Here is a 207,357-nt window from a genome sequence, read left to right as displayed (position 1 = left end):
TTGTGGCAAGTGGGGGTTACGCCTCATCGCGGTGCGCGGGCTACTCATTGCGGTGGCTTCTCTTGTTGCAAAGCATGGGCTCTAGGTGCACGGGCTTCAGTAGTTGTGGCTTGCGGGCTCTAGAGTGCAGGCTCAGTTGTTGTGGCACATAGGCTCAGTAGTTGTGGCGCACGGGCTTAGTTGCTCCGCGGCATGTGGGATCTTCCTGTACCAGGGCTCGAACCCGTGTCCCCTGCATTGGCAGGCAGATTCCTAACCACTGCGCCACCAGGGAAGTCCCTGGACTTCTTTATTTAGTCTATTGCTTATCTATCTTCTCCACTAGAATGTCAGCTCCACAAGGGCAGGGATCTCTTGTCTCTTGTTCACAGCCCTATCCCAGTGCCTATCTCAGCGCCTGGCACATATCAAGTGAACACCTTAGAGTTCCAAAGACCAGAATGAATGCATGTCTGCAGTGGAAAAGTCACTGGCTTGGGAGTCTGTCACCTTTCACCCTCCTTCCTCCAGGTTGACCCACCTTGGACAAGTCATTTAGCCATCGTAGACATCCTCTCTGAAAAATGGAGTTGTTATGTATCCCTTGAATGTGCTCAGTAAATGCTGGCACATTCACACATGCATATTAGTAAAAACAGGACCCCTGGCATTCTAGTGCGATTTACGCTTTTCCATACAGGATTTCATTTCACCCTCACACCAACCCCAGAGGTAGGTAGAGCCCCTTTTTGATAGGTGAAAACACTGAAGCCTCTTTTGACAAGTGAAAAAACAGCAGAGAGGCCTGGGTCCCTCCCTAAGTGAATGAACAGGCAATGTCTGACCCCCTCCCCACGCCTGGGGCGGCCCGGCGGTTCCGAGGCTCGAGAGGGTCCCAGGCGGGTCTCAGTGCGGGGTTCGCCATCGGGGGACTACATTTCCCAGGAGGAATTGCCCGCAGCTCTGCGGCTCCCGAATTTTTAAAGGGCTCGCGTTAAATGGGGCGGAGGGAGTTCTGCAGTCTGCCGGCCGGTAAACGGCTCTAAGCTGGGTGGGGACCCGAGACCGTCCTGCGAGGGTACGCGGGCCGGGCCGGGCCGAAGTCAAGAAGTCCCCCGAGCTCTGCAGTGTCAGCGAGGCGAGGTGAGGCCAAGCCAATCTGGAGGCAGCCTGTCCTCTTCGTGCCCACCTCGGCCTCGGACTCTATGCCCAACTCCCGGGGAACCCCTCCCAACACCCCCTTCCCCTCCAGTTCTCCCGAACGGGGGGAGGGGCGGTGAATCTCGTCGCCAGCGGGGAGAAGAGCTGTCCACCGGCGGTAAAAGCCCCCGAGACCCCGAGGCGACCCCTCCCTCCATTTCTGGCTTCAGTTCTGGGAGAGAATGTACAGGTTGCTGGGATGGGCGGGGACTCGGGATGTGAGAGCTACAAAACGAAGTGAAGGCCTGGGGGCGCCGGGAGCTAAGCCTCGCAGTGCGCCCCCCCCCCCCCACCCCCCGCCATCCGTCCTTCCTAGTCCCGTGGCCTCCACAGTAGATGAGGGTGATGGGGGGAGTGATCGCGTTACCTGCCTCCCCAGGCAGGAGGCGCAAAGGATCAAGAAACGGGTGGAGAGCGCTGTGCAAATAAAATTATTTCATCATGGTGCCACTGGACTCGTTCAGTCCTTAGTTTTAGACACCCAGGGACCTGGGATGCGGGGATGACATGTCTCTGGGAGCACAGGGTGGAACGACATCTCGGACCTGGGGCTGACTACGTGGATGCCTATTTTCCCATCTAGATCTTAGTGGGAACCAGAAGAATTGTCTTTGAAAATAACCAAAACAAACCTACCAGAATGTTGTGTTTTCAAATCAGGAAACTTCGGGGTAATTGACAACATCCAAATAAGAAGGTTGACCTTTTAAACTAACCTGGCCCTTCCTGGCTTCTCTTCCCCGCCTGTGACAGCAAGATAAGCCCGGGAGAAGGCATCCCATACCGATACCGACTCTTAGGACTCCCCCTCCCCATTCCCAATCATTTGGATTAATCCATCCCGTGGTGTGTGTGTGGGGGGGGACCCATTAATTTCCCTGGCCTCAGAGACTCCCAAGTCCAGTAGGAGCCCTTCCCCCAACATCTCCCAGTTACGACCAGTCCCCCCATCTAAACCTTCCAACCCTTCCCCCACCTCCTCCTCAATAGCTGGTGTCTGCCAACAGCTCCGGGACCGTACAGGAGAGCCGCCTTCATCATTTTGACCAGCTATAAACCCCCACTACCAGCGTATTGTTTAAGTGAAGAGTGGCCGCCTCTTTGCTTAGGGAATAAAAGCGGGTTGTTGTGGGAGGAGGCTCAGAGAGCGAGCATCCTAGAATCTCAACCCAGGGCCCCTGCCAAGCGGGACCCTGCGGGACCTTGCACGTGAGTAGGACGTCTGTTGCAGACAAGGGGTCCCAGGAACTCTGGGATCCCATCTGCTGGCCTCTAGACCGCTGAAGCCCCTCTGAGCCCCCAAGGTTCCCTACAGATGGTGGCGCCCCTTGCTTTCCTCATCTATACCTGCCAAGCAGCACGGGGAAAAGATGTACACATTTTAACAAAGACATCGCATCTTCCCAGCAAAATGGCGGTGGTCCGGGCCACGGCTCCCTGAACAACTCACACTTTCCGAGGATTAGTCAGGACTCAAGCAGCGCGACCCCCTCCTCGACCTCCCCGCCAGAACCCCATTTTCCCAAGCTCCCAAAGCTCTCAGGGCCTCTCCTCATCCCAGGGGCCCCCAAGACAGTCTTTGGTTAGAGCCTGCGGGGCAGCTCCTTCATTGTGAACCGCCCCCCTCACTGCCTTCAGGGAGCGTTGGGAGGGGGACTGGACCCCAGGCTGGGCCCTAGGGGTAGGGGCAGCGAGCTCTGTCTCTGACACCCCAAAACTCCTAGGCTGAGGGAGGACTATAAATGAATTCTCAGTTAGGACATACGGAGGATGTGGGGGTCTTTGAGGAGAAGAGGCGACTCGGAGACCCCTCCTCATTCCCTTAGGGGACCCGGGCAGCATTCGGGGTTCGGTGTCAGGAGAGAACCTCGACGCAGAGGTCAGGGGGCGCGCTGGGGGAGCGAAGACAGAGGAGGGGGAAGGGACAAAGTTTGAAAGTGCCCTTCCAACTCTTCCAGGGAAAGTTTGCTTAGGGGCCCCATGGACAGAGAGAGGGTAGAGGTGCGGGGGGCCCGGTGGCGGGATGACCCCCGAGAGGTGACCGGACCCCGGGGGAGGGACCCCTCCCCCCTGTCCCGGCTCGGCCCGGCTGGGAGTCGCCCGGCTCGGGGCCGCGTGTGTTAGTTGGGGCCGCTTTCGGGCCGCTCCGCCGGGCTGGGGGGTCCCGCCGTGGGCCGGGAGCGGGGTCCCCGGTAGCCCCAGGGGGGAGCTTTGCTACGGGGGGTTTCCCGAACCGAGGCTCCCCGGCCCCGCAGAGCCAGCCCCCGGCAAAGGGGAAATGTGCCGGCGCGCCAGCGGTCCTTGGCGCCGTTTGGGGCGCGTGGCGGGCGCGGGGGGCGGCGACCAGGCCGGCGGGACGCCCGGTGGGGGAGCCCAGAGAGCCAGGCAGCGGCCCCGGGCGGCGGCGGGGAGCGGGAAGGCCCGGGCCGGGGGGAAAGGTCGGATTTGCTCAGCGGAAGAAACACAGATGGCGGCGGCGCGGCGCCATTCCGGGCCGGGAGCAGGCAGCCAGCAGCCCTGTCCTCACCGCGGTCCGCCCGCCGCCGCTAAATACCCGGATGCGCCGCCCGAGCGCCAGACGCGGAGCTGGGAAAAGGGAGGCAGAGGAGGCGGAGGCAGAGGCAGACCCGGGCGCCGAGACCGACCGACAGACAGACCGGCGAGGCTGGGCCACGCAGACCCGGCCCAGCGAGTTCCTCCCGCGACCCGAGCAAGGTCCCCGAGAGCCGGCCTCGGACTGGCCTGGGAGCCAGAGGCGCCAGAGCAGATCCCGAAGCAGGCTTTCCTCGGTTTCCGACGAGGGCTGGCCCTTTGGAAGGTGCCTTCTTCAACAGCAGGACCAGGCAGGCCACCATGACCGAGAACTCCACATCCACCCCTGCGGCCAAGCCCAAGCGGGCCAAGGCCTCCAAGAAGTCCACAGACCACCCCAAGTATTCAGATATGATCGTGGCTGCCATCCAGGCGGAGAAGAACCGTGCTGGCTCTTCGCGCCAGTCCATCCAGAAGTACATCAAGAGCCACTACAAGGTGGGTGAGAACGCCGACTCCCAGATCAAGTTGTCCATCAAGCGCTTGGTCACCACTGGGGTCCTCAAGCAGACCAAAGGGGTGGGTGCCTCGGGGTCTTTCCGGCTGGCCAAGAGCGACGAGCCCAAGAGGTCAGTGGCCTTCAAGAAGACGAAGAAGGAAGTCAAGAAGGTGGCCACGCCAAAGAAGGCCGCCAAGCCCAAGAAGGCTGCTTCCAAAGCCCCAAGCAAGAAGCCCAAAGCCACCCCAGTCAAGAAGGCCAAGAAGAAGCCGGCTGCCACGCCCAAGAAAACCAAAAAACCCAAGACTGTCAAAGCCAAGCCAGTCAAGGCATCCAAGCCTAAGAAGGCCAAACCAGTGAAGCCCAAAGCCAAGTCCAGTGCCAAGAGGGCCGGCAAGAAGAAGTGACAATGAGGCTTTCCTTGTGGACACTCCTGCCTGTCTATTTTCTGTAAATACTTTTCTCCTTTCTTCTCTCTTGATCCTCATCTGCAACCCTTTGCCCCTTTTCCTTCTGACTTTGTAAAGAGACAGTTTGTATTCCTCAGAAATTAGGGAATAATTCATTTTTCCTTAACCAATCACGCAAGGACAGCAACAACGAATCTCATCTCTGTAATGATGAGAATGTACTTATATTTTGTTTTGTTGATTTGTTACTAATATGCTTATGGTTTGGGGATTTGGGTGGGTTTGTGTGTTTTGTTTAGTTAGATGGTTGGTTCACTCTGAAGGTAAAAGTCGGGGGGAGGGGGAGAATGGGCAAGGCAGCTTCTTGTGGCTGGATGACAGGGAGCCCAGGAATTGTAAGGTTTGTAGGAATACCTATGAGGCCATCGAGTTTTAAGTTGAGCACTGCTTGTGAGAGTTTCAGAACCTAGGCGCGGAGGAGAGGGGTGGCAGCAGCTGGACGGCAGAGGAGGGAGGTGGAAAAAAAACCCTCTCTAGGCTGGCTTCCACCTCCCAGTGGTGAGCAGTGGGGCGTCCAAATCCAGTTTCCTTGTCACTTCTGTTAAGTCTGCCCCAGTGGCCTCCCTATTGTCCTAGGGACGTGGAGGGGGTTGAAGTGACAGTTGGTCCGAGAAACTGTGGCTTCTCTCAGTCAGCTGGAAACTAGCCACTGGGGGGGGTGGGGGGGTGAGGGGGTGGGGGGGGGTGGTCTCTGGCTTCCAAAAGTCTCCTGTTATAAACAGGAGTGGAAACTTTGGGGGAAGGGTGGAGAGTCATTCAGCCAAGTGCCTCAGTGTGCCCTGTTGAAACTTGGGTTTTTCCACACAATTGGGATTGTATCCTAGGAGAACCTTTTTGCTTTTCCCCTGATTTTTGGTTCCTCCTGTACAAGAGGTGGCTTTGCTTAGTAGTCTGGTGGGGCTCCATCCCTGCCGCCCACTTAAAAACCTCCCGGCCTCTTTACTTCTGAGTCTTTTATAAGTAGTTGTAGATGGGGGAGGAGGGGAGGGAGGGGAGTGGACAGCAAGACATACTGCAGTCGACTTTGAATTGCTAAGTAGTTTTACAGAGCTAGGTCTGTGTGTATGTGTGTGTATATGTATATATACATATCTAGGGCTAGTACTTACGTTTCACACCCGGGAGCTGGGAGAAAAAACCTGTACAGTCGTCTTTCTCTTGTTTTCAATAAAATAGAAAAACGCGCAATTGCGCGTTCCCCCCCCCCGCCTCCTTTTTGTTTGTAAACAAGTGTTATTTGTGCTTGGAAGAATTTGCTGTCTTTGTAATTTTCAAACTTTAAAATAAAATTGAAAAAAATAGAAAAACCTGAGCTATGTGTTTTTCCATACTTCTAAGACTGGAGGAAAATGCGGAGCAATTGGACTGGCGAGCAGTGGGGGAAATCTGGGGGCGTTTGCACCTGAGAACCGGGGAGGGTTCCAAGAGGTCGACAGAACCCTGGAAACGCTAGGGCCGGAGCGTACGGAATATGCCTCACCCTGCTTCTAGGCGTCTGCTTCCGGCGTCCAGAGGGCATCCCCTAACCTTCCGAGAGGTGGGTGTGGAGGCAGGGCATGGGAATGGGGTGGGGGTCTGGTGGGCCCGGCCCTGACCTGCCTTCCAACCCCCGTCGCCTCCCCTCCCCCCACACGGACAGCTCCAGTCTCAACTTAAAAATCAATCCACTTTCGTCCTCCGCAGATCCCGCCAGGCCCCGCCCGCCTATCGCGGGGTCCGCCTCCCCTGCCCCGTAGCTGAGCCCTTCTCACTCCGATTGGCTGCCGGAGCCCGGCCCCCGCCACGTGATCAGGTCGCGGCCGCAGTGCGCAAGGCCGGGAGCGGGCAGGCGAGCTCGGGCGAGGTGGGCAAGATGTGGGCTGGCCGCGTCCTCCGCGCTGCGCTCACCGGGGCCCCCCGCGGCCACCGCGCGCATTCAGCCCTGGCTCAGCTGCGTGGCATCCTGGAGGAGGAGCTGGAAGGCATCCGCGGAGCTGGCACCTGGAAGAGTGAGCGGGTCATCACGTCCCGTCAGGGCCCGCGCATCCACGTGGACGGCGTTTCCGGAGGTAACTCCCCCTCCTGGGAATCCTCAGACCTGGCCGGTGTTCGAGGGCCGTTCTGAGGCTTTCGCTGAAATGGAGGTCCTGGAGGCAGTGGGCGGGCGGGAGCGCACACGTAGCCGCTGGACCCTTTCCCATCTATCAGGCAGACTTGCCGCTTCCCACAGTTAACTCTAACCTGGTTAGACCAGTTTCCACGGAGGCAGGTAATTTGCCCTTTGAACACCTTTTTGGCTTAGAGGGCAGGGCTGGATCGATCCAGCCCTATGAAAACGTGAGAAAGACAGACAGCTGGCTCCCACCGTACCGCTTCAAGGAAGGGTGGTGGGAAGGTGGCAACAAGAAATCCCGCATTTCTGGAGCTGCTGCTTTCTTCAGGCTTCTACTGATTGCAGCACATGGACTCCTGCAAGCGTCAAAACATGGGAATGACTAATCTCGTTTACAGACGAAGAAGCTGACGCTCAGAGATGTGAAGTGGCTTGCCTAAAAGCCCCCAGCTAGTTGCAGGCACTGGGCTTTGGTCTAGATCTTCTGGTATATTGGCGCTGGCAGGTCAGCTAAATGGCCATAGAGACCAACTTCCTGGCCAAAATCACAGGGAGCAAAGGGCTCGAGGGCTGCTGTGGAAGTCACACCATGAATTGGCCCACCTGGTTTCTGCCTCATCAGTGGTCACTACTGTCCATCTTGTCTGTGCCAGGCCCCAGGTGGGTGCTGGTTACAAACAGGCCCCCCAGACTGCCTTCTGCCAAGGAAATAGGCATGGAATCCTTGGTGCTGTTGTGCTCATTTGAAAAACAGAGGTCCTAGGAAGTCTCTACCTTTCCCCAGGGAAGCTTGGAGCAGGTCAAAAAATGGGAAATTAGGAGACCTAGGTTCTCATCGTGTTTTTGCCCCTCCCAAGCTGAGTAAACCTTGCCCTCTTGAAGCCTTAGTTTCCTCCCCGGGTCACCTGTGTTCACTTTGGGCTTTATAATTCAAGGGTCAAGGTCTCAGAGGCAACCCTGCTGGGCATGCAGTTCTGTACCAGGCAGCAAAGTCAACTGTGTAGAGTTTGGGGACCAAGGCAGGCCTCTGACGCAGCCCTCTTCTTTTACCCACGAGGAAACCAAGGCCCAGATGAGGGGTTGCTGGTGGTCTTCAGGACAGAAGAAGCCAGTGAGGAAGGGCTGGTTCCTCTGGGTGAATGTGATCCAAAGCCAGAGTCTAAACTTCTCATCCTTCAAGGCGCTGCTCTGAGAGTCCTTTTCTAACCCTCCCTCTCCTGTAGCTGTTGGATTTGGTGCTTCCGAGGGGCTCCCAGCTCCCCATCCTGGCCTCTGCCCCCAGGACAGACCATGCTGTGTGGTTGTTGCCTCCTCAAGGGTGAAGCCAGGTTCATGTCCTCTCTGAGTCCCCAGGGCCTGGTACTGACACCTTTCCAGGCCCTTCTTGGCCCTGAGCTGCTGTGTCCATTCCCCCGTCCTCCACCTCAGGAATCCTTAACTTCTGTGCCAACAACTACCTGGGCCTGAGCAGCCACCCCGAGGTCATCCAGGCAGGTCTGCAGGCCCTGGAGGAGTTTGGAGCTGGCCTTAGCTCTGTCCGCTTCATCTGTGGCACCCAGGTACACAGTAGGTGTTGCCCAGGCCGGGGACGGGCGGGGAAGGAAGGGGGGGTGGTCCCCAGCGTTGGGCGCTGACCCCAGATGTCTGCTTCTGCCGTTAGCCGGGCTAGTTTAGGCAGCTCAGTTCATCCCACTAGAGCTGTCCACTTGAAAGGCTGGGTTCAGGCTTCTGTTTTGCTGTGAAGCCTTGGGCAAGAAACTTTCCCTCTCTGAACATCCATTTCCCCACCTGCAAAACAGCTCCTTATACCTGTTCCTCTTCGGGAAAGGAAGAAGAGAAGGCAGGGATTGAGATGAAGGTTTCCGGAGCTATTCTGCCTGATCTCAGTTCCCAGCACCATTTATTGGTTCTGGTACTGTGGGCAAGTGTCTTAACTCCTCTGTGCCTCAATGCCTTCATTGGTAATGTGGGGATAATTTTACTTAACAAAATTATCCCAAATTAAAGAGTTAATACATGTAAAAATGCTTAGAACTGTGCCTGGCACATAGTAGCGCTCAATAAATGTTGGTTATTAATTTTATTTTGTAAATGTTACAAAATGAAGTTTTATAAACATGAAACTTACAGTGCTTGCTATGTGTCAGGTGCTATTTTAAGAATATTACAAATGTTAACTCATTAATGCGTGTAATAATCCTAAGTGATAAGTGCTATTTTTGCTCCTGTTATAGAGATGAGGACACTGAGTCCCAGAGAAGTTAAGTGACTTGCCCAGGGGCACACAGGCTGTTGTGGTGCGATTTGAACCCGGATGGCCTAGCTCAAGAGTCAGTGCTTCTGAGTCCTTGTGATTATTATTACTTGTCCTTTCAGAAAGGTGAAGGTGAAATGAATGGAACTTTTGACTCCCATCCGGGGCACTTTAGACTGGACAGCTTTCAAATCTAAGAATTGGAGGCCCAAATGAACCTAGAGTTACTTATGTAATCCTCTTCTTTGCCATTAAGCAACAAAGAAAGGCACTCAGTTTGATACCGGGGAGACACATCTTCCTTTGCCATTAGCACCCATAATTCTACCATCAAACCCCCATTATAAAACGAAGACCCAACCAGGACGAAGAGTACCTTCTTAGTGGGCCCCTAATTCCTCAGTGGGAACCATGTGCCAGATTCCTGTTGGCTCTGGGTGAACCTTGTGGTGCAAAAAGGAGGAGGAGGATCTGTTTGTGGCCCTGTGAGCCTCTGTCCCCAGGACTTGTCCCAAGTGGCCCAGAAGGCATTAACACCTGTTTCACTCACTTACTTCAGAGCATCCACAAGGATCTAGAAGCAAAGATAGCCCGCTTCCACCAGCGGGAGGACGCCATCCTCTATCCCAGCTGTTTTGATGCCAACGCTGGCCTCTTTGAGGTGTGTGAGGCCACAGGTGGGAGTTGGTGAGACCTGCGAGGCTGTGGAAGGCTTGGGAGTGTGCAGTCCAGAGAACTTGGCAGGATGCCAGTACCACGCCTAGAGGCTCCAGTGTCTATTTCTTAAGGAGGTCAAGGTTGGGCCAGTAGGTCTCCAGGAGGAATCCTGGGGCTTACAAGGAGGCCAGCTTACAGGGCATTTGGAGGGTAACCTATTTCAGCTGGAAGGCTGAGGGTGTTAGGGGCCACACATTCACCAAATATGTTCTCACCTCCTTTTGCTAGAGCAAAGCCCCTGATTCAGCCCAGTCCTGGGGCTCTGGGGACCAAGATAGAGGCAGAGGACTCCTGGCCTCCCTGCCCAGGAGAATGCCCTGGTTGGCAGTGAAATATTGATTCAGGGGGAGTCATGAGGGAGGGAGAACCCCAAGGTGGTTGGGTGATGGCTCTTCTCCTAACTGCCTTCTGCCAGGCTCTGCTGACCCCGGAGGACGCAGTCCTGTCGGATGAGCTGAACCATGCCTCCATCATCGATGGTATTCGTCTGTGCAAGGCCCACAAGTACCGCTACCGCCACCTGGATATGGCCGATCTGGAGGCCAAGCTGCAGGAGGCCCAGGTGGGGCAAGGCCTAGCGGTTCTAGGGGCCAGGACTGGGCTTATCCTCAGTCTTACTGCCGCACCCAGCACTCCCCCCACCCACACCCCCCGGTGAAGGAAGCGAGGCTTACAGAGGCCAACTCCTCACTCACAGGCAAACAGCCTGAAAGTTCGAAACAACCAGGATTTGAACCCAAATCCTCAGACCCAAAGCTTTATTCCATTGTGCAATACTGCCTTGAGTTTTAGTAAGCACCTTATGTGTGGCAGGCCCCTGCTAGGCACAAGGGTGGGATGAGCTTATGGGCAGAACTGGCCACACCCCATCCTGCCCTCTGGGAGAGGAGACTGCGAGCATTCTTCCTGCCCAGTGCTGAGTGTGGCTCCAGACTGCCCTGGAAGAGGCGGGTAAAGCTCAGAGAGGCCCCAGTGAAGGAGAGGATGTACCAGCCTCAGCGTGGTAGTGCTTATGTGCTCATCTCTGTGCTGGGCACTGGGCGAGCTGAGCCTTTAGAGCCCCGAGCAGCACAGAGGGTGAGTGGTTTGGCCCAACGCGTGATACCGGCCACCTTCTGTATCTTTCCTGCAGAAGCATCGGCTGCGCCTGGTGGCCACCGACGGGGCCTTTTCCATGGACGGCGACATCGCACCCCTGCAGGAGATCTGTCGCCTTGCCTCTCAATATGGTGCCTTGGTCTTTGTGGACGAATGCCACGCCACTGGCTTCCTGGGGGCCACAGGACGGTGAGAGCACACAGCACCTGAGGCCTTGGGTTGGACTCCTCAGGGCGGGTGGGAAACCGGGAGGCCAGCCCCCAAGCCCAATCCGTGATCCTGGGCACTCAGGTGGCCAGTGGTGGCAGTGGCAGCTTCCCTTGCAGGGGCACAGATGAGCTGCTGGGCGTGATGGACCAGGTCACCATCATCAACTCCACGCTGGGGAAGGCGCTGGGCGGAGCATCAGGTGCCTACAGCCTTGTGCCCCTGGGCTCCCCTCATCTACATGCAGGGCCTTGGAAGAGTCTCGGGGAAGGTGGGGAGGGGAGACCTGGGGCTGCAGGGAAGAAGACAGCGGGGACTGTCCTCTCAGGAGGGGCGTGGGGTAAGCTCTGGCTCCTGGCCTCTGACTGCCGCCCCACCCCCATCCCCACCCTGTCCTTGTTCTCAGGGGGCTACACTACAGGGCCTGGGTCCCTGGTGTCCCTGCTACGGCAGCGTGCCCGGCCCTACCTCTTCTCCAACAGTCTGCCACCTGCTGTCGTCGGCTGTGCCTCCAAGGCCCTGGACCTGCTCATGGAGAGCAACGCTGTCGTCCAGTCTATGGCGGCCAAGACCCAGCGGTGCGGTCTCGGGCAGGGTGGGGCCAGCGGGGGCGAGGAAGCTGGTGAGGGCCTGCCCTGCGTGCCTGCGCAGGCCCTAGCTCCCTGCCTACGGGTTCTGCCTTTGCCCACCCCACTTCCCCAGCGGGTTGCACTGGGACTCAGGTCTCTTAGCCAAGGGCTGCCTGCTTGCCCACCTCCCTCTTCTCTCTGCCTCTTCCTTCCATTTCCTGGCGCATTTCTCTGCAAATGCTCCTCATCTGCCTCTCTGGGTCTGCATCTCTGTCTTTGTTGGTCCCTCCTGCAGACTTGGCCACAAACCTTGGGTCACATGCCCATCAGGAGAGGGTGTGATTGCTCCACAGCCCCCCAGCTCCCTGTGACACCCAATTTGTGCCCACAGATTCCGCAGTAAGATGGAGGCTGCTGGCTTCACCATCTCAGGAGCCAATCACCCCATCTGCCCTGTGATGCTGGGTGATGCTCGTCTGGCCTCTTGCATGGCGGATGACATGCTGAAGAGAGGTAAAGGGGGCCGGGGCATGAGGAGTGGCTGTGGGTCCTAAAAGAAAAGGAGGGAACCCCTAGACTGTGAATACCCCACTTCCCCCTGCCCTACTGCCCCTCTTAGACCAGTTGTCTGTCCAAGCTTGAAAACCCTAGGCCATGAGGCAGTCCCATGTCTGAGATCTTGGGCAGCTCCCTCCTCCTCTGAGGTCCTCAGAAAAGGAGGAGCTGTATATCATGCCCCAAAAGCCTGTCTGGCTCTGGTGAGCCCCAGGTTGACTCTACCCTCCCAGGCATCTTTGTCATCGGGTTTAGCTACCCTGTGGTCCCCAAGGGCAAGGCCCGGATCCGGGTCCAGATCTCAGCGGTGCACAGCGAGGAGGACATTGACCGCTGCGTGGAGGCCTTCGTGGAGGTGGGGCGGCTGCACGGGGCACTGCCTTGAGTCCTGGGTAGTGACAAGCAGAGCCAAGGTCCCCCTCCCTCCACAGTGACAGAGAGGGGGGCCTTTGACCAGCCCAGGCCAGAGGCTGTGAACTCTGCCAGTCCTGGGTCCAGGCTGGGGTGAGGCCTGTGCTTGTGGCTGTGAGTGTGAAGTAACAGTGTGGAAATTGGCTGTGTCGTGTCAGTCTGCTTTATTCTCTCGGAGCAGCCCCAGTCCTGCGCTGGTCGAAGAAATCAGGCAGGAGCTGGGGCTCTGAGGGCCAGCTTCTGAGGACTGTAATAGATGTCAGAGCTGACCGCCTCCCCCAAATTAAGATGGGACCCAGGCAGCTCGGGTAATAGAGGCTGGAGCCACTGTTTGGCTCAGTTGGAGTCTTTCCTGCTGTAGAGGGCAGCTGAGCCCCAGCCCTGCAGGCCCCTTCCCGCGCCACCCACCCGCCTACTCTGCAGCCTCCAGAGTCTAGCCTTGGTGAACACCTCGTCCTCTGCTCCGCATCCAAAGGATGGCCTACAGCTGCCCAGATAAGAAGGGGCTGGGCACCCAAACCCATGTTTGGGAGAAGCAGAAGATTCGGCCCCAAAGGAAAGAGTGTCTGTCACTGTTGGAGAGGCCCCCGATGGTCTGGAACTCTGTGTTCTAAACCACTTTGTTCCTGCCTCTGTGGCCTTAGGCAGGCCACTCCCCCGTGTGTGCCTCGGTTTCCCCCGCTGTACCAAGAGTGGCTGTTATATTGGTATCGGGGCCTTTCCATTTCCGTATTCCCGGGGCCTGCTGGCCTGAAGATCAGCCGCCAGGGGCCGTAGCGAGCTCAGGCTCTGCTATCGCCCCGCCCCCTCCAGACTTCTGGCCTCAGACTCAGCTTTTGCTACAGCCCCGCAGGCAAGGCCCCACCCCGCCTTGACCCCGACAATGGCTCACTGCTTCCCTGCTGAAGACGACAGTCCCCTTCCCACAGTCGCAGCCCCTGGTGCTTCTCTCTCCATTGCCCTCCCCACTCAGCCTTACGGGCACCTGGTGGGGTTAAAGGATGGGTTCTGCGTCACCGCGCCTCCAGCCTCAGCATGGTGTGAGCTTGGGAAGCTTGTAGTTTGCTGGTGATAGGGCAGGGAGGATGAAAATGCCCTTCTTCATTAACGATGGGACCATGTCTCTGGTGCCCCCCACCCCCAGCCCTCCCTTCAGCCTGGGTGTCTAGGGATGGACAGTCTGGGTGAGCTCTGGCCCAGTCCATCAGGATCTTAATGCTGGGATGCTGAGAATCCTAGCCTATGATCCTGAGGAGCTTGAGGCTGGGGTCCAGGAGTTCGGGGTGCTAGGGGATGCAGCCCTGGGGGAGGGGGCTGCTGTGGCCACATCAGGGGCACAGACACGGGTAGGGCATCTGGCACCAGGTGCACTCCTACAGCAGCAAGTACACACAGCCTGGTGCCAGCCCCTGGCCAAGCCAGCAGCTTGACATGCATGGTCTGCTCAAGCTGGCAGGTCATAGAGGATGGCCATGAGCAGCCACGGGGTGACAAATCGCAGTAGGTGAGGCTGAGATAAGGTGGACCTAGGTGAGGTCCATCAGCCAGTGGCGCACAGTGAGCACCGTTGCGTCCTGTAGTTCCCAGGCGCCGCCACTGACATTGTGGGGCGGTGGCAGTGCCTCGACACCGTGGGCCAGCTTGTCGCGGTCGAGCACGGCATCAGCAGCCAGCTTTCGACTCAGCGTGTGGAGCTGTGCTGGCCCAGGTCCACCGCGGCACAGCTCCTCCGCCACCATCCAGAGGGGTCATAGGAGGTGCCAGCAGGTGCAGTGGCAGCTCTGGGCACACATGCTTGGGCTTGGGCACTTACTGGTCATCGCCAGAGGCCAAGACAGGCTATAGGGCCGAGGGCCAGTCGCGGACAAGCTGCACTTACCCTGCAGAGCCTGGGTCTCTGGGGACCACTCTCAGGGCCCACCATCTGTCCTCTACGTTGGGTGCAGAGTTCAAGGCCACAGTCACCAGGAGCAGCAGTGGAGCAAGGGAAGAGGGGGTGCCTGGGGCCCGCTGGGACTCAGACCATAGCGAGGTGCCCTTCCTGCCTGCCCCACAGGTGGTCCCTCTCTGGTTGCCACCATCCTCCCTCCTCCTCTGCTATCAATCAGCAGCTCAGCCTTGCTGCTGCTGGGAGCTCTTTGCCCTAGTACTGCCCCTGCCCATCCAGAGCTGAGCCTCCAGCAAGGAGGGACATGGTGGGCTGGGGGCTCTCAAGCGGAGGGAGGACAGTGTGTCAGGGACCTTGGGGCTTTCAGGGTCCAGGCCTGCCACATTCGTGAGTCCAGGCTTCTGGGAATCGAACAGTGCATTACTTTCATACAGGGTGGTTGTGGACCCCTAAATTCTTAAATCCCACCACACTAAGTCTGGATCCTACAATTCTGCTCTTCAGAGATCACATGATTCTACAATTCTAATTCCTTAATTCAATTTTAATAGCTCTGAATTCAGGTTTGGAGAATCTAAGTATGATCCCTAATATCTTCAATTCAGTGAGTCTCTGCTTCCAAAAATTTGGGGATGCGCTGTATCTGGGATGGGTGACATGAGGCTTTAGAGCACTGGTGAAAATCCCAGGGCCCATGGGAAGCCAGTTCTGAAGAGTCTCTTCCTGGCTCCTCAGGCCTTGATTACAAGTCCTGGCTTCATCAGCGTCCCCTCAGACTGTTTCCTCTCCCCTTTCACAGACTTCTCCTTGACATTCACCCCACCCTCCCAGCTTCTAGAAAGACACCACACAGTCCCCACCACCTCTCCTCTCCCTTAATTCATTGCAGGCAGCCTTCTGGCCCCACTACACTTGTCTAGTTTTCAACAACCACCTTGTTGCTAAATCCAATGCACCTCACACCCCAGGTGCTGGCCTCTAACCCTCTGAAAGCATGTGGCCATGTGGCGCACTCCTCCAAGAGGTCCAGACCGGAGCCCCATGACTGAATGATACAGCCATTCACCAAGACCTAGTAACCTCTTTGGCTCTTGCCTGGACAAGAGGCTCCTAATGGCTCACTCATTAAATCGCTCCCCTTCTATTCATCCTTTTAACCTCAGGCCGTAATAAACTAATTACACAATAAATGGGCAGGTCCTGTCCCTGCTCTAGAACCTTCTCTAGTTCCCCATTGCCCTCAGGCTAAAGCCAGACTCTTTGGACAGGCACATAAACCCTGCAGGCTTCAGGCACACTGAACCCCTGGAACAATCTTAGGGAAACTGATGGGTCTCAGGATTCTCAGGGGCCAGGAAGAGTAGTCCTATCTGAAGTCTGCAGAAAAGGGGCTCCTGGATTCCTAGCATAGGACACCCCACTCAAGACTAGGAGTCCTGGGACTTCCCTGATGGTCCAGTGGTTAAGACCCCGCACTTCCAGTGCAGGGGGTGGTCGGGGAACTAAGATCCCACATGCCACACAGTGCGGCCAAAAAAAAAAAGGCTAGGGGTCCTTTCTGAGCTTGGGTTGGAGCCCTTCTTGGAGCAGGGAGCAGAGACGATGGGGAAGCAGGACCACAGGAGGTGAGAGGGCCAGGAATGGACTGGGCCCTGGGCACAGAGGGGTTAACTACAAAGCGAGAATCTCAGAGAGCGAGATCAATGGGTTACTCGCTGCAGAAAGAGGCAGAAGCAACGCAGAGAGGCAGAGGAGAGCCGGACAGAAGAGCATGCCATCCGGGGGAAACCAGGGAATGAGGAGGAGGTGGCTACTTCTTCGGAAGGAGTGTCCAAGTCCAGCTCAGCAGAGGAGGGCCCTTAAAGGAGAAGAGGGAGCACTGGGAGGCAGACCTGTACCTGCAGGTAGGCACCAAGGGGTGGCCACTGAGCCAGGAGGCAGCTTCAGCCTGGCCGGTTTGCCCAGGATCAAGCAGAAGCCCAGTGCCCAGGGTTGAGGTGGGTGTTGCCCATCCTGGGCTTTGCAGGGACCTGCTGCATGCTGGGGTGGGAGACACAGATATCACCTTTCCTCCCTCCTCCCTGCCTGGCTCCCTTGCCTTTAATACGTCCAGCCACCCCAGAGGTCCAAGCATGTAGGGAGACCCCCAGGTAGCAGTCGATATGGGCCATGGGTGGGGCAGGGGTAAGAGTGAGCACAGCTTGTATAGATGCTCGTGTGCGCACACGCGCGCGCACAGATTGTCAGAAGCACTACCTGTTACAGGCTCTCAGATGAGTGCTCCAGCCTGGGAGTCAGGGTACCAGGGTGGCAACAGCCTCAGATCTGCCACTCAAAGTGTGATATTAGCCTCCCATGTCCCCTCTCTGAGCCTCAATTTCCTCATGTGTAAAAAGGGGGCAGTAAAAAAAAAAAAAAAAAGGGGGCAGTGACTTATATGGTTCTCTCAGCTGTGCCACTGTCATGCTCTCACTAAACTGGACTATCCAATGACTCAGGTATGTCACCCATGTTTGGCTGAATTTGACCTATGTCCAAAAGTCTTACTTAGGACTTCCCTGGTGGTCCAGTGGTTAAGACTCCACCCTTCCAATGCAGGGGGGGCGTGGGTTCGACCCCTGGTCGGGGAACTAAGATCCCACATAGCGCTCCCACATACCGTTGTGTGGCTAAAAAGAAAAAAAAAAAAAAGTCTTCCCTGTATTTCAGATCCCCATTGAAAACATCAGCTCCTGGAGTTGGAGCTGCCCCTCCCCCCACCCCACTTTACCTGCATCGTTGGTTGAAGGTGTCTATCAACTACCTCATCAGCCCTTCATGCCCTGGGCTATGGGGGTGTTCCCTAGGAAACTGAGAAACCCACCTTAGACACCAATGAGACTCTGCCAGGAGCATGCACAGGGGGTCCCAGTGATAACTTTTGTCTCTGTCCCCCCCACCCCCATCCCCCACAAGCTTCCAGCCCACGGGACGTGGCCAGGCCCAGGGTGGGGGACTAGACCCCTGAGTTGAGTGAGCAGAGCTGGGGGCTCCTGCCTGAGGACTCCAGCTTCTCTTCCTCAGGTGCCTGTCTGATGGGGAGATGGCTGATGCCCAGAACGTTTCGCTAGACAGCCCAGGGAGTATGGGGGCTGTGGCAGTGCCTGTGGTCTTTGCCCTCATCTTCCTGCTGGGCACAGTGGGCAATGGGCTGGTGCTGGCAGTGCTGCTGCAGCCCGGCCTGAGTGCCTGGCAGGAGCCGGGCAGCACTACGGATCTGTTCATCCTCAACCTGGCAGTGGCCGATCTCTGCTTCATCCTGTGCTGCGTGCCTTTCCAGGCCGCCATCTACACGCTGGATGCCTGGCTTTTTGGGGCCCTCGTTTGTAAGGCTGTGCACCTGCTCATCTACCTCACCATGTACGCCAGCAGCTTCACGCTGGCGGCTGTCTCGGTGGACAGGTGAGCTGTGTCGGGGACCTGGCCGGGACTGGGCTGGGGAGGGAAGACCTGAACAGATTCTCCTTGGCCTTAGAAAGGAGAGAATGGGGGACCAAAAAGGGACATGGGAGGGAGAAAAGGAACAGCTCCCTGGCCCCCACCAACCAGTCTCTGGGCACCTGCAGGGCATGCTTGAGGGGATCATCCTGCCCTCCCCCCAACTCCATTGGGAGCTTCCGGAGAACATCTCTGTGTCCCAAGTGTTAGCACAGGGCCTGGCATATGATGCTCTGTAAGAGTGAAATGAATGGCAAAAGGAACACACCAATGAATTCATCAGATATTTTATTACCGCCCACACCTGGCTCAGGTTGTGGTCAGACTGGCTTTCATGGCTTGAAACTTGGGGTCAAACCCAGGCTCACTCTCTAGCTGACGACCTCGGGCCGGTCACTTCTCTCTGAGCCTCTGACCCAGCCCCGCTAGGTGCCAGGCGCTGCTCTAAGCGCTTTGCGCGCTGACTCCTTTCATCCCCACAACCTCCCTGCGAGGCCGGGCGCGCGATCCCCCCTCACCCGCGAGGTTCAGACACGGGCGTCTAGGCGGCCGCCCGCCCGCCTCGCTGACGCCGCACCCGCCCGCAGGTACCTGGCCGTACGGCACCCGCTGCGCTCGCGGGCCCTGCGCACGCCGCGCAACGCCCGCGCCGCCGTGGGTCTGGTCTGGCTGCTGGCGGCGCTCTTCTCGGCGCCCTACCTCAGCTACTACGGCACCGTGCGCTACGGCGCGCTCGAGCTCTGCGTGCCCGCCTGGGAGGACGCGCGCCGCCGCGCCCTCGACGTGGCCACCTTCGCCGCTGGCTACCTGCTGCCCGTGGCCGTGGTGAGCCTGGCCTACGGACGCACGCTGCGCTTCTTGTGGGCGGCCGTGGGGCCCGCGGGCGCGGCGGCGGCCGAGGCCCGGCGGAGAGCCACGGGCCGCGCGGGGCGCGCCATGCTGGCGGTGGCCGCGCTCTACGCCCTCTGCTGGGGCCCGCACCACGCGCTCATCCTCTGCTTCTGGTACGGCCGCTTCGCCTTCAGCCCGGCCACCTACGCCTGCCGCCTGGCTTCGCACTGCCTCGCCTACGCCAACTCCTGCCTCAACCCACTGGTCTACGCGCTCGCCTCGCGCCACTTCCGCGCGCGCCTCCGCCGCCTGTGGCCCTGCGGCCGCCGCCGTCCCCGCGCCCGCTGCCCCCCGGGTGCCCGGCGCGCCCTCCGTCGCGTCCGCCCGGCGTCCCCAGGCCCTGCCGGCTGCCTCGGGGACGCTAGGCCTCGGGGACGCTAGGCCTCGCGGGCAGCTGCCGACGGGCGACGGCTGGGGCGGGGAGCCGGGTCGGGAGCCCGCCCGCGGCAGAGAGGCTGGCCGGGCCCTTCCGCGCGCGCCTCCGCCGCCTGTGGCCCTGCGGCCGCCGCCGCCCCCGCGCCCGCTGCCCCCCGGGCGCCCGCCGCGCCCTCCGTCGCGTCCGCCCGGCGTCCCCAGGCCCTGCCGGCTGCCTCGGGGACGCTAGGTCTCGCGGGCGGCTGCCAACGGGCGGCGGCTGGGGCGGGGAGCCGGGTCGGGAGCCCGTCCGCGGCAGAGAGGCTGGCCGGGCCCTGCCTGCCCGAGGACCGGAATAAACCTTGTCTGCCTCCACTCTGCTGGGTGTACGTCTGTCTGTCATTCCCCTTCCCCCTGGACAGGACGCCCCTAGGGGATGGGGCCAAAGCCAGGAGCCCTCTGAGGAGGAGTGGCTGAGCTGGGGACACTCAGTCCACTGAGTGGACACCCCTGGGCAGTGAAAATGGTTCAACGCAGCCAAGTGCAGGCCCTTAGCTAGGCAGCCCCAAGACGCTGTCTATAACCAGTCAGGCAGGAAGGAGGGCAATCCGTCTGCCCATGTGTATGGGGTGCTACATTCCTCAATCTAATTATCAAAACAGCTTTGCAAGGCAGATACAATCAATTCCACTTTATAGATGTAGACCTCAAGAATCAGAGAGGTTGAGTGATTTGTCACATAGCTAGTGTTTGGCAGAGGTTGGGTTCAAACCCACTGCTGTTTAACTTTTTCTACTCAGTAGCACCGAGCATGGTTTTTCCCTTTTTTTTTTCTCCTCAGATCCCATGGTTTCCAAGGTTTTTCTTGGTTTTTCCTGATCCTCCATCAGCCCTCCTCCCCAAACCTGCAGCTCCCCACGCTCAACTGGATGCCCTGGAAACCTCAGAGGGCTCCCAGCCCCCTTCCTTAGGAGAGTTCTGCTCAGGTACAGCGAGTGCTGAGGGCTTCCCCCGGCTGTCAAGTCCTAGGTCCATTGCCTGACCCAAACCCCTCACATTATTCTTTCAGTCATTTGGTGCTCCTGGCTACGGGGAGACACTGAGCCACACTCGGGCCACAGCTGGCCTTCCAGCAGCCCTGATTACCCTGTAGCCCCCTCCCTCCCTGTCCGTGCACACAGCTGGGATAGTCTGTGGTGTGGAAACCTCCTAATTAACCAATAAATCAGTCTCGATGGTTGCGGAGCCACTCACTTCCTCCCTCACCGTAAGCCAATAATGTTTATTAGCTTCTGGCTGAGGCCCGAGACCTTCGGCTTCCGTGTCTCCCCAGCACACCTCCTGGCTGCTGGGCACCCTGGGAAGGCCCTCCCTGACAGTGCGCAGCTGCTGAGACCTCATCACTGCCTGCCACCTGCCACAGACCCAGGGGTCAGAACGGCAGTCAGCCTTCTCAGGGGGAGGTTGAGACGCAGCTGGGGAGCGACTGCTGCAAGGGCGCAGCACAGGGGCTGACACCTGGTCCTGTGCTCTTTCTCCCACGTCTCTGCCAAGATGTCCCTGGCTGACTCAGGCTGCAGCAGTGGGAGTGTTTCCTGGAGGGCAGGGGGTGTGATGCTGCCGCTTCTGCAGCCCCCAGTGTGGCCTCTGTCTCCCTGAGGCCATCACTCACACCTCGCCTGGCTCATCCGTGCCTCGTACCAGCCCCGGCAGGCAATGGATATTACCTCTATTTTCAGAAGTGAAAACCGAGGCTTAAGGAGGTGAGGTACTTGACCAAAGCCAAGTGGCAAATTTGAGACAGAGCCAGGATCCTAACTGGGCGAGAGGGATGGCTCTCAGGGCAGCCCAGGCAGCATCGGAAGAACATCTAAGAGCATCTGACGAGGTTTGCTACACGACAGTGGTGAGTGCCTGCAAAATACAAGTGGGGAACAAAATCTCCTGGGGTTGGCTTATGCTGTGGTTGGTCCAGTCACCCAGCTGGGGTCACCTCTGTGGGCACGGACAGGTGACCGACTGGGAGCAGCCTCCCTCTAGGATGGGCAGGAGACAATCGCCCAGCTGGGGAGTGGCAGAGCCAGAGCCTGAACCTGCATGAAACCCCAGGCCCAGGGGAGGGGTCGGTCAGTGGAAGCCCTCCACACACAGTGGCCTGGCAGTGGGACACTCGTACAGCCCAGGCCCTTGGCTGGACCCCAAGGCCTCCTGCTTCTGAAGGGGTCTCTCTGGCCCATTGGAACCAGATAAAGAAGCCCAGACACCCCGACTAATGGAGGGCAGTACAGCCTGCCCAGGGTAGGCACACGGCCGGTATTTGATACATGAGGACAGAGGTGCCAGGGAAGGAAAGACATGACCCTCTCCTTTCTTCTTTCCTTTATCCCTCAAACATTTGAGTGCCTGCCCTAAGCTAGCCCCTGAGAGGAAGTCAGAGACAGCGTGAATTTGGCCTGCTCTCTGCCTTCTGGGAGCTCTCAGTCTAGCTGGAGAGCCAAATACCAAAAGAAGAAAGGATAGCACTGTGTTATGGGGCCATAACGGAAAAGTACACACAGTTTGAAAGGGCCCGGAGGAGGAAACTCCTGCCTTCCTGGGCAATCCAAGCAGGAGTCCCAGAGAAGATGACATTTAACATGCATTTTCCTGGGAAGAGGTGGGAAGGGCCTGCCAGGTGGAGCAACAGCTTGTGCCAAGGCAGGTACAGGTGGGAGCAGTAAGCGGGCTTGTGTAGCTGAAGCAGGGCGGGGTGGGGCCTGGGGAGCCCGGGAGGGTGGGTGCGGTGAGATCACGTGTGTCTCCTAGGCTAGCTGGGGGGCAGGAACTTCATCCTTCAGGCAGGCAGTGATGCCATCGAGGGTTTTCAGGAGGGGAGGTGCCCTAGGGTTGCTGTGTAGAGGCTGGGTTGGAGGTGCCAGGTTGGCAGCAAGGAGCCCAATCCAGAGGCTGTTCTGTGAACCCTGGGCCAGGAAAGCTACCACCAAGGGCCTGGCCTAGGACTAGGAGATTATTTTTGCCATGGCTTTGGCAGGAAGATTGATGGCCTGCTGCTGGGCTTGGGCTCGGCCCCTGAGGTTCCTGGGTCTGCTTCAGGGGGCTGACGAAATGCTTGGAAGAGCAGATGGTTGTAATCCTTTGGTGGAGAGAGCCGAGTCCTGCAGGGCCGGAGGCAGGCAATGGGGGCTGCGGTAGAGGCTGAGCGAGCCCTGGCTGCTACCTCATGGAGAATCCACCTGACCTGAGCCTCCTGCAAAGTCTCAGGCCAGGCTCAGGGCAGCCTGGAGGTCCCAGGGAGGAGCTCCTCTTAGTTGGGGGAGATTTGAATTCTGCAGCCCTCTCGCCCTCCTGTTTGTGCAGACCTCTTAGGGATGGGCCTGCAACATTCATGTCTGAACACCTACTGAGTACAGAGTTCTCCTGCAGGAAAGACAGAAGCACAGGGGATTGTGGGAGCCCAGAGGAGGGCCCTAACCAGCTTGGGGAGGCAGAGAAGACTTCCTGGAGGAGCTGATGCCCAAGCCAAGTCCTGAAGTGGGAGTTAGGACAGACGGGGAAAGGAGAGGTGGGAGAATACACACACAGGCCACCTGGGGTCCTCTACCTGCAGTCAGGCACAGCATGACGAGCCGAGGGCCTGGGACAGGGTACGCGGGAGCCCCAGCAGGAAGTGAGGTGGGAGAGGTGAGGGGGGGCAGCTGCAAAGGATTCTGTAAATCCTGTCTGAAACCGAAACTGTACCTTGTCCTGAGGGCGATGGGTAGCCATGAAAAGGTTTTAAGCAAAAGAGTGACCTGATCAGATGTACTCTTTAGGGAACTCTTTCTGGGTGCAAGGCAGGCTTTTCCTGGGGAGGGAAAGCAGAATGAGACTGGGGGCAGGGAGACCAGTTAGGAGGCTGGTGTGAGAATCCAGAGAGATGAAGACATCCAAGACTCCGGCAGCGGGTGGGGAGACATGGACAGACGGGACAAACACATACGAGGTGCAGCTGTCGGGACTAAATGGTGATTAACTGTTGTGGGGTAAGTGGTGTCCCAGATGACACCCAGCCTCTGGCTTGGGCTACTGGGGGTGGCAGTGGGGGTGATGCGGGCAGAGGTCTGGGGCGGGAGATGCTGAGCTCAGTTGGAACACGTTGCGACCAGGGGCCTGGGGGACACGGCGGGGGTGTCCATGGGGCGGTGGTGTACTGGGCACCTGCTGTATTTCAGGCCTTGCACTTGGCTCTGGAAGTTGTGTCTCATCTGCCTTAGAGTTTTGAAGATGGAGAAACTGAGGCTCAGAAAGATTAAGTAACCTGCCCAAGATCACACAGCTAGCCCCAAACAGAGCTGGGGTCTAAGTCAGGTTGGTCTGATTTCAGTTCCACGGTCTTTAGGGAGGAGAAGGGGCAGGTAGGAGTTTTTTGAAGGGGAGGGAGGAACCTGAACATGCAAAGGTGACCTCCACCCCCAGCCATCCGCCCTGTGTAGCAAACACGGCCAAGGGTGGAACTCAGCCCCGGGGAGGGTGGGCGAGCTGCAGGCCCCAGTACAGCCGTGTTATCCAGCCCCTCTCCCTGCCTCAGGCCGAAGGGAACAGCACCAGCTATCAACTTCAAGCTGTGAACCTGGGGACATAAATACCAATTAACCACCCCGAGGTTTCCTATTAATGAACATCAGTCCTCAGCCCTGATGCAGGGCTCATTTGCGAGTCGCCGGCTGGATCCAAGACGGCATGAGGCCAGAAGGACAGGCTGTGCAGAGGTGGAATTGTTTCTGGCTTAAGAGGACAAGATTGATTTATTGAGGCATCTGCTTGGTGCCACCTTGCTTTAGAGGCCTGGGCTCTGTATAGGGGTGAGACTGAAGCAGGAGGAAGGGGGGTGAGGTGGGGTTGAGGGGCAAGGGGTGCCAGCCTGGAGTTCCTGGGGGTGCTTTGGATGGCTGTGGCGCTGGGGAGGGTGCTGGACTGGGCATCTGGTGGACCTGCCAGGTCAACTCAGAGAGGTGGCGTAGTGCAGGGGTCAAGGCACGGGCTGTGAGCCACATCGTTGGGTTTGAATCCTGGCTCCTGCACTTCGTAGCTGACCTCTCTGTTCCTAAGGACCCGTAGAACTGAGCCGTCTGAGCCAGGCTGCATGCCAGACTGCATTCCAGGCACACCGCCTTGGGCTGCTCCCTGGTGCTGCCAGCTATATGCGAGGTTTCAAGGGCTCTCCCGGGCGGACCCTTGCCTCCATCAAAACCCGCACAGTCTGGGAATTCCCTGGCCGCCCAGTGGTTAGGACTCCAAGCATCCACTGCCAGGGGCCCAGGTTCGATCCCTGGTCGGGGAACTAAGATCCTGCAAGCCACGTGGTGTGGCCAAAAAACAAAAAACCCCCTCACAATCCAACTGGGGAGGCGCGACTCACCTGCCTCCACCCCACTGGGCAAGCTGACGGCCAAGTGCTTCTATAACACGTGCCATCCTCCCCAACCTTCAAAGCGGGAGAAAGTCACCAGGCTGGCGTGGACCATTCACAGAGACAAGGGACCACTCTGGCCCCTGGTCTGGGGCTTCAGGTAAGACTCCTTTGCTTCCCTGAGCCTGTTTCCTCAACTATAAAGTGAACTGATCATATCTCCTTGCAGGCACCAAGGTCTCGGAGTTAGCTTGAGAGCCAGCATCAGGGGGTTTGGGCTAATTCACTTTGGGCCCTATTGCTGGGGGGAGCCAGGGACTTTGTTGGGATTATCCAGGCATCAATCAGTCCAACTTCCTGACCTCCTAACCCTGCCTTGGGCTCAGCATCTGAAGCAATCTGGGGAGCTGGTGGGGCTTTTACCCGGAGCTCATGGTGCCTGCTCTGGGTAAGGATGCATCTGATCTCCAAGGTGGAGGTGACAGCTTGCCTCACCTGCTTTCTGTCGCCAGGGCAAATCTTCAGACCTCAGGATCTCCACAGCCTGGCCTCACCTCTCTCTCTGGCCAGCCCCTCACGCTCCCGGGCCCTGCACTTTTCCAGGCCACCTCCTGGCCCCAAAGCCAGCTTGTGCCTGTCCATCCGCCAGGCCTGGCTCGTGCTGCTCCCAGCTCTCCCACCGCCTCGGAAGGCCTGTGATAGTTTGGGCAGCCACCAAAGATCAGCAAAGACCATTCCAGACCCAGCTCAGTCCCATCACCTCATACTGTCCTCTCTCCCCTCCAGGTGACCAGGTGCAGGCCTTGTCTACCGAGCACACTGTGCCATGTGCTCAGCGAGGAAAGGGCCCACCCCTCCCTGCACGGGGACAGAGACATTCACTCAGTAAGGTCCATCGGTTTCTACTGTGTCTCAGGAGCACTGGGGACACTGGCACTTTGGGAACCTTGGCAGAGATTCCTGGGCTGGGCTGGGTCCTGCGCTGCTGACCTCAAGCAAGTTATTCTCTGCCTGAGCCTCAATCTTCTGCATCTATAAAATAGTGGGAGCAAGGGCATTGGCTACCCTTTTGGCTGCAAACAAACACTAAATCAAAGGGCTTGTGTAAAGGGCCTGCTGGCACACAGTAGGAGCTCAACAAATGTTGTCGCCCTCAGTTTTAGGAAACTCTGCTTCTGAGAAAGCTCTAATTTCAGGCGTGGTGGAAACAGCACGAGCTTTGGGGGTGGGTCCAGGGTCCAGCCCAGCTGCCTGGTTGGGTCACCCTGCAAACCTGCATTTTCTCACCCATCCAAAGCACCAGCAAGGCCAGTTATCTCACAGCATGGTTGGGAGAAGTTGTGAATATTCCCCAAGCATTACCACCGTCTGCCATGGGCAAAGGCAGGAATTTTCTTTTGCTTTTTTTGTTCCCTGTTGTATTCCTACCTGGAACATTGCCGAGCACATGGCAAGTGCTTGATAGGTATTTCCAACATGAATGAAATGGGAGGTATAAAGCAAAGGACCCTACCCAGCCGGTGAAATCAGCAAACAGGATTTCTTCTTACAGCCCCCCCAACCCCCCGGCCCCCTCCCTGCTCCCCCCACCAACTCGGTAGCTCCCAGAGCAGCTAGTAACAGAGCTAACTCCTGTGTGGGCAGCCTCTGTCCAGTTCTCCATCCTGCCCTGCCCAGCCCAGTCTGCTCAGGGCCAACTTGTGTGTTTTCTGACTCACCCTAATGTCTGAAGCTGACTTTAACTGGCTGGATCTTCAGAGAGATTTGGGATTGCAGGAAAAATCTTGGCCGGAAAAGGATCGAGGCAGATTGGCTAGCTGCCCGGCTGTCTGGCAAGTGTCTGATGGCTGGCCCATAAGCCACCTTCACCTGTCAAGCCTTTTGTTCACTGTCTGTACAGCCAGGGTGGGGTGCACGATGGCCCCCTCGCTTGCCCCAGTGGTCATTCTCCTAGTTACATGGCTACAGGGCCAGGGATGGGTGCGCGGGGCACCACAGGGATGGAGGATGCTGCAGGGAGGCGCCCCACTTGCCAGGTGGCGATGGCTTGGTCCAGGCCAAGGACTCGTTGGGGGTTAGCCCGAGAGTCTCCGAGGCAGGTTAGTTATCTTAGAAATGCGCAGTCATCTCAGGGCAATTTCACAAAGTCTCAGCACGCCCCACCTCCTCAGCTCTGTCAATAGAAAGCAGGCTGCCCTAGGGGATAACGGGTCCCAGAAGTGCCCAGGCAGTCCCCAGGATGCCCTGGGCAGGCCTCTCACCTATCTGCTCCCAAAGTTCTGCAGCAAGAGATTCTAACCTCTTCTGAGTGTGGACCCTGCTTAGAATAAAAGCTATAGACCCTTTTATCAGTACATGCATACTCTCCACACAAAATCTTGCATCGTTTCAGGGGGTTCATACCTCTCTAATGGCCCACTAATTTTAACCCCTTAGACCTGAAGTTGAGAAACCTTGCCTCAACGCTCTCCAGGGTGATCAGCCCCGGAGGTGTGCTGGGGGGAGGCCCAGAGAAGCAAGCTCACTGAGTTTGAGGTCCCTTCCCTCCCATCCTGCTTCTCCTCTGCCCCGGGCTCTTCCCTGCTCAGCCCCACCCCTGGGGCCAGGGGCAAAGCGGGGCTGTGTCCAGGCACAGGCCCCAGCAGAGCCCCCAGAGGAGGGCAAGCTCTAATGTGCCCCCTGGGCCTGAGTGGGCAGGCTCACCTAAGGGAGTTAATCACGTGGACAGGCAGGAAGGGAGAAAGGCCAACCCGCCCACCCGCCGGTCCCACTCACAGGTCGCTCCTCACCTTACTCTGGCACACGGCCAGCCAGCAGCCACCTCACTCACAGCAGCAGCAGCTTGAGTTGCACAGACACTTTACTGCTTCCTCTGCCCTCCTCTCTCCCCAGTCTTGGGGAGGGTACCTTCCCCAACCCTGGTGACCTGGCGGGGCTTGCAGCCTCCCCTCTCCCAGGGTCCTGGAGGCAGCCCCGGGCCTGTATCTCAGCCCCACAGAGAGACCCTTTTTTTCCTTAGGGTCTGGGGAACAGCTGGGTCCCATGAGTTCAGTTCAGGTCTGATCAAGCTGGGATTTGGGAGACAAGCTCCCCTCCTCTGAAAAGCAGCCAGGATTCCAACTGGGTGAGAGGGAAGGTGGGGCAGAGCCAGAGCAGGCAGGGATTGTCAATCTGGAAAAAGTCTGTCTTTACTCTGCAGTCGAATGCTTCCTGGGAGAGGGCTGGGCCCAGCAGGCCCTCCCTTCAGGCTTTCTGTTGTGGCGGATCCCTGCCAGGAGGGGGCGCCGCCTTCGGCGTGTTCAAGCCCCAAGGGGAATAATGTCTGCCTGCTCCTGTAGGGGCAGAAGTGGCAGTGGGGGGGGGGGGAGGGGTGTGGGGGTGTGTGTGGCGGGGGGGGCTTCTTTGCAGTGAGTTTTTGGGCCTTCAAACAACACAAATTTATTCTCTTATGGTTCTGGCAGTCAGAATCTGAAATCTCTCTGGGCTAAAGTCAAGGTGTCAGCAGGCTGGTCCCTTCCGGAAGTTCTGAAGGGAGAATCCATTTCCTTGCCTTTTCCAGCTTCTGGAGGCCGCCTGCATTCCTTGGCTTGCGACCCCTTCCTCGAGTTACTCCGATTTCTTGCTTCCGTCACCACATCTCCTGCTTCCTCTCTGAGCTCCTGCTTCCCTCTAATAAGGATCCATGTGATTATATCAGGCCCGCCTGGATAATCCAGGACAGTTGCCTTGTCTAAAGACCCTTAACTTAATAACATCTGCGAAGTCCCTTTTGTCATATAAGGTAATGTTCGCAGGTTCCTGGGATTAGAACACGGCCATCCTGGGGGCTACTCCTCCGCCTACTACAACTAGGCTGCAGAATGGCGACCCCCTCCTGGTGTTTCAATGATTGGGAGAAAAAAGGCTGGGGATTACCTGCTTTGGGTTCAGCCGGGCCCTTCCTAACCTTGTATTTCTAAGGTCTAGGCTTCACCAACCCCCTCCTTCCAACCAGAGAAACTCACTGCCATGTCTCCTTGAAAGTCCGGTGACAAGCCTAAATCTAAGTGCTGGTGAGAAGTGCGGGGCCAGCCCAGAACCCCCTAGGCCAGAGGGTGCCTGCCCTAAGCCAAATCCTGCTGGCCGCAACGAGCCCACGGCTGGAAAGGGACACAGAGAAGGGTCTGGGGCCTGCCGAGGGTGCCAGGGAGGCCATGGGACGGGTGAGGCCTGCTAGGATAGCGCGTCGGCCAGAGCTGAGTGTGGCGTGGCTGCGGCGCCGTGGGAGCCGAAGGAAGACGCTGTGGGCTGTGGTCCCGGCCCCCAGGGATGATGGAGACCGCGGCTGGGAGTGGCGCTGAGGTCAGTGAGAGAGCATCTCTGCCTCGCAGCAGCTGGGGGCGAGGGCCTCGGCAGACGACGTCCCAGGCACTGGGCTTTTCCTTTGTAATGAGAGGGCAGTGGGGCGGGGGAGAGCGGCGGAGCGGGAGGGCGGGGAGCCTCTCTTGCTACCTCTTCTCCATGCTCTGCATCTGCAAGCTGAGGGAGGTGAAGCTGGCCAGCAGGTCGGTCACTTCATCCACCTGCGGGATGAAACCGAGGCTCTGTTATGGGGTGCCCCCGGGTTCCCCCAGCAGCACCACAGGCATGGAGGGCAGACACTGTCTCTCCCCGCAGGGCACGTGGTGGCTTCACCGTGACTAGGGAGCAGCTGTCCGAGGCTGAATCCTTGCTGCCAGGTGGTCTCAGACCGCCCCAGAGAGAAGCGCCAGGGCAGCTTCTAAGGAAGCGGACAGAGGCTCTGAGGTCCACAGTGGGCGACAGGCCCGCAGCCACGCCTCTCTCTCCTGCGTCAGAGCAGGGGCGGGCTGGCCCTGAGGCTCCGGCCAGGGCCTGGGTCTGGCCCTGCAGCTGCGGCTCACCTGCTCTTTGGTGCTTGTCATCTGGAGGCGGGTGCAGAGGTCATCCAGCCGCGCCCGCTGCTCGTGCCGCCCCAGGCGCTCCAGGTACTCCCTCAGCATCTGGATGATCTGAAAGCAGAGGGTGGGCTGAGGGTGTGCTGGGAGGCACAGAGCGGCCTGATGCTGCTGCCGAGGGGCACAGTGGAACAGGTGCCAGCTGGTGTCCGCGTGAAGCCACCCAGGAGCCCTGGTGCCGGAGGCGGACGTGTCTGTGGTTCGGGCAGCACCTGCCCAGGGTTTGCTCAGGGCCGCAGGCTCAGCTGAGGGGGGCGCTCACCTGCTTTACCTCCAGCCGCACGGCCTCCAGGCACTGGGAGTGGCCTTCCTGCAGGATGTTGAGCTTCGACTTGGCCAGGTGCAGGGGCGTGCGGCCCGCCCGGTCCAGGGCATCTACCCGGGCCCCTATGGGAGCAGGCAGAGGTGAGCATGCTGGGGGTGAGGGGGAGAGAGGAGGGAGAAGGGGAGGGGACCACTCACCTCCTCGCAGCAGTGTGGTGATGACAGGGACGTGGTTGGTGCAGGCCGCTGAGGGAGAAGAACAGGGACTGAGAGTCCAGGACCACTGGGGCTCGGCCTGGGTGCCCACCAGAGGGAGCAGGACTGTGTCTCGGAGGGTCCCGATGCCAGGTCACGCCCCCTGAGAAGGCATCACCAAGGCAGCAACTGGGAGGGACTCAGTGATCAAATCCGACTCCCTCCCTGTACAGCTGGGGAAACTGAGGTTTGGAGACGGGACCTGCCTCACTGTGAGCCACAGTGTGAGTCAGCCGCAAGGCGGGAACCTCCCCTAACAGAGCTGCTGCTGAGTCAGTTCAGGTTGTGAAATCAGCTCTGCTCAGGGCACAGCCAACTAGTGATGGATGGGGACAGCCATGGGACACAGCCCAAGGGGAGTGTGGCCCTGGGGGCTCAGGCTCCCCCCAGATGATAACAGAGCCTGCTGGAGCCTGCAGGACCCCAGGCTCTCCATCAGAGGAGCCTGTCTGTGCTGCAGAGAAGGGTGTCTTGGCAGCTTGCCAGGCACTGACCCAGGTGCAGTGGCGTGTTCCCCAGCCCATCTCGCTGATTGGGGTCGGCTCCATGGTCCAGAAGCAGCTGCACTGGAAACAGGAAAACCCAAGAGGAGCTGTTGGGGGCTTCTATGAGCAGCACCCTAACCCCCACCCGTAACCTAGCTAAAGAGGCTCACTCAAAGTGGGGAACACTGAAAGCTGACACAGTCCCCCATGCTGTTTCATTCACTCACTCACTGGCTCATTCGCCCCTAAGCTCATGTGCAGGACTCTAGGGCCAGGAACTGAGGATTCTGGGAGGGCCCCCTGGCCTATGCAGGTATTACAGGACTGAGACTTTAGGGGTTAAAGAAAGTTCTTCCAACATCAGTGGCTGCTAGTGAAGGCTCTCAAGGGCATTTTCTGCCCCTTCCACAGCCAAGCACCATAGTGGGAATTAGGCCAATAGAAGATGCTGAGCACCCCCTCCTTACGAGTCTCTAGGTCACATCAGGGGTGGGCTGTGGTATCACCAGGGCTCACCAATTACCCAGCTGGATGTGCAGGCAGACTAACTCATACGAGGAGGCCAATCTGAGCCTCACAACATATACAGAAACTAATTCAAGAGGGACCATGGACCTAAATGTGAAAGCTATATCAGTCAGGCCTGTAGAAGAGAACAGGAGAATATCTTCATAACCTTGGGATAGGCAAAGATTTCCTAAACAGGTCACAAAAATACTAACCATAAAAAAGAAAAGATTGATAAATTGGAATCATTAAAATTAAGAACTTGTAAAAAAAAAAAAAAAAAAATTAAGAACTTGTGGGACTTTCCTGGTGGCGCAGTGGATAAGAATCCGTCTGCCAATGCAGGGCACATGGGTTCGATCCCTGGTCCAGAAGATTCCACATGCCGTGGAGCAACTAAGCCCGTGCATCACAACTACTGAGCCTGCGAGCCACTACTGCTGAAGCCCGCGCTCCTAGAGCCTGTGCTCCGCAACAAGAGAAACCACCGCAATGAGAAGCCTGCACACAGCAACAAAGAGTAGCCTCTGCTCACCACAACTAGAGAAAGCCCGCACGCAGCAATGAAGACCCAACGCAGCCAAATATAAATAAATAAATAAATAAAAATAAAATTAAAATTAAGAACTTGTGTTCATCAAATGAGAACATTCAGAGAACAAACAGGCAAGCTGAGAAAAAGTCATTTATATTTAATAAATGATTTATATCCAGAATATATAAAGAATTTCTACAAATCAATAAGAAAAAGATAGGCAACTTGTTAAAAAAAATGGACAAGAGACTTGAACAGATACTTCACAAAAGAGGATACAAAAATGGCCAATAAATACCTGAAGATGTGCTCAACATTACTGACCATCAGAGAAATGCAAATTAAACCACAAGGAGATACCACTATACTAGAAGGGCTAAAATTTAAAAGAGATAATACCAAGCATTGCCAAGGATGTGGGAAAATGTGGAACTCTCTTACAGTGCTGGTGGGAGTGTATATTGGTAGAACCATCATTGGGAAAAGTTCGGTAGTACACACTAGCTAAACATGTGTGTACCCCAGTGACCCAACAATTCTAACACAGATAAGTGTTTATATCCATCAAGTCACATGTACAAAAATGTTCCTAGCAGCTTTGCTCCTAATAGTCCAGACCTGGAAAAAACACAAATGCCCATCAATAGTAGAATGGGTGAACTGTGGCCCGTCACATGATGAAACACCAGCCAGCAATGAGAGCAAAGAACTACCGTTACTCACAACCTTCAGGGATGAGTCTCAAGAACATAATTCCTTTTTTTTTTTCTTAGGTCCCCGACTAGGGATAGAACCCTCCCCCATGCATTGGAAGCGCAGAGCCTTAACCACTGGACCACCAGGGAAGTCCCTCAAGGATATAATTTTGAGTGAAAGAATTCAAGATACAAAAGAGTGCATACTCTGTGCTTCCATTTGTGTGAAATTGAAAAACAGGCGAAACTAATCTACGGCGATCAAGGTCCACGCGGGGGTGAGGACTGGAAGGGGCATGAGGCAGGCTGCTGGGCGCTGAAAATGTTCTCTATTTTGATCCAGGAGGTGGTTACAGCAGTGTATACACACAGAAAGCTCACTGTTCATAAGTTATACCACATCCAAAACAAACTTATAAGAAAGGGGGGGCTGTCCCACTGCTGCCCTTAGCACTGAGTAAATGTTGCCTGAACGTCTTGAAGGACTGGTCCGACCTCAGAGGCAATCATATTCTTTCCCCAGGTGGACCCCTGCCCCGGTCTGGCAGTGCCAGTTCCACAGGCTAAAGGAGTGAGAGGGGCCGGGTCTTCCTATCCAGCACCCGGCTGAGGAGACAGCAGATCCTCCCCCAGCACCTCTGGAGTGATGCTACTCGCCCAGCCTCCCTCCCTCCCCCTCCCCAGGACTCACCAATCTGGTCATTGCCGTTGCAGGAGGCAAAGTGTAGGGCTGTGCGGCCCTTGTCGTCGGCTGCACAGGGATCCGCGCCATCTTCCAGCAGCTGCTGCACTGACACCACCGAGACCGAGGGAGCAAGTGGAGAGAGTGGCAGTGTTAGCCAGGCTGCAGCCCCCGGGGATGGACAGGGATGCTCAGGGGCCCTTCCAGGCAAGGCATTGACAATGTTTGGGAGAGCTAGTCCCTCCTAGATGCTGGCCCCATGGGGACTGCCATGACAAGGGACTTGTTCTCCTGAGGGCACAACTGAGGGCCCGTATTCTGGGTGCTCAAACTACGTGTCTAGGGATAAAACATCACAGAAGAATCTCGGCCCTCAGGGTCAGAAATTTGGGAGTCATGGAAATCCCCAGCATAGACTCTGGCCCCGCCCCTCTAACTGCATCTGGCTACACATCCATTCCAGCTGGACATAGCCGAGCTAGCTGTGGGCTGATTCTTACTTTGCTCCCAGGAGGCAGCCCTTTAGAGTGGACAGAGCACAGGCTCTGCCACACAGACCAAGTCCCAGGCTAAACTATGCAAAAAGGAAAGGAGTTCATTGCCAACAGCATGCGGCAGTGGGAAGGCCTAGATTTGGGCCCCCATTCACCAGCAAATGGGAGGAATCTCTGCCCTGCTAACCTCCAGAGCTGCTGTAATGAGAATAATGGGTAAGAAATTCCTTCCTGGAAAAGTACAGAGCCATTATAAAATGTGAGGCATTATGTATTACATGTCCACGTCAACTGAAAGGCAGAAATTGCTGCCAAACATCATTTAGAGCAAGAAACAAAATGCTCTAGTAATCCCCCAGCAAACCTCTCAAGGACTTGAGTCCTTCCAAATGAAATCCAGATCATCTCCTGCCTTGTGAATCTCTCTCGTCTCCTCAAGCTGAGTGAGCTGCCCCCTCTCCTGCATCCCCACAATGCCCTGTTCATCCTGCTGCTCTCATATTAACATGCTGTGCTCTTTTACAGTAACTACGACTGTAGACAGAGCACCAGCCAGGCATCAGGTACCTGACTGCCAAACCCCTCAACCACTCAGCACAGTATCACGTCCGTGGTACAGATCAGGAGACAGACTCCAGCCCAAGCCAACAGGAGGCCAAGCTGGGATAGGAACTCAGGTTTCTCTGGCTCGAGAACTTACACCTCTCCAACTAAATATAGGACTTCAGTTTCCTCGGTTTTTTTTTTTTTTTTTTTTTTTAGAAGTGGTGTTGCTTTATACTCTTCTTCTCCAACTATTCTGTAGGTTTTTTGTTTTGTTTCTTAATATCTTGGACCAAGATATGACTTGTCCTGCTCCACGAATGTTGCTGACTGACTGAATAAATGAACGAATGAAGGTGGTGGGAAAGGTTTATGAGAGTGTAGGAGAAGGAAGAGCTTCCAGTCACCTCCGTGTTCATCAGTATCTTCACCAAAAGAGAGCCAGTATCCAAGAGATAAAGCAAAGCTAAAATAGTCAGTTCCGTTTTTGTGATTTGTGCAGCTACAGTCTTTATGGAAAGCACTTTAGCAACGTCTATCAGAAACCATCAAGATGTGCGTATCCTTTGATGTAACAACCCCATTCCTGGGAAATTATCTTAAAAATGAAAAACCAGTGTGCAAACATGTGACTGACTAAATAACTCTTGCTTTGTCCCTCTGAAGGCATCATGTGCATCCATTACAAATTGTGGTTATAACTGAGGAACGGAATTACAAGGTGATTTCTACTTTTTACTTTATAAGCTTCAAAAAAATTGTACAGCTACATATTCATTCTATAAATAGGAAAAAATAACGCTTCCGTTTTGAAAAAACAAATGGTTATGAAGACTATGAAAAATGTTTATGATACACTAAACATTATGCGGGCTACAAAATTGTGTATACAGCACAGTTTGCAAGCCCTTCAAGAAAATTCCTCTGCATAGGAAAAAGGACAGGAAGGATATTCACCAAAATATTAACAGAGATTCCTTTGCTGACATTAAGGATATTTTTCATGAAGATTTTTCTAATTTTCAAAACATTTTAAATGCACGTATTATTTTCACATTTAAAATCTTTTAAATGATTATGAATTCACAGAAAGGCACTTATGACTTAACAATAGCAGGGTATAAATTTTACATCCACTATAATTGCTAACCTATACCAAAAAAACCAACAAACATGCAGAGAAAGATTAAACAAAATGCTAACCATACAGGAAAAGGAATGAAGAGGCTAATCTACAGCCAGTTTCGCTGTCAGAGTCCTGCAAGAGCCTGGTAAATCTAAGAGCCACTTAGATTTGAAGATGGGTGTGTCACAGACTCTGAATGGAAAATTACAGCATTTCCACCAAAATAATAAAACCACCATGTGGACACCTGATCAAGATAAACTAGACGTGGGACTTCCCTGGTCGGGCAATGGTTAAGAATCCGCCTGCCAATGCAGGGGACACGGGTTCAAGCCCTGGACCAGGAAGATCCCACATGCCGCGGAGCAAATAAGCCCGTGCGCCACAACTACTGAGCCTGCGCTCCAGAGCCCACGAGCCACAACTACTGAGCCCACGTGCCACAACTACTGAAGCCCACATGCCTAGGGCCCGTGCTGTGCAACAAAGAGAAGCCACCACAATGAGAAGCCCTCGCACCACAACGAAGAGTAACCCCTGCTCACCACAGCTAGAGAAAGCCCGTGCACAGCAACGAAAACCCAACGCAGCCAAAAATAAATTAAAAAAAAAAAAGAAAGGATAAACTAGAATATAGCCAGTATTTTATAATAAGTATAAATGGAGTATAACCTGTAAAAACTGTGAATCTCTATACTGTACACTTGTAACTTATATAATATTGTACATCAACTATACTTCAATTTAAAAAAGAGGGACTTCCCTGGTGGTCCAGTGGTTAAGAATCTGCCTTCCAATGCAGGGGATGCAGGTTCGATCCCACATGCCACGGGGCAACTAAGCCCACATGCTGCAACTACTGAGCCTGGTGCTCTAGAGCCCGTGCGCCACAACTAGAGAAGTCTGTGTGCCACAATGAAAAGACCCCGCATGCCACAACCAAGACCCGATGCAGCCAAATAAATAAATTAATTAATTTAATTAAATTAAAAAATAAATAAAGGGACTTCCCTGGTGGTCCAGTGGTAGAATCTGCCTTCCGATGCAGGGTACGTGGGTTCGATCCCTGGTCAGCGAACTAAGATCCCACATGCCACGGGGCAACTAACCCGAGCACCACAACTACTGAGCTCACACACCTCAACTAGAGAGCCTGCATGCCGCAACCTACAGAGCCCATGTGCCGCAACCTACAGAGCCCATGTGCTCTGGAACCCATGCGCCACAACTACAGAGCCCACGTGCCCTGGAGCCTGCGTGCCACGACTAGAGAAGAGAAAACCCACACGTCGCAACTAGAGAGAAGCCCACGCGTTGCAACAAAAGATCCCGCATGCCTCAACTAAGACCCAACGCAGCCAAAAAAACAAAAAATAATTAATTAATCTTTAAGTAAATAAATGAGAGAGAAAATAAAAGAAAATAAACCCATTAAAAAAAAAAAGATAAACTAGACTTTCTGTGAAACCGAAGTATAATTAAAATATTCTCTGGCCACACACTCGAGATATTAAAAAGAGAACACATCATTTTTCCTTGAAAAGCTATACAGGTTGCTACCCAAATATTCCACAATATTAAAGTTCATGGAAAAGTGATAAAAGTGGAGAGCATTGAAAACCCCTCAAGTTTCCAGGCCTGCTCACTCTGCTCTGCCAGGGATAAGGGACCCACTCAAGGCCTGGGTTTTAACGCCCAGCTCCCTGAGGGGAACGACCTTCTCTACACGCCTGTTATAAACAGGCTCTCCTATCCCTCGGCTGACTTTGAAGATGAAGGTAGAAGACTACGAGCCAAGGAATGCGGGCGGCCTCAGAAGGTGGAAAAGGCAGGGAAACAGATTCTCCCTTGAGCCTCCAGAAAGAAATACAGCCCTGCGGACACTTTGATTTCAGCCTGTTAGACTTCCGACCTACAGAACTGTCTGATGATAAACTTGTGTTGTTTTACAACATTATCTTTGTGGTAATTTGTTACAGCAGCCAAAGAAAACCAATATACTACCTTTCCCCGATTCATGGAAAGAATTAAGTCAGTGGATACAATTAAAATTTTTTTCCTATAACTTGTCTGGTAGCTTTGATGCTGCTACTGCCCTGTCAGCTAGCAAATGGTGAAGAGCAACAACAAAAAACAGAGTGGTGTCCTGCTAGGAGCCCCTCCCATGCCTTTCAGATGTTCTGTCAACTAAAGTCTGAGAACCACTGACCCAACTACCACAAGGCCTCAGGGAGCAGTTGAAGGTGGTGGCTCTCCTGGCACTTCAAACTGACTATTCATTCCCATTAACCACAAGTTCCAAAAAGCTCCTACTCTGCGGCTGGGTGCCAGGGATACAAAAGCAGACATGGTCCCCACCACCATGGAGCCCACAGGGTGATAAACGCTATGACATCAGGAAGTACAGGGTGACAGGGAAGCATGGGAAAAGTGAGCATCTGAGCCAGACTTGTCATCTGCAAGATGACTGCAGTTATACAATAAGTACAGCGAGCCTGGTCCCAGAGGTGAGCCAGCAGAATTCAAGCACTGTCTTCCCAGATATTGGTTACCTGGATTTTTCCTTCCCCGACCAAACCAGGGAGCTGGACTCACTCTGCACACTCACCTGTTTCCACATCGTTGGCATTGGCTGAGTCCCTCAGCCTCTTCAGAGCTGTGAAGACAGTAAGAGTGCCAGTTAAAAAAAAAAAACAAACCAGCAACAGCCATGATGAAGCAAAAAGTGATGGCTTCCTAGCTATCCACCATTCAGCCACAATAGCATCTAAAGAGACAGAAAGGGGCCAGGATACAAGTGACACTACCCTGGGAACCAGGAGAAACCTGAAATGTGACACAGCTAGTGCAAAAGCCACATTTTGTAGCAAATCCTCCAAGGCCTTTGGAGCCAGATCTTGGCTCTGCCACTTGTCGGAGCTGGGTGACCGTGAACAAGTTAGTTAACCCCCTGGGCCTCAGGTCTATCACCTGCAAAACAAGGTTGAGCTCTTTCCTGACAGGCCTGAGTTGTTGCAAAGACCAAATGAGATGATTTACACGGAAGCGCTCTGTGAGCTGGTTACACAGATAATCTTATATCCTCCTTCAAAACAGACCACTACCAAATGACTTACTTAAATTTGATGATTCCTATGCAGAAACTTTTTTCTCCACAATGACACTACCTGTGTATTAGAGGCTAATAGAAAGCAATGCCTTTATCATCAGAGAAATGGACAAAAATTGCAATTCATATATATAACAATTCCTTACATTCATACAGCACTTTCAAATTTTCATTTAATCTTCATAACACCACTAAGATATGAGTAGGTATTAAAGGGACCCTAAAAGTCCCCATTCTTAAAACTTTCAGGGTGTTGGTTTCCATGGCATCCATAAAATGAAAAAGACAATATGGTAGAAGTACCAGAGCAGGAGTTCTAATACCAGCATAGCCAATTTCTAGCTATGTGACTTGGAGCAAGACAATTTCTCTGAACCTCAGTTTCACCTTCAGTAAAATGGGAACAGTATCTGGATCCCAGTGAGTTATTACGAGGATCAGAAATGATCACAAACCACCCAACAGTGTTTTTGGCACACAACAAAGGCAGAATAATAACTAGATATTCCTTACCTTACTTAATAACTCTGGCAACATCCCTGTAAAACATACCATACCCATTCTGCAGATGAGAAAACTAAAGCTGAAAGGTTCTATAGTTTGCCTAAGACCTAAATGAGATAGAAAAGTCCAATCCAGGTCTGTGCATTTAAAGAAATAAGTTGGTAGGACTTGGCTCTGATATGAAAATATTCTCCAGTATCCCATTTATTATCTACAAATAAACACCTGGAGTCAGGAAAAGTTTCTATTCAGGAACTACCAAACATGAAAAGCCACCGGGACTGGTTCTGAGCAGGAAGACTACTTTTTTTACACTCATGGTCCTTAGCAGCTATAATACTACTATTGGTACTGAAAGTGGCCTCAGGGGTCGCTCCAGGTCCGTAGCTCAGACGTCAGAGGACACCATCCTGAACGGGCTGGGGAAATCAGGGCCCGATTCTCAGCCGAGGGCCAGCCCCGCCTCCCGCCGCGCTCCTCACCGTGCACCTCCTTGCCCGTGGGCCCGAGCCGGCGGTGGGGCCTGGCGGCGCGCCTCAGCCGGCCGGAGGGGATCTTACAGAGCAGCTCATCGCGGGGCTCCGCGTCCTGCTGCCACAGGACGTGAAGGTAGCGTAGCGGGGACTGGGCCCCGCCGGCCGCCCGGCCCGGGAGCCCCGCGCCGCCGCCCAGGGCAGACCCGAAGTCGGCGAAAGAGAAGAGGCCCTCGGGGCCCGTCAGCGGCTCTGGCGCCACCGCGCACTCGCCATCCGAGCTCGAGCGGCCAGAGCGCGACTCTTCGTCCGCGCCCCCGGCGGCAGCTGCCATGGCAACGGCTCCGTGCTGGCCTGGCCGCGGGAGCCTCGCGCTTGACGGACCGACCGACCCGCTTCCCTCCGCTCTAAGCCTCGCTGTCAGAGGACAAGAGGGCGGGCCTGGCCTGCAACCACGGCAACTGAACGGGGGCGGGCTCGGGCCGCAAGCGGGGCAGTTCCGGACCAATGAAAACCCTTCCAGCCTAAACCCCACCCCCTACAGCCAATCGGGCGTAGTACGGGCCACAGAATTTGGTTCGCTGCAGCGTGACTAACGGATATAAGAACCAATCATAAATTTGAGACGCCCACGTCCTCGCCGTACGTCCCTAAGCGGAGCCAATAAAACAGCGGAGTTTAAGACACTTTTTTTTCTTCCCATTTCTCCCATCGGATCAAGGGAAAGATAATGGGCAGATGCTCTAGCCAATCATGTTAAGATGATTTGCAGCCAATCACAAACGAAAGTGAAGAAGCCAAAGGAAAGGGATTGAGAGATAAGAAAATGTGTAAATCAATGACCGTTAAAAAAAAAAAAAAACCACACAGAACTTCCCACAAATACAGAGTGTAAGTAGGAAAGTGAGAATATGTTAAAATGTGGGGCTAGCAACACGAACTGTGGAGTGATAGTTTCTAAATGCGATAGATCCCGTTCGTTCTCTCGGTAACCCTGGGGTTGATCACTGATTTACAAAGAATTCTATAATTCAACACCAGAGCGACCGACGCTTGAGTCCGAGAGCCAGTCACTGACCCAGGTAATTCTCTGTGCTAGGTCCTGGACGCAGAATCAGACTCGGTGCCCTCGGAGACGCTCAAGTGTGATGGGAGAAGTCAGAGCCGGAAACGGAAGTGTTCCGCAAACAGATGATGATGAGCTTAGCAACCCCTCCCAGGTGCACTGTTTTGTAGAATTTTCACAACCCTGAATCCCACAAACACTTATATAAGTGAGCAAGGAGGACCAGCCCTATTTTATAGACGAGGAGCTGAAACCAGAGAGATCACGGACTTGTTCATGGAGGCCCAGCTCTCTTGAGAGGAAGACTGTGTCCCGGCAAAAGTTCCTTGGGGCTTCCCTGGTGGCGCAGTGGTTAAGAATCCACCTGCCAATGCAGGGAACATGGGTTCGAGCCCTGGTTCGGGAAGATCCCCCATGCCACGGAGCAACTAAGCCTGTGCACCACAACTACTGAGCCTGCGCTCTAGAGCCCGCATGCCACAACTACTGAAGCCCGCGCGCGTAGAGCCCATGCTCCGCAACAAGAGGAGCCACCGCAATGAGAAGCCCGCGCATGGCAATGAAGAGTAACCCCCACTCGCCGCAACTAGAGAAAGCCCGTGCACAGGAATGAAGACCCAGCGCAGCCAAAAATAAAATAAATTAAAAAAAAAAAAAAGTTGTTCCTTGTCATTCAACGCAGTGAAAATATAATCTTGGGCTTCCCTGGTGGCGCAGTGGTTAAGAATTCGCCTGCCAATCCAGGGGACACAGGTTGGAGCCCTGGTCCGGGAAGATCCCACATGCCGCAGAGCAACTAAGCCCGTGCGCCACAACTACTGAGCCTGCGCTCTGGAGCCCGCGAGCAGCAACTACTGAAGCTCTCGCGCCTAGAGCTGGTGCTCCGCAGCAAGAGAAGCCATAGCAATGAGAAGCCCGCGCACCTCAACGAATAGTAGCCCCCCGCTTGCCACAACTAGAGAAAACCCCCGCGCAGCAACGAAGACCCAACACAGCCAAAAATAAATAAAGAAAATTAAAAAAAAAAAGAAAATGTAATCTTTCTCTGACAGTTGAAAAGCACTTTCAGATTTTGCAGTGTTCTCAGAACACCACTATGAGGCTTATCATTGTAATGTATGGAGAAAAATGTTTATTTGAACTCTCCTCCTCTGCCCGATGCGGGAGAAGGACATATGCCAGCTCCACTTGTAGCTAGAAGGAAACCAAGGAAAGAAATAAACATTGAACGTGTACCATTTACCAAGTGCTTGATATGTATTTTACCATTTAGTTCTCCTTCACAAGAGTCTTAGCAGGTAGATATTATTATACCCACTTTGCAGATTAGGAAATTGTAGTCCCTAGATGTCATATGAATTGTCCAGGGGTACGGGACTAGAAATTTGGAGGACTGGGATTTGAACCCAGAAAAGTCCTCTCTTTCCATCACGCTGATCTCTTTAATGAAGAGCCTACTGGAAATCTGCCTCCAGAAAATTTAAGTGACATCTGGATATTTATACCTCACTCCTGCTGAATGTACCCTGAAATAACTTTATTATTCATTTCTCCTCTTTTTCCGTGTAATAACCTCCAAAATAGTCGTCATCCCTCCAGTCCCTCTGTGAAGAACCAAAGGTGTACTTGCTGTCTAAAGTACAATTCTCTTCACATCTCTAGGATCTGCCCGCCCATTGAGCTCAGGCTAAAGTCCAAACCTTTTATCCTAGCAGTCAAGACCCTTGATGATTCTGACCCAGTTGTCTTTGCAATCAGTGTCTTTCTCCTACCAGTGGGTCTTCAAACCATCTGGTCTACGAAGATATTTGCATTGTCAGAAATCTTTTAATTTAAACAGGATCCCTAAACACCTAGGCGTGGCTGTTACTTCTAATTTTTAAATCAACTTTGTTGAAGTACATAGCCCAACCCTCTGTGTGTTGCAAGAACCACTTGTTATTTTGGATTGGAAGAACGGGATGTGGGTTGAATGTGGATCCAGTTAGCCTCACCAGCAGGATTTTAGACTGGAACTTGGGTCTATGAAGTTGTATTCCCTCATAATGCCTGGCTCAGCAACTGGCACCAGCATGTTGTAGCTATTTGACTGACTGACTGATTAAATGAATGAATGAGTAAAAATAGTAGCCCAGTGGTTAAGACCATCAGTTTTGTTTGTTTTAATATATTTATTTATTTATTTTTGGCTGAGTTAGGTCTTCGTTCCTGCGCGCGGGCTTTTCTCTAGTTGTGGCAAGTGGGGGCTACTCTTCATTGTGGCACACGGGCTTCAGTAGTTGTGGCTCATGGGCTCTAGAGTGCAGGCTCAGTAGTTGTGGCTTACGGGCTTAGTTGCTCCGCGGCATGTGGGATCTTCCCGGACCAGGGCTCAACTACTGCGCCACCAGGGAAGCCCCAGACCACCAGTTTTGAAGCCACAAATGAGTGGGTTTATAGCTTTGAGCAAGTGACTTTCCTTTGCTTATCTCCAGTTTCCTTATCCATAAAATGAAGGTAAGAGTACTACCTATATTGGACATCCCTGGTGGTGCAGTGGTTAAGAATCCACCTGCCAATACAGGGGACATGGGTTCGAGCCCTGGTCCGGGAAGATCCCACATGCCGTGGAGCAACTAAGCCCGTGCACCACAACTACTGAAGCCTGCGCGCCTAGAGCCCATACTCCGCAACAAGAGAAGCCACCGCAAGGAGAAGTCCACGCACTGCAACGAACCGTAGCCCCCGCTCGCCACAAATAGAGAAACCCTGCGCGCAGCAACAAAGACCCAACGCAGACAAAAATAAGTACATACATAAATAAAAGAGTAGTATCTATATCATGTGGTTATCACAAGGACTAAATAATATAATGTGAGTAAAGCACCTAGTACAGAGCTGGGTACAGAATTAGGGCTCAAAATATGGTAGCTATTGTTGTTATTATAAAAAGTTTAGATGCAGGCTAGGGCCCATGCAAATCCTACGCAACTGTGGGCACATCACACTGGCATGAACTTGACCTAAGGGTGCTGCAAGCATGCATACACAAGTCATTTATGTTTGGTCAATCAGCAAATAGAACATGAAGCACTTAACGGGAGACAAAGAAAGTACCTGTAATGTTGCCTTGGGGGGAAAGCTTCTGCCTGGGAATCCAAGAGCTTGTGTTCTAAGTCCTACTCTGCCTCACCTCATGATTTGGGGGCAACTGTTTCCTTTCTTTGGGCTTCAATCTTCCCATCAGAAGGTATTGCTCTAGGTCAGCTATTGACACTGGCTCAGGCTGGCTTGGCTTTCCTTTTATTCTTTCCCTCATCCTGTTGGCCTACACATTATTTTATTTTTTTGCTTTTGTTTTACATTTTATTTCTTGTATCAACAGGGGCACAAGAGAAAAGATCAAAAAGCAGGTTGTCCCTTCTGTCTCAATGCCACCAGCCGCTTCCTTCCCGTGCCTTCAGATGTGATAAAGAAAGCTGTGGCTTTCTGTAGTTTTATTCACGGTACTTTGTTTTTTTTTTTTTTTCAAAATACCACAAATGTACTTTATTTCTTCCCATTCACCTAAAGCAAGTTAATTAATTAATCAAAATAATCAGTGAATTTTCTTTTTTTTTAATGCCCAAATCACAGTTTATTATATGTTTTTTTAAAAAATATCTTTATTGGAGTATAATTGCTTTACAATGTTGTGTTAGTTTCTGCTGTACAACAAAGGGAATCAGCTATATGTATACATAAATCCTCATATCCCCTCCCTCTTGCGCCTTCCTCCCACCCTCCCTATCCCACCCCTCTAGGTGGTCACAAAGCATCGAGCTGATCTCCCTGTGTTATGTAGCAGCTTCCCACCAGCCATCCATTTTACCTTTGGTAGTGTATGTATGTCAGTGCTACTCTCTCACTTCATCCCAGCTTCCCCTCCTCCACCCCTCCCCGCCCCCCCGCCCCGTGCCCTCAAGTCCGTTCTCTACGTCTGCGTCTTTATTCCTGCCCTGCCACTAGGTTCATCAGTACCGTTTTTTTAGATTCCATGTATGCTACACAATATTTAAGAGCAATTTGAACTAGTTGCCAACATATAAAAATTGAGAGCTTTAACATAAAACTTTTGATTTCCAGATTCTCTTAAAAATGAGAAGAGGGAATTCCCTGGCGGTCCAGTGGTTAGGACTCTGCACTTTCACTGCCGAGTGCCAGGGTTCAGTCCCTGGTGGGGAACTAAGATGCCCCAAGCTGCGCAGCGTGGCCAGAAAAAAAAAAAAAAAGAGAGAGAAGATATGGCAATACAGGACCAGTTGGCTGGAGCCACACAGCAACTCTCCTCTTTAGATGGGGCGTGCTGCAGTCCCCACCACTCTCCCACTCTCTGTTACCTCCACATTGAGGCCTAAAGACAATTGCCATTTATCCTCATACGTTTCATACTTGTGATGTTGTTTTTCTTTTTTTTCTTCGCGCCACACGGCTTGTGGGATCTTAGTTCTCGGAACAGGGATCGAACCCATGCCCTCTGCAGTGGAAGCTCAGAGTTGTAACCACTGGACCGCCAGGGAATTCCCAGTGACGTTGTTTTTCTTAAATGGAGTTAACAGGAAATTAAAATATCGCTTGTCTTTATCAAATGTGGAGTAATGAAAACTAGTGTGGAGGAAAATTATTTAGTATCTAAAAACATGACATACAGTGATTATGTGACTTCTTAATGTCATGCTAGAGTATTTCTAATAAACCCACATAAGGGACATCTGACTCTCTGGGGAAGTTTAACTTTGACTAACAATTGACTAGGACTCAGTGATGTTTTATAAATCTGTAAAGTTAGAAGTTAGCTTTTAGGAAACTGATAAGGTGCAATAATTTTTGTATGTCCAGTGGAGAAGATAAGCCCAAAGGTTATGGTTTTATTATTCTGTAGGGCAGGAAACAGATTTGGATCTAATTTAGTAATTGTTTTTCATCATTCCTTTGCCCATTAACTATTCTCAAATTCTTTTCAAGCCAGCTCTGTCATACTGTTTTGTCTTTTCTTGTTTGTTTTTTAAAAATTTATTTATTTATATTTTGGCTGTGTTGGGTCCTCGTCACTGTGCGCGGGCTTTCTCCAGTTGCAGCGAGTGGGGGCCACTCTTCCCTGAGGTTCACTGGCTTCTCATTGCGGTGGCCTCTCCCGCTGCGGAGCACAGGCTCTAGGTGCGCGGGCTTCATTAGTTGTGGCATGTGGGCTCAGTAGTTGCAGCTCGCAGGCTCAGTAGTTGTGGCGCACGGGCTCAGCTGCTCTGCGGCATGAGGGATCCTCCCAGACCAGGGCTCGAACCCGTTTCCCCCGCATTGGCAGGGAGACTCCCAACCACTGCGCCACCAGGGAAGTCCTGTCATACTGTTGTTTCCTTTATTAATGATTAAATAAGCTCATTCTTTATTGGTAGGAGAATTACGTTTTTAATCTCTTAGTGGCATTAATCTTTTGTCTATTGTGTAAGTTCCAAAAATTTTTGGTTAGTTATTTGTTGTTAATTTTACTTATAATTTTTTTTTAATAAATTTATTTATTTATGGCTGCATTGGGTCTTCATAGCTGTGCACGGGCTTTCTCTTTGCAGCAAGTGGGGGCTACTCTTCGTTGCGGTGCGCGGGCTTCTCACTGTGGTGGCTTCTCTTGTTGCGGAGCACAGGCTCCAGGTGCGCAGGCTTCAGTATTTGCGGCACGTGGGCTCAGTAGTTGTGGCTTGTGGGCTCTAGAGCACAGGCTCAGTAGTTGTGGCGCACGGGCTTAGTTGCTCCGTGGCATGTGGGATCTTCCCGGTCCAGGGCTCGAACCCGTGTTCCCTGCATTGGCAGGCGGATTCTTAACCACTGCGCCACCAGGGAAGTCCCTACTTATAATTTTAAAATCAAATTTATTGAGGTATAAAGTATATACAGTAAAATCCCCACACACACAAGGGGATTAAGGGCACAAGGCTGGTGATTTTTGACAAATGTATACACCTAGGTGACTACCACCCCAATCAAGATATATAGCATGACAATTATATTTTTAACAATTTGAGAATTGATCTATTGATCTTTTAGACTGCAGAGAGAGGGCACTGTGTTTTAAGAAAAGTAAGTGAATATTTATTTGCAGGCAAGAACAACAGTCTTCAATATTCTCTGTGAAAGAAGGCTACAACTTAACATGCACTCAGGAAACATTCATTGTTTTTCTCTACCTAGTGGATTCCTATACCAGATGATCCCTAAAGACACTTCTAGCTCTGATTTGTAAAGACTCAGCTACTGGTCTCTCAAGGCCTACATACTCCTGCCTCAAAAGGCAGTGAGCAGAGGCTTCTGAGATCATCTCAGGAGAGTGAAACAAACCAGACAGTACATGAGCTACAAACAAACTGGAGATTCTTGGGAAGTGGGGCTTGAAATGAACATAGCTGAAGAACCCAGGACGACTATAAAACATAACTAATGGCTTTTCTGAGTCAGAATTTCCTGCCTCAAATCCCAAGCAAAAGAAGATCAAGAGAAATAGGGTAGCTTTTCAGCTGCTGAATCCTCTCAGCCAACTCTCCCAGGTAAAATTATTCCAGGAGCTTTGTTCTGCCCCCAGTTTCTTTCCCTTTGAAGTACTGGTTTTCCATTAACCAGGGAGACTTGCAAAATCAAACAACCTGTGATCAAACATTTCATAGTCTACAATGGGGGTCCAGCTGCTCTCAGGTCAAAGTTGGATTTCTAAGCAGACTAAATGTGCTGCCAAGCAATGTCCGAAATTTCCATTCAAATGCAATTCTACAAATAGGGAGAACTGGAAGCAGGAACGGTGAGGAAGCTGCTACAATACAAATGAGGTGATAGTGGCTTAGACTAGAATGATAGAGGCAAGGTGGTGAGAATTGAGTCTGGGAACATTTTGAAGGTAGAGCCAAGCAAGGGCAGATGCACTGAATGTGTGCTGTGAGGAAGACTCAAGACAAGGGTGGTTCTGAGTCTTTGGCCTGAGGGACTGAAAGAATGGAGTTGCCCTTAACTAAGACGGGGAGAACTGTGAGAGGAACAAGGTTGAGGCAAAAAATCAGAAGCTTGGTTTGGAAGTGTTAAGTTTGAGGGCCTATTAGACATTCAGGTACTCACATGGGCCATGAGTCCACTTCATGGGTGGGGTCTGGGATGGAGATAGAAATGTGGGGAGTCAATGGCAGATGGAGGATATTTAAACTGGACTGGATAAGCCACCCAGGAAGGGAAGGTAAACAGAGGAGACCCAAGGACCAACCCCAGGGAGGAGGGTCAGTCCACTATTTAGTGATTGGAGAGGAGGAATCCACAAAGGAGAGTGAGAAAGAGTAGCCAGTGAGGAAGGTCCTCCCAGAGCCTTTACTATTCTCTAAGTTAGGGTATGCATTCTGGAAGAGGTAGAAAGTCCTAAATAAATAAAATATATATTAGATGGTTATAAACAAGGGATACACGTTTCTGGTGACTGAAGCTTACGTGAAGAATAAAGAACAGAAAATGACAAAACCAAAACTAGGTAGGAAGGAGAATATTTATTTAGAACAAGAAATCACAACACAAATTGTGGGAGAAATCTTGCAGTTACAAATTGCAATTTGTAATTTTAAAAAGCTGACAACACAAACATCACAAAATCCAGAAACGAATTTAATTTTCTTGAACACCTCCATAATATCTTTTTCTTTTTAAGGTTGCATAAACTTTGATCACCTCTTTATAAAACAACAATTTTGTATCATTTTCCACAATGAGAATGGAAAGATAATTTAGTCTTTCCTCTAGCATGTTAGATCAAAATTTTTTTATTACTGATATTTTAGAAAAAATTTCTTCTGAGTTCGCAATTCTTTTCTAGTAATGTTACGAACATTTGGAGAGTTGTCAAAGTTGAGGGCAAACTGTATCAAATTTTTGTCATATATTAACTGTAATTTCAGGTAATTTCAAGCTTTCTAGTGCCCTGATTAACCTTAAATACTTATTTCATTGAGGACACTCATTGATCACAGCGGGTTAGGTGTATCTTACACACGGAAGGCCAGCAATAACTATTCACGTTAGAGTGTCACATAAATATATCCTACTAAACTCAAATGTTCCCAACAGGATTTCCTTTAGCTGAATCCAAATGCCACTAGACACAAGGGGAAGTGTGACGGGAGAAATCGGAATAGAGAGCGGTTCTAAACGATTGCAATAAAAATATTACTTTTGCAAATTTTACAAAAACATATGATCGTGTGAGCACGTTGCTGGGTTACCCTCCTTTCGCCGACGAAGAGTCTCGATGGGTCCTTAAGCTTAGTTCCACGACGGTTATCACCTCTAGGTAACAGACAACGGGGGAACGCAAAGCAAAAACGCGGTACAAGGAGCTGGGGCGTGGCACTGCTATTCTAAATGGCTAAACTAAGGCCCTTCACCCACATATCGGTTTGTATTGGTTTGTTTTATAACCCAGTCCCTCACTCTAGGGTTTCCTCAGGAGCCCAACCCACCCCCACGCCAGATTCCGACCACCACCCACAGCGCTCAAGGCTGCACAAGAGGGTGGGTCCCACGACACTCTCCTCACATCACAGCTGGCTTCATCTTTGCCTGCTCCAACCTTAACGTCCAAAGTCGGCGGGCGCCTTTTCTCAATGCCCTTTCACTGTATTGGACTAAGCCTCAACTTTTACACCCAGTAAGTTTAGACTTTTGAGGGCGGAACGTTTGAAGACTTTTTTTTTTTTTTGCCGCAGGCAAACCTCCTGCAGCTAAATCTACGATCAGGCCCCCCCATATCCGATTTTCCCTTCACGCGAGAGGGCGGCCGAGGAAGCTGTCAGCCATCTTTTGAGTGGCATTACTTCTTGTTTCAACTACTTTGCCCATCCTTTATTACGCCGAAATAGTTCACGTGTTTGTTTCTAAATTTTGGCAAGTATTATAGAATCACCTTCCTTGTAGAGCCTCTATTTGAAGAAGGAGGAATAACGTATGGGTTTGTTGCTTTCGCCCTTCCAAACATGGCTGGCTCAGATTTCCGGCGGCCCCGGAAGAGCTTCCGGTTTCCCGGCAGCCTCGAAGGGGCTGGACTTCCGGCGTCAAGAGGCAGGCGAGGCCCGCCTTTTCCGTTCTTTCCGGGCTAGGTCCGCGAGCGCCGCAGCCATGTCGTATCCTGCTGACGATTACGAGTCTGAGGTAATCTGGTCTTGAGCGTGTGCTGAGCTCCGCGACAGGGGCAGGGCTCTTTGGATGCTGTGCCCCGCGGGGAGACGGTGTTCGGGCCTCTCCGGGAGCACTCGCGGGCCGCGACCAGCCCCAGCCGGCCTCCCCGCTTGCGGGTTCCTCATGCCGTTGCCACCCGCAGCTCCCGGCTCCTCATCAGCCCGTCTCGGCCCGCCCATCTCGTGTGTCCGGTCCCCTGGTCCTCTCCTTTTCCAAGTCCGGGAACGGAGGCTAGTTATAGGACTCTGTGTGTCTGTAACTGCACTCTGATTTCTTATGGTCTGGGTTCAGTCTTGTCAAGCCCCGCAGATTCCCACAGCCTCTTGTGCTTTGCTCTGCCTTATTGCAGCCGTAACGCGGTATTGTCATTGTCTGTTTATTCTCCCTTTTCTCACAGGCGTCTGAGTTCCTCAAAGAACGAGACTGTGTCTTATTCACCTTTGTATCCTTAGAACCTAGAACGAGCATTTTGGATTCACGAATTGGTGACTGTTTTGTCTGTGTTTCTTTCGTTTATAGGCTGCTTACGATCCCTATGCTTACTCGGGCGACTATGATATGCACACAGGTGAGTCTACAGGTTTGTCTGGCCAGCTTCTAGGGATTGGCACCTTTTTGGATGTCTCAGAGCAGCTCTGACGGGCACCTGCTTAAAACTAGGTCTTGATGGTCCAGGTTTAGAGTCAGTTACTAGCTCTCAGCAGGAGAGCTATTAAACCAGGCCTTATTCATGGTCCACCTCAAAGTCTCAGAAGGGAAGGGTTCCTGTCCTGACTGTGGTTTCCTTGTTGAAGCTATTAGCTGAAGAAGAAAATCTTGTTGTGAAAAATTAAAGTGATTGAAACCAAGTCCAAGTGAAATCTTTTTTGGAAGGTTTTTGATGTTTCCTGAGTTGTTACAGTAACTTGGTTTGATTTAGCACTTAGTAAGTGCCATGTGTTGTTCTGGGTACTTGGTGTGAAGTATTCCATTTACCCCTTACAGCAGTCCTATAAAGACATAAATTAATATTACAGGTGAGAAAACTTGAGGACAGGGAAGTTTAGTTACTTGCACCAAGTCATATGGGTAGAAAATGGCAGTCGTTCATTTATTCAAAAAATATTAAGTGCCTACTACTTACTGCCCTTCGCACAGTTCCCCCCCCATAACTGTTCCAGGTCTTGAGGGTACACCTGGGTGCAAGACAGACAGGGTTCTTGCTTTCATAGACGTTAGGTTCTGGTGCGGGAAACAATAAGCAAATAAATAACTTCAGTAAATAAATAAGTAGTGGGAAAATGTTCTGAGGAAACAGGCCCGTGGGAATTGGGAGTGACATGGAGAGGATTTATATTTCTGAGTGTTTAAAAAGGAATTATACCCGATTTTATAGACTTGAGTTTTGTTTGGGGATGGCCTTGCCCTTTTGTTACGTCCTATATGTGGATTTGAAGTATTTATTATATCTAATCTCTAGGAGATCCGAAGCAGGATCTGGCTTATGAACGTCAGTATGAACAGCAGACCTATCAGGTGATCCCTGAAGTGATCAAAAATTTCATCCAGTATTTCCACAAAACTGTCTCGGACTTAATTGACCAGAAAGTGTATGAGCTACAGGCCAGTCGTGTCTCCAGCGATGTCATTGACCAGAAGGTATATGAGATTCAGGACATCTATGAGAACAGGTATGGGCCATTGGCTGAAATGATCTCTTACTGGGTGAGACTGGCTTAGTAATGCAGTCTCTAAAAAGGGGTGATGTTTATTCATTTCTCTGTAAAGAGAGTGCCCGAGGGGTTTCTGTGATTCTTTGGGGGCTAGGGACATGTTATTTTGTTGAACTCATTGCCCAGAACTTGTACAAGGCCTGAAATAATACCATCACTATCAATAATTATAATAGCAATAATATGTATGATCATTATAGATCAGGCAGTGTTCGGAGTGCTTTTTCTGTATTTAGTGATTTACCCTTCACAGTAACCCCATGAAGTAGGTTCTGTTGTTTTCCTCATTTTATAGATGAGAAAACAAAGCACAGAAAGGATAAATCTCATAGCTAGTTAAGTGGATGTGCTGAGATTTGAACCTGTCCAGTCTGTCACCAGAACCTAATTTCTAAACTGTGCTGGACAACTTTTCAACACAAAACAGGGTGAGCCGAGCTCTGAGGGGTTGCTTCTGGTTTTGAGGGGACTGCCCTTATGTAATGGGCATTAGAAATGAGACAGGTCAATCAGAGTTGGATAGTCAGGAAAGACTTCATCAAGGAAATAGGGTTGTGAAGCATCTTGGGCAGCAGTGTTTGCGTTGGATGCTCGAGGGCTGTTGTGGCATCAGACTGCAACAAACAGACTGATTTGCTTCCATGTTTGGAGAGGGGGAGGAGGCACAGTGCTCCAGGAAGTGGAAGGGGAGGTGGAAAGCTAAGGGAGGGGGATGGGGGTGTCTAAAAGGTAGTTCTCAAGTCAGGGAACAGTTAGCAGTGAAATATGACTAGAGTTCATGATACAGGGGCAGGAGTTGATCCTGAAGAGCTTGGTAGGTGCCTAGCTGATGTAAAAGAAATGTTTCACCTTATTAAGAAAGATTTTCTGGGGTGTAGAATTGGGTTGAGGAAAGTTGTAGACTTGGAGGCTCTGGCCCTGGCTGTTTCCGTGACTTCTTCCCTTTTCGGAGCTTGGGTACTTATTTATAAAATATGAGGATTGTCTCTTCTCAGATCCTTCCTGTTTTGGAGTTCTAGAATATTTTTTCTTGATTTTCAGCTGGACCAAGTTGACTGAAAGATTCTTCAAAAATACACCTTGGCCTGAGGCTGAAACCATTGCTCCACAGGTTGGCAACGGTAGGTGTGAGTGTTTTGTGTCCTGTGTGTTGGATGGGATCCTATGACTGAGGCTCATTAGAAAGCTCAGGACGATCTGTGTCTGTTTTGCTCGCCATTTTATTTCCCCAGGGTTTGGTACATAGTAAATTCCTTAGTAAGTAACTTGTTGAATGAAAGCTGAATAGATGAAGAGGGGACAGAGGTGTTTCACATGTGGTGAAAGCTGAAATTGGGATTTTTGTCTTGACTGGCTTCCTTTTCCCTCTGTAATTTTTGGGGTCATTACAGTTGCTCCAGAATGGGCTCTCTGGCCTCCTCTCACGTTTCACTTTCTGATGGTGTCTTTTATATATGGTGTGAAGTAAGAAGAGCCAACTTCATTCTTTTGCATGTGGATAGCCAGACAGTACCAATTTTCAGAAAGAACATTCTTTTTCCATTGAATTGTCTTGACACTTCCCGAAATCTGTTATCGTGTAAATGTAGAGGTGTATTTCTGGACTGTCACTTTGATTCCATTGATCTATGTGTATCCTTATGCTTGTACCAACCACACTGTCTCAATGATTGTGGCTTTGGATTAAGTTTTGAAATTGGCAAATGTAAGTCCTCCACCTTTGTTGTTCTTTTTCAAAATTGCTTTGGGTCTTCTGAGTCCGTTGAATTTCCATGTGAGTTTTAGGATCAGCTTGTCAATTTCTGCAAAGAAGCCAGCTTGGATTTCGATAGAAATCATGTTGGATCTGAAGATCAATTTGGGAGAGTATTGCCATTTAACAATATTAAGTCCTCTAATCCATGGACATGGGATGTCTTTCCATTTATTTAGGTGTTTGATTTCTTTCAACAGTGTTTTGTAGTTTTTTAACGTACAAGTCTTTCACTTCTTTTGTTACAGCTAACATTTTTTGAATACTAAACATTAGTGTAATCATCGTTACTCAGGTTTAGAACTCATTCTTTTTTTTTTTTTTTTTTTTTTGGCCACACAGTGTGGCCTGCAGGATCTTAGTTCCCCGACCAGGGATTGAACCTGTGCCCCCTGCATTGGGAGTGCAGACTCTAAACCACTGGACCTCCAGGGAAGTCCTAGAACTCACTCTTTTTTTTTTTTCTTTTAATTTAATTTATTTTTTATACAGCAGCTTCTTATTAGTTATCTATTTTATACATATTAGTGTATATATGTCAATCCCAATCTCCCAGTTCATCCCACCACCACCCCCCTGCCACTTTCCCGCCTTGGTGTCCATACGTTTGCTAGAACTCACTCTTAAATGTATTTCCGTGTTGCTCAGACGTTATGCTCTGTTTAATATTTTGCGTATAAAGAATATAATATTGTGTATGTTGAGCACAATAGGAGTCCTGTAATACGTGTTTTTAAACAGGTAAGGATTCACAGGACTCAAAGTATAAAAGATTTGGTATAAAAATCCCCCTCCCATTTCTATCCCAAGTTGTCCGTTTTTCTCTCTGGAGCCATCTAGTGTTCACCATTTTCTTGTTTATCCTTCCTCTGATATTCTTTGCCTATATAAGCAATTAGGAATAACTTGTTCCTTTTTCACAAAGACTAAATAGATGCTCCTTTCTTTCCATTTTTAAAATTTATTATATTTTTGGAGAGTATTCTGCAGCTCCAGGATTCCCAAGACCACCCCCAGATTTGATTATTTGCTAGGAGGATTCATAGGACTCAGTCCGACAGCTGTGGGGCTTTCTATGGAGCTACCAGAGCAGATCATTACAGACTCAGTGTCCAGGCATTTTACTGGGGGCTGGTCGTGTAGGTACATCCTCTGCCTAGCATGTACTGAAATTCCAGACTCCCAGAAGGAAAGCAAGTGTTCAGTATAAACCATGTTGTTTGCACAAACAGTTTAGGAATAGCAGACCACCCTTATGAGATTGGTGGGAAACCCTCCTGAAATCTAGGTTCCCAGGTGCCAAGCAAGGACCAACTTTACCAGCAGGCCTTTCTAAGGGTAATAGTCTCAGACCTGTATGTTAACTTCTGCACAACACTGATATCCAAAGAGCTCCCCCCCCCGCTTTTTTTAAAATTAATTAATTTATTTTTGGCTGCGTCGGGTCTTCGTTGCTGCGCGCGGGCTTTCTCTAGTTGCAGCGAGAGAGGGCTGCTCTTCGTTGCGGTGTGCGGGCTTCTCATTGCAGTGGCTTCTCTTGTTGCAGAGCATGGGCTCTAGGCGCACGGGCTTCAGTAGTTGTGGCACTCAGGCTCAGTAGTTGTGTCTAGCGGGTTCTAGAGCGCAGGCTCAGTAGTTGTGGCGCAGGGGCTTAGTTGCTCCGTGGCATGTGGGATCTTCCTGTACCAGGTCTCGAACCCGTGTCTCCTGCGTTGGCAGGTGGATTCTTAACCACTGCGCCACCAGGGAAGTCTCCCCCCCTTCTTTCTTTTTAATGGTTGCATCATATCAATAGGACAAATTCCTTAAAATAGGATGTCTAAGTCAAAGATCCCCATGTATTTGCAATTTTGATACTGTCATATCGCCTTCCATGGAGCCATTAGTATTTACGTCCTGGTTAAGCAACTGTATGGCAAAAATATCTAAATGGTGAAGGGAAATGGTCCTGAACGAGATTAAGATGAGGTTGAAAGAATAAAATGGGAAATGAATTTTCTCGTTGCATGTATTCTTGGGGTGTGTTAGAATTTTGATGTTGTTTGGTTTCTGAAATCACATTTACCACTTTACTTCCTACCAAGGGCTAAAACTGCCAGAAGACCCCAGTTGTTTGGTGGATTACTAAAGCACCCCTCTGCCATCTCTTTCAGATGCTGTCTTTCTGATTCTGTACAAAGAATTATACTACAGGCACATATATGCCAAAGTCAGTGTGAGTATCTAAACGTTGCTGGCAGTTTTTAAACTCTATGCCATTTTTATCCCTGGAAAACAATTGCTAGTTTATATTGGTTCAGTGTCCAAGAGTGGTTGGCATGTTTTCTGAGCTTTCTTTTAAGAAAGGATGGAGGGAATGATTGAACCCAGAAAGCTGGGTGTCTGTTTCAGGCAAATGGTACCACTGCATAGCCTGTCCATCCTTTTTAATTTCTTTATCCCCACAGTTCTTGACTGGACACTTACCACATGCACTGGGTTGCAGGACGTCATCCTAAAAGTGTGTTCCCAGGTACCTTCGGATGCCTCCGCTTTGAATGCCCTTGCTTTTTCCCTTCAGTGCATTGCCACTGAGCCTCCTGCCCTCTGAGAAATACATACAACTGTCGCTGTGTGCCAGGCACAATTCTAGGCACTTGGCACACGTCTGCATGTCTCTAATCCCCATGGTGATCCTGCAAAGTAGGCAAACTGAGGTGCAGAGAGGTTGCTTTTTCTCAAATTCGTGCAGCTAGTAAATGGCAAAACTCTTTGAAGCTAGGCCTGTCTTATTGTGACATCATTGTTCTTTCTACCGCACTCTTCCAACTTTGGGCACTTGCTGGATTCTTTTCTTCCTGATTTCTAAATTTTAGAGTGCCCTAAGTCTCTTAAAATACCATCTACATTGTTTACAGGCATACCTTGGAGGTATTGCAGGTTTGGTTCCAGACCACTGCAATAAAGTGCATATCGCAATAAAGCCAGTCCCATGAATTTTTTGGTTCCCAAGTGCATATAAAAGTTATGCTAGGGACTTCCCTGGTGGTCCAGCAGTAGGGAATCCACCTTACAATGCAGGGAATGCAGGTTCGATCCCTGGTTGGGGAACTAAGATCCCACATGCCGCGGGGCAGCTAAGCCTGCGTGCCACAACTAAGACCCGACACGGCCAAAAATTTATTTTTAAATAAATAAATAAATAACAAATCTTAAAAAAAAAAAAAAGTTATGCTACACTGTACTGTAGTCTGTTAGGTGTGCATACAGCATTGTATCTTTAAAAAATACACATACCTACTCTAGTTCAAGGCATTATTATCTCTTGCCTGAATGACTGCATAACTGCTCACCTGGTGTCAGTTTCCACTCTTGCCCGCTTAAGTTTATTCTCAACCTAGTAACCATGGTGATCCTTTTGAAACATAGTCTCATCAAGTCACCCCCTTCCTCACAATCCTACCATGACTTCCCATCATACTTAGAATAAAATCCCAAGTCTTAGTCATGGTCCTGCTTGACCTGGCCCCTGGCTTCCTTGCCAGTCTCATTTCCTGCATCTTTCCCTCCTTCCCTTGGCTCCTAGCCATACTGTGTGACACTTCAGAGCACATATCACTCTCTGACATTGTCTTATTTATTTGGGTTTTGTTTGCTTCCCCTACTAGAGGGTAAACTCCACCAGGGCACGGACTTTGTCTTGTTCGCTGCTCTAATCCAGTGTCTGATCCCCCACGTTGACACGTTAATTGTTGGAGCGTGTATGTGCCTGTGTAAATGAAAGAAACTACCACCGCAGTCTCCTTAGGGTATTTCCATCTAAAGAGTTCCCAGCTTCTCACACTCACTCTCATCCCCCTGAGGATGACTTGACCTGACAAGAGCTCTGGCCTTGGCCCAGGAGCCCCCCACCATCAGTGGTGGTAGGTGAAGGAGTTCTTGTTGCCAAAGTAATGCGGGGGGCCATGTTTTTCTGGCATCCCAGTGAGCTCTCTGACTACCTCATTTGATAGAAAGTAAAGATTCTCTCCTATCATTGATGCTATGGCTCAGGTACTTTGCAGGCTGGGCTGGGAATCTAGCCAGCCTGTATAACATGGCTTTCGGCAGAACGTGGCATCAGAACCCATAGTATGGCTGGTTGCCACCTCTGATCTTTCCTCTGGTCTGTAGATGAAGGTTCAGCAGAAGTTTGTTGACCCCGTGATCTCTTCACTAGGTACCAGATGGGGCAGTTTCACGTACATGTTGGGGGGGAGTTGGAGGGGGAGGTTTTCATTGAAAGAGCATTTACTGTATTAGGCACTTTCACTTCATAATCTAATTTTTCAGGGGCTAAGACTCCAAGGCAGTGTTCTTTCTACTCCATCACAAAATACACCATACATCATGTTGTTCCCCAGCTCAGAAATCTTCAGTGGTTCTAAGTTGCCAGCCACATGAAGTCTAGATCAGGGGTCAGCAACCTGCTATGTACAGGGCCAGATAGAGAGTATTCTAGGCTTTGAGGGCTGTAATGGTCTCTGTCGAATCTATTCAGCTTTGTAGCAGCCATGGACAGTGAGTACACACGGCTGTGTTCCAGTTAAGGTTCTTATTTACAAAAACAGGTGATGGTGGATTTGCTGACCCCCTGGCTTAATTCTTGTTTGGCACTGTAAGACCTCTGCATTTCTGGCCCAGTGTAGCCCAGTGTAGCATTGTCTGCCTTACTCCCTAACCTTCAAGCACCATGATTTTACTTCTTTGCCTTCATTAGTCCTGTTTTTCCTGAAACACCTTCCCCTCACTCCTCTGCCTTGCCAGATCTATATGCCTGATCTTTAATGGTCAGTTAAAGTTTTTGGCATAAAACTTGACCATTGGCATCAGGTATTCAGTGCCCCTTTGAACTGCTGTAGCACTTAACTATCTTCCCTGTCACTGGAGTGCTCTTACATGCTAAGAAGGGGAGAGCCGACGTCAATTCTCATGTATAGTTGACCCTTGAACAACACGGGTTGGCGCTATGCGGGTCCACTTATTTGCAGATATTTTCAATAAATATTTATAGTATTATAGGATCCACCATTGGTTAAATCTGCAGATGTGGAGGGTCAACGATACATTATACACAGATTTTTGACTCTGGAGGGTTGGTGCCCCTAACCCCTGTGTTTTCAAGGATCAGCTGTAATTGTTTTCAATTGTCAGTGGCAGGCCATGAGTAGAACGCATTTAGATTAAATGTGTCCTCCTTTCTCTGCTTTCTTTACAGGGGGGACCCTCCTTGGAGCAGAGGTTTGAATCCTATTACAACTACTGCAATCTCTTCAACTACATTCTCAGTGAGTCTGAGGTTATGATGAGACCTCGTATTGGCCTTCAGCTCTTTTTAGCAGGATTTTAATGTGCAGGTGGGAAGAGGGGGAAGTCTTGTGGTTCATAGTCCTTTTAAGAGAGAAATTACAGAATGCATTCTGCAGCCTTACGGAATGGGCATAGTCATTGATGGAGTCTGACTCTTCTGTGGTCTCTTCCCAGATGCTGATGGTCCTGCTCCCCTTGAACTCCCCAACCAGTGGCTCTGGGATATCATCGATGAGTTCATCTACCAGGTATCTGGTCAGCCTTGGCCTAATTTGAAAAAACTGGTCCAGACAAGGAGCAGCTGTTACCATTGTTTGTGTTGTTAAAAAGATCATGGTACATAGCCACCCTAGGGTAGTGTGAAATACCCTGTGGAAGTGGCCTCTATGTTGTGGTTTTTTGAATCAGTGAGGTCTAAGAGCTCCATTCTGAACTCAGAAGTCTGGAGAACTGAGCTCCTGACATTAACCACGTTCTTAACTGACCTTGAGAGGTGGTCTGGCAGGAAGAACACAGGTTTCCAGGCTTTGGAGTCAGCTAGGAGTGGATACTTGTCTGGGGGCTGCCACCTGGTGGCTCTGTAGTGATGACGTGTTACTTTAGCTCTCTGAGCCTCACTTTCCTCGCCTACAGGAGAAAGATTCTATATCTTGTTTGTGGTGGTGGTGATGTGAGTATGTGTTGGATCAGAATGAAGGAACGTTTTTATCAAAAGAGAAAAATTACCTATCTCAGAGTGCTGTTGCTAAAAAACATAAAACAATTGATTTTGGAAAAACATCTTTTCCATGTTTTACAGGGATGGCACAGTTCTTACTAGGTATTTCAGGAGAAATCAGTTTCCTAATAAAGCAGTTATTTGAGCCCCATGGATCAAAGAGACTTTGAGTACAGAGTGCTGATAAGTTGTGATTGGTGAGCTGAGGAAACCTTCCTAGGGCTCTTTGAGAAAGAGGCTTCCTGCTCAAGGCAGGCTTCAGTGCCTTTGTGCAGTGAAGGCCACAAACCACACTGGCCTTGTTTGCCCTCTCTGGCTCCTTGGCTTGTTATTTGGCATAATTTTAGATTGGCTGTCCTGTTGGCCAGCAGCAAGTCAGGGAGGATCATCTGTGCTAAGGTTCTTCATCCGTCTTAAGATAATCCTAATTCCTTGGGCTTAACTGGTGTTCTCTTAAGGGGTTTAAGTGCTCTTGCTTCTAACAAAGACTGGCCAGTGTGGGCCAGGTGTGATTCCTCCAGCCGGTCTTTGTGAAAAGTGAGAGCACTGTAAACCGCTTAAGAAGAAAACACCAGTTAAACTGCATGGGGTGAGGGGCTCTTCCCCACCGCTCTCTTCTTTATTCTTGTTGTTTTTGGTCGTCTTTAAAATTTAAAAAAAAAATTTTTTTTTTTTTTTGCTCCGTATTCCCCACCAGTCTTTCATTTATTTGTATTGATGCAGTAATATATGAATGTGTTGCTATTGTTGAGATTTTTTTTTTTTTTTTAACTGCAGATAAAGTGAAAATGTCTTCCTTCCTTGCCTTTGCAGAGGCATCAATTACTGTCTGGAAAGATAGTCATCATATAGAGACCTGCCTTGTTCTTTTGTGCCACGTACATGGTGTACCACTCTTCTGGTGTATGTGTTACAGATAAAGTCTATTTCTAGGGATGATTATAAGTAGAATTGTTGTCTGAAGGATATTTGCTTTTAAAATTTTTTTAAGTCAGATATGTAGAGTCACAATTTGCATGCAATAAAGTGTACCAATTTTAAGTGTACCGTTGATGAGATTTGACAAATGTATACACCACCACAATTAAGATATAGAACATTTTGTCACTTTGGATTTTAATAAATAGTAATTACTGCCCTCCTAAAAGGCTGTGTCAAATTATACTACTACCAGCAGCATTTGAGAACAAGTTTTCTGTACCGGATGGTATCGATCTAATTTTTGTCAGTTTGATAGGAAAGAAATGGTAATCATTTTAATCTACATTTCTCTGAAGAGATTGAGCATTTTCCCTGCTAATTGACCAATCCTGTTTTTCTTCGAAGTGATCATCAGTATCCTTTGCCCATTTTTCTGTTGGATGATCTTGTTCTTTTTGGCTTATGAGAATTCCTTCTATTATTCTGGATACTATTCTTTGTTTTGTTTTTTTATAAATTTATTTTTATTTTTGGCTGTGTTGGGTCTTTGTTGCTGCGTGTGGGCTTTCTCTAGTTGCGGCGAGCGGGTGCTACTCTTCGTTGCAGTGCGTGGGCTTCTCATTGCGGTGGCTTCCCTTTGTGGAGCGCGGGCTCAGTAGTTGTGGCGCATGGGCTTAGTTGCTCCGCGGCACGTGGGATCTTCCCAGGCAAGGGATCGAACCTGTGTCCTCTGCGTTGGCAGGTGGATTCTTAACCACTGCGCCACCAGGGAAGCCCCGATACTATTTGTTTATTGTAAATTTGGAAACGTTTTCTCCTGCACTCTTGGAGGAAGATGATATTTTAGAGTTGAAAAGTAATCTTAGGTCATCTAGAACCTAGATTCTAGGTCCCTGGTTTCCAAACCTGTGTGTGCACCAGAAATCAACCAGGGAGCTTTTAATTCTGACAGTAACTAGGTCTCCTGTGCTAGTCTCTGGGTGACAGATGGAGCCAGCCCAGTGCTGGTCCCAGATAGAACCCCTGCCCCAAACAAATAGCTGTGGTATGTACCCTATGTGTGCCTTACACTTGGCCAGGCTCTGTGGTTGGGACAGGGGTGACTCAGACTGGGTTCCTGTCACAGGTGAACTGATGGTCACCTCTGGAAGGGAAGACACACACATGCAGGTACCTGCCCCGTCTCTACCATGTATGAGTAGATCTCTTGTAAGCCACCTGATTCTGGTGGCCAGGCTGACGGCACTGTAATGCCCAGAGACGTTAAGTAACTTTAGACTATGTTTGACTCCAAATTGAATGTTTTTTTCCACAAATTACTTCTCATTTTAGAGCTTTTTACTTAGCTGTGGAATAAGTAACATAGTAATGAACAAATCCACAGCTTAATCAAAGATGGCTTTGAAAGAACCAGTAGTGCACAGACTGGTGTAGCGGGAGAAGTGGTAGCAGTAGCGTGTTGTGCGCTTGTGCCGTCCCTTTGGCGTTAACGCCACTGCTGCATGTTTCCCTTTTTCCTCAACAGTTTCAGTCGTTTAGTCAGTACCGCTGTAAGACTGCCAAGAAGTCAGAGGAGGAGATCGACTTCCTTCGTTCCAATCCCAAAATCTGGAATGTTCACAGTGTCCTCAATGTCCTTCACTCCCTAGTAGACAAGTCCAACATCAACCGACAGCTGGAGGTGTACACAAGTGGAGGTGAGTGCTGCCTGCCGTCTGTGCGTCATGAGTAGAGGCTGCGGGTAGTGCGGAGGAGCGATGGGCTGCTCCTCTTTGGTATTTGGGTGTGAACAGGAGCCAAGGGCTGATCTGGGGGCTGCTGGGTTTGGCAGTCTGTTGGCCGACAGACTGAACAAGCACTTCCTGAGAGCTGCATTTGTAAACACTTCTACTGCCTCTCCAGGGCCTTTGTTTAGATAAGCACTTCTCAAACTTTTTGGTGTGAGGACCACTTTACAGTCTTAAAAGATTAAGAATCACAAGGTTTATCTATATACAGATCTTGTTACAGTGAGAAGAGTGGTGTTTTTGCAAACCTCTTTAATGTCTGGCTTCATAGAAGAGAGCTGGAGTCTCCTGCTTCTTCACTCAGTCTATGGCAATATGCTGTTTTGGTTGAAGTATCTGAGGGAAATCTGGCCTCACACAGATATTGAATTGGGACAGGGAAGAGAAACTTAATAGCCTTTACAGGTAGCCTGGCTCTTCTCTGGTTCTGCATCAGAAATTGACAGGGAGTAGTTTCATACAGGTTAGTTGCAGTGTGGAATCTGAAGCCTTATCAGTGAACTTATACTTTGTTACATTAAAGTTTATTGGTTTATCCTGCAGCTTGCATGAATTTTTTTACCCGTGCGTGATTTTGTAAAATACTGATTCATTGAGCTATCAAGATTTTCTGAAAGTTGACGCATTTTATTGTACAGTTTTTTGGGGGTTTTTGTTGTTGTTGTTGTTGTTGTTGTTTTAATTATTTATTTATTTTGGCTGCGCCAGGTCTTAGTTGCGGCATGCGAACTCTTAATTGCGGCATGCATGCAGGATCTAGTTCCCCGACCAGGGATCGAACCTGGGCCCCCTGCATTGGGAGCTCGGAGTCGTACCCACTGGACCATCAGGGAAGTCCCAATTATACAGTTTTTTGAAACCACATCTGTTACTTTGACCATCATCCTTATCAGATAGGTCTTCATTGGGGAGCTGTTGAGTTCATAGTGGCAGATAGAAGTTTTATGAAATTCTAATTTTTACTTAAAAGCTCAAATTTTCATTGGCAGCAAACACTGCCAGTTGTTTTCATTGACATCTTAACAGGCTCACTGCACTCAGTTTTGAGAAAATACCCATGTCTCTATTCATAGTCTGTGTATCAGTTATTTTTTCAAGTAAAAATGGGGTTTTGTGGGGAGAAGAAAGTGGCTGGTTCTTTTATTGCAGGTGAGTGGTAGTAAAGAATACAGTGATGACAGTAGAGTTTGGTGCCACTATCCGATTGATGCTAAGTTGTCCGTAGTTTTACCCACGTTGTTTTTTGCACCATCAGTGCAAATGTCAACTCAGTGAGAAAGGCAAATAGTATCTTAGGAAGGTAAATAGGAACACACCTAAATAGTGTTATTAGGAAGATAGCTTTGATTTCATGGACTTCCTGAAAGGAGGGGCCTTGCCGAGTAACTCTTATTGATGAGAGGGGTCCTCTCATATTCTCAGGTGTGTATGGTTGGGGGGGCCTGCCACACCCCTTAGGTGACTTAGAAATGTAAGCTTAGCATAAGGCCAGGCATGATGTTTCTTGGTATTCCTTCGAAGGCAGTTATTCTCTATTGCAGGAAGCTTTAGAGACTGGCAGTAGATGAAGAGTTTACTGAGGGTAAACTTCAAGGGTCAGGCTTGCCCTCCTTCCACTGCCCCTGCTGAAGTGCTCACAGTGTCTGTGTGTCTCTCTCAGGTGACCCTGAGAGTGTGGCTGGGGAGTATGGACGGCACTCCCTCTACAAGATGCTTGGCTACTTCAGCCTGGTGGGGCTTCTGCGTCTGCACTCCCTGTTGGGGGATTACTACCAGGCCATCAAGGTGCTGGAGAACATCGAACTGAACAAGAAGGTAATTCATTCCCTGTTTCCTCAGGCCCACCTTCCCAGAGCCAGAAAGTCTGTCTGTCTGCTTCAAGAGAGACTCTGATCTATTATTAGGATAGATTTCACGGAGAATAAAAGAGGATTCCTCCCCAGGTCAGTGGAAAATTGAGACAAGAACTGGGAAAACCACTGCAGGGAAAATCTGAACCTGGACCAGGTGGTTTCTCTTTGGTGCTTAACAACACTTAAAATATTCAGCAGTCTTTTGATTCTATTTTCAAACCAGACTGATGCTGGCAGATTTTTACTTTTCAACTTTCACTCAAGAATTAATGAAAGACTTACTTAGTTCTAAAGTGGCACAGGTAATCATACGTTAGCAGTGGTTGTTTTCCTAGCCACAGAAACTTGGTGCGTTTTTGTTGGACGTGTGTGTATCTTATCTGTCCTTCTCTTATAGGGCTTATTTGGAAAAGCAAGGAGTAGAAAGCAAGAAAGAATGTGAAAGTGAGGTGTAGATGATTTTAGAGCTGAAAGAAATTTTAGGGTTACCTGGTCCAGTCCTTTTCTTTTACAGCCAAGAAAATGGAGTCCTCAGGTCACATAATCAGTAAGTGGTACGATCTGCACTCAGAGCCTATGACTTCAGAGCCAGGATTCCTCTGGGTAGTTCAGGGCATCTGCAGGGAGCTCTCAGTGCTTCCACCTCAGCTGACACTAGGCCCCAGAAACTTTCAGATCCTACCTGGGATGAATTGGTCTTGAGATTCATGGATGCTGCTTCTGCCTCCTTCCACAGAGCATGTATTCTCGTGTGCCCGAGTGCCAGGTTACCACATACTATTATGTCGGTTTTGCATATTTGATGATGCGTCGATACCAGGATGCTATCCGGGTCTTTGCCAACATCCTTCTCTACATCCAGAGGACCAAGAGCATGTTCCAGAGGACCACGTACAAATATGAGATGGTAAGGAAGCCTCTGACCAGCTGACACACCTATGCCAACAGTTTTTGGGTAAACGCCTTCAAAAATTTTGCTATTTTATATGCTTTTTCAATAGGATGATTTTTTAATGGCTAGCCTACTCTACGTGTTTTCTTTGTTACATCTGTTACTTCAGATCATTAACACCCTGATGATAAGGACAGTATCTTTTGTTTCACTTTTATTCCCCAGTAGTGCCTAGAGTGTTCCCTGGGCTGTGGGTGTTTAAAATCAGTTAGATGTGGGTACTGCCCTCAAGCAGTTTGCCTGGAGGAGGGTGGATTCAAAACATGCATAGAATTGGGAGCAGGTTTCTAAGCAGAGCAAAGGTGTTGAGACTTGGAAGTATGGTCATGTAGTAGCACAATAAATCATTTTGGCTAGAAGGCAGGAGAACAGCCAGATTGGGGTAACCTTCACTACCCAGCTAAAGTATTTAATCTTTATTCTGGAGGCATTAAGTGCCATCAAAGATTTCTGGGTGAATTGATCATAATTGGTGTGGAACGATTGACCTGCCAGTGATGTGTAGGTCGGACTGGTGAGACCGAGACAGAGGTACCAGTAAAGAATCCAGGAAACAACTACAGAGGACCTGGAACTAGGCCAGAAGTTCTGTAGAGCTAGAGGGAGGATTGGAGGAGACATTGGGAAAGTTAGCTGAAGGGTGTAAGACAAAGGGAGAAGTCAGAAGGTCTGTACAGAGTGTACTTGGGAGGATGGTGGGGACCTCAGAAAATCCATTCACTTGACCCTGCACCGATCTCTCCCCCGACCCCCAGATTAACAAGCAGAATGAGCAGATGCACGCCCTGCTGGCCATCGCCCTCACCATGTACCCCATGCGCATCGATGAGAGCATTCACCTCCAGCTGCGGGAGAAGTACGGGGACAAGATGCTACGCATGCAGAAAGGTGACCCACAGGTCTACGAGGAACTTTTCAGCTACTCCTGCCCCAAATTCCTGTCACCTGTAGTGCCCAACTATGACAACGTACACCCCAATTACCACAAGGAGCCCTTCTTACAGCAGCTGAAGGTGTTTTCTGATGAGGTGCAGCAGCAGGCCCAACTCTCAACCATCCGCAGCTTCCTCAAGCTCTACACCACCATGCCTGTGGCCAAGCTGGCCGGCTTCCTGGACCTCACTGAGCAGGAGTTCCGAATCCAGCTTCTTGTCTTCAAACACAAAATGAAGAACCTGGTGTGGACCAGTGGCATCTCTGCCCTCGATGGCGAATTTCAGTCAGCCTCTGAGGTCGACTTCTACATCGATAAGGTATGACTGCCGCTTGGGCTAGGTTCTAAGGCACCCACTGTTCTGGGCATCTGGGACACATCATTGAACAAAATCAACAAAGATTTTTGCCCTTGTGCTGGTATTCTAGTGTTAAAAAAATAGACAAAAAGCGTTATAATTAAGCAAAGTGTGTAGTAGTTTGGAAGTTGCCACGTGCCGTGGAGTAAGTTGGGGTAATGGTGGTGGAAGGCACAGGCTGCGGTATTAAGTAAGGTACTCAGGGTAGACTTTGTTGAGAAAGTGAAACTGAAGCTAAGACTTGAAGGAGGTGTGGAAATTAGCGAGCAGATATCTGGAGGAAGAGCATTCCAGGTGGAGGGAGCAGTTAGAGCAAAGGCCCTGAGGCAGGAGCGAGCCCGGACAGCTGCAGTGCGGCTGGAGTGGCCTGGGAGGAGGTTGTGGTGGGAGATGAGGTTGGAGAAGAAGGGGGAGGGTGCTTAGCAGACTGCTGGAAGTACTTTAGTGGGTGGGAAGCCGTTGTCCTGACTTGTACCACCCTAGATTGGTGCTGCCTGGTTTTGAACTTGATATAATGGGATTATGCAGTATGTGCTATTTTCTGTCCAGCTTCTTTTGCTCAACATTATATTTGAGAGAATCACCATCCACCGTTGTCATATGTAGCAGTAGGTCAGTCATGCTTATTGTTCTGTGATGTGTGATGGTCCAACTTCTACTGCAGTTACTGACCACGGTGTTTCCATTCTTCTACTGGTGGACATTTGGGTGGTTTTTGGCTATTGAACAGTACACATACGGTGTTTTTTTGGGTTTTTTGTTTTTTGGGTTTTTTTGGCTGTGTTGGGTCTTCCTTGCTGCGCGCAGGCTTCCTCTAGTTGCGGTGAGTGGGGGCTGCTCTTTGTTGTGGCGCACAGGCTTAGTTGCTCTGCGGCATGTGGGATCTTCCCGGACCAGGGCTCAAACCTGTGTCCTCTGCACTGGGAGGCGGATTCTTAACCACTGCACCACCAGGGAAGCGCCTATGAGGCAATTTTTTAAAATATCCTACATTTTTGGTTGCTTTCAGAAAGATGTTGGTCTACAGTACACACATATGTAGACAACATCTCTTAGGGATACACAACCCTAAGAGACAAATAACCTCACAAGACCTATACCATACATATGTTTGTGTTTATCCATTGCTAACAACTACTTTTTTTTTTTTTTTAAACATCTTTATTGAAGTATAATTGCTTTACAATGGTGTGTTCGTTTCTGCTTTATAACAAAGTGAATCAGTTATACATATGCATATGTTCCCATATCTCTTCCCTCTTGCATCTCCCTCCCTCCCACCCTCCCTATCCCACCCCTCTAGGTGGTCACAAAGCACCGAGCTGATCTCCCTGTGCTATGCGGCTGCTTCCCACTAGCTATCTATTTTACATTTGGTAGAAACAACTACTTTTTATTTATTTAATTTAAATACTCTTTTTTCATGACATTGTAAATCAACTATACTCCAATAAAAATTAATTTTTTTAATTAATTTATTTTTGGCTGACAGGTTTTTTTTGTTTTATTTATTTATTTATTTATTTATTTTTGGCTGTGTTGGGTCTTCGTTTCTGTGCGAGGGCTTTCTCTAGTTGCGGCGAGCGGGGGCCACTCTTCATCGCGGTGCGCGGGCCTCTCACTGTTACTGCCTCTCTTGTTGCGGAGCACAGGCTCCAGACGCGCAGGCTCAGTAGTTGTGGCTCACGGGCCCAGTTGCTCCGCGGCACGTGGGATCTTCCCAGACCAGGGCTCGAACCCATGTCCCCTGCATTGGCAGGCAGATTCTCAACCACTGCACCACCAGGGAAGCCCTGGCTGACAGTTTTTAATGATAAAATTTGCATAACAAACTTCACCACTTTAAAGGGTATAATTCTATGATTATTAGTGTATTCACCATGTTGTGCAACCATCTCTGCTATCTAATTCCACAGCATTTCCGTCATCCCAAAAAGAAATCCCTGCCCATTAGCAGCATTCCCCATTCCTCCTTTCCCCCCCATCCCTGGCAAATCAGTGATCTTCCTTCTGTCTCTGTGGATTTGTCTATTCTTGATATTTTCTAAAAATGGAATCATGAAATATGTGGCTTTTTGCGTTTGATTTCTTTTATTGAGCATTTTTTCAAGTTTAATCCAGGTTGTAGCAGGTATCAGTACTTTATTCCTTTTTACGGCCGAATGATATTCCACCGTTTGGGTACACCACACTTTGTTTATCTGTTCATTAGTTCGTGGACAGTTGAGCTGTTTTCACTTTTTGGCTATTATGGATAATGCTGCTGTGAATTTTTGTGTACAAGTTTTGTGTGAACAGTATTCTCTTGGGTATATATACCTAGTTGTGGGATTGCTTGGCCAGTTTGGGTAGTTTGTTTTTGGAAGCTCATCTTGCTAAACCAGATCCTCTCATTTTAGACTTCATGGCTTTTTGAAGGCTTCGTGTTTGGCAGAACTTGGCTGTCCCTGCCATGAACAGACTCACCAAAAGCAGAAACATGTCTGTAGTGGAAGTTTTTCAGTGTTGTTTTTAAGTCATGTTTTTAAGTATCAGAACTGTCTGTCCTCTGCAGTATCACATCAGCTAGCTAAAGTCCTTTTTGAATTTATTCCCAATGCCTGACATGTACACGTTCTTTGGCAATATCAGTCATTTGCTCCATCCCTCCATCCCTTTTAGTGACCCAGCTGAACTGGTCCCAACCATCTGGATGGTCTTTAATAAAACACTTCTCCCAAGATTTAGCAACTTGGTTATTACAAATAAAATTTTGCTGTGAGGTTATATTCAGGTTAAATTAATATGATTTAAATTTCCTACATGAAAATGTTTTTAATTGCATGTTTTTATTATTGTTCCTTATTGGTTCAGGTTTGTCTTTGGCAAAATACTTTCTATTTTTTTTGACTTTTTTCATCCTTGACTTGAAAAAATCCTATCAAAGAGATTCAGAAAGTTCTTGGGTCTTAACCTAGATTATGTCATAATTTACAAGTAAAATGGTGCTCAACAAAATACTTTGAGCTAAAAAACAATTTAAAATCTAGACTAATTTGCAACTTTATACTCATAAACAGTGTATAAGAATAAAATGCTATTTTAAATGTTACTATTGCCAAAAGATTCATGTTCGTTAAAAAGACTAGAAAATAAAATAAATGAATTAACAAGAAGAAAATAAAAATCAGCCATCTAAAACGAAAGAGTTGCTACTGACTGGTAATGCTCTTCCATAGGGGTTTATCTAGCACTTAGCATCACTGCTATTTGCAGGTCCATAAGTGGCTCTCCCTCACTGCTCCTGTCTGGCTGCTTTTCTCATAGGACATGATCCACATCGCAGACACCAAGGTGGCCAGGCGCTATGGGGATTTCTTCATCCGGCAGATTCACAAATTTGAAGAGGTGAGAGGTCTGAGAGAGCGGTGTGTGGGCTGGGGACAGAGGTTAGGAACTGGGTGGGGAGTTATAAATTTTTTATTTCTCATTTCTGTTTTCAGGAAAGCCTGAAATTGGCCCTTTAAGTTTCTAAGCTAGACTGGCTGGCTGCTTGGGGTTTGGGGAGTGGGGTTGGGCCTGTAGGAGTTGCTGTGTCAGCCTTCTCTGGAGCATCTCTTTCCAAGATCTCCTGCTGCGGGTGGCCAGCTCTTTTCTCTCTCCCTGGTATTTCCTAATATGGGTGGATTCACTGCCTGCTCTTACCCATCCCTCACCATTTGGCAGTTACTCTCTGACTTAGACAGGTCTGGCCAGTTTCTGCAGGCTGAGACCATGAAGCTCTGTTCTGACAGACTTGGTGCATTCCACATCCTGCTCTTGGAGAGGTCTTGTGAGTCACTTTTTGTAGCCATAGCTAGAGCCACTGCGTCTTGGTGCTTTGAGTGCCCCAGCAGAGGTCACTGCTGTGCTGTGGTCCATGCTACCAGACTCCTCCTGCAGGATAATAATACAGCCCTGGCAAGTCTAGCCACCCTGAGTCCCTTTCCTGTCTATAAAATGGGCAGAGCAGTATGGGATGTGTGTTTGTTGAGTGTGAAGGGCAGATAGAAAAAGCTGCATGAATTGTGTGACACCATAAGAATGTCAGGTGGAGGACCTAACCGCGCATTTTTACACATGGTAGTAGACAACTCATGCTCATGTCAGAGGGGCGGCCTGGCCTGGCGATCGTGCACACTGTAGGAAAAGGTTTGGTGAAAAAGCCATATCTGACTGGGCTTCCCTGGTGGCACAGTGGTTAAGAATCTGCCTGCCAATGCAGGGGACACGGGTTCGAGCCCTGGCCCGGGAAAATCCCACATGCTGCAGAGTAACTAAGCCCGTGCGCCACAACTACTGAACCTGCGCTCAAGAGCCCTCAAGCCACAACTACTGAGCCCACGTGCCATGACTACTGAAGCCTGCGTGCCTAGAGCCCGTGCTCCGCAACAAGAGAAGCCACTGCAATGAGAAGCCTGCGCACCGCAACGAAGAGTAGCCCCTGCTCACCACAACTAGAGAAAGCCCGCGTGCAGCAATGAAGACCCAACACAGCCAAAAACAAACAAACAAATAAATTAAAAAAAAAAAAAAAAGCCATATCTGACTTTGCTTTTCTTTCTCTTCCAGCTTAATCGAACCCTGAAGAAGATGGGACAGAGACCCTGAGTATATTCATACTTGACACTACTCAGGAACCTATTTTGATGTCATCATAGGTGGGGAGTGTTTTTGCCACCATGAAGCCTTTACCTAGCTCAGCCATCGGCCAGTCAACTGAGTTGAAGTTTATTTAAATCAGGGAGTGAAATCTTTTAAATAGGTCTCAATAAAGGATCTTCTTTAGAGTCAGATTTGTCATCTCATTATTGTTGGGGAGCATCTGTGGACAAGGGCAACAATATGTAATTTCCCATTTGTCATGAGATACTTTCTCCTGATGCATTCGTTATTGGTGTTTGAATTATTTAATCCCTGGATTCATAAAGCATTATACAGCATACAGCACATTTTCATATTCAGTATCTTATCTGCATCTCACAAGAATCCTTTGAGCATTAATGACCTGCCATAATTTGCGTGCATGTTCGTGGAAGTGCTGGGTTTCAGGAAGGAACTACTGAACACCTACTGCCAGGACTGTGCTGAAAGGAATCCATATACATTGCCTATACTTCACAGCTCGGGTTTAGTAGGATCCCCATTTCACTGATGAGGAAACAGACTTGGGGAGTTAAGTGACTTGACTGAGGTCACGTAGTTATAAAAAAAAGCAGAGTTGGCTCCAAACTCTACTGTCTTCTGCTGCCCAGGTCTCCTGATTTTTCACACTGAAAACTTTGGTTTATGTCTGGGCAGCCTCTCCCACCCTCAGGTTCGGAGCTACTGCTTGTCTGCCGGAACCTTCACGGCCAGTCACAGCTGAGTGGTGTCTGTTCTTCCCTCTCTCTGCCATCCCTCCCTTAAACAGCCATATGGGATCTGCCATCTTGGGTATTTCTTTGAGATGGCATCTTCTGCATCCCAAAACCTAGCAGCCCACACTGTTATCAGAGCCAATTTCTAATCTTTTCTAACAAAGCACAGATCATACTGATCTATAATAATTACAAACTTTACTGTAACTGGTTGTCTCAGGTAACTCACACAACCTACCCATCAAAGATCAAATGTTCCTGGAGCTGTAGAAACTTTATGTTCAGAAGTAAGGCCCTCAGAATGGTCTGCAGTGTTTATGCATTATCTCACTCTGGAGACGGGTAGATGTGGAATCCTGGTTTTATTGATGAGGAAAGTGAGGCTCAGAGTAATTAAATAGCTTGTCCAAGGCCAAAGTAGTAGGTAGTGAAGGCAGGTCTTTCGTTTCTCAAACTTGTGGTTTTACTTCAGAAAGCCCTACCTTAAGACTGGCAGCAAGAGGTGAAACAGCAATAAATACCCCATCAAAATCTGCATGGTCGGGACTTCCCTGGCGGTCCAGTGGTTAGGACTCCGTGCTTCCACTGCAGGGGGCACGGGTTCCATCCCTGGTCTGGGAAGTAAGATCCTGCATGCCGCGCTGCATGGTCTACATTAGCTCCAAAGCAAGGGGGTATTTCCTGGAACTTGGACGGGCGTAGCTGATGAGGCTGCTGCCCCCCACCCAGTGACAGGGTTGCTGTGATTCTCAAGCTAGGCTTTGTGCTGGTTCCTTTTGAGTTTTCTGGTTATAAGGGAGCTTGAGAACATGGAAAGAGCCGCTGGCTTGAAGGCATGACACCTAGATTCAAGTCTGAATTGTCTCACTAATTTACTATGTGACCTCTGGGCACACCTGAGGGTCCCTAGAGCCTGCGGCCGGGCAGAGCTGGGCCTGCTCCAGGGGCTTGGCATGGGGATGGCAGTGGCTGGAGCTGAGTGAACTGGCTTCCTCCTTATCTGGGGTGTCACCTGTCACTCGGGTGGACACCAATATGGCTCTTGGGGTGGAAGCTCCTGCTTGCAGGAGCCCCGTTCCTTGTGTATAAACAAGGATAGTAGAATCTGCCTTACTGGGCAACCGTGAGGAATAAATGAGATGTTCAGTTATTTATTTCTCCCCCATGCTTGGAATTCATAAGCTCTTCTGTATCCTTGTTTCCTAGTAGTTAATGAATGCTGGTCCCCGAAAAGATACGTCCATGTCCTAACCCCTGGAACTTACCAGTGTGACGTTTGGAAAAATATGTGAGTTAAGGATCTCGAGATGAGTGCACCCTGGATTATCCAGGTGGCTCCTAAATCCAATGACAAGTGTCCTTAGACACAGAGACACACAGGGAGGAGGGGGCCACATGAAGGCAGGCAGAGATTAGAGTGATGCAGCTGCAAGCTAAGAAACGCCTGGAGCCACCAGAAGCTATGAGAGGCAAGGAAGTGCTCTCCCCTAGAGCTGACACCTTGATTTTGGACTTTTCACCTCCAGAACTGTGAGAATAAGTTTCTGTTTTAGCCACCAACTTTGTGGTAATTTGCTGCAGCAGCTCTAGGAGTCTAATACAATGCCTGCTGTGTATCAGGCACATTATAGGATTTTATGCACAGAAGGTTGTATCCTTTTTCCTACAAGTGAGCCAGGCAGGCACTGCTAGGCGAGAGGGAAAAGGAAGTGGGTAAAAAAACCCCTAGAAAACAAATAATTTAATTTTTCAGTTAAAAAGAAAAATATCCCCTGTCCTCATGGGACTTAAATTCTAATGAGTGGAGACAGGTGGTAAAGCATGTATAGTATGTTGGACAGCGAAGTATCTTGTGCAGAAAAATCAAGGGTAGGAGTTACCCTTTTGAATTGGATGGTCAGAAGAGATCACACTAATTGGTGTCATTTGCTCAGAGACATGAAGGGGGCAAGGAGGCCACGTTGCAGATACCTGAAGAAAGTGTTAGGAAGAGGAAACTGCAGGTGCAAAGGCCCTGAGGTCAGAGCATGTTTTGTATGTTGAGAGAATGTAGTGAAAAGGCCAGCTGGAGCAGAGCTAGCAAGGGCGAGGGAGAAAGAGGCCAGAGACCAGTGAAGCTCCCGATCATGTGGAGTCATATAGGCCTTGTCGAGACTATAAAGGCTGTGACTAAGTCTGAGTTAGGAGGCCATTCTCCACCAGGGAGGTTACACAACTTGTCCAAGTTCCCAGAGCTAAAGAGGAGCCAGGACAGAACCCAGGTCAGCCCAGTTCTAAAGCCTGTGCTGTCTCTGGGATGCCATCCTTCCTCCAGAAGGAAGGAAAACCAAAAGCAGCCTCTTAGTTAATATGTAATAAGTCCAAACATTCATAGAGCTCTTGGTAGCTTTCCAGGCACTTCATCTGTTACCTTGCTGGAGTCTAACGAGTGGCAGCATTGGTATCCTGCCAAGCGTTTGGATTGCCAGGCCAGTGCCAGCCAGGCCTTACTGCACCCCCCGCCCCCAGTGCCTGTGTACACCCTGGTTCCCTGGCCTCGTTAAGAATGGCCCATGCAGTACCATCTCTTCTGTACCCACAACCAGTCCTGACATTTGGCAATGGTGACTCATAGGATATAGACCCACCTGAGCACCCCCGGTGTTAACTTGTTTTGATTTCACCACCAGAGTCTCATAGTTCATGTCAGAGTCTCCCGTCTCCATCACTAAAATTATGCCAGGTCAAGGTGTCTTGTGTCTGACCCAGTCCCTCAGCACTCTTCTTTTTTTTTTTTTCCCTGCTTCTTAACAGTAAATTTTATTTTTTTATTTTATTTTATTTTTTTTTTTAGGTTTTGGGGGAAATATTTTATGTGCATTTTGTTAATAAACAAAATACAACATGCATTCACTTTTTTTTTCACACACAAACACTGCATTTTATTTTTACAAGAGATAAATAAACTGACACCAAGCATTGTAAATGGATGACCACAACAAAAGCAACAATGATTGCAATTACCAAACATGAAACACACTCATACTATGTCATAATATTGACATTCAGTCCAGTAATCCTCCACTGTAACAGCTCCTTTACTTTGCAGTGAAAATTGATTTGTGTATTTTTTGCCTCTGAGTCCTTATGGGATTTTTTTTTTTATTCAAACAGAAAGTCACAAAAATTATAATCATCCTCATCAGTTCACTCAGTCCCATGTAATTAATTTTTCTTTCATCTTGATCTTTTGTTAGCACTTTTATGAATTCATCAGTTTTCCATTAGAGTTCTGAAAATGCTTATTCGTTCAGTTCAGTAGTATAGTCAGTTACCAGAAACCTGTACTTGTCAGAGTCTTTTCCATGAATTCCTTAAGATGAAACCCTTTTATAGGAACATTTTTGCGAAAGCATCAGAGTACACCCAGAACTGTCTGTAAATGACAAAAGACTTAAAAATGACCATGGTTAAAGATTTGATGAAATTTCATAATAATGCAATTGACAAGGAAATTTAGTTATTTCTGAGATATACATTTTAAAGTAATAACTAGAATTATGACTTATAACATTATACCAGAACATATAAGATTTTTAGAAATTTCATGTAATGTCTGAAACATTTATATTAACATATTTCCATACAAATAACCCAAAGAAAGTTTAGTATTAGTTGTTTTTTTGGTTTGTTTTTTTATACTGCAGGTTCTTATTAGTCATCAATTTTATACACATCAGCCTCAGCACTCTTCTTACCAGTAGATGGGCCATTTGAGGAGCTCAAGGTCACACAGAGCCAGTGTGTGAGAGCCTGGCTTGGGCCGTTTCCCAGTGTCTTGGCCCATGTCCCGCGGCAGTGCTGGGCAGCCAGCAGCCCTTGTGAGGGGGCAGGCACAGCTGAACTCCGCCTGGTACCGCTTGAGGAACGCAGGGCTTTAAGCAGCTGCAGCCAGCTCGCAGGGTTTTTATTCCAGTTTGCCCAGAGTGGAAGAAGCAGGTTCATAATCCTCCCACGCATAAAGGGAGTGAGGGTTTTATTAGCAGGGAATGGGGAGCTCTGGTGGTGCCAGTTACCAAAAGTTCCTGCACCGGCAAGAGAAGGCAGCACAGCAAAGTGTGTGGCTCGGGCTTGGCCAGACCTGGGTTTGAATCCCGACTCCACATACTAGCTGTGTAACCATGGGCCAAGTTACTTAGCTTTTCAATGCTTCACTTTCCTCATCTATAAAATGGGGGTGGAACTTCACTTGATTAAATTATATAAAGTACTTAGCACAGCACCTGGCCGTAGTGTGTGATTAGCAAATGAAGTCCATTATTATTAGCTGGCCATGACCTTGGACATCACAGTCATAGATTATATGGATCAGCAAGGCTACTTCATGGTGGAGCTGGGACTCAAAGCCTGCAGACTCACCCAGGGGCTTTCTCTACTCCCTGCTCGTTGGTGGACCCAAGGCAAGTCTGTGTAGGGACAGTGTAGAGACCAGTTCACAGAGAGGCTGAGGCACTTGTCTAGAGTAGCCCAGCTGTAGAGGAGCTGGGGCTCGTGCAGAGTGGTGGCAGCAGGGGTGGAGAGAGGCTGGAGAATTCAAGAGCCATTTGGGAGGTTACAGAGGGCAGGACTTGGCAGTTGGCCAGATAGGCAGGGGCAGGGGCCGGGAGATGCCCAGTCTTCTGGCTTTTGCAGCTGCGGAGACAGTGGAACCACGATTGAGATGGGGGTGGGTGGGCAGGTTTGAAACAGGAAGCATGTGAAGGTGGGTAGAGAACTGGGTTCAGACATGAGTTCAAGGACCCTGTGAGACATCCAGGTGGAGATGCCCAGGGCGTAAGACTTGGGCAGAGGCAGTGAACAGCTGGGGCCGGAACCCCACTCTTCAGACCCCAAGGCTGGAGCTGGTTCCTCGCCACACAGACCAGCCTCTGGTGGCCTTGGCTTCCTTTCCACAGTGTGGACTGGACTGCAAGCCCAAGATGGGGCTTCTCTTCCCGGCATGGCCTTGGCCTTCGGTGGATACTGATCACCTCCTCATTTGCAAAATGAGGCAGTGAGACCTGCTGTTGTCCGAAGGCTGCAGCCCTGCCGTTCTAGAATTCTGGGTAACATTCTAGGATTAAATGGGCAGGAGCCCTCATGAATACCTGAGAAAAGGGAGGCAGCAGCTGGGAGCAATGGCCTTTGCAATAATGAGAACTAGTTGAATGGATGAAGGCACGAGGAAGTGAGTCAACTGGGTTCATCAAATGAAACGATATAAGTGTATCAATAAGTGATGGTGTGCCTTAAATCCTTTCTAGAAGGCAGATGCATAGAGTGAATAAATGATGAATGTATTCACTCTCTTCAGCAAATGAAGAGTATGGGCGTGCTGCACTGGCTCTTCCTCCCGATGACCTTTCATCCCCGTGCCCCCCTGCCCCGCACACTGGAGAGGGGCCGGCCTGGGCTGTTGCTTGGGGTCAGGAGCCAGGCTGTGGTGTGGGGGAAGTGCATCAGGAAGAGGTCGAGAGGGAGGCAGGGGGCGGCCAATTTGAAGATCCAAAGCCTGACCAGCAATTTTCCTGATGTTTTTGAGAAGGAGGCGGGTACGGGAAGCAGCAAGTCATCCCGGTTCCCGTGGCTCCACATTCCTGTCAAACCTGAAGCTGAAAAACCCAGCTTTCCGTATTCCTGGCCCCGCCCTTGATTAAGGTACCTTCCTCCTGTTCCCACCCCCACTCCCATTCCTCTCCCTGGGGCTGGTGCACCTGGAGGGTGGCCTTCTCCACTCTCTGATCAGGCAGGGGGCCTAGATACAAGTCCTGACACTGCCCTCTTAGAAGCTGGGAGATTTCAGGTAGGTTGCTTAACTTCTCTGGGCCTCTGCTTCCTCATCCATCAAATGGAGTGAGTAGTTCTTCCCCACCTGCCTCCATGGGCCCCTCTGAGCCTCAGCATATAAAGCTGTCGAGTATGATACAAGTGTTTGCTGTTACTCTCACCCGTCCCAGTTGTGTTGTATTGTGTCGCCTGGAGATGAGGTTTGCCCTTGCTAACCTCTCTCTGTTCTATTTACCGGGAAAACAATTCACTCAGAGCTTCTGCAGGAAAGTCTCACGTTATGTTTCAAATGGGAAAAGCTGCCTTGCTCACACTTCCGTGTAGACAGTCAGGTAGGTGGGAGACAAACAGTCCTTTTCTAGTGTCTGACAGCCTTGGCAGGTGGTCTGACCTTCTGGCTGACCGAAATCTCTCCAGCCTGACAGCCCCTTCCTTGTCACTCGGTCCTCAGAGGAGAGGTGACCTTCCTGGGTTAGGGAGGCTCAGAAACCATTTCCCACCCTGCCTGCTTTTGACTTGCAGATCTGGCCGGGTTGATACTGAGAGGTAGTTGAGAGGGCTCCAGCCCCCAGGACCTCAACTGTAACCCCAGTCACCCCTAAAGACTCCAAGCATAAACGGGGGCTGGCGCTGCAGACCCAACTCTAAGTCAGGCCCCTCTGGCCTCCCTCTCCCTCCTTCCTGCCAAATTTCTGCCCCTGAGCCCCGCTGCAGAGCCACAGGAACCCAACTGAGGCCCTAGAACATTCCATCTGCATCCAAGCACCAACCCTGTTAGCCTTCCAGTACTAGTCTTGTTTATTGCCATTGGAAGTGAGCTGGGAGTGAAACAGGAGGGAAGGGGGCAGGGCACAACCTTTGAAAGAATGACATAGCCCAAGGACATGACATAAACTGATCAAAACCAAATGGGTCCAAGATGGCAGACAAGTCAACTTCCACTAGACCTTGAGCCTCAGTATATGCTCACTGTAACACATCAGCAAGCTAAACGACACATCCACAGGCGCCATGGCAGTTCCAAGACCAACCATAAAGATCAAAAAGTGGGCAGTGGCCCACTTCCTGGAAATCCCCACCCCTTCCCCCAAAATAGCTGGAATACTCCTCTCACTCATTAGCCTATGAAATTACCCACCCCTATAAAATATGACAACCCCATACCCTGGTGCCTTTCTCACCTTCTGAGATGGCCCACACCCTGTGGAGTGTGTTTCTCTCTAAGTAAATCCACTTCTTACCCATCACTTTGTCTCTCACTGAATTCTTTCTGCGATGAGACATCAAGAACCTGAGCTTCATTAAGTCCTGAAACCAGGTGTGTGGTCTCAGTTGGAAGACTGTGGGTTTGGGCTGGGTTTGAGTCCCGGCCGTGTGGGTTCAAGTCCCAATCTGAGGTGCACGGTTTCAGGAGCATTGCTGCCAGGGCTGCCAGGGGCTGCAGACGTGGGGCACCTGGGAGGTTCTTGCTCACCAAGCTCACAGGTACATAGCAGTGAATGAACTTATAGTGAAAACTAGGTATGCAGGGGTGAACCAGACACGATGCTGGCCTCAGTCCACCAGCGGCACATCCTTGCGGTGAAAGTTCTTTGTGAAGTCAGAAAGAGCCAGACGGTGTCCTGACCACATTTTGACAGCTGTGTGGCTTCGAGTGGGCTTTACCCTCCAGAGTGTTATCCTCAGTAAACAGGGATCATGTGAAGCTCACAGAGTTGTGAGAAATCAGAGGTAATGCACATCAACAAGAAAAACACCACATAGGAATTCCCTGTACATCCGCTGGTTAGGACTCTGTGCTTCCACTGCAGGGGGCACAGGTTCGACCCCTGGTCGGGGAACTAAGATCCCACATGCTGCGTGGTGCAGCCAAAATTAAAAAAAAGAAAGAAAGAAGAAAACACCACACACACATACACACACACACACACACACACACACACAAACACACACACAAAATGTCTAGCATACGGTTAGTGTCAGTAAAGGTTATCTATCAGTACTTTTTTTTTTTAACATCTTCATTGGAATATAACTGCTTTACAATGGTGTGTTAGTTTCTGCTTTAGAACAAAGTGAATCAGCTATACATATACATTTTTAAAATATATTTTTAAAAATATTTATTTATTTATTTATTTTGGCTGCATTGGGTCTTCGTTGTGGCACACGGGCTCCTCGTTGCGGTGCGTGGGATCTCTAGTTGTGGCGCATGGGCTCTAGAGCACGCAGCCTCAGTAGTTGTGGTGTGCAGGCTTAGTTTGCCCCCTGACACATGGGATCTTAGTTCCCCGACCGGGGAACAAACCCAAGTACCCTGCATTGGAAGGCAGATTCTTAACCATTGGACCACCAGGAAAGTCCCAAGCCATCAATATTCCTAAGGATCGGGGACTTCCTGGTGGCGCAGTGGTTAAAATCCGCCTGTCAATGCAGGGGACATGGGTTCAAGCCCTGGTCTGGGAAGATCCCACGTACTGCGGAGCAACTAAGCCCGTGCGCCACAACTACTGAGCTTGCGCTCTAGAGCCCGCGAGCCACAACTGCTGAACCCACGTGCCACAACTACTGAAGCTCGTGCACCTAGAGCCCATGCTCCACAACAAGAGAAGCCATCGCAATGAGAAGCCTTGAGAAGCCCACGCACCGCAACGAAGAGTAACCCCTGCTCACCACAACTAGAGAAAGCCTGCATGTAACAACGAAGACCCAACACAGCCATAAATAAATAAATAAATAAATAAGTAAAATATTCTTAAGGATCGGATCTCACAGTCTAATGGGGAGAGACACATATGCACAAATAAATGTCACACAATGTGAGCCACTGTTCAAATGCCGTTTCCTCCACACAGCCTTCAGGGATATACCCTCAGTCCCCGGACGGGAGATGAGAGGCTCCTTGTGGAAGTGCTATAGCACTTTGTCCATCTTTATATCACCTCCCTTGTCTTGTCTCTCTGTGACTGTTTATTGTGATTGTTTACATGTCTGTCTCCCACACTGGCCTGCCAGTCCCTCCAGGGTAGGCATGTGGAAAGTCCTCTCTGAAATTGGCAAGGATTCCCCTCTAGTTTCCATCTAATTCAAGGGTGGGAATCTGTAAGAAGACCTGGAGTTGTGGCTTCCATCTGGGCCTATCAGGGAAGGCTTCAGGGAGGAGGCGATGTCTGGGCTGGGCCTTGAAGCCTGTGCAGGATTTGGAACAGCAGCAATACGTGTTTCAGAGGAAGCCAAAAGGGGAGGGGACAGCGTGGCAGGCTGAGGCCTCCCAAGCATCCCGTAGCACGGAGAGTGAGGGGCTGGGTATGGGGTTCAGCCCCAGCTCCCCCTCTAACTGCCTCTACCACCCTGGGCAAACACCTCCCCTCCTTGGCTCCAGTCTCCTGTACACTGAGGGGCTTTGTTAAATACTCTTTGCTACTTTGCTAATACAAAGCAAATTAGCAAATACTAAGCAAATTTCCTAATACAAATTAGCAAATACCTTGCTAATACAAAGGGTCCTTTCCAGCCTGGATATTTCAGTGGCTTCTTTGACCTGCCTCCCCTCCGGGGACAGACCCAGAAGGCAAAGTAGGAGTATTTCCCAGCTCAGAGAGAACCCTCCCAGTGACGGGCAGCACATGGTCCTCTCTGCTCTGGAGGGTTTAATTGGAGAGTTGTTTCATTTTGGGGTAAGGGTTCAAACTTACTTGCCCAATCCCAGACAGATTTTCCAGAATGTATATACAGTATGTGGGGAACAGTAGGGTCTGTGGAGAATGGCTTGGAATAGCTGCCTATCCTCAGACATCGCTGGGATTCCAGGAAACCGAGGCTCATCCCGGCAGGCTGGGACAGGGGTGCACGATGCTGTCCTGGCACGCTCAGGGCATGCCTGTGGCGAAGCGAGGACCAGGAGAGCTGCGAAACCTCCCACATGCCTCCAGGCCCCAGCTTCCGAGGTCCCACAATGTCCCTATTGTCCACAGGGCCCTGCTCCCCCAGGGAGCAGCTTAGAGCCAAGGGCCTGGGTAGGGCCCTGAGAGAAAAGCACAGTGGTCAGACCCACATGGATCTTGGAGTCAGAGAAGCTTAGAAAAATGAAATCCTAGAATTAGAAGCGCACAGGTACTGAGGCTCCAAGCTGTCCAGACTGGAAGGATGGCCCACTTCCTAAAGTCCTGCTCCCTCACCTCTTATTTTTTTCATTATGAAGTTATACTTGCTCTACCTGACTTACCTGGATTTCTTGTCTTCCAGTGATCTGCTGTGGCCCTCTGTGTGAGCAAATTTCCTCTTGCTCATTTGGGGCTGCTTTTCTTTTAAAATTAGAGCCCCCTTCGCTTCTAGCACTGTTAATTAAACTGCAAAAATGTTGTGTTGGTATGAGAAAGTTCACTTGTTTTTTCAAGTGACTGGTTAAGATTATGATCAGAGCAAGAGTCTAAAATTAATCAGCAGCAAATATTGGATGATTCCACTTATAGGAGGTGCCTAGACGAGTTGAATACGCAGAAAGCAGAATAGTGGTTGCCAGGGGTGGGGCAGGGGTGGCGGACAGGTACTGGGTGTGAGTGCTAATGGGTACAGACTTTGGGGGGGAATGAAAATATTCTAAATAAAATAATGGTTGCACAACCCTGTGAATATACTAAAAACCACCGAATTGTTCACAAGAGTGAACTTTATGGTATGTGAATTATGTCTCAAAACTGTTACTTTAAAAAGTTATGCCTGCTGTTGTTACAAATTCGGACCATAATGACTTGTAAAAAGTGAGTCTGGGACTTCCCTGGTGGCGCAGTGGTTAAGAATCCACCTGCCAATGCAGGGGACATGGGTTCGAGCCCTGGTCTGGGAAGATCCCACATGCCACGGAGCAACTAAGCCCGTGCGCCACAACTACTGAGCCTGTGCTCTAGAGCCCGTGAGCCACAACTACTGATGCCCTCTTGCCTAGAGCTCGTGCTCCGCAACGAGAGAAGCCACCGCAATGAGAAGCACGTGCACCGCAGGGAACAGTAGCCCGCTTTCCCCGCAACTAGAGAAAGCCAGCGTGCAGCAACGAAGACCCAATGCTGCCAAAAATAAATAAATACATAAGTTTATTAAAAAAAAAAAAGTGAGTCTGCCACACCCCCATCTCACTCCCAAAGTGAATCATTGACAGCATTTGGGTAGATTTTGTCCTTTCTTTGTGATGTTTTAAAATTCCATATATCTGCACATGTAAATGTTTATATACATAAGTATATATGATATATATGTTATATATACATAAATTTTGTTTTGCAAAAATGGAATCCTAGTATATCTGTTATTTTACAGCTCGCTTTTTTCACTTCTTTTGAGGATATATTTCCATGACACTTGTTAAAAAAAATTTTATTGAAGTATGGTTGATTTACAATGTTGTGTTAATTTCTGCTGTACAGCAAAGTGACTCAGTTATACATATATATATATTCTTTTTTTTTGTATTATTTTCCATTATGGTTTATCACAGGATATTAAATATAGTTTCCTGTGCTATACAGTAGGACCTTGTTGTTTCCAGGACATTTTTTTTTTGTGGCCACACCGTGGGGCATGTGGGATCCTAATCCCCCGGCCAGAACCTGTGCCCCCTGCAATGGGAGCGTGGAGTCTCAACCACTGGACTGCCAGGGAAATCCCCCAGGATGCTCTTTTTAACAGCTGGTGGTTTTCTGTTTTCCAGCTGTATTGAAACTTAATTACGCTGTCCCTCATGAACATTTAGGTTGTTCCCAGTGCTTTGCTGTTAGCGAACAATGACCATCTTCGTATGTGCATCTTGGGGCCTCTGGGATAGTATTTCTGGAGGATGGAGTCCTAGAAACAGGCCTGCTGCATCATAAGGTGGGCAAAGGCCCACCTTTTATAGATGTTGACATTGAACCTTTGACAGGTGACATATTTATCCAGGGTCTCCCAGCAAGTCAGTGGCAAAGAGAGTAGGTGGTGAGTGAAATGGGGCCAGCCAGGCATCACCTCCCACTCCCAGGAACGCACAGACACAGGTGGACTTCCGGCTCTGAGAGAGAAGCACCCCCCAGCCCCCGCTTCTGAGCAGGCGCAGAGTCAGGTGGGGACTCAACAGCCAGCGATTCCTAGAGGCAATGATGACATTCTTTTCCCCCTCAGCCTCTCCAGGTCCCCACCATGGCCGTTCCTCTCCCTTTCATCTTTCTGAAATTTACCTTGAGATCTGTGTGTGAAAATAAGTGTAAGCTGTAAGTGCTGGTCATTCATTCACTCAGCCATTCCCACCAGTGCTCATTCGACATCAGCTTCTCCCCCCACTCCACCCCCCACCCCATGGGGTTTTTTTTCATTCTGCCTTTGCATCTCCCTCCATCACATCTCTCCTGCAAAGCAAGCTGGCAGGAAGAATGGGAAGTGGAAAGTGTGGCACCCTTTCCCAGACTAGTCAGGGCCCTCTTCTGGATGCCTGTTCTTCCTTGGGGCTTCTTTTTCCTTTGCCCCTTATCATTCTGGACGAAGAGTAGCCACTAGCCTGTCTCACTCACCACACTAGCCAGCACTTCCCTGCCAGGATCCTGCCTCGTGTTATTACTGGGAATAAATTAGAAGGATTCAAACTACCTGCAATGACATCTCTCACTGGCTCGCATCCGACTTGCTTTCTTGGGGGATGGGTGTCATTCAGCTCAAATGTCCACACCACAAAGAGGCCTTCCCTGGAAGCCCTGTCTGTTCCCATGGTTCTCTGTCACAGTGTCTTACTTTATTTTCTTCCAAGCCCGTTTCACCATCTGAAATGATCTTCGTTGCTTTATTTGTTCCCTGCCTGTCTTCTCCACTAGAATGTTAGTTCCATGAGGGCAGGGATCCTGTCTTGTTCACCCCATCTACCCTGGAGCTCCCCAGCCAAGGAGCAGGTACTTGGTCAATATTTGTTGAATCCATGTTTGAATATAAATGCATGCACAAGGTCTGGAAGGTTCGACTTCATACTGACAACCATGGGACTTCCCTGGTTGTCCAGTGGTTAAGACTCCGTGCTCCCAATGCAGGGGGCCCGGGTTCGATCCCTGGTCAGGGAACTAGATCCCACGTGCATGCCGCAACTAGAGACCCGAAGCAGCCAAATAAATAATAAATAAATAAATATTAAAAAAACAAAAACAAAAAACTGACAACCGTGGCTACATCTTAGGAGGGGACTGGGGTTGAGGGAGACAGTCAAGTAGGAACTTTAGCTTTATTTTATTTTAAAATTTTTGATAGGGAGAGTGTATTTACTTCTTAACTGATAGTTAAAAAATAAATACACCAAACGAAGGGCCCAAATCCCTTAGTCCTAATCCTGATATTTTGGTATGATTTTGGGCTGGTGACCTGACTTGCATAGCTGTCTGTAGCTTCTGACCTCACCTGTAAACACAGTCCCAACCTCCCACCTGAACCCTGGATTTACACTCTGCACGGCATCTTTCCATTCATTATCTCACCGGATTACCCACAACCTTGGGACGCAGGCAAGGCAAACATTATTATCCCAATTTTATAGGGTAAGAAATTAGGGTTCATAGGGGTGGAGTTGTCTGGCCTGTGGTCACACAGCTGTGGTCATGCAGGCCCTTACCTCCTATCATGATGAGCTATTATCATGGCAAAGGGATCAAGGTCAGATCTGAAACTGTCTTCAGGGACCTGAAGGGAGCCCCTTAGGCTGGTGAGGAGAGGAATATAATCCCTCCTGGGCTTTAATGAAGAGTACTGGTGGTCTTTGGAGGCCAAGGTGGGTGTGGTATCAGGGTCCTGAGCCCAAGACCTTGATTTAATGAGAGTACCTGGAACCCTCCTTTCTTAGAGTTGCTTTCCCACAGGGACAGGGCCGGAGGTGGCAGCGAAGGGTTGGTGAGGGGCCAAGGGGGCTGGCCAGGCAGCCTGGCTCGTGGCAGCCCTTTCCTAGGTAACCTGAAAGTCGGCGTTCTGGGCCAAGATGGTGGCCTCCCAGCTGTGGACAGATCCAGGGTGTGAGGCTGCCCCAGGCTGGCAAGCTGGGGTCCCCTGGGTCATAATAATTGTATTCCGAGCTGGGACTCAGTGAACCTTTGAGGAGGTGGGATTCCCCAAGTTGGCCTCTTTCCTCCGTAATTTACTCACAAAGGTGCAAGGGACAAGCTGGGTACAAAATGTTTTCAATCCATTTTATCACATGTTTACCAGGCACCAGGTATCAATAGTTAGAATTTATGAGTGATGACTAATCGTGAGGCACATCTTACTCCTCTCAGCCACTTTGTAAAGCAGGAATTATCCCCATTATTAAGATGTGGAAACTGAGGTTCATGGAGGCACACGGTCACACGGCTGAGTGAGTGGGAAAAGCCAGGATTCGAGCCTGGGTTGACACACCCCTGTTCTTTCCATTCCTCCAAGGGCTGACGGCTGACAGAGATGACTAGGCTCCTGCTCCTTCCTTTGGGGGGTGGTGCGACAGATCATCCCAGCTAACTATTGCACTGGTCAGAGTGATGTCACTGCCACGGCAGCCTAGTGGAAGCTGATTCATCTCCTGGAGGTCAGGAGAAGCCTCTGGGGAGGGTGCCTAACCCAGGTCTGGATGGGGGAGCAGGAGAATGAGGCTGCAGAGGTTCCAAGGCCAGACACCCAATGTCCCAATAGACAAGGGCCTGCTTCCCATAGGTCCTTCCCATGGGACCCCAACCCCCCCTCCCCCCAACCCTAGTCAGGATGCCCCAGTGGGGAGGGGTGAGATCCCTGACCCTACACAGGGGGTGAGGAAAACTCTGCAGGACCCCTTGTCAGGCTCAATACATCACTGAGTGGACAGGTGGACCACTGTGTGGTGGCGGTGGGGGGTCCCATGGGAAGGACCCCGGGGTCCCATGGGAGGGAGCATGGAGTCTCCTGGTCAGGCTCTGGGGGGAGGGGAAGGTGGCAGACAGAACTACCTGGAGGCCAAGGGTGTTTGGGAGTGGTGAGACAGGGTGAATGAAGCTAGTGGACATCTGGGGGTGCTTTGGGGTCTGCAGGGGAACTGCCTGATTGGCCGGGGGTGGGGAAAATGCCTCTGCAAAGTTTCAGGCCAGGGGAATGTGGGGGATTTGCAGGTCCTTAGAGTGGGAAGCACTCAGGATGGGAGCAAGAGGAGAGTTCCCGGTGGGCAGCCTGGTGGAGGTGGAGGAAGAAGTCACTGTGGGGAGGGGCTAGTTTGCGGTGGGTGAGAGGTTCAGGGGCCATCCCAGAGTTCTCTGAGGGGTCCACGGCGGGGGGTGGGAAGTGGTGACCGGGATCGTCGAGGAGAGGGGCGGTGGGGTGCTGGGCCCGTGAGGCGGGGTGGGGGTGGGGGGGTCCGCGTCTGGGGGGCGGAGCCGCCGCTGGGTGGGGCGCCAGGCCGCCGCCCCCTCCCCGCTCCCCCGCGGCGGCGGGCGGGGACCGAGGCCAGCGGGACGCCCGCGCCCGCGGCCGGCCCACAGCGAGGGGAGCTGGCGGCGGTGAATAGGCGGCGGCCGGCCGGGCCGGGCCATTCGGGCAGCGGCTGCTCGGGCAGGTCCGGGCAGGTCCGGGTGGGAAGCAGGCAGCCGAGCCGGGACCCCGCTCCGGAGCCCGAGCGAGGACTCCGAGGCCGCGGCCCCGCCTCCTCCCCGCCCCGCGCCCGCCGCTAGCGGGTCGCGCCCCGAGCTCCGAGCCGCGGCGGCAGGGCCGCGCCGGAGCCACAGCCGCAGCCGCAGCCGGAAACCGGCCCGAGCCGGGCCCGAGGGTGAAGCCCGGTCCCGGCGGCGCCCGGAGCCGGACCCGAGCCCCGCGCGGCTCATGGCGGGGCCGCGGGTCGCGCTGCTGGCCTGGTGCCGCCGCCAGTGCGAGGGCTACCGCGGCGTGGACATCCGCGACCTGAGCAGCTCCTTCCGGGACGGCCTGGCCTTCTGCGCCATCCTGCACCGGCACCGGCCCGACCTGCTGTGAGTGCCGGGAGGGCGGGCGGGCGGCCGGCCGGGGCGCAGGGCGGCGCGGGCTCGAGCTGGGGACCCCCGCCCCCCTCAGTGACGCGGAGCCGGGGCTGCGGCAGGCGCCGCCCCCGGAGGCCAAGACTCCCACCCTCCCGCGGGCCCCCAACGCCTCGCGGAGACCCTCTGATCCAGCACACCCCTCCCCCACTTGGCCTCTTTGACCCCGCCCACTGGAACACAGCCCGCCCCCCATGCTGGTCTTTCTGCTGAGGCCCCGGCCCCGCCCAAAGGGCACTGATTTCCGCCAAAGAGACACCGAAGCCCCCAAGGCCTTGCCTCTTTGAAGGAGCACCGAGCCCTCCTCGGGAACCCTGGGCCTTTCTTACACTAAACTCTTAAACAGGCGCTCTGAGCAGCCCCCTCCACGTGGGGCATTGAGGCCTGTTCCCTCTGTGGGGCCCCCTTGCTTTGATTCCCCCATGCGATCTTGTTTCCAGGGCACTAGCACAGTGCCTGGCACAGAGGAGACCCTAGGTTAATAGAGGTCAGATGAATGGATGTAACCCCCTCCCCATTAGGACACAGACCTGTCTCCCCAGGTGTGTGCCCCATGTCCTGCTGTCCTCAGTGGGGCAGGGAGGCTGAGTGAAGACTCCTAGGGTCTGACCTACAGCCCTAATGGGCTGCTCCAGGGTGTGAAATGGCCTCTTCTTGCCCCCAGCTGCCCAGTGAGGTTCCACGGGAAAATTTATTCAGACCCCAGAGCAGTTGACATGGTGTTTCTATCTCAGCTCCCTTTTCCTTGGGCCCTGGAACCTCTTCCATTCATCCATTCATTCATAAAACACTGAGTGCATGTTTATCTGGCAGCTGCCATTCCTTGTACTTCCGGTCTCATCTGCAAATTGGGGACAAGAGTCATGGTCCTTGTCTGTCTTGCTTACAGCCCCTCGGACAGGGCTCCCCAAGCCTCACAGGGTCTGGAGTCTTTGTGTGTCTGTTCCACCTCCAGACCTGTGCTCCCCAAAGACAGCACCTGGGAGGCTTTGATGAAGGAGGGAAGGAGGGGAAGGATTGCCTCAAGGATTTGATGGTGTAGATGCATTTAGTTTATTCTGTACCATGTAGGTGGTGGGGTGGGCCCTGGAGGAGAGGGTTTTGGGGGGTGTGGATGCAGAAGTGAACGAGATGAGGTGGAGATGTAGGTGGGCCGCTGCCTCTTGTGGGGCCTGTGACACGGGGTATGGGGGCTCAGGAGCCGGGCCTTGAAGGATGGAGAAGAAGGGCACCCAGATTGGACCCACGCATTAGAGCGGAGGGCTCGAGGGGTCTTCTGTTTTGGCTGGGGGGCAAGTGGTGAGGCAGGGTTGGCCAGTGTGTGACAGGACTCGGGTGTCAAGCTAAGCCACGCAATGGACCTGAGCCTGCCAGCACAAAGTGCAGGCTGCTTGGTTTCCGGTCAGCTCTTCCATGTCCTAGGTGTGCAACCTTGGGAAAATCACTGGATCCCTCCAGGCATCAGTTTCCTGGTCAGTAAAGTGGGCTTGATAATAAGACCTACCTCACGGGATTGTTGGGAGAAATTAAATGGGACAATGAACATTCAATTAACATTAGTTATTATAAGTAGTGTTATTAAGCAGGAAGGGATGATGAAAGTGTCTCATTCCTTCATTTATTCCACAGGTGTCTGCAGAGTTATACTCTGTGCTGGACACTGTGCCTGGTAATGGAAATAGCTACTAACCAACCAAGAGGCAAACCCCACACAGTCTCCCATGGCCTATGGGGGTAACAGATGTATAAGCAGTGCTGATAACTCCATGTGGGAAGTGCTGTATCAAAGGGCTAGGTTGGGAAGGCCTCCCAGCCGTCACATAGTCTTCAAGGAGATAGCAGGAGCCGGGTCAGGGCCGAGGGAAGGGCATTCCCGGCAGAGGGGACCACCTGAGCAGAGACACAGGCGGCACTGTTGGAGCCCATAGCACAGGGCAGGGAGGGCTGGGAGATGTGGCTGGGCCAGAGTGCTTAGGGCTTCCTGCTGGCTAAGGAGGGTGGATGGGGCCATGGGGAGGGATGCGGCTAGAGTTCGTGTCGAGCGGAGGGGGCTTCCCTCCTGAGAAGAGATCCAGAATCAGGTCCAGGCATTCATTTGCAAGGCAGGCCAGCATCTGGGCTGCCAGCCCATTGCACGGGAGAAAAACTGAAGCCCAGGTCCTATGTGAGGCATAGAGAGGACCTCAGTGATGGCTAGGGAGGATCTCCATGAGAGTAGGGCTGGGGTAGGGGCGAGGGCAAGCACCATCTTCTAAAGCGGTTCAGGCTTCTCAAGCTGTGTCATTCTCCCTCCCCAAATCTAGGCATCTTTAAGCTCCCTTGAGGGCAGGGACCATGTGGGTTTCATTTTTGTGCTCCTCATCTCCCCCAGAGCCAAATAGAACTTCCCAGCCTTCGAAAACTCTCAGAAAATATGTTTCCAAAGCCTAGATGTTGATTAGGGACAAAGGGAGGGGAGGGAGAAGTGGAGGAAAAATCATAGTATCGTGGGGACCTTTACAGTTTTCACGCTGTTTCTGGCATTTATGCATTCAGTAGACATTTATGGAGTGCCTACTAAGTACCGGGCACTGTGGAGGGTGTGGAGTGCACGCGGTGAACAAAATGTGACCCTAGCCTTCTAAGAACACTGCTGGGAGACTGAAATAAATGGCCCAGACAAGCTGCTTTTGTCTCATTCGGCCTCAGAACAAGCTTTTGTTGGGGGCTGGGCTGGTGTCACAGTGTCCCCGAGGTTTAGAGAGGCTGTGTAGCTTGCTCAGGGTCACACTCTTAGGCAGTGGCCAAGCAAGGGGAGGAGTTCGGGACCCAGCTGAGGGAGAAGGAAGCGGTCTGGCCAGAGGTGGCAAAAGGGGCTGAAGTGCATACACAATCCCCTCCCCAGTCCACTTGGCCTTTTGGCCTTGGGCACCTCCTGGGGTTTGCGAACTACCCCTTCCTGCCGTGGCCCACGGTTCACTGTACCTTGATCTCTGCCTGGAGAAGTTAGCAGGCAGGTGGGCAGGAGGAGGAAGGCTCTCTTGTGTCTGTGAGGCCTGCCTCTAACAAGCCTGGTCCTCCCCACCAGCCTGGGAGGTGGTACGAGGGCTTCCCCTAGTTTGCAGATGGGAAAACGAAGGCCACAAGGACTGCCGACCCGCCCAAGGTCACACAGCCTGACCTGGAAGAACAGGGCCTGGGACCCAGACTTTGGAGGCCATACTGCCTTCTCCGGCCTCTGGGCCCACGTCTCAGGCAGTCAGGCTGCAGTTTCCAGCCATAGAAGGACAAGGCGTGGGGCGGGTGCACCCAGGAGGCTGCTGAGCAAGAAGGCTGGGTCTCCTCTGCTGGTTTCAGCCACTCCAGCAGCTGGAGCCAGGAGGTGGGGAGGGGAATAAATAAAAGCTAGGTTACTGCGGCAGGCCCTGCCACTTCTCACCTGTCTCAGCTTAGGAACTGGGACACCCTTCACTGCTCCCCGAAGGATGGTGCCCCCAGGAGTGGCGCAGCAGGGTTGGCCAACTGTTCAGTGTCAGCAGCTCTGGAGAATGTACTATTTCCAGGCTGGTTCAGACTTGTTCTATTCCTGGCCCCATTGAAACAACATTCCTCTTAGGCCTGGGTCAGGGTTTCAGCAAGTTGGTGTGGCTTCTCCAGGTTTGTGACATGCAGTGGAAGGAACAGAAATGTGGATTCCCAGGGCGGCTTCCTCTTCCCGGGGTGGCTTCCTCTCTCTGGGCCTCAGTGTCCCTATCTGTAAAGTGGGGTAAATACCTGCCAAGTAGAGTTGAAAATAAATTCAAGACAGGAGCTCAGCCCAGTGCTCAGCGTGAGGTCAGCAATCTGTGGGTGTCCTTGTTGTCACCAGCATTGGTCCTGGTCTTAGTTTTGTCTTTGCCACTGAGTCAGGACATGGCTTCCTGGGGGATAACCTTGAAGCTGGGGCTTTTCAACCCCGCCGCTTCTGAGTGATTTCCAGCCTCTGCTTGGAGGCCCCCCGGGGCCATGTGCTCATTCTCTGCCCCACCTGGCAGCCCCCGCTCTATTAGCACGCGTTCCTTGCCTCAGTTTCCTCTTCCACAGTCCACAGACCCCTCCCCCAACCCTGCTGAGACCCAGGCTGGCTGGGATGTGGTCACCTCCACTGGTCACACCTCTGCCCCAGCCCTCTCCTCAATGCTTCTCCCCCACTTTGTCTCTTGCAGAGAGTTTGATTCACTTTCCAAGGACAATGTCTTCGAGAATAACCGTTTGGTGAGTCCCCCAGACAGATGGAAGCCCATGAGGCTGTGTGTTTTGGGAGGGTGTGTATCGGAGGGCAGGGGTCTTGCAGGGCAGGAGCTGAGGTGAGGGGCTCGTGGACCAGCTCCCGGAGCAGCTGCCTTGCACTGGGGCCCTGGCTGCTCCTCTCCCCACCCCCTGCTCCCCTCTGGCCCGCTTGTGCCTGGAGCGCCAGACCTTCCCCTTCTCCAGGTAACAGTCACCCCTGCCCTCATCCCCCTCATCCCGCTGAGCAAAGCTGGGTCTATGCAAAGTGGCGCCCACTGACCCTGCCTCGTCTTCCTCTTCCTGCTTGTGACTGCTTCTGTGCACCCCGCATCCTTCTCCCACCCCTGCACCTGCCCCCCACCCCACACGTTTCCCCCCCTGCCTCAAACCTTCCCCCACCCTGGCATCTGCATCCCCCAGGCCTTTGAAGTGGCTGAGAAGGAGCTGGGTATCCCTGCTCTCCTGGACCCCAATGACATGGTCTCCATGAGTGTCCCTGACTGCCTCAGCATCATGACCTACGTGTCCCAATATTACAACCACTTCGCCAGCCCTGGCCAAGGTGAGAGGGGTGCAGCCCTTCAGGGAGCCTGGCCCTGGGGGCGGGGCATGTGTCCCACTGTCTTCTGAGCTGCAAACAGGCACAGGGAGGCAACTCATCATTCATTCACTCACTGAAATATTAATTGAGTAAAATAACACTGTGCTGGGCCCGGGGGGTACAGCGGTGAAGGAGGTCGCTGCCTTCGGGGAGCTCATAGTCTGGCGGGGGAGACAGACAACAAACGCGTGAACCAGTAACTGAGCGAAATAATGTCAAAGGAGGGAATTCCCTGGTGGTCCAGTGGTTAGGACTCGGCGCTGAATCCCTGGTCGGGGAACTAAGATCCCACAAGCCACTTGGTGCGGGAAAAAATTAAAAAAAAAAAATTAATAATGTCAGAGGAGACAAAGCAGGGCGAGTTCATCCGCTATCTGTGAGTTCACCTCTCTGGCACCCACCCTCACTTCCTGTTTGCAGACACCTCCCTGGGGTTTTTTTCCTCCAGCGGGGAAGTGGTCCTGTAGGGCTGTTGTGCACCATCTTCCTCAGCAGTGACCTTCAAGGCCTGAGAACTAAGAGGCTGGGGAATTGTGTGGGGTGGGATAGGGGGGTGGGGGTGGGGGGTTGGGAGGCTACAAGGGTATTTCTCTGCCCTGAGTCAGGTCACTGGGTGGCTACTGAGCCTCCTGCCTGGAGAGTCCCCATGTGGGAATCTCTCCTGGGCCTTGTCTTCCGCAGAGAGGAAATGGGCTCAGAGAGAGGAAGGAAGGAGCTCAAGGTCATACAGCAGGACAACCAAATTCGAGCGTCCCGACTCCTGCGCTGTGTCACTGCTGTCAGGGGTCCTCTGGGGGTGGGCACCTTGCCCCTCCACTTCCATGTCAGTCCTTCCTCCAACCTCTGCTCTCCATGTGGACAATCTCAGCCCATCTCTTAAAAAAAAAGTATTCTAGGAAGTACGGATTTTTTGTTTTTCTTACTGGGAGTAAAACATGCTTACTGTAGAAAATTAGAACATAGAAAAAAGCATAAAAATTAAAAGATTAAAATAATCTGTTATTCCCCATCCCCCCCATAATGCTAGGGATTAATATTATAATTGAACAAATAACATTATATATATTTTACTAGAAATAAAAATGAAAGTATTTCTCAACTGCTGAGTGTCTGGTGAGAGGCAGCATGGACTGAACGTTTTTGTGCTGCCATTTACTGTCTGGGTGACAGTGGGCCACAGGGTCACCTCTCGGCTTAGGGTCCCCTTTGCAGTGAGGATAAGAACAGCGCCCATCTCACAGGGTTGATGGGAGCAAATGAGGAATAATGACCTGTGTCTGGCCCTTATTGAGGACTCAAGGTTACTATTATTATTACTTTTTTATTTCATTGGTTAGAGTTTAGCTTGCTCACCTAGAATCACAATTCAGTCTTATCTTCTGGAGGGTTCCCTTTGGCCAAACCCCAATCTCCCTCTACTAAGCTCTTCTCTGGAGGGCCTCCTTCTGGGGACCTGCGGGGTGGGCAGGTGGGGCAGGGCCCTTGGTAATACTGTCGGTGGTGCCCACTTTGTTCCCGGTCCTCACCAGGTACCCTGGGGGTGAGGTCACCCTGGTGGCCCAGCTCCCTGTGCTCTGCCCGGGGCGAGAGCACCCCCTGGACCTGTGGGGAACTCCTGTCGCTAAAGGCACAGCTTGTGCTTTCCATACGGCTTAGCCCCTAAATGCAAACCATTTTTATCCCACCTGCTGCTCAACCAGAGGAAACACAGCGAGGTGTTCCAACGCTGGAGGCGAAGCTGGCTCTTAGGCTCCCTGAGATGGTCCTGTTCTGTACTTTCTGGGTGAGGGGAGGGATTTCAAGGGTAATTTTGACCAGGCTTGACTTTCACTGGACCGGGTAACTTTGGAAGCTGGCCGTGGCTGAGACAACACCGTGCCGTGCTCTCCTTTCGTCTTGTGCCAGGCTCCGTGGAGGCCGGTGACCCTGGCCATGTCAGCTGACCCCTGACCTCCAGGAGCCACAGCCTAGTCTGGAACCAGAGTGTGACGGAAGGAGGCCCAGTGGCTGAGGGACTCAGAGGAGGGGTACCTCCCGCCTACCAGGGTGACAGGGGTGGTGTCATCAGGATGAAGCCCAGTTTCTTAGCGGGGCCCCTGAGGGCCTCTCCCCACTTAGCTTAAGCCACTCACTGCCCCAACTGTAGTCATACTGAATTTCTTGTGCTGCTTTGAATATATCATATTCCGTTACTGCTAAGCCTTTCTTCTTGGTGATCCTCCGGTCCCTGTCCCCACCCCCCATGCTCTGGCACATTCTTTCCTACTCATCCTCTCACCCCACATTTTGCCTCCTCCAAGCAGCCTGCCCTGATATACTCCAGGTGCTCTTATAACCCCCTGCCCCGTGGTGAACATGTAAGACTCTGGTCATAGTATCTCGATTACTCCCTCTCCCCTGTAGACCATCTCTGTCTAGTTCACAGCTACATGACTCCAGCACCTGGCACTTATTCATTCATCTAACAAATATTTATTGTGCCTCTACTGTGTGCCAGACACTGTGCTAGGTGCTAGGGGGAGAGCTGAGAACGATACAGACTCACAGAGCTTGCAGTCTAAAGGATGGGGGAGGGAGAGAGAGAACAAAGTAATTAATATAATTGCAGGTGAGTCGGATAAGGAAACAAAATAAGGTAGTGGTATAAAAAGCAACGAGAGGAGGAAGTGGCTATTTTAGGTGAGTAGTCATGGAGGGCCTCTCTGAGGAGGTGACATTTGAGCTAAGCCTTGAACAAGGAGGAGAAGGAGGCCATGTGAAGATCTGGGGAGGAATATTCCAGGCAAGGGGGCAGCAGGGGGCCTGTGTGCTCCAGGGGAGTGAGGGGGAAGGGGGAGGTGAGGCCAGGGTGGGGGTGGGGGTAGGGGGTGGGGGGGTGGGGTAGTGGTGGTGGTAGGGAGTGGGCCCAAAATTTTTGACCATAACTCATGGTAAGAAATATGTTTCCCATTATTATCCATGTTCATGTACACATACGTCACTGAAACAGGTTTCAGGAAGCGATTCTTCCCCTTAAAACATGAGCTGCCCGCGGATATTTCCTTCTAGTTCATCTTTACAATATGCTGGTTGCAGTCTACTCAGTTGATTTCAGGGCCCGTTAATGGATTGTGACCTGAGGTTCTGACAATGCTGCTGCCTTAGACCACAGTAAGGAATTTGGATTTTTTTTTTTTTTTTTGGCTGGGCCTCACAGCTTGCAGGATCTTAGTTCCTCAACCAGGGATCCAATACAGGGCCCCCTGCGTTGGAAGCGCCTAACCACTGGACCACCAGGGAATTCCCTGGATTTTATTTTTAAGAATTAGCATACAGTAGTATTGATTTTTCTTTTGGTATACAGTTCTCTGAATTTGGGGGTTTTATTTTAATCACTGGGTACAGAGTAGGTGCTTAGTGGATATTTGCTGAAGTAATGAAGGAGCGGAGTCATGGAGGAGGCGGGTGGGCTGCGGGGTGGGTTTCTTCCGGTTCGAGGGCGTGCAGGCAGGGTTCCGAGCCGCACCTGCCCACTTGGGCTTGGGTGGGGCAGCTCCTCGGCCCCAGGGAGCCAGCCCATCTTCCTGAACCTTCAGGCCGGCGCCATGTGGTTCCTCTCCTTTCCTTCCCTTCACCCGTTCAGCCTCGTGGGAAGGAAGCTACCCATCCTTTCACATGTTGGGCGCTGATGGTTCTGTGCTTGTCCTGGTGCCTTATTTTATTTTTATTTTTTTAAAATAAATTTATTTATTTTTGGCTGCGTTGGGTCTTCGTTGCTGCACGCAGGCTTTCTCTAGTTGCGGCAAGCGGAGGCTACTGTTCGTTGTGGTGCGCGGGCTTCTCATTGCAGTGGCTTCTCTTGTTGCAGAGCACGGGCTCTAGGCACACGGGCTCAGTAGTTGTGGCACGTGGGCTCTAGAGCGCAGGCTCAGTAGTTGTGGCGCATGGGTTTAGTTGCTCCGCGGCATGTGGGATCTTCCCGGACCAGGGCTCGAACCCGTGTCCCCTGCATTGGCAGGCAGATTCGTAACCACTGCACCACCAGGGAAGTCCCTGGTGCCTTATTTTTCACGCTGCTCTGTGCGGTGGGAGTCACTGTCCCGCGTTGCGGAGGCCTGGCAGGGTTGGGTAGCTTGCCCTCGGCACTTAGTTTGGAAGGAGGCATCCCCTGCCTCTGTGAAGCGGGAGCCTGGTCCCACTGCATCGGTGCTCTGTCCTCAGGTGGTAGCCATGGAGCTCAAAGCTCAGGCCAGGTTGGGCCTCCTGGACCTCCAGGGTCTCGAGCTGCCTCAGAGTCTCTTTCTGGTCTCTTGGCAGCCGGGGTCTCATCACTCAGAAAGGGCCTGGCAGCATCCTCCCCGCCATCCGAAGCACCCACTCCCGCGGAACCAGGAGACAGGGCTCAGGTAGGCAGATGCCGGGGGGGTGGGCAGGTAGGGTGGGGGAACAGCTGCCACTGCCGCGTTCAGCGGGTGTTCTTGGTCCCTTTCCCTTTGGCTTTGGAACTAGATTCTCACAGACCAGGCCAGGGCGGTAGGGGCAGGGGATGGCAGGCCTGGGAGGGGCACAGGGCATCCACAGCACTGACTCTCCATCATGGGACTGACAGGACTCACCCATGCAATACAGCAAATTCTCCCCTTGATTCCCGTGAGACAGAGCTTTAAACTTCCTAGCGTGATTCTGCTTAATCCTCTCAACAACACTGGGGGGTGGGTATTGTGTGTCCCGACGTACAGATGAGGAAACTGAATCTCAGAGAGGTTTGGTCATTTGTTTAAGATCTCTCAGCTGGGAAGTAGGGGCCGCACTGCCAGCCCCCTGCTCCAAGATGCTTAGGGGGTGACACCAGCATTTCACATCTGGACAGCACTTCACAGTGTGCAGAGGGCTTTTCCCACCTGCTCCCATCTGCGCCTTGCTGGAGGACCTCTTGAGGGACAGGGAGCCCAGCCCATGGTGGGTGCCCAGTGAGCATGTGCAGGGCTGAGACAGGCAGGGGTTATAGGATTCCATTTGGCAGGTAGGAACCCAAGGCTCAGAGACGAAAACAGCTTGCTCAAGGTCACAGTGCTTAGAAGCTGAGAAACTGGGACTTAAATCTGCTTGGTTCTAGTTAGGGGGACAGAGAAGGCAGACGAGGTGGGCCTAAGAGGGCAGCCACCTGTCAGGCAAGGCCCACCTGTGGGGACGGGAGAGGGACAAGAGCGGCTCAGGGGAAGGGATTATACAGCCGGAAGCTGCCTTTCTGGCGGAGAGGGCCCCAGAAACTGGAAGTCTGGATTTTTATGCTTCCATCCTGACTCAGTGGCCTTGAGCAAGTCTTTCCCCCTTTCTGGACTTAAAAGTTTCCTCACGTGGAAAACAGTGACAGTCCCCACCCTCTGCCCCTCTGGGGCTCTGATGGAGTGTGTTAGCACCGCGCACTCTTGGGAGGTGGCCACTGTTAGAGCGGGGAACAGGGAGTGTTCTTGAACAGGATGGCTGGTGACCCCACCCCCACCCCCAGTCTGCCCACCCCGTTCCCTGCAGGGCGATGAGTGCTCCTCGGGCAGCCTGTCAGAGCAGGGCGCTCACCGGACCCCCAGCAGCACGTGTGCGGCCTGCCAGCAGCACGTGCACCTGGTGCAGCGTTACCTGGCCGACGGCAAGCTGTATCACCGGCACTGCTTCCGGTGAGTGGTGGGGGACCCTGGGGGGACAGGGAGCTTCCCTAGGTTCAGCGCCATGGTGTGCCAAGACCCTTGGCAGGCTCGTCATGCTGGAGCATCTTGCTTTTCCCCATTTTACTGATGAACAAACGAAGGCCTAGTGAGGGGAGAAGACTTGGTCAGTCACAGAATTAGAGACAGAAATGGGGCCAGAGCTGTTTGAGACTAAGTACCTGATGATGATTAAGGGGCAGAATGTGCTCTAAAAGCTGTTGAAAAAAGAAAGCATTTTAAAAATCTTATTTTATTTTTATTTTTTGTTTTTTCTTCCTTTTTTTTTTTTTCTAAAAGAAAGCAGTTAAAACAAGAAATCATAGTAACAACTTGCTTTCAGTGTGTGGCTCCCAGGGGAAGCCAGGTCTAAGGAAAATGGAATAAGAGGCAGGGAAAATATAAATAGCTTAGAGAATGTATGAAAACGTTTTATATGTTAGAAAAAAAATCAGCAAAGAAAATTGAATAGTCCATGGAAACCAGTGACTGGGAGTTATAGTGTGTATTCAGTTGTGGTTTAGAGTGTGTGTGTGTGTGTGTGTGTGTGTGTGGTGTGTGTGTGTGTGTGGTGTGTGTGGTGTGTGTGTGTGTTTGTGGTGTGTGTGTGATGTGTGTGTGTGGTGTGTGTGGTGTGTGTGTGGTGTGTGTGGTGTGTGTGGTGTGTGTGTGGTGTGTGTGGTGTGTGTGTTTGTGTGTGTGTGGTGTGTGCAGTGTGGTGTGTGTGTATGGTGTGTATGGTGTGTGTGGTGTGTGGGTGTGTGTGGTGTGTGGGTGTGTGTGGTGTGTGGGTGTGTGTGGTGTGTGTGTTGTATGTGTGGTGTGTGTGTGTGTTGTGTGTGGTGTGTGGTGTGGTGTGTGTGGTGTGTGTGTGGTGTGTTGTGTGTGGTGTGTGTGGGTGTGTGGTGTTTGTGGTGTGTATGTGTGGGGTGTGTGTGTGTGTGGTTGCTGGACCTGGAACCCCAGGCACCTGATTGCAGAACTGAGGTGTCATGGGGGAAAAATCTCGAGGAAGGGAACCATTGCACAAACACAGTCACGTCTGGCCATCAGGGCAGTGTTTTAAAAACTTTTTATGTTGACATACGTTTGACAGTGTGACCAGTTGTAAGTACATCCCTGAAATCAAACTTGTATAAATAGATGCACAACTGGAATTAGAGTTTCATAAAACAAGTGTGATACATTCTGATATATCGTATTTTATTCTATTTCATAACAAAACAAAACAAAACAAAAAAACCTGGTTGGTTGAAAACCACTAAATTGATTTCTTGAGCCACCAATGAGTGGCAGCCCGCACACTGGATGGAACCTCCGGCGGAGCTGGGGGAACCTTTGCTTCCTCTTGCAGCAGAAACTGAAGGCGTGTTTCACAATTTATGTTGCTGATTTCACATGGTTTTATTGTTGTGCTGTGATTCTGACATTTACCCTTTTTCTTTTCTGCTGGGAAGTTCTGGGTACTGAGACGGGATCCAGGCTGGCAGTTGGGAGGAGGGGTAGCCAGCACCCTGGGCTGGGCTGCCTGGCTAAGTTGATCCCCCCCATCCCACCCCACCCCTGTTCTCCCTGGCAGGTGTCGGCGGTGCTCCAGCACCCTTCTCCCCGGAGCTTACAGGAGTGGGCCAGAGGAGGGCACTTTCGTGTGTGCGGAGCACTGCGCCAGGCTGGGCCCCGGTGGGCGGTCAGGGGCCAGGCCTGCACTCCCCCCACAGCCAAAGCAGCAGCAACTTACAGAAGAAGCCAAGGATGTGGAGAGAGGCGGCCCCAGCCCTAATGCGGCTGCCGGGGCCGAGGTGGACGTACCCAAGGCCAGCCCCGAGGGCCGACCCCAGATCCCCTCCAAGCCCCGGGTTCCCGGCAAACCACAGGAGCTGGCCAGCCCCCCGGGCAGCCGCCCCACACCTGCCCCCAGGAAGGCCTCTGAGAGCACAGCCCTGATACTCCCCACGCCCCGGCCCCGGTCCAGCCTGCAGCAGGAGAACTTGGTGGAGCAGGGAGGCGGCAGCGGCCTGGTGAATGGTGAGCAAGGGCCCGACTGGGGCTGGGCGCTTCCTGAGGTGTGCCTGGCGTTTAAACGTACACGTGCCTGGGAGTATTCGTGGGGCCGCGCTGTCCGTGCCTGTGTGTGCTGTGGATGTGCTGGGGACGACTGTGGTGCTGAGGTTATTAATTCACACGGCAAATAGTTACTGAGGCCCCCCGGTGCACGCTCTGTTCTCCATGCTGCAAGGACACAGATCCCTGCCCCATTCTGTGTGCCCAGGATGTGTGTCCTTTTGTGTCCATCTTGTGTGCTTCAGTTTCGGGGTGTAGGGAGTGTACATCATGTGTGCCTGTGTCCCGAGTGTGTCTGGTTCTGTGTCCACACTCAGGTGACCTCCCCTCCCAGGCCCAGCCTGTGTGCTTGTCCACATCTGGATGTCTGGCAGGGGACAGCTCAGGGGCTGGGGGTAGGGGAGGGTGTGTCCCTCGTCAGATGGGCCCCTGGGGCACTCCCCAGGCTGGCCTGTTCTGCAGTGGAGACCCCTGCCTCACCCCTCATTGTCAGACCTTCCCACATGACCTCCCTGGGCTTCCATGAGCTCATGGAAACATGGTTCCTTGTAACCTGAGACATGCTGGGCAACTCTTATCAGAGGAGGCCCAGGGGAGGGAGACTCCCAGGGTCTCCCCCTGGGACTTGTTCGTTCTGTTCCGCACTCGTAGAGGCCTGTTCCTGAGCTGGGCGCTGGGGATAGAGATACTGTTCAGACCTGTTTGTGCCTTTGAGGTGCTGCCAGTCTCGAGGGAGAGATGGGCAGAGACATGAGGATTTTGGTAGAATGTAGATGTCTGTTAAGATGGGGGAGCAGAGGCTATGGTGGGATTCACGGAGGACACTTGGGAGTCAGGGGAGGCTTGCAGGAGGAGGTGACCCTGGGGCTGAGTTGAGACAGTATTTCCTGTCCACTTTGGGGAAGTGTCAGAGGGGCACTTGGGTTCCCCCTTCTTTTTTTAAAAAAATAAATTTATTTATTTATTTTTGGTTGCCATGCACGGGCTTTCTCTGGTTGTGGTGAGCGGGGGCTACTCTTTGTTGTGGTGCGCGGGCTTCTCATTGCTGTGGCTCCTCTTGTTGCGGAGCACAGGCTCTAGGCGCGCGGGCTCAGTAGTTGTGGCTCGCGGGCTCTAGAGCGCAGGCTCAGTAGTTGTGGCGCACGGGCCTAGTTAGTCTGCGGCGTGTGGCATCTTCCCAGACCAGGGCTCGAACCCGTGTCCCCTGCACTGGCAGGTGGATTCTTAACCACTGCGCCATCAGGGAAGTCCAGGGTTCCCCCTTCTTAACTGAAATACGAATGGGGTCTCTAGGTGTCCTGGCCTTGCCCCTTTGACCTTCTCTACCTGTCACCTTTGGTGTTTATCTAATCTCCCTGAGTGCTGGGCTGGGGAGGTACGAGGGTGCAGGTGAGGTTGCCATGGCCACCTGGAGTCCATGACTTGCCAGGTGGGACGGAAGGGCATCCTTGGTAAGGCAGGCACTTGGGCTGGCTCCCTGGGTGCCCCACTCTGCTGCCCGGCTCACAGCTGCCCATGAAGACTTGTTTCACTCTCCTTTCCCATCTAGGGAAGCTGCATGAACCCCCCATCCCCAAGCCCAGAGGGACTCCCAAGCTGTCAGAGAGGTATGCTGGCCCTGAGGGGTTTCAGGGCCCTGGTAGGGGGAAGGGGAGTACACCGGGGTCTGGGCGGGTAACAAGGCCATGTGACCCACCAGCACACCCTCCCGAGAAGGGGTGGGGCTCACCTCTGGGGGCAGGAGCCTGTGCCCGCATCCCCTTCCCTGTGGCTCCCCTGGGACCCCCTCTCCTGTGGGCAGCAATGCCTGGTGGAGACGGCTGCCTCTGGGGTCCCTTCACCCCTCCAAGTCTCTGCTGCCTGTGGAACGAGGGAGGCCTAGGCCTCGCTACTAGAGTCGTTGTGTGAATCAGCAGCAGAGTATAGAAGACCCAGCAAAGCTCAGCTGTACACCTGGCTCAGATCCTCCAGCCCTGGGACCCTGTGTCACAGGCGAGGACATCGATTGCCAGCTGTTCTTTGGGAGCTGTGTTTCCCCTGTATGGTCCATGAGAGAGAGGGCAGGGAAGAGAGAGACAGAGACAGAGACAGAGACAGAGGAAGGGGAAGGGAGAAGCCCCCCTCTTTCTGTTTCAGCTCTGGGCCCAGACTGGCCCCACTGGGCTGGGGTGAGAGAGGAGAAGGGTGCAGTTTCTCATCCACCCCCTTTGGGCTGCACTCAAGACTGTCTGGGGAGAGAAGGACACTGCCCCCCTTGCCTCCTAATGGTTTCTGCTTCTTCCTGCCTCTGTCGAGGACACCAGCCCCCAGGAAAGACCCTCCATGGATCACACTGGTGCAGGCAGAGCCAAAGAAGAAGCCAGCCCCGCTGCCCCCGAGCAGCAGCCCCGGGCCGCTGCCACCGGGCCGGGACAGCAGGCAGGTGGAGAACGGAGGTGTGGATGAGGTGGCCCCACAGGGCCCGGAGGTGGCTGGCTCGGAGCCCAAGCCCTACAACCCCTTTGAGGAGGAGGAGGAAGAGCCCCCAGCTGCACCCAGCCCAGCCACTGGCCCTGCCCCGACTCACCCGGAGTCCACACCCAAGTCCCTGCACCCCTGGTACGGCATCACCCCCACGAGCAGCCCGAGGACAAAGAAGCGCCCCGCCCCCCGAGCACCCAGTGCATCCCCCCTTGGTGAGTGCCGTTCTCGGGAGCTCTCCTGACAGTTGGGACTCTGGGGTTGGGCACCTGGGTCAGCCCAGGGCCAGGGAAGGGCACGTGGTGCCACAGGATCCCCTCCAGGCCAGGTGCCGTGTGTGTCATGTCTGTCCTCAATCCTTGAGCAAACCTGTGAGGTAGGTATCATACCCCATTTTGCAGGTGAGGAAACTGAGGCACAGAGAGGGTAAGTGATTTGCCCAAAGCCTCACTGCGCTTAAGCAGTGGAGGCAGGATTTGAACCCAGACTCCTGACTATACTCCTAACCCTTTGTAACCCACCTCACAGGGCTGTCGTGTTATCCATCGATGTGCGTAACACCGAGTCAGGCTCGTGGAAAGCGCTGGGCAAGGGTTAGCTCCAGTCCTGCCCATCTAGTCACTCTCCTCCAGTTGCCAGGCGCTCGGGCTCTGACCTGGCTGCGTGACACGGGCGCTAGTGACTCTGAGCAGTTCCTCCCCTGTGTCTGTCCTCCGTCTCCCCATCCGGAATATGGAGGTGGTGGGCCAGCTCCCAGGCGCTGTGCCTCCCTCTGCCCAGCCCTCCCTCTCGCCGTCTTGCAATCTTCTTGGGCCCTGTGCCTGGTCACCTTCCACCACGGCTGGGGTCCAGCTGCCTCTGAGACCTCAGTGGGAGCCCCTCAGACAGTGGGTCCGAGAGCACATTGGAGATGACCGGAGGCCGGTGCTCAGGTGGCCCAGGCCCCCCTCTCCGGCCCCTGCTGGTGCCCTGGGACCCTCCAGCTGAGCGTGGTGGGTCAGCTGATTGGAGGTGATGGGCAGGTGGGAGATGCAGCCAATGGGATGAGCTCTGAGTCGGACACAGCTTGGTCCAATCCCAGCCCTTCTCCTCTCTGAGTCTGTTGCCTCACTGGGAAAGCGCAGATGATACTCTGAAGCATGGTGTCCCTCAACGCATGATGATGAAACTGGCACGGGGCAATGCCTGGCCTGGAGCCGGCCACCGCCAGGGCTGCCTGCTCCTCCCTCTCCTGCTGCCCTCCCTCCCACCTCTGCTTGGGTCAGAGGCAGAGAAGGCAGACAGAAGCAAGGCTTTTTTTTGGCCTTTTCAGTTTGGCTTTGCTTTGGGTCAGATCAGACATGGGAGGGGAAGTGGAGGCTGCAGCCACGCTGGATGAGGAAGCGAGGGCCATAAGGAAACCAGGGCTACGACGCGCCACGAGGCGCACGCCAGAGCCCGAAGAGCGCAGGGTGAATTTGGATGATTTGTCTGCCAATGACCTTGGTCCAGTCACACCTTTGCTGTCCTCTGGGCTCTTGCCTGTCTGGATGTGGAGGACTTGGGTTGCCAGGGCCTGCAGCTCTGTCGAGAGTGGAGCGTGTTAGGTGAGGCCGGAAGGCCTGACTGTGCCCCCTCATGTGGCACCCACTTGCGTGTTTGTTTGTACAGCTCTCCACACCTCCCGCCTGTCACACTCGGAGCCACCCTCAGCTACCCCGTCGCCAGCCCTCAGCGTGGAAAGCCTGTCATCCGAGAGCTCCAGCCAGCCCCCAAGTGGGGAGCTTCTGGAGCCGCCAGTTGTGCCCAAGAGCTCCTCAGAGCCTGCTGTCCATGCCCCTGGCACCCCTGGGACCTTGGCCAGCCTCTCTGCCAACTCCTCCCTGTCCTCCTCTGGGGAGCTGGTGCAGCCCAGTGTGGACCGGACACCTCAAGCCAGCCCTGGCCTTGCCCCCAGTACTAGGGGCGGCCCAGGTCCCCCTCCAGCCAAGCCCTGCAGTGGCGCTGCTCCCACCCCTCTCGTGCTGGTTGGAGACAAGAGCCCTGCGCCTTCCCCTGGAACCTCGTCCCCGCAGCTCCAGGTAAAGGTGAGTGCCTCACCCTCGCTAAAGGCTGCTGTCCTGTCTAGTGGCCGTGGGCCTGGTCTCAGGGCAGGGTCTCTGACCCTTCCATTGTTGCTGGCCCTGACTTGTGGGGTGACCTTGGCTGTGCCCATCTACCCATTCACCACTCCATTCATTGAGGCACAGCTCCACCTCTCCATCCTTTCATCCATTAGCCAGACCTCCCGTCCATCTGTTCACGTCTCCACTTGCCTGGTCTTCCATGTCTTGAGGCGTCTACCTCTTATTTACCTGCCTAGCACACTCACGTGCCCATTTGGGACGCATCCACCAGCCACCACTTACCCACACATCCTTCTGTTCACCCTTCCGTTCACTGAGGTCCTGTTTGTGCCAGACCCTGGCACAGTGGCGTTGAGACCCTGTCCTTGCCCTCTAGGGGCTCAGGAGCTGCTCAAGGAGACAGGCCTAGATGATTGTTCTACAAGGCCACCTGGGGTAGAGCACAGAGGGGAGGGGATGACTCCCTTCTTGGGGTCATTTTCCTTCTCCAGAGACCTCAGTCTCCCCTCCTATAGAATGGGGCAGATGGTGTTCATTGAGTCCCTCCTGTGTGTATGGGCTGGCCTGGGCTCCAGAGGTGAGATGACTGTGGCGATCCCTGCCCCCCAGGTGCTCACAGCCAGGTCGGGGTGGGGTACTGGGGTGACTGTGCCTTGTGTAGAGTTTGTTTTCTGGGGGGACAGGTAGAGGAGGGGTCGGCCCTCAACAGGCAGAGGGCCGAGGAAACAGCTTTACTGGGTGCTTTTCTTGTGTGCCACTGCAGGGGTGCGGACAGCCCGTGCTGTGGGCTCCCCTTCCCAGGCCCCTTCCCAGGCTGGCCCTGCGCTCCATCCCCTCTGGGGGCTGCAGTGGGCACGAGGAGGGTCTGCTGGACACCCATCCCTGGGAGCTCGTTTTCCACTTGACCTCTGTGGCTGGTGAAGCACTTGTTTCTCAGTGTCACGCCAAGAACCAGGGGTCACCAGGGGTCAGGACATTCCTCTGGGCACCTAGTTCATGAGGGGGCCTCTCCTGCCACCAGAGTCCCTTTGCGCCACCAGGTTCTGATGCTGCATTTTTTCCCGTACTCTGCAGCCCTCTGAGGGCCCGGCTGTAGTCCTGGTCTGACCGACCTGACAGAGGATAAGTCTGGGGAGGAGCCTGAGCTGTTGGTTTGTGCACCTTTCAAATGCCACTTAACCTTCCTGGTTGCCTGGGCAACCGCCTCCTGTCCAACTCTGTCACCACCTGCTGTGTGACCTGGAGAAGGCCCATCCCATCTCTGGGCCTCAGGATGCTCTGAGGAGCCCCAGGGTTCCTTGCTGTGGGAGGTGGGGGAGGGAGTTGATTTTGGACGCCCCTCCCCTTCCCCCTACAGGCAGCTGCCTTTCAGTACGTTTCCTGTCCCGAGGTCTGTGAAAGGTTGGTCTGAAGGAGTTCTGTGGCTGAGAACCCTTGAGGGACTGAGGGGCCTTTGGGCTGTTTGGCCCTGCTGGGCCCCTCTGGGTGTGACTGTGGAGGGTGTGGGCAGAGCCCAAGTGGACTTCCTCCTGGGGTGCCCCATCCCTTACCCTAACCCCAGGATTCGGAGAGAATCCGAGACACTGGGGGCTGGAGACAGGCAGGCCCCTTGGGCGGGTGCTGCCCTGTGGGGCCCAGACTATCTCCCTGCTGCGCCTGGACTCCGGCCTGGCACTTTCCTTGCTTCAGATCCCAGAGCAGCTGCCAGCCTGAAGGAATCTCCCCCAGGCTGGCACAGGTGAGGTGAGCGGGGCTCCTCCCTCCTCCCCCCAGCTGTTGGAAAGCCCGGTAAATACTCCTGGGAACACTCCATGGCCTCAAGTGATGCCTGTTTCTGATGAGCTGGGGAGGGTGGTTGGAAGATGCTGGCACTGCCCACGTGGCAGGCAAGACCTGTCCCAGTGGGGGGCCTGCCCGGCTGTGCTGGCCTCAGGACAGGGATTACCCTAGAAGGACAGAAAAATGCAGAGCTAGGGGGCAGCAGAGGATGGGGTTCTTTCCTGGGCGGGAAGGGAGCTACCTTCCTCCTCCCTCTACTGCTAGTGGGTTCCCTGTTTTTGCTCTTCCTGGCTGGGGGACCCTGGGCAAGGAGCTGAACCCCGGAATCCCCGCTGGGAAAGGGGTGGTTGTGAGGCCTGGATGAGCTACTGTAGCTCTGTCCCACCCTAAACTGCACGTCCTGACCACTGCCCCCAGCGCCAGAGGGCTGCCCCAGCCTGAAATAGAGTCTCACTGCAGCTTGGGCCCGTGGGAAGAGCGTGACCTTGAGCCAGTTACTTAACCTCTCTGAACTTGAGTTTACTCAGCTGTAAAATGGGCACGACACTACCCACCTTGTGGAGTGGTTGTGAAAATTGAACAGGAACGTAGAGAAGTATCCAGTGCGGCAGCAGCACACGGGAGGCGCTGGGAAGTGGAAGTGTTTGTTGAATGACTGAGTTCCTCAGAGACTGGCTGCTCTGGGGTTCTCTCTCTGCCTGATCCCTACCGCCTGCTTTCCATGGTCCCATGTGATCAAGCTGCCTGGGTCTTACTGACCCCTCCCTGACTTATCTTCTGCCACGTCTCCCTGCCTTTAGTCTTCCTGCAAGGAGAATCCTTTTAACCGGAAGGCATCACCCACAGCGTCCCCAACCGTAAAGAAGGCCACCAAGGGCTCCAAGCCAGCAAGACCGCCTGCCCCAGGACACGGCTTCCCGCTCATCAAACGCAAGGTACAGCTGGGAGCCCCAGACACCTGGCTGCCTGGGCCCGGGCCCCCTCCCTTGGCCGCCTCAGGCTTCCCATGGGACTCTGCCACAGGATGGGCTGCCTGGGCAGCTTCCCTCAGATGCTGGAGGGGGCATGCTTGGGAGGCCCAGCTGGGAGATTTATTAACTTGCAGCCAGGGGGATTTTGAGCAGATTAGCTGCTCTGACCAAAAGCATTGGGTGATGCATTTAAATTGTTACTAATAATAGTTCAAGGATCAAAGCGTTCACATGACATACTTCTACTTAAACAGCTTAGAGTGTTCTCAGGTTTCTCTCTCTAATAGGGTCACTTTCGCACATTGTGATATATTTTCTGGAGTGGCAGAGGAGGGGAGGAAGTTGCCGTGAAAAGGAGGAAGTTGTATCGCCCTCTGGGCATGCCTGTCGATGCTGGGACCAGGGGCATGGCAGGGGCGTGGCCGTCCCTACACCCACCCCTTGCCACACTGGGGTGTGGGACGGAGCCAGGGCGCAGGGCCTGTGGAGGCCAGTGCTGGCCGGAGAGAAGAGGGAAGCTCCTGCACCTGGCGGCCCACAGGTGGGAGGGCGGGCTGACCTTCAGGTAACTGGGCGCTGTCGGGCAGGTTCAGGCTGACCAGTACATCCCCGAGGAGGACATCCATGGAGAGATGGACACCATCGAGCGCCAGCTGGATACCCTGGAACACCGTGGGGTCCTACTGGAGGAGAAGCTGCGTGGTGGAGTGAACGGTGCGGGAGTTGCCGGGGGCCTGGCGGGTGGGACTTGGGTAGGGGGAGCCTCTCTTCCAGGGTAGGAGCCGCCATGGCCCCTTTGAGGGTGGGGACTGCCCCCAGCCCTGGCCTCAGTGGACATCTGGTTTCCAGAGGACCGTGAGGATGACATGCTGGTGGACTGGTTCAAGCTCATCCACGAGAAGCATCTGCTGGTTCGGCGGGAGTCTGAGCTCATCTATGTGTGAGTCCTTGCTCCCCTTGGCTTCTGGCTCCTCTCCCCAGGGTCCATAGAGCTTAGGACTGGGAATCTTCACCTTCTTCCCTTATCAGCGACAGCACAGGGCAGGCAGCCACAGAACTAACCGTCACCTTATTCCCACCTTCCAGCTTCAAACAGCAGAACCTGGAGCAACGCCAGGCCGACGTGGAGTATGAGCTCCGGTGCCTTCTCAACAAGCCAGGTGAGTGTGGCCACACCCACTCCCCAGACACCTGCCCTGGGGCCTGGTGACATGGAGGAGTGGGCTGGGGAGTGGACAGACCGGGCCCTGATGGGGATGCACAGGCAGAGTCTGGGAACAGGGCAGGAGGTGCTGTCTGGGTCATAACAGGTGAAAAATAAGCTCAAGCCAAGATGGGAGAGGGAACAGCATGGCCAGTGTGGGGCTGTGACATCTGTGGTGTTGGGATGACAGGCCTGCAGAGAACACCAAGACCAGGAGCAGACTGGCTTGTTGTTTTTTTTTAAAATTTATTTATTTTTGGCGGCATTGGGTCTTCGTTGCTGCGTGCGGGCTTTCTCTAGTTGCGGTGAGTGGGGGCTACTCTTCGTTGCGGTGCGCGGGCTTCTCATTGCGGTGGCTTCTCTTGCTGTGGAGCAAGGGCTCTAGGCGCGCAGGCTTCAGTAGTTGCAGCACTCGGGCTCAGTAGTTGTGGTGCACAGTCTTAGTTGCTCCGAAGCATGTGGGATCTTCCCGGACCAGGGATCCAACCCGTGTCCCCTGCATTGGCAGGCGGATTCTTAACCACTGCGCCACCAGGGAAGTCTCGACTGGCTTGTTTTGGTACCCTCCTCTCCTGGAAGGTGTGGGTGGGCTCCTGGCAGGGAGGGGTCAGGCTCCAGGGCCCAGGGCTGCCTTGCTGAGCGAGGGAGAGCAGGTACCTGTCCAGAGGCAGCTCTGGGCTCATGGCCGTTAGGCCAGAGCATGGCAGGGCTCTGCTGGCGGGGGGAGGGCCGGTGGAAGTGCCCCTGCACAGCGTGGCTCAGGGTGACTCTGGGAGGGAGGGATGGGATGTGCTGAGAATGGAGGGGGGCAATGGGAGGATTGGGTGTGGAGTCACACAGTCCTTCGTTCTGCCGCTAACTTGCTGGGTGCCCTTAGGAAGCTTCCTTAGCCCCACCGAGCCTCGATGGCTTCATGTGTAAGACAGGGATGAAGGTGCCCACCTGGGAGGGTATTCTAAGGCCCAGGAGCCGATGGATGTGGAAACACTCTGTGCCCTATGAGGGGCTGATGGCTGATGGTTATTATGTGGCTGAGTTGGGGTCTGGCCATGACATGGGGTGAGCACAGCTGTGGGCTGAGAGAGACCACAGGACTGTGGAGTGTCCAGAGGCTGGAGCCAGGGTTTTTGACCACTTCCTCTGGCCCAGGTGGTAGGAATCGTTGTTCCCATTTAACAGATGAGGAAATGAAGAGCCAGAGAGGCTGAGAGTCTTGCACATTGGTGGTGGAGCTGGGCTTCTAGCCATGTCTCTGACTTGGGCATGGCCCTGCACACGCAGCCCCTCCTGCCGGCTGGGACAGTGGCCCTGCTTTTCCACTGACCAGGGAACTTGGGAGGCTGGATGTGACCCAGAGGCAGGAGTGTCCCTGAGGAAGTCACAGAATGTCCCAGCTCTTTGCTGCCACCTATGAATCACTCCCAAATCTCTGGAGGCTGGGGTGTGGCCGCCACTCAGAGGAAGCCGCAGCGACACCTTGTGGCCGAAGTGGGGACAGCACCTCTGTACCCCAGGCCAGCCTGGCCCTGGGCTTTTTGTGTTGCTTCTCTAGTCCTCTGTGTGGTGGCAACACATCGGGGCTTGTCATCCTGTCCTGGTTGTTGCCTTTGGAGGGTGAGACTGGTTTATAAGGCCCCGGGTGGGCTGGAGATCCATAAGACACTGTAAGGGCTGTAGCTTGGATCAAAGCGTTCCAAGGCTGGCCCGGTACAAGCACTGGCTCCACCCTTGCTGTGTGACACTGGTCAAGGACTTAACTTCCGCAAGCCTCGGTTTTCCCACATGTAGGCTGGGGCATAACTTACCCAGGCCCCAGATTTGGGAAGCAGCAGAGTAGGATTTGAACTGGGGTGGTGACTCTGAAACCCACGTTGTCCCCAGAACTATGCTGGGTCAGTGGTTCCAGTTTTGGCAAGAGGAGGTGGTAGGGGCAGATGTTGTGGAGGGAAGGTCAAGTGTGGGCATCCCTCCCCTGGGAGCCTGTGGACTGGGTGAGAGGAATACCAAGGTGCATGTGGGCCTCTGAGGGTGGTTCCATAGGATGGTTCAGGTTCTTGAGAGGAGGCTGGAGGGGCAGCAGGTGTCTGAGACATCAGGGACACCTCCTGGCAGGGCTCCCTGCCCCCAGGGACCCCTCTAGTCCACCCTCCTTCATGGCATTAGATGAATGTCCCAATATGCTCCTTGGGTCACATTGCTTCTCCTGCATGAGGACCCCTGGGGTTCCCTGTTATCTCCTCACCCCTGCCCCACTCTGGCTAGCTCGCCATTGGAGGCTCTCAGCAGGCCCAGCCTGAATCCTTCCCCCAAGAAACCACCTAGTGAACATTTGTTGAATGAGTGCATGAAGAAAGCAGGAAACTCTTTGGCACGTGCTGGTCTCTGTTCTCAGAACACGTATTGTGCTGGACCTCCCGGAGCCCCCTTGGAGAGTTTTTTTGGTAGGCAGACTGGTATCCTTGGTCTCTCCTATGACAACCTTCATTTCTCCAAAAATTTGTAATCCCCGCCCATCTGGGCCCCCTCCCTCAGAGTGTCCAGCGTGGGGCTGGTCCGCAGCCACCCTTAGCACTAAGGCGTTAGTTCCTCACTTCCTGGGACTCATGTCCCCAACTTTTCTCCTTGGGCAGAAAAGGACTGGACAGAAGAGGACCGGGGCCGAGAGAAGGTGCTGATGCAGGAGCTCGTGACCCTCATCGAGCAGCGCAACGCCATCGTCAACTGCCTAGATGAGGACCGGCAGAGGTGACGTGGCTGGGGGAGGGGTTCCCCGGGGCTTCCTGGGGGCGGGGCCCTCACTGCCAGTCATCCCAGCGCCGCTTGCTCAGCCTGCGTGGACTCGGAGTCTGGAGGGGCCTGAGAGATTACCTCGTCCTTCCTCCTGTGGGACACTCAGCTTCCCTTTCTCATTTCAGGGAGGAAGAGGAAGATAAGATGTTGGAAGCCATGATCAAGAAGAAAGGTGAGGCCCCTCCTGGGGCTCTGGCCCACTTGAACTCCTGGAGGGTGGGGGGTGGGTTGAACAGAGGGTTGGAGTGGGCTCTACAGGGACGGTGTGTGCAAACTCCTAGCCCCTGTTTTGCCAAGAAGGCCGTGTGTAGCAAGGCAGGTCAGCCTACGGCCAGGAGAGTGGGTGTGGGATGCCCTGGTGCCCACAGGGAGGACGGTGGCGTATGGGAGCATTTCCCAGGGTGCGTCTGCCTTAAACTGTGCGTTCCTCCTTGAGATCTGCAGCTGGTCTAGGAGGGGTCTGTGGGACCAAACTGCAGGCCCTCCCGCAGATACGATAGTGCCTAGAATGGTTAAGAGAGCACTAGACTGGGAGGCACGAGCCCTGGGCCTAATCTTGGTTCCACCAGTGACTCATCTTGTGGCCTTGCGGTTAAGTCTGGGCTCCAGTTAGACTGGATTCCAGTCCCAGTTCTGGCACTTCCCAGCTGGGTGGCTTTGAGCCAGCCACTTCACCCCTCTAGGCCTCGCTCTCCTTGTCCGTGGAATGGAGGTGATGGAGGCACCCACCTCCCGGGCGTGTGCTGAGGATGACTGAGGTAATGTGTATAAAGCACTTAGTCCAGGGCCTGGCACCTGCAAAAAGCTCGGTTGGTGTTAGTCTGTTTCAAAATTCACATTTTCCTCGTCCATAATAAGTTAGGGGCTGGGCCAGATGATTTCTGAGGTCTCTTCTACCTCTGACAGTCAGTGTTCGTGTTGTAACCCACAGAGCTGTGAGCGCCAGCCTAGGGGAACCAAGCTTTTTAGAGATGAATGTCTGCCATGCTGTAGGGCTCCCCCATTGCTTTCACGGCGCTCATCTCCTGATCCCTGCCGAAACACTGGGAAGGGGTAGGGTCCCGTCCTAGAGACGAAGAACTGGAGACTCAGAAAGGTGAAGGGGCGTGCCCACAGTTCCAGGCGAGGTGGTAGCGGTGGGCTGAGCCTGTTGGCCTGAGCCTGTTGGCCGGCGCTCCTAGGCCATCACCACCACCCCCGGCCTGCCCCGATCGACTCCCCTCTCCCTTCTGCAGAGTTCCAGAAGGAGGCTGAACCCGAGGGCAAGAAAAAGGGGAAGTTCAAGACCATGAAGGTGCTGAAGCTGCTAGGAAACAAGCGTGATACCAAGAGCAAGTCCCCGGGAGACAAGAGCTAACAGCGCGGGCTGCCAGCTGGGGACTCCACCGCTCCTGGCTCGGCCCCCGGGCTGTGCTCTGCCAGGGACGCCCAGCTTCCCTTCAGGATCAGTCGAGGGGAAAGATGACTTAAGGGGAGGGAGCCTCTGGGTGATGGCCTCTCCCTCCTCAGGGTCCTCTGGCTGGTCTGGGCCAAAGAGTTTTCTTCCCTCTCCTCTGAGCCACCGGCAGCTGCGCCTCAGCCCTGCCTAGCCTGGTTGTGATGACCCCAGATGCTGTGACTGACCCAGGGAGTGAGCCGGCTCCTGGGTCCGGGGAGCGGCCGCAGCCGAGCACACCCGCCCCTCGTCCCACCCAGCACCTGGCCTGCCGTACCGGGCAGCTCCTTGGTCCCTCTTCCCTTCTGTACCACGTGCAGAGGGGAGCCTTACCTCTCAGAGTCTTTGGGTCTTTCTGCCCACGAGGTCTGCCCAGGGTGGACCTCTGGCCTGGGTCTCCTGCCTCCAGGGCTCTGCCCTCTTGGCAGGCCGGTAAGCCGGGCTCGGCCACGCTGGCGCCTTCCCGCCCCTGCCCTGGTTCTGAGTCCCTGTCTTCCTTTCGGTGCAGGCGGCCCTGACTCTCTTTCTCCTCACTCAGGACCTCTATTTATGAAGTCTCTTAATTAAGTTTGAGGTAGTTACTGTGTCCTCAGACACGAGTGGGCCTGGACAGATCCCTCCCTCTGTTCCTCAGAGTTCTAGGAGCTTCCCTCATCTCCCCTTATTCTGTAGGAGGTCTCCCTGTCCAGGACACCATGCTGGGGTGGGTGGGAGCCGAGTGCTGAGCCCCCGCAGGGAGGGTCCCGGGGAGGCAGGCCCCAGCTGCAGTTCTGGCCCCTGCCCCTCAGCCAGATCAGCAGCAGGCGGGGCTGCTGCCGTAGGTGCTAACCCTGGTCCTTTACCGCACTGCAGCCCGGCCCCTCCTTTAGGCTCTCCCCGCCACCCCAGGGCTGGGGCGCAGTGGACCCACTCCCGGGCGGTCATCGCCAGCCTGTCTTCTCACACTCGTCTGTTGTCTGTTCTCTCCCGACTTGTTGCTGCCGAAGGACTTATGGTCGCTCACCCCCTGGGATGGCTGTGGGAGCGGAGGAGCTGATGGGGACCACCACCTTCCCCCCAGGGAATGTGCCCAGCAGCTCTTGGTCAAAGCACTGTTGCTGTAAGCTATTTCCGGGGTGCCTCTAGGGCCCCCTTCCCTCAGCACACCTATGGGGAAAGATCGCACTGTATTAATTTGAGAGGGTTTTCCTCACCGACAATAAACGGAGACCACCTCAGTCGCCAGTGCCCTGCAGCCTCGAGGCGCCTTCCCCTCGCCAGGCCTGCCTTCTTCCCTGCCTCTGCCAGGCCTCGAGGCTGGCATCTCTGCTTGCCCAGGAGGGCGTGGAGGGGCTGTCCACCGCCGGGGGCCCTGGCCCTCACTGCCTGCCCCCCGGGCAGGACCCCTTCCTCTGCAGGGACAGGTGGCTCCCGCGCCTGTGCAGCCCCCGGCCACCTCCTTCCTGACATGCCTGTTGACCTGCAGCTGGGGTCACCAACTCCAGCGGCAGGTGACACACGTGAACCGGGCTGGGTGTGTCCTGAGGGACGGCCCCGACACCTGGGTGGTGGGGACTGGGGTGAATGGGGGTGGATACGCCGCAACTAGAGGGGAAGTTCTCCCTCATTTAAGTCGACTGTAGCCTGTGGGATGTGGGCCCAGTGGGGCCAGATCTTTCCATTTTTCAAGAGAAACTGGAAATCCAGATGGTGCGTGTGTGTACTTTGTAAATGTTGGCAACTAATCTGAATTTAAATCTAGGGTAGGCTGCTGTGGTGTCACGGGTGGGCTGACTTTGTCCTGGGCTGTCCTGGGTTCTCTGGTTCGCTGCCCCTGGGCCACGTGCTGGGGCCTTCAAGGTGGAGGGCGGCTGTCCTCGTCATGTTGCTCCCTTGGCCCTCAGGTTCTGGAGGATGTGTGGATACAGGCTTCTCATGGAATGTTCCAGAGCCCAGCCCTTGATCTGGTCCTCTCTGTTTATTTGTTTGAGGCTGCAGGGCCATGTTTATTCTGCAAACCCAAACTTGGGTCATGTGGCCCGAGAGGATTATATGAATCCTTCCAAGTGGGATGGTTGGTTGAAATTTCTGAAATACTTTGATTTATGGGGACAGGAAAATGACAGAATGCTGGAGACCATAAGGCTTGTGGTTGTCAAGACATGGGGACTGCCATGTGCCGTGCACCAGGCCTGGGGCACTGCTCCTGTGGGCGGATGTCTCCTCAGCAGCCCTTTGAGGCAGGCCGCACAGGCGAGCCGTCGGAGACAAGGCTGCCGGGCTCAGACTGCACGGGCTGGGAGTGGACTTCCAAAGCAGGGCCCCTTCAGTCTGGGTCCCTCCCACCCCTTTGGGTTTCTTTCTATGGGCTGTGCGTTTGGTGGAAAGACAGAAAGCTAACTTTTAATCCTGAGTAGGCTACTTGCTAGTTAAATGACTCTGGTCATAGCATCTTGGTGAGCCCTGGTTTTCACATAGGGATAATGAACCATCGCAGGCATTTATTGAGAGAATCAGCCGAGAGTGACACCGGCACCTACCGTAGCGCCCGGCCATGGGGTGCTCCAGGAGCCTTCGTTCCATTTTCACTTGAAATATGCAAAACAGCTAGAAACCAACAACTGGGCTTGAAAAATTCTAACTCCTTGAACAAATAAGGTTTATCCCTCTGAAAACAAAATGGTGTGCGTAATGACTTATGTTAAATGTGTTTTATTAGCCTGTTAATCATAGTGGTCAAATATTTGCCCAAAGCTGTAAGAAGTCAAATAAGTAGGTCCTAAGACAGGTAGGAAGAAAGAAATCATATTCGTTACTAAGTTCAGAAAACTTAATGTGCCGGACACAGGGACACGCAGTGGGTGAGGCCGTGGGAAGGGAGCCCAGTGGATGCCCTTAGACATACACCCAAGATGGTGAGACCTGGATCCTTGCTTTCACTGTGTGTGGGGCTCTTTCCCCAAGAAAAGACTCGTGTGTGTGTGTGTATGTGTCTGTATCTGTGACTGGTCTCAGATGCTCAGCTGACCGAGGATCCCTGGGCAGAGTCTCAAGGAGAATCAGCTCATTTTCTGAGACGTGGTCCATTTTCTAGGGTGCTATGTCCAGGGTACCCTAGGTGGGGGCAGTGCTATACAACCATTTACATGGCTTAAGGCCGGGGTGGGTGGGCTGACCTGGGGGTGACCCTGCTTGGCAAGGGGGTGGGCTCCAATGGTAGAGGATGGGCTGCCCCGCCCCCCTCCGGAGGCAGATTAAGTGGTGGCAAGAGCCTTCCTAAGTTCCTCACTCCTCTTGTGGTCAAGGTCTTCCATTTCCTGTAGTTTCTGCAGAGGGCATCAGGGAAAGCTGGGGATCAGGGAAGGAACTCCAGGAGCCACCACAGATGTGAGGCTAGAGCCGGACTCCCGAAACGGCCGCAGCTGACCCTTTATTCCTGCTCACATCTCGTCCTCCACACTCACAGGGGTGCATCGCCCCCTCCCCCCGCCCCCCCTTGCTCCATTTCCCTGTTGCTTCTCCTACCTGGGAGATTTCAGTAAGGATGATCCCTCGGTACTGCCTGCCCTGCCCTAGGGCCTCCATGTCAGCCAGGAATTCTTTCCTCTCCTGGATTTCCTTTACCACTGGAAAGGGAAAGGGCCTTCAGTGTACAGGGTAACGGGGGCCCTCAGGCTCCCAGGAGGGATGGCAGGGACGGCAGGTTGCTTCTCTTGGGAACAGGAAGCAGTTCTGCGGTCAGTTTCTCACTCGTTGCCCCTCAGGGATTCCCCCCTCCACACACACTCCCCTCCCCAGCGTAACTGGCCCATCAGGGGCTCACGTTCTTCAAACCGGTCTAGCTCAGGGGCTGGGTTTTCCTGTCGCACAGGAGGAGGCTTTCTTTTCCGTTCCGCTGGCTCCTTCCCGGTGGCAAAAATATTTTGAAGTCTTCGCTTCTCCTTCTCCAGATCTCCTGTCGGGCCCGGACGTGGCCTAGTTAAGGCGTGAAGAGCACCCCCATTCATGGTCCGTGTTCCCAGTTGGGCACGCTCGCTCCAGGGTAACATGGGTAGGGCTTCTGCAAACCCAGCACCTTCTACCCTGGGTGCCCCTGAGCTGGTCATGTCATGATAGGCAGGAAGGGGTTGAAAGAACCCACAAGAGAGCTTCGTCAAAACCCACACGTTGCCTGGGTGCAGAGCAAGGCTAAGAAAACTCAGTGACTGCCGCGGTGCAGCCGGGATGGGGAGGCTGCGTGGAGCTGTCGGAGGGGCTAGGCCAAGAGCCATGTCAGGTGCCAAGTAGAAACGGGTGGGGGGAACGACTCCCTGAAATAGGCTGGAGCGCAGAGGAGCCCTGGGTTCCAGGCATCGTGTAAGCTTGAGAGAGCAGTGGCCGTGATGCCTGACCGGCAAACATTCATCAGAGATGGGCGGAAACCAGTTAATTGTTAAAGAGAGTTCTGGGAAAATGTATGAAAACGAACACCTAACTGGTTTCCCGTGCACCCTGAATGCCCCCAAGCTAACATGTGCTGAGGTTCAAGAGCATCGGTATAAACAACGTGAGAATTTGATTAGCTGCCTGCTCGGCGCTCTGCGGGCTGCGAGTCTCCCTGCCCCCCACCCCCTCGGAGGGAGGTAGAAGAGGGGCTCTAGTGGAGGCCCCTCACTTACGGGTGGCTTGAGGCTTGAACTGCTCCCGGCTGTAGGCCCCGTTGGCTTGGCACATGCTGGCAGGCCGGAGGTGGGACCGGACGGCCAGGATGGGAGGCAAGTAGATGGCTGAGGCCGGCTGTTTGGAAGGCAACACCCTCTGGCTGGAAGTTGGGCTGCACTGTAGGGGGAGAGTGTCTCCTCCTGGGGAAGGAAGGGTCAGGGTCAGGGCGGGGGGTGGGGCCCACCTGGCTTTTTTTTTTTTTTAATTTATAAAAGTGGTCCCTACCTGTTATAACAAGTCAAACAGTACAGAAGGGTCTTCCCTTCTCCCCTCCGAGCCCCCCTCTGCAACAAGCCATGATAACAATTTGGTGGTCTCAGCCCATTCTTTCTGATGCTTACATAAACATGTTCAAAGATACGTGTGCATATATAAGATTCATGTTTCAAACACTGGATCATACTGTATTCTATTCAGTAATAGACTCTTAACAATCTATCATGGACATCTTTCCAGATCACTCCATTTATATATAACTTATTTTTTATAGCTATATACTAGTCTTTAGAATGGAAACATTATTTATTCAATGAGTCTCCTAGTTTCAGAAATTCAGGCAATTTCCAGTTTTTTTTTTTTTTAAACTATTTCAAACAATGATGTAATAAACATTCTTGTACATCAAGCCTTTGTCCTGGTGCTTTTGTTTCTATAGATGGATTCCTAAAACCTGCCTGGTCCATGGGCAGGGAGGGATGGTTTGGATGGTGCTAGACACCAATCCCTCCTACTGTCCACCCCCACTGCCTTGACCCAGATCTGGGGCTCCTCCCCCAGGCCAGCCAAATGTGTCGCCTCCCACCTGGTTGGCCCCTCCTCTCAATTGCCTTAAAGCCCAGCTCAGCACAGTCCCCAGCCACTGTTTTGATCTGGCCCCTGTCTACCTCCCTTACATTTCCAGCCTTCTTCTATCATCCACCTGGCAAATATGTACTGAGCGTGTACTCTGTGCCAGGCCCAAGGCACTGGGGGTAAAGTGTAAGTAAGATGAAGCCCTGCCCTCATGGCACTTAACATCTGGGGTGTAGATGATGATAAAACAAGTAAAATATATAGTACGTTAGATGGTGATGGTGACAGTACAGCGATGGAGCACAGGGTGTGTCAGAGCAGGATTTACAATTATAAATAGGGTAGCCAGGGAAGGCCTCACGGAGACAGAGACGTTTGAGAAAAGACCCAAAAGTGGTAAGAGGCCAGCCCTGCAGTTATTTCAGGGAAGAGCATTCCAGGCAGAGGGAACGGCAAGAGTAAAGGACCTGAGGTGGGAATGTGCCTGGAGGGTCTGAGGAACAGCCAGGAGGTTAGGGTGCCAGGAGTGGACTGAGCAAGGGGTGGGGTGTAGTGGGAATAGAGGTCAGAGGTCACAGAGGGCAAGAGACATACCGGGCCTCATAAGCCTCTGGAAAGACTGGCTTTTACTGTGTGCGAGGTGGGAAGCCATTGGAGGGTTCTGAGCAGAGGAGTGACATGAGCCCTTTAGCTGCCCTTGAAAATACAGCGTTGGGACTTCCCTGGCTTCCCAGTGGTTAGGACTCTGCGCTTCCACTGCAGGGGGCATGGGTTCAATCCCTGGTCCAGGAACTAAGATCCCACAAGCTGCGCGGCACAGCCAAAAAAAAAAAAAAAATTACAGCGTTGGGGGTCGAGGGTAGAGGTAGTCAGAGTCAGGATATGGTTTGAAGGTCAAGCAGACAGGACTGCTGATGGGTTGGATGTGGGGTCTGGGAGAAAGAGAAAGAGGAGACAGGATGTCTCTGAGGTGTCTGCCCTGAGGAACCGGAAGGATAGAGCTGCCATTATGCCCCACTACCTTTCCCTTCTCACGCCCTCTACCTAGGGCCACACCATGGTTCATCTCTCTTCTCTGAAGAGATGCTGTGCTTTCTAGAATGTTCCTCCTACTCTCTCTGCTATTTCTACCTGTCCAGTACCAAATGCTACCTCTTCCTTTGGCTCAGTCTCAGCAAATAATTATGGCCCAAGTAATTCTGGGAGTTCAGGTGAAGGAGAGGACTTTGTGGCTTGCAACAGAATTTGAACTAAGCCTCAAACCAACAAGTAGCACTTGGTTAAAAAGAGAGGAATAGGGCTTCCCTGGTGGCACAGTGGTTAAGAATCTGCCTGCCAATGCAGGGGACACGGGTTCGAGCCCTGGTCCGGGAAGATTCCATATGCCGTGGAGCAACTAAGCCCGTGCGCCACAACTACTGAGCCTGCGCTCTAGAGCCCGCGAGCCACAACTACTGAAGCCCGCGCGCCTAGAGCCCATGCTCCGCAACAAGAGAAGCCACCACAATGAGAAGCCCGCGCACCGCAACGAAGAGTAGCCCCCGCTCGCCGCAACTAGAGAAAGCCCGCGTGCAGCGGACCCAACGCAGACAGAAATAAATAAATAAGATAAATTAAAAAAAAAAAAAAAGGAAGAGAGGAATAGAGAGATGATTCTAGGAGAAGAAACCAGACTCAACACCAATGCTTGGAGGCAATGTTTTAAAGAAAAACCTTTTAAGGATAACAAAACTGCCAGGCAAACCGGTGACTTGTGTTGCCCTAACCACTAATGCAATTAGTCCTTCAGCTAATATTGAGCGCCTGGGAGCCAAGGTACCATGGTGAACAGGGCAGACTCAGTCCTTGGTCTCCTGGTATTTACTTTTAGTGGAATTTCTAGCATATTCTCTTTGTAGTCATGTTATAGGGGACACCAGATGATTAGTAGAATGCTGAGTATGGAGATTGAGTTATGTGACTCAGCTGTTGTGGTGCTAGGCATTGGCAGCCTGAGGTTTCCTTGTCTACAATGAGGAAGGAGATCTGACTTCTGAACTGGCCTGACGGAGCCTCCCTCCCCGTGCCAGTGCTGGGCAGGCACTGTCAATATTTGTCTCTCTGACTTTCCCATCCCTATGCCTCTGTCATTGCCCAGATGCCTCCTGATAGGTACCTTCTTTCTAAAGAGACGGCAATAGCTATTGGTAGATTCAAGTGAAATTTGGCAGGTTTCGACCTTCTGGCATCCTCTTAAAGGTAACTTTACAGATCTCTGTTCTGATCCACTACATGTTGATTCAGTTAAATCTCAGAAAGCAAGGTTGTTTTTAAGATCTTAGAGAGCACCTTGTTATGGTGCCCATGTACATCCACTTTTTTGTTTTCCTTAAAAATAAATAATACAATGTGTGGTCAGAGGTGAGCTGTGGAAAGGTTTTGCATATTTTTCCTAAGTTGGAAGCCTGCCAGTAATCTTGTTCCTGCCAGCTAAGCTATGAATGAATAAAACTATGAATGAGACACACACAGTCCTCTCCTCTGGAGAGCTCATATGTTATGTGTGTAAGAGGGCGGGATTAGATTGTAGACTTGACAGCGTTCAGAGTATTTGGCTGGGCAGGAAGTCTCGAATGGGCTGTGATCTGTCGGGAAGGTTGGCTGGAGCCAGACTGCAGGAGGGGCTCATGTGCTGTGACCCATGTCTGGGGAAGAAGCAAAGACCCTGCAAAGTCAGTTCCCCAGGAGCAAGAGTCAGAAATACTATTCAATTTTTTTTTCTCTTTTAAAATGAGGTCTCCTACTCCTTAATATGGAGAAGCATGAAAAATGTGGCTCAGAATCCCTCTGCCCTGGAAGCTTCTGCGGATGGCCTCTTACGTTTCATGGTGTCCATGATGTGGCGCTGTTGGAAGTTTGTCAGTTTGGATTCCTTCATCATCACTGCAGGACAAAGCACTTCAGTGAGGCCTCCTGAGCTGCAAGCAGATGCCTTCATCTCACCCCACTGAAATTTAACATTGTATCACCTCCTGCCCCCATTCAGCACCTGAGTACTTGGCCACCCCCGCACTGCGGCTTGTGGGATCTTAGTTTCCTGGAACAGGGATTGAACTCAGGCCCCTGGCAGTGAAAGCGCCGAGTCCTAACCACTGGACCGCCAGGGAATTCCCTTCCTTTCCTGCTTTGTTTTTTTTCTATAGCACTCATCACTACCTAAGTTCTATGTACCTTACTTATTATTTGTTACCTTCCTACTAGAGTATTAGCTCCATGGGACCAAGAATTTTTGCTTGTTTTTTTTTTTTTTTTTCTTTTCTTTTTTATTGCTGTATTTTCAGCACCTAGAACAATGTCTAAAGCACATAGTGGGCTTAAATTTTTTTTGTTGTTGACTGGATGAAGGAATGAATGAACAAGTATTCATTAAGCATGTGCCAGGGTCTGGAGCTACAATTGTAGCTACAAATGTAGCCAAAACAGGCATCCTGTCCTGATGGAGTTCATGAACTAGAGGGGTAGATGGATGTTAATTCAATGTTAATTCAACGGGACACACTAGGTATCTGACTACAGGTTGCCAATGAAGGAAATTGACTACTAAGTATCTGACTACTAAGCCCACAAAGGAAAAGGTATTTGGTAGAGTGCTGGCGCCTAACAGTTGGTTGCACTGTGGTGGTGGGTGGGGAGGAAATAAAGCTTCCCTGGAGAAATTGAAAGTGTGATCTAAGGGACGCACGGGAGTTAACTACTCTAAAATTCTTAGTTCTTTGACTTTTGGCCACTTCCAAGTTGTAGGACCCCTGAATCTTTCTGAACTCCAGGCTCCTTACATGTAAAATGTAAACAGCAATTGCTAAACCATAAGTCATGTAGGGGAGAACTGAGTTACAGAGGGTAACTGTGACCACCGCTCTTCTTGTGTCCTTTAACGCACTGACCTCTGAGCAGCTCGCAGGTCTCTGGGGTGTAAGTGGCCGGCTTGGGGCAGCGCCAGAACGCTGTTCCTTTGGTCACTGTCTCCACCCTCTCCTGGGAAGCCATGCGAGGGCTCTGAGGAGGGAAAAACGCACCGACACACCCCCTGTCTCCCAGATCCAACCTCTGCTCCCACACCCCCAACACCGCTCATAGTTTGGGAGCAGGGGTCGGGTCGCAAGAGAATCGTGATGCCGTCTGTGAACATCGCGACAGTGCCCGATCCTCCCACCCCGAACAGATCCACTGGCAGATCCACACGCGAACAGAGACCTCAACCTGACCTGGCGCCTGTGTCAGAGAAGTCCCCTCGGGAGGAAAGGGGCGTTAGGGTAACCGTGCCCGCTGGGTGACACGCCCAAACGGAAACCTCACCCTAAAGTAAGACCCCGGCTGGGTGGCCCCTCCTCACAGAGAGCGGAGGCTGGGCTCAGCAGATCGTAACCAGGGCTCTGAAGCAGCACCCGCGCCGGGCGCCGCAGAAATACTTTTGAGATCTCAGCTACTAGAGCCCGCAGCTAGCCTGTCTGGCTACCATGGTAACGCGCAGTCGCCGCTCGGCGCATGCGCACATTTATCGCCCCGCCTGCCTCCCGGAAGTGATTACCTCTAGGTCACGGCGCAGGCGCAGAGTACGCGTGGCGTCGAGCGAGGCAGAGGCGCGTTGTTTGCGGGTCTCCGCTCGGGTCTGGGGCGCAGAACCCGGTAGCTGCGGCGCGGGTGTCATGTCAGACAACGAGGACAAGTGAGTGCGGGAGCGAAGTGACTTTTGCGGAGCCTCGCAAGGGGCGGGTGAAGCGGGAGCCTGGGTCGAAGGAAGTTGAGGAGCCAGGCGTCGAGGGGCAGTGTCTGAGGGGACTGGGGGTGCTGAGGCGGCCCGCGAAGCTGGAGAAGGGTAGGGCGGTGAGCCGGCAGCATAGACCCGGCCAGAGGCTGGGCACAGAAAGACCCCGGCTCGAGGGTCCAGAGATGATCACTGAAAAAGGTATCTTTCAGCACACTTCCGCTGAGTCGGGCTCTGTGTCAATACCTCATATTGAGGTGTATTAGGTATAGTCTCTGCTCTCCAGGTGGGGTCCCTTTCTAGACGAGGGGGCAGGCCCATAGACATAATGCGGGGTCGTGTGAATTGCGTAGTAGGTCTGTAGTATAGAAGTAATCCAGAGGAGGGTCTGGGGAAACTTTGAGGTGGTAGAGGTCTGGGAGGCTTGCAGTAATCCAGGTGAGAAAAGGTAGTGACTTGTACTAGGGTGATAGTAGTAGAAGTAGTGAGAAGTGATTTTGAAGTCTGGATTTATTTTGAAGCTAGAGCCCAGGAGATTACCTGACGTGTGGTGTTGGAGGAGAGATCTATCCTGAAGATAAAAATAGGGGAGTTCTCAGCATAAGTATATTAGTAGAAGCTGAGAAACAGAGGAGATCATCAGGCGGGTGTCAGTAGAGGAGAGGAGATGACTGCGTGTCAGAGCATCCCAACGTGGGGGAAGAGAGGAGAAACCGGCAAAGGAGACTGAGAAGGAGTAGCCAGTGAGGTGGGAGGACACTGAGAGCGTGAGGTGTCCTTGCAGTCAAGTGAGGAGAGTATTTTGAGTGAGAGGGAGTGGCATGTGGGCCAACTGACAGATCAGGCTAAATGAGAACGAGAATAGTCCACCACATTTAGCAATGTGGAAAACATTAGTAAACTTGAAAGGATGGTTTGGGTGGAATCATGGAGGTGAAAGTTTTTGGAGTGAGATGATGACAGAATGGGAAGAGAAGAATCGGAAACAGTGAAGATGGACAACTCTTGCAAGAATTTTGCTCCCAAGGGGAGCATGGAAATAGGGCTCTGTGAGGAGGGAGTAGAAAAGTAAGCTCTGTTTGTTTTTTTAGACGAGGAAATCAAATGACTTAATGATTTATTAAGTGATTCACTCATTAAGTAGATATTTATTGAGCGCCTCCTATGCTAGTAACTCAGATGAGACACAGATCTCTGCCTTCTTTGATTCTACTAAGTGGTGCTCTAACTGGCTTCTTCTTCTTGTACAGTTTTGATGGCGACGACTTTGATGACGTGGAGGAGGATGAAGGGCTAGATGACTTGGAGAATGCCGAGGAGGTCAGTATTTAGCCTTGGGCTCCCCTGTCTGCAGCCCAAGCTGCCACATAGCCCAGCCAGTGATGACTGATTGAATGCATCTGCCTCGTGTTTGTGGTCAGGGCACCGCCAGTTAGAGTGAGGAGAGATCTAGTCCTGGGTGGTGGAGGAGCCCCTCAGGGTGGGCCTGAAGGCTTTTGTCCTCTTGGAGCACAGCGCATGGCTTCTGGGGCAGTTAGCTTACTGACAGTTGAAATATTCCCTTCATTCATTGAGCAAACGTGTTGAATGTTTATTACGTACCAGGAGCTCTGCAAGGTGGGGCTACATAAAGAGCAAGGGGGAGAGTGACGTGGGATAAGGCTGGAGAGGTAAGGGCCAAGATCAGGCAGGATTTTGTAACGTGAAGGTATCGGGAAGCCACTGACAAGTTTTGAGCTGGGGAGTGGCATGATCCAGTGAGGAATGAATTGGGGAGGAGCAAGGGTAAAAGAGAGCCCAATTAGGGAGCTCTCATAGATCTCCAGGTGAGACCTGTAGCTTGCACTTGGGTGCTGGTAGTGTCGGTGATGGGAAAACGGATGAAAGAGATATTTTGGTGGTTTGGATGTGGGGCTGAGAAAGTGGGAGATGACAGGGATGACTCCCATGTTTCTAGCTTGAGCAACTAGGTGAATGAGTTACTAGCGTCATAGATAAAATAGGGCTTTCTGTCCCTTGTGACTGATGGAGGGAGAAGTGCTTTATGTCTCTTGGAGAGAGAGTGATCCCTCGATTTTTTTTTTTTTTTTTAAGGGTAGGAAGGTGAAGGCCCTCTTTTGGGATTTCCTGTCTGCCTGGCACTCTGAGGTTATATGTTCTCTGAGTCAGAAACCTCCTTCTCTATCCTTCTGATCCCTTTCCATCTCTGTTCTATTGATTCTGCCTCTTACATGTGGTTCGGTCCTGTTTTCGTTTCTCCATTCCTAGTGCCTCAGCCTGATTTGGATCTTTATTGCTTTTCGCCCACATTACTGCAGAAATGTGTTACCGGTTTTCCTGCCTTCAGTCTGCTGTTTGCCTTTCTGCTGCCAGAGTCATCTTTTTCACCTACCCATATGATTGATTACTGTTGGTCTTCCTAAAAGGTCTCTCTGCTTCTGCCCTTTCCACCTACAGAATATTCTCAACAAAGTATCCAGAGTGATCCTTTTAAATCTTAAGTCACTTTGTCTCTCCTCTGTTCAGAATCTGCAACCAGTGGCTTCTTACCTCATTGAGAGTAAATGCCAAAAAAGATGTACAAGGTCCTCCATGATCCGGCCACCTGCTCCCTCTGTGACCTTATCTCTTCTCGCTGTCCCTGTCATGCCAGGGAGACCCCAGCTCAGAACCTTTGACTGTGCTATTCCCTCTTCCTTTCCCTTAGATATGCACACGACCTGCTCCTCAGCCCCATCAGGTCTTTGTTAAATGTCACCTCAGTGGGGCCTTCCTGACCATCCTGTTTAAAATTGCCGCATTAACCCCTTCCTCCAACATCACCACCCTGGCACTCCCTGTCTTTTCTCTGTTTTTATACTACACATTGTACTTAACTAATTTTGTTTATTGTTTATCTCATCTCATTATAATGTAAGTTCTATAGGAGAAAGAATTTTTATCTGTCTTACTGCACTATCCCAAGTGCTTAGAATACTATCTGACATATAGTAAGCACTCAGTAAATATTTGTTGACTTAATTCTTTATTATAGAATTTATTCTTCTGCCTGTAACCCTATACACACCTTTTGCTCTAATCATACTCCACAATTAGGTGTCCAAACCTAGTACATTCTCTCCCTCCTCTGTGCCTGTGCGCATGCATTTCAGCCTGCCTGGAATGCCCTTTCCTTCCTCGTTAGCTTGGCAGCTCCTACTCATCCTTCTAGACTAGCCCAAGTCTCATCTCTGGACTGTATTCGTAACCCCCAGTATGAGGTAGATGTCTCTCACTTTCTTGTTAAGTTTGTGGCACACTTGCATACTTTTTGTTTTTCTTGTTAATTTTTTTTTGGAAGTGCTTTAATATTCCATTTTATTTATTTAAATACACACACTCACACACACAATTACAACTCTGTAAATTAGTGAAATGGCACTCATTGGATGAATTAAATTACAACCAGTAAATGAGTGAACAGGAAAGACAAAGAGTTAAAGAAGATATTTGCAAAACATATAACTAAGAAAGTACATCTATACAATGAATTCCTACAAATCAATCATAAAAATGCAGAAAATCCAATACAAAAAGGGGCAAGGGATTTGAACAGGCACATCACAAAAGAGAATATCCAAATAGCTAATAAATATATAAAAAAGATGCTTAACGTCATTAGTCATCAGGAAACTGGAAAGTAAAACCAGAAGACACCACTCCACACCCACTGAGATGGCTAAAATTAAACCAGACAAAACAAACATCTTACAGTGACAATACCAAGTGAGAAGAAAGATGTGGAGCAATTGGAGCAACGTTTATATTATTCTGGTTGGAGTGTAAATTGGGCCAGCACTCTGGAAAACTCTATGGAGTTATGTACTAAAGGGGAGTATATGTGTATATTTTTTATGAACCAGTGATCCCGCTCCTGGGTGTATACCCAACACAGATGCATACTTATGTTGACCAAAAGACATGTACAAGAAAATTCATAGCATAATAGCAAAATAGTCCAAATGCTCATTATAATTGAACGATTATATGGATTGTGGTATATTCCAACAATAAAATCCTAGATGGCTATGAAAATGAACAGAGTACTGGTAGACACAACAAAATGGATAAATCTACAAATATAACATTGAGTGAAAGAAGCTATACAGAAAACAGTACATAAGGTGTGATTACATCCACAGGAACTTCTTATTTTTTTTTTTTTAATTTTTGAATTTTATTTATTTTTTTATACAGCAGGTTCTTATTAGTCATCAATTTTATACACATCACTGTATACATGTCAATCCCAATCGCCCAATTCAGCACACCACCATCCCCACCCCCCTGCGACTTTCCCCCCTTGGTGTCCATACGTTTGTTCTCTACATCTGTGTCTCAGCTTCTGCCCTGCAAACCGGTTCATCTGTACCATTTTTCTAGGTTCCACATACATGCGTTAATATACGATATTTGTTTTTCTCTTTCTGACTTACTTCACTCTGTATGACGGTCTGTAGATCCATCCACGTCTCAACAAATGACCCAATTTCGTTCTTTTTTATGGCTGAGTAATGTTCCATTGTATATATGTACCACAACTTCTTTATCCATTCGCCTGTCGATGGGCATTTAGGTTGCTTCCATGACCTGGCTAGTGTAGACAGTGCTGCAATGAACATTGGGGTGTATGTGTCTTTTTGAATTATGGTTTTCTCTGGGTATATGGCCAGTAGTGGGATTGCTGGATCATATGGTAATTCTATTTTTAGTTTTTTAAGGAACCTCCATACTGTTCTCCATAGTGGCTGTATCAATTTACATTCCCACCAACAGTGCAAGAGGGTTCCCTTTTCTCCACACCCTCTCCAGCATTTGTTGTTTGTAGATATTCTGATGATGCCCATTCTGACTGGTGTGAGGTGATACCTAATTGTAGTTTTGATTTGCATTTCTCTAATAATTAGTGATGTTGAACAGCTTTTCATGTGCTTCTTGGCCATCTGTATGTCTTCTTTGGAGAAATGTCTATTTAGGTCTTCTGCCCATTTTTCGATTGGGTTGTTTGTTTCTTTAATATTGAGCTGTATGAGCTGTTTATATATTTTGGAGATTAATCCTTTGTCTGTTGATTCGTTTGCAAATATTTTCTCCCATTCTGAGGGCTGTCTTTTCGTCTTGTTTATGGTTTCCTTTGCTGTGCAAAAGCTTTTAAGTTTCATTAGGTCCCATTTGTTTATTTTTGTTTTTATTTCCATTATTGTAGGAGGTGGATCAAAAAAGATCTTGCTGTGATTTATGTCAAAGAGTGTTCTTCCTGTTTTCCTCTAAGAGTTTTAAGTGTCCGGTCTTTTTTTTTTTTTTTTAATGAGGTGCGTTTTAAATTTATTTATTTATTTATTTATGGCTGTGTTGGGTCTTCGTTTCTGTGCGAGGGCTTTCTCTAGTTGCGGCGAGCGGGGGCCACTCTTCATCGCGGCGCGCGGGCCTCTCACCATCGCGGCCCCTTTTGTTGCGGAGCACAGGCTCCAGACGCGCAGGCTCAGCAACTGTGGCTCACGGGCCCAGTTGCTCCGCGGCATGTGGGATCCCCCCAGACCAGGGCTCGAACCCGTGTCCCCTGCATTGGCAGGTAGATTCTCAACCACTGCACTACCAGGGAAGCCCCCGTGTCCGGTCTTACATTTAGGTCTCGAATCCATTTTGAGTTTATTTTTGTGTATGGTGTTAGGGAGTGTTCTAATTTCATTCTTTTACACACTTGCATACTTTTATAGCACTTGTTGTTTTGTTTACTCTTGTCTTTTTCCCCAGACTATGTATTCTTTGAGAGCAGAAACTCTTAGCTTTCTATCTCAGCACCTATTATGTTTTCTGGCACATGACAGATGCTTAATAAGTGATTGTTAAATATATGAATATGTAAAGATGGGGTGCTTGTTCCTCTTCCTGCTTAGGGTGATTTGTTGTCTGTGCTCAAGGACTTCTTTGTATGGATGCTCAAGGACTTCTCTTCTGGATGAGGCAGCTGGCTTTGGACTCCCTGATCATGAGTCCTTTTTTACTAGGTCTGAGACTTTGGCCAAGTTAGCTAACTCTCCAAGCCTCTAAAATGGGCATTGTAATCCCCACCGCATAAGGTTATTGTGAGGATTAAATGAGGTGTTAATAACGTAGTTGCACGGTCACTGGCACGTAATAAGCAGTAGCATAGTGGTGGTTATAATCGTTGTCGTCGTCATCCTGCCCCTCACCCCCGATAACGCATCCTGAGATTTTTCCCTCTTTTCTTCCTTGGTGTCCAGGAGGGCCAGGAGAACGTTGAGATCCTCCCTTCTGGAGAGCGACCGCAGGCCAACCAGAAGCGAATCACCACACCATATATGACCAAGTATGAGCGAGCCCGTGTGCTGGGCACCCGAGCCCTTCAGATCGCGTGAGTATGAGCCTCCTAACCATCTTTTCCATCAGACAGGCTACAGGGAACCTCCAAGCTGTTGATGCGGCTCAGCCTGGCATCTGACCACAGACCTTCCCTCTTGTCACACGCTAAACAAGGATGGTGCTGTCCCTGTGTGCCAGGCACTGTGGTAGACCCCCTGCCCTCAGAGAGTTTGTGATCCAGTGGAGAAATGGGACATAAACATCTGAGAAGTCAAATAACAGTACAGTAGAAGAATAGCGATAAGAATACAGAGTGTAACGAGTGCCTGTCAGTTAGGGAAGCAGAAATAAATAAATAAAATAAGATCAGCCCTCGACCGTTGTGGGCTGGTTAGTTGGGGGTGCTGCGGCAGCACCCCCTGGGCTTAAGGTGGTTCTTGCGTCGATAGACGAGGGCCAGCCCAGAGGAGTGGGGGAGCCCTCCGTGTAGAGGTCCCGCTAGAAATGTGAAAGCACAGAGCAGTGGCGGGGGTTTGGGGGTTTGAAATTAGCAGCCTTTCCTTTGTCTCCCAAGCTTGGAGCTAGTTGAAGACTAACACGATTCAGGAGCTAGCAGTAGGCAGGTGGGGATCGCAACGTGCGATGCTTCCGCGTCCACCCCAACAGCCGCGGGCACTGCAGCCACCAGAGGCCCTGTGTGCAGGCGTCAGCCTGCCTGCTAAGCTTGTGGGCATCGTGGAGGACAGATCAGGCGGCTTTGAGGAAGCAGGGACTCTTGAAGAGGCTGGACCACAGATGCGTGCTTTCCCCGCCAGGCTCCCTTGTCAGATGAGTTCCTCCTCCGTTGTGGCGAGAGTAAGTGGGAGGACAGAGAGGGGACGGGCATGTTACTGTGGCTCTTGTGGAACGTCCTCCGCGGGGAAACGTGAGGCCGGGGAAAGGAGCCCTACCCCAGACCTCTTACAAGCTGCTGTGGGAAATGGTGGGTACCTGGAGGAGGGGGTGCTTCAAGTAGGGAGTAGTGGAAACAAGGCTTGAAAGAAAAGCTGGGGCCAGAGTTGCGGGGTGATGCGTGCTGGCGGAGTGGTGATGCTCAATCTATGCGTGCATCCGTCCCCACCCTGCCCAAGTTTTTAAATAGCATTGGGCTTCACCTCCTCCAGTCTTGTGGAGTGAAGGTGACCACCGTGTTCACCTCGATAGAGGGCTTTATGGGCAGGCAACGTCGTTCCTCACCCACTCGGCAGCAGTAGGCCTCCTGCCAGCCTGGTTGTACTTCTTGCTGGTCTGGGTGAAATGAGAGCTGCACTCAGTATGATGATTTGGTATCGCTGGGGTCAGGATCCTCTAGGCCTGCACCGCAGTTATGGTTGCCACTGGCTACATTTGGCCATTTAAATTTAAGTAAAACTAAATAGAAGTTCAGTGTTTCGGTCTCATTAGCCACATTTCGTGTGCCTGGTAGCTCCCTGTGGCTACCGTAATGGGTAGTGCAGATAGAGGACATTTCCATCATTGCAGAGCACTGATTGGGCAGTGCTTATGTCTGCTAAACATGATCAAGCAGAAAGAAGAATTCATTATTTTTCAAACAAATAGACTCTATGCAAGTTAAAGTCTTTCAGCATCGAATAAGATATTGTGCTTGCACCTGTTGGGGATGCAGAGATGATTAAAGACACAATTCCCCAGGTCTCTAGGTGTTTACAGTCTGGTGGGAGAGATGGATCCGTTCTAAATACCCAGAACCCAAGGCGGATGGGATTGCTGCTTTACAAGAGAAACAAAAGAGAGAAGGGAGTAATGGCAGGGGTGACTGGGGAAGCCTCATGAAGAGATTAGAATTAAAGCGAGGTGGTTTTGAAGGTATCCCAGGCACCAGAAACAGCACTAGGAAAGGTCCAGGTAGAGGCAGGCATGTATGGATTATGGTGGGGGAATGGCAAGTAGCTTGGGGCACAAGACTGGAAACGATGTCACTGGTTCATTGAGTGACAAGTTCAGAAGATGGGCTTGCATTTGGTGGACAGTATGGAGCAGGCATTTAAAACACTACCGAGGCCCAGCGTCCTGCTTTCCTTGGGGAGCAAGACTCGGTCTAGCTTAGTCTGGTCTATAGTGCTCTTTCCGACTGAGGGCTAGGGTGCTGTCTGGTGGTTCCCCGGCTGCTGTAAGCCCTTGGACAGCCAGGGCTGGAGCTTATCCTGAGTACTAGGCCTGCAATCCTGCACTTAGTAGATGCTGAACAGATGTTTCTTGGATATTTGTGGATGAAGCCTCTCTCCGGTTCATTAGCCCCACCTGGCGGCTGAATGATTGCCACAGGTGGAGATGTTCCGGGCGCACTCACACTTCCAGTGCACATAGTAGGGCTGGATGAATGAATGCTGTTGAATTATTCGTGTCTTGAAAGAAATAAGGCATATGCAGATCAGGGAAAGCATTTTGCCCCATTCTTTAAAGCTTTACATTTTGGGGAAGTTCAAATAATTATTGAGAGAGGATATAGAGAAAGTTAAAGAACTTGGTCTCTGCCCTTGGGAAATTTTCAGGCTTTGGGGAGTAACAGACATCAGAATATTTAGCAATGAAATTAGCAGATTATTTAGTGTGAACTGGTGGCTCTCAGACTGGCTGGTTATCAGAATCACCTGGGGAGCTTTGCTAATGCAGGTTCTCAGGATCCTTCACTAGAGAGTGAGGGGGAAGGGTCTGGGGAAGGACCTGGGAACCTGTATTTTTAGCATACTTTCCCAGTAATTTTGATGATTATCAGGTTTGGGATCCATTAGTGTAAACTTGAGCTGGAATCAATAAGGGTGGCTTCCTAGAGGAGGTGGGCCTAGAACTGGCCTGTTTGTTTCTAGAGCCTCTGCTGTGGGCCAAGTGTTGTGCTAGGGCTTGGGGTCCTGGGCCACCAGGTCTCGTTGGAAAACTTCAAACAAGTAGTCACAGTGTAGTGATAGCGGTGCTGAGAGAAGTGTATGTAAAATGAGTCAGGGCACTGAGGCTTCAGCAAGTGCTTTCCATAGTGGAGACATCTGAGCCTCTCGCAGGCATGTAGGGAGAGGAAGAGCTTGTATGAGGATGCAAAAAAGGAAACAACAGGGTATGTCTAGGGAACTGTAGTAATTTGGTGTGGCTGGAATGTGGAGTAAATATAGGCAGGTAGCATGAGAAGGTACTAGAAAGGTAAGCAGGGGCCAGGTGAGGTTCTGCCTGCCTGATGGCTGTGGGGTGTCATGGAAGGGTGGTAAGCAGGTGAGCGCCCCACCACAGGCCCTGTGTAGAGGCTGGAGGAGCAGGACCCTTGTAGGGGGTATTGCCAAGACAGAGAAGGAAAATGAGGCGAGCTGGGCCCTGAGGCAGGGCTGGGGGGGGTCGAGTTAGAGTGGTCAGAAGGGTGAGCTTTTGCACGTGCGGGTCCTTTGTGCTGGAACACTCTGCTGTGGCTGCAGGCTCAGGAGTCTGTGATGGGCCCTGGGGAAAGCCCTTGGCAGGGGAGCTGACATGACGCATGTCACACGGCCCAGTGATGAAAGCTCACACTTGTCCCGTTCACAGTACCGGTCTTCAGTTTGTGAATCACCAGCTTTTAAAAATAATGGGAGGTGTTGTAGCACAGTAGGGAGGAGCCTTCGGGGTTCAAATCTTGGTTCTACCACTTACTGGCTGTGTGACCTTAGGCAAGTTACTGACCCGTCTGTGCCTCAGTTTCTTCATCAGTAAGACGGAAGTAACAAGAGTACTTACCTCAGATACAGTACTCTGTGAAGGGCTGAGAGCAGCTATGGCACTTAGTCTTTGCTTGTTAGCCAGTAGTGTTTTAGCATCATTGTTGTGTAGGCGTGGCAGGGCTTTTTGTCTTCATTTTCAAATGAGGATAGTGAGATTTGGGGAAAAAATTCAGTATCTTTGGAGGCAAAGTTTAAGTCTAGCCTGCAGGCTCCCACTCGCGTACCCTCGCTGTCAGTGCCCCTGAACTGCCGCTCCGCATCCGCTGTGCCTGCCTACCTGGAAGGTGCCCTTTCTGGGTGAGGACTGGGATGCTGATCTGATCCTGTTTGTGAAGCTACCTCCGACTTCATGCTGGGCCCTTCTCCCTGTGTTTGTAGTCTCGCCCAACACCTGTCCCTGTACCTACAGGATGTGTGCCCCCGTGATGGTGGAGCTGGAGGGGGAGACAGATCCCTTGCTCATCGCCATGAAAGAGCTCAAGTAAGTCGCCCAGATCATGCTTCACTGCTCCAGAGCCCTGGGAGGCATCCCTTGGGTTCTCTGCTGCACACCCTTCCCCCACTTCCCTGCTGGGGAAGTGTGGTTCTTGTTCCTGTAGACCCTTAGTTTGTTTGGGAGTCAGCCCTGCAGGGAGGAGGAGGGAGGGGGAGGAGGGGGCAGGCAAAGGGGGAGGGGAGGACATTGATGAGACATGGACCTTTGCTGTCTGTCCGAATTTCCCTGTTCCTACTGCAGTTGGCCTTACCAACATCCCTCTACTTTTCCCCCTCCTCCCTTCAGCCATGGGGTGGCAGAGCCCTTCCAGACTCAAGTCCCACACTCAGAGATGCAGGAACTTTTTTTGTTGTAATTCCTTTCCTACAAAGTGCATTCATAGTCTCAAGAGGATGCTGCTAAGACTTCTCTTGCCTTGCATTCTGCACATTCTGTCCCTCTGCTGCAGGGCTGGGGTCACCAGCCCTCATGTACCTTGACTTCTCCCCTGCCACAGGGCCCGAAAGATTCCCATCATCATTCGCCGTTACCTGCCTGACGGGAGCTATGAAGACTGGGGGGTAGACGAGCTTATCATCACCGACTGAGCCGGAATCATCTTCCTGACTGTGCCTCAGCCCCAGTTTCTAGTCTCATATTCTTTATACGTGTAAATAATAAATTCTTCAACATTTCAACCCCTCCGCCTCCAGCTGCCTGGGAGGCCTACCCACTTCTTCTGCCCTGCTGCCTGGAGGGTGCACCCATCCCAGTGGCCCTGCGACTGTCAGCTCTTTAGGAAGCACCAGGGGCCCTGACCCCCTGTGGCTCCCCCACGTCCCTCCCTCCATCTCGCAGTCCACCAGAGCAGAGGCTGCTGCAGGAGACACCTCAGCTGCCTTCCCAGCAGACAGACGAGCCTTTGTGCCCAGGGAGCTGGTTGCCACGGAAACCCCCAATTTCCTTTCCAGTGGGGACTGGCTGCAGGGGCTTCTCCCTTCTCAGGAGTATCACAGAGCAGGTCTCATCAAGCCACCCATTGTTTCCTAAGGACCTGCCTCAAGCCTCTTATCGTGGGCTCGGATCCCCTTTCAGGAGCCAGTGCCCCAGCAGGAAGCTTGGGGATGCAGTGATCTCCTGCCCTCCCCGAGAGAGCCCTGCCGGGCAAGTCAGCAGCTGGACCAAGGGCCGAGCACCTGCCCACCCCTGCCTCCCCTCCCCCGACCCCCCTCAGTCCCCACTCGTCAGGCCACTCCCCACACACCGTCCTTCATGACCCACCTCTCTGGTCTGCCACACCCATACCCTCTCCTTCCCAGCTTCTGGAAGATGTCCTTCCCCTTCTGTGTGGGGCCCCTGATCCTCCGAGGCCTTCACTAGGATGGGTGCTGGGATGGTGGTGGGCAGGGGAGCAGGGCTTCTGGGTTCAAGGCGTGACATTAAATCAGGACTGGAGCTCCCCTTTCTCTGCCCTAGGTTCTAATGGGTCCTGTTCTCTTCACTCTGCTTACCCAACCAATCATGCTGGTTCCTCCCTTTCTCGGGGTTAGCGGGTGGGGGGAACAGACGACAGGGAGAGGGTGTATACTGACACCAACAGGGATAGAAGGGAAAACTGGCTTCCTGAATATTCCAGCCTTGACCTCCCTTCTGCTGCCAGCTCTCCTTCCACGAAGAGGAGGAGCTGGGCTTGCCTGACCTCTGCAAGAGGCAGGGACCCTGGGGGTGGGTGCCCCCTGGACAGGGTGGGAGTGATGAGCATCCCCAGGAGCAGGAGGGGTGTTTGCTGCTCTGGAGAAGGGTTAATTTAGGGAGCAGTGGACTTCGCACCCCCTTCCACCCTCCTCCAAGCCTGTGGAATCCTTTAATCAAGTTGGGTGCTGAAATTTCAGCTCTGAAATGCCGCCTTTGTGCTGGCATCCAGGCGGCCGCCCCAAAGTGCGGGGGTCACTTTCTTGGCCCCGTTTCTCTAAATGGTCTCTTTGTTCCTGCTGGGCCGCTCAGTATCAGATGTGATTAAAGGGAGATGGGGCTTGGGTGGAGGAGGAGAGAAGCGGCTGGGAGAGGGAGGGGGTTAACCCTTAGGGGATAGGGTGTAGAGGAGTTGGAGAAAGGGGTGTTTTTCCTCCCATTTCCCCCTTCCCATTCTGCTACTCTTTCACGGAGTCAGCCCCTTCCTGCTCAGCTGGCCAGGCCAGGGCATAGTCTCCTCAACCCTCTCCAGATACACCTGTCCCTTCTCTGTTTACATGTGGAGCCACTACTTTACTGAGGCCTGAGCTCATCCAGAATCTCAGGTCTAAGGCATGAGCACAAGCCAGGTCTCCCGACTTCTGTCAGGTTATTTGTTCTTTTGGGCCATTTCCCCTTCTCCCGTATCCCCAGTGACTTTCCAGTGAGCCTCACGAGGTCCTGGAGGTGGTGATTTCATCTTCTTGATGCAGCCCCTCCCACCTGCCCTGCCCGCTCCATGTCCACAATCCCACTGAGCACAGGAGACTGGAAATACTGAACAGACTAGAAATGGACTAATGTCCTGCTTGTCAGTAGAGGGAAAGGGTGGGTTGTAAGAATTAAGAGCACATAAGGTTGGTACTGATTGATCCCTAACTAAATTCTAGAATAGGCTATTGCATATTTGAAAACACTTGGATAATAAAAAGATCCTGGAGCTAGCATAGGGTTTCTAAGAATATCACCAAGTGAACCAAATTTTCTTTTTTCAATGGTTACTGGTCTGGTAGGTTGGAAGAATGCCACAGATACAGTGAACCTTGATTTTAACAAGGCATCAGGCAGTCTTTCTGTGCGGCTATGATGGAGAAGCGTGTACTTCAAGGTGATAAAATTAGATTCAGAATTGATTGGACAGTCTTTTCCCTAAGAGTATAGATAATAGAATGGATGGAGAGGTTTTTAGTGGTGTACACAGGGCATGTCCCTCTTCATTCCAACCTTTTTTCATTAGTGACCTGAATGAGGATATTCAAGTTTCAGACATAAAGCTCAGGAGAACTATAAGTTGGATTCAGAATTCTGAAGGATTTAATATAGGTGGGGAAATGGTCAGATGCAACAAGATGAAATCTGTTAAAGATCAATATAAAATCCTGCATTTATCTACAACACAACAACATCAACAAAACACTAGAAAACCACTTGTATACAGGTGGTCTGACTTGGCCGCAGGTTTTATCTACAAGAGCGGGGGTTTGTAGTTACCACTCCGCTTCATGGGAGCCAGCGGTTTTGGCGAAGTGGCCTGAAGAGCTTGCATGACATAGCTTCCAGGTGGCAGTCTGGCCACTCGGGAGGACTGGGCTAGTTCTTGGTGCCCCCTACCCCGCCCAAGGTCCTGACTGGGAGGTGAGGGGCTGGAGCCCACAGACAGAAGAAATAGATACAAGATCTGGGGATGCTGGTCTGGAGCCGTGAAAGAAGCATCGCTTCAGATTACAAGCGGAAGTAGGGCAGGTGGAAGAGATGGTTAAGGGTGCAAGCTTTGGAGTCAGCTGGCTTCAAAATCTGCACCAGCACTTCTTAGCACCCACCTCTCAAAGTGTCAGGTCCCCGTCTGGGAAATGGGGATAACGATTGGACCCACTCCCTCATAGGCCTGAAGGATATAAAGCACTTGGCCAGGGAGCACCCAGTACATGGTAGCTATTACTGTTACTATGAGCTGAGTGTAAGGAAGGACTTCCAGCCATTGGAGGTGTCTATCAATGGAGCATGGGGAAGAGGGGAAGAGGTTTCCCCTGTCCCTGAGGTGGAGGAGCTCCTGGTGCCAGAGTGCAGGTTGGAATTGCGCTGAGCAAAGAGCTTTTGGGGAGGAAGCCCTGAAGGATTAGATGGCACGTCTGCCATCCTGGTTTATACTTAGACGGCAGCTGCTACGAGGACTCGGCTAGATCCTGGTGTTGGACAAGTGTGTGTGTGTGTGTTATTGGGGGAGGTGGCAAGTGGAGGGTACAGTGAGAGAAGGCCCATCCACCCATCCTAAAGGACGAGGCCTGCTGGCTGCAGACAGCAAGACATCAGGCCTGATCTACCTTTCAAATACTTGTTCCTTGAATTCTTTGCAAGGCCCCCTCTCTGCTGGGCGAGAAAGGGCTGCTTGGAAGGCGCTCTCGCTGAGTTCCAGCTGGGTCAGCAAGTGGCCCACCTGCAGTGTGGGCACAGCTGGGCTGGGGGCAGAGCTCCCATCTGAGGCCTCAGTTCTGAGCACACACTGACCCCACTGCGATGCCAGTTGTTCTAACCTGCTGCACTGGGAGAGAGGAGACCTTTGGATTGTCTTTTCTTTGCATTCTACCCCTAGCCACTTTCAGAAAGTGTTTGAAAAAGCACAGGTACAGGGATAAGAGACCAAGAGACAGGCCAGGTCAGGCCCACCAAGCAGGTAACCGGAACCTTTAATTTTATTATGTAGAATGCTTAATGCAGAGTTAATAGGGGCTAGAGTACCTAGCAGAGGGGAAGGGTGAGAGGGAGCTACTGAGATAAATAAGAGGGGGGGCAGTAATGAGTTACATGTGGATTGGGGGGCTGCAGAACAGGAAAATAGGGGCAGAACAGAGCTACATACTTTATTCAAATACCATTGGGAGGCAAAGGGCAAAAGGCCAGGGCAGAATGTACATGTCAGGAGTTTAGTGTCTTCAGCCTGCTGCCAGCAACCCGGGTGCTGGGCCCTGGGTCTCCCCCTGGAGCCGAGGGTTTGGGCCTGAGCAGCCTATAACTCTGGGAAGCCCAAGGAGTTGGGGCTGACAGAGCAGGGGCCACAGAGCCTGGTGAGGGGAGAGGGAGTTGGCGGGGAGCCGGGAGGAAGGCTCTGTGAATTGTCTCCGAATCCTTTCCTGGGGTCCCTGCCTCCTCATCTCCTGGGATGTGCCTCAAGGTCTGGGAGCTTGTAGTGAAGTAGGACCTGGGCCCTCTTTCTCCATTAGACAAAGAATGAGGTTACTGGCATGAAATTGGATCCGGGGGCCTCTGTGCCAATTCCTTCCTGTGTTCAGGAGGGGAGGGGGCACTGAAGGGTTGAGGAGACCTCCCTCTGAGCTCCCACCCCACCCCCTCTCCCTCGAGGCTATTCAGAACTGTCCTCAGCCACCGAGCGGCAGACGGAGCCTGCTGCAGGCACTGACACAGGTCTCTGGTTGGCCTTGCTCTTAGGCACATGGCACGGGTGGCACGGGTTATGTCAGTCCCCTTATTGCCCACGAAAGAGGAAACATGGGCACAGGAGTGGCAAGGCCTCCAATTCCCATCCGACCCTGGATGCTTCCCCTCCTCCCAGAGGAGGGTGAGCAGGGCCTGCTCAGATCCTGGGATCGAGGGTCATTCCTGGGGGGAAGGTGCAGCCCCTCGTTTTTCAGTCTGGGGCAACAAGCAACCTCCTTCTCCTCTGCCCAGCCGAGTAACCCAGGGCTGTGCCTGGGCTGGAGTCTGGATAGGACGGGGTGGGGTCATCAAAGGCAGTGGGCCAGACAGAAGGCCTTCCCTCAGCTGTCAGCCTCTGCAGCTGCCTCCACAGCCGCCACCGGGCCTGAGATGGGCGAGGAACAGGGCGCGAGGGCTGGGGGAAGGGGCAGGGCGAGGGTGGTGGTGACAGGGCCTTCTTTAAGGCCGGGACAGCGTCGTATATACTGGCTGCTCCCAGTGTGTGGGGCTGTGGGACTGGGGCCCTGAGGGGCTGGGGTCAGAGATGGCCGTGTAGAGGGGCCGCTGTGAGGGCCCCATGTAGGAGAAGGCCGAGTAGAGGCCAGAGGTCTGGCCTGAATGGCCATAATAGGGTCCTGAGGGCTGATGGTCAGAGTAGTCAAACTGGGGGCGGGAGATGGAGGGGAAGGCAGAGCCATAGTGGGGCAGACTGAGGGAGGTGTAGGCGATCTGCGAGGTGGACGGCTGGTCAGTGTAGTGTGGGGGCCCCTGGGGCCCCGCGGTCTCCGTCTTCACCTGGGCTTTGGCATCCACACCAGGTGGCGAGACCGTGGGCAGAGCCACACCTGGAGGCTTGGAGATCCAGGCAGAGTGTCCACTGGCCACAGCCAGGGCGCTGCCCAGCCCGTAGCCAGCTGCCGAGTAGCTGCCCACATGGCCCGGGTGCCCGTTGGGCGGCAGGTACTGGTCCAACTCAGCCACATCAAAGGTCTCCATGTTGGACATTACCTCGTGGCTGATCTCACCGATGTCCACGTTGCCGAAGTCGATGTGAGGCTTCCCGCCCTCCCCCATGGAGCGCCCATCCCGCTTGGGGTCTGCCTTGCCCGACTGCAGCTCTGTCTTTGGGGTGGTCGGAGGGGTGGGCGGGCCGTGGCTCTGGCCTGCGGGGTAGGGAGACAGAGAGAGAGAAAGCAGGAACCGAGGTCAGAGGCTGCAGGATTCTGATGGTTCACTTTCAGACAAGATGCCTCCAGAGGCTGAGGGACTGATCACTGCATGACCTTGTAAGTTTTACATGTCTGGGCAGCCCGAGGTGGCATGTAATTATGTAATGATCTTGGGTTGATCTCCAGTTATTTATGAAATTCCCCAATCTTAGGAATGAGTCCTGTCTCCTACCAAAATAGGACTCCCACATGTCACCCACCTCCTGGAGAGGCCTGCTTCATTTTGAGAAGCCCTTCCCACTGGAAAGTTCTTCCTCACACCAGCTGAACTTGGCTTCCCTCCCTGCTCCCATTGTTCCTTAACTGTTGAGCCCGATGGGGTCTGGCCTGTAGGTCTGGGCTCGCCTGTTCTCTCTTAAGCACACTCAGCCTCTGCTGGCCGCTCCCTCTGCTGGCCTCTCCCGCCTTCATCACTTTTGCTGGCTTGCCTGGGCCTCCTCCAGCCCTGGGCCCTGAACAGCGATGTGTCACCTCCAACCCCCTCCATCCTCCCAAGGCCACCTCAAGTGCCCCTTATTCAAGGAAACCTTCCCTCTGACCCAGTGCCCCCGACCATGCTCTCAACTCCCATCACACACTGCGCTGTCCCATTGTTCCTCCAGCTTTCTCCCTGCCTGTTCAGGAGAGCAATGAGATAAGTGACCTGCACTACCCGGTTCCTTTGTCTGTCCATTTGCTCATTCACATATTCATTCAGCAAACACTTAGGGGGCACTGCTAAGTGCCAGGCACTGTGCCAGGCGTAGGGGATACAAACGTAAATCAAATGGGTCCTTGTCTGCACAAGCTCCTAGTCTTGGGGGAGATCCAGGGACCCACACATGGCTAGAGGGCAGCAGCCGAAGTGCTGTGATGAGGGGATGTGTGAAGGGCTCAGAGGACCAGTGCAGGAAGCTGCTCACCCTGCCCTGGGGACACGGGGAAGGTGTCACTGAGGAGGAGTAGCTGAGCTGTTGAAGGGGAAGAGAAAGCCCAGGCCCACAGTAATATAGTGAGCTGGTTGTTCTGTACAAGGTCCAAGGTCTTCTGGTGTGTCTGTGTCCCTGAATCTCCGAAGGAGTGTGAGGGTGGAATGGCTGGATTGAGGATCCCATCGGAGAGAGAACATGTTTCATGGTCTAGGAAACCGACGCTCCTTGACGGCAGGCCTGTGCCTCCATCAGACCAGAGGCAATGCTGAGTCCTGTGCTGGCCAGAGTGTCTAGACTTTGAGTTTGAATCCTGGCTCTGTCACTTACTGTGTGACCCTGGGCAGACCCCCTATCTTCTCATCAGTTTCCTTATCAGTAAAACAAAGATGATACCAAGCAGCTCAGACATGGCCTCCTTCTGGAAGCTTTCCTTGACCAGAGTCTGGTGGGTAGCTGGGTATTTTTGGAGACCAACTGGGTGGACAGGTCGATGACTCCTCCCTAGAGGTCATGCCCCCTCATGGGCTTTGTGTGCACTTGTTTCATCCTGTACTTAATTCAGTTGTTTTCATCCCTCTAGAGTGGGCTCCTGAGGCCAGGGACCATGGCTTCTCGTTTGTATGCCTGGTGTCTGCTTCTAGGTCTGGCACAAAGGAGTACTTGGAGCGTGTCTTCTGAAGGCAGAGCTCTGCTCACCGAGACTTGCCAACGTGCCTGACCCCAAGCACGGTGTTCTGTATGCTATGAACACAAGTGAGGCAGCTGTGGTGCCAGCAGAGGCCCTGGAGCCAAACCACCTGGGCTTAGACCTCAGCTGTATGGCAAGTTACTCTCAGTTTTCTGTAGAGTTTTCTCTCTGTAAAATGAGAGTAATTTGCCACAGCTGAGGTCTGACCCCAGGGAGTGTGACTGCCTCATCACAGTTTAGAGTGATTGAATGTGTGCCTGGCACACAGTAGGTACTCAATTAATGTTAGCTGTTATTATCATTAATGAGAAGGAAACAGGATACCCTGTGTCTGGCTCATCCATGGCACATGCTCAATGTCACATGCCGTGTCTCCCCCATCAGACTGGGAGGTGGGAAAGAGGCAGTGATCTCCCCTTCATCTGCTCTCCCATTTCTCAGAATCGTCCTGTCCCACTTTTCTTTGGTGTAACTCCCCCACTGGCCTCCATGGCCTCCTTAACTGGTCTCTTCACCCCAAAGCAGTGCCCCTTCTATCAGTCCTGGTCAGAGCCCTCTTGCCCAGCCGCCTCCCCTGACACCTGAGTCCCCACTGAGCTCCCTCTGGGCCCCTGCACCCCAGCTGGGCAACCACCCAGCCCGGCCAGCCCTTCCCAGAGCCTCGGGTCTCAAGCCATCCAGCCTTTGCCTCTCCCCACCGCCCAGCCTCCCCCAACCCAAGCTCCCAGCTCCGTGCTCACCCGAGGGGTGCTCAGGGTTTCCATCTGACATCGGGGAGCCCTCGCCCGGGTGCCGGTGGTCCAGGTGGGCGCTCTTGTAGTGGGCCTGGATGGCAGCAGCACTGCCCTGCTCGGCCTCCCCGCCTGGGCACTCTGACTCTCCCTGGGCCGCCTTCCCGTTCTTCCGCCTCCGCGGCTGGTACTTGTAATCTGGGTGATCCTTCTTGTGCTGCATCCGGAGCCGCTCGGCCTCCTCAATGAAGGGGCGCTTGTCACTTTCGTTCAGCAGCCTGGGGTGGGGTGGTTGGGGGAGGCAGCAGAGGGGGAGACATCATGCGTGTCTCCCCTGGAGGAAATGAGGCCCCGGGACGGGGAGCCCAGCGGGCAGGGGGCTGTGCCGTTTGATTTATGGACTGGAGCATGTGAGCCCAAGGCACCACAGCCTCAGAGGGCAGTGATCTCTGCCCCAAATCTCTCAGGGGCTGGAGTATGAGAGAGGAATCAGCCTGCTGCTCCTGGCAGCCCCTGAGGATGGAGTTAGAATAGAGCTTACGGGAGGCATAGAGCTTCCTTCAGCTCAAGGAAGGGAAAATCTTTCTCATCGTCAAAGCTGTCTGCAAGTGGAGCTGGCTGCCTCGTTAGGGGGTGAGCTCCCTGGGACTGGAGGTGTGCAAACAGAAGCAGCATGGTGAGGGGGAAGAGCCCAGTGTCTGCTACTTACTAGCTGTGTGACCGTGGGCAAGTCACTTCTCTGAGCCTTAGTTTCTTCACCTATAAAACGGGGATGATAATACCTACTTCACCAGGTGTGGGATTGGCCAAGATAATGGCTGTGAAGCGCTGTGCACCAGACCTGGGGATGGGGGACTGGCACCTCGAGAAACAGGTGCGATTCTAATGCTGCTTGTGGGGTGGGTGGACAGGAGGACCTGGCGTGGAACCCCTCGACTCTGGAATCCGGATTTTTGTGAATCCCAGTGTGGTGGGGCCTAGGGGGCAGGATGTGAGTGTCCCTTACTATGTAGGGGCCACTGCCTCCTGGGGGAGATCAGATCTCCTTGTCCAGGGGGGTGACAGAGGGTAAAGGAAGCTAGACTCTCTTCTGAGACCCTGGACAGGGGCAGGCAGACCTCCTCCCCAGTCCAAGCCCAGCCAATGGAAGGCAGCCCCTGAAGACAGTACCCCTGCCCACTTCAGGCAGGGGTACTCCAGCCTCAGGCCAGGGCTGGGGCGGGGGGAGTTCAGGGCTTGGCTACTCCAGGGTGAGGAGGGCAGGATGGGTACCTCAAAGAGGGGCTCAGGGGAAAGAACACAGACTCAGACTCCGAGACATAAGGGACTCCGTGGGAGCAGCTCTGTCCTTTGGCCCAAAGGGCCTCTCTCTCCAGCTGCCCGCCCCCGCCCCCCCTGCAGTGGGCGCCCTCTTCACCCAGTCAGCAGAAGGCTGAGCCCTCCCTGCCCGGTATGGGAGGGGGTGGTCATACCAGGCACCTCCTAGCGGGCAGCGGCATTCCTCTGCAGCTTAGCCTCCCCTGGCTGCCCTCCCTCTAGGCCACCCGGCCCAGCCCTAGTGCAACTTTCACCAAGGGTCCCTCTAGCTGAGTGATGGGATGGAGACCCCAGACCAAGGCCTCAGGAGTGAGGGAGTGGGATGCAGCCTTTTTCACCCCAGCTGTGCCCACCCCCCCCACCCCAGCCAGCCCAGGGGAGTAGGTGGGGCAGGCCCAATGGTGTGTGTGTGGTGAGGGGAGAAGAAGCTGCATGTGAGGGCGCCTCAGCCAGCTGTGGCCCCGGCACAGAGGCTCCCAGGATGGCTGGGGACACTGCACTCCCTCTCCCACCCCAAACCTTCCCTGTGCCCTCTGTCCAGCTGGCAACCGGATGTGAATCAGCACGAAAATGGCAGGGGGCACGGAGCCGGGGCACAGGCCAGAAGAGAGGGAAGATTCCAACACTGTATCCCATTGGCACCTCCCATGCTGGTTCCCAGCAGTACCCTAACCTCGATAGAAATCTAACCCGGGGGCGGGGTGGGGGGATGGCCAGCTTTAGCCCAATGCTAACCTCACCCCCAAACCACCCAGCCGCACCCAGACCTTCAATCTCGGCTCTGTTCAGGCTCTCTCCTGACCCCAAACCCGCCCTGCCCCACCACATAAACCCAATCCCAAACTTAATCTTGACTCCAGCGCCAGCCCTCAGTCACCACAGCTCTAACTACAAACCTCGTACTCATCTGCACTTCACTTCGTCTCTGGGTCTCCAAGGTCTGGAATAGGGATGGGGAGGGGGTAGGCTGGTTCCCCACCCAAACTGGAATCCCCATCTGGGGGACTTCCACGGTGGGGCACTGGCTGCCACTTCACCTGCTCCTGTCAGGGAAGGGACCTGGGGGTCGGGAGAGGCTCCAGCCTGCTGTAATTATTCTCTCCGGGCAGGTCAACCTATATACGCCCAGCACCACGTGAACAACATCTAACAGTCCTTTCCCAGGCAGGCACCGAAGGTTAGCGTGACTGTCGGCGCTCCCCCAGCCACTTAGAAGCCAGGACCTGGACGCTGGTGTGTCTGATCCCAACCCCCTTGCAGCACCCCACACAGTCTGTATGCATGTCTTTCTCTTCTCAGGTATAGGACCCCTGATTTCCAGTTCTGCCCAGATAACCATACCCCTTCCTGACAGCCTGGGAGTCATGAGCCTGGGCCGGGGGGAGGATTTCAGGAGGAGCCCCTGGAGAGACTGGCCAGCCCAGCGCATATACAGATGTTTTCTGGGGCCCCCACCCAGGATCTAGGTAGCCCGCCCCCTGTTGGCGTAGCCTTTGATCCTTGCCATTGTCTGGGGTTGGGTCCTGAGTAAGCAGTGCCTGCTTTCCTGATTGCCCCACCCCAGGTTGGTCCCTGGGGGGCACCCTGGGCCCCTGTGCGCACAGCTTGGGTGGTGGCCAGGAACAAGTCCTTCTGAGGGAGCCCATGCCTGGAGTTCTGGGCTAAGGGAACAGGGACAGACAGGGACAATGGAGGGTCCAATTTTAAATCCTTGGCAATGGCATGGGGGAGAAGCAGGGTGTCCATCCTCGCTTTGATGCCCTCACTGGGCCCACACTGTGGTCTGCTCGTGGTCCCCAGGACCTGTTTTGTCTGCCTGTCTCCCTCCTGGTTGTCTGTCTCTCACTTGCTCTTCTCTGTCCCATGGCACCAAGGGTACTGGCCTGGCTGAGCCCTGCCACAGTGTGGGTGGACCTTGGGCAGAGGAGCTAGCTTTGACCTCTGCTCCTGGGCAGGGTTAGACCCTCTGAGTCCACGCAGCAGGTTGGCCACTGAGCCCAGCGCCTGCTGGGGTGAGCAGAGCGCTGAGAGCGGGAGGGACAGGAGCACTAGGCCTTTAGCAAACACATGGCCAAGGACGGGGCCAGGGGGCTGGATGGGAATTCCTCTGGGTCTCTTGGGGGCCCTCCTGCTCCTTCCACCACCTTAAGCCTTTGGCCTTCTAGGCCAGTCTCCACTGTGCTGGGGCCGGCAAGGGGAGAGCAGCAGCAGGAGGGTGGCAGGCTCCTCTGACAAAGCCCAAACTTTCTGCAACTCAGATGCTCCTCACTCCTGCTCTCCTCTGCCCTCACCCTCATAACCTCCTGACCGTGTCTTAGAGTGGAGGCGTGACCCACTTCTGTCACCAAGGATGGTGTGTGGGAAGACCGCTGGACGGAGAGTCAGGAGACCTTGGTTCTGGCCCTGGCTCTGCCACAAGCTGTTACGTGGCCTTGGTGGTCCCTTTGCCTCTCTGGGCCTATCTCTTGGGCAGTCCAGTGGGGAATCAGGCAACCTCTGCAGACGCGCATCTTCTGGAGCCCTTGCTCTCGTTCTGAGCTGCCCAGGACTTCTTGGGGGGCGGGGTTGCCCTGGTCAACAACATATTCCCAAGGGGCCAGCCTAAGCCCCAGACCTGAGGTGAGGCCGACTTCCTCCTCGAGGGATGTTTTCCCCAGAGGTTTGGGCTGCTTCCAGAGAACCTGGGACTCTGAGGGACCCTGGGTAGGCAAGGCACCAACGTTTCCTCCTGGCCAGGGCTCTCAGGTCTAGGGCTGGAGGGGTAGGAGGTTACTCACTGCTGGGTGGGGCCCTGGAAAAGAAGATGGCGCCTGGACTGGGAGAGGGAGGGAGGGGAAGAGATGGGCCTGGCAGCTCTGGGGCCGGGTGGGAGGGGGAGGCTTCTTTCCATGTGTCCCCGTCCCTGGGGGAAGAAGAAGCCCCCGGCCTGAAGGAGGGGTGGTCAGAAGGGCACAGAGAAGGCAGCTGGGGTAGGACAAGACCCTGCAGTGGCCGATTTGTCCTCAGCAGTTCTCCATCCCTCACCCTTTCAAAGACCTGGATCTGAATTCCTTGTCTGCCCCCCCCGCCCCCCCATCTCACTCCCCCAGCCCTCTACCTGGCTGCCTCAGTTTCCCTGCCTCTCCAGCCTGGCCTTCAGTTCTTTCCCAAGCGTTTCCCCCGAATCCCCCTGACCGGTGGCAGTGGCACCCTTGAGTGGCTTGCCTGTAGGAAAGGGGTTAGTGGAGCCCTGTGGTGTGGAGTCCTCCACCAGCCTTCCCTCCCTTCCGCCTTCACTCTCGCCCCAAGAAACCCAGGCCCGAGCGCCTGCCACCGACAGAATTCCAACCGCGAGGGGGCGCCTTCCAGCCCACTGCCCCGGCTGGGGAGCCGGGCCTAGGCCGCTGCAGATCCGAGCGAGCGCAACCACAAAGGGGTACTGGGGGAAGGGCGGGTCCAATGCACCCAGCTGGCCTTCCAGTCCCACCATCAAGGCGGTGGCTGCCCCAGGAGAAAGGCTCAGGCAGTGCCCGTCTAGCCCGAATCCACCCGCAGGTAGAGGGCCCGCGGGAGCTCCCCGGAGGCGGGTCGGGGGCGCTCACCTCCAGAGCTTGCCCAGCGTCTTGCTGAGCTCGGCGTTATGCAGGTGCGGGTACTGGTCCGCCAGCTTCCTGCGCGCTGCCTGCGCCCACACCATGAAGGCGTTCATGGGCCGCTTGACGTGCGGTTTGCTCTTGCTGGCGCCGTTGACGCGCACGGGCATGGGCACCAGCGTCCAGTCGTAGCCGCTGAGCACCTGGCTGACTGCCTCGCGGATGCACACGGGGAACTTGTCATCGTCCGCCTCGCCGTCCTGCTGCTCCTTCTTGACCTTGCCCAGCTCGCCGGGCCCCGGGCTGGCTCGCAGGCCCGATCCGCCGCCTCCACCGCCGCCGTCGGGCCCCAGAGAGGGCGCGCTCCCCGGGGACAGGCAGCGCGGCTCCTCGGAGCCCACGGGGCTCAGCTCCACCTCGGACAGGTCCTGCTCCTCCGCCATGTCGCCCCCGGCCGCCGCCGCCTCGGCCGCCTCCCCGGGGCCCGCCGCCGGGGTCCTCGCGAAAAGTCCAACGCCCACCTGGACGGGAAGGCGGGTGCGATGGGAGGCGTGCGCGCAGCCCCGACGGCGGCGCGGCGAGGGACGCGACGCAGGCACAGCCCCGAGGTGGCGTCTGCCCGGCTCCCCCTAAACCCACCGCAGACCCTGGGCCCCGCGCACATGCCAGACCCTGGCTCGGCCTCCTAGCTCCCGCCTCCGTGTCTTCCCGCCACCTGGTCCCAACCGTCTCTTGGTGTGGGTGGGTTTGGGTTTTTTTTTTTTTTAAACCTCCTCTTGGGTGGAGGTTTGTTGATGGAAAGGAAGAAAAACGGACTCTTTATTCTGCTCTAATCCTGGCTCCTGGAATTTCCCACCTTTTCTCTCACCTTTCCTTCTTCCCTTGAGCCTGCCCCCGACGGTGCCTAGAGGAGCTGCGTGGGGGGCAGATGCGGGTGTCAGCCTCTCGCCACCCCACTCCCCACCGCAGGGTCCCAGGCCTGGGCCCCGGAAGGGAGGAGCGGGCTGCGCACTCACTCACCTCGGACCTCTCCTCCAGTCTGGGGCTCGTCCTTAGGAAGTGGAAAACCGTGTCCCAAGGTGTGCGGTCCAGCTCGGGGCTGGGTGGGGGACGCTGGTGGGCTGGGAGGGAGGGGCTGGGGGCCCTGAGCTTCAGGCCACGGCCTTGTCAGGACGGAGCCTGAATCCTCACCACCAACCACCCTGGCCGGACAGCCTGAGACTGACTGAGCGCTGAGCTGCTGCCGAGGGCTGGGGAAGGAAGGAGGGGGAGAGGGGGAGGGGGAGGGGAGGGAGGGAAGGGCAGAAGGTGGAGCCTCCAGCGCTTTCCTTCATCCCCAACACTCAGGGCTCCTCCGCCAGGCCCCCCCCCGACTCCCGCTCCCTGCGCTGCTGCCCCAGGCCCATCCTGGGAGGTGTAGGAGTGGGGTGGTCAGGCCAGGAAAGCCAATGGATGCAGGTGGGCAGGGTCACAACCTGTAGCTTGAAGGAAAATTGGGCTCAACTGGGACCCCCCACCTCTGCCTCAGGTGGAGGGATGGGCAGTTGGCAGAGGATTGGGGAGGAATGAGGAGAAGGCAGGTGAAGCCTCTGTCACATGTGGGGCCGCTGGCCTGTGTCACTTCACTTAAGACCTCTCGTTGAGTGCCAGCCTGTCTCACCCCACCTCCTGCCCGCACCCGGGCTGCCCTCTCTTTCTCACCTTAAACAGCAAGAGAGGAAGATTGCAGGTCCATACCTGGTGGGGCGGGGAGAAGCTGCACACCCCCTGCCCAGTGCAGATGCCCCAGCTTGACCCCTGGTCCCCTCTCACTGGACACCCAGCACCGCAAGGGCTGGGCTGGCTCAAGGTAGAGAGACAGGACTAACATGTGCAGGAGGCTGGGCGTGAGCTGGGCTGGGGTCCTCTTCAAGTAGGTCTGGAAGGCTTCTGGGGCCCCACTTCCTGGCACCCAACTCCCTCCACCCTGGTAGGGTGAGTCCCGATCCTGGTTATCATGTCTCCCCCTCCCCACCCTGAGAAAGAGTGGGGAGTTGCCCTGCCTCTCTCCTCACTTCTCCCCTCAGTCCCCTCCCCAGCAGGGTGACCCCTCCATTTTTCTGTCCTGCTCATCACCTAAGGCTTTCCCAGGCCTCTCCTCCAAAGATCGCAGCCCCTCTCTCTTCTCAAAAGGTGGGTGCTGAGGCAGAGGTGAGGGTGTGTGTGGAGGACAGATGGAGCCTGGGCCGCACTGGCGACCATGGATGGTTCAGAGCTCCTCAGCAGCTGGGCGAGGCCCCAGGCCCACCCCAAGGGAGTCCTGTCTGGAGTGGGGCTGGGAAGGGGGTCTAGGCAAGGCCTCATGCTTGGGAAAGGCCAAGGGGGTGGAGGGGGTGGGTAGTGGGACACAATGAGGTAGTCACACGAGGCGAAGGCATGTTGGGGGTGGGAGGAGCGGACACTGGAACACACACACACACACACACGCTCGCACACACACAACCAGCCAGACAATCGGGCCAGTGTGTCTGGGCCCTCGGAGCCCAGTGAATTAGGAGTTTGATAAGGGTTTTCTCTTTCTGTCGCTCGCCGGCCTTGGACAATCTCCCCCCAGTTTTCCTCGACGCCACCCCCGGCGCTGCCAACCCTCCTCCCCCCCGTCCCCCCCCTCCCGCCTCCCTTCTCTTCCCTGTGCCCAGACTCTTGTTCGGGGCCTTGAAACAGTGAGCTGTCTTTGTTCGAAATACAGGTGAACGGCAATCATGTGATTAACACACACACACATAAAAAGCTTTTTAACAGCGCCCGCCTGGCCTCAGAACCGCCCAGAGAGGAGCCGCCCTGGATGGACAGAGGGACAGAGGGACGAGCCTCCAGCCGGTCGTGTCTGGCTACCCTCAGCAGTCTCCGACACCCGCTGCTGCCCGCCCGCTGCCCGCCTGCCTGGCATCTCTCGATCCCGGTGGGTCCCCGCTCATCCTTCCACCCCTGGGTTCCTCCTCTCGAGGAGGTGTGGTGCCTGTGGCTTCTGTGACTTGGCCTGAGACCCCCTGGGGCAGGGAGAGGCGGCTGTGGAGGGTAGGAAGCCAGGTGTGGGGTCCCACAGCTCCCCTTTCGACTCCCCGCCTCCTCCCCTACCCTCCTTGGCCCAGCTGTGCCAGGATGGGGGTGGGGGTGGCAGTGGGTGCTCTGGGTCTGCAGAAAAGCCACGCTGGACAGAAGGGGCCTCTCTCTTCCCTTCCCTCTGTCTCTCTCTCTCTGTCCCTCTCTTCCTGTTTCCACAGTGCTGTGTGGGCTCTCTGCTGAGAGGTGCTGGATGAGGCAGGTGGGCCTGCAGGGGGGCAGGAGTACAGTGCCGTGAGATGCCCAAGGCTGTGCGTGGGTGGGGTACCCCGTGCTGTGAACACGCTGCCCACCACGTGGGCAACTCTGATCCCCTCCATCTGTTGCAGGCCCCTGGGGTCCAGCTTTCTCCAGCAGGGGAGGGTGAAGGATCCATATTCATCCCTGGACAGCAGGGAGTTTGGAGAGGGGGAGGGGTCCTGGATGAGGACACTGGCGTCTCTGCCCTTGACAGAACAACCTGCTGGCCAGTGCCCGCTTCTGCTCCCTTCCCTGCTCGGGCTGGGAGGGGTCCTTTTCCCCCTCATTCCTGACCCTTCCCCAAGGATGCTGGCGACCCCCTTGCCACACCCTGAATCCCACCTGCCCATTCCGGGTGAGGTGTGGTGCCTGGTGGACTCTCTGGCTTGTTTTCTCTCCCCAGCAGGGAGGGCCCAGCATGAGAATAGAATGGTGAGGTTCAGGCTTCCTCCCCTGGGCAGAGGCCTTTCAGGAGTATCAGGGTTTTTCTGCGATCCAACCTGGGCTCTGTGAAGCTGGTCCCAGATTTACCCCTCAGATGGGCCCCTGAGAGGAGGAGAGCAAATGAAATTCTGTCAATCAAACGTAAAGCCCAAAGCCCGCTGATGCCCCTGCCTGGCGGAGCTGCTTCGGGTTTGCCGTGACCCTTAACCCCTTAGCTCCCCGAGTCCTCTTCTTGGGGCACTGGTCCTGCTTTGTGGAAGGCCCACCCTTGGCTCCCCGTCCTGGGTCCCAGTCGCTCACCTGTCCCCTGGGGTGATGATCATCTCGCCTGGCCTGCCTCTCAGAACACCCCAAGGTGAGATGGGGAAATCTCCTGTTCAGCCGAACCAGGGCCGAGCAGGGAAGGCACCTTACCACCTCTAGGCACCGTGGGGGTGAGACCTGCGTGGGCCAGGCTGTCCTCTCACTCGTTCCTCAGGCCTGGGCCCAGCTCCCCGTTTCTGACCAGCTCCCAGCAATCGCCTTGAGTACCGCTTCTAAATCTCGCTCCACGTTAGGGTCACTGTGGAGTCTTAAAGAAACACTGAAGCCTGGATCCCCTGCAGACTGGCTAATTCTGAATTTCTGGGCATGGGGTCCAGACATGTTTCCTTTTTGAAGCTCTCTGGGAGGCCTTGCTTTCCCTCACTGGGGTCTCTGGAACCCCGAGGCGGCGGTGACCCTCTGCAGGACCAAAAATCTCCAGGGAGAGGGGAGGGTGCTGGGCTCTGGACCCCAGAGCTGGAGGCCAGAACTGCAGTGACACTGGGGCGTGCAGGGAATTGTGGGGTGTGGCAGGGGAGGGACTGTGCATTGGAAAGGGGGAGGGCTGAGGGACACAGGTCAGGGTCAAGGGTACAATACTGACTGAGACAAAAGCTTAGCCTGGGTGAGTGTATGGTCGGGGGGTGGTGGGAGCTCCCCCGCCTCTGGACAGGTGTGTTCTTCTGGGTTCGGGTGCAGTGGAAAGAGCACTGGTCTTGGAGTCAGGAAATCCTGCCACTAGTATCCATATGACCTTGGGTGGATTATGCAGTTAACCTCTCAGGACTTGGTTTTTGCATGTATAAAATGTTGATGATTTTATATATCACCGTCTCCCAAGTGGATGGGAGAATTAAATAAGAATACACAGGGAATTCCCTGGTGGTCCAGTGGTTAGGACTCGGCGCTTTCACTACTGGGGCCTGGCTTTGATCCCTGTTCGGGGAACTAAGATCCCACAAGCCATGCAGCGAGGTGAAATTTAAACACACACACACACACACACACACACACACACACACACACATACACATTTGGTGTGGAGTAAGTGCTCAATAAATGGTAGTTAGAAAAAGTAGTTTAGGGACTGAGAGGTGGGGAATGCTGACTTCAGTTCAAGTGCACAGGTGTTCTCAGAGCAGCCACCGTGGATTAGCCTCAGGAGTTTGTAATCTGCCTGTTGAATCCCAGCATCAGACCAGGGCGGTGTGTGGTAACCTCCTCATGGGTAGACCTCTCCTGCTGTGCCCCTCGACAGCGAAGGCCCACACTTCCACAGCCCCCCTGTGGGCTGGCCCAGCTCCGGGCCCCTCTGTCCCTAGAGTCTCAACAACTCTCTGAGTAGGTGCTGTCATTATTCTCCTTCTAGGAAGGAAACTGAGGCACAGAGACGTTCAGCGATGAGCCCGAGCTCACCCAGCTAATGATGGGAGGGCACGGCCTGGTGCCCGCAGTTTCCCTCGCAGCCCAGCCTCTGATCACGCTGCTCTACTGCCTCTGGACCCCAGGCACGGCCTCCCCGCCGCCCCCAGGCCTTTGCACTTGCTCTGCGTTTCCCCTCCCCCTCGTCACTGCTTGCAGCCCAGCTCAGAGGCCCTCTCTTCGGGGATGCACTCCCGGACACACCCTGGTTGGAATTCTTTTCCTGTATTACTTTCCCGTGGAGGAGAGGATGATGGCTTCGTAGCTGCCTCACCTCCTCACTGCACAGCCCAGCATCCAGGCCGGTCTCCGCTTCCTCCCGGGAGCTCCCCTGAGGGCAGGGCCACGCCTTCCTCTTGGTCTTGGCCTCTCAAGGCCCCAGCACAACCTCAGGGAGTCTTCCCTGAGTGGAGTTGCCATCAGAGTTCCAAGGGGAGAAAGATCAGGAAGGCTGGGGTGGGCAGGAGTGGCTTCCTGGAGGTGGAGGGCCTGAGTGCTGGTGGTGGGGGGAGGAGGAGGGGGGAGGACAGCATTCCAGGCCTGTCCCGACAAACGCTCTCGCCCGTCCCTGTTTCTGGTCCAAGCTGAGGGTTGAGGACCTGCGCCAGGAAGGCAGCTCCTGGGGCCTGTGTCTTCCTTCCCCTCCCAACCGCACCCACTCCGGGAACAAGGAAGCCGGGGCCAGTGCCCAGCGCTGCCTCAGGGCAGTTGGCCTCTGCCCTCTTCTTAGAAGCCCTGAGCGGAGACTGCTCGTTCCTGTCATCTGAACCCAGCTGCCGGAAAGCCCTTCCTGGTGTCTCCCCAAACCTCTCACGCTGCAGTGAACTTTTGTGAATGTACCCTCTGTGCAGGGCACTGGGCCAGGAGCTGGGGTAGGGAGGTGGAGGAGGCCAGACCTTGCTTTGAGGAGCTCAGAGTTTGATGAGAGAGACCTGCATGGAAACCCAGAACCCTGGCACGGCCGAGGTCCTCCATGGCCAAACGGGGGTGAGGGAGGTCAAGTCCCAGCTGGGCTGTGGGGGTCCTGTGTTGCCTCTGTCGCCTTCTTCCCTCTCTAGGCCTCAGTTTCCCAATCTATAAAATGAGAGGCAGGCTAGGTTATCTCAGAGGGCATTTCCAGATTCAATAGCCCGTGAATTTTATTTCAAAACAAGAGGCCAATGCCTGACCCAGTGTTTCCAAGGTGCTGCCTCAGGGCCCTTGGTGTTCCTTAGACATTGATCAGCATCTCTTGAAGAGACAGTTTTGTGGTCTAGTAAGTTTGGGAAATACTGCTTTCCACTTTTTCTTTTTAAAGATGCAGGGCCTTTGAGGGTGTTAAAAGTTCTAACTGCTGCAGTTAAGAAATGGATCTTTCTTTGTTTGTTTAATTTATTTATTTTTGGCTGTGTCGGGTCTTCGTTGCTGCATGTGGGTTTTCTCTAGTTGCGGTGAGCAGGGGCTACTCTTCGTTGCGGTGCGCGGGCTTCTCATCGTGATGGCTTCTCTTGTTGTGGCGCACGGGCTTAGTTGCTCCGCGGCACGTGGGATCTTCCCGGACCAGGGCTCGAACCCGTGTCCCCTGCATTGGCAGGCGGATCCTTAACCACTGCACCACCAGAGAAGCCCCAAGAAATGGATCTTTGTTTAAAATACTTACCCCAACTCCTCTTCCTCCTCATCCTTCTTCTCCTAACAACACCTTTCCTCTGACTCTGGTCCTTTTCTCTCCTCCTTCCTTTCTCCTAAGAGTCAAGAAGAAGGTGGGGTGCTCCCGTGAGGAGCCTGGGTGTCCCTTAGGGCATGGTCCTCAATTCCTCACTCCCCTCAGTGCCAGCACAGAGCTCCACCACCCCCATGCCCCCTTTACCCCCGCCCTTGACCGAAACTGCAGCCACGTCTACTCTCCCCACCACCCTGTGTGGCCCGAACCCCGCAGGCCAAGCCCTGCCCACAGGACGCCTTGCCTGTTGGCCGAGGCATGGAGCCTCCCCTGTGTCCTGACTCCGTCACCTTTCCAGCAGGACACTGTGCCTGCGGGGGTGTGGGTCTGTGAGCTGAGTCTTTCTCACCTTCCTCCACGGTGCCTGGCGCACAGAAGGTGCACAGTGATGCAAATGAACGAATGACTTGCAGGTCGATGAACATACACAGGCAGCGAGGTGTGGTGCTCTTGAGTCAGGCAGCTCAGGGTTTGAATCCTGGCAGCCCCGCTCACTAGCTGTGTGTCCTTGGCAAATGCCTTAATGCCTCTGAATCTCAGTTTCCTTCCAAGTCAGGGTGAGGATTAAACCAGATAATGTGTGTAAACACTTAGGACAGTGCCTGGCACATTATGGGGCTCAGTAAATGGCAGCTATTGTTATTAGCATCTCGGGGATCTGCCTCAAAGGGTGGCTGTCGGTTGACCTTGGGTTTGATAGAAGTCACTGCTTCTTGTCCCGTCCAAGTGCTGTTATTAGATGTTCTCCCATCGGCAGGTTCATCATCCAACTAAGCAAAAGCAGAAAGGGAAGTGATTGGCTGAGATCACATGACTGTTTGGTCTTGGAACTTGACCTCTCTGCCAGGACTTTTTGCCCCAGGTTTCCTGAAGACCCACCCTCTGCTGTCTGTGAGGTAATAAAGAGAGGCGAGCGCTCAGCTTGTGTTCAGGGAGCTTGTGGACGAGCTGGGAGTTGGTTCATTCATTCGGACTTTCCCACACACCTATTAGGCAGACTTGAGTGAAGATGAAGAGAGTGGTGATGGTGGAGGAAAAAAAGGATGGGTGAGGAGGGCTGAGGGTGGCCTTTATCAGATGGGACCCTTGGTGTTGTCCCTGGAGGGGGCTGCTGCTCTGAGCAGCAACTGGGCAGCTTGCGGGGAGGGGCTTATCCACGTTTCCCAGTTTAGGAGGTGACTGGAAAAACCCGAGTCTTCCCATTCTGGATTCCCTGTCCTTTCTCTCTGTCATCCAGGGCATTGCCCAGGACCAGGCTGTGGATGCCGAATGGCAGGGGACTGGGCTGGGTGTAAATGGAGCCAAGGACGCCCATTTGAGGTTGGTGCTGTGAGTGCATCCCTGCTCTCGCAAGGTTACCTCTGTTCCCTGAAAATGAAAATGAGTGACCCAGTGGGATTTTAGTGTTTGTGTGAGCTTGAAGGACAGCCTCCCCACAATAAGATTACTTTATCCTTCGTCGATGTCACTTTGTAATATAATATATATATTATATATATAAAAATATAATTTTTTCACTTTATAATGAAAAAAGGAGCTGAGTGATGATAAGCCTGAGACACAGAGCCAGAGAGACCAGGGTTCAAATCCAGTCCTTGCCCCGCTAACCAGCAGTGGGCTCGCGCCAGTCCTGTAATCTTCCTGTGCCTCAATTTGCTCATCTGTAAAATGAGGATAACGCTACCTGCCTCATGGGAATGCAAAGGTGAAAGAAACAAGGAGAGGCAGGTGCTTAGCACAGTGCCTGGGACAAAAGGCAGGCCTTTTGGTCATTGCCTTCTCTACTCATCTCAACTGCTGGCTGATGCCCAGCATTTTCCAGGTCGTGTCAGGTAAAATAATGCCGTGGATATAATGCACCCAGGGAAATCTCTTCCTTTTCTAGGGGCGAGAGTTGTACTTACTGCAATAAGAGCACAGGACTCGGCACAGCCTTGGGGGTGCTTTGATTCAAACAGAAAGTGTAATATATCCTTGAGGCTGCCAGGCACGGGGATTTTGTATCCAGGTGGCACGTTGAGAAGTCAGAGTTTGAAGATCTCCTGTTTGGGGCTAGAACCCTGAGCGGAAGTCTCCGTGCCTCAGCGTCGGCAGGTGCAGTGGGAGGAGCTGCTCCCGACTCTGCCAAGGTCTCCACTCTTGCTGTGTGACGTTGGGCAGGTCAGCCAGCCTCTCTGGGGTCTCTCATTCCTTCATCTGTACAATGCAGGAGTTGGCCTCTGAGATATCTGGGGGCGCTTTCAGACTTACTGTCAGGGGTTTTGGGGTTCTATAGGAAAATGCTAGTATCTGGTTTTGTCTCCCTGAGGCAGCTGCTAAGGTCTGGGCATGTGAGCATATAGCAGGTGCTCAGTGAGTGCTAGTTGAATCTCATTGACCAGGGAGAGAACCCACTGACAGCCCTGCCCCACGTCTCCTCTCCCCAGAGAGCCTGTCCGCTGGCCTGCATCACAGCATCCTGTCAGCCCTTTGCAGGCAGGACCCTCGGTTCACTCTCCATGGTCAGCCATTCACCCATTTGTTCTAATGCACATAGATGCCGCAGACACACATGCATGTAGGGGAATAAAGCCTCAGATTGCAGATGGATCAAATAAATGTTTCCTTCTCATGGTTCCTTGGGTCAAAATCCCAAATCTTTAGCCTGGTCTGGCATGACCTGGCCCCACCCTCACCCCCGGACTCCAGCCAGAGTGGCCACCCTCCACCTCCCTAAACTCAGGCCTCTGAGCGCCCATGAATGCTCTCCCTCCACTGAATGTGCTTCCACCATCACCTCGTTGGCTTCTCCTTTGGGCTCAGCCTAACGGTCTGCAGAGTCACCTCCCCAATCCTCCAGTGTCAGTTATTCTTTCTGGCAGCCCCCTGGCCTTTTCCTTTATAGCACTCACTGCAACTTATGATTATATATTTATTGTGAGATTAGTTTTTCTTCTTTTTTTTTTTTTTTTGGTCTGTGCCATGGCTTACGGGATTTTAGTTCCCTGGCCAGGGATCAAGCCTGGGCCCTCGGCAGTGAGAGCGCAGAGTCCTAACCACTGGACCTCCAGGGAATTCCCGAGATTATTTATTCATTGTCTCTCCTCCCACAAGGATGTCAGCTTCATGAACCCCTGGTGATCAGCTGAGTGCCTGGCACACCAGAGGTGCCCAGTAAATGAATGAATGAATGAATGAGTGAACAAACATAACCTCATGGGGAGGATGGGTGGGGGGAGGACTGGAGAGGTGACGAGAGGAGAGGGGCTGAGGGCCAGAGCAGGAGACTTGTCCAGGGTCTCTCATGTGATGGAGGCAAGTGTCTTGATTCCCGGTCCAGTGCTCTTCCTCCTTCTGGAACGCGGGGCGTCTGGAGGGCCAGGCTGGGTTTAGTGGGACACCAAGCCCCTGAGGACGTAGGGAAGGGGAGGAGGGGATGGGGCATCTGAGCCAGTTCCCCAGCCAGCTCCACCCCTTCCCCCAGCAGGCAGGAAGGACAGGGCAGATCTGTCAGCTTCAGACACCACCGCCCCGGGGGACCCAGCCCTGAGCCCAAGGAGGCTGAGGGAAAGAGCGGAGGGTGTGTGTGTGGGGGGCTGGGGGACAGGAAGCACCCGGGTCTTCTCCCCCTCCCTCCTGCCCCACCCTCCACCCCCACCTCTGGCTAGAGCTGGCAGCCCCAGGCCTTGGCACTAAGGGGACGGGGGCAGGGAAATGGGGGATAGAAATCCCATTCTGGCCCAATGCTTTCCTCTCCCCCATTTGATTTCTGGGTCTCGGGATGGCGACTGCCCTGGCTACCCCTGGAGAGTTGGATCCAGAGCCTTGAGGCTAGAGGAACAGAGGGAAAGGGAGAGGGCACTGCCCACTTAAGCCCTTCCTGTGTGCCTGGCACTGTGCGGACCACCCTGTGACCCCGGGCTGGGACCTGGGAGGCCTCACTGTGAGGCCCGGCTCTGCAGGGAACTGTGGTGTGACCTTGGGTGGGGCACAGCCTCGCTCTGGCCACCAGCATCCTCCTCATCTGTCAGTGTGGTCCAAACCTGGCGTCGCTGCAAGCTCACTGGAGAGCTTGTTGTAAATACTGATTCCTAGGTCTTATTCCAAGTCGTAGATTTGGGTGGGATTTCTTTTTGAAAGTTCCACTGTGATTATGCTGCAGCTGGTGGGGGAACTACTGGAAGAGATGGTCTCTAAGGCCCCCATCCTCAGCCTCAAATCTCCAGCCTCTTGGGCAGGCCGCCCCTCTGGACTTCCGTGGTGCCCTCCTGCCTGCTGTGTCCTGAGAGGCTCGGCTCGGGCCCTCCAAAGCCAGTGGCCGAGTCCTCCTGCGTGGCGCTGGAGCGCTGTAGGTGTGCAGGCTGCAGGGGCCCATGGGGGCTGTGTGGACCTGCTGGAAATGCAGAGGAGCCTGGGAGGGGCCTGAGCAGCGCAGCCAGGGCTGCCCCCACTTCGTCCGCCCCTCTTCTTCCTCCTGACCTTCGCTTTCTCCCTTTTCCTCTTCTGTCACCGCCTCTTGTCCACGGCCTTGTTTTTCTCTCTGCCTTGACTTCCTTCTCTCTCTCCATCACTTCCACTTTTCTTCTTTATGTCCGCAGCCCGCCCCCTCTGGAAAGCTCCATCATTTTGACCCTGCAGTTGGTGGTTCTGTCTTGGTGTCCTTCCCTTTCCGGCCCTCTCTGCCCCTGGCTGGAGTTGTCTCTGTCCTCACGCTCTCTCTCCAGCCCCTGGGTCTGCTCTCAGAATCTCATCTTTCTATCTGTCTCTACCTCTCTGTTTCTCTCTATATCTCTGTCTCACGCCCCTACCATCCCTCACCTGCCCTATCGCTGTCTACCGGGAAGTCTGGGGAGGCTGCCAGGGAGTGGAGGGCCCTGGGAAAATGAGAGAGGTGGGGAGAGGCGACTTAGAGAGACCGAGATTTGTGCGAACGAACGCTGCAGAGCAGCTCTCGGCGCCGAGGGTGCTGGGCTTCCTGTCCCGACCTTCAGGGTCCTCCCCGCCTGGCTCCAGCCCACCTTTCTAGCTTGCTTCACCCCAGGCCACCTTGCCCGGTCCACTGCCATGCCCTGGTCCCCCTGTTGCTCCTTCGGGCCTGTGCCGGCACCCCGTCTCCCTCTTTCTATTTCCAGCATCACTGCCGCTGCCTCTGAGGCCTTCCCTCCACCCCACCCCTACCCCCTGCCCCGTGCTCCCACGGCACTGAGTCTGGGTTGGGGACAGGCAGGAGATGAGGCCGGAGGATGAGTTCAAGCCTCCCTGGGACGATCCTCATTGAGTCAGACCCAAGGATCTGTACCTTATTCTGGGGCAAGAGGCAAAGGTTGCAGATATTGGTGGCAGAGCAGGTCTTTGGATTCCCTTTGTGCATGAGTTTTCCAGCGCCCAGAGAGCCAAGATGATTTGCTCAAGGTCGCACAGCAGGCCTGCAGGACTTGGACAGCAGCAGGGGGAGAGTGGAACGTGGAAATGGAGGGGAGATGGGGAAGGAGACAGTGTCTTGGTCCAGAAGCCAGGGACCTGGGGACAGGGCTGTGCTACAGACTTGTGGAGGGACGGGGGCCATGCTCTCTCCCTTCTGGGCCTCAGTTTCCCCATCTGAGCAGGGAGGGGCTGGCCTCGATGGCCCGTGAAGCTCTTCCTAGTCTCCTTGTCTAAACTGGTGGGGGTGGGGGGAGGACAGGGAGCGAAGAGATGGTGGGTTTTGACTCAACAGGCCAGCTCCTCCCTGTCCTCCAGGTTCAGAGGATCAAAAGAGGCCACGGGCACCTCTTGTCTCTCCTCAGTGACCTGCCCGGACAGGTGGTGTCGGGCCTCTGGTCCTGTTAACCCCCTCGGGGCCAGGGCAGGGCCAAGGGTCCAAGCCTCCCAGCTGCCCCTTGAAGGAGCCTCTCAGGGGGAGAGACATCAGGCTGGCCCGGGGGGAAGGCTGTAGATCCTGGGCCTCCCACACTTGGGGAGAGGCCTTCTGGCCACCAGGGTCTGGCGAGAGCCTCAGGCGCGGAGCTGGGGTCCGGCTCCCCCGGGAAGGTTGGGGTGGTCCTACTCTCCCATCGTGGAGACTTCATTCTAGGAGCTGTGGGCTGGAGGAGCCCCTGTTTCTCCTGGATGCCCTCTCTGCACCTCGTCCCCTGCTGGCCCCATGGCCCCATGGCCCCGGGTGTGGGGACATGCAGAGGAGCGGCCAGGAGAAGGGTTAAGTCAGGAACTCTTGGGATGGCTTTGGCCACGGCTATTCCTCCGGGAGAGGAGAACAAGGGGCCCATTCTCTGTGTGGGAATTAATAGCAAAGAGTCATCTGGGGTGTCATTCAAGCCCTGATCGGCTCCCAAAGGAATGCAAGAGAGAGAGAGAGAGTAAAAGAGTTGGGGTGGGGGTGGGGGGAGGGGCCTGAGGCAGAGATGTCAGAGGAAGGGCATCAGGGTCCGGCTGGGAACAGGAGCCCGCCCTGGCGGGTGGGTCCATGGCCCTAAGATGGGAGTCTGGCTTTTCGTCACAGCTGTGCCCCTGCCCCACTCGGGATGGAGACCCCCTCCCGTCATTCCCTCACCAAGGGTCTCCTCCTTCTGTCTTCCCTCTTTCCCAGAATGGTTGCACCCTCCATCCCCACGTGACTGTCTTCCCTGAGGCCTGGAACTCAGCCTGGGCTATGGGCCTGTCAGGGCGGGCCATCGGGTTTGCTCTCCTGGGCGCCCCCAGTCGGAGTCCGTGTTTGCCTAAGGGTCCCTGGTGTTCCCTCTGGAAACAGGGCCCAGGCTGTGGACTGCCAGCCTGGGCTCCCGACTTGTACCCTCTGTCCCAGGGTCCAGTGGCCTGGCTCCAGGTCCAGCTCAGACACATTCCTGTCTGGTGACAGGAGGCACCTTCAGCTGTGCGCTTGTGGTAGGCACTGGGACACTTCAGCCACCACAAGGCCTCAGCTTCCCCTCTCTGTGTCAGCCTCGGCTGTAGCCCCTGGGTGAGGTCTTGCAGGCCTCCGAGACATCTTGAATGTCATGGCCTAAGGAAGGGCCTTGGAGAAGCTCCAGGTCAAACTCCTGTTTTTGCAGACCTGCAGGCTGAGGCCCAGGAAGACACTGCCTGCCCCCGGGTCATTTGTCTCTCAGCCCAGTGCCCTGACTCCACCCCACTGAGGGCGTCCCAGGCCACTGGGCAAAGGTTGGGGGCTTTGGGGCGATCGGAGCAGGGCTCCTGCTTCCTGCCTGTGTGACAGGAGTGGAGCTCGTTAGTTTCTTGAGCCCGCGGGGGCGGGGGGGGGGTCTCGTCTGTAAATGGGGTCATGTAACACTCACCTGGCAGCTTTGTTGTGAGGTAAGAGAAGGTAACAGGTGTGCAGTGCCTGACACAATAGTAGGCTGCTGAGTGCTGTTGTGATTTGTATCGCGATTATCATTATTATTGGAGGTCTGGGCAGCATCCACTGCCCTTGGACTGAAAGGCGCACCTGCGCACCATTTGCCTGAATCCGCTCCGGGCAGGCTGTGTCCTCTTGGGCGAATCTTAGGAATCCCATGGTTACTGCTCCTGGGCTGTGGTTTTGGTGGGGGTGAGATTCCCAGCCCCCAAACCTCCTGGTGCCAGCATCATTTCCACACCTGGTGACTCATCCTGCTGGTCCTTATGGAACTTGGTGCCTCTCCCCCGACAGCCTGGTGCAGGGACAGAGTGTGCAACCGTTCTGGGAGCTCTGGAAAGCTCTAGGCCTCCGTTTCCTCCTCTGTAACAGGGCCAGCCTCCTTGCCGTGGTAGACTCTGGGCATGTTGAAGCTGAAGGGATTTAGAGGTTGTCCAGTCAGATCCCCTTATGGTAGAGGTGGGGAATGGAGGTCTAGAAAAAAGAGGGGCTTTTCTGAGGTACTGAGAGATGAGCAGAGCTTGTAAGCCCCTCTGCACTCGGCTGGAGTCTAGACTCCTGGGTCCTGGTCCAAACTCTGCCTCGAGGAGCCAAGTGGGCCTGGAAAATTCCATACCCCCAGCTGGGATGGAGAGAGGATCAACTGAAAGAAAGGCGAGGGAGCCTTTGGCAAACTGTAAAGTGCTTGTTATCTGGGGGGTTATCAGGAGGGCCACTTTGGGAGCCCGCTGGCCTAGAGGCCCTGGGAGGAGAACAGCGGTTGGCCAGGCCTGTCCCCGTGCTCTTCTACAAACCCCGTTTAAGGGTCTAGGTCCAGAGGCTGCTAGACTGAGGCCCCTCCCAGAGGGACAGAGTCAACTTGGGTGAGAGGTGGGGACAGCCCAGGAGTTCCCTGCCCAGCCTGGGAGGTGGGCCCCGTGTTGGGAGGTGACATTCGCCAACATCCTCAAAGTGAAGGGCAGGCTGATGAGGTCCCACTGTCTCTCTGCTCTGGGCTCAGTCCCTGCCCTTGAGGAGCTCATAGCCTGGTGACCTTGGCACTCGCTATGTTAGCTCTAGTTCTCAGCCTAGCGCTTGGGACATGGTACTAGGGAAACGTTTATGGGATCGAATGGGGTGATGGTTGAGACCGCCCCGCTGCTGGCAAGACGAAGTGTACAGATGGAGGCAAGGTCTGCGTCTTGCCTGGAAGCAGAACAATGGACGTGGAATAAGTGAGGAGTGATGGCTGGGCCCTGCAGCCGGTGAGGGCGGGGTGGTGATGGAGGTCGAGGACAGGGAGTCAGGCAGTCCTGAGTTTATGTCCTCACTCTGTGACCTCCTACTTGCAAGCTAGTTCCCTGCTCTGAGGCTCAGTTTCTTTATCTGTCAAATAGGGATAATAGGATCTATTTCAAGGTGTTGTCCTGAGACTCAGGAGGGGTAAAACATGCAGGTTCTCAAGTGCATGCACGCTGGGCACTCACACAGTGTGGCATGAACAGAGGTCTTTGGAGAGAACGGATGTAAATTATAGAAATATTTTACAGAGACACAGTTGACAGATACAGAAATAAGTACAAGTTGCATTGTCTTAGATTCATAGCGACGAAAGATCGGTTTTTAGGGGAATTCATGAATTTACTCATTCTGTGGATAGGGCCTGCGTACCTGCTCCGTGCTGCCTGCGTGCCTGCTCTGCGCTGCCTGTCTGCTGGCCACCAGGGATACAGAGAGGAATCAGGCGCTCCCCCTTGACCTTGAGGTTCATGGTCCTGAGGAGGAGATGGTAGATAAACACCTAATTCATTGTACCCAATAGTGGTCAGCATTGGGGGGGTGACAATACCAGGGGGTATCTTCTTAACTTTTGGCAGGGAAGGCTTTTTATTGACCCAAATAAAGTTTGAGAACTAAAGAAAAAATCACTAGCTTCAAAGTATGTGAAGAAAGCGGCAAAATAGAAATTAATCAAAATTTCAAATGAAGAATCACAAAAGTCCTTTAAAACTTGTTTAAAGCTAAATGATTATATTTATTGGGTTGGCCAAAAAGTTCATTTGGGTCTTTCCGTAACTAACATCTTACAGAAAAATCAGAATGAACTTTTTGGCCAACCCAATAGTATGTGATGTGAATACATTTTAATGTGTTTGATATGATGGGGGATCAGTTTGGTACCCTCTTATGAAATGATTCTACACACCAGGGACTGAGGGTGCTTAGCAAGGGGAGCTGCACCTGTGACAATCAAGGAAGGCTTCTAAGTGGAGGTGATATTTGGGGGCAAACCTTAAAGAGAGAGAAGGGGTTGAACAGAGGGAAAAGCAGCCTAATGGCAATTGAAGTAGAAGCAGCCTAGTGGCAACTGAAGCAAAGGCACAGAGAAAGGGAAGCACATGGAGAATTTGGGAGAAGAGCAGGATGTTTGGGACTTAGGGTATGGAGAACAGGGGAGGGTCCAGAGTGACCCTAGAAAGGTTGGCAGGGGACTTTATCTTGAGGACAGTGGGGAGCCATGGAGAAATTTTAAGAAGGAGAGGGGGGTGGTGACACAGTCAGACTTTTTTAAGTTCACTCTCAGAGCATCATGGAAGATGCATGCTGCGGGGGAGGAGAGGGAGGTGCTGGAAGAGACTGGAGGCAGGGAGGCCAGTAGAGAGGCTGAGGTGTTAATCCCAGTGAAAGATGATGAGGACCTGTGCTGGAACAGGGCCAAGATGGAGAGAGAAGGGGAGGAGAGATTTGAGAACTAATCAGGCAGTGGTTGGAGTGAAAGATGCTGCTGGAAACAGGTGGTGATAGCAACACCTGCTCTTCCCCGAGTGCTCTCTGTGGGCCTGGTGCTTTCGTGATGTATCTCCTGGCTGAATCCTCATAACAGGAGACAGGCTTCACTTAACGGAAATCTGCATTGTGTGATCTTCACACAACCAAAGTCCTTCAACTAACCAAAGTCCTAGGTGCCCTGCATTTAAAAAAATGTTGGGGAATTCCCTGGCGGTCCACTGGTTGGGACTCTGTGCTTTCACTGCTGAGGGCGACGGTTCAATCCCTGGTTGAGGAACTAAGATGCCGCAAGCTGCATGGATGGCCAAAAAAAAAAAAACTCAAAAAAACATGTAACTGAGATATAGACAAATTAGAAAATATAGAGAAACAAAAAGAAGAAAGTAAAACTCACTCTTAATCCCATTGTTCAGAGAGTGGTAACAGTTTGATGTAAATGTTTCCACACTTTTATCCCTGTGTGTGTGCAGCTATGTGTACATCTGAATGTGCCTGTGTGTCTGTGTGAGCAGTTCAACGCACAGTAGATGAGCTTGCCTCTAGGTGGAGGACACAGTAGATGTTTGGGGTTTATCTGTGTGCATGTGTGTATCTGAGAGTTTGGGTTTACATCAGCTTCATGGGCAGCAAGCTGTTCTGGTCCTTATTTATTTTTTTAAATATATTTATTTATTTACTTACTTATTTATTTATTTATTTTTGGCTGTGTTGGTTCTTCGCCGCTGCGCGCGGGCTTTCTCTAGTTGCTGCGAGCGGGGGCTACTCTTCGTTGGGGCACGCGGCTTCTCATTGCGGTGGCTTCTCGTTGTGGAGCATGGGCTCTAGGTGCGCAGGCTTCAGTAGTTGTGGCACATAGGCTCAGTAGTTGTGGTGCAAGGGCTTAGTTGCTCCGCGGCATGTGGGATCTTCCCGGATCGAACCCGTGTCCCCTGTGTTGGCAGGCGGATTCTTAGCCACTACGTCACTAGGGAAATCCCATGGGTTCTTATTTATTTTTGCTCACTGGATCTGTCAGGGACTGAGAGAAGCTGGCTAAAGTCCCCTATTCTTAGCATGCTTCAATTTCTCCTTGAATCTTCTATAGTTTCCACTTTATCGATGTTGACACTATGTTATTTGGTGCATAAATATTTATATTTTTATATCCTTATTATGTTCAGTTTTAGCTTTATAAATTTCACTTTCTCATCATTGTTAATGCTTTTTGACCTAAATTTAACCTCGTCAGATCTTAAGGTTGCAAGCCCTGGTCATCAGTGTTTTCTTGGTATGCCTTCACCATCAGCAAACAAATACACACTGTAGATGTTTAAATGTTTGAATTCCAGAGGCCAACAGAACTGAGTTGGAATCCTGATTCTGAGATTCACTGGGTGTGTGGCTGGGGGCGAGTCCCTTAATATTTTAAATCTTCATTTTCAATGAAAGAGACTAATAACCACTTCACAGCGTTATTGTGACTAGAGGAGAAAAGTCTTGCATTAAAAATAAAAGGTTGTTGGGACTTCCCTGGTGGTTAGGACTCCCCGCTTCCACTAAAGGGGGCTGGGCTCCGTCCCTGGTCAGGGAACTAGGATCCCGCATGCTGTGCGGCACGGCCAAAAAATTAAAAAATAAATACAATAAAAAAAATAGGGACTTCCCTCGCGGTCCAGTAGTAAAGAATCCACCTTCCAATGCAGGGGACGCGGGTTCGATCCTTGGGGAACTAAGATCCCACATGCCGCGGGGCACCAAAGTCCACGCACCACAACTACTGAGCTCTCGAGCCTCAACTAGAGAGAGAAAACCCACACGCCACAACTAGAAAGAAGCCCGCGTGTCACAACTAGAGGGAAACCCCGAGCGCCGCAACGAAGAGACCGCGTGCCGCAACTAAGACCTGATGCAGCAAAAAAAATAAGGAAAAATAAATAAATAAAATAATAAAAAAATAGAAGATTGTTACGAGTGGGCACCCGCTGTCTGCAGGGCCTTGTGCTGTGGGGAATTCGAGGATTTCTTTTTTTTTTTTATAAAGTTTTTTTTTTTTAAATTTATTTTTATTTATTTATTTTTGGCTGTGTTGGGTCTTCGTTTCTGTGCGAGGGCTTTCTCTAGTTGCGGCGAGCGGGGGCCACTCTTCATCACGGTGCGCGGGCCTCTCACTATCGCGGCCTCTCTTGTTGCGGAGCACAGGCTCCAGACGCGCAGGCTCAGTAGTTGTGGTGCACGGGCCTAGTTGCTCCGCGGCATGTGGGATCCTCCCAGACCAGGGCTCAAACCCGTGTCCCCTGCATTAGCAGGCAGATTCTCAACCACTGCGCCACCAGGGAAACCCAATTCGAGGATTTCTGAGTAGCCACTTACAGTGTTCCTGGGTTGAGAGCACTTTCCTATGCAGAACTGAAAACAGTGCCAGGTGGGGCACCCGATTTCTACACAAGTGGCTGGGAGAAGGGCTGCTGGAGCTTGGAGGATGGAGACAAGAAGCCCAAAGGTCTTTGGGGAAGGCTCGAAAAATCTGGAAGGAACTTGGATTTTACTAGTAACAAGAGCTCCATTTTTCAGTAAATAAAACCAAGAGGTCCAGTGAGGGTCAGGGATGAGCCTGAGGTCGCCAGTGGTGAGCAGCAGCTTGGGAGCTTGAACCTGACTCCTGACTTGAGGTCCAGCACACAGTGCCGGGCACCCGCGAGCCTGCGGGGAGCAGTACGACAGCAGTGACTGTGTCTTTGGCCGGCCCCCACCCCTTCCTCACTGGGTCTTCTGACAGCACCTGCCCCAGACTGCATCTGGGGGTAGTGGCACCTCCTGAGAGGGCGGCGGGCGGAGGGGAGCAGGCAGACCTATGCTCGGGGACATAGCAGACCCTGAGGGGTGGCAGGGTGGCTGCCGGGCAGGAGGGGGCACCCAGCTGCAGGGACCGGGGTCTTAACCTGTGAGGATGAGCCAGAAAAAGGAAGGCCCTGGGCTCAGAGGAGGTGGGGAGAGGGGCAGGAGCCGTGGTAGCCGTGGTAGCTTCCTCCTGCTTGGTGGAGGAAGCTGAAGCATCTGATGGTCAGAGGCGGGGGGGGGTCAAGCTGGGCTCAAACTGTGGAGCAGCCACCATGCCTCCAAGCCCCGCTTCCACGACTACAAGATGAGGGTGGGAGTGATGCCTCCCGGGGGTTCTGGTGGGGGGCAAACAACAGAGCTGGGGCCACGGGGCCTCTGGTTCCCAAGAAGGCGGGCCTGGGGCACTCTGCTCCTTACAGGTGCCGTGCACACGCGGCAGGCCCTGTAAATACTTGCTGAATAATGAATAGTGAACACATGAATGCCTGAGTGAGGGAGAGAGGGAACTAAAACTAGCTGTAGCCGAGGCCGATTTCTGTCCTGAGAACATTGTGAATTACAGTATTGTCGGCTCCCTGTGACCCGCTGGCAGGATCATGCCCTACTCAGAGTGTGGTCTGTGTGTTGCCACATTCCCCCTTGTCTCTCTCTCTCTCTAACTCCCTGCCCGCCCCGCCCCACCTTTTGTTTTGGCCAGGCCACGCAGCATGCGGGATCTTAGTTTCCCAGTCAGGGATTGAACCTGTACCCCGTGCAGTGGAAGTGCGGAGTCTTAATCACTGGACCGCCAGGGAAGTCCCCCCTGCCCCCTTTTTAATGAAGCCATTTGTATTTTATGGACCCTTCTACTGTCTCTCTTGGACCAAGGCAGAGAGAACACCAAGAGGAAACCAGGAAGGTTCTCGTTGTTGTTGTTATAAGATCTGGTTCAACCTCTGGAATTGGGGTAGGGGCGGGACCTGGATTCCGGTGGTTGGGAGGGATCGGGGTGTAGCTGTCAGGTGTGACCAGAAGCTGAGACCTGGTGACCCAGTCCCTGGGGAGGAGATGGCAGAGCACACTGGTTAAGAGCAAGGCTCTGGAGTAACCCTGGGCACGCTTAGCCTCCCTGTGCGTCAGTTTCCCCATCTGTAAAGTGGGGAGAATTACAGTGCCCCTTCTGGAGCTCACTGTGAGCTATGAAAAGCACTTAGAACACTTGGAATACAATACACATTCCTTTAACAAACATTTATGGAACACCTACTAGGGGCCCTCAGGCTACATCAGTGAACAATAACAAAAATGCAAACTCCAATTGAGGGAAACAAACAAAACCCAAAATAAGTTAATCGTATATGATGTGATAAGGGGGGAGGTCAAGCAGGGAAAGCGGTGTCAGGAGTGGAGGGAAGGGTGGCTCACAGCTTTAATCAGGGTGATTAAGGTAGGCCTCACTGAGTAAAGACCTGAGGTTTTTGGGGTAGTTGGGCATAGGGGTGTCTGGAAAGAACATTCCAGATGGAGGGAGCAGTCAGGACACAGGCCCTAAGGTGGGAGTGTGTCTGGGGTGTTGGAGGGACAAGAGCAGTGAGTGAGGGGGCCTGAGAACCGCCTGAGGGGCTGGGCAGGAGCCGGGAGACCAGTGAGGAAGCAGCTGAGGTAATTCAGAGGATAGGTGGTGGCAGCAATGGCCAGGGTGGCGCCAGCGTGGCTGTGAGTGGTAGGCAGATTCCTGGCTGTGTTTGTTTCTCCTTTTTAAAAATTACTATTTTGGGGGCTTCCCTGGTAGTGCAGTGGTTAAGAATCCGCCTGCCAATGCAGGGGACACGGGTTCGAGCCCTGGTCCGGGAAGATCCCACATGCTGCGGAGCAACTAAGCCCGTGCACCACAACTACTGAGCCCACGTGCTGCAACTACTGAAGCCTGTGCGCCTAGAGCCCATGCTCCGCGACAAGGGAAGTCACCGCAATGAGAAGCCCACACACCGCAACTAGAGCCCCCGCTCACTGCAACTAGAGAAAGCCTGTGCGCAGCAACGAAGACCCAATGCAGCCAAAAATGAATACATAAATAAAATAAAAATAAATTTATAAAAAAAAAATTTAAAAATTACTATTTTTTAACAGCTTTATTGAGGTATAGTTGACATACAATAAACTGCACATATTTAAAATGTGCACTTTGATGAGTTTTGACACATCCACATACACGTGTGAAACATCACCACAGTCAAGAAAATAACATATCCATCACCTCCTAAACTTTCCTCCTGTCCCTTGGTCATCCCTCCCTCCACCCCCACCCCATCCCCAGGCAACCATGATCTGCTTCATTCACTGTAGATTTATTCACATTTTCTAGAGTTATAGCTAAATGGAATCATACAGTGTGTACTCTTTTTTTTTTTGGCTTGGCTTCTTTCACTCAGCATAATTGTTTTGAGTTTATCCATGTCATTGTGTGTATCAACAGTTTATTCTTTTTATTACCAAAGAATATGCCATTGTATGGATAGACCACAATTTGTTTATCGGTTCACCTGTTGATGGACATTTGGGTTGTTTCCAAATTTTGTCTACTACAAATAAAGCTGCTGTGAACTTTCATGTAAAGTCGGTATGTACATATGATTTCATTTCTAGAAGGTAAATACCTAGGAGTGGAATGTCTGGGTTGTATGCAAGGTGTATATTTAACTTTTTAAGAAACTATCAGGGCTTCCCTGGTGGCGCAGTGGTTGAGAATCTGCCTGCCAATACAGGGAACACGGGTTCGAGCCCTGGTCTGGGAAGATCCCACATGCCGCGAAGCAACTAGGCCCGTGAGCCATAACTACTGAGCCTGCGCGTCTGGAACCTGTGCTCCGCAACAAGAGAGGCCGCGATAGTGAGAGGCCCGCGCGCCGCGATGAAGAGTGGCCCCTGCTTGCTGCAACTGGAGAAAGCCCTCGCACAGAAACGAAGACCCAACACAGCCAAAAATAAATAAATAAGTAAAGAATTATTAAAAAAAAAAAAAAGAAAAGAAAAGAAACTATCAAACCGTTTTCCAAGGTAGTTGTACCATTTTACATTCCTACCAGCAGTGTATGAGAGTTCGACTTCCTCCACAGACTTGGTGTGGTCAGCCTTTTAAATTTTAGGCCATCTAATAAATGTGTAGTGATTTTAATTTGCATTTCCCTAATGACGAATCATCCTGAACATCTTTTCACGTACTTATTTGCCATCTGTATATCTTGTTTGGTGACGTGTCTCTTCAAATCTTTTGCCCATTTTTAAAATGAGGTTGTTTATTTTCTTATTATTGAGTTTTGAGCGTTCTTCATTATTCTGATCAGAGTTTTTTGTTAGATGTACAACTTGCAAATATTTTTCTCCCAGTTTTTGGCTTGTCTTTTCATTATTTTAATGGTGCCTTTAGAAGAACAAAATTTTTAAATTTTGAAGAAGTCCAATTTATAAATTTTTTCTTTTACGGGTTGTGCATTTAATGTTGTATCTAGGAAATCTTTGCCTGACCAGGGTCCCCAAGATTTTCTCCTATATTTTCTTCTAGAAGTTTTATAGTGATCTGTTTGGAGGTGATGAGATGTTAGTTTTTGTTTTTTGTTTTTTGCATATTGTGTGAGATAAGTGTCAAGGTTTTTGTTTCTGCTTTTTTTGTTTTACCTTTTGTTTTTTGGGGTTTTTTGTAAGTGGCTATTCAATTGTTTGAGTACCATTTGTGGAAAAGACTCTCCTTTCCCTGATGACTTGTCTTTTGCCCTTTTGTTGAAAATCAATTGACCATATGTGTGGGTCTATTCTTGAGCTCTCTGTTTTTTTCCATTCATCTATATGTCTTTCTTTATGCTAATACCACACTCTTGATTATTGTAGCCTTATAATAAGTCCTGAGATCAGGCAGTATAATTCCTCTGATTTTGTTCTTTTTCAAATTGTTTCCACTATTCTAGATCCTTTGCATTTCCATATAAATTTTAGAATCAGCTTGTTAATTTCTCCAAAATAGCTTGCTGGGATTTTTATTAGGATTCAATTAATCTGATAGAGCAATTTTGGGGGGGAATTGATATCTTAACAATATTGAGTCTTTTAATCCACAAACATGTTATATCTCTCTATTTACGTCTTTTTTAATTTCTTTTTTTAAAAATAAATTTATTTATTTATTTTTATTTTTGGCTGCATTGGGTCATCGTTGCTGCACGCAGGCTTTCTCTAGCTGCGGCGAGCAGGGGCTACTGTTTGATGCGGTGCATGGGCTTCTCATTGCAGTGGCTTCTCATTGCAGTGACTTCTCTTGTTGTGGAGCATGGGCTCTAGGCGCAGGGGCTTCAGTAGCTGTGGCACGCGGGCTCAGTAGTTGTGGCTCGTGGGCTCTAGAGTGCAGGCTCAGTAGCTGTGGCGCATGGGTTTTGTTGCTCCACAGCACGTGGGATCTTCCTGGTCCAGGGATCGAACCCGTGTCCCCTGCACTGGCAGGCGGATTCTTAACCAATGCGCCACCAGGGAAGTCCTTCTTTAATTTCTGTCAACAACGTCTTACAGGTTTCACCTTTTGTCCAGTTTATCCCTAAGTATTTTGTATTTTTATGCTATATTAAGTGATAAGGTTAAAAAAATTTTTTAGTTTGAAATAATTTTAGACTTACAGAAGAGTTGTAAAGACAGTACAAAGAGTCCTTGTATATCCTTCATCCAGCTTCCTCTAATGCCCTTTTTTGTTCCAGGATCCAAGCCAGGATCCCACATTGCATTTAGTTGTCATGCCTCCTTAGTCTCCTCCCATCTGTGACAGTTCCTCAGGAGTCTTTCCTTGTGTTTCATGACCTCAACATTTTTGAAGAGTGCTGGTCAGGCATTTTGTAGAATGTCCCTCAATTTGGGTTTTTCTGATATTTTCTCATTATTAATCTGAGGGTATGAATTTTGGGGAAAACCACTGCATAGGGGATGTCTCCTTCTCATCACATCATATTTAGGGGAACATGACATTGATAGGCCTTATTAATGGTGATGTCAACTTTGACCATTTGGTTAAGGTTGTGTTTGCCAGGTTCCTTCACTGTAAAGATACTATTTTTCCTATTTGTACTCTATCTGTTAGAAGTGAGTCGCTAAGTCCGGCTCACAGACAAGGAGAGGGAAATTAAGCTCCTCTTCCAGCACCACAGGGTTTATTCTAGGCTTTCCCCATTGCTTATTTGTAATTTGTTTCTCTAACAGTGAGAAATATGGCTCTCATTATCTGTAGCATATTTACCTATTTGTTCAAACTTAGTGTACATATAAAATTGCCTCAGAATTGCCAACCCATGCCTTGTGAAAAACTAATTTACCAACGTATAGTATTTGTATACAGTTCCTTTTGTTTCTTGCTTTACAGTATCTAGTAAAAATACCATTGTACAAAGTTACTTAGGTCAGGTCTTTTCTTCTGTAGCCTCTTAAGTCTTATTATATCATGCATTTTTTTTTTTTTATGGAGTACTCATTTTCTTTTTAAAAACTTTTAAAATTATTTATTTATTTATTTAGCCTGTGCTGGGTATTAGTTGTGGCATGTGGGATCTTCGTTGCGGCATTTGGGCTTCTTAGTTGCGGCATGCGGACTCTTAGTTGCGGCATGCATGCAGGATCTAGTTCCCCGACCAGGGATCGAACCCAGGCCCCCTGCATTGGGAGTGTGGAGTCTTACCCATTGGACCACCAGGGAAGTCCCATGCATTTGTAATATGAATTTATCCCTACATATTTCACATTTTATGGTTTTATTTTAAATGATATGTAAAAAATTTTAATTTCTGTTTTCCCCGTATATAAAAATATAATTGTTTTTTTGTATATTGATGTTGTATTTTGCAACCTTGTTAAACTCACTCATTTTTTATAGTAGTTTATTTTTGTAGATTATTTAGGATTTTCTATATAGATGATTATGTTGCTTGTGAATAAAGGTAGTAATCCTTCTTCCTTTCCACTCTGTATGGCTTTTATTTCATTTTCTTGCTTTATTGCACTGGCTAGCACTTCTAGTACAATGTAGAATAGAAGTGAGATTGGGCATTCTGGATATATTTTGAAGATAAAGCTAAGGTGATTTCCTAAAAGATTGATATTTAGTGATTATTATGAACACTGGCTTTCTTCTGCTGGAGGAATAGTCAGTGCCCACAGAAGGAGCCTGAGGCCCCAGCAGGAGTAGTAGGGATGGTTTGTGGGGGGCAAGAATGGTCAGGGTGTTGTCAGGAGGTCCCTGCTTAGCAGAGGTGAGAGGTGGGTGAACAGGAGACTTTCCTATGCATCTTACTTCTTCCAGTTTGGGCTTAAATGTGAAGGGACTAAGAGGATTCCATGTGATTTTTTTTTTTTTTTTTTTTGAGGGAAGACGGGCTGAAGTTCATTGTGAGATTAGCTCCCAAATAGGTCGTTTAGTACTCCTGTGTCCCATAATCCCAGATTCCTAATTTGAGTGTCCATCCCAAAGCAGTTAAGTAGGCAGGATTCCTGGATTTGGAGTATGGAAACTTGGGTTGGAATCCTGGCCCTGTAAATGCCAGCTGTGATCCAAGGGGAGTCCCAGCCTAAGTTGCCCCATCTATGGGACCATGTTATAAAGCTCAGGGTGGCTGTGAGCACCACAACCATCACCACCACCAACAGTAATAAAAATGGCCACAGCTATTGAAACTTACTACTTTGTGCCAGGCTCTTTTCTAAGTACCTTATTTGGATCAATTCATCTTCCCAAGTACCCTGTGAGATGGGTATTTTTCTTATCCCCAAGTTGCTAACGAAAAAGCTGTGGTAAAGTGGTGGAGGAGGGTGTCTGATTCCCGAGCCCCGCTGGGAACTGTCTGTCGTGCCGATGCTGCCTCCTCAGCTCAAGCATCACCTCCTCCTGGAACTCTCCCTTGACTGTCCTCCTTACTACCTGCCGTGTGCCAGCAGTCTCAGGCCCACTTCCCAGGGCTCCCACACACTCATCACCTGTGCTTCCCCAAATTAGGGACTATGTCTGGCTTATCCTCACATCCCAGCATCCAGTGAGGAGCTCAGCACCCACTAAGACATCAGAGAATGAATCTTTTGCCCTGAATGCACTGCTCAGGCAGCAGCCCAGGTCGCCATCTTGTAGACCCAATTGTGGCTCTGGTCACACCCTTGGGGGGGTCACTAAGAAGAAGGCCTCCGCCAATGAGGCCGTGACTCCAGACGAAGCCCCTGGCCTGAAGGCATCTTGGAGTCTGCTCCTCCTCCCTTTGCGCCAGCCAACTCCAGGATGCTCCAGGAAGTGCTGTGCATGACACCCACCCCCACTCGCCACCTCCCAGAGAAGGGACCATTGTGTCCGAAGGGTTAACGAGGGATGAGAGGAAGGGGCCCTTTAGCCATGATGCCCTCTGACCTTTCATAAATCAGAAGGGCTAGGGGACGAGGGGGCTGCTTGGCAGGACTTGGTGGGGTGGGGGCTTAGAAGCAGCTGCGCGCGACGTTGACATTGTTCCCACCATTCTAAGTGCAACAAATCCCTCTATTGTGTTCCTGGTTTATCTGGTTCCTCTTGTTTATTAGCAGGGCTCCTTTGGCAGTGGTTCCAGCCCTGGGCGGGTGGAAAGAGTGCTGGCACGCACCGTGGGGGGAGGGGGCCGGGAGGGGGCCCTCGTCAATGCCCGCATTGTTCCCGCGCTTTTTGTTTCTACTGTAATGACATGTTGGAAGAGAGAGAGGAGGGAAAAAAAGACGTGAGTTGGGGAGGGAAGAGGAGGGCAGAAGAGAAAGAAGGCGCAAGGGCCCTGGTGTGGATTGATGTCTGGGCTTGGGCGGATGTGCCGGCAGCTGGGCGGCCGGTGGATGGAGCCAGGCCGGGGTGCCTGGGGGGCGGTGGCGCAAGGAGCCATGCAGCCCCCCATGCCAGCCTCTGCCGCCTGGCACCAGGTCCCCCCACCATCCTCCAATCCTCCTGGGGCAGCTGTGGGGCCGTGTGAGTGGGAGAGGTGCCAGGGTCTGGGGTCCACATCCTGATGTGCTCCTGCCTCGCTGTGCCACCCAAGGCAGGCCACTGAGCCTCTCGGGGTCTTGGTGTCCAAGGTCTACAAAATGAGGATGATGGGGGAGAAAGGCTGCTCTGGCATTTTGAAAACGGTGGCATGTCCTCCCAGTCCTGGGTGTGTACTTCTGAGCCTGCGGCGGAGTGGGGACTCACACTGGGGCAGAGAGCCTGGCACTGCCCGAGAGTGACAGTGCCTGATGCCAGCTTGGCAAGGTGGGCCTCAGCTCCCATCTACGCCTGGTCCAGACAATGTAGAGGGCTGGTGAGAGGAGCCTGAGCAGGGGAGGGTGGAGCTCTGGTCCCACCTGGTTGGGCTGGGTCTCTCCCTCCTCAGATGGTGGGACTCTGGGCCTTCCAGGTATGGCCACCTGGGCTGTATCTAGGGGGCTGCTGGGTTGGGAGGAAGAGTTCGGAGCATCTGAATGAGGCATGAAGCCTCCTTGACATCTCGGGGCTGAAGGGGCCCTCCACTTCCTGTAGGCCTCTCTGTAGCACCAGCCAACAAGTCACCCACCTCTGCTGGCACACCTCCAGTGGTATGGAGCTCAGGCCGCTGCACGTGGCTCGTTCCGTCCTTGCCCAGCCCAGAATTTTGGGACGTTCTTTCTGAAATGTGTCTCCCTATAGCTTCTGCCTTTTGGTTCCAGTTCTATTCATTGGAACCACAGGGAACAAGTTAAGCCTCCCTGAGAATCGGGTTTCCTTGCCTGTAAAATGAGAAGGATAGTCCCTGCCCTCCTGCCACGTGGCAAAGGCTGTCATGTGGCTCTTGTGGAAAGTTCTCCAGATTTTCCTAGACTTCAGCTAGGGTTTCCTGTCCTTGGGAAAGGAAGGTGGGGCCGTTGCTTCTGTGAGTAAAGGCAGAGTTTTCTGAGAGGACTGGCTCAGGGTGAGGCCCCAGGCTTTGGTCAGGATCCGGGCTGGGCTGCAGTCAAGATGAGCACTCAGTTTGGGGCCAGGGTCAGGGCTCAGGCTGTAGCTGGGGTGAGTTCATTCTGGGAGAGGGTAAGGGCTCCGTCTGGGGTCAAGATCAGGATTCAAGCTTGACCCAGGATAAGGGTTCATTCTGGGGTCAAGATCAGGATCCTTATGGTTTGGAACAGGGCTCAGTTTATAGATAGTGTCTGAGATAGTTTATCCTGGAGCTAGAGTAACGGCTCAGTCTGGGGTCAGGGCTCAGGCTGTGAACAGGGGAAGTGTTCGTTTTTGGTGTCAGGATCAGGATCCAATCTGTGGCCAAGAAGGCTTACTAGCATTCATTTTGGGTTTAGGGTCAGGCCTCTGGCTGTGGTCAGGGTCAGGGTCAGGCCTCAGGCGCAGGCTGGGGTCGAGGCTCAGACTATCACCCAGGTTTGATGGACAATCTCTAACTGGAGTCAAGGCTCTGTCTGTGGCTGGTCAGGGCTCCGCTGTGATATGGGTCAGGACTCAGTCGGAGGCTGTGTTTTTTACTCTTAGGTGACATTGTTTGGGGCTGAACTCCTGAATATGCATTTTTTTTTTTTTTTTTTTTTTTTTTGCATCTTGCTCTCCAATGGCTCAGCTCACCAAGGTTTTTCATGGCAGACCCCAATCTCCAGAAGCCGTCACCAGAGCTGGCAGCACCAGGGTGTGTCAGGAGAGCACAGCACAAGGGTTGCCAGCGAGGCAACATCTCTCCATGCAGCCCATGGGAGAAGACCAGAGTGCGGTACATGTGAGCAGGGGAGGCTGTGGGTCAGATACGGGTCAGGGTCAAGATGGCCTGGGCAGGTGAAATCCTCTCCAGACTCCCCAGAGGTGTGAGAACCAGGCCACTGCCCTCAGGATTTACAACAGATTCCTGGGGGTGGTTTGGGGTTGGGAAACTGGCTGATGTGGAGAAGAATGGCCAGGGTGGGGCGGGGTGGAAGAGGGTGGAACAGGAGAGAAAGAGCAATTTCAGGGGCATCTGGCCCTTCTTTCTGTGCAGACATGCCTTGCATGGTGAATCGTGAATGTGTGTGTAGACATGTGTGCAGGTATGTGGGCTGGGAGTGTGTCGATGGGGAAATACTTGTGCCTGTGGGCTTGTGTGTATGGATGTGCCTGTGTCTGGGAGTGTGATGGTAACAGCATGCATGTGTTTGGGGGGCACGTGTATGGCTGTGGGTGGCGTCATCATGGGGGTAGGGTGACACTGTCCTCCACCCTCTACATTCCCTCCATCCCCAAGCTGCTGGTGCCCCTTCTTCAGCCCTCAGCCTCTGCATCCCCCGAGGGTCCTGGCCATCCCACATGACTGGCATCTGAGCCCTTGACAACCCATCAGCTGAGAGCCCGTGACCCACTGTCTGGTAGCAGGAGGCACTCCGGGAGCAGCCCTCTCTGGAACAGTCCATGACCTTGCCGAGAGCATCCTCAGGAGGCGGTGGGGGAGTGAGACTCTCAGCTTATGGGTCCTGGTTATGAGCCTGTGGACCACACACCTCCCAGATCACCCAAGCTCAACCTAAATTCACAGGCACCTGTCGAGGGAAATAGACCAGCCCAAGGCAAAGAGAGGGGGTCCTATGGGAGGACAAGGGTGGGCACAGAGTGGGGGCACCAGCTGAGGCCAGGCCACTGTCAGGGAGGAAGGTGGCATCCCTTCATCACGTGGGTGTGGCGGCTCACTGCAGCCGGGATCTTCAGTGCCTTTTGAGAAGGTCAGGTGCGATCTGAAGGTCTCCTGCTTATCCCCCCCCTCCCCCGCCATTGCCACTGTTTTCTTGGTTCTTTTTTGCCGTCACCATCCAGGAGCCAAATAGGTGGAAGATGGCCCCTGGACGTTTCTATGCCCTCGTCCTCTTGTGTTCTCCTTCTCCTTTTTCTTAGCCCCCCTACCCCCAGATCTCTGGGGTTTCTTTCTCATCCAAAGGTCAGCTGCACATTCACTTACCTCAGGGTCCTTATAGGGTGTCATTGTCTGAAGGGACTTGAGTGCCACACCCACACGTGCGGCCCGAGTAAGAGGGCTGCTCTGTGTATGTCACTCCTGCCCCTTCACTCAACCATTCACTGAGCCCTATCGTGTACCAGGCCCCCGGCCAAGCATCCAGGGCACAGAGGAGTGTCCTTGGGGAGCCCACTGCCACCTTGGGGGACAACAGCCAGCAAGGGAGGGCTAGGCTAAGGGACTGCCCAGCTGGGGAAAGGCGACCTTGAACCTTATTCAGGTGTGCACATAAGGAGGAAAAGGCCAGGCAGGGTGTGTGTGTTGTCGGGGAGTGGCCCAGAACTTGCTGATAAAGAGGGAACTTGGCCTCGGGACTGCTTTGCCAAGCTCCTCCTCATGGCTCCTCGGGAGGAACTCCAGAAGAAATAGTATAGTTTAAGGGTTAGACCCAGGTGATGCTTTCTAGCCTTGTAACCTTGGAGAAGCTAATGAACCTTTTTTTCTTTTCTTTTCTTTTTTTTAAAGATTTATTTATTATTTATTTTATTTATTTTTGGCTGTGTCGGGTCTTAGTTGCGGCACATGGGATCTTTCGTTGCAGCGTGCGGGCTCTTCGTTGTGGTGTGCGGGCTTCTCTCTAGTTGTGGTGTTCGGGTTTTCTCTCTCTAGTTGTGGCGCGCGGGCTCCAGGGCTCATGGGCTCTGTAGTTTGCAGCATGTGGGCTCTAGCTGAGAGAGCGCGGGCTTAGTTGCCCTGCAACATGTGAGATCTTAGTTCCCTGACTAGGGATCGAACCCATGTCCCCTGCATTTTAAGGCCGATTCTTTACCACTGGACCACCGGAGAAGTCCCGCTAATGAACCTTTCTGAGCCTCAGTTTCATTATCTATAAAAGGGCATAATGACATCTGTCTCCTGGGAGAGGTGTGAAAATGATAGTCTCACCTCTTCCATCCTTTAAATGGGGCCACAGACTTCACTACTCTAATGGTCCAAGCAGCTGTCTCTGACTTTTTTTTTTTTCCCATGCCGCACCGCACGGCATGCAGGATCTTAGTTCCCAGACCAGGGATGGAACATGTGCCCCCTGCAGTGGAAGTGCAGAGACTTAACCACTGGACCGCCAGGGAAGTCCCTGTCTCTGACTTTTCTGATTGTGTGTCCTTCTCAGTAAAAGTGTAGGGGGCACAATGTCCCAAACATGTACAAATATTCCTCACTATCAGAATCTGTCTGGCTCCTGAGTTTGAATGGCAAGAATCCGATGCCAAGTTTGATTACTGAGGCCATTATTGAAATACGTTTGGTTCCTGAGTTTGGGGTATGAAAGATATCACAGAATCTATTAGAACAGAATAGATAGAACAGAATCTATTCAGTTCCTAAGTCAGATCTCAAGGCGTACCTGTTTGTTTATTTATTTACAAATTATATACGTGTACTCTATATTAAACATACGCAAAGTAGAAGTTTCCAAAAAATGAGTCAAAAAAATTTTTTTTAATTAATTTATTTTATTTATTTATTTTTGGCTGCATTGGGTCTTCGTTGCTGCGCGGGCTTTCTCTAGTTGCGGCGAGCGGGGGCTACTCTTTGTTGTGGTGCGCGGGCTTCTCATTGCAGTGGCTCCTCTTGTTGCGGAGCACGGGCTCTAGGCACGCGGGCTCAGTAGTAGTGGCTCGTGGGCTCTAGAGCGCAGGCTCAGTAGCTGTGGCGCACGGGCTTAGTTGCTCCGCGGCATGTGGGATCTTCCCGGACCAGGGCTCGAACCCGTGTCCCCTTCATTGGCAGGTAGATTCTTAACCACTGCGCCACCAGGGAAGCCCAAGAGGGTCAAAATTTAAATGGAAAGAAATGCTAATATTTTCTTTCTGCACCCCACTGGGTCATTTTGTGTTTCCCCTGGGGTGCCTTACTCCTCTTGGAAGATTCCTAGGCTGAAATGAGGGGTGTTGAGGGGGGAGGACACATCCAGAGTGGTTATCCCAGAGGGTCTGAGGGAACCTAGTCATAGAAGCCGTTGGTTACCAACACATTCACTGTGCATCTGTGCCACCCCCACCCTGTGCTGAGCCTGAGGTGTCAAGGAGGAGACACAACATCTGCCTGAAGGGAGTCGGTGATGTCTATTCATCTTTTTCTATTGTTCTTGACAGGTTACACAGAAAGAAAACTGTTTCTCTTTTTTAAAAATTTATTTATTTTTTAATTGAAGTATAGTTGATTTACAATGTTGTGTTAGTTTCAGATGTACAGCAAAGTGATTCAGTTATATATATATACACATAAATTCTTTTTCAGATTCTTTTCGCATATAGATTATTACAAAATATTGAGTACAGTTCCCTGTGCTATACAGCAGGTTCTTGTTGTTTATTTTACATATAGTAGTGTGTATATGTTAACCCCAAACTCCTAATTTATCCCTCCCTCCCACCTTTCCCTTTTGGTAACCATAAGTTTGTTTTCTATGTCTGTGAGTCTGTTTCTGTTTTGTAAATAAGTTCATTTGTGTCATTTTTTTAGATTCCACATGTAAGTGATATCATATGATATTTGTCTTTCTCTGTCTGACTTACTTCACTTAGTATGATAATCTCTAGGTCCATCCATTGTCTATATATATATATACCACATCTTCTCTATCCATTCATCTGTCGATGGGCATTTAGGTTGCTTCCATGTCTTGGCTATTGTAAATAGTGCAGCAATGAACACTGGGGTGCATGTATCTTTTCGAACTATGGTTTTCTCTGAATATATGTCCAGGAGTGGGATTGCAAGATCATATGGTAACTCTATTTTTAGTTTTTTAAGGAACCTCATACTGTTTTCCATAGTGACTGCACCAATTTACATTCCCACCAACAGTGTAGGAGGGTTCCCTTTAAGAAAATGGTTTCTTAAAATCTAAACAGAACTTCCTTGAAAAACTGTCTGTGCCTGGTGCCTTTTTTTTCCCCAGTGGTAAACTACACATGACATAAAATTTACCATGTTAACGATTTTTAACTGTACAATTCAATGCCATTAAGTACATTTACAATGTTGCACAACCGTCACCATCATCCACCTCCAGTACTTTTTCATCTTCCAAACAGAAACTCTACCCATTAGACAATAACTTCCCATTCTCCCCCCACCCCACAGCCCTTGATAACCACTGTTCTATTTTCTATCTCTATGAGTTTAACTACTCTACGTATCTTATATGAGTGGAAGCTAACGCTATTTTTCCTTTTGTGTCTGACTTCTTTCACTTAGCATCACATCTTCAAGGTTCACCACATTGTAGCATGTGTCAGAATTTCCTTCCTTTATAAGACTGAATGATACTCCGTTGTATGTATAGGCCACATTTTGTTTATCCATTCATCTGTCAGTGAACACTTGGGTTGTTTTCATCTTTTGGCTATCGTCAATAATGCTGCTATGAACACAGGGGTACAAATACCTGTTGGAATCCCTGCTTTCAAATCCCGGTGCCTTTTACAGAGAGGATTCTTTGACAAGTTTTCCCGTGGTTCTGGGTCCAGTGATCACAGTTTTGTAAATTACAGCATGCCGTGAGGATGCTCACAGTTGTATGTGGGAGCACAAGACGTTATGGGGGCGCAGGAAGGCAGGGGAAGGGACAAGTGGGGGGGTACGGGCACTTGGTGGCTGACTCAGGATTCCCCAGGCCGACTGTGTGGGGAGGGCGAGGCTCGGAGGGTGGCTGGAAGGTGGTGCATCTGCGCAGGGCACGTGAATCGACCTGGCTGAAGAGTGGGGAGAGGGGGGCAGGGACCAGGCCATGGAGGGTGTAGCCGACCCTTCGAAGAACCCGGGTTTCTCCTGGAGGGAAGAGAAAGCCAGGGAGATTCTTGGATAAGCTTGGGAGGGGGACCTAGGTAAGACTGTTCCACCCCAAGGTCAGGCTCAACTGCAGGTGCCTCCCTGAAACAGCAGAGGCCGGGTGGAGAGGAGGCCTCTGCCCACAGTAGGTTTCTCCCTTCTTGGTGTCTCCCGGCCTCTTGCCCACCCAAGGGGCCTGGTCTCCTTTCTGGTCTCTCCGGCCGCCTTGAGAAGACATTCTCCGGCTGCTTGACCTCTTCACGCATTTGACATTCCAGTCTTAGCTCAGTCCCCTTCCCCAAGAAGCATTCTGGATGCGATTCTGTCTCTGCAGACACATGTGCGTGCACACTCACTGTGCACTTGCACACAACCACATAACCACGCACACACGTGCGTGTGCACACTCACAACGCCCCGCACTCCTATGCGCACACGTGCAGTCACACACACACATAAACACACTCTCTCATACGTGTGCACACATGCGACTGCAACACTCACACACACACAATCTCCCCTCCCCCACTTCCTCCCATCTCTCTCATTTCCAGACTTCTGTGGGGGGTGAGGGGGCAGAACTAACATTTACTGAGAAACCACGGGTGTCAGTCACTGGGTTTGGCTCTTCCCACGTCTCCTCACGACGGTCTTCCTGGGTGGTTACCATCCCCGCATCGTACAGGTGCACGAACACCTGGGGAGCTGATGGTGCCCCAGGAGCTGCCGGGTCCGAACTCTGCAGCCTCCCTGTGGCATTTTTCACAGCCAGATCAGAGCTTTTCCCTGTCATAGACTCACCTCATCGAGTTGACCCCAGGGTCAGAGCCATGTTCTCTCCTCTTGTGTCTCCTACGTGGGCTGGAACTCTGAAGATGCTCAATAAATTCTCTTAGGACTTCCCTGGTGGCGCAGTGGTTAAGAATCCGCCTGCCACTGCAGGGGACACGGGTTCGATCCCTGGTCCGGGAAGATCCCACATGCCGCGGAGCAACTAAGCCCGTGCGCCACAACTACTGAGCCTGCGCTCTAGAGCCCGCGAGCCACAACTGCTGAGCCTGTGAGCCACAACTACTGAAGCCCACGCGCCTAGAGCCCGAGCTCCGCAACAAAAGAAGCCACCGCAGCGAGAAGCCCGCGCACCGCAACCAAGAGTAGCCCCCGCTCGCCGCAACTAGAGAAAGCCCGCGTGAAGCAACGAAGACCCAACGCAGCCAAAAACAAACAAACAAACAAACAAACAAAAATTCTCTTAAATCAATGATTCTGAATTCTGATGTCAAGGGGTGGTCTCAGGAGCCTCAGTTGTGTCCTTGTGCTGTCCCCACTGCCTGGAATGTCCCCCCATCCCACTCTCAGACTCCCTTTCAGGGCCCGGCCCTGGGGCCATCGTCGGGAGACGCCCCTCAATATCCTTGTCCTCCATGTTTGCGTCGTTCAGTTTGGACCTCACCTCCCCAAGGGACTCTTTCATGCTAGTTGTTTGTTTACTCATCTGTCTCCCCCATGGGACTAGGAGCTCTTTGGGGACAGGGCTGTCTCTGATTCATCTTTCGGAGCCCAGCTGCTCCTGTGGACCACAGAGATCAGGCTCCTCGGGAATGTGCCTTGAGTGGGAGAACGATGCAGGATCCCGAACCTTCTCTGAACATGCATTTGGTTCAGGTCCAGACGAAGGGGGGCTCTCCTGCCTGCTCTTGAGAAGGCTTTGGTGGAGGCCTCCCTACAGGTGCCACTGCCTGAATCCCCCATCGCCCCAGGCATGCTGCCTTCAGAGGCACCAGGTTGGGGAGGAGGCGGGCGTGGTGGGTGCCCTTGGCCATCCTCCTGGTCACTGAAGCCCCGAGTGGGCAGCTTACGAGCAGAGCCGCCCAGTTTCTTCCTCTCTCCTTCATGCCTAGGGCAGCTGGCTTGGTTGACCTTGGGGACCCGGAGCCCCTTCCCTGGGTCCCCTTCCCTTCCAGCATGGACAAGGCAGTGGGTACAGACACAAGAGTCCAAGGGACTTGGGATCAGCCCTTTCTCTGCCACCAACCACCTCTCTGGGCCTCAGTTTCCCTCTCTGTGCCACTGGAGGGGGGTTCCCTGACCCTCGGGCCCTCCCCAGCTGTGCCCTTCTTCGACTGTGAGATTCTGAGAGCAGAGGCGGTAAGGAGTGATGGCCCCTCTCTCCCCACCACCTCTCCCTGTCCCTCAGGGTCACCCCAAAGATGCCCCCTCCCCCGGCTCCCTGGAACTTCCCTGCAGCTGCAGGCCTGGTGAGACAATTGGGTGTTTTAGAGAAATACATTTTTGGGCTAATTTGCCATGCATAAGTGTTTCTCTTACCCTTTAAAGGCGGAGAACAAAGAGGCCTTTCTGCACCCGGGCAGGCTGCTGGGGAGGGGACCGCAGCTGTACCGGGCCGAGACCCTCCTCCCTCCCTCATCACTGCAAGCGCCCCGCCATGCCGCCCACCGCCCCCCAGGAGAGACAGCCTGGACTTTCCCAGCCTCCCCCAGCCCCCTGCCCCCACTGCCTCTGAGGCCCCTCTGGCCCTGCCCCGCCCCCGCCCCCGCCCTCCCACCAGCTGCCCCAGGCGAGAGGGAAAGTGTGAGCGGGTGGGAGGATGGATGGGGAGGGGGCATGCGGGGAGAGAGCAGCTTTCCACGTGGCTCGCTGGGGTGGTGATGGCCTGGCGGGGTGTGTGTCAGAGTTCCTGCGGCTTATGCCCTATGGTTACAGGGTGCATGATGGTGTCCGTCATCGGGTGAATCGCCAGTGTGTAGGGGGACACGGCAGTCACTGCTTTGTTCACTCGTTCATTCGTTTGTTCATTCATTCAACTAATCACTATTGAGTCCCCACCATGGGCAGGTCTCGGGTGCGCCTGTCCCAGAGGGATAGAGAGGCCCCAATGATTACAATGAAGCACCCTAACTTCACATGCTGCTTGGAGGAGGTGACACCTGTGGGAGGGGGCTTCATGATCAAAGGTGCAGAGGCATGCAAATAGGTGTGTCGTCCTGCATGGGGATGGGGGCCTTGTGCGTAAGGGGGCACAGGGGGTCAAGAGCAGCCTCCTGTGCTGGTGGTGATGGTCCTAAAGCTGGGGGATTCTGCAGCATGCCCTCCCTGACCAGAGTGCACCATCTGCACCTTTGCTCAGGCCGTTCCTCCACCTGGAACTCCTTCCTCTCACTCTCCTCTGTTCTGAGGCCACACCTCTCCTGGCCCCTGACCCTCCGCCATCAGGGCTGGCCCCTCAGCTGTCCTGGTCTGTCTCCCTGGCACACCCAGGGACAGCCTGAGAGCCGCTCTTTCCCTGTCTGCACCCTCCCCCATCTTCAGAAGCTCACGGAGGCCATGACCTTGGGTGTCTTCCCAGCACCCAGCACAGGGGCCGTGCTCAGGAATGGAGCAAGGAGGGCTGGGCGCCCCTCTGCTATACTTCTAACGGCAGTGCTAATGTTTCCTGAGCACTTACTGCATGCCAGACACCAGATGCAGGCACATCTGTCAATTCACTCAGCTGTGACAACTACATAAGGTAGGAGCTGTGACCTACCACTGTTCTACAGATGGGGAAACTGAGATACAGAGAGGTTAGGATTTTGCTAAAAATCATCCAGCTCCCAAGAGAGGAGACATCAGAGTCTGGGCTGTAAACCCTTACATCAGCATTGCCCAAGAGCCACCGCTCCCTGGAGCCTTCTGGGATGGACTGGCCCACACTGGGTTCTCCTTCCCACGTCCTGTGGTTTGCTCTGTTCGCTTCATCCCTGGGCCCTGACTCTGCCCCGTGTGCCTGTGAGAGACTGTGAGACCCTGCGTTGAGCTTCAGGGTGTCGCCCCACGAGAGCCGTGAGGGGCTTGGTGACTTAGACAAAGAGGCAGGGCCAGGGTGGGAGGCTTGGCTGCACAGCGCTGCCTGAGGGGCAGGGATAGCCTTTGGTCCTTGGATTTCGGAACCAACAAGGGATTCAGAGCCCCTTCTAACAATCCCATCTGGTCCCCTCTTGCTCAACATGCCCGATGGCACAGGTGACACCTCTCTGTGCTCCAAACGCCGGCGCAGGTTGACCGCCCTGCCGCTTCAGGACTCTCTGAGTGTGTGTGTGTGTGTGTGTGCACACGCGCTCTCGGGAGGGGAGGAGGGGGCAGAGAATGAGAGGGACAGTGGCCCCACAGCCACCTGAGTCCTCTGTGCGGGCTGGGGAGGAAGGGGCTGTCGTGTACCCCACCCCCCAACACACGCACTCCCGGACGCACGCACCCTATGATGGTCGGAGCACAACGGGCAGAGAGCGGGATGCGGCTGTTGACCCCCGGGGGCTCCAGGGGGAGCCCGGCTGTGAGGGGCAGGCGGCTCCGGGCCTGTCTGAACAGGGACGCTGAAACTAGCCAAAGGCCTTGCAAGTCCTGGCTGCTCCATCACGGCCCGCTGACTGGCACTTGTGGATGCTGACTGCATGCCTGGCCTGTGGGCAGGGCCAGGGGTGGGTGCGCAAGGCCCCTGTCCTTTCGGAGAAACCCCTGGTCTGACGGAAAAGAGCACCCAGGAAGATGGAGTCCAAGGGTGTGAGCCTGAGCGGTGTGTCGGCTGCAGGGTGTTTGCGGGGAAAGGTGAAGGCAGCAGAGGAAGGGGTGTCACCCACTGGGGAATTAAGGAAGGAAACTAGAAGGTGAGAGACTGATGGGGGGCGGGAGGGGGATATATTCACAGACCCCTAGAATGTGAGAGGTGGGTCCTTGGAGATTACCTCGTTCAAGTCTAGCTCATACAGGGGGGAAACTGAGGCCCAGGGAGAAGAGGGACTTGCCCAAGACAGCGACGGAGCCAATTCAACAAGCAGTTCCTAAGCCTGTGGGGCACCAGGCTGCGGGCTCAGCCTTAAATAAGGGCCTGTCGTGCCTCAGTTGGCCGTGGTTCAGTGGAACGATGGACACATAGACAGATAAGCACTGCCCAGCGCCATGAGCGTGACCATCAAAGCATGTACAAGGCAGAGGGGTGAGGGGGTGATGGAGGACTATGATCTGGGCAAGACCTCTTGGCAGAGGTAGCATCTGAGTTGGGCTTTGAAGGATGAAGAGGAGTTCAAAAGGCCGAACAGGGAAGGAAGGGATTCGTTTCCAGGTAACCTGGGTGGTTTAAGTTGATTCTTGCTTTTGCCACCCCTGAGGGCAGCAACCAGTCTGTCCTCCATTAACACCCCATTCCGCTGGAGACCACAAGCAGGCTGGGGGTGGCAGGAGGGTATTGGTGTGTTTCTGTCCTGAGGCAGGGGAATGGATTCAGGGTTTCCCAGAGCCCCAGGCTCTGACAGAGTAAGGAGGATTTCAAGAGGCAGAGATGAGGGAAGGGCATTCCAGAAGAAGGAAACAACACAAGCAAATGCCTATTCAGCAAGGATCACCTGTTTTTCTGTAGCTGGAGCACAGGGGCAGGAAGGGAGCAGTCCAAGATGCAACAGGAAAGATTGGCTGATGCTGGGACTGGACTGCCCTGTGGCAAGAAGGAGATACCACTGGATTTAGCACAAGAGCAACTCCCCCAAGAGCCCAAGACTGGGCTGAGAGAACCCAGAAGCCTCCAGGGAAGCCAGGAGGTGGGACTGCTGGACAGTGGTGTGCTGGTAAGTGCTTAACAACCAGCTCTGTCAAGGAGGGGTGGCCATAGAGGGATGAATTGCCAGTGTTCACACTGTAAAAACTCCCACCGGGGCCAATTTCAAGCTTCCAAGGTGACATCAACAGGCTTGGAAAATTCCAGAAGATTTAGCAACTGGCTCTCACGAGCTGGTAGGAGCTGACGCCAGCACACTACTGCACCCTGAGTTTTAAGCTGTAGTTCCAGTGCTCAGCCCTCCTTCTCTCCTGATTCACTCCCAAGGTGACCATAAATGGCAGCCCAAGGATGGAGAAGTACGGAAAGGGACCACTCCGTGGTTTGTCCAAGCTCAGGGGGCTCCGCCACAGTCTGAGACCCCAGGCCCCTGTGGGTTTGAGCCTTAGCTCAGCTGCTCACATGCTGGGTGACTCAGGCCAACCCCTCCCTCCTCTGTGCTGACTCGCTTTTGCAGGATCACTCCTGGGATGAGAAGATGGCACAGTGGGGAAGAGGGGATGGGGCAGGATTGGGCTGTGAAGGCCATGGGAGCAGGGGCAACGGTTCCCTGGGGATAGGGGACAGGCCCACCCCCAACCCCTCTACCCCCAGCTCATTCGCCTGACAAATCCATCAGATCACCAGTAAGGGGTGGCACAGGTGAGGTCCTGTGAAGTGAGGGGCTTGGGAAGGGGGGTGGGGAGCAGGGTAGGAGGCCCTGGGAGAGAGGTATGAAGGTGGGCTTACAGACCAACACCTCAAACCCTGACAATGGAAGGGTGGGCTTCTGGGCCTTGATACATGTTGGTGCCTCTGCCTGATGCTGCCCCCTCCCTTTCTGTCACTTGGAAAACTACTCACCCATCAGGCCTCAGTTCCAGAACACCTCTACCAAGAAGCAGAGCTTAAGAGCACGAGTTTGGGCATCATCAGACCTGTGAGGCCCTGGACCATCTGCTTGGTTTTCTCAACCTCACCTGTAAAATGGGGACAACGAGGCTAGTAGCTTGTAGGATGGTTGCAAGGGTTACATGAGATGCACATGGCACAGGGGCCCCACTTCTGATAACCGTGATATTATTATTCCTTGTTACTCCCCCTTCCCCCATGCCCTCTGCGTCCCCACATTGCCTCGTGGATACCCCTTCGATCAGGTTGCAATTATGGCCATGTCTGTCTCTTCCAGGGGACACCGAACCCCTGAAGGTGGGGACTGGGTCTGATTTGCCTCCGGGACTAATCCTGGCCAGGTCCCCAGCCTCGGCCGTGACATCGACCCATGCAGTGTCCCGGCCAAGTGGCTGCTCCTCCCGGAGCCTCCGTTTCCTCACCTGTGACCTGGATGATCTCTGAGGTTGCTTCCAGCCCCAAATGCTGTGAGTCTATGTCCCAAACCCAAGTCACCATCCTGCCCCCAAACCAGCCCCCACCCCGCTTCCCCGCCCCATCAATGGCTCCACTGTTCTCCAGCGACCGGGGCGTGAAACTTCAGAGTCATTTTCGACTCATCCGCCCCTTCATCCCCCTGCAGCTAATCATCAGCCACGACAGTTTTTCCTTCAAAACGCTGCTCACATCCGTTGTCCCTCCCTGGTAGTCTAGTCCCCTCTGTCTGAAGTCTGGATGATTTCGTCCACTTTCTAACTGGCCAGTGTCCCCTCACCTTCCATCACACCCAGCAGAGCTCCGGAAATGCCACAAGTACGCTCCTCCTAGGAACGCACCCCTGTGACCCGGCATGGGATTAGCTGCCCTGACTCTGTCAGCAAGGAGCCGGACTGCTCCCTCAGGCTGAGTGGGCCCGGGGGAAGACTGGGGTCTCGGTCTTGGGGGTAGAGGGAGCCCCGGGTGGAGTCTGGGGGTGCACATAGTAAACGCCGACCCTTCCCCGTCATGTCCCGAGTGGGTCACCTCCCGAGCCAGCTCTGCTGGCTCGCACACACATGTCCACGCACACGTTGGCTCACTCACATCTGCTGACTCTGCCCTTTGTTATGCCTAGTGCTGAGCGTGGGGCAGGGACCCCAGGATGGTTAAGACACGGGCCCTGCCCCCATGGAGCTCACGCACTTGTTGGGACACTAAGATGGCTAATGCCACACCCATCACGTTCTTCCGGCTGGACGTACCAGGGGCAGTGCGTGCTGCTCGGTCCCCAGGAATCAGGGTGCTTCGCAGAGGAGGGACCGCTCAGCTGGGTCTTGGAGGACAAGGAGGAGTTCGGTTGAGGAACGATGTTTCCAGCGGGGCAAGCAGCCTGCCCATGGCGTGGGTAGAGGGGCTGGGAGGCATTTGGCGTGGCCAGTGCTGAGAGGGACCGGGTGGGCCAGGGACGGGCTCCCCGCTGCTCAGGGGCGAGCAACGGCAGGGACCCCTTATCGCCATCTGTAATTCACGTCCCCTGAACGGAGCTGACTCCCCCAGCCGCGGAGGCAACTCCTCTGTAAAAAAATCAAAGTGACAATCTGTGGGCCTGACACTTTACAATTTACACAATGCTGTCCTTCCCTACGCCCTTGTCTTTCTTTCCTGTGAGGTGGGACTGGACAGGGCTTGTTGCTCGCATTTTACAGATGAGGAAGCTGAGGCCCACAGAGGGGTAGGAGCTTGCCCAGGGTGACCAGCTGGTCTTGGGCAGAGTCAGGCCTGGAAGTTCCCTGGTCCTGGATCCCAGAGTCTAGAGGTTGCTGGGAAGAGAGGGAGGAAGGGAGGGGGCTCAAGCCTGGTGCCCCAGGTCCTCCTGGGGAGGGGCAGCCTCTGTGGGACTAGATGGGCCGATAGGTCCAGCTGCTGGGAGCCCAGGACCGAGGATCGTGCCCACTGGGTCTCACCAGGGCAAACCATGCTGGGCTGGCGCGGCCTCTGCCACTGAGCCCCCTTCTGGGGTGTGCTGGGGGCGGGGGTCTGGTCTGAGGAAGCGGGAGGGACTGGGTGGCGGATTTGTGTTTCCACTTGATTTCCTCAGTTGTTTTCCAAGAGCGGTGGCAGGATCCCCAGGGGCGGGGTGGAGGCGGGGAGGCCACCGGAAGGCACCACGGCCCCGCTGCCCGCCCCCCACGGCCCCGCTGCCGCCCCCCACGTGACTCCCCTGACTGACGACAGTGCCGCGTGGAAGCGCCTCGAGGCTTCCGTCCTGACGAGGGTGTGACGTGGGCCAGGGCACCAGGCCCGCACTTGGTGACTTCCCGCGTGACCCGCAGCGTCTCCAGTGCTCTTTCCACTGGGCCCAAACCTTAGACTGTGAGTGCCTGCGACAGCCACCTGACCCCGCTTGCAGCACAACCCCATAGCCGGGCACCCAGGACCCCAGTTCTCCCAGTTCCCCTCCGACCTCTCCAGCTGCCCCTCTCAGCTCCACGGCCAGTTCCCCGCCCTCCTGCTGCCTTGCCATGGGCCATCAGTCCCTGAATGCCCCAGCCTGGCCACCCTGGGCTCACGTCCCCACTGGTTTTCTTTCCTGCCTTCTGGGGCTGCCCTCGCTCCGGTCCCTGGTCTCAGGCCTGGCCTATTTGCACCCTTTCACTCCCCCCTGCGTCCTGGGCCTATTTGCACCGTCTCAGACTGGTGGCTCGAGGAGTGGGGGTCAGCTGCTCCTGGCTTCAGGATCCGCTCCACCACCTCCTGGCTCAGTGGCAGCAGTTGAATTGCAGCCCTTCTCTGTGCTTCGGTGCTGGATCTAAGGAGATAGAGGTGCTTGGCACAGGGTGGGGTGGGGCAGGTAACGCAAGAGTTCAAAGGAGCCAGGCTTCTCCCAGCGTTAGAATCCCAGCTCTGACACCGGCTGTGCACCCCTCAACAATGATGATGACATCTCCCTGAGCCTCAGTTTCCTCCTCTGTAAAATGGGTATAATAATAGTTCCTTCCCATTGGAATGGAATGAACTACTCCCACAGGCGGGATTCTCAACCTGGCTTGGGGCTCAGGGAAGGCTTCCTAGAGGGAGTTGTGCCATACAGCTCTGAACAGTGGGTCAGAATCAGCCAGCAAAGACAAGGGGGGGTGGGTGCTCCACAGGGAGGGCAGGGCTTGAGCAGAGGCTGGAGATGGAAACCGGGAGCTTTAAGCCCGAGGCTGGAAGCGGTGGAGGTGAGACTCGGAGCTCTGGCCTAGCAGGGGCTGGGGCTACCCAGGAACCCACCCCAGCCTCCCCACCCCACCTTGCCAGCCAGGGCGCTGCCCTCATCTTTCCTGCTCTCCCAGCTGCTTCCCAGCTCCGTGCCTTTTTTATGATGGTCCTTCCACCTACAAGCCCTCTGGTGCAAACCCTACCCATCCCCCATGGTACGTACAACTACAACTTGCTTCCTCCAGGAAGCCTCTGGGCCCCCTGCCATGGCCATGTCCCTCTCCCTCCCCAACTCCCTCTCTCTCCTGCTCCTCTGCAGCCCTGCCTGTTGCACAAATCCACCGTGTTAGACCATCTTGTAAGTGGTGCACAGGCCTGGAACCCAGCAGGACCCTGTGACCATTAACCACCGTCAATAGCACCTCCCTGCCAGCTTTACACCCACCCCAGTGCGTGCACAGCTCTCACCTCATCTGATCCTCACCACCACCCTCTGGGGCCAGAAAGGATGAGGTCCATTTGACAAATGAGGATGCAGAGGCTTGAGAGGCCTGGGCTGCCTACAGCAAGTCAGTGGGGGCAGACAGGATCACAGGGGTCTCTCTTTCACCTGTCCCACGGTGCCTACCATGGCTGGGGTGCTTTCTGTTCAGTTGGAACCCCCAAATCTGTCCTGTTTTGTCCCTCTGGGCCTCACAGCCTCCCTCTCCTACCCACTGGCCCCTCTGTTGTCTGAAGCCCCCTGATACTGTCACTACTCTCTGTAGCAACTGCCCCGCCCCACCTCACAGCTCCAGGCACTTGACAGGGCTGAGCTGGGGCCACAGGTGCATCGGAACACGCAGAGGTGCAGGGAAGGGCCTAGCATTAGGGGTCGGGAGGCACTGCCCCTTCAGCTGGTGACCACGTGCCATCTCTCACCTCTTAGAGCCTATTTCCACCCCCTGAGGATTGATCTGTACCCACCAGACCTGCGAGGCGCGTGTGACGTTACAGATGAGGAATCTGAGGCTCTGGGAGGCCAGGGACCTGCCTGAAGTGGAAGGAAGGGTGCTGAGCCCCTGCTTTTCTGGGCTGTTTGCTGATGTCACAACACAGTGGGGCTGGGGGGAGGGGGCTCCTGAGAGCCCTTTGTGAAGCTCGAAAAACTGCCCAAAGAAGAGGCTTCGTTCTTCGACCAGAGGTCCACAGGCAAGGATCGTGCTCCAGTGGGTCCCCTTCAGACGCCTGGGACCCCACCATCTGTGAACCGCGCCCCCCAGGGGCGGGGAAACTTGCTCTCTTTAGGGCCCTGCCTGGCCCAGGGACCATGTGCCCCATTCTTAGCACCTAGAAAGTGCTGGGCCAACACTTACTCAGAGAATGGTTGCACCTATGATGGGAGGGTGGGAAGCTGGGGAGGAGGAGTGCGAGGGAGGGGAGCGCGCAGGGTTAGGGGCTGTGGCAAAAGTCCTGCTACGTCTCCAGCTCTCGCCCTTGACCTCTGCAGTTTATCCCGCACATGGCAGCTGGAGAGTCCTTGTTGAAATGGAACTCAGACGACACTAGCCCTGCTCCAAGCTCCTGTGGGCCCTTCACACCTGGGCTCCTCCAGCCCAGGGCACCGGGCCCGTGCTCGGTGACTTCCCACGTGACCCGCAGCGTGGGTCTGACCCCCGGTGGTCTGACCCCCGGCTCCCTCTGCTCCAGCCACTCTGGTCTCCTAGCTCTTCTGAGACTCACCAGCACAGTCCCTCTCAGGGCCTTTGCATGCGCTGTACCAACTGACTGGAATATTCTCTGCCCAGATGTTCCTCCTCTCTCCATTCAGATCTTTGTCGAATGGCACACCCTTGCAGGGGCCTCCCCTGACCACCATTTCTAATGTAACCCCTCCTGTCACTCTCTCCCTTTGCCCTGCTTTGTCATCATCGAGCTGGTAGCCACCTGCCATTAGCCTGTTTACTTGTTCATCATCTGCTCCCTGAGGGCAGGGTGGTCTGTTTGGTCCACTGCTGAGCCCCAGAGCCGGGTCAGTGCTGGGCACAGGGCTCCATGTGTATTTGTGAAGGAAGGAAGGACGGGAAGGCAGAAGGAAGGAAGGACCTCTTTCTTCTGCTTATTCATGGGGTGCCTCCCACACGTGGCCCAGTGTTAGGTGCTTTTAGAACGACGGACATCAGCAGAAGCGACCACAGCTCACCTCAGCCAGGCTGGCCCCAAGGTGCACGTGAAGAGCCCAGAGCACAGTGACTTCTTCCGGTCTCCTTTGCCTTCATGACAGATGCGGTCTCTAGAAGCCTGAGAACCAAGGCTCGTGGGTAGAAGTGGGAAGGGGAGAAAGCTGGGTGGGGCTGAAAGAGATTTAATTAAATTTTAGAAAAAACTTACAGCAAAACTATGCAAAGATGGAAGGGACTTCCTCAGGAGGAAATATACCGCCTGTCAGCAGAGGGAGGCTGGTGGAGGCTGGGCAGCCCTGGAGCCGGGACCAACCCTAGGACCTGCGGCCGTACTTCCAGGACTTGGAGTGGAGGGGTGCCCTCGGGGTGGGGTGGGCCGGCCCTGCAGCTGGAAGCAGGCAGGGGTCACACGTCTGGCCAGGCCCAGGCAGCAGAAACCATGGCTCCAGTCCCCCGTCTAAAGGTAGCTGGGCCTCGGCCAAGCGGCCATCTTGGGGCTCTGGGCCCTCCGACCGCAGACCAGGCCTGGGAGACAGGAAACTGCGGGCTCAGGGCCGGAAAGGCCTCCCAGTGGGCCCTCGCTCCCTCCTGCCTCCCAAAGTGGCCTCGGGCTCCTGCGCCCCGCGCCCACGGGGTTAACTCTCTCCCTGTCTCTCTCGGCTCCAAGTTGTTTTCCAAGCGAGGCAGAGAATGGTTCTCTTGTTACCAACATGGCTTCTGGGCATTGGGTAATGTGCTCCTCTTCTCCCGGCTGCTCCACAAAGGGACCTTTTGTTCCCCTCCCTGCCCCTCTCTCTGGCTCTTCCCCGGCCCCCCACACACCCACCCGCTCCGACTCCCTCCTGCCCGCACCTCCCGCCCTGCACTGCACCCCCGGGCCGCCAGGAGTGACCGTGGCCTGGCCGTGGCGCCCTCCGTCCCCTGGCGCCCCGCGAGCGGGCGCAGGGCCTGGTGGCCGAGGCGACCGCGTTGCGGGCGGCCAGGTGGCTTCTGGGAGGCCACGGGGGGCAGGGTACGGGGTGCCTCGGGCACCATGTGAGTTCTTGCGCTGTACCTCCTGTCCCCAGGGAGGGGGCACCCTCCGCCCCCCACCCCAGGCCTCCTCCCTGCTCCGAGACAAGCTGCCCCTCCCATCCACCATCGCGCTCCAACGGCACAGCAGCCTTGGGGTGGGAGTGACGACCCATCTTTCCCCCGAGGTGGAGGCTGAGGCTCGGAGGGTGAGTGTCCTAACCAGGTGCTGCAGCTGGACCCAGCCGTGTGCCCCTTCCCCCAAAACCTCCCCGAGAAAGAGCCCTCAGGATGCACCCCGTCCCACGGGAAACACCGAGATGGGTCTGAGCCTCCAGCGAAAACCTAAAACCAAGTTTTCTGGAATTTTTTTGAAAATGAAACAGAATGTGTCCGAGATGGGAGTGTCAGGAAGCCAGTCGGTATTGAAGTGCCTGCTCTCAGTGAAGACAGTCTCTGTCTACTGTCCCCTCCTTTTCCCCTCCTGACAGCCCTGCAAGGCAGGTGAGGATGGGCTGACGACGCATCTTTCAGATGAGGAAACTGAGGCACAGAGAGGCTGCCCAGCCAGGACTTGGGGCTCACCCAGGTGACTCCTGCCCTGGTCATCTCTCTCCAGCTCTGCTGCCCACGCACCCCTTGAGAGGTCTGGGGCCTTGGGGAGGGGACTTAGGCAGATCCCAGCAACCCTGGTTCCCTTGTCTGGAATCGCAGAAGCCAGAGGCCTGAGGAGGTTGTGCTCAGATGCTCCAAATATTCACCAATTCCTCCATTTCATGCTGTCCCCGAATTTACAGTGACGTGAAGCAGAGCAAAGTGACCGCTCGTGGAGCACCCGCACGGTGCTAGCAGTGTGCAGTCACCTGTAACCTCCGTGCTGGGCTGGGGCCTTCGGGCCATGGCAAGAAGAGGTAAAATCGGTTGACATGGTGATGGATGGGATGGTGGGGGCAAGGGGGCCAGAGGGAGAGGGAAGCCCCCAGTCCTGCCCTCAAGGAGCCACAGTCCAGGAGGAGTGACATATCAGTAAAGAGCCAGCATGTTGCAAGACAGGTAGCCTGGGAGCTCATCACCAGGCTGGGAGGTGGGGGAAGGAGGGCTTCCTGGAGGAGGTGACCGTGCATGGAGCCTCAAAAGATGAGTGAAAGTTCACCAGGCAAAGAAATTGAGAGAGAAGGTGGGGACGGAGCCGGTGTCGGGGGTGAGGCTGGGAAGACGGCGAGCGGTATGTGTTGGTGTGGGGAGGCCCCACTAGGCCTGTGTGCTAGAGCAGAGCGGGGGCAGGGAAGGTGGGAGAGCTGGGCAGAGGGAAAGAGCCGTGTGGGATGCAGAGGGCAGGGAAGAAGGGCTCCTGAAGACTGGACTGGATCCTGAGGGCAGTGGGGTGGTCACTGAAGGATTTTAAAGGGGTCGGATTTGTGTTCTAGAAAGATCTTATGGGCTGGATCTGTGCCAGTCTGGTTTATGACTGTTTTCCCAGCACCCAGCTCAGTAACTGGCACACAGTAGGGGCTCGATAGATGTTTTCAATCAATACACGAATGCCAACAGTGTACCCTGAAGCTGTGGTTGACTCCAGCAGGGGGACCTTGGGCCCTCAGTTTCCTTACTTGTAAAACGAGGGTAACAACACCTGCCTCTTGGGAGGTGAAAGGAAGTAGCACGTGCAAGGCCTCCCTCAGTGTCCTGCATGTGGTCAGCCCGCCACGACCCGAGCAGCATGTGCTGTGGGCAAGACAGAGGCAGGGACCCGGGTCAGGAGCGGTGGAGTCACCCAGGTGAGAGAATAATATTAACAACAACAATAATGTTTATTAAGGGCTTAAGTTCTGGGACTCCCTTAGTGGTCCAGTGGTTAAGATTCTGCGCTTCCATTGCAGGGGGCTTGGGTTCGATCCCTGGTCGGTGAACTAAGATCCTACATGCCGTGTGGTGTGGCCAAAAAAAAAAAAAAAAAAGGCTTAAGTTCTTCACATATTTTATTCATATAATCTTCAAGACAAGTAAATGGAGAAGGCAGTATTTTATAGGTCATCCCAATTTTATCGTCCAGGAAACTGAGGATCAGACAGGTGAGGTGACTGGCCCGAGGCCCCGAGGCCAGTGAGTGGTGGACAGAACTGCACTGGACACCAGAGCCCAGCTTGTGACCACTAAGCTGGTGATGGAGGCAGGTCAGGGCAGCCGCCAGGAGAGGGAGAGGTGGGGGGACAGAGTCAGACTGATGGACCAGATGGTGGGGGCAGGCCTGGGAGAGGGAGGCATCAAGGATGCCCCTAGGTTCTGGCCTGGATGACCAGGTGGAAGGTCATTCCATTTCCTGAGTGAGGGACACAGCAGGATAGGCAGGCTTGGGGAGGAAGGACACGCTGAGTCTGAGGGGCTGTTAGGGTGTCTGGGTGGGGATGCCCGGGAGGTCTGGAGTCTAGGCGGGGTGGTCTGGATGAGGGCGAAATGCGCTCATAGGGCAAGTGGAAGGCATGTGGGTGGGTGGAGGAGCCCCAGCCCTGGAGATGATGTCGACAGCAGACGTTACACAGCGTTGACTCTGGGCCAGACATGATCCTAAGCCCTGGTATTATTTAAATTCTCCCAACAAACCCTGTGAGGGAACACCATTACCACCCCCATTTTATAGATGGGGAAACTGAGGCAAGAGAAGTTCCGTTTGGAATGTCCAGAATAGGTACATCTGTAGAGACAGAGAGTAGAGTGGTGGTTACCTAGGGCTGGGGAGTTAAGGGAGTTAAGGGATGATGTCTAAAGGGTACAGGGTTTATTTTTGGGGGTGATGAAAATGTCCTAAAATGATTGTGGTGATGGCTGTACAACTCTATAAATATACTAAAAAAACATTGAATTTTGTACTTTAAACGTGTGAATTGTATGGTATGTGAATTACATGTCAATAAAGCTGGGGGAGAGAGAGAGGTGCCCAGCCAGTAGAGGGAAGCAGGGCTTGGAGGGGCAGGGGAGCCTCAGGAGCAGGAAGGAGGGCAGAGGTGCAGAGGCCGTTTGGGTGAGAAGCTGGGGGAGGATGCTGTCTGCAGCATCCGCCGCTCCCAACTGGTCCAGGGTGTGAGACGGGGATGTTCCTTGGGGTTTGTCAGTCCAGGTACCCTGGTGACCTGGTCCACACTGGTTGGGGACCCGGCCCTGTGGGTGGACGGGCCCTTCTGGCAGTGGAGCTCTCAAGAGGAGTGCATCATCCTTTGGGACCTGGGCATCCTTGCCCCTGGATGGAGATTTCTCCACCTCAGGAAGCAGCAAACCCCCAACCAGCAAGTTTTGGAGGCTTGCTGCCCCTGACTTTGGGTGGAGGCTGGGGAGGAATGAGGGTAGGAAAATGCCTCAGTTGCTCTTCCTGAAAGAGCGAGACCCCCAGTCAACAGCTCACCCAGAAGTTTCGCACCTCAGCTTCTCCCACAAGAGGGCCCCGGAGTCTGCTGGGAGTCCAGGAGGACGGGAGGGTGTGAAGTGAAGGCTGGGGTATGGCGGTCCCCCTCCCTCCCGGCACTGCTGGTGGTCACCACCAGGCCTCCCGACTGAGAATGGGAGTCCAAACTGCCCCGGTGCCCAGGGCTGTGACTGACCCATGGTCCCAGCCAAGGATGGGGATGCGTGGAGAGGCTCGAGGGGCCCCCTGGGTGTGAGCCAGGCGTGGGGCAACTGAAGAGCAGGAGATGAGGCGGCTCTCGGCAGCTCCCCAGGCCTTCTGTGGCCACAGCCGCCGTGCCCCTTCTGTTCAGGGTCCATTCAGCACCGCTGCACTCCCGCCCCACGCCTCAGGACTTGTCTCCGTGATGCGGGAGGCTGGCAGGGAGACTGGGCTAGTCCTGCGCTCAGGACCTCCATGGGGCCAGGATCCCGTGAGGGGGGCGGAGCACGCGTAATTCTCTCAGGAGACTGAGGCTCAGAGGGGTCTTGCTGGAGTCCCCACACCCACATCAGGCACTTCTCCCTGGGGAGCCCCTCACGGCCCCACTCAGAGCCCATTTCTTCTCCTTTTTGATGCAGTTGTGGTGCTTTGATTTCCTAGATCAGAGGAGAATAGAAGAAGATCATTAGAAACGTGCATGGAGGGAGGGAGGGAGGGTCCAGAAAGAGAGAAATAGTTGCTAAAACTCAAACATTTGCTGAGAGGGTCTGTCTTATATTAAGTATTCTTATCATAAAACAAACACAAACCACAGTTGCTGAGTTGGATTTAACAACATTTGTAGCGCACTCTAAGGGAGGACCCAGAGCCACTGTATAACCACAGGCCACCTGTGGGCACTGCCAGGCGGCTGGTCACAGGACCCATGGATGCTGTCCTGGCTGGCACTGCTGAATGCCTTGATACAAGTGGAGGCTGCATTTGTAGGACATTTTGTTAAAGCAAACTAGGTATAAATAAAGACTTATGCCCACAGATGTCTATTGCAACTCACAGAATAGTGAAAAACTGGCCACTGCCTCAGTGTTCAGCAGAGGGGGCTTGGGGCTTGGTGAAACAAATCACAGCACCTTCCTATGACAGAATGTGATGCAGCCACTAAAAATGATGCTTATGAAAAATTGTAATGACATAGGAAACGCTTTTGGTATAAAACCAGGATACAAAATGGTATATGCATATATATTACATCAATAAAAAGAGAAAAGGAAAAACTAACTGCTGTGAGCTCGACTTCATTTCACAACATATAAGGAAAAAACAGACAAAAATGCTCACCTTATTTATTTCTGGGTGGTGGGATTTTGAGTGATTTTTAAATTTTTAGTACTTTGTCTTTTATTGTATTTCCAAATTTCTACAATAAACACTTTCAAGTTTGAAAGTTATTTGAAATAAAGGCAAAGAGTGTATCCTGTATTTAAGAAAGAGTCTCATTTCTCTGGAAAATGTTTTTATGTGGATGTGAAAGATCTTGGACTGTATTTAATACTCTATATTTTTCAGCTTGAGGTAAGGAGCTTGAATCAGTTTAGGAATGCATTTGACTACAAGTAACAGAGAGCGGGTTGGTTTTTCCCCATGACAGGAAGTCCCTGTTAGGCCAGCCAGGGCTGATGTGCTCAGCGATGCCGCTGTGAAAGCAGATCTCCTGTTTTCCACCCAGAAACCATCTCTTTCAAGCTTCTGTCCCCCATGCCGTTTTTCAATATTCTGGGACTGAGAACAGCTTATGCACACGCTGCCCCACCCCAGACCAGTGACATTAGGATGTTAGAGAACCTCAGGTGGACCAGGCAGCCCAGGTCAGGGTATGCTTGTGGGAGGCTGTTCCTGAGGAAGTGACCTGTCCAAGGTCACACTGCTGCTCAGTGAGCTGAATGACCAAAGGATGGATGGTCACATGGAGGCCGGATTAGAACATGGCTCTTCCCCAAACTGCCAAGTCGAACCATTTGACGTGGCACATGAGGACCTGGAAAATCGGGCGCTGCGGACCTACTTACTCAGCACTGAACTGCTGTGGCTCACAGACACCTCACCGGTTTTACTCTGAGCCTTTGCTTATACTGTTCCTTCTGCCTGGAATGCCTTTCCCTGCTGCCCCCACCCTCTTTGGTCTAACTTCTACTCACCCTTTGAAAATCAGCCTCAGCATCATTTCCTCCTGGAAGCCTTCCTGACCTCCTGGCTGGGCTAGTGGTCCCTCTTCTGGCACTCATAGTACACTGTGCTTGCTGCTTCTACCACACTTGGTTATACTTTTCTGTTCACGTGCTGACTCCCCTCCCCACCAGCCTCTAGCCCCTTGAGGGAGGACTGTGTCTGATTCATCTCAGCATCGGCCTGGCCCCAGTCTGGGCACATTTGAGCAGGAAGTCATAGGACTGGCTCTCCCTCTGCTCCTGCAGGAGCCTTGACAAGTCATAGCCCCGTTTCCCGGCCCCAAATGTGGGGGAGTTGGGCTTCACCAGGTCCCTTCTGAGACCCAGTCATCCTTAAGAAGGCAGGGCTGTTGGTGGTGCCCGAGATCCGGTGGGGCAAGGGGCCCTCGGTCAGGATGGACGTCCCCTGCGGTCACCTGCAGCGCTTAATGGTAGGGACCGGGTTGGGGTGGAGGGCTGCATTCTGGGCCTCAGCAGACCAGACTCCACCAAAGAGGCTGGCCCTGTGTCCCCGCATCAGGGAGGGCGGCCCCCAGCACTTATCAAAGGCCAGCAGGGCCCCCTCCCTCGGAAGATGACTGGGAGGGGGAGGGGATCTCCCTGGGGCTGCTAAGGCTGGGCCACTGCCACTGACAAGCCGGCCATCCGTCAGCCCGCAGCACAATGCGGCCATTAACCCCTGCCCCCTGCCCCCTTTTAGCCACTTCCTCTGGAGGGCTTTCCCCCTCCCCACGGAGAAGGGAGGGGAGGATTTCTGTTAAGCCTCCCTCTTCAATGAGGGGCCCAGGAGCTATGGCCCCTTGGCTGGTTTGGGGAGTCGCAGCTCTGTGTCCCTCCCGAAGCTCGAGGTCCCAGGTTTCCAGCTCCATGATCTGCGGCCACCTTGGGGGTCAGGTGGTGCCTCCTCCCTCTGCCACCCACGGGAGCACCCTCGAGCCAAAGCAGTGTGTATGAGGAGGGACAGACAGGGACCCTGAGAGAGAGACAGGGATAGGGATGGAGAGATTCTGCGAGACACACTTTAGACTCAGGGATGGCTCCTTTTCATTTACACAGAACATTCAAAGGGACATTACAGACAAGTCCCACTTGTGAAATTCAATGTGAGACCCCTAAGTAAGATATTAGCAAAACAAATCTGCAATGAATAAAAAGGATATATACCTCATAACAGAATTTTGTTTATCCTAGAAAGGGAACCGTGGCTTTACATTCGAAAGTCTATAATGCCATTCATCACGTTCATAAATTAAGGGAGAAAACTCATATGATCATCTAGGCACTGGCAATAAATCTCAACATCTACTTCTGATAAAAATGTTTTAGCAAACTTGGGATAGAAAGGAATTCCTTAAACTGATAAAGATTACCTACAGAAACCAGCACAAACATAGTTCTTAAAGGGCCAACAGATACATTCCTTAAATCAGGGACAAGTTTGCCCTCATCCATGCATCTATTCAACATTGTACCTGAGGTTCTATCTGGGGCAGTAAGACATGAAAAAAATAAACAATAACAACAAAGTATAAGGATTGGAAAAGAAAAAGTAAAACTGGCATTATTTGCAGGTGATACGATTGACTACATGGAGAATCCAAAATAATCTACAGGCAAATTATTAGAACTACGAAGGAAATTTCACAGAGCTAGAGATAGGATATTCCTATATCAAATCAATATCAAAAACCAATTGCAGGGACTTCCCTGGTAGTCCAGTGGGTAAGACTCCGCGCTCCCAATGCAGGGGGCCGAGTTCGAACCCAGGTCGGGGAACTAGATCCCACATGCCACAACTAAACATGTCAAAACAAAGATCCCACGTGCCACAACTAAGACCTGGCACAGCCAAAATAAATAAATTAATTAATTTTTTAAAAATTGCAGCTACAACATGTGGATGGATGAACCCTGAAAACACGACGCTAAGTGAAAGAAGCCAGACACAAAAGGCCACATATTATGATTCCATTGATATGAAACACCTAGAATAGGCACATCCATAGCAACAGAAAGTAGCTTAATAGTTGCCAGGGGCAGGGGAGAGGTGGGAGATGGGGAGTGACCGCTAACGGATATGTTTCTTTTTTGGAGTGATGAAAATATTCTGAAATTAGATAGAGGTGGCGGTTGTACAACCTTGTGAATATAAACTGAATTGTATGCTTGGTGAATTTTCTAGTGTGTAAATCATATCAATAAAAAGTAATTGCATTTATAAACAACAGAGCAAACAAAATATAATTTTAAAAAGTCCTCCACTTACGATAAAAACTGAAATTAAATATAACAAAATATTTACAGAGAAAAGTGTAAACTATTACTGAGGTATAGCCACGCTGGAAAATAGTTTGGTAGTTTCTTAAAAAAGAAAATGTCTGCGAACCATATGACCCATTTCTGGGCATTTATTATAGAGAAACAAAAACTCATATCCACAATGACATATGTACATAATTGTACACGGCAGCTTTATTGGTAATAGTTAAAAATTGGAAGCAAACTAAATGCCTTTCAGTGAGTGAATGATTAAACAAACTTGTACCTCCAGACCACAGAATACTACTTGGCAATAAAAAAGAATTAACAATCAATACATGTGAGGATCTGGATGGAGCTCAAGGGAATTACGCTGAGTGAAAGGAACTATCACAAAAGGTTGCATGCTGTGGGGTGATGTTCTCAAAATGACAACACTGTAGAGATGGAGCACAGATTAGCGACTGGAGGAGTTGCGGAGGGGAAGGGGGGAGATGGGTGTTGCTATAAATGAGTAGCACGAGGGGTCTTGTGGGACAGAGTTCTGTATCTTGATTTTGGTGGTGATTATATGAATTCACGCAGTTGATGAAATTGCATGGACCTACACACACACACACACACACACACACACACAGAGGAATGCATGGAAAACTAGTGAAATCTGAACAAGATCTGTGGATGGTACCAATGTTAATTTCCTGGTTTTGGTAAAGCACCACGGTTATGTAAGATGTCACCATTGGGGGAAACTGTACTATTTTTGCAACTTCCTGTCAATGTATAATCCTTTGAAAACAAAAAGTAAGACAAAAAATTTACTGGAAGACATTAATGAAGACCCCAAAGATTGGTTGGAAAAAAAATGAATGCTGGGATGGGAGTGGGCAGGATTATGGCTGAAGATACAGTGGCTGAGAGGTTTAATTGGTAAAGCTTGGTGCTGGGTAAAAAGAGCTTCGTTATCCTTTTTTGTCTAATCTTGTGCATTTGAAATTTTCCTTAATAAGAAGTAAAATAAAGAAACTAAAATAAATGCAGAGAGACAGCCACTAACTTGCATAAGGAGATTCAATATCTTAAGGATGTCAGCTCTTCCCAAATTAATGTCTAGATTCAGTTCAGTCCTGATCAAACCCCAACAGGGTTTTGGTGGTGCTTGTCAAGCTGATTCTAAAAGCAGTAAGAAAGGGCAGAGCACTAAGAATAGCTGAGATACTCCTGAAGAACAAGGTAGGGGCACTTGCCAACCAGCTAGGCTTATTATAAAGCTCTAGTAATTTGGCCAGTGTGGTATTTATCGGTGCAAGATGGACAGCTAGACTGATGGGACAGAACAGAGAGCCTGACACAGACCTGACATGTATGGATACTGAGGGCGGGGTGGGGGGCAGGTCAGAGGGGAAAGAGGGAGAAGACACAGTCACAGCTGTGTCACATGCCATCCCCACACCTTCCTGTGGGGCTGGCTTTGCTCTTAGCATCCCAAGATGCCATTTCACACTTGGTGGAACTCAAAGAGGGCCAGGGATGCCCAAGGTCTTCTGGCTCTGGTCCCAGTCTCTTTCCAAAGCGGGGTCCTACCAGACCTCCCAGCCCCATATCTGAATCAAGGGCCCCCGTGCTGAGCCTGATGATTCATATAATCTCTGGGGGGTGTTCCTGGAACTACATGGGTATTAACTTCCCACTTGAGTCTGAGAATCCCTGACCTGGAGAAAGAGAAAGAGAGAGAATGACAGAGAGAGGGAGAGAGAGAGAGGGGGAGAGAGGGGGAGAGAAAGAACGAGAGAGCAAAAGTCAGTCCCTCAGCAGCCAGCATGGCTGCGCTGCCAGGGGCGGGGAACAATCAGGCACTGTCCGCCTCCCTCTGCCCCCCGGGCTCCCACTGGCTTTCATCACTGACCTAACCCGGGGGGGGGGGGCAGAGCACTAGGCGGGGGCGAGAGGGGAAGGTCAGGGGTCAGCCCATTATATGCCAAGCAGAACTAGGAATAGAGCTGCTTTGGGGGTGGCTGGGGGAACTTGGGGCCCCACGGGAGCCCACATCCCACCTCTGGCCAGAGGCAGCCGATTGGAGGAGGCAGGTCAAGAAGAGAGGTGAGAGCTGCCCACGGAATGAGGGCTATGGCTCCCTCAAAGCTAGGAACGGGCCTCTGGAAGGATGCAATCTAACCCCCTGCTCACCCACTGCCGCCCTAGTGGGAGAGGTTTCCCTGTCCCTAGGGGGATCTGGTCCCCACCAGACCAGGGTTCCCTTCTGCCTCCCCAGCCCAGCTTCCCAGTCGGGCCACCCCTGCACTCTGATTCCCCACCTCACTTCAGACTCCGGGAGGGGGAGGCAATGCCCCCGCCTCCACGACAGGCGTCTCTGGCTCCCTCAAGCTGCCGCTAGTGGCCTGTGCACTCCAGCCAACGCACAGATCTGACTGTTCTGTCCCTCCTCTGCTAGTCTCCTGTGGCACCTCAGTGCCAGGCTGATAGGGTCTGGGGTTCTGATTCTGAAATCGGAGACCTCCACTACCTCTGACCACTGCCTGGTCTCTGGGAACCTAGTGACACAGTTTTTCATTCATTCATTCATTCATTCATCAGGTATGCATTGAATGTACTACTTGCCAGGCGCCATGCTAAGTGTTGGCGATAGAGGTGTGACCGAAACAGGCCAGGTTCCTGCCCTCAGGGAACTTGCAGTTTGGAGAGAAAGACAAGAAGCCAGTTAAGAAGCAAACAAATGCGTAACCCAAACTGTGCTCCATGTCAGGTGGGAGATGAATGGATGTTCTGAAAGAGACTAGCCAAGGGCTGTGCTTTAGCTGGTGCTCTTCGAGGGCTTCCTGGAGAAAGCGACAAGGTAACACGGAAGTAGAGATGAGGATGAAGTGAGGGAGTAGCATACCCGGGGGAAGAACATTCCAGGCAGAGGGAGCTACAAGAGTAAAGGTCCTCAGGTGGAAACATTCCAGCATGTTCCACGAACAGCAAGCCGCCAGAGGCCCTGAACAGAATGTGACCAGGGAGGAGCAGCCAGGCCCAGATCTCTAGGTAAGGACCTGAAGTTTAATCTGCCTGTGATGGAAAGACATTAGTGGGGTTTGGGCAGGGGGTGTCATGGTCTGACTTAAATTTAAAATCAACACTCAGGCTCTTATGATACCCATTTTACCCATGGAGACTAAGGCTCAGAGAGGTCAAGGGACATTTCCGGGGTCACACAGCTGCCACGGAGCCAGTGCTCTGTCCAACCCATCCACCAGCTCCCACGAGTCCAGTTACACCCTTTCCCATTGGGCGCCCCTATTATTTTGGGGTCTTGCCCAGTGCTCTGAAGAGGGGAATGTTACCTGGGTCAATGCCTGCCACTCCCACTCATGTGACCTCTGGCAGGGCAGGACCTTGCTTTTCTTGTCCCCTGATGTGGAAATGGCCAATACGTGTTAGCTTCTAGTATTACTGCTATTATCTGTTTGCTTTAAAAACCCATGCTCTGGGCTTCCCTGGTGGCGCAGTGGTTAAGAATCTGCCTGCCAATGCAGGGGACAAGGGTTCAAGCCCTGGTCTGGGAAGTTCCCACATGCCGCGGAGGAACGAAGCCCGTGCGCCGCAACTACTGAACCTGTGCTCTAGAGCCCTCGTGCCACAACTACGGAAGCCTACGTGCCTAGAGCCCATGCTCCGCAACAAGAGAAGCCACTGCAATGAGAAGCCCACGCACCGCAACGAAAAGTAGCCCCTGCTTACCGCAACTAGAGAAAGCATGCACGCAGCAAGGAAGACCCAACCCAGCCAAAAATAAATAAATTAAATAAATTAATTAAAAACAAAAAACAAAAACATAAACAAAAAAACCCCCATGCTCTAAATCTCTATGCTGCTGATGAATTGAACTGAATTCCACCCACCCACCCCTGGTTCCTTGACCTTTACAAGGGCCCATGAGGCCAGGGGTGAGTCAGTAAGGAGTCAGGCCTTGTTCTGGGGCCATGGCAGCACTGAGGGGTGGGCACGTCGGGCACAGCTCAGCACCCATTGCCCACAGACTCCAAAGACTCCCCAGCCAGTCCTGAGCTAGGCGGGGCAGTGACAGTGACAGGAATGGTGTCGGGGGTGGGGGGTGGGGGTGGGGGTGGGACTCCAGTGCCCCAGGAGGTTTTTCTCCCAATGGCCACTGGGTGGCAGCACTTCCCCAGGAATATGGGATTGTGGGGGGCAAACTTTTCCTGATTGAATCTGAGGCTCAGAACCCAAAGGTTAGAATCTTGGAGGAGACCTAGGCCCAGAGAGGACTTGCCTGGGGTCACACAGCTTTCAGTGGCCGGGCCAGGCCAGGGGTCACCCTCCTGCCTGGATGGACTCTGGAGCAGCAGGAGGGGGAGGGGTAGTTCTCCCTGTGCTCTGGCCAGGACTTGGTGGTAGCCTCATCATGCCTGTCACTGCCCTTGCTGTCTGTCTCCCCTGCCACACTGTGATTCTCTGAAGACAGGGGACTGTGCCTTGTACCCACTGTCGCCTGCACCAGCTATGTCCTCTGCCTGGGTCACCCTGCCCCTCTTCTCGACCCGGGTCCCACCAGCACCTCCTTCAGGACTCAGCTAAGATGTCAGTTCCTCCAGGAAGCCTTCTCTGGCCTTTGTCCTGGGCAGAAGCCCCTCCTATGGGCTCCTTCTAGATGGTGAGGCCCCCAGGGCAGGGATCGTTGGTTTAGCTGAACAGGCCCACCCTGAGGGTGCACAGACACTGTACCTTCTGAGCCTGTGACACAGTGGTCCTCAAACTGCAGGAGACATTGAAGCCACCCACGGAGCTTTGTGAAAATGCAGCCTCCAAGATTCCCCCCTTCCCCGGAGACTCTGATCCAATAGGTCCGAGATAGAGCCCAGGAACCTACGTGTGAGATACTTCCCAGGCGAGTCTGAAGCAGGGGCCCGAGCATCCTAAGGCCCTTGAAGTGTGCCATCAGCCCTGCCCTCTGAAGTAGTTGGGCAAAATGATTATAATGAGGAATGACAATAAAAACCTCTGATGTCATTAA

General features: G+C 52.7%; 9 protein-coding genes across 19 annotated transcripts; 6 read left to right on the top strand and 3 right to left on the bottom strand.

The window, feature by feature from the left end:
- The first annotated feature begins 3,739 nt into the window (after positions 1–3,739).
- Positions 3,740–5,340, top strand: LOC133101109 (histone H1.0). Its single transcript, XM_061205735.1, has one exon. The coding sequence runs from the start codon at positions 4,033–4,035 to the stop codon at positions 4,615–4,617; it is 585 nt and encodes a 194-aa protein (XP_061061718.1). The 5' UTR covers positions 3,740–4,032; the 3' UTR covers positions 4,618–5,340.
- Positions 5,341–6,477: 1,137 nt separating this feature from the next.
- Positions 6,478–12,728, top strand: GCAT (glycine C-acetyltransferase). Of its 2 annotated transcripts, none has more exons than XR_009702487.1 (9): positions 6,478–6,728; positions 8,201–8,331; positions 9,586–9,687; positions 10,159–10,305; positions 10,876–11,030; positions 11,168–11,250; positions 11,455–11,670; positions 12,009–12,130; positions 12,406–12,495. XR_009702487.1 is itself a non-coding variant. In XM_061204511.1 (9 exons), exons 1-9 carry the CDS (start codon positions 6,533–6,535, stop codon positions 12,555–12,557), a joined length of 1,260 nt encoding a protein of 419 aa, XP_061060494.1. In that variant the 5' UTR covers positions 6,478–6,532; the 3' UTR covers positions 12,558–12,728. The 2 variants fall into 2 exon arrangements, 1 of the variants encoding a protein (XP_061060494.1); XM_061204511.1 differs by having other exon boundaries at positions 11,455–11,626; positions 12,406–12,728.
- A 3,281-nt stretch (positions 12,729–16,009) lies between these two features.
- GALR3 (galanin receptor 3) lies at positions 16,010–19,552 on the top strand. The gene is made up of 4 exons (XM_061205723.1): positions 16,010–16,375; positions 17,535–17,912; positions 18,536–19,176; positions 19,416–19,552. The coding sequence occupies exons 2-4, from the start codon at positions 17,554–17,556 to the stop codon at positions 19,550–19,552; spliced, it is 1,137 nt and encodes a 378-aa protein (XP_061061706.1). The 5' UTR covers positions 16,010–16,375; positions 17,535–17,553.
- A 7,864-nt stretch (positions 19,553–27,416) lies between these two features.
- ANKRD54 (ankyrin repeat domain 54) lies at positions 27,417–39,629 on the bottom strand. Of its 4 annotated transcripts, none has more exons than XM_061204477.1 (8): positions 39,219–39,629; positions 37,732–37,779; positions 32,970–33,068; positions 30,551–30,622; positions 30,000–30,047; positions 29,800–29,924; positions 29,484–29,591; positions 27,417–29,144 (listed from the first exon to the last, which is right to left on the bottom strand). In XM_061204477.1, exons 1-8 carry the CDS (start codon positions 39,541–39,543, stop codon positions 29,070–29,072), a joined length of 900 nt encoding a protein of 299 aa, XP_061060460.1. In that variant the 5' UTR covers positions 39,544–39,629; the 3' UTR covers positions 27,417–29,069. The 4 variants fall into 4 exon arrangements, with proteins under 4 accessions (XP_061060460.1, XP_061060463.1, XP_061060461.1 ...); XM_061204480.1 differs by having other exon boundaries at positions 32,970–33,063; positions 39,219–39,307; XM_061204479.1 differs by having other exon boundaries at positions 29,058–29,144; positions 30,551–30,617.
- A 9,724-nt stretch (positions 39,630–49,353) lies between these two features.
- EIF3L (eukaryotic translation initiation factor 3 subunit L) lies at positions 49,354–70,613 on the top strand. 2 transcript variants are annotated; one of them, XM_061204914.1, is made up of 13 exons: positions 49,354–49,458; positions 50,005–50,053; positions 50,945–51,155; positions 52,239–52,318; positions 55,104–55,165; positions 58,187–58,256; positions 58,453–58,526; positions 61,443–61,614; positions 63,365–63,519; positions 64,294–64,464; positions 65,265–65,762; positions 69,108–69,188; positions 70,392–70,613. In XM_061204914.1, the coding sequence occupies exons 1-13, from the start codon at positions 49,426–49,428 to the stop codon at positions 70,428–70,430; spliced, it is 1,695 nt and encodes a 564-aa protein (XP_061060897.1). In that variant the 5' UTR covers positions 49,354–49,425; the 3' UTR covers positions 70,431–70,613. The 2 variants fall into 2 exon arrangements, with proteins under 2 accessions (XP_061060897.1, XP_061060898.1); XM_061204915.1 differs by lacking the exons at positions 49,354–49,458; positions 50,005–50,053; positions 52,239–52,318 and having other exon boundaries at positions 51,077–51,155.
- Positions 70,614–86,416: 15,803 nt separating this feature from the next.
- On the top strand, positions 86,417–114,008 carry MICALL1 (MICAL like 1). 3 transcript variants are annotated; one of them, XM_061206137.1, is made up of 16 exons: positions 86,417–86,943; positions 91,173–91,221; positions 91,657–91,798; positions 96,134–96,222; positions 97,349–97,491; positions 99,098–99,543; positions 101,129–101,186; positions 101,875–102,254; positions 103,690–104,099; positions 106,724–106,858; positions 107,482–107,608; positions 107,744–107,834; positions 107,981–108,054; positions 110,729–110,843; positions 111,014–111,060; positions 112,124–114,008. In XM_061206137.1, exons 1-16 carry the CDS (start codon positions 86,798–86,800, stop codon positions 112,243–112,245), a joined length of 2,574 nt encoding a protein of 857 aa, XP_061062120.1. In that variant the 5' UTR covers positions 86,417–86,797; the 3' UTR covers positions 112,246–114,008. The 3 variants fall into 3 exon arrangements, with proteins under 3 accessions (XP_061062120.1, XP_061062119.1, XP_061062121.1); XM_061206136.1 differs by having other exon boundaries at positions 103,690–104,105; XM_061206138.1 differs by lacking the exon at positions 112,124–114,008 and adding an exon at positions 111,572–112,105 and having other exon boundaries at positions 103,690–104,105.
- A 1,006-nt stretch (positions 114,009–115,014) lies between these two features.
- C11H22orf23 (chromosome 11 C22orf23 homolog) lies at positions 115,015–122,268 on the bottom strand. Of its 3 annotated transcripts, XM_061206139.1 has the most exons (7): positions 122,131–122,268; positions 121,719–121,830; positions 120,655–120,717; positions 116,961–117,143; positions 116,126–116,257; positions 115,828–115,928; positions 115,015–115,628 (listed from the first exon to the last, which is right to left on the bottom strand). In XM_061206139.1, exons 2-7 carry the CDS (start codon positions 121,819–121,821, stop codon positions 115,557–115,559), a joined length of 654 nt encoding a protein of 217 aa, XP_061062122.1. In that variant the 5' UTR covers positions 121,822–121,830; positions 122,131–122,268; the 3' UTR covers positions 115,015–115,556. The 3 variants fall into 3 exon arrangements, with proteins under 3 accessions (XP_061062122.1, XP_061062123.1, XP_061062124.1); XM_061206140.1 differs by lacking the exon at positions 120,655–120,717; XM_061206141.1 differs by lacking the exon at positions 122,131–122,268 and having other exon boundaries at positions 120,655–120,752; positions 121,719–121,795.
- Positions 122,269–122,374: 106 nt separating this feature from the next.
- Positions 122,375–133,812, top strand: POLR2F (RNA polymerase II, I and III subunit F). 2 transcript variants are annotated; one of them, XM_061205237.1, is made up of 5 exons: positions 122,375–122,500; positions 123,790–123,859; positions 128,824–128,954; positions 133,049–133,120; positions 133,632–133,812. In XM_061205237.1, exons 1-5 carry the CDS (start codon positions 122,481–122,483, stop codon positions 133,720–133,722), a joined length of 384 nt encoding a protein of 127 aa, XP_061061220.1. In that variant the 5' UTR covers positions 122,375–122,480; the 3' UTR covers positions 133,723–133,812. The 2 variants fall into 2 exon arrangements, with proteins under 2 accessions (XP_061061220.1, XP_061061221.1); XM_061205238.1 differs by having other exon boundaries at positions 133,018–133,120.
- Positions 133,813–138,736: 4,924 nt separating this feature from the next.
- On the bottom strand, positions 138,737–147,183 carry SOX10 (SRY-box transcription factor 10). Its single transcript, XM_061205378.1, has 3 exons — positions 146,735–147,183; positions 141,846–142,114; positions 138,737–139,440 (listed from the first exon to the last, which is right to left on the bottom strand). Exons 1-3 carry the CDS (start codon positions 147,166–147,168, stop codon positions 138,737–138,739), a joined length of 1,407 nt encoding a protein of 468 aa, XP_061061361.1. The 5' UTR covers positions 147,169–147,183.
- Between the last annotated feature and the right edge of the window lie 60,174 nt (positions 147,184–207,357).

Source organism: Eubalaena glacialis, chromosome 11, assembly GCF_028564815.1.
Source record: "Eubalaena glacialis isolate mEubGla1 chromosome 11, mEubGla1.1.hap2.+ XY, whole genome shotgun sequence".
NCBI classification, from domain to species: Eukaryota; Metazoa; Chordata; class Mammalia; order Artiodactyla; family Balaenidae; genus Eubalaena; species Eubalaena glacialis.
This window is presented reverse-complemented; position numbering and strand designations above follow the sequence as displayed.

Bases quoted from the DNA above. Each gene is read 5' to 3' on its own strand.
- ANKRD54 (XM_061204477.1), bottom strand. From the start codon at position 39,543: ATGGCAGCTGCCGCCGGGGGCGCGGACGAAGAGTCGCGCTCTGGCCGC. The intron at 33,069-37,731 runs GTGAGTGTGCAG...CGGTGGTGTCAG, and splicing joins TGCCAACGATGTGGAAACAG to TGCAGCAGCTGCTGGAAGAT. The intron at 29,925-29,999 runs GTGAGTGGTCCC...CTGCTCCCATAG, and splicing joins CACCACACTGCTGCGAGGAG to GGGCCCGGGTAGATGCCCTG.
- EIF3L (XM_061204914.1), top strand. From the start codon at position 49,426: ATGTCGTATCCTGCTGACGATTACGAGTCTGAG. The intron at 58,257-58,452 runs GTGAGTCTGAGG...GTCTCTTCCCAG, and splicing joins TCTCTTCAACTACATTCTCA to ATGCTGATGGTCCTGCTCCC. The intron at 69,189-70,391 runs GTGAGAGGTCTG...TTTCTCTTCCAG, and splicing joins AGATTCACAAATTTGAAGAG to CTTAATCGAACCCTGAAGAA.
- C11H22orf23 (XM_061206139.1), bottom strand. From the start codon at position 121,821: ATGGCTTCCCAGGAGAGGGTGGAGACAGTGACCAAAGGAACAGCGTTC. The intron at 120,718-121,718 runs GTCAGTGCGTTA...TTTGTCCTGCAG, and splicing joins GACCTGCGAGCTGCTCAGAG to TGATGATGAAGGAATCCAAA. The intron at 116,258-116,960 runs GTAAGTGAGGGG...CGGGCCCGACAG, and splicing joins GTTCAAGCCTCAAGCCACCC to GAGATCTGGAGAAGGAGAAG.
- GCAT (XM_061204511.1), top strand. From the start codon at position 6,533: ATGTGGGCTGGCCGCGTCCTCCGCGCTGCGCTCACCGGGGCCCCCCGC. The intron at 8,332-9,585 runs GTACACAGTAGG...CACTTACTTCAG, and splicing joins GCTTCATCTGTGGCACCCAG to AGCATCCACAAGGATCTAGA. The intron at 12,131-12,405 runs GTAAAGGGGGCC...CTACCCTCCCAG, and splicing joins GGATGACATGCTGAAGAGAG to GCATCTTTGTCATCGGGTTT.
- GALR3 (XM_061205723.1), top strand. From the start codon at position 17,554: ATGGCTGATGCCCAGAACGTTTCGCTAGACAGCCCAGGGAGTATGGGG. The intron at 17,913-18,535 runs GTGAGCTGTGTC...ACCCGCCCGCAG, and splicing joins GCGGCTGTCTCGGTGGACAG to GTACCTGGCCGTACGGCACC. The intron at 19,177-19,415 runs GCCCTGCCGGCT...CGGCGTCCCCAG, and splicing joins CGTCCGCCCGGCGTCCCCAG to GCCCTGCCGGCTGCCTCGGG.
- POLR2F (XM_061205237.1), top strand. From the start codon at position 122,481: ATGTCAGACAACGAGGACAA. The intron at 128,955-133,048 runs GTGAGTATGAGC...CTGTACCTACAG, and splicing joins ACCCGAGCCCTTCAGATCGC to GATGTGTGCCCCCGTGATGG. The intron at 133,121-133,631 runs GTAAGTCGCCCA...CCCCTGCCACAG, and splicing joins ATCGCCATGAAAGAGCTCAA to GGCCCGAAAGATTCCCATCA.
- LOC133101109 (XM_061205735.1), top strand. From the start codon at position 4,033: ATGACCGAGAACTCCACATCCACCCCTGCGGCCAAGCCCAAGCGGGCC.
- SOX10 (XM_061205378.1), bottom strand. From the start codon at position 147,168: ATGGCGGAGGAGCAGGACCTGTCCGAGGTGGAGCTGAGCCCCGTGGGC. The intron at 142,115-146,734 runs GTGAGCGCCCCC...ACCCCACCCCAG, and splicing joins ACGCTGGGCAAGCTCTGGAG to GCTGCTGAACGAAAGTGACA. The intron at 139,441-141,845 runs GTGAGCACGGAG...CCTACCCCGCAG, and splicing joins AAACCCTGAGCACCCCTCGG to GCCAGAGCCACGGCCCGCCC.
- MICALL1 (XM_061206136.1), top strand. From the start codon at position 86,798: ATGGCGGGGCCGCGGGTCGCGCTGCTGGCCTGGTGCCGCCGCCAGTGC. The intron at 106,859-107,481 runs GTACAGCTGGGA...GCTGTCGGGCAG, and splicing joins TCCCGCTCATCAAACGCAAG to GTTCAGGCTGACCAGTACAT. The intron at 107,609-107,743 runs GTGCGGGAGTTG...TCTGGTTTCCAG, and splicing joins GCTGCGTGGTGGAGTGAACG to AGGACCGTGAGGATGACATG.